This window comes from Ovis canadensis, chromosome 2 (genome assembly GCF_042477335.2).
Source record: "Ovis canadensis isolate MfBH-ARS-UI-01 breed Bighorn chromosome 2, ARS-UI_OviCan_v2, whole genome shotgun sequence".
Taxonomy (NCBI): domain Eukaryota; kingdom Metazoa; phylum Chordata; class Mammalia; order Artiodactyla; family Bovidae; genus Ovis; species Ovis canadensis.
The window spans coordinates 64,077,768-64,285,783 of NC_091246.1; the positions used below are offsets into that span (position 1 = coordinate 64,077,768).

Consider the following 208,016-nt stretch of genomic DNA (forward strand, 5'->3'; position numbering starts at 1 on the left):
AGACTGGCAATTCGTTTCTTATATGATATTATACATGTTTCAATGCCATTATCCCAAATCATCCCATCCTTGCCCTCTCCCACAGAGTCCAAAAGACTGTTCTATACATCTGTGTCTCTTTTGCTGTCTCGCATACAGCGTTATCGTTACCATCTTTCTAAATTCCATATATATGCGTTAGTATACTGTACTGGTGTTTTCCTTTTTAGCTTACTTCACTCTGTATAATCGGCTCCAGTTTCATCCACTTCATTAGAACTGATTCAAATGTATTCTTTTTAATGTCTACGTAATAACTCCATTGTGTATATGTACCACAGCTCTCTTATCCATTCATCTGCTGATGGACATCTAAGTTGCTTCCATGTCCTGGCTATTATAAACAGTGCTGCGATGAACATTGGGGTACACGTGTCTCTTTCAATTCTGGTTTCTTCAGTGTGTATGCCCAGCAGTGGGATGGCTGGGTCATAAGGCAGTTCTATTTTCAGTTTTTAAAGGAATCTCCACACTGTTCTCCATAGTGGCTGTATCTTTTTAAAAAGGAGAGAGAGAGAAGTTTCTGCACTGCAATGAGGACCCAGAGCCACACACACACACACAAAAAAAACTGACCCTATCTTAATATCTCTAAAGACATGAAAAGTATTATTTCCTAAGAAACAATGGGACCCCCCCATTTGTAAACCTATTTTACTTAACACAATATGCTTTCTGTTGCTACTCAGACTGCATTAATTCTAGTATCAAAATGTACTGTTAGAATTCTCAATGTCTTTGTGACTTTCTAAACTGTAATTGATCACTTTGTGAAAAACCTTTTCAGAAATTTTAGAATGACTAAAAACTCGTGTGAATCCTCAAAACCTAAAGAAAATAACATTGGATTGCGTTGAAAGGGCAAACTCTTCAAATTATTTATTACAGATAACTCACCATCACAGACACATGAGATTAATAATTACTGACACGCATTTTACACCTTCAAAATCCATACTGTGTGTTATATGTCTGCTTATACACTGGTTCATATGGTCTATTATAGAAAATCATTTTTTCCTAAATTTGCAAATTATTTAAAGAATAAAATTGACTTTCAGTAAAATTTTATCCATTCACAAATACATATATATTGAATGTTTTACTATAACCAGACACTATTTTCATTAGTCAGCTTTATTGCAGTATAATTTCACTGAAATGAATTCACTAAAATGAACCTATAAGTGTTATAGTTCAATGAGTTTTAACAAATACATATACTTATGTAATCTATACAATGATCATGATATGATATAGATACTTTGACTCTTAAATATTCCTTATCCGCATTTCCTCATCATGCTGTTTCGATGTTTTAAAATTGAATTGATATACAAGGTATATTAATTTCCTAGTGCTTTATAACAAGTTACCACAGCTCAATTGATTAAAACTATGTACTATAATATCTCAGTTTCTATGAGTCATGAGTTGAGGTACAATTTAGCTTGGTCATCTATCTCACTTGCTCCTGTCATTTTAGAACAGAGGCAAGCAGAATGACAGCCAGTATTAATGCTGAATTATTACTAAACAATAACATTTCATTTCAGCTCTACTCTATAGTTCAGTTTAGTTCAGTCGCTCAGTCGTGTCTGACTCTTTGCGACCCCATGAATTGCAGCACGCCAGGCCCCCCTGTCCATCACCAACTCCCGGAGTTCACTCAGATTCATGTCCATCGAGTCAGTAATGCCATCCAGCCATCTCATCCTCTGTCGTCCCCTTCTCCTCCTGCCCCCAATCCCTCCCAGCATCAGAGTCTTTTCCAATAAGTCAACCCTTCACATGAGGTGGCCAAAGTACTGGAGCTTCAGCTTCAGCATCATTCCTTCCAAAGAAATCCCAGGGCTGATCTCCTTCAGAATGGACTGGTTGGATCTCCTTGCAGTCCAAGAGTCTTCTCCAACACCACAGTTCAAAAGCAGCAATTCTTCGGCGCTCAGCCCTCTTCACAGTCCAACTCTCACATCCATACCTGACCACAGGAAAAACCATAGCCTTGACTAGATGGACCTTAGTCGGCAAAGTAATGTCTCTGCTTTTGAAAAGGTTGGCAGAATAATAGTAAGGATATTAGGGCTGAAGGGCACTTTAGACATTGGATAGCCTACCCTTCTCTCAAGGAAACTAAGCCTCAGTGCTCAGTTTTTACTTAGAAAGTTAACAATGAAACTAAGAATAAAAATCAAGATTCTGGACCCTCTGTCCAGTTAATATAATAATATTTACAAAAGGATTAGTAGAGTGGCTGGCTCATAACCTTGGTAATAATGCTTTGTTTCTGCTTTACCATACACAATAGATATTCTGCTATATATTCAGACAGAAAATGTTCTCAATAGCTTAAATGTTCTCAATAGCTTAGTAAAGAAAAACATTAGAATTTCAAGGATGAGAATAAGCATTATTCATTTGCAAATAATTTAATGTTTTCCAAATAGTTAATCAAAAGGCATTTGTTAAGTTCTTACCATGTATAACTCCCTCATGCACTCTAAGGTGATGAGATGACTGAAAATCTGAATTACTACTTCAGAAAGAGGATAATAATAGAAGACATTTTTTGCACATTTACTGCATGAAATGGTTCTGTGCCAAAGAGTTTGTGTGCATATATATCACTCAGTTCTCACAGTATCGCTACAAGTTATGTACTATTAGCATTGCTTTTTTTTCCAAGTGAGAATATAGACATTTGGGGCATTTGTGCTACCTCACAGCTAATTAGTAGAAAAGTTGAGATTCAAAGACATTTATGTGTAGAAATGTTAAACATTAACATTAATATTTACTATACATAACAATGCCTTTCTGAATTTAATTAGTCATGAGTCACCATTTTAAGATGAAGATCTGGCATGGACCTCTTCTTTCCTCATCTTCAACCTGTGCATAAACTGTAAAAATACTTGTTTGAGACAATTGCATATGAGAAATATATTGAGAAAGAGCAAATTGCACTCATCTCGCACACTAGTAAGGTAATGCTCAAAACTCTCCAAGCCAGGCTTCAACAGTACATGAACCGTGAATTTCCAGATGTTTAAGGTGGTTTTAGAAAAGGCACAGGAACCAGAGATCAAATTGCCTGCATTTGTTGGATTATCAAAAATTAAAGAGAGTTTCAGAAAAACATCTACTTCTGCTTTATTGACTATACCAAAGCCTTTGACTGTGTGGATCATTACAAACTGCGGAAAATTCTTAAGGAGATGGGAATACCAGATCACTTGACCTGCCTCTTGAGAAATCTGTATGCAGATCAGGAAGCAACAGTTAGAACTGGACATGGAACAACAGACTGGTTCCAAATAGGAAAAGGAGTACATCAAGGCTGTATTTTGTCACCCTGCTTATTTAACTTTTGTGCAGAGTACATCATGAGAAACGCTGGGCTAGACGAAGCACAAGATGGAATCACGATCGCCAGAAAAATATCAATAATCTCAGATATGCAGAAGACACCAATCTTATGGCAGAAAGTGAAAAAGAACTAAAGAGCCTCTTGATGAAAGTGAAAGAGAAGAGTGAAAACATTGCTTAAAGCTCAGCACTCAGAAAACGAAGATCATGGCATCTGGTCCCATCACTTCAGGGGAAATAGATGGGGAAACAGTGGAAACAGTGGCAGACTTAATTTTGGGGGGCTCCAAAATCACTGCAGATGGTGACTGCAGCCATGAAATTAAAAGATGCCTGCACTTTGGGAGGAAAGCTATTACCAACCTAGACAGCATATTAAAAAGCAAAGACATTACTTTACCAACAAAGGTCCGTCTAGTCAAGGCTATGGTTTTCCCAGTAGTCATGTATGGATGTGAGATTTGGACTATAAAGAAAGCTGAGCGCCAAAGAATTGATGCTTTTGAACTGTGGGGCTGGAGAAGACTCTTGAGAGTCCCTTGGACTGCAAGGAGATCCAACCAGTCATCTTAAAGGAAACCAGTCCTGAATATTCACTGGAAGGACTGATGTTGAAGCTGAAACTCCAATACTTTGCGCACCTGATGCAAAGAACTGACTCAGTGGAAAAGACCCTGATGCTGGGAAAGATTGAGGGCAGGAGGAGAAGGGGACGACAGAGGATGAGATGGTTGGATGGCATCACCGACTCAAGGGACATGAGTATGAATTGATGATGGACAGGGAGGCCTGGCATGCTGCAGTCCATGGGGTTGCAAAGAGTCGGACACCACTGAGCGACTGAACTGAACTGAAAAGGAGAAGGAAATAAATAACACTGAATAGAGAACAACAGGAACTAAGAAGATGCAGGAAGGAGAAAAAAAGAGCAAGAAAATAAGTGAAAGTTTGGGAAAAGAATCTGATTTTGTTTTGTTTTGTAATTTCAGTTCAGTTCAGTTGCTCAGTCGTGTCCGACTCTTTGTGACCCCATGAATTGCAGCACGCCAGGCCTCCCTGCCCATCACCAACTCCCGGAGTTCACTCAGATTCATGTCCATCGAGTCGGTGATGCCATCCAGCCATCTCATCCTCTGTCGTCCCCTTCTCCTCCTGCTCCCAATCCCTCCCAGCATCAGAGTCTTTTCCAATGAGTCAACTCTTCGCATGAGGTGGCCAAAGTACTGGAGTTTCAGCTTCAGCATCACTCCTTCCAAAGAAATCCCAGGGTTGATCTCCTTCAGAATGGACTGGTTGGATCTCCTTGCAGTCCAAGGGACTCTCAAGAGTCTTCTCCAACACCACAGTTCAAAAGCATCAATTCTTCGGCGCTCAGCTTTCTTCACAGCCCAACTCTCACATCCATACATGACCACTGGAAAAACCATAGCTTTGGGGCACTACAAACTAATGCCCAGTAGGTGGTGCTAGAGTACACCTATTCCAACAGTCAAAAAAGCTGGCCGGGTCCCTTTCCTCCCACACACAGAAACAAAACAAAACGGAAAACCCCACAATCAATCAGACACTGGGAATTGAGATGTGATTATTAGTTAGTGAAGCCAGCTTTAAATTATGTTTTAAGCCATATAATGAAAAACAGATTGTAATGTGGTGCTGTTGTGAGGAAGTGCTGGAATGCTGACAACATACGTCACAATCCTTTATTTGGGAACTTTCCTCTACAGTTTTCTTTCAGTTTTCACAGATGTTTTGCGTGGCCACTTCATAAGTCAGAGTGAGTGGAACTTTAGAGATTCCCAGTTCCACACAGTAAATTCAATGTAAAAGGACATTTACAGTTGCTCACTTCCCTGACCCGTTTCTCACAATGAAATAAAGAGAACAATAAAATGTCCATATAATTTGATTTTAGTTAAGAACACACTAACATGTTAAAAAAAAAATAGTTCTAAATCAATTGTCACAGTTATATATTCTCAGGAAACTAAAGACCTGACAGAGCTAACAGCTATTTCATTCCTCACCCAGGTCAGCCTCCTACAAAGACATGTTCATTGAGCCCTGATGCTCCAAGATAGACTTTCCAGTATGTAGACAAACAGTCACTCGTCATTTTCAATACAACAATCAGTTCACTTCAGTAGCTCAGTCGTGTCCGACTCTTTGCAACCCCATGGACTGCAGCACGCCAAGCCTCCCTGTCCATCACCAGCTCCTGGAGTTTACACAACTCATGTCCATTGAGTCAGTGATACCATCCAACCATCTCATCTTCTTTTGTCCCCTTCTCCTCCCATCTTCAATCTTTCCCAGCAACAGGGTCTTTTCAAATGAGCCAGTTCTTCACATTAGATGGGCAAAGTATTGGAGTTTCAGCTTCACCATTAGTCCCTCCAAGAACACCCAGGACTGATCTCCCTTAGGATGGACTGGTTGGATCTCCTTGCAGCCCAAGGGACTCTCAAGAGTCTTCTCCAACACCACAGTTCAAAAGCATCAATTTTTTGGCACTCAACTTTCTTTACAGTCCAACTCTCACATCCTTACATGACCACTGGAAAAACCATAGCCTTGACTAGATGGACCTTTGTCAGGAAAGTAATGTCTCTGCTTTTTAATATGCTTTCTAGGTTGGTTATATCTTTCCTCCCAACGAGCAAGCATCTTTTAATTTCATGGCTGCAGTCACCATCTGCAGTGATTTTGGAGCCCCCCAAAATTGAGTCTGCCATTGTTTCCCCATCTATTTCCCATGAAGTGATGGGACCAGATGCCATGAACTTAGTTTTCTGAATGTTGAGCTTTAAGCTAGCTTTTTCACCTCTTTCACTTTCATCAAGAGGCTCTTTAGTTCTTTTTCACTTTCGGCCATAATGTTGGTGTCATCTGCATATCTGAGGTTATTGATATTTTTCTGGCGATCTTGATTCCTTCTTGTGCTTTATCCAGCCCAGCGTTTCTCATGATGTACTCTGCATATAAGTTAAATAAACAGGCTGGCAATATACAGCCTCGACGTTCTTTTTCTATTTGGAATCAGTCTATTGTTCCATGTTCAATTCTAACTGTTGCTTCCTGACCTGCATACAGATTTCTCAAGAGGCAGGTCAGGTGGTCTGGCATGCCCATCTCTTTCAGAATTTTCTGCAGTTTGTAATGATCCACACAGTCAAAGGCTTTGGCATATTCAATAAAGCAGAAATAGATGTTTTTCTGGAACTCTCTTGCTTTTTCCATGATCCAGAGGATGTTGGCAATTTGATCTCTGGTTCCTCTGCCTTTTCTAAAATCAGTTTGAACATCTGGAAGTTCATGGTTCACATATTGCTAAAGCCTGGCTTGGAGAATTTTGAGCATTACTTTACTAGCATGTGAGATGAGTGCAATTGTGTGGTAGTTTGAGCATTCTTTGGCATTGCCTTTCTTTGGGATTGGAATGAAAACTGACATTTCCAGTCCTGTGGCCACTGCTGAGTTTTCCAAATTTGCTGGCATATTGAATGCAGCACTTTCACAGCATCATCTTTCAGGATTTGAAATAGCTCCACTGGAATTCCATCACCTCCACTAGCTTTGTTCGTAGTGACGCTTCCTAAGGCCCATTTGACTTCACCTTTCAGGATGTCTGGCTCTAGGTGAGTGATCACACCATCCTGATTATCTGGGTCAAGAAGATCTTTTTTGTACAGTTCTGTGTATTCTTGCCACCTCTTCTTAATACGGCTTCTGTTAGGTCCATACCATTTCTGTCTTTTATTGAGTCCATCTTTGCATGAAATATTCCCTTGGTATCTCTAATTTTCTTGAAGAGGTCTCTGATGCCGCTGCTGCTGCTGCTAAGTAGCTTCAGTAGTGTCCAACTCCATGCGACCGCATAGATGGCAGCCCTCCAGGCTCCTCCATCCCTGGGATTCTCCAGGCAAGAATACTGGAGTGGGCTGACATTTCCTTCTCTAGAAGAGATCTCTAGTCTTTCCCATTCTATTGTTTCTTTCCCATTCTTTTTTTTTTTTTTTTTCTGTTTCTTTGCAGTGATCACTGAGAAAGGCTTTCTTATCTCTCCTTGCTATTCTTTGGAACTCTGCATTCAAATGGGTTTATCTTTCCTTGTCAGTTTAATTATGAATGAATATTTGCCATTTATAAAAAATAAACATAATCTCCATTGGTCTCTTTCTAAACTCTTGCGTGCTAAATTGCTTCAGTCCTGTCTGATTCTTTGTGATCTGATTGACTGTAACCCACCAGGCTCCTGTGCCCATAGGATTCTCCAGGCAAGAGTAATGGAGTGGGTTGCCATGCCCTCCTCCAGGGGAATCTTCCCAATCCAGAGATCGAACCTGCCTCTCCTGCATTGCAGGCAGAGGATTCTTTACCAACTGAACTACTTGAGAAGCCCTACTAAAGTCAACATTCATCTGTTATTCCTGGCAAAATCTTTTCACTTCAGTCTCACCTGCCCATGGGAGTTAAGAGATTATTGCACTTCTTTGATATCCTGGAGGGTATAGCTAGTGTAAATGGAGTTAGGTAGCTTGCAAGTGAATACAATGCGTTTGCATACGCAGAATGACACGACTTTTAAATAAAGGGTGGTGACATTTGTAACAAGTTTCCTTCCTCCTTCTGGTTTCAAATTTGAGGAATAAAGAAAATGATGATTGTAATCAGATTATAAGGACTAGGTGACTGATGGAGGTTTAGAGCATTCCTTTGGTCACCCAAGAACTGAGTGGCATGACTAGTGACAGTCCTTTCCTTCTTTTACAGGCACTTCAGGTTATGAAGGGAGGGACTCCCACAATGGGTGAGGCACTATAAGTGATAAGTGATAAGTGATAAGTGATAAGTGATAAGTGATAAGTGATTGAGATGTTAATTTGTGCTTTGTTCTTGCACTTTACCCCACTCTCATCCACTCTGAGAAGGTGGTCAATCCCTTCAGTCAGTCCCTTCATGCTCTCTTATCTCATAGGAGGTTTTTCTGTATGACACAAAGAATAATTGTCTTCCCAATACAAAGAGATTATGCCCAGGAAACGAAAGGGAGAAAGAGGAGGAAAAGAGGAGGGGGAAAGGGAGGTGACCTCCTGAAGTTGAGGATGCAAAGGGGGAGCTGGAAGTTCCTAGGTAGAGCCTGCCGATGGCTTCCTAACAGCATCCCAGGAGGCGAGAAAAGTTTTTGGTTGGGTGGGAATTGATGGCTTCATGGTATGTTTAAGAGACTGAAGTTCAGGCAAAATTTGCTGGGCTTCCAGATAGAACAGAGAAACCCAAGACTCTCAGATTTCAGTAACCTGTTTGAGCTAAGACTAGGCATCTAGAGGTAACCAAATGGGTACAAAGACCAAAGGACTTCCCCCTTTGAAACACATGCTTCATGTTTCATCAGATGGATGTGAATGAGAGAGCACCTAAGAAGATTCGAATTGAATTATCATGAGGTTGGAGCCCAGAGAAAGTTCTAAGTTTATTCTTAAAATAAACGCTCCTTCTGAGATTTCGGACTAAGATGACATTTATAACTTAGTTCAAATTTGTGTTCTCATTCTGAGATTTTTTTTTCCCCTAGGAATTATCATTTTAACTAACTGTCCATCTCAGCCAAGGAATAAATAGTGTTGGTTTCAAAGAAAATAAAAAATGTAAGGAGAGAAGAGGAAATTATATGAGAACAATTCTTTTTGTTTAATTTTAGTGTTCTTGCTTGGATAACTATTTTAGTTGGAGGATCAAATGATAAAATAAAAACTCCAGTAAATATTATTTCATAACAAATCAGTTTTTGTGAAATGGGGATCAGAAGGATGGAATCTGTAGATTTTAATCACCTCATTACCTGTGTGTGTGTACTGCAACAAAAGAATCGTGGTTGGGTTTTCATAACGTGAATCAAGAGACACCCTTATGGCTAAGTTATCCACTGAAATAGAGAAGTTATCCTTGGCAACATTCTACATTAGGGTAACAAGTAGGTGAGAGTCATCAAAGTAGACAAGGGCATACCTTGGGTCACACTATTGTTCATTTAGTTCATTCCATTCTCTTTGAATCTGCCTGCTTTCAGTTCTTCAGACAAACAAGGTGTGTGCTAGCTTGTGGTTAGAATTCTCAGGGGGTAGTTTTTCCTCTTTCATCCTACCTCCATTAAAGCTAAGGCCAAAGCAGGCAAGTACTTTCACCATCTCCACTTTAATGGTGAGTGTGTGTGCGTGCTCAGTCGTGTCTGACTCTTGGGAACCCCATGGGTGTAGCCTGCCAGGCCCCCCTGTCCGTGAAATTGGCAGCTTTTTCCCTTGAGATTTTGCCTTTTGAAGAACCCCAGCATTATGCAAAGGTCCTTACTGGTATCCCCTTACTCAGCATTGCTCCCAAGCTTCATTTCCTGTTCCAAGGGCACATCTAATACTGACACACCCTGCATCTTCATCACTTTATAAGAAAGCCTTCTGCTTACCCACCAAGCTTTTAAAAAATAATTGTTATATAGCATTAGGAGTTTTTAATGTGTTTTACCAAAATAGGTTTTTCTGGATAGAAAGTCAACTACCTTAACCCCATTTTTCATTAAATACAATTGAGTCAATTTTTTTTTTGCCTGCATCACTATACCAAACTAATTTTAAAAGATAGTTTTCAGAAGAAGATAAAAATCATAATTTTCATACAGATAAAAGAATGAATACACTTAAAGGATTTATTTTATTCTTGTGATAGAACCAGACTAATGTCATAATCAGTTCAGAGGAAAATCAAAACAGCCCAAATTTATTCGAGTGAAGGAATGTTGATGTGAATTGCAAATGGAGACAAAACTGTTGTTTTTCCAAGTCATTCAAGTTACTACCAAACTGGATAGAAAATTTAATTAAATACTACCAGACAAGTCATAATTTACCTAACAATTACCTTCATTTACAAAGAGTTGCAAAATGGCTCAAAGACAATGAACTGGGCTAGAATCTGGTAACCCAGAAGGGTTTCTATTAAGACATAAAGTTTTTATCTACACTAATCTTGTCAAGGTCATTAATAACCTTTACACTGAAAAATCTGATATCATTTCTCAGCAATTATCTTGCTCTAGCTACTAACAGCTTTTGACATAACTAACAACTTCCTCCTTTTTGAAAAAAAAAAAAATGTTTTTGCTGTCCCCTTTGCTGGTTCCTGTTGATTGTTTTCATAAGCTCTTCTCCATGGATACACATTGCCCTGGTGATTTAATCCAGTTCTGGGGGTTTAAATGCCAACTATGTGCTTACAATTCCTAATATTATATCTTCAATTTTAATTTCTTCTGGGAACTCCTGACATGTATTTTAAAAATTAGGATTTACTGTCACATTGCCATCTTAAAACGGTGTTATCCAAAATTCTACTTCGATTTCTTTTGATCAATCCTTTTTTAACACCACACACATATACACCCCACTGGTCCTCTTGCAGTTCTAGTTACTCAAGCCAAATGTATAGAGTCATCCTAGATGTCTTCCGTTTGTCTCAGGAGACTCATTCTCCATCCTTCCACTCTCTAATTTGTGACAATGAAAATGGACTTATGGGAACTAAATGAAGTTGCCCTTTGTTTTGCAATTGGCTTCAGTGAGTGGGGAGCCTTTGCTGAAGTTTGGAGTCGGGGAGGTGAGGGAAGTCAAAGTACTGATTCCTTCATCAACATCCTCACGGGGCAGTTTTGAGCTGGGTGCTCTCCTTAAGAGTGCTCTGTTAAAATTCCACTTAATGCAAGTTTTTATATTCACTCTCCAGGGTGTTGCACTATGCCTTGGTTCCTCTATACCCTACTTGCATCTTTTTAAATAATTCCTTTGTTAACACATTGCTGGTTATAATACTTTAATATGCCATATCTTTGGTGATAGAACACTGATGCAAGCCCTCTGTTTCACATCCAGCAAATTCTCCTCTTCAGTTTCCAAACTGTATCATTTTACCACGTCTCACAAACACTTCCCTGTCCAAGCACCATCATCTTTCTCTTCCGTGTTACTGCAATAGTAGTGGTTTTGCCCCCAGAGACCACTGCCTTCTGAAAGCCCAGAAGAGCGTGCTGTAGAAAGTGTATAACTATCTTTTGAAATACAAAATTCATTTTTTTCTACACTGATCTTGTCGAAGTCATTAACGACCTCCATGAAATACTGAAGAATTTCGTGTCATTTCTTAGTAACGATCATGCAGGTATATAATATAATAGCTTATAGTTGCCCTTCTACAGTCTATTCTCAAACACAAAAACAGCAACCTTCTGAAACTTTTGTAGCCACGTGTTCCGGGAAACAGACTCACTCAGAAGGACAATGCAGATAGCGGAGTGCAGTTTATTACACCGGTGGGCCCAAGGCAGAGTCTCCTCTTAGCCAAGGACCCCAACCAGTTTTTGTGAAAACCCTATATACCCTAAGTGTATGTGCCCAAACCCACTTCCCCAAATTCCCTGGAACTAGTCTGAACAATGGAAAAGAAAGACACAATCAAAGTTAACCTGTAATTCATATGTCTTAAGCCTAGGTAGTTAACAGTGGACAATTATCAATAGGCCTGTGGTCATACCCCAATAAGCATAATAGAATGTATGATTCTATTCGGTTACACAGATAATTAGGGTATTCTTTTAGGCGACAGAGAGCCCTGGGGCTCTTCCTTCCCGGGGCCTGGTTTTCCTGTTGGTATGTTGTTTCCATAGATATTGGACATATAGCTCAAAGTCCACAGTCCAGCCCAAGATGGAGTCCTGCTTTCAAGATACAGCCTGTTCTGTTTCCTCCTTCAAAACAAATATGTCTCTCATGACCCAGCCTCTCGCACCTGTTTTCTGTCTCTCCTGGATCTTCATTCTACTCCAACTCTTTTTTTCTGCTACTTTTAAAATATGTTTAGCATACTCTTTGTCTAGCATGCTCTTGTCTCAGAGTCTCTTCACTTGTCCGAAATGTGCTCTCCTTAAATATCTACATAAAGCCCACCTCACTGTCATATGAAAGGGCACCCTTAGCCCTCTCCACCAGCATTCTCTATCCTTACTTCACATTAATTCATAGTACTTAACGCCACTTGACATCATTTATATGTTTCTTATAGATTTATTTGCTCTGTCTTATTTGGAATCTAAGTCCCATGAGAGCAAGATATTTGTCTATTTTCTGGTGGTGTTTCTGTTCTGTCTAGAAAAGCATCTGGATTATAGTCACAGCCAATTAAACATATGTGGAGTGAAATGAAAGAATGAATATGTGAGTTATCAAATGATACAGAAATTGTGTTTTGAAACCCTGAGTGATAAATGGCCAGTCCAAATTCTATTTGAGCTTCAACTGTTTTTCAACAGGAATCAAAAGATTTTCCTAAATATAATCTCAACCATGATCGAATATTTGAAAGCTATTGATTGGTCTCAGAGTGACTTTCAAACTGAAACACAAAATCAGAGTTGAGGAATGGGTTGTAAGGAAGCCAGTAATGAAGAAATTAGCCTGACAGATAAGCAAGATGGGTACATAAGAAACTTCATAACGTCATAGTAGGTTCAAGCAATATTTTGAGTAAAAGAACATAATTATGCTACATATAATTAATGTTTGTTTTCAATTAATAAAAGCACCTTGAATAAAATAATGATTATCAAATGAATTTCTAAATTTGCTATTAGAAAGGAAATATTAAAATATCAATTTATATTTTACATACAGTAGAACATAAGTGCCCTTCATCATCCTTTCACACAAGTGACTTGCTTTATTTTTTTAGTTTTGCATCTGGACCCCCCCCCCCCACCACTACTTTTTATTGTATCAGTAGCTCTTAAAATTGGGCTCTTTAATGTGGTTTATATTGTGGTTTTTATTGGGCTCTTTATTGTGGTTTTATCACATTTTATCACACAATCTTGGTTTTATCACATTTTTTATAACATTGCAACAACTCTCAAGTTCACCTCTACTCCCATTAAATTATTTTTTCCATGATAGTATTAGAGTGTTAGTTGGCATTTTTCTGAAGATTCCCAGCATCAAAATCATCTGGAAGAGTCCAGTTCAAATGTTTATCAGTGCAGTTGTCACTCAGTCGTGTCCAACTCTTTGTGACCCCATGGACGGCAGCACGCCAGGCTTCCCTATCCATTACCAACTCTCCGAGTTTACTCAAACCCATGTCCATTGAGTCGGTGATGCCATCCAACCATCTCATCCTCTGTCGTCCCCTTGTCCTCCAACCTTCAATCTTTCCCAGCATCAGGGCCTTTACCAGTGAGTCACTTCTTCACATCAGTTGGCCAAAGTATTGGAGTTTCAGCTTCAGCATCAATCTTACCAATGAATATTCAGGACTCATTTTATTTAGGATAGACTGGTTGGATCTCATTGAGGTCCAAGGGACTCTCAAGAGTCTTCTCCAACACCATTGTTCAAAAGCATCAGTCCTTCAACACTCAGCTTTCTTTATGGTCCAACTCTCATACATGACTACTGGAAAAACCATAGCTTTCACTAGATGAACCTTTGTTGGCTAAGTAATGTCTCTGCTTTTTAATATGATGTCTATACCTGTCTTATTTGATAGGAAAGAAAAATAAGACCCACTTAAACAGCTTTTGAACTGTGGTGTTGGAGAAGACTCTTGAGAGTCCCTTGGGCTGCAAAGAGATCCAACTGACTGAAACTTGTGAAAATCAAATAGAAGTGGGGGAAGATTATTGACTTGAGAAATTGAAAAAAGCAAGTGATAATGGTTTCAGATATGGTTTGTTCCATACATTCAAATACTTGCTTTAGAACCTACTATGTCTCCATCTCTAGACTCTATTTTCCTTCCTGTGGGGTTGATTCCCAAGTTCCTCATGACAAGATGTTTTTCATTTTGAGCATCTCCTCCCAGCAGCTTCTGAAAAAGTCCCAAAATTAATTCTGATTGGACACTTTTATGAGACTCTATAACTTTTTCTCTGTCCTAACAATAATGTTTAAAGTTAAAGTAGAAAAAACGATAGATTTATAATAGGGACAAAACAATAGAATTCTTAGACCTAAATCTAGCAAGAATGGTTTAAGACATAAAAATTAAAATTTGAAGTCCAAATGAAGGAGATAAACTGGAATAATAACTAATATAGAAATGTTGGTGCTTCTAAACTTAACACATAAATGTTTATCCATTTCAAATTACCATATCAATGGACTTTTCTATGGAATGATATAAAATAATTCTGGAATGTGTACTGCAAGAATAAGTCTCTAAAAGAAGCCAAGAACTTTCTGAATACTGAATAAGAAAAATTAAGAAAAAGTGAGAGAATTTCAGATACTAAGATAATTAGCATCCCAACCAGTATCTCAACCAGTAACAATGAAGAAGATGAAGTTGAATGGTTCTATGAAGACCTACAAGACCTTTTAGAACACCCCAAAAAAATATCCTTTTCATTATAGAGGACTAGAATGCAAAAGTAGGAAGTCAAGAAACACCTGGAGTAACAGGCAAATTTGGCCTTGGAATACGGAATGAAGCAGAGCAGAGACTAATAGAGTTTTGCCAAGAAAATGTACTGGTCATAGCAAACACCCTCTTCCAACAACACAAGAGAAGATTCTACACATGGACATCACCACATGGTCAACACCAAAATCAGATTGATTATATTCTTTGTAGCCAAAGATGGAGAAGCTCTATATAGTCAACAAAAACAAGACCAGGAGCTGACTGTGGCTCAGATCATGAACTCCTTATTGCCAAAGTCAGACTTAAATTGAAGAAAGTAGGGAAAACCACTGGACCATTCAGGTATGACCTAAATCAAATCCCTTATGATTATACAGTGGAGGTGAGAAATAGATTTAAGGGACTAGATCTGATAGACAGAGTGCCTGATGAACTATGGATGGAGGTTCATGACATTGTACAGGAGACAGGAATCAAGACCATCTCCCTGGAAAAGAAATGTGAGAAAGCAAAATGGCTGTCTGGAGAAGCCTTACAAATAGCTGTGAAAAGAAGAGAAGCAAAAAGCAAAGGAGAAAAGGAAAGATATAAGCATCTGAATGCAGAATGAATCCAAAGAACAGCAAGAAGAGATAAGAAAGCCTTCCTCAGCAATCAATGCAAAGAAATAGAGGAAAACAACAGAATGGGAAAGACTAGAGATCTTTTCAAAAAATTAGAGATGCCAAGGGAATATTTCATGTAAAAATGGGCTCGATAAAGCACAGAAATGGTACGGACCTAACAGAAGCAGAAGATATTAAGAAGAGGTGGCAAGAATACACAGAAGAACTGTACAAAAAAGATCTTCATGACCCAGATAATCACAATGGTGTGATCACTCACCTAGAGCCAGACATCCTGGAATGTAAGGTCAAGTGGGCCTTAGAAGCATCACTACGAACAAAGCTAGTGGAGGTGATGGAATTCCAGTGGAGCTATTTCAAATCCTGAAAGATGATGCTGTGAAAGTGCTGCATTCAATATGCCAGCAAGTTTGGAAACCTCAGCAGTGGCCACAGGACTGGAAAAGGTCAGTTTTCATTCCAATCCCAAAGAAAGGCAGTGCTAAAGAATGCTCAAACTACCGCACAATTGCACTCATCTCACATGCTAGTAAAGTAATGCTTAAAATTCTCCAAGCCAGGCTTCAGCAATATGTGAACCGTGAACTCCCTGATGTTCAAGCTGGTTTTAGAAAAGGCAGAGGAACCAGACATCAAATTGCCAATATCTGCTGGATCATGGAACAAGCAAGAGAATTCCAGAAAAACATCTATTTCTGCTTTATTGACTATGCCAAAGATTTTGACTGTGTGGATCACAAGAAACTGTGGAAAATTCTGAAAGAGATGGGAATACCAGACCACCTGACCTGCCTCTTGAGAAACCTATATGCAGGTCAGGAAGCAAAAATTATAACTGGACATGGAACAACAGACTGGTTCCAAATAGGAAAAGGAGTATGTCAAGGCTGTGTATTGTCACCCTGCTTATTTAACTTATATGCAGAGTACATCATGAGAAATGCTGGGCTGGAAGAAGCACAAGCTGGAATCAAGATTACCGGGAGAAATATCAATAACCTCAGATATGCAGATGACACCACCCTTATGGTAGAAAGTGAAGAGGAACTAAAAAGCCTCTTGATGAAAGTGAAAGAGGAGAGTGAAAAAGTTGTCTTAAAGCTCAACATTCAGAAGATCATGGTATCTGGTCCCATCACTTCATGGAAAACAGACAGGGAAACAGTGGAAACAGTGTCAGACTTTATTTTTTTGGACTCCAAAATCACTGCAGATGGTGACTTCAGCCACGAAATTAAAAGACACTTACTCCTTGGAAGAAAAGTTATGACCCACCTAGATAGCATATTGAAGAGCAGAGACATTACTTTGCGAACAAAGGTCCGTCTAGTCAAGGCTATGGTTTTTCCAGTGGTCATGTATGCATGTGAGAGTTGAACTGTGACGAAAGCTGAGTGCCGAAGAATTGATGCGTTTGAACTCTGGTGTTGGAGAAGACTCTTGGACCGCAAGGAGACCCAACCAGTCCATTCTGAAGGAGATCAACCCTGGGATTTCTTTGGAAGGAATGATGCTAACGCTGAAACTCCAATACTTTGGCCACCTCATGCGAGGAGTTCACTCATTGGAAAAGACTCTGATGTTGGGAGGGATTGGGGACAGGAGGAGAAGGGGACGACCGAGGATGAGATGGCTGGATGGCATCACTGACTCGATGGATGTGAGTCTGAGTGAACTCCGGGAGTTGGTGATGGACAGGGAGGCCTGGAGTGCTGCGATTCATGGGGTCACAAAGAGTCGGACACAACTGAGCAACTGAATTGAACTGAACGGAACGGAACTGAAGATAATTATAAAGTCACTGTAATCAAAAATATATAATATTTATATATAAATATATTAGATATGGTGGAGCATCCGCAGAAAGATAAGTATATATGTGCTTTTTATATAACTTAGTGAGAAAGAGTGCTGATACACTATATCAGAAGGAAAGATATACCCAGAAGAAAACAAGACCGGACACTGATCTTTTTCTTTTTAAAATAAAAATATTGGAAGGAACTGTAGGAGGCTATTGGTATAAATCTGAGATGGAGAAGACTTTCCTAAGTATGACAGACATCTCAAAAACCATAAAGATAAAACTAGATATATTTGTCTATTTTAAAATCACTTATGTTTTATGGCAAAAGTTACCATAAACAAAATGAAGAGGCAAATTTAAAGATAGGTTTGTAAATTAAGTATGGAAAAGGCTCTATTCTTCTTAGAGACTAGTTATTGAAAGATCATTTTGTGTAAATTTCATGTAGAATTCATGGGATCACCTAACTCTATATACAACAGAAAGATATTTCAAACTTTCTCAGATTATTGACAGGATTTCACAGTTAAAATTTTTATTGCCCAGAAGTACCTTTCTCATTAAGGGAGTCTTCTCAAAAAATATGATAAATTATTCCAAGTCTTTATTTTAAAGTAAATAATAGGCAGGATAGTATTAATTGGATAATAGTATGAAACAGAGCAAAACAAACAGAAAGGCAATGGAAAATAATTAATAAGATCTCAAAATGTTCTCTTTGAGACTTTCTTTTCTTGTCAGAAAGACAAAATTTGGAAAGATCAGCAGATTTACACTGTTGACCAAAAAAAATAATTCTAGAAATGTGAGTTGAGGGAGAGAGCATGATAATTTTTCCCAGCTGTTTTAGTGAAAAGCAGAATTCTGAAAAGTATAAAAGGCATATGCCAAAACATAAACATATAAAAAACCACTTCTAGACTACTCTGAAATTATAAATAAAACATAGATGTTATAACAACTGAGATACATTTTAAAGGCAGAGACAGTTTTGATTAATGAGTGAAAGCCTGTAGAATCTCTTCTTAAGAAAACTAGAAAAAAACAGTCTTGGCAAAAACTGCTTTCTCAAGAGCCCTGGTAACTGTGAGCTAAGATCATTTGTGTTTAGAGGAAGGTGGCAGAGGATTGGGTGATCATTCACTTTTGAAGGACTTCAGAGGCTGAATGCACTCAATCTGTCCTAGATTCATTTCATTAAGAGAGAATGAACTAGTTAACATTGCCAAAATGAAGTTCATGTAAGGTAACAGGCCCAGGGATTTTTCTGACCAGCTGTCTCTTTAATAAGGATATGTTTTCCATCACTGTGGCTAAAACAAAATACAGAAAATAAGACAGAATTTATCCACAGTTGAAAGGTGAAATTTATTAACAGTTGAAACCAGAAAACTCTTTTACCTTGCTGGTGGGAGAATGAATTGGTACAATCACGCGGAAAAATTAAGTGGGAAGTTCTTAGTTAAACAAACAAATGTTTATGACTCAGCAATTCCGGTCCTACATTTCAGTTCAGTTCAGTTCAGTTCAGTCACTCAGTCGAGTCTGACTTTTTGCGACCCCATGAATCGCAGCACACCAGGCCTCCCTGTCCATCACCAACTCCCGGAGTTCACCCAAACTCATGCGCATCAAGTCGGTGATGCCATCCAGCCATCTCATCCTCTGTCATCCCATTCTCCTCCTGCCCCTAATCCCTCCCAGCATCAGGGTCTTTTCCACTGAGTCAACTCTTCACATGAAGTGGCCAAAGTATTGGAGTTTCAGCCTCAGAATCAGTCCTTCCAATACATGGGCCAAAAAAGGTGTACATATAGTCACCAAAAAATGCGCCCAATAATGTTCATAGCAGCACTTTTCAAAATTATCCAAACTAGAAATTACCCAAGTAGCTTCTGTCTACAGAATACATTCATAAATTGTGGTAGAGTCATCTAATGGGGGGAGAAGGCAATGGCACCCTACTCCAGTACTCTTCCCTGGAAAATCCCATGGATGGAGGAGCCTGGTGGGCTGCAGTCCATGGGGTTGCTAAGAGTTGGACACGACTGAACGACTTCACTTTCACTTTTCACTTTCATGCATTGGAGAAGGAAATGGCAACCCACTCCAGTGTTCTTGCCTGGAGAATCCCAGGGACGGGGGAGCCTGGTGGGCTTCCATCTACGGGGGTGCACAGAGTCGGACACGACTGAAGCAGCTTAGCAGCAGCATCTGATGGGACACTATAGCAATGAACAATGAGGATGAATAAAATAAACTACACACAACTTGATTATTCTTTCAAATAGAACATGGATAAGTCTTGAGAGTATGATATGCTGCAAAAGAAGTCAAGCACAAAAGGGCACATGTTATTTGATTCCTTTAACGTACAAGCCCAAAGCAAATGATGGCACCAGAAGTTAGGATAAAGGTCACTCTTGGAACATAGAGATTGGAGACGTGAAAGCCTGAGGGGCTCTGGAATGCTGTCAGTGTTCAGTCTGGAAAAATTCACTGTGTTAAACTTATATTTTGTGTACTTTTATGTATGGATGTTACATCTTAATAAAAATTCCTCATTAGATTTGCATTTGCTGTATAGAGCAAGAAGCTGTGGGGAAAAGACATGAGTACTTAACTTTCTTTAAGTAGAATAAATAGTTTATGCAAATCTTAACTAAAAAACAAGCAACGACTTTCTATACATAGACTAATCTGAGTTTATATCTATCTTGACCATTAGTCTGGGGAAAACACCCCCTTTGATTCTTATTTCAAACCCAAAGCAATTATTGCTTCTACTGCAAAGAACAGTTTTCATGTCACTTGGCTTCATTTCCCAATTTTCAGAAATATGTAGAGTAAGAATATTGCTAACCAAAGAGATATCATCTTGTAAATCACTTCACTGCCTGCAGCAATTTTGACTTTGGAAAGTCTTTTCACATGATGCTATTCCCTGGCCCACAGAGGCTCAATGAAGCCTTGCCAATAAATATTTGAATGGGAGTGACTCCTCTGAGTAAGTGTTGAAGGCTTTTGAAAATGTTCCAGACACTAAGCTAAGCAAGTACTGCTAAGATGACAGGTGAAGTTTTGCCCTCCAGCAGTGTTAACCTCACTTCCCAAGGTGCTGAATTTTAAAACTTGGTGAACTTTTACAAATTGCACACCACCAGTGTTCCAGAGCCCCTCAGCTTTGAATGCTCCCTTGTAGTCTTTACTTTGCTCCTATTTTTCTAGTTTTCTAAGGTAAATACCACTTCGGTGTTCTTGCCTTGAGAATCCCATGAACTGTATGAAAAGGCAAAAAGATAGGATACTGAAAGATGAACTCCCCAGGTCAGTAAGCACCCAATATACTACAGGAGAACAGTGGAGAAATAGCTCCAGAAAGAACGACAACATGGAGCCAAAGCAAAACCAACGCTCAGTTGTGGATGTGACTGGTGATGCAAGTGAAGTCTGATGAGGTAAAAACAATATTGCATAGGAACCTGGAGTGTTAAGTCCATGAACAAGGTAAATTGGAAGTGGTCAACAGTGATGGCAAGAGTGAACCAGTACATTTTAGGAAACAGTGAACTAAAATGGACTGGAATGGGTAAATTTAACTCAGATGACCATTATATCTACTACTGTAGGCAGGAATCCCTTAGAAGAAATGGATTAGTCCTCATGGTTAACAAAAGAGTCTGAAATGTAGTACTTGGGTCCAGTCTCAAAAATGACACAATGATCTCTGTTTGTTTCCAAGGCAAATCATTCAATATCACGGTAATCCAAGCCTATGCCCAACCAGTAATACTGAAGAAGCTGAAGTTGAACGGTTCTATGAAGACCTGCAAGACCTTCTAGAACTAACACCCAAAAAAGATGTCCTTTCATTATAGGGGACTGGTATAAAAAATAAGAAGTCAAGAGCTACCTGGAGTAACAGGCAAATTTGGCCTTGGAGTACTAAACGAAGCAGGTCAAAGAGTACCAGAGTTTTGCAAAGAGAACGCACTGGTCATAGCAAACATCCTCTTCCGACAACACAAGAGAAGACTCTAAACATGGACTTTACCATTGTCAGTACTCAAATCAGACTGATTATATTCTTTTCAGCCAAAGTTGGAGAAGCTCTATACAGTCAGCAAAAACAATCCTGGGAGCTGACTGTGGCTCAGATCATGAACTCCATATTGCTAAATTCAGACTTAAACTGAAGAAAGTAGGGAAAACCACTAGACCATTCAGATATGACCTAAATCAAATCTCTTACAATTATGTCATGGAAATGACAAATAGATTCAAGGAATTAGATCTGATAACAGTGCCTGAAGAACCATGAACGGAGTTTCGTGACATTGTACAGGAAGTAGTAATCAAGACCATCTCCAAGAAAAAGAAATACAAAAAAGGAAAAATGGTTGTCTGAGAGGCCTTACAAATAGCTGAGAAAAGAAGAGAAGTGAAAGGCAAAGGAGAAAAGGAAAGATATACCCATTTGGATGCAGAGTTCCAAAGAATAGCAAGGAGAGATAAGAAAGCCTTCCTCAGTGATCAATGCAAAGAAACAGAGGAAAACAATAGAATGGGAAAGACTAGCGATCTCTTCAAGAAAATTAGAGATACCAAGGGAACATTTCATGCAATGATGGGGCACAATAAAGGACAGAAATGGTATGGACCTAACAGAAGCAGAAGATATTAAGAAGAGGTGACAAGAATACACAGAATAACTATATCAAAAAGATCGTCATGACCCAGATAACCACGATGGTGTGATCACTCACCTAGAGCCAGACATCCTGGAATGTGAAGTCAAGTGGGCCTTAGAAAGCATCACTATGAACAAAGCTAGTGGAGGTGATAGAATTCCAGTTGAGCTATTTCAAATCCTAAAAAATAATGCTGTGAAAGTGCTGCACTCAATAAATCAGCAAATTTGGAAAACTCAGCAGTGTCCATGGGACTGGAAAAGGTCAGTTTTCATTCCAATCCTAAAGAAAGGCAATGCCAAAGAACGCTCAAACTACTGCACAATTGCACTCATCTCACACACTAGCAAAATAATGTTCAAAACCCTCCAAGCCAGGCTTCAGCAGTACATGAACCATGAACTTCCAGATGTTCCAGCTGGTTTTAGCAAAGGCAGAGGAACCAGAGATCAAATTGCCAACAACCATTGGATGATTGAAAAGCACGAGAGTTCCAGAAAAACATCTACTTCTGCTATATTGACTACGACAAAGCCTTTGACTGTCTGGGTCACAACAAAGTATGGAAAATTCTTAAAGAGACGGGAATACCAGACCATCTGACCTGCCTCCTTAGAAATCTGTATGCAGGTCAGGAAGCAGCAGTTAGAACTGGACATGGAACAATGGACTGGTTCCAAATAGGGAAAGGAGTATGTCAAGGCTGTATATTTCACCCTGCTTATTTAAGTTATATGCAGAGTACATCATGAGAAATGCTGGGCTGGAAGAAGCACAAGCTGGAATCAAGATTGCTGGGCAAAATATCAATAACCTCAGATATGTAGATGACACCACCCTTATGGCAGAAAACATCCATATGGCAGAAAACATCCTTATGGCAGAAAGCAAAGAACTAAAGAGCCTCTTGATGAAAGTGAAAGAGGAGAGTGAAAAAGTTGACTTAAAACTCAACATTCAGAAAACTAAGATCATGACATCTGGTCCCATCACTTCATGGCAAATAGATGGGGAAACAATGGAAACAGTGCGAGACTTAGTTTTTCTGGGCTCTTAAATCACTGCAGATGGTGGCTGCAGCCATGAAATTAAAAGACACTTCCTCCTCGGAAGAAAAGCTATGACCAACCTAGACATCATATTAACAAGCAGAGACATTAGTTTGCCAACAAAGGTCCATCTAGTCAAACTATGGTTTTTCTAGTAGTCATGTATGGATTTGAGAGTTGGATTATAAAGAAAGCTGAGCACCAAAGAACAGATGCTTTCAAACTGCGGTGTTGGAGAAGATGCTTGAGAATCTCTTAGACTGCAAGGAGATCAAACCAGTCAATCCTAAAAGAAATCAGTCCTGAATATTCATTGGAAGTACTGAGGCAGAAGCTGAAGCTCCAATACTTTGGTCACCTGATGCGAAGAACTGACTCATTTGAAAAGGCCTTGATGCTGGGAAAGACTGAAGGCTGGAGAAGGGGATGACGGAAGATGAGATGGTTGTATGGCATCACTGACTTGATGGACATGAGTTTGAGTAAGCTCCGAGAGTTGATGATGGACAGAGAAGCCTGGTGTGCTGCAACCCTTGGAGTCGCAAAAGTCAGACACCACTGAGCGAATGAACTGAACTAAAGGTAAATCCAAAGTAAGCAGAAGAAAAGAAATAAAAATTAGAGCAGAAACCAGTGGAATCAAACAAAAGACTTTACTAGAGAGAAAATAAATGGCACCAAAAACATTTTTATTGAAAAGATCAATAAAAATGATAAATATCTAACTAGGTTAACTTAAAAAAAATAGAGAGAAAGCACAAGTTACACATCCTATAGGAATTGTGGTTGGGTATAGGGAGTAGATAGAGAGTCAGAGAATTGCTCTTGTCCACAAGGAGAAAAGAGAGCAAGGAATTGCCTACGGACAATCTAGTTTTAGGTTGAAGCAGTAGAGGACAGGACATCATTTTTTATAGCATTCAAGGAGCAGGGTGTGAAAAGCTCACGGACATTTCTTGGATTTGTTGGCACCAAGGTGAGGTTTCGAGCATCATCAACCAACTTTCTGGCTTCAACCAATCTAGGGTCTATATTCTCGCAGTCAGCAGTTTTCATCTGGTGGAGGGGTCTGCTTCCTGTAAAAACAATGAAGGAATCTGTGTCAAGCCTTTATCTCTATGTTTCAGGGAACTAGGAGTTCAGCAATTCTGCTATGTGGCAGAATCATAGTCTAAATTGTTACGAGTTCCCTAGCCCAACAGCTATTCTTTATTTCTACATCTTCATATTTCCCAATCATTAACTCTTGAATCAGCATTTTACTTTAAAAGACAAGGACACACGGCCTTGTACACAGTTTCATGGTGAAGTTAATGACATGGTCAGCTGCCTGTCTTTATTTATGTGTGTTGGCAAGATGAAGAGGTCAGAGTGGGAGAAATGCTGACTTTTTGGAGCACATTTGAGATGTTACTTTTGAAAGTTTCTTAAGTGCTAGGATGCACTTTGACAGTGGTCCTGCAGAGAGAAGGGAAGGGTGGCTAATAATATCCAGCTGGGGTCTCGTGCCATAAAAATGTGAGTTTAAAAAAAAAAAAGAACTAAGGGTATATTTGATGAAATCTGGATATTATAGCTTAAAGAAGAGTAAGAGAATTGAACAGATTTTCAGACTGAGGAGATGTAGGCAACAAGATCGAAATCAAAACAGGAGCAGAAATGTGAGAAATACTATGCATACTAGAAAGTTTCAGATACTTGCTTTGCTAAAGCATTTCTGGCTCCTCTACTAGATTCATTATTTAATCATTAATTCATTCCTATATTCACTAAACAACCATTTATCGATTGTCTGCTATGTGCCTCAAACAGTGCTGGACACTAGGGGTATGATGGAAGCCAAGCAGACTTTTGGTCCTGCATTTGTAGAGCTTGCACAGAGTTGGGAAGATCACTGATAAGATAATGAATAAAATTGGTATTGAGTCAGGGATGGAGGACGGATCAAGAGTGTATCAAATGAATATAGACCAGTGCAGGACCCTTAGAAATGTCAGTATCAAGTCTGAAAAAGATAAAATTATATTTATTTATTTAAATGCATTTTAAAACATCAGAAAGATTTTAAGTAAAATGAGCATTTTAAAACTTGGTCATCACACTTAGCTGGAAAATTCATTCATGCAACATGATTTCATCCACAGGGGTAGAGATAAAGGCAACAGTATTGCATGTATGTGTGCAGTTTATGGTTGATGGGACTTGATATAACGTTGGATTAAGGCAAACTACTCTCTGTAAATAACCGGAAGGATAGAAAAAGACCTATAAACTTCATGATTTTTTGTTTTGACTTTCCCACTATTAAACATGTGTATTGTAAAAAATCAGTTGTCTATACCCTGCTTTTATCCTTATCTGAAGTGGAAATCAATGATGCCGTCACAGGGCATTTATTTTTATAGCCTATTAAGCTGTAAAGCAACACCATTTAACTATTTCTGATTTAAGGTGTACACTGTACCATGCATTTTTGTTTGTTTAGAGTATGAAGCTTGGAATTTATGGGGATGACCTGTGTGAATCTGAAACATCAAATTGTGTATCCACATATCTAGAGACCTGGAAGTATCTGTAGATTTTAAACTCTAATTACTAATTATTTAAATAGTAAATTCCTCAAAGACCCCTGCTGCCTCTCAAAATGGTTCTGATTTCTTACCCTGCCATGTAGGTTGATATCAAGGCAAATTGGAAGTGGTCAAACAGGAGATGGCAAGAGTGAACATCAACATCCTAGGAATCAGTGAACTAAAATGGACTAGAATGGGTGAATTTAACTCAGATGACCATTGTATCTACTACTGTAGGCAGGAATCCCTTAGAAGAAATGGAGTAGCCATCATAGTCAACAAAAGAGTACGAAATGATGTACTTGAATGCAGTCTCAAAAACAGAATGGTCTCCGTTCATTTCCAAGGCAAACCATTCAATATCACGGTGATCCAAGCCTATGCCCCAACCAGTAACACTAAAGAAGCTGAAGTTGAATGGTTCTATGAAGATCTACAAGACCTTTTAGAACTAACACCAAAAAAGATGTCCTTTTCATTACAGGGGACTGGACTGCAAAAGTAGGAAGTCAAGAGCTACCTGGAGTAACAGGCAAATTTGGCCTTGGAGTTTATGTAATGAAGCAGGGCAAAGACTAATAGAGTTTTGCCAGGGAACACACTGGTCATAGCAAACACCCTCTTCCAACAACACAAGAGAAGACTCTACACATGGACATCACCACATGGTCAACACCAAAATCAGACTGATTATATTCTTTGTAGCCAAAGATGGAGAAGCTCTATACAGTCAGCAGAAACAAGACCAGGAGCTAACTGTGGCTCAGATCATGAACTCCTTATTGCCAAATTCAGACTTAAATTGAAGAAAGTAGGGAAAACCACTAGACCATTCAGGTATGACCTAATCAAATCCCTTGTGAGTATACAGTGGAGGTGAGAAATAGATTTAAGGGCCTAGATCTGATAGATAGAGTGCCTGATGAACTATGGACAGAGGTTCGTGACATTGTACAGGAGACAGGAACCAAGACCATCCCGATGAAAAAGAAATGCAAAAAGCAAAATGGCTGTCTGGGGAGGCCTTATGAATAGCTGTGAAAAGAAGAGAAGCCAAAGGCAAAGGGGAAAAGGAAAGATATGCCCATTTGAATACAGAGTTCCAAAGAATAGCAAGAAGATATAAGAAAGCCTTCCTCAGCAATCAGTGCAAAAAAATGGAGGAAAACAACAGAATGGGAAAGACTAGAGATCTCTTCAAGAAAATTAGAGATACCAAGGGAACATTTCATGCAAAGATAGGCTTGATAAAAGACAGAAATGGTATGGACCTAACAGAAGCAGAAGATATTAAGAAGAGGTGGCAAGAATACACAGAAGGATTGTACAAAAAAAGATCTTTAGATGAAGATAATCACGATGGTGTGATCACTCACCTAGAGCCAGACATCCTGGAATGTGAAGTCAAGTGGGCCTTAGAAAGCATCATTATGAACAAAGCTGGTGGAGGTGCTGGAATTCCAGTGGAGCTATTTCAAATCCTGAAAGATGATGCTGTGAAAGTGCTGCATTCAATATGCCAGCAAATTTGGAAACCTCAGCAGTGGCCACAGGACTGGAAAAGGTCAGTTTTCATTCCAATCCCAAAGAAAGGCAATGTTAAAGAATGCTCAAACTACCACGCAATTGCACTCATCTCACACTCTAGTAAAGTAATGCTCAAAATTCTCCAAGCCAGGCTTCAGCAATATGTGAACTGTGAACTTCCTGATGTTCAAGCTGGTTTTAGAAAAGGCAGAGGAACCAGAGATCAAATTGCCAACATCCACTGTATCATCAAAAAAGCAAGAGAGTTCCAGAAAAACAACTATTTCTGCTTTATTGACTATGCCAAAGATTTTGACTGTGTGGATCACAAGAAACTGTGGAAAATTCTGAAAGAGATGGGAATACCAGACCACCTGACTTGCCTCTTGAGAAATCTGTATGCAGGTCAGGAAGCAACAGTTAGAACTGGACGTGAAACAGACTGGTTCCAAATAGGAAAAGGAGTATGTCAAGGCTATATATTGTCACCCTGCTTATTTAGCTTATATGCAGAGTACATCATGAGAAATTCTGGGCTGGAAGAAGCACAAGCTGGAATCAAGATTGCCAGGAGAAATATCAATAACTTCAGATATGCAGATGACACCACCCTATGGCAGAAAGTGAAGAGGAACTAAAGAGCCTCTTGATGAAAGTGAAAGAGGAGAGTGAAAAAGTTGGCCTAAAGCTCAACATTCAGAAAACAAAGATCGTGACATCTGATCCCATCACTTAATGGCAAATAGATGGGAAACAGTGGAAACAGTGTCAGACTATTTTGGGGGGCTCCAAAATCACTGCAGATGGTGATTGCAGCCATGAAATTAAAAGACACTTACTCCTTGGAAGAAAAGTTATGAACAACCTAGATAGCATATTGAAAAGCAGAGACATTACTTTGCCAACAAAGGTCGATCTAGTCAAAGCTATGGTTTTTCCAGTGGTCATGTATGGATGTAAGAGTTGGACTGTGAAGAAAGCTGAGCACCGAAGAATGGATGCTTTTGAACTGTGGCATTGGGAGAAGACTCTTGAGTCTCTTGGACTGCAAGGAGATCCAACCAGTCCATTCTAAAGGAGATCAGTCATGGGTGTTCATTGGAAGGACTGATGCTAAAGCTGAAACTCCAATACTTTGGCCACCTTATGGGAAGAGTTGATTCATTGGAAAAGACTCTGATGCTGGGAGGGATTGGGGGCAGGAGGAGAAGGGGATGACAGAGGATGAGATGGCTGGATGGCATCACGGACTCGATGGACGTGAGTCTGAGTGAACTCCGGGAGTTGGTGATGGACAGGGAGGCCTGGCGTGCTGCGATTCATGGGGTCGCAAAGTCGGACATGACTGAGCGACTGAACTGAACTGAACTGGGAAGAAATAGAGAATTTCAATGTAAGAATATATAAATGTTTTTATAAAATTTGGTGCAAGTTTTCTTTCCTGGAAAACACTTGGGACCAGACACATTCTCTTTCACTCACATCATGCAGTGGATAGTTTCTAGTCTGAACTTCATATTCATGGTGTTACCCAAAGCCTCAAGGGGCTGTAGCTATTAATACAAGAAAGGCCCAGAGTTATAAGTATCCATATGTGCTTGCGTCCAGTGGCACAGAATTTGCTTGCCAATACAGGAGACACAGTTTCAATCCCTGGGTTGGGAAGGTCCCCCAGGAGCAGGAGATGGCAACCCGCTCTGGTACTCTTGCCTGGGAAAATTCCATGGCCAGAGGAGCCTGGCAGGCTACAGTCCATGGGGTTGCAAAAAGTTGGGCACAAGTGAGTAACGGAGCATGCACATGCATGTAGCAGTATATCTAATTTCTATCACTTTTTTACTTCATATATAATGACTTTAAAGATCTTATTCATCTTAGATTGCCACTGATATCCATTTATCAATTGCTCTCTCTCATAATGAATTCTGCATGTAGGTTTCCAGATAATTAAAAAGGTTTATGTTAATTTTGTTGCTGTTCAGTCGCTACGTCATGTCCAATTCTTTACAACTCCATGGACTGAAGCATTCCAGGCTCCTCTGATCTTCACGATCTCCCAGGATTTGCTCAAATTCTTGTCCATTGAGTCAGTGATGCTATCTAACCATCTCATCCTCTGCCACCCCCTTCTCCTTTTGCCTTCAGTCTTTCCCAGCATCAGGATCTTTTTCAATGAGTCTGTTTTTTGCATCAAGTAGCCAAAGTATTGAAGCTTCAGCTTCAGTGTCAGTCCTTCCAATGAATATCAGGGTTGCCTGGTTTGATCTCCTTGAAGTCCAAGAGACTCTCAAGAGTCTTCTCCAGCACCAAAATTTGAAAGCATAAATTTAAGTTATTCAATTAATTTATTTCAATATAAAATTGTGGTACAGTGTTGCTTCCAGTTATATTTTTATAAAATAAATGACTATTTCCGGATAAATACATATATTTAAAAATAGCTCATTGTTACATAGTAAATGACAAAGAAAAGCTATTTCCATTTTGCTTTTAAACTTTCTTTTCCCAGTTTTAGTCTTATCCATGTGTCTAAAATTGCATAAACTGCAAACACAAATTTTCCAAAAGCGCAATAGTCCACTAATTATGCCTTAGGAGCAGAGTCAAAGTGGAAATTAGCATTTTACAATACAGTGTGTTAAAATAAATGAATCATTTGCTAACTATTGAAAAAAACAACAAAAACAAGAGGTTTGATAAATACAATTCCTTAAAGAAAATACCGGATAAACAGATAGCAAGATTCCTATTGCGTTCCTGTCATCCCCACTATTATTGCATACACAGAAGATTTGATAGTTTCCTACAGAAAAAAATGTAAGAATAGTTTCAATTTGACACACTGTCACGTGGATAATACAAACAATTTCAAAAGCTTTTACAAACAAGGACAGGCCATCCAATTTGTTTATTCGAAGAATAATGCTGAATTTATGTGTATCTGGAAAAGAAAGATGAAGTCCTAATTTTAATCCTCCAGATCTGCCAGTTGTTTACTTTCTCCATTTCCATTGCGACATCCTGGTCAAGATGGTCCTTATCTAGATGGCCTTAGGTTGTTATCCCTAAGTGTTCTCTGTATTTGAATTAGACCCCAGATAATGCTCTCATTTCCTGCTTGTATTTCAAGCCCTTTATAATGCAACTCCCCTTAAACCTTCAGTCTAAAGTAGTTTTTCACTGTCTATTTTATGCCCCTTATATGTCTTAGCTCATTAACAAGTTCAATTAAAAGAAGCACACAGTGCTGGGTACTATACTGAAAAAGTTTTAGTTGCTATCTTTTTTTTTCCTCCTAACATTTTATTAAGGTCTGAATTGTATCTCCTCCCTAAATTCTTATGTTGAAGTCTCAACCCCTAGTACCTCAGAATGTAACAGCGTTAGGAGTTAAGATCTTTAAGGGTATAATTAAGCTAAAATGAGGCTATTAGGATGAGGCTTTAATTGAAGATAACTGTTGTCCTTAACAAGAAAAAGGAGAGACACAGGGATGTGTGGGCATAGACCAAAGGCCACCTGAGGACAGCCCATCTACAGACTCAAGAAGCAGCCTTCAGGAGGAACCAGTCCTGCTGGCGCCTTGTTCTTAGACCCCCAGCCTCCAGAACTGTGAGAAAACAAATGTCTGTTGTTAAAGCCATTCAGACTGTGGTATTAATATTTTGTTTCAGCAGCAGCCCTTGCAAACTAATACACATGTATATTTAGTAGGTTATCGAAAGGAACTGATAACATTGGAAAAATGCCAATTTGCCCTAAAGTTAAATTCATAATCCAGAAAACATAGAGCCAATATAAAAATGGATTTTGAAGACATCCGCTCTTTACACGCTTTCCCTCGACTCTCCAAATCTAGCACAGCTCATCTATTATCCCATGGAATGTTCTCCGCTGCTCTGGGCAACTTTAACTCCCTTCTCTGGACCTCTTGAGTACCTAGTTCCTAGTCCAGTGGAAAGAAATATATTCAACATCAGAACTTTGTTCTTACTCTGACCCCAATGTTGAAAACTAATATCAGTATATTTGTCTATTGAAGCTGGCACAGAGGGAAGGAAGACAGAAGCCCCTTGCCGGCTTGCTCCATCTACCAGCGCTCATTCATTCCCTTCTCTATTGCTCACAGTGACACTTGGGACACCAGTGCATGAGACATGGGTTTAAAACCCTTGAATCATATTACAATTCATTATCTTAAAATATCCTCATAAGAGCTCTCATATGAGGAGGCAGGCTACACCATACACTTAAAAAACCACTACACTGGGATGACATACAACGAACTGAGCTTAGAGGGACGAATTTTATTAATAAACTGCTTGCTAAGTGAATTTGAAGCCCCAAATTTTTCTAAATTAAACAAGAAAACTTCCATCTGGTCTGAGATTCTAAGAACAGGAACTACCCATGGAACGGGGCTCTGCTTGAAGCTGGTATGGTTTTGGCTTCATGACTAATCCATATGTGGGTGTCAGGTCAAGCTCAGCCATGGGGCATTTCTTCAGTGTGAGCTGTTGCAGAACTGCGGTGATGAAAATGAACAATTCATTTTGTGCAACCTCTTCTCTGAGACACTTCTGGATTCCCATTCCAAAAATGAAGACTTTCTCAATAAGACTTTTATTCAGTTCCCTGTTTTCATTCAGAACTCTCTCAGGTCTAAGCAAGTTGGGATTATCCCAAATAGTTCTGTATAAAATAGACAAAAATAAAAATTTTTAAAGACTTCGTTTTATCACTTTTGCTTTTGTTGCCAACTTCTCCATAATAATTTTGCTTTGGATAAGTCTTCCATACAAGTTCAGAACAATGTATATAAAGTTATATATACATATATCTCTGTGTGTGTGCGTGTGGGTATGGTGCTTCCCGGGTGGTGCAGCAGTAAAGAATCAGTCTGCCAATGCAAATGTGGATTCAACCCTTGGGTCAGGAAGATCCCCCTGGAAAAGAAAATGGCAACTCACTCCAATATTCTTGCCTGGAAAATTCCATGGACAGAGAACCTGGCAGGCTACAGTCCAGGGGCTGAAAAGAGTTAGACATGACTGAGTATGCAAACGTATATGTATATAGTTATGGAAGTATATAATTAGATAATTATTGTGGATATATATGTCATTATTCCCTTTAATATGTTGACAGATTTAGTTATCATAAAACAGTACAATTATACCTATTTTTCACAAAAATGGTTTCTGGTTCATTAAATAGTGAATAAAATACATGAAATGTATTTTAATTTTTTATTATTTTAAATGAATAATTCCACAAAAGTCTCAATAGAATATTACAAAATTGTGGTTAAATAAAAGGTAATAAATATTTTCATCTCCTTGGCTTTAAGCAAAACAGGAAGGATTAGACTATTGAGGCCACACCTCTCACTCTGGTGCTCTTTCACTGTGTTTAGGAAATAACTTTCACACATTATCACAGAGAGGAGCCAGGTCTCCTGAAAGCAACTCTGACTGAGGGGGTGGCCCATATTTGGTTCTCCCTCCTCCTTCCACCTTTTGTTACAAGCACTGCATCAGGCTCATCTACAAGTAATGATAGTGTATTACCTACATCCTTAGCCATACATCAGAGACTCACCTGACTTCATAAAGAACTGGGTCTCTTTGTCGATAGATGTCACCCTCTTCCTAGGAGAAAAATTTGTTTTCTCTGCACCGGAGGTCATAGACCTGGAGGTTTACAAATAATATTTAGTCCTCCAACAAACTTCGTTTTGCTCTCATAATCTTTTAAAAGTAATTCATTGCTGCTAACATTTAAAAATCAGAAGATTCCACAAGAAAATCTCCATTTCTAACTAAAAGAGCTGATAACACTGCGATAATGTCCTGCTCACCAATAGTTTACTGGGCTGGATAGATACAACAAATGACCTCTCCCCACTGCTTCAACATACAATTCACTTTTCATATTTTCCATTGCTCAATGTGTGCTTGAACTTGTGACCTTTTAGATTAAACATGAATAATTTCCCCATAATATCAAGTCTTGAATTACATACTCATTTAACTTAAACAAGTGCCTTCTTACAAAGAGTATTTCTTTATTAGCACCTATGTTAACTGAGCTTATTTGCTCATTACTCAATAGTCAATATAATCACAAGTTCTTAGGATACTAGAACACTTGAGATACTTGGGGTTATACTAACAGAAAATAAATGTCATTCAGTTTACACTGACTGTATTTCTTTTCATAGTGGGTTTAAAAATGTTTAGGTTTATCCAGTGTGATCACTGGGTGGAGAAGAGATGTGTCAATCTCTCTGACAATAAGCTTTCCAGTGGGACAGACTATGCAGTGTATTCCACCAGTTTGCTGGTTACAGAGATTGTGAAGGTGCTATTAGGAGCACAGGATAATAACTTCTCTCCCTAAAAGCCTAGCATCTAAGCCATCAGTCAGATGAGGTCTTGGGTAAAGAGGGAGAAGCTATACAGAGTACTGTACATATGGCTAGCTGAGTGTATAAGAATGCAGTCTTGGGAATTCCCTGTTGGTCCAGTGGTTAGGACTAGCTGCTTTGGCTGCTGGGGCCCAGGTTCGACCCTCAGGAGGGGAACTAAGATCTGGCAAGCCATGTACTGTAGCCAAAGGAAACCAAAAAGAAAGAAAGAAAGAAAGAAAGAATGCAGTCTTTATCAGTTTGCTGGAAACATCAAGTCCTTACTACATGGAGCATATAATTTCCATCAAACCAGATTTGCATATTAAATAGGATTTGCACTGGATGTGAATCCTGCTTCTGTTACCTGCTGAAAATGTGATCTTAAACAATTTGCTCAACTGGGCTGAAAGTTTCTTCATCAGTAAAACTGGGATTATGATAGCACCACTATGTAGGATTACTCTTGAGGTCAGAGTAGATATATCTGAGCTTTTTGTACCCAGCACACAGTTGTTGTTTTAGCTGCTAAGTCACGCCTGACTCCCTGCAACACCATGGACTGTAGCCTGTCAGGCTCCTCTGTCCATGAGGTTCTCAGGCAAGAATACTGGACTGGGATGGCTGCCATTTATTTCTCCAGGGGATTTTCCAGACCTAGGGATCAAACCCCTGTCTCCCAGGTTGGCAGGGGGATTCTTTACCACTGAGCTACTAGGGAAGCCCCTAGAACACAATCAGTTCAGTTCAGTCGCTCAGTCGTGTCCAACTCTTTGCGACCCCATTAATCACAGCACACCAGGCCTCCCTGTCCATCACCATCTCCCGGAGTTCACTCAGACTCACGTCCAGCGAGTCCGTGATGCCATCCAGCCATCTCATCCTTGGTCGTCCCCTTCTCCTCCTGCCCCCATCCCTCCCAGCATCAGAGTCTTTTCCAATGAGTCAACTCTTTGCATGAGGTGGCCAAAGTACTGGAGGTTCAGCTTTAGCGTCATTCCTTTCAAAGAAATCCCAGGGTTGATCTCCTTCAGAATGGACTGGTTGGATCTCCTTGCTGTCCAAGGGACTCTCAAGAGTCTTCTCCAACACCACAGTTCAAAAGCATCAATTCTTCCGCGCTCAGCCTTCTTCACAGTCCAACTCTCACATCCATACATGACCACAGGAAAAACCACAGCTTTGACTAGACGGACCTTTGTTGGCAAAGTAATGTCTCTGCTTTTGAACATGCTATCTAGGTTGGTCATAACTTTTCTTCCAAGGAGCAAGTGTCTTTTAATTTCATGGCTGCAGTCACCATCTGCAGTGATTTTGGAGCCCCCCAAAATTAAGTCTGACACTGTTTCCACTGTTTCCCCATCTATTTCCCATGAAGTGATGGGACCAGATGCCATGATCTTTGTTTTCTGAATGTTGAGCTTTAAGCCAACTTTTTCGCTCTCTTCTTTCACTTTCATCAAGAGGCTTTTTAGCTCCTCTTCACTTTCTGCCATAAGGGTGGTGTCATCTGCATATCTGAGGTTATTGAGATTTCTCCCGGCAACCTTGATTCCAGCTTGTGTTTCTTCCAGTCCAGCATTTCTCATGATGTACTCCGCATAGAAGTTAAATAAGCAGGGTGACAATATGCAGCCTTGATGTACTCCTTTTCCTATTTGGAACCAGTCTGTTGTTCCATGTCCAGTTCTAACTGTTGCTTCCTGACCTGCATACAGATTTCTCAAGAGGCAGGTCAGGTGGTCTGGTATTCCCATCTCTTTCAGAATTTTCCACAGTTTCTTGTGATCCACACAGTCAAAGGTTTTGGCATAGTAAATAAAGCAGAAATAGATGTTTTTCTGGAACTCTTGCTTTTTCCATGATCCAGTGGATGTTGGCCATTTGATCTCTGGTTCCTCTGCCTTTTCTAAAACCAGCTTGAACATCAGGGAGTTCATGGTTCACATATTGCTGAAGCCTGGCTTGGAGAATTTTAAGCATTACTTTACTAGCATGTGAGATGAGTGCAATTGTGCGGTAGTTTGAGCATTCTTTAGCATTGCCTTTCTTTAGGACTGGAATGAAAACTGACTTTTTCCAGTCCTGTGGCCACTGCTGCGTTTTCCAAATTTGCTGGCATATTGAGTGCAGCACTTTCACAGCATCATCTTTCAGGATTTGAAATAGCTCAACTGGAATTCCATCACCTCCACTAGCTTTGTTCGTAGTGATGCTTTCTAAGGCCCACTTGACTTCACATTCCAAGATGTCTGGCTCTAGATTAGTGATCACATCATCATGATTATCTGGGTCGTGAAGATCTTTTTTGTACAGTTCTTCCATGTATTCTTGCCACCTATTCTTAATATCTTCTGCTTCTCTAAATATTAGTTGTACTTTTCATTATTCCCACCACTGCTGTCACCACCCATCAGTCTCATTTTTCACTGCTTGAGGTACTTTCAGCTCAGCCTGACCTTCTGTAATTGATATGGTCAAGCCTCTAGCTGCATTTTCTTCACAAATATTTAGAGTGCCTACTATGTGCCAGGCACCGACCTAGGTGCTTGGGTTGAGGAAAAAGAAAATAAACAAAGAGAGAGAGAAAAAACAAACCCCTGCTTAATGGCTTATACACCAGTGGGGAATTTCAGGCTGCTTTTCAAATATGGGTTGGTCCTATCCATGTAGATGGTGAGCCCATGAAGCCCTTGGCTCACATCTCTCCCTGTGAGCCCACTTTTGAAATTCGATTTATTCTGAATGAATTTGTATTAAGATTTCATCCTTCCCATTATCTGTGAAGAAAGAAAACTGAATTTCTCTCCAACTTCTTTCAAGAGAAACAGAGGGGATGAAGTTTGGTTAAGAAGAATGAAAACTTTTCCCAAATTAATAAAGAGCAAACAAAGAACGAAGCAAATTTTATCTCAAGAAATAAATGCTGACTTCAGTTCAGTTCAGTCACTCAGTCATATCCGACTCTTTGCGACCCCATGAACCACAGCATGCCAGGCTTCCTTGTTCATCACCAACTCCTGGAGTCCACCCAAACCCATGTCCAATGAGTCGGTGATGCCATCCAACCATCTCATCCTTTGTCGTCCCCTTCTCCTCCTGCCCTCAATCTTTCCCAGCATCAGGGTCTTTTTCAATGAGTCAGCTCTTTACATCAGGTGGCTAAAGTACTGGAATTTCAGCTTCAACATCACTCATTCCAGTGAACACCCAGGACTGATCTTCTTTAGGATGGACTGGTTGGATCTCCTTGTAGTTGAGGGGACTCTCAAGAGTCTTCTCCAACACCTAGTTCAAAAGCTAATGGTGACTTACTTATCATGATTTACTTGATACATATTAATAAAGGTGCATGTTTTCCTGGGAATGAAAGCCATTCAGAGTAGTGTCTGCTGTAGCACTATAAGAAAGAGAAATACAGCATTATAACACATCTTGCAAACTCAAATAACCCATCGCTAAGCTGCCTCCCACAATGCATGGACTATTTTTATAAATGCTATTTTCTACTGTAATAATGATATGACATTTTTATAAATGCCTATTCATTCATTAATTTATATATCTTTTCTGATCTCCATGTTTAGTCGCTCAATCATGTCTGACTCTTTGCAACCCTTTGGACTGTAGCCCGCCAAGCTCCTCTGTCCACAGTATTTCCCAGGCAGGATTGCTTGAGTTGGTTGCCACTTCCTTCCCCAGGGGATCTTCCTAAGCTAGGGACTGAACCTGTGTCTCCAGCACTGCAGGTGAATTCTTTACCACTGAAGCATTAAAGTTATTTTTTACTGTAATAATGATATGACATCTCTATAAATCTCCATTCATTCATTAATTGATGTATCTGCTGCTGCTGCTGCTAAGTCACATTAGTTGTGTCAGACTCTGTGTGACCCCATAGACGGCAGCCCACCAGGCGCCCCCATCTCTGGGATTCTCCAGGCAAGAACACTGGAGTGGGTTGCCATTTCCTTCTCCAACGCATGAAAGTGAAAAGTGAAAGGGAAGTCGCTCAGTCATGTCCGACTCCAAGCTCCTCTGTCCACAGGATTTTCCAGGCAAGAATACTGGAGTGGGGTGCCATTGCCTTCTCCAGATGTATCTTATACCTATTGTCAAATTACTAATTTATTCTTTATTTTGTATTTGTTAGACATATTGAGCATTTAATACATTGAGGGCATTGCTATGAGCTAAAATTTCCAGAAAATCATTACAGTATTTCTATGACAGAGTTGGTCATAAGTAGACATGCAATTACAACCAGAAACTTTTAAGGAAATTATAAAGAATTTTCTTTGTATACAGCATGTTATTGTCTTTTACTAATAGATTAAAAAAATATACATCAGTTAGTACTTGATAGAAGTATCTGGGAATTGGAATAGAATTGGAACTAGGAAATCTGAATTCTAGTTATTGTTCTAAGTGAGATTTTGGGCAAATCTCATATCTACTCTATGATTTCATTTCCTAGCTGTGAAATGATATTAGTTGTACCTGGAGGAACTAAGTTGCTTCTAGAACAAGTATTTTATTTTTCTAGTGCCATACTCAGACTTTATGCTTACTGTACACCTTTCCCCTTTATACTTCTGTGATTATGCATGGCTTAAATTGTCATGGTATGTTTCCATATGGTATTCCCTAACTTCCAAAATGGCCCTCATTCTCAGTGACATCTCAATGTGATAAGTTTGAGAATGGACACTGGACACAATTGTCTTAGCCACTTCTGGGTTCTCTCTTCTGATTACCCAACCTGTAGAGAAGATACATCTCATCTATAGTTATTAATGGACTAAACTGAGGAGCCTGTTTCATACTTCCCAGGAAGACTGCAGTCGTCCAATTTCAGCAGAGTATGAGTTGAGAAGCAAGCCTAATTCAGGTGAAAACTATGACTAAACCTCTGTAGTCTAGCTCTCAGCCAAACTGTGCAAACTAGTTCTGTTAATTTAGAAAGTTAATATTTGAAACTCTCTCTGACCTTTCATCTTATAGTTGGTATTGAACTTTGGCAAATAATATGGATATTACTCATTGGATGTCCTCAAAACCCAACAAAGGATAAGACCAAAAAAGGGATGGACCTATTTGTTGGAAGGATTACCTGTTCCTATGTGTAGCCACATGCCTTTCTCAGTACATTCCTGTCACTCCCTCTGTGCATTCAGCTGCTCAAATTCTAATCCGTATAAAAAAACCCATGTTCCTACTCTTTGGAAACCTAGCATGTAAAATTTGATTTCACTAATATGAAAGTATGAGTGATTATATATTCTAAAGGGGGACTCAATATATTAATGCATTCATTGTAGGGTTTCTCTTTCTGTATATATGTTTCCAAAACTTCCCATATGAAAGTGCCTTTCTACACACTTTTAAAGAGTGTATATCCAATAAATACTTATTAGGGTACTGTTTAACCTTCATGTGTGTGTACATACGGTATAAGTAATAGCAAAAATTTTGCTCCCTTTACCTAAGATTGTCCTATTTATTTTGCTTCAATCTATTTCATTTTAACTTATTTTCTGCTTTTTGATCCCTTGTCCTTTTAGATGGAAAATAGTAAATATCCAAGTATAGAATGGATTAAGTCCCAAATGATATATATAAGATGCCTTTTATTAACATGTTTATGCTAAAATTCTTGGGTCATATCACACTACTCTCATTGGCAAATGCATCTGATCTTTTTAGTGTATATATTACTTCATTTCTTCACTTTTAATAATATAATGAATACCTATTTTCTAAAATATGTTTCTCCCTATTATTGAGGTCCTCAGATGTGTTTTCAGGATCCCAAAGTATATGATCACTTTCATTTCACCCCAAATGCCTGCGGTAAATTTGTTCTCTGTTCCTGATTAGTAAAGCCTGTAGGTTGTATTCTTTTATGTAGTACCCAAAGTCACCCTAAGGAAGCCTTTGGGACAGAAGAGCTGCATCTTTAAATGTAGGCCCTTCTTGGGGGGCTTCCCTGATGGCTCAGATGGTAAAGAATCTGCCTGTAATGCAGGAGACTTGGGTTTGATCCCTCGGTCAGGAAGATCTCCTGGAGAAGGAAATGGCAAACCACACCTGTATTCTTGCCTGAAGAATTCCATGAACAGAGGAGCCTGGTGGGCTATAGTACATAGGGTTGCAAAGAGTCAGACATGGCTCAGCAGCTAACACTTCACTTTTTCATTAACTTAAGTTAAAGATGAAATCTGCTTCAACCAGAAAGGGTATCTGCAGGAAAGAGATCACTGTGAATAGGTAGCATCACATGTGAAATATGGAGAGCAAACTAGAGAGGCAAAATTCAGGGGACTGAGTGGCTAACTCTCTGGGTTTGACTGCTCAGCTAGTGGTCTTCCCCTTTGAGGTCCCTGGGCTGAAGCCACTGCATCCTGCTGTGCCAATTACCACATGCAGTGAGAGACCTTACCATACTTTGACTATTTAAAGATGGGAAGGGAAAAATCACTGAGTTTAATTTTTTTCATTTTAACTATAAGGAATGGAAACAGTTTGAACTACTATAACTTAAGTTGTTTACATACATATTTAATAAAGCTTATCTACTTAGCCTATACTGGCATGCCTTTGGGAGCTGGAGAGTCTGGCATAAAGTTTAGTAAACTTTCAAATACCTATAAATGTATACTCTGTTCAATCTATTTGTGGCAACACTAGCTTCCTCCATCTATTATCTAGCAAAATTCTTAGCTATTGAAAACGAAGCCACATCACATTAGCAGGTGGCTAAGACTGCTCATGGGGGTAAGTTAAGTGAGTCTGTATGACACTTAATAGCCAAGTATAAATTATGGTTAGATTATCCATTGCTCCAAATTTCAATATTCTTTCCTCCCCTTAATTAGTAAATATATGCTGAAATATGCTGAAAGTTAATGGCATCATAATTTAGTTATGGAAAACATTCACATAATTTCCTTTGCTCTAGTTTAAATTTCATTAAAGGTTTCAAAATAAAATAAAATATTAAAATAATATTAACATAATATAGATTTTAAAGAACTTCCTTCCTTCATTCTAATGCTTTAGATTCTATACTCCTCCCACACCACTTTTGGAACAGTTGTTATCCCAAAGGAGAAGCATATTCTTACCAATGAGGAATAGTAAAAAGGAGAAAGGAGGTATGCCTGAATATTTCATTTATAAAAGCTTCTGTGTAGGGTAAAATTTTCCTGTCTTCAAATCTGGGTGATTTCATCGCAATGTTTCCATCTGAGGGAAAAAAAAGCTTTTTAAAATTTTAATTTAAAATGAAAATATACTCATAATAATTATATTTTCATCTGAAAGCATGTTACCAATTTCTTCTTGAATTTTGACTTGAATTTCTGGATAGTATACCAAATAAAGAAGGCTCCAAAATATACATGTTGATATTATTTCAAACCGTGAAAATATAGAGAAAGTGTACCTTGGAAAAAGGTATTAGCAAAATCAGATTTCAATTTACTTTATATTTGGATACTAAGAATCCAAGGAAAATAATTTACATACAACTGCTCATTAACAATTATTATAATTATTATTTACAAATACAATTGTATTTGTAATTTGTATTTATAAATATAATTATAAGTTGTATTTACAAATACAATTATTATACATTAAGGTTTATTTCAAAATATAGGCTTAATATCTTGCCCATTAGAATACCCACTATCAATAAAATGTTGGTGAGAATACAGAAAACATGGAACTCTAATGTATTGATGGTAGAGATGTAAAATGATGAAATCACTATAGAAAACAATATAAAGAGCTCTCAAAATATTTAAAAAAGAATTACCATGTGACCGATCAACCTCACTTCTCAAAATAAACTCAACACAGTTGAAAAAATGGACTTAAAAAGATATGTAAATCTACGTTCATGGTAGCATTATTCACAATAGTCAAGAGATGGAAACAATCCACACATCCACTCATAGACAACTGGATAAATAAAATATGGTATATACATGCAATAGAACATTTTGCAGCCTTAAAAAGGAGATGGTGCCACTTGCTATGATACGGATGAACCTCAAGGACATTATGCTAAATGAAACAACTTAGTCACAAAAGGAAAATACTGTGTGATTCCACTCATATGAGGTATTGTCATCAAAATCATAAAAACAGATTAGAAAGGTAGGTGCCTAGGGTTGGCAGGAGAGGGGAGGGCAAATTGGGGTTTAATAGGCATAGAATTATAGTTTTAAAAGACAAAAAAGTTCTAAAAATCTGTTGCACAACAATGTGAATATACATGACACTACTGAATTGTACACATAAAAATATTTAGGATAGTAAATTTAATCTAAGGGGCTTGCAACCACAATAAAAAGTAAAATTAAAAAAATTTTAATGTACAGATATTATTATAAGGCAAATTAAAACACTGGAAATAGCTCAGTACAAAATAAACCATTGTTATAATGGCTATGATCTATATATAATAATAATATCTTAAACCATAAATAGCTATTGAATGCTTATTCTGTTCTATGCTCATTTCACTGAGGAGAGAGCTGTGCCTCAAAGACCTTATGGACCTTGCTTAAGGTGACTCGACTCAGAAGAGACAGGTGGGATGTAAACTTGGACTTACCTGGCTTCAAGTCCATAAGTTTGTATAAGTGCATAATGGAAGGTTGAGTACATTCACTTTTTGAAATACTAACTTTTAATGTAGTTATTTTATTTTAAAAATTCATTCTTTAAACACAGTGTCTTCACTTTTGATATCATCTATACATTGGTAAGATGCTTTTCATTTATTATCAAAATTAAAGCTGAAAGGTCTATATAAAACTTCATCTTTTCTCAAGGATGACTTTACATCAAAGAATGTGATCAGTTTTCTTGAAAACCTACAGTCAGAAATATCACATTAAACAGTTTTTCTAGGCTGTTCTAATTACAAATTCAATTCAGTGATGACCTAACGGTTCAGATGGCAAAGGCTTTGCCTGCAGTGTACGAGACCAGGGTTCGATCCCTGGGTTGGGAAGATCCTCTGGAGAAGGGAATGGCTATCCACTCCAGTACTCTTGCCTGGAAAATTCCATGGACGGAGGGGCCTGGCAGGCTATAGTTCATAGGGTCACAAAGAGTCAGACATGACTGAGTGACTAACACTATTGCCAATATTATAAACGTTATTTGTGTTTTCTACCAAATCTTACAAAATCTAGTAACAAAAATTAATGGTTAAATCAATACAACATTTAAGGCTTTCATGATGATGATGACAACAACAACAGTGATAATTCCAAATACTGATCACTTGATTGCCCTGCCATTTGAAATGGGGGCTGTAATTAGTCCCACTCTAGAGATGAGAAACATGCAGCACAGAGATGGTTAAATATTTTACCAGGACCTCACAAGAGACAAAGTGAGTCTCTAATTCAAATTTCTGGTTTCACTGCATTGGGACTTCAGAATTTGTTTGTTCTCTAAACAACCTTGCATCACAACATGTGCAAGAAATATACCCAAACTTAGCTTCAGAGCAAAGAGAACTCCTTCCCAAACATCTCTTCTTAAGACCTGGTTTTACATCTTTTGAACAGGGCAATCTCTTGTAGTGAGCCTGTAGATTCAACAGTTCTTATGCCATAAAATTTCTAACATGACTTCATAGTGCAAGGAATTATCCTGAAAATAAATTGCCCACATGGATTTGCCAACAATGGTGTCTATAGTATCATACAGCATGTTACAAGAACATGGAATTCTATTCAGAATACACTGTCTCTATTTGTTGTTAAAAGAAAACAAAACAAGTCGTGAATTCTGCATAAAAGACACGGATTTTGCACACTGTAGAGCCATGAACATTATATCCAAGACCTAGGACTATTTGGATAAATATCAGGATTCAGATTTTGATCATCATGAACTTTTCTTTTTATATCAAGGCTTAAGCAACCTTTTATTTATTTTGGCATGAGGAAAAATAATACAAACAAACAAATGCCTCTGTTTACAAAGGAAATTCAGGAACACAAATATGTAGATCCTAGGAAAAAAAGTGAACCCAATCGCCAATAACTATGGCATAAAGAAGAAAGGATAATACAAGTCTGAAGAATACTCCACCTAAAATGAAACTGTTAAAACACTTTTTAGAATTTTGCTGTTGTTGCTGTTATACTAAGGGAATTTGCCTTCTACAGTCTAATATCTTATAAGAGTATAATAAATATGATAGTGTCAGCACAAATGATAAACAACCTATGATAGCAATAGAAGAGAGCTTTTTTTAAAAAAAGATTTTTGATGTGGACCATTTTAAAGCCTTTACTGAATTTGTCAAAATATTACATCACAAGGCATGTGGGATCTTAGCTCCCCAACCAGACAACTGGACTGCCAGGGAAGTCCCTAGAACAGAGTTTCATTTGAGCTAAACTGAGGACTGTAGCCCAGGAGACAGATTCAAGAAGCACTTGAATTGTGTTTCCCCAGAATTAAAATGGGGAAAGTTTGTATAGGAAAAAACTGCAAAGTTACATAAGGTGTCTGTCAAGAATTATGGCTGGAGTTGGCAAGAAGTAAGTGTGGTTGTTAAGCAAGGATTGCCTAGGGTCCGAAATAGTTGCTTAGTTACAAGAAACCTTCAAGCCATAAGTTTGTAGCTGGCAGCTACTAGCAGATATTGTTTTGAAAACTGCTGGTGTTGTCCTTGAGTTTGATATAGCACAGAAAATTCAAGTTCTCAGTGATGCAGGAACGTGTCTGAAACAATGTCCACAATGACCGTCCAGCTCCATTACAGATTCCTGAACCACAGTTTTATATTTTGTCAGAACAAAGAACAAACATCAAACATAAGAGAGGTACATCCTTCAAGGTTTCAGTGAGTCAGCATGACATGGTGTCTGAGAAGGAAATTTCATCTTCAAAGGAGTGCTAGAATTGGTATCATAGGAAGGGGGTGATGTATTACCCCTATCTTCAAAGTGAATAAGTCTTTTCAGTCATGTCTAAATCTTTGCAACTTTATGGACTGTATGTAGCCCACCAGGCTCCTTTGTCATGGGATTCCCTAGGCAAAAATACCTGAATGGGTCGCTATGCCCTCCTCCAAGGGATCTTCCCAACCCAGGGATGGAACCTGTGTCTCAGGTCTCCTGCATTCAGAGGTGGATTGTTTACTGCTGAGTCACTTGGGAAGTCTTATCCAAACTTGAGCACAAAGCGGAAGCCAAATCATGTGCCCACCATGATAACTTCCCCAGACCTCAATACCTGAAAATTGCTTCCATCAATAGGTAAAAATGGTTTTAAGAAGAAAAAAAACAAAACAAAACACTACGAAGTGTTAAGAGTGATAGTGGTGTGATGGCGATATAAATTATCTTCCTGAAAAGGATATTGATAATCTGTATGAAAAACTCAAGAATTCTTTTATTATGTGACCCGGAAATTCTGCTTCATAACATAAGAGTACAATGAAAAAGGAGACAAAATTGATGCACAAAGATAGTCATCTTAGCATTGGCAAGATATTCAATATCTGCATTACTGAGACACGGACTAGTAAAATATGGGGAGGGTATAGACCATGGAGCACTGTGCAGTTGTTAGAAGCAGCAAATTAGAAATACACCTGACAACCATGATTGGATCTTAAAAATATAGGGTTTCATGAAAAAGGTTAGAAAGGAGATGCAAATAACAATGGTAATTTACATATATTAAAGATCATGATAAATATAAGAATATACACTAGTACATGAAAATATAAAATATAAAACCAAGCACATTTTATAAGAGTACATAAGGCAAAAAAACAGTACTTAAACAGATTAAGAATAAATGTCGATGGGTTGGGAAAGGGACTGGGTGTGGGACGTAGACTTAAGAGTAGTAAATGGCCAATATCAAAAGAAGGAAATACTTTATAGCAGAAAACAGAAAATTGTGATTAACTGTCATTCACCTTAAATACTGATAAATAGTCGTACATACCAGCTCCAAAGAGGTCACTCACAGTGCTTAAAATTTCATCCTCATTTAAGGTGGTGGTTTGGGTGACAGCATATTTGTTGTGACATGCATTAATCAGAGCATCAGTGATATCTTGGATATGGTCTTGAGGACACAAGCCTTAACATGATTATTCATCCCTTCTTACATTTTACAGCACATATGACTCTCATGCAGGAAGAGCCATATTACCATGTAACTTGAAATGAACCCAATTAACTTAAGAATGTAAAGAATATAAGTAGATCATTTTAAATCTTGCAACTAATTTTGCTTGTCAGTGGTAATGCTCAATCATAAAAGAGTGTAGTGAAGAAAACCAAGTTACCAAACTCAATTTTCTTCTTAAGAGTTTTTTTTTTTTTTTTCAATCAATAAAGCGTATGCCTATGTCTGGAAGCACACTTAGAAAAATCAGAGGTTAACTTATAGAGAAAATGCTAAGCAATAAATATAAAAGATTTTCAAACCTATTGTAAGAATTTTACTATGATCACCATGTAAAAGGAGGTGTGATTGGAATAGGTTAGGGAGTATGAAAAAAAATTTTATGAATTTCACAAATTGTTTTATTTACAGTATCTGATCTAGAATTCCAAGCTGGTACCTTGATACAGATTGTTTTCTGCCCATTCCTTTTAATCAGATGGGACTTAAGTCCTCACTCTCTTCATTTGTTCAATTATCTACTTTTTCATGTTTCCCCCTGCAATGCTTTACTCTCAGGAAATAGTTCCCTAACAACTAGGATTTTTTCTAGTATTTACATAATTCGAGAGAGAAATTTTCTTTTGTGGACCATCAAATTGGGCCAAAAACATTTCAATGGCCTCACAAAAAGGTTTGCTTCTGTCATCTGGAAAACATTTCTACATGTGTTATGATCTCAAAGTTCATTTCTCCATAGGAAAGAAACTCAAGGAGGATATGAGACTAAACTGGAAGCTTCCTATATAGGACATTCCTTATAATTATTAAAAGAACTTTCTGAAAAAACTATGCTGATACTTTTAAGACCTCATAGTTTCAGAGATAAAATTAGAGAAACAAAATTATTGGGTCATTTCTTCAGGAAACCCATTTACATGTTGATCATCATTTATTAGCCAAGGACAGATTCATATTTCAAGTATGCACCTTATCTACACAGTATGGAAATTCTGAGATTTCAAAAAATTCAAAGTTCTTTTTTGGGTCCCTGCGTGAGAACTAAGTAATACTGCCTTATAATCTCTCTGAGTGGACTTCACATTTATTAATGGTTTGGGTGAGGTTCATTATGGAAAAACTACAGTAAAAGAACCAAGGTAGTACATACAACTATCTGAGCTCTCAATGCATTTCACAACTTGTTTTTTTCCTTCTCACCAAATCCCTTGTCCCGTCATGCATTTAAACCCTTACCTTATCGTGTAAGATGATCTGGTACATGTAGAGCAATAAACATGCCTGATAGAGAATAAATAGAGTAGTAATAAATAGCAGAGGATAAATGCCTGATTCGGGGCATGATAAAACTCCTGGGGAGCATTTATAGCTTGCAAAGGAAGGTATCTGAAAGATGGTATGAAATCAGCAGGATTTGAGGCACTGGAGGCCTTGAGTAAGTCATCGTCTGTTTTAACAATTCTAAGAAACTCCTCATCACTGTGGTCATATCTCTTGCCAAAGCAAAGGGTACAGATAACATTGGCCATAGCACAGGTAATAGCACCTCTGGGTTCAAAGCTGCCACTCTTGGAAGTCAATTCTGTAAAGACTTTTACCAGCTCAGAGACTTCCTCGATGACATGTTCCTCAAGTAAGCAAGAGCAGGTGGAGGATTTTGCTTCTGCTTTAGAAAATGTTTGTAAAGCATTGGAAGCAATTTTCTTATGAAGTTTCCAGTTCTCCCCATTGAACGCATAAGACTCTTCATTGTGCCAGGAAAGAAAAGGTATACACATTAGGTCAGCCTGCAAAATGCTCTCCATTTTTGAGTAGCACTTTCACCATTTCCATCCCATTCACCACCAGGACAGGTACCATGCCAAGTTTGATGAGAAAGACATCTCCATATTTCTTCCTCATTTCCATGAAGACAAGGTAAGGATGGTCTCCAAGCTGAAGAAGATTTTCCACGATGGAGAGGGACCATGGGCTAGGAGGAAACACCTCCTTTCTCCCTTTGTTTCCTAGTTCTCTTACAAAAACAAAAACCATCACCAAAATTATGAGAGAAGTGGTCACCTCTCCAGAAGTGACTGCCATCCCGAACATCATTTTCAGGTATAAAACACCTAAAATAGAAAAATTTAACCATCATTTTTGCTCTTCTAAGCATAGACTAAGTAGTCTTTCTCCATGTAAACATTTAGGAGAAGAGTACAGACTCTTTATATTTAGATGAAAACTATTATTAAACAATGCACCAAGAGGGTAAAATTAAATTCTTGTAAAATTCACTGTATGTCTATCTCAATTCTATTATTTTCATGATTCTAACCATTAGACTAAATCCTTTCATGTCAGTTGTTGACATCATGGACAGAAGAAGAGGATAACTCACTGTAGGAAGCAGCCTGGTGGGTGGCAAATGGATTGAGGCTACAGAATCTGATTTCCTACTCATTAGCTGGGGGAATCTTCATCCTGTCACTAATCTAAGTGCATCCCAGTTGTCTCATCTGTGTTCTACTTAACAAAAATTATTCATACGTTTTCTCAACAAATATTTATTGAACACCCCAATGTCAGGCACTGAAAAATACAAAACAAAATTTCACAGATTAAAGAGGAAACTAGAAGAACAAAAATAAGATTACAAAGTAATAAGTGCTATAAAAAAAAAAAACCGTGTAGAGTGCCATCTGTCATTGTGTGAGGGTGAAGTGCAGTCGTCATTAAAAAGTACTTGGGTAGGGCTTCCCAACTGGCTCAGGACTAAGAGTCTACTGGCCAGTGCAGGAGACATGGGTTCGATCTCTGATCTGGGAAGATCCCACGTGCATCAAAGCAACTAAACGCAAACGCTACAACTATTGAGCCTGGGCTCTCGAGCCTGGGAGCCACAACTCAGCCCACGTGCCAAAACTCTTGAAGCCCGGGTGCCCTAGAGTCCATGCTCTGCAACAAAAGAAGCTACTGCAGTGAGCAGCCAGAACACTGCAGGGAAGAGTAGCCCTCACTCTCTGCAGCTAGAGAAATGCCCATGCAGCAACAAAGACCCAGGATGGCCAAAAATAAATAAACAAATAAAATAATTTTTTTTTAAGTACTTGGTGAATTACAAGCCATTTAGTAGAAATCTAATTGGCTGTCTGTCTAGTCTGTTCTTAAACTTCTCAGCCTGCTTGTAAAAGTGACTTTCTGAAGCAATTCTACTGGTTTGAAACCTGTCTGTATCGTCACAAATGGTTGATCCAAGGATAAGCCTTCAGTCCAAGATGAACCTTAGGAATACGGACCTGGGACTGTGAAGGTTCATCTTCTCTTTGGGCAGCTAGGTCGATAAGACATAAATCTGAAAATAAAACCTGGGGACATTTCACCTACCAGGAGGACCTGAGAAACTGTGAGAAACGGTCTGAAAAATAAATGAAGTAAAAAGGAAAAGAAATAAAAGATAGAGAGTGGTCTCATGACCTTGTATTCACTGTTTCTAGTATCTTCATGAGATTTTGTCCTCAGACTGAACTCTTTTCTGTTTAAACTAGCTAAAACTGGTTTCTGTTACCAAGAGGGTCATACCTCTCTCTCCTGCAAAATAAAGTTTAACAGACATGAAGAATATTTTTGTTAGTTATTGCATTTTTACGATTTTATCTATTTATCTGCCTGCACTGGGTCCTCATTGCAGGACCAGCTTTCTCTAGCTGTGGCGAATGGGGGCTAGTCTTCCTTGCGGTGCTCAGGCTTCTCATTGTGGTGGCTTCTCTTGTTGCAGAGCACAGACTCGAGACACCTGGCCTTTGGTAGCTGCAGCACGCAGGCTCACCAGTTGCAGTGGGTGGCTCCAGGGTGTGAGTGCTTCAGTACTTGTGGCACATGGGCTATGTTCCTTCACGGCATACGCAATCTTCCCAGACAAGGGTTCGAATTGAACCCGTGTCCTCTGCATTGGCAGGCAGATTTCTATCCACTGTGCCACAAGGGAAGTCCAGATATTGTATTTTATAGTAACTACAGAGAGAATTCAAAACTTTCTCTCCCTTGAAAGAATATAACTGAATTTCACACTTGGCAAATTAGTTCTTGAGACAAATAACATTGGTGGGCAGTATACTCATTGGCCAGTGTAAATATCCAGTTCTTTTTTGTTTGCTGAGTATGCCAGCACTCAATTTAATATATATGTAATATATAGATACATATACACACTGAGAGGCATCCTTGCTAGCAGCAATGAATTTGTTTTTCAGTTCAGAAGAAAATGATAGGGCTGTAAAAAGCACTACACTTACATTCTATTTTTTTAAAAAAGCACCAAGGACCAAAGAAACGTGTATCTTTACTCTGCCACCCTGAATATGCAAGAAAAACCTTGTTACCTATTTTATGTGATTGTTTCACCTTTCCAAGTTGACAGATAAAATGTGGCTAATTACACTCACTTGGTTGGCATTGTTTCCTAAGGAATAAACTTAAGGGTTGAAAGTTAAAGATCAACTTCTTTTCATGGGGGTAAAAATGTGCAGCTAAACTAGCAAGAAAACTTGAGTCCCTAATCAATGCAAGAGCTACAGTTTGCAAAACTTTCTTTCTCTCTCAGTTCAGGAAGAAAACAGTGAGAATGTCGCTGTGCTGCGGCTTTGCAGCATACTGATTTTGTGAAACCTCTCCTGCTTCTATGACATTTATCCCCTGTTCAGTTCAGTTCAGTTCAGTTGCTCAGTCCTGTCCAACTCTTTGCAACCCCATGGACTGCAGCACACCAGGCCTCCCTGTCCATCACCAACTCCTGGAGTTCACTCAGACTCACGGCCATCGAGTCCATGATGCCATCCAGCCATCTCATCCTCTGTCATCCCCTTCTCCTCCTGCCCCCTATCTCTCCCAGCATCAGAGTCTTTTCCAATGAGCCAACTCTTTGCATGAGGTGGACAAAGTACTGGAGTTTCAGCTTTAGCATCATTCCTTCCAAAGAAATCCCAGGGCTGATCTCCTTCAGAATGGACTGACTGGATCTCCTTGCAGTCCAAGGGACTCTCAAGAGTCTTCTTCAACACCACAGTTCAAAAGCATTAGTTCTTCAGCACTCAGCTTTCTTCACAGTCCAACTCTCACATCCATACATGGCCACAGGAAAAACCATAGCCTTGACTAGACGGACCTTTGTTGGCAAAGTAATGTCACTGCTTTTCAATATGCAATCTAGGTTGGTCATAAATTTTCTTCCAAGGAGCAAGTGTCTTTTAATTCCATGGTTGCAGTCACCATCTGCAGTGATTTTGGAGCTCCAAAAACTAAAGTCTGACACTGTTTCCATTGTTTCCCCATCTATTTCCCATAAAGAAAATGGGACCAGATACCATGATCTTCGTCTTCTGAATGTTGAGCTTTAAGCCAACTTTTTCACTCTCCTCTTTCACTTTCATCAAGAGGCTTTTGAGTTCCTCTTCACTTTCTGCCATAAGGGTGGTGTCATCTGCATATCTGAGGTTATTGATATTTCTCTCGGCAATCTTGATTCCAGCTTGTGCTTCTTCCAGCCCAGCATTTCTTATGATGTACTCTGCACATAAGTTAAATACGCAGGGTGACAATATACAGCCTTGACGTACTCCTTTTCTTATTTGGAACCAGTCTGTTGTTCCATGTCCAGTTCTAATTGTTGCTTCCTGACCTGCATATAGGTTTCTCAAGAGGCAGGTCAGGTGGTCTGGCATGCCCATCTCTTTCAGAATTTTCCACAGTTTATTGTGATCTACACAGTCAAAGGCTTTGGCATAGTCGATAAAGCAGAAATAGATGTTCCTCTGGAACTCTCTTGCTTTTTCCATGATCCAGTGGATGTTGGCCATTTGATCTCTGGTTCCTCTGCCTTTTCTAAAACCAGCTTGAACATCAGGGAGTTCACGGTTCACATATTACTGAAGCCTGGCTTGGAGAATTTTGAGCATTACTGTACTAGCGTGTGAAATGAGTGCAATTGTGCAGTAGTTTGAGCATTCTTTGGCATTGCCTTTCTTTGGGATTGGAATGAAAGGTACTAGGTGCCAGATCCAGAACTAAGCACTAATCCACACTGTCTTTCAAAACTCATACCTCTGTGTGGTAATATATCATCCTGTTACAGAAAGGCTTCACAAGATAAAAAAAATCATTTTCTTCCTTTATTTCCCATTAAAAAATACATTTACTTATTAATTTGGCTGTGCCAGGTCTTAATTGTGATGGGAAGCCTTTAATTGTGGCCTGGTGATCTTTTTTTTCCATTATTGTTTTCAGTTGAAGAGTCCAAACTCTTAGCTGCAGCATGTGGGATCTAGTTCCCCAAATGAGGACCTTGTAGAGTCTTAGCCACTGCACCACCAGGGAAGTCCCTATTTCCCATGTTTTTTAAGCTTAATATCAAATCACCAATTACTTGGAGCACTTGCTTTTTCACAAATGTCAAAAAAGTCCATTTCTCTTAGGCATTCACCAAACTACTAATTTGTATTATTGACAATAGTCCTATTATCGGTGTTTTCAAAGCAGACGACTACTAAGTAGATGAGAATGGGTGTGGTTAGAAGTAAGAGTGATTTGACTCCCACAGAGATGACTGGGTTGCCCTGCCTACCTCTCCCGCTGTTTAGCTGTGGGAGCTCCATTAAATTATAGTCTCTTTTGGTCTCAGTCTTCTCATCTATAAAATGGTCCCTTCAGACTAGAAGACCTTGAAGGCCAGCTGAAGCCTTCAGTAGTCAAAGTTAGAAGGAAATGCTGGACAGAAGCCTGAGCGTGATGTCCAGGGTTAATTGCCAGAGTTTCCAGAGCAGTCAACGGTTCATCAACAAATGTCAGTAACTGTGTGACTGCCTTGGATTCTTTTTCAACTTGGGCCCTTTTTAGTCTTTAAGACATTCTTCTTGGCAGTTTACCAGACCCAGACACATTGCCAACTTTCCCAGCAACTTTCTTGGAAAGTTCTGAACGCACATTCTGTTCCTGTTGTTTTGCGGTGAAGTGGGGCTGAGAACAGAGGGTGTTCATCTCACTAAGGGTGGCCTGCTGCATCGTCAAAAATTCAAGGTGAACTCTAACCCTTTTGCTTCCCATTTGCATGGAATTAAGGTGAACTCTAACCCTTTAAGAGAACTAGGTGAAAAGAGCACGAGGAAGTTGAAGGCCTTTGCACTGATTCTCAAAACTAAACACACACACACATCAGGTCTCCTCCAGAAGCTGTGAAACCATTACAGGATCCACATCCCAAATGGATAAATTAAATCCAAATCTCTAGGGGCGGAGGCATGTTAAAAGTTCCTCAGTACGACTAAGGGGCATTCCAAATTGCTGTCCTTTCTGGGGAGAAAACAACTGGCTGTGAGATCAACAAATCCATTCAGTTAAGTTACAATGAAGCTTGGACGGCTCACCTGTACCCAGAAATCTTGCAGTCAAACATGAGGAATCTGGCGGAAGGATTGAACGACAGACAAAGTTTTGAAGAAAGCGGAGGTTATCCTAGAAAACAGGAACAGTGTGGTTACAGAAGCAGCAGGCCTGGGGCAAGGCTGGGAGAGAACATTCTGGTTCTAGAAAGTGAGGGGTGGACCTTGGACCCATGTGGGGAGGAGTCTGGAGCTAGGTTAGGGTATTTGAGAGTTAGAGAAAGGACTGGAGAGGTCTCTGCAGCCAGAATTAGACCCTGGAAATTGGGAAATTGCAGCGTGAGTGGAGGGAGAGGGACTACACCTAGAGAAAGATGTCTCAAAAAGGGTCTCGGATGGAAACTTATTTTGGAAAGGAGGATGGAAAAACTTAACTGTTTTTCAACTGCTGCTGATAAGCAGAATTGTGGTGGAAAGGTATGTAGCAAGGAAGCAAAGAGCAGGAAGGAAAAAGACAACGGTGCAGAGGTAGCGCTTTACTGTGAATTTCAGGAAACCTGGGGCATGCTCTCAGCACTCTGGGCACCAAGCACAGGAGCAGGAAGATGGATGAAATGAAAAAACTAGGAAACTCTTTTGCCGGCATGTTGGTAGCATCTCTGGAGTCTTCATCAAGTGGACAGATTCGTTTTTCCACAACTAGAACAGTTAACTTCTGAGTATGACATTCATAGCTTTGATTTGAGAAAAAATTATCCACATCAAGTTTTTGTTTGACCAGGATAAACATTAATTTTTCTACCTCTCCAGCATGTACAGTCTAGTTTTTCTACATGTTATTAGAGAAATGGTGTGTGGCTCGTTGACATTTTCTTGTCAAGGTGTCTACGAGTTATTTTACATAATAGGTTTTTCTTTAAAGCTTTGGTGTTTTTGGCCCCATAATTATTTACGATTTCAAGTCAGCTTTTAATGAGATTGTCCAAGAAAGATCATTGATAGCAAGTACTTTCTCACCTTATGAAGAAAGCAAGCCCACAAAGAGAGTGCTAAACCTCAAAGAGTAACCTTCAGGCCCTGAGCTATGGTATCCTATTCACAAAACATCATATATCTCTAAATATTGAAATTCTCAAAATAATATGAACAACAACAAAGAAATCTGACAAGAGCTTGAAAACCATAGAGACTTTCTGACTCAGGGGCAGAACTTTTCCTAACCAGCATTTAGTCATGTCATACTTAGTTACCAAAAAACCCCACTTTTTTTAGTACCAAAGTTTTTCTTTAAGTATTACCTTCTTAGTAAAATTAACCCCACATTGGATTAATGTATAGACATTACATAGTTATATAAAATTCCTCCTTCGAGTACTCATGTTACAGACAATTGGTAATAAGTGCTTGGCAGTGTGTCATTTGAAAGCTTTGTTAGTAGACGATAATGAGAATTGTCCTGCATTCCCATTGATTAAGAGGAAAATCTTTTCCATAATAACAATTGTGGCAGCTAATGTTTATTGTGCACTTACAAGGAATAAGCATTGAAAGTACTTTACATATTATATCAATTATTTCTTATACCCAACTTCTAAAAGATCTGCTATTTTTTTCTCTGTTTGGCAGATAAATTTTGAGCCAAAGAGAAATTAGAAAATAGGCTAACAATGGACATGGACTTGAGCAAACTCCGGGAGATAGTGAAGGACAGGGAAGGCTGGCATGCTGCTCATCTTGGGTCACATTCAGACAGGACTGAGTGACTAAGCAACAACAGCTGTGCTCTTAGCCTCTGATTATACTGCCTTCTACTAGAGAATTCATGGGTTTAAACTTTGAAACTTCTGCTGGTTACAAGAGCAATCCTTACTGATGTGACTTCATAATATAGGAGATGTATTAGGTTGTCAGGTGTGGCTTGTACCAAATGGTCGGGGATGGAATACTAATTTCCAAGGAATGTTGTAACAAATCATCACAAACTTGGTGGGTTACAACAACAGAAATATATTAACTTACAATCTGGAGGTCAGCAGTCTGAAATCAAGGTGTCATTAGGACCCTTCTCTTTCTTAAGGGCGAGAGGGGTGATTTTGCCTTGTCTCTTTCAGGTTCTGGTGGCTCCAGGTGTTCCTGGGTTGTAGATGTGTTGCTCTAATCTCTGTCTCAGTCTTCTCCCAGTCTCTCCTCTGTGTGACATTTATTAAGGCACTTGTCATTAAATTTAGGGCTCAATCAAGAGCCCTCTTAGAGAGATGTGATTGGATATTAGTCATGCAGATGTCCTATGGAAGATATTCCAACATAGCTGTCTAAGTCTGGGATCAGGAACTCAGCAGTGAATGATTTCATTGGCCTGCTATCCTGTTGGTGAAACAGACAACACTTTGTCTATGGCATATTCTGCAGTGCTAAAGCCTTATACAGTCTCAATTTTTATAAATAACAAGTATTTTCTTTCAAATACTGTTTAATGTTTTTCATTCTGATAAGTTTCACACATGGAATCTCAACAGACTCTAAACACCAAAAACAATCTTGAAAAATAACAACAAAGTTGGAGGTCTCATATTTTCTGATTTCAAAACTTACTATATTTTTGTGTATGGTGTTAGAAAGTGTTCTAGTTTCATTCTTTTACAAATGGTTGACCAGTTTTCCCAGCACCAGTTGTTAAAGAGACTATCTTTAATCCATTGTATATTCTTGCCTCCTTTGTTGAAGATAAGGTGTCCATAGGTATGTGGATTTATCTCTGGGCTTTCTATTATGTTCCATTGATCTATATTTCTGTCTTTGCGCCAGTACCATACTGTCTTCGCAGCACTGTTTATAATAGCCAGGACATGGAAGCAACTTAGATGTCCATCAGCAGATGAATGGATAAGAAAGCTGTGGTACATATACACAATGGAGTATTACTCAGCCATCAAAAAGAATACATTTGAATCAGTTCTAATGAGGTGGATGAAACTGGAGCTGATTACACAGAGGGAAGTAAGCCAGAAAGAAAAACACCAATACAGTATACTAACACATATATATGGAATTTAGAAAGATGGTAATGATAACCCTGTATTCGAGACAGCAAAAGAGACGCAGATGTATAGAACGGACTTTTTGACTCTGTGGGAGAGGGAGAGGGCGGGATGATTTGGGAGAATAGCGTTGAAACATGTATAATATCATATAAGAAACGAATCGCCAGTCTAGGTTTGATGCAGGATACAGGATGCTTGGGGCTGGTGGACTGGGATAACCCAGAGGGATGGTATGGGGAGGGAGGTGGGAGGGGGGTTCAGGAGTGGGAACTTATGTACACCCACGGCGATTCATGTTGATGTATGGCAAAACCAATACAGTATTATAAAGTAAAAAATGAACAAACAAACAAACAAACAAAGCTTACTATAAAGGAATAATAATCAAAAGAGTTTGGTACTGCCATAAACACAGACACATTGATCAATGGAATTGAGTAAAGAACCCAGAAATGAATCCTTACATGCATGATAATGAAATCTGTTAGTTTCTCAGTCATGTCTGACTCTTTGTGACCCCATGAACTGTAGCCCACCAGGCTCCTCTGTCCACAGAATTTTCTAGGCAAGAATACTGGAGTGGTTTGCCATTCCCTTCTCCAGGGGATCTTCCCCACCCAGGAATTGAACCTGGGTCTCCTGAATTGCAGACAGATTCTTTACCATCTGAGCCACTGGGGAAGCTCAGAAAAATATTTACATATATGGTCAAATATTTTGCTACAAGTCCCAAGATCATTAATGCTGAAAGGATAGTCTTTTCAGCAAATGGTGTGAAAACTCAATTTCCAGATGCAAAAGAATGGAGTTGGACCCTTTTATTATGCCATATACAAAATTAACTCAAAATAGTAAATATATCACAGTAAAAATTAGTTTTATAATAAAACTATGAACGTATCAGAAGAAAACTTGGGGAAAAAGTCCATGACATTGGATTTTGCAATAATTTTTTGCACACGATACTAAAACATTGTGGAGAAAACAACAACAAAATAGATCATCGTGCATTAAAGGGGACCATTAACATAGTGAAAAGGCAATCTATTAAATGAGAGAAGATATTTGCAAATCGTTTATCTGAAAAAGGATTAACATCTAGACAATATAAAGAACTCTTACAATTTAACAATGACAATCCAAGAGGAAAACATGGGCAAAGGACTCGAATAGACGTTTCTTAAAAGAAGATATGCAATGGTCAAAAAAAAAAAAAAAAACACATGAAAATGCTCAACAACACTAATAATCAGGGAATTGAAAGTCAGATCACAATGAGATACTACTTCCTACCCATTAGAATGGTTATTATAGAAACAAAATGAAGTGAAACAGAAAGCCTCAAGAAATAACAAGTGTGATCAAGGTTATGGAAAATTGGAACCTTTATGCATTTCTGATGGGAACAAAATAGTGCTAGTGGAAAACAGCATGGTGCCCCTCTGCTAAAATTAACATTTAATTATCACATTATTGGAAAAGATTCCATCTTTGACAAAAATTTAATTAGGCTTCTCTGAGTCCTCTTTTTGACTAGGCATTATCCTGGGGTCTGCAGTCCAATTGTAATAAGAATCTTGCTAAGTCAGTTTAGAGGAAATCTCTCACCCTTGTTCAAATTCCTCTTCTGCATCCACAATAACAGATTCTCCTGGTCAGCCAGCCTTTAGCAAGAATACTATTAGGTTAGTTTAGCATGAATGCCCTTACTTGTGATGTTTTCTCATATTTATTTTCCAGCCACTGTTCCTCTCAATCTGCTCATTGGTTACAAATCCCTAGGTTTCCTCACTGTATTCAGAGTTGAGCCCAATCTCTCTCCCTTGTGGTGATGGTCTTGACAACTATCACCATAGCTCTGAATAAAGTCTCCCTCACTGGCTTAATATATATCAGAATAATTTTTCCTTTATCATGATCCAGAAATTCACATCTCAGTATATACTAAAAACAACCAAAACTGGGAATTCAAATAGATATCTGTACACTCATGTTTAATGCAGCATTATTCACTATTACTAAAGTTTAGAAGTACTCAGTTGTCCACTGATGGAAAAATGGACAAACAAAATATGGCATGTACATGCAGTGAAACATTATTCAGCCTTAAACAGAAACAAATTCTAACACATGTTACAATATGGATGAACCTTGAAGATATTATGCAAAGTGGGGAAAAAAAAAACAGCCAAAGAGGATAAGCATTGTGTGATTCCACTCATATGAGGCACTTAGAGTAATCAAATTCATAGAGTCTAAAAGTTCAATCGGTGTTTGACAGGGGCTGGGGTAAGGAAGGAATGGAGGAGGCATTGATTAGTGGGTACAGAGTTCCAGCTGCAGAAAATGAAAGAGTTCTGGACAAGACTGGTGGTAACAATTGGATAACCATGTTAATGTACTTAATACCACTGAACTGTATGCTTATAAATGGATAAAGTTTTATTACATGTACATGGAAGAACTATACAAAAAAAAATCTCATGACCCAGATAACCATGATGGTTATAACCACTCACCTAGAGCCAGATATCCAGGAATGTGAAGTCAAGTGAGCCTTAGGAAGCATCACTATGAACAAGGCTAGTGGAGATGATGGAATCCCAGTTGAGCTATTTCAGATGCTAAAAGATGATGTTATGAAAATGCTGCACTCAATATGCCAGCAAATTTGGAAAATTCAGCAGTGACCACAGCACTGGAAAAGGTCAGTTTTCATTCCAATCCCAAACAAAGGAAATGGCAAAGAATATTCAAACTACTGCACAATTGCACTCATCTCAGACGCTAGTAAAGTAACGCTCAAAATCCTCTAAGCCAGACTTCAACAGTATGTGAACCATGAACTTCCAGATGTTCAAGCTGATTTAGAAAAATGGAGGAACCAGAGATCAAATTGCCTACATCCATTGGATCATCAAAAAAGCACAAGAGTTCCAGAAAAAAAACATCTACTTCTGCTTTATTGACTATGCCAAAGCCTTTGACTGTGTGGATCACAACAAACTGCAAAATTCTTAAGAGATAGGAATACCAAACCACCTTTCCTGCCTCCTCAGAAATCTGTATGCAGGTCAGGAAGCAACAGTTAGAACTGGACATGGAACAACAGACTGGTTCCAAGTAGGAAAAGGAGTACGTCAAGGCTGTATATTGTCACCCTGCTTATTTAACTTATATGCAGAGTACATCATGAGAAATGCTGGCTGTATAAGGCAGAAGCTGGAATCAAGATTGCCGGGAGAAATATCAATAACCTCAGATATGCAGATGACACCACCCTTATGGCAGAAAGTGAAGAACTAAAGAGCCTCTTGATGAAGGTGAAAGAGGAGAGTGAAAAAATTGGCTTAAAAGTCTACATTCAGAAAACGAAGATCATGGCATCTGGTCCCATCACTTCATGGAAAATAGATGGGGTAACAATGGAAACAGTGAGAGACTTTATTTTGAGGGGGCTCCAAAATCACTGCAGATGGTGACTGCAGCCATGAAATTAAAAGACACTTGCTCCTTGGAAGAAAAGCTATGACCTACCTAGACAGCATATTAAAAAAGCAGAGACATTACTTTGCCAGCAAAGGTCCATCTAGTCAAAGCTATGGTTTTTCCAGTAGCCATTTATGAACGTAAGAGTTGGACTACAAAGAAAGCTGAGTGCTGAAGAACTGATGCTTTTGAACTGTGGTGATGGAAAAGACTCCTGAGAGTCCCTTGGACTGCAAGGAGATCCAACCAGTCCATCTTAAAGAAAATGAGTCCTGAATATTCATTGGAAGGACTGATGCTGAAGCTGAAACTCCAATACTTGGTCACCTGATGCAAAGAATTGACTCTTTTGAAAAGACCCTGATACTGGGAAAGACTGAACGTGGGAGGAGAAGGGGACAATAGACGATGAGATGGTTGGATGGCATCACTGACTCGATGGACATGAACTTGAGCAAGCTCCTGGTGTTGGTGATTGACAGGGAAGCCTGGCATGCTGCAGCCCATGGGGTTGCAAAGAGTCGGACATGACTGAGCAACTGAACTGAACTGAACTGATATATATATATATATATATATATATATATATATATATATATATATATAGGGCTTCCCTGGTGGCTCAGTGGTAAAGAACCCGCCTGTCAATACAGGATATCTAAGAGATGTCAGTTCGATCCCTAAGTGGGGAAGATCCCCTGGAGGAGGGCATGGCAACCCATTCCAGTATTCTTGCCTGGAGATTTCCATAGACAGAGGAGACTAGTGGGCTACAGTCCATAGGGTCGCAAAGAGACAGACATGACTGAAGTGACTTAGTATTATATAATATATTTATATATATATATATATATATATATATATATATTTACCAGGGGCTTTCCAGGTGGCACAGTGGTAAAGAATCCACCTACCAATCCAGGAGAGTCAAGAGGCACAGTTTCTGTCTCTGGCTTGTGAAGACCTTCTAGAGAAGGAAATAGCAACTGGCTCCAGTATTCTTGCCTGGAAAATCCCATGACAGTGGAGCCTGGTGACCACAGTCCATGGGGTCACAAAGAGTTGGACATGACTGAGTGAATGAGCACACATACACATACCCGTATATACCATAATTTAAAAAAAGAAAATGAGACATTCTCAGTGAACAAATTATAATTCTCAACATAGTATTATAACACTGTTCCAACTTATTATGTATTTCTCATTCAGCTAATGTCATGGTATAACTTTAAAAAAAAGAACATGTGATCAAACTTTTTTCCCAAGCATTTCCTCCAAGCATTTTAAATTTAAAAAATTAATTTAAAATTAATTTTAATTAATCAATGTGATTAATGTTTAATCCTTTATTCATATATTGCTACTAAAAATTTCTGAGCTGAATAAGGTGGGAGTTTTTTTAGTTTTATTTTTAAATTGTACTGTTTGAATATTTGACATTTTCTTAAATGTAAAAGCCACTCCTTCTTCAAAAAATAATTCTAAAGAGAGCTTGTCCTCCAAGAATAATTATTATGATTGCATTAATAGGTTTGGATTTGACTTGAGAATACAGAGACTCCATCTAGAGGGCTGGAAGTACACGCAAGAAGATAACCAATTCATCAGTTCTAAGGACTCAGCCACTCTAGGAAAATGGCCCTTTATTATTTTATTTACTTTTCTATAACTGTTATTAGAAAGAGTCTGTTTCTTGGGGCTTCCCAGGTGGCTCAGTGGTAAAGAATCCACCTGCCAATGCAGGAGCTGCAAGAGACTCTGGTTCAATCCCTGGGTCAAGAAGATACCGAGAAGGAAATGGCAAACTACTCCAGTATTCTTGCCTAGAGAATCCCGTGGACAGAGGAGCCTGGAGGGCTACAGTCTATGGGGTTGCAAATGAGTTGGGCTAAACTTAGGAACTCAGCAACACATTCAATTTCTGAATAACACTATTTCTGAATCAAATAATACTTATGCTCTTTACAAAATTCATTCCCTCTTATTCTTTCTATTTAGGAAATAATAAGTCTATTCTTATAATGCAAGTTTCTAGTAAAGAAATGTGCTCATATCCTTTAGGAAAATAGTGTGATTTTAAAGAGGAAGAAAAAGTGAAAGTGTTAGTAGTTCAGTTGTGCCTGACTCCATGCGGCCCCATGGACTGTAGCCCTCTAGGCTGCTCTGTCCATGAGATTCTCCAGGCAAGCATACTAAAGTGGGTAGTCATTTCCCTCTCCAGGGGATCTTCCTGACCCAAGGATTGAACCCAGGTCTCCCACATTGCTGGCAAATTCTTTACTGTCAGAGCCACCAGGGACTCAAAAAGGAAGAACGGTTATTTAATTTGTGATTTCTCCCAGCATATTAATGTTTAAATTAAGCAGTGGCAAACTATCTCTCAGTTAAAGAGAATCATTATCAATATTTGAAGATTTAAGCAGAACTGGGGGGCCTTAAATCCTGAAAGAGTCTTCTCAGTGGCTGGTTTTGTGGCTATGATTTCTACATATTTAGCTATTTGGTAAAACTAAAAGTGCAGATAAAGAATCTCCAAAAATATTTTCTTTGTGGTTTAAAAACCAAAAAGTGATTAAGAAATCTATATCTTAGACCATTAAAAAAATTCTAATAAACTGATTTCTTTAAAAAATCAAGACCCTCTTCAATCCATTTGCCTGGAGAGAAGTCCTCACCTGAGACTAAAGGTTGCAAAGGGTAGAATTGTCAATGGATATTCAACTGTTGAAATTTTATTAAGATTTTAATTATTTATGTTTGTACTCTGGTTACAAATAGGAATGATTTTTGAGTGATCCACTCTAAACCCTGTTTTTCCAATAAGTCCTTTTGGGGTACGTTTTTGCAGAAATCAAGGTATTTCTGGAACAGATTCATGGTGGTGTAGCAAAAACATCTAACTCCTATCATTTTTTGAGGATTATTTGGAGTTTTATACAAATTGTGTTATTTAATCCTAAATAAGAGTTTTTTTGTGGAGAAGGAAATGGCAACCCACTCCAGTGTTCTTGCCTGGAGAATCCCAGGGACGCAGGAGCCTGGTGGGCTGCCGTCTATGGGGTTGCACAGAGTCGGACACGACTGAAGTGACTTAGCAGCAGCAGCAGCAAGAGCTTTTTGAGTTTGGTATAACTGCACATTTAACTGTGGTTCGACGGTATTTTTTTCAAGAATAGAACAAAAAATTCCCATATCCTCTTCAAACAATCTCCTTAAATGATAACATTTATCACATTACCTTTATCATTCTCTTTGTCTCTGCTTATAGTAACTACAATGTGACTCAAACCAGGAAATTAGCATTGGTACACTAATATTATCAAATTCAAATTGCCTGTCAATGTTGTTTATAACAGAAGAAAACATATTGCCTGTAGTTGCCATGTTGTTACAGGCTCCTTCAATATAGAATCATTCCATAGTTTCCCTTTGTCTTTCATGACTTTAGCATTTTAAAAGAGTACAGTCTAGGTCTTTGCTAGAATATTGTTAAACGTTAAGTTTGTCTCATGTTTCTTTATGATTATGTTCAAATTAGGCATTTTTGCCTAAAGGGTCCAACTGTCGTTATAGCACAATTAAAGTTACACAGCTAATTAAATCTGAGGCCAGGATTTGAATTTGATTGAGAATCCCAAAACTACATTATCAACCTCCATTCATTACATCATGAATAATTACAGAATTTCTCATATAATCTCTCAAAGAAGGATAATGACTTCTGTAAATATCACAAAGATTTCCTTTTGCATCGGCCACATTATAAAATGTGAAGGCAGGAAAATCAAATGGTATCATGGAATTGACCTGATACCATTCCTGTATAAATACATGTTTATTATCTATTACTTGGGAAATGTAGTCCAAAAATTTGAATTAATATAAAACTTTATTGTATTGGTGTGTCTTGGTTTTCACTTCTCTGTTTCCTTACTTTACTTACTTAGGGCTTCCCCAGTGACTCAGCGGTAAAGAATCTGCCTGAAACGCAGGAGTCTCAGAAGACTAGGGTATGATCCTTGGATTGATAAGATCCCTGGGAAGAGGAAATAGCAGCACACTCCAGTATTCTTGCCCGGAAAAGCCCATGGACAGGGGAGCCTGGCGGGCTACAGTCCATAGGGTTTCAAAGAGTTAGACACAACTGAAGCAACTTAGCACAGACATGCATGTACTTTTCTTTCCTGTTTGGTGTCTGTCTTATTTTCTTGCCCTGAAATGTGTTACCTGATAGAAAAGTGTCAGTGTAATTCTATAGCACTTCAATTTATACTAGTCATTTTCTAAAGAACATAATATAAGCATTATAATTAAACTACACCCCATTCCAGAAATTCAACTTCTAGAAACTTTATACGCATATAGTGATTTCTGTGTCATATTCTGCTCTTTTAATTTCAATATCCATCAAATTAGCAAAGTCAATGAAAAAAATAGTAGCATGAGTCCATATTAATAAATAAACTTCCATATTTCTGAAACTTCAACATCTTTTTCTAATGTCATTACTATGTTGTACTTTTAAGCAATACTCAATTAATTCTCAATTATCACTAGTATTTTACTCATGAGTATCTTTAAGAGTAAACTTAAGTTCTACAAATAAAAATTTCCTGGATAGCCTTTATTTTAAATTCAGTTTGTAGACTTTTAAAATCATGATTAACTTGATTTCCAATTAAACTAAAAAGTCTCTGAAAATAAACATGGTGTATTTGGTTCTGGAAATAACAATAGAAAACATCTCAAGGTGTCATATAGTAAATATAAATATTAATATGTGAAACTTTTGTTTTAGTATGCATGTATGTGTGTGTCTTTTGTATAATGTGTGGAAAGGAGAAATAGTTTATTTACTGTGACACAATCAAAGAAGGCTTGAAAGTCACTGGTTTAATCAGAATTCAAATCAAACTCATTCTTTGCCATTTTTACCTATGGGTAACAAATGGGACATCTGTTTATTAATTTTCTTTTCTCCTGCCTACACTAGATATTTCTAGGGACCTTTCACAGCCTCTCCCCACCCTCCCTCACAAATTCAGAGATAAACTTGTCATCTAGAAATACTTCCTTCTCTTCTACTCTGCTTTCTTATAAAATTAAAGCAGTTTCAGCCAGCACATCAGATAGATAGCTGTTAGAGTTCTCTTCTACCTGTTGGTAATAATCTTTAGACTCTTCTTTCCTGATGAAGTTTACCTAAACAAAATGTCAGTTTGTCTAATTTGCTTACCCTTGTATTTTGAGTTCTTACCCTATCATATGGACATGTTTATTAAATAAATAATTGAATGAGTACAACCTATGTACAAAAGAGATCCTGTCTAGCAGTACACAATGACCTTTCTAAAACACTCCTCCATACCAAATTGTTTAATGTGATTCTTATGGGACTAAAGCATTTCCCCTGAGATTGCACAATTTAAGGGGTAAGGGGGAAAGAGGACACTTCTTGATTGAGATAACAATAGGGCTGGCTGCAAATTAAATCCAATCAGTTTGGGATTTTGGAATGAGCAGATGTAAACTTATATAGAATGGATAAACAACAAGGGAACTCTGCTCAATGTTATGTGACAACCTGGATGGGAAGGGAGTTTGGGGGAGAATGGATACATGTATATGTATGGCTGAGTGCCTTTGCTATCCACCTGAAACTATCACAGCATTGCTAATCTACTATACTCCCATATAGGGGCTTACCTGGTGGTTCAGTGGTAAAGAATCTGCCCGCCAAAGCAGGAGACATGGGTTCGATCCCTGGGTTGGGAAGATCCCCTGGAGAAGGAAATGGCAACCTGCTCTAGTATTCTTAACCTGGGAAGTCCCACAGACAGAGGAGCCTGGCAAGCAACAACAGCAAATACTCCAATATAAAATAAAAAGTTTTGTTTTTTTTCTTTTAAAATTAAAAGTATATATATATAGTATAGATTAACAAGGTGTTACTATATAGCCCAGGGAACTAGATTCAGTTTGCTGTGATAACCTATAATGGTAAAGAATACATATATGTATAACTGAATCACTTTGTTCTACAGCAGAAATTAACATAACGTTGTAAATCAACTATACTTTAATAAAGTAATTTTTTAAATACAGCCAACAAAAATGTTTTGTTTGGCCCACACATTTTAATTAATGTCCTATATTTAGGTATTAGAAATTCTCACATAAAAACTCAGCTTGTCTTAAAAGATCATAAGATCTGGCAACGCCAGGTCTATGTTTGGCTGGACCTGGGGTAGCTAATTCATTTCAATGAGTCTTGAGTATAAATCTTTTCTTCAGGTTTGTCTCCCTTACTAGACTGTGAGTTCCCTTAGAATCCTCCTATCATGTGTTTTTTAGTTAAGTTCAACAGACATAGGGCTTCCCTGGTGTTTCAGTGGTAAAGAATCTGCCTGCAATGCAGGAGACACGGGTTCAGTGTCTAGGTTGGGAAGATCCCCTAGAGAAGGAAATGGGAAGTGACTCCAGTATTCTTGCCTGAAAAATCCCGTGGACAGAGGCGTCCAAGGTGTCACAAAAGTCAGACACGACTTACCGACTAAACCATCACCACTACTACCAGGCATATGTAGGATGAAGGCATAAATTATGAATGGGTCACAGTGCTGAAGGTCAGCTTTGAAGACAACTTATGTAACTTTGAGTTCAGTTCTCTCTTCTCTTCCTCACTACCTCTAGTCTTCATCCCACAGACATTTTATCTAAGCTCGTGTTTCCGCTATCCTCTCTGCCATAAGGCAAAATCTGTAAGCCTGCTTCCTGAGTTCTAATCAGAAGTCACTAACTGCCCCGCAACAGTTTGGACTATGTCACAAGCTTACTCTGTTATCTAGCCAACACATACTTTCTAACTGATGACCCTAATTTTCTTTTACAGTTACCATTATCTTCCCATGCACATAACCTTGAAACCTCAGCAATTTTAGATCCCTCTTCTGCCCTCCCCAGCCTCATTCAGTGAGTTATCAAGTCTAGTTTATTCATTCTTTGCAATAGTGAATGTCTCTTTTCCTCTCTTTTCCTTCCTCTATTCAAGATTGAGTTTTAATTTTTGATAAACACTTAATTGCTCTCTTTGTCTCAAGCCTTTTGCCTTTCAATATAAATGTATCTATTTTGCTGTTGTTCAGTCACTCAGCCATGTCTGACTCTTTGCGACCCCATGGACTGCAGCACTCCAGGCTTCCCTGTCCGTCACCATCTCCTGGAGCTTGTTCAAACTCATTTCCATTGAGTTGGTGATGCCATCCAACCATCTTATCCTCTGTTGTCCCCTTTTTCTCCTGCCTTCAACCTTTCCCAGCATCAGGGTCTTTTCTAACGAGTTGGCTCTTTGCATCAGGTGGCCAAAGTATTGGAGCTTCAGCCTCAGTCCTTCCAATGAATATTCAGGACTGATTTCCTTTAGGATTGACTGGTTTGATATTCCTTGCAGTCCAAGGGACTTGCAAGAGTCTTCTCCAACACCACAGGGCTCAGCCTTCTTTATGGTCCAACTCTCACATCCATACATGACTACTGGAAAAATCATAGCTGTTACTATACAGATCTTTGTTGGCAAAGTAATGTCTCTGCTTTTTAATATGCTGTCTAAGTTTGTTTATCTCTAATGCCAACAAATATTTAGCCAGTGTCCATTGCTGTCTTAGAAATTAGGGATACAGCAGTGAATAAAAGTGACACAGAGTCCTTGCTTTCATGGATTTGTAACCAATGAGGGATACAGCAAACAAACACATGTATAATCATATAATGTCACATAGTAATAAATTACGTGAAAAAATAAATTATGGGGATAGGCAATAATAGATGGGGCTTCCCTGTTGGCTCAGCAGTAAAGAATCCACCTGCCAGTGCAGGAGTCTCAAGTTCGACCTCTGAGTTAGGAAAATTCCCTGGAGAAGGAAGTGGCAACCCACTCCAGTATTCTTGCCTCAAAAATCCCATGGACAGAGGAGAGTGGGGCAGGCCATAATCTATGGGTTTGTGAAGAGTCGGACACGACTTAGCTACTAAACAACAACAACAATAACAATAATGTTAGAGAGGTATGACTTTTGAAAAAATAATAGTAATTCTTTCAACATTTAAATTCATATGCAATTCAAGGACACATTACGTAGAGTTTCTTGGATTAACTTTCCTGAAACATGTCACATAACATCTCTTCTCTGTTGAAACACATTTAACAGATATTCATCCATAAAACAAGTGGAATAGAGTCCAAAGTGGTTAGCTCAGGGCTACCTAGTCTGGGCCCAGGTATTCTTTTTTGCCTTTAGTGTATAAACACAAAACTTGGTTAATTTCTTGGCCTTATACTTTGCTATTTAATTGGTTTATTACTATCTTAAGCCTTTCTGAAGCACCCTTACTCTCTCCTCCCTTCTTCCTGCTCTAGGTCACCCAGTGTGACATGGAATCCACCACCTCGTAATGAACTGTCTCTTTGTGGTTATATTTTATATTCCCAGGTGGATGGCATATTTTTGAAAGATAATTGTCTCATATTACTTTATACACTTCTTAGTACTTTATAAAGTGATTGGCATACAAACACATGTTTGTTAAGTAAGCGTTGACCAACCAGCTACATGAATTGACCACAGGCAGCCTCTTGGCTCCAAGTGGACACACCCTTGCATCATCTGCTCTTTTCCCTTGGTGACATTAGGCCTATACCTGAGACAGAATCATCACTTGACTTTTCCATTTGAATATGCCTTTTATTTTTCCCTTAAAAGCAGTATGTCACTGTAATCCATATAGAGTTTACATCATTTTGTTCTAGGGTGAAATGCTTTGCTTCATCGGGGTGTTAGCTTTCTATACTTGCCACAAGGGGGAGCAGCAGTTCTTTTTCAGGAACCAGAATGACTCCACACTTTTCATTCTTCTAGTTTCCACCCCAACGTTCTGCTCTTCCCTACACGTGGTCCCATAAATTTTTCTATTTTTGCTTTTTCTCCTGCATGCATTTTCCACAGGTGAAAGGAAACTTCTTCACCTTAAAAAATTTAATTAAGATTTCATTTCTCTAGCCATTAATAGTTTAATTTCCATTCAGATTCTTAATTCCTTATTGTTATAGAACTCTTCAACACTTCTGGAAAATAATTATCGTTGGGAACAATTCAGGGGCAAATGAGAAATTATCTTTCAATTGCTATTCGATGTGGACAACAAGTAGCATATATTTTTGTCCCTCAGTTTACCTAAAGTAGGGAGTGTAAATAAGTATTTAATACTTGCCAAATAGGAAAAGCTCTTAAAACTGGATGTTTCAGCATTCTACATATATACAGTTCTAGAGTTAGCAGGAATATTAGAAAAAATCTGGACCCAAATGCCATTATAAATAAGGACTTTGAATCACAGGAAAATCAGATAATGAGCTGAACTAGTTCAAGGGCTCATTCGGGTCCAAGGCTTTTCCCATGAAGCTCTATTGTCTCTCTTTTGTACCGGCTTGAGGCTCAGATTGACTGAAAGAATTATGATAAATAATAACAACAAAGAAATTATATCTATGATAATATTATATAGTATGATTTTACATTAAATCTGGCCTATAGTTTAAACACAGAAAAGAAATAGTTCTTTTACAAATCCAACAATATTATGCTAAGGATCATTATAAAAATGTTGCTTTCACTTCTGAATACTACAAAATACCTTACATACATGCATAGTCCAAATGTTACCTTGCAATTATTAAAATTATTCAAGTAGATCTATTTGTACCGGTTTGAGGCTCTGATTGAGTGAAAGAAGAATGATAAATAATAACAAAAGTAGAAATTATAACAAAATAATATTATATAGTATGATTTCTATTTATATAGATAAAACTGTATATGTAAATGCATCAATAAAGTTCTGTAAGTGTATACAGTCAAAATTGTTAACCTTGACACTTGCTCTAGAGAGAAAGAGAAGGGAGCAGGTAAATGCCTTCCAGGGAGGCTTTCATTTTGCACTGCATTTATTTCCATAAAATTAGAGATTCTGCAACAAACATGCATGACTTCTGAGTTTATGAGCAGTTAAAAGGCAAAAATTAAAAGTATAAAAGGAAACACCACATTATTATAAGAAGAAAATGTCACTTTTATGAAAGGCCATTGAATTTGACTAAAAAAAAAACCCCCAAAAACAAAGACTTCCTTTATTTTCTCACTGGAAACATAGTCAGTGATTAGCCAGCATAATAATAAGAGCTCAAAATTCAGTCTTAATGGCAACTCCATACTGAGTTACAACTAACAAAGAATGGACTTGTTTTGCAGGAGTGATTAAAAAATTCTTATGGGTTACTTCCTAGAACATCAGCTACATTAAGTCTACTATGCACCACAGTGAATATCTTGAAGCAGTAAAGACATCTAGGCTTTATTATTGCTCAAAGTCCAGAGTCAGATGTTTTTCACCCTCCGCTAATGCTTGAGAATGGCCAAGCCCTGGAGAGCTACTTCCAGGTAGCCCTCTATAGACTTCTGGCTAGTGTCTCCTTAGGTTCACTAATCCTCCATCAGCTTTGCTTATTAAAACACAATTATGTTCATGAGTTTCTTTTATTTAAATTTAGCTCCATGATTTCTCCTTCCCTAAAATAGAACATAACAACATAAATTTTGAGTCTTTTTTGTGTTTCTTGCCTTTATATGATTTTGGAATCTTTTATTAAAAGGAAACATGGAGCCATGGCCCTCACCCCTCTTCAACATTGCATAAAGGAAATGGTACTCAGGCTCAACCCTCTGACTTATGAACTGCATGTTAGAATAAACACTCCTAGTTCTTCTCTCTACCTGGCCATTTCTCTTTTGGATGAAGAAGCAGCTTATTAGTGTGCTGAGTTCACTGAGAATCTGAATTTCATCTGTGCCACGTTTTTCTATTGGCTGAGATAGCTGATATTTGAGGCTTTGTCCATGAATGACCCCACCTCTTCTCTATTGTTGTTTTCCTCTTGGAGTGTTCTGTTCTCAAGTAGCACAAACTTTCCTCCTCTACCTCTTTTGTATCCATTTAGTACCTTCCTATAGGGCATATCTGTACTCTCTAGATTGAGGAGATAGAATCTCAGGCAGAGGAAGTCCTACAATATATTCAAATCCACTATTTTCAGAATCTGACTCTGGACTTTGACCCCCACTTATCACCTTGGGTTAGTTCCAATTGTTTATAAACCTAGAGGAAGATTTCGTAGGCAATCTGTATTCTTCTCTGAGCTCCAGAACTGTATATCCAAGTGTATCTCCTCTTGGGCATCTCAGTTCAGTTCAGTTCAGTTCAGTCGCTCAGTCGTGTCCACTCATTGCGACCCCAAGAATTGCAGCACGCCAGGCCTCCCTGTCCATCACCATCTCCCGGAGTTCACTCAGACACATGTCCATCGAGTCCGTGATGCCATCCAGCCATCTCATCCTGGGTTGTCCCCTCCTCCTCCTGCCCCCAATCCCTCCCAGCATCAGAGTCTTTTCCAATGAGTCAACTCTTCACATGAGGTGGCCAAAGTACTGGAGCTTCAGCTTTAGCATCATTCCTTCCAAAGAAATCCCAGGGTTGATCTCCTTCAGAATGGACTGGTCGGATCTCCTTGCAGTCCAAGGGACTCTCAAGAGACTTCTCCAACACCACAATTCAAAAGCATCAATTCCTCGGCACTCAGCCTTCTTCACAGTCCAACTCTCACATCCATACATGATCACAGGAAAAACCATAGCCTTGACTAGACGGACCTTAGTCGTCAAAGTAATGTCTCTGCTTTTGAATATACTATCTAGGTTGGTCATAACTTTTCTTCCAAGGAGTAAGCGTCTTTTCAAAATTGACACAGCTAAACTGAGCTCATAATCTTCTTCCTTATGTAAAAATAAATTAACAAAATGCTGGGGTATTTTTGAGCATCCGATAGCTCAGCAAATGCCATCTTCTCTCTAGTTGTACAAGCCAGAATTCTTCCCTGGTTTCTCTTCTCCATTTCATGTTTCATGTATCCAATTCATCACATTTCTCTCCATCTCTACATGGAGATGACATGGCAACCCACTCCAGTATTCTTGCCTGGAAAACTCCATGGACAGAGGAGCCTGGCGGGCTACGGTCCATGGGGTCTCAAAGAGTCAGACACGACTGAGCACATACACATACTGTCTCTTCCTCCTTATTCTTAAACAACCTCGTCTCTAACCTGAACACCTGAACTTCAGCCATTGCCTTATAATTGGTCTACCCACTTATTCCCTGGACTCTGTTCATGAGCTCACCAAGTTAGAGCCTGAGGCATTGTTTTCCATGCCGTTGATGGCATTCTATTTTGCTTTCAATAAAGACAAAAGAACTCTCAGCATAACCTATAATGTGAAAGTGAAAGTCGCTCAGTCGTGTTCAACTCTTTGTGACCCCATGGACTATACAGTCCATGGAATTCTCCAGGCCAGAATACTGGATAGGCTTTCTCCTACCCAGAATACTGGGTGGCTTTCCCTTCTCCAGGGATAACCTATAACAGGGGTCAGCAAATTTATTCCTCTGAGGGACTAGATAAAAAATATTTTAGGTTTTCCAAGCCACACAGTCTCTGTTGCAACTTTCCAACACAGTTATTAAAGTAAAAAATCAGTCACAAACAATATGCAAACAAACAGAACTCTGTGGTCCAGTAAGACTTCACATTATAAGCAAACAACAGGCTGGGTTTGACTCACATGCTCTACTTTGCCAATCCCTGTCCTAAAATATTCTGCGTATGGCACCCCTATTCATCTCTCTACTCTCTTATAGAATATCCTCCTGCCATGGCTATTCCAGTACTTGCTTCATGCTTTTACCCTTAGTCCACCACATGACCCTCACAAATGTTCTTCTCTTTGCCTGGTTTGTTCTTCCATCTCTTCTCCTTAGCTCTTACTTGTCTTCAGATTTTGACCCAAAGCCATCTATGGCCTCCCCATCTTTCTACAGTCTCTCAGAGCCACCTAGATCCTTCCTCCAGAGACTTGTTATGGGCAATTCTTATCTCTGCAATTATCCAAGTAATGTCTGCTATCTAAACCTCAGATAACCTCTACTCCCTACCACCCAAGTGTGAGATCCAGAAAGATAAGGATAGTATCTTTCTCTCATTGCATCTCCTTGCCCTGGTGCTCAGCACATAGTTGGCACTCAGGAAATTCTTGTTGGGTAACCAAGTAAATGAAGACATGAATGAATTATTCCTACTCTCACCCTCAGCAGCCTCCTACATCCCACAGTGACCCATGTCTATTTTCTTAAGTTCTTGCTTCATAAATTGTGTCTAGCAATGTTCCTCTCTCTCTTTACATATCAATTTCCCATGTTTCTTCATGCTGAGAAGAATTTTTATTGCTGTTGTTTTTAACCCTTCTGTCCTTTGTATAGATCTGTCTTCTATGGTGAGTGTTCTTCTAGCTTTGCTTTGGCCCCCAAATGCTTGTGCCACAAATTTGTCAAATCTCTGCAGCCAAAAGTCTCCCTGAACACGTTTGTAGTATGACACAGTTGCCTTTATTCACTTGTTATAATGAGAGAGAACATGCACGATGAGAACCCTTAGGGGCATCTCAGTGAAAGGGTGTGAGAAAGAACTTAGAAGATTCGGACACTATATTTGGTGACTTTAGGGAGAGTTCAAGGAAGCAGAGTTTTGCTCCGGAATAATTGCTGCTATCAGGAATTGAGGCTAATTCTTTGAATTCTTTGGGCAACTTAATAATTATTTTCCAGGAGGTAAAGAGGAATGCATATAGCTAAGCCTGTAACTGATCAAAAGGCAGTAGTTACTCACATTAGCCAGATTAGGGTAACATCCGGTCTTTTCTACCATTTGGGTAATGCCCTTGTTTTTGTCTGACAACATATGACTACAGGAAGTTCTTGTCTCTGTCTTGATCCAACAAAGTCAGTGTGGCCTTGCCTGGTTTGGGCATTCTCTGAAATTATTTCTGTTTAATAGGAGAATGACATAGCCTAGCTATGAGTGTGGCAGGCCAGCTCCTAGCAGCACAAGGACTTCTAGAGTGCCAGGGGGCTCCCGGCTTTTGGAAACTGCTGATCTTTCTCTCAGAGTGAGTCTTCTGAGAGAGGAGTGAATATACGCGAAGGGTGTCCACACACAGCAAGGCTCTCTGGGCCCTGTTCTGTGCCTGGTAATCTGCCCAGAAGGCTGACCTTGGCTAGCATGGAGCAGAAGTTCAAGAGTAAATACTCTTGTTTATCACTTTTCACTGTGTCCTCGTTGAAGAGTCACATTAAGTTATGAAGTTAGATAAATAAAATTCCTCACTTAATGAAAAATGTGTGGAATCCTTTGGCCTGTGTTCAATATTATAATCATAGATAAGAATTTGAAAGCACAACAGTTCTCAGTAGTCTCCCCCTAATACATCATTTTAAAAAAATCTCTTGAGTAATTTTGCAAAGATTCTCCATATGATGTCAACAGACAACTGAATTTTAGAAAACAACCAATTCACTAGCATTGATTATTGGCTGTAGACATTGAATCTTGATATGACATGTGAAAAGGATTTATGAAAAGAAACCAAGTGTAAGGCGCAGCCAGGGGACTATGATAAGGAACAGTCTTCATCTGAATGTAAACTTTGAGGTTTCATATTAATATTGGATGGTTCAGTGAAATAAGAGTTACATAAGCTTGCATTGGCTGATCAGAGTAGAAAACATCTGATTCACCCAAATCCTTTTGAGATCAGTAAGACACAAATTATGAAAGTTTCTGGAAGTCTCTTATCAGTACTTATCTCTGGGAGAAGAGCTTTGATCATATCTGAGGCTATGTGAAAGCAGTTATCAAGGCTGAACAGAAGAAAAACACTAAGTCGTTGGTTGGACATATAAGTTCTTGGCTGGGGGAGGTGGTGAATTTGAAATAAGTTTGAAATTTTATGAACCACACACACATGATAAATTCACATTATCACATTATTTATCATTTAATAATCTACAGATGTATCACATTATTTATCATTTAATAATATACAGATGTAGATATTGGCACATGTGTGATTACCTTGGAAATGTGGGTCCTGAGGGAAAACTAATCCATAAAGTCTAGAAAACTCAGAGGCTGGGGATTGGAATCATCTGAGATCTTGTTCATGCACAGGTCAATGATGGCTGCAAACTGAGACTTAAGTTGAGGCTCTGGACTGGAGCACTTATGTATGGCCTCTCCATGTGGTCTGGGCTTCTTCACAACAGGGCTTCTGGGCTCTGAAGGCAAGCATCCTGAGAGCCAAGTGGGAACCTTTTGTGATCTAGCCTTAAATGTCACATAGCATCACTTCTGTTGTATTCCATTGATTGGGCAGTCACAGGTTCCCTCTCAGACTGACTTACATCAGTTTGCTTTTCGTATGTATCATTATACATCACGTCACCAAGAAAACTGGAGAGTGAAACTTTTGGGAAACCCAGTGTATTTTTTTCACTGAAGTATTGAAAAACTCCTCTGAAAAAGTTAGAATTGAAACCTAACTTGGTGTCATGGGTACCATGAGAGGGAAATGCCATAAAAGCAGTCAGAGTACGAGAACCCTGAATTCTATGTATAAACTTTGCCCAAGTCTCTGGGTGATCCCTGGACTGTGCATGTACGCGGTGGACTGACAGGAGGAGCGCGACCTGAGCTGCTGCCCAGCACAAGTAGAGTTCTCAGTGTGAGTCTAATCAAGTTAATATCCTGATAGCCCGTGAGACGCCATGTTCCTCAGGGGGGTTAGGATAGAATAGAACAGAGTAAAATAGAATAGAATAAGACAGTACAACATAATGCAATATAACACAGTACAATACAACACAAACCTGCAATGTTCTCTTTTTTTCTTTTAAACTATTGAGCTCATGATCTTCGTTTCTCAAGTCTTACACATTTTCAAAATGGAAGTCCAGATTTAGGGTATCAGATTAATGTACAATTTACTATCCAAATTGCTTTGAAAGAGACGTTTGATGTTTAAGGAAATCTTTTTTCTAAGATTAAGCTTTTGTCAACACTCTATCTTTGAGGTAGAAAGTTGTATTTTGCCAAGAAAAAACAGAACTCCAATGTTAGCTTTATTTACATGATCTATAAGGCTGCCATGCTGTGTTCTTCTGCCTTTAGAGTTACATTTCTTTAAAGAAAATCTAAGTTAACAATTGTGACATCCTTTACTGTCTAGTAAAATCTTAGTTAGCAAAGCAATTCTCTATAATTAAACAATACAGTATATTTTATTCTCAAAGAACTGATAAACCTAAAAAACATGCCCTAATATTTTTTAACCACTTTTAATTTCAAGTAAGATATTTCATTGGTTTGATAGATTCAAGTCATGACTTATCTTTAGTCCAAAACATGTATGTTTTGGTTTGTATTTTTACTTTGGAAACCGTTACGTAGTTTAAGAAAACAAAGCATTATTGAGTTTAAAATGTAATGACATTTACACTGAATATTTGTGGCAGGCATGGCTGATAAACTAGGATTTCTGATTTCCAGCCATGGGCTAGTTCTATGCTTTTCTGCCATCTCCTCTCACTGGCAACCCTGGGTGCTCTGTTTCCCTACCCTTGTTAAAGTGAATTGGATAACATGACATATCAATTGTGAATTAAGTAGCATTAATATTTTTAAAGCATGGTTGCAAAAATAAACTTCCCAAACCAGGAATGACTACTTATCTAAAATTATGATGATTCCTCCTCAGACATGTTATTTTTTAACCATATACTTTTGTTTTATTTCCTGGGCTTTCCTCATGGCTCAGCTGGTAAAGAACTCATAGGTTTTATTTCCAACAGGGTATTAATTTGATATTTCAGAAGAAAGGAAGGGATGATTAATTGCAAATTTCAAATGCAAAACTTGAAACTTTGCCTATATTCTTGACTACAACTGTCCAAAGAAAATTAAATCAGAGTTTAAAAGTAATAACTACAATGGCAAATTTTATTGCATCACATAAGTACATACAGCAATAAGAGCTATTTTAGATCCTTTTTTTTCCATCCATGAGAAAAAAATAGTTAATAACTATGAGAATACATACTTCATTGTTTAAGACTTACTGAATCATCACAAGCAGATGTATTAATAAGGCACTGGAATCACACAAGGACCTGAATCACTATGTCTTTAAATTTAAGAAAAGATTAGTTTCTTATCCAAAGAAATAAATATTTATAGTTTTTATATACAAGGCATATTGTGTGTGTATATATGTGTATATATATTTAAATTTCTTTATAGCATAGAAATATTATATATATATATATATATATATATATATGTATATCTCCTGCATGGAAACATACAGTAATCATAGAGTATAAAATAGAATATAAAAATTGTTACCAGAAACAAAGAACATTTTATCATGGCAGAAAGAGCTAAAACTGGAAGGAAATCAACTATTTACATTTTTGAATGCTAAAAATGCAGAAAGAATATTTTCTCTTCTAAAGTGTTTCCCATGTTTCCATATTTTCTAGACTTAGCTGGGTATTACTTTTAAATCTTAAAAAATTCTGCCACAAAAAAAGGCAAGTAATTATTTGACCGGATTCACAGGTAAAAAGTAGGAAATGTAACTCTTATATGATCTAAAAATCGTAATCTTTATAATTTCAAGTTTAGTAATCAGTTTAGCATTAAAATGATGTTAGTCATTTTAGCATCTTAGTATCATAAATAATAAGGTTGCAGAGCCTTTAGTGAAATATTTCTATCAAATTCAAAAAATGTATCAAATGATGTCTCAAATGACACACTAAAGAATCACTGGCGTATTGCACCATTTATATATTTGGTGTAACAATAACAAATAATAACATGTTAATAAAATTTACCTAATCTATATAAACAATGCACTGACTCATAATAACATTTAGACCAAATAAATTATTGACATAAACAATTACAGATATCTTTAGGAAAAAATTGCAGATACTTTAACAAGAATAATTAAAATTAGAGAAACTAACTTCTGTAAGACTAAAGAATTTTCCACTTTCACTAAAAATTTTGATAGGTAACAGAACTTTACTTCTGGGTCAAAATCATATCGCAAAATTTCAGGCCAACAGATTACTCAAAAACAGCTAGAAAAGGTACATGCATTCTGGAAAAAAAAAATATTTTAACTCAGTCTGTAGATGTGAATATCATTATGTCATTACCCATGCATGCTAAGCTTCTTATTCTTGCCTGAGTCTTATGTCAGAGAAGAAAACTTTCTTCTGGGTCACTATTTCCACCAATCTTCCTTCCTTCCACCAATCAAGGCTTAAATTTCTTCAACTTTTAAGTAAATGCAGATCTTCAGAGATGGGGAAGACACCCAGCTAACAATTTTAAATCATTTTCTTAAAATTCCCAGAAGTTCCATGTGGCCAGACACATTAAAAAAAAAGTGACAAATAACTCATCTTCAACAAATTCCATTTCAAAGAAGGATTTGGGGAGAAACTAACAAACAAAAAACTACAGGTAGAATCAATATTTGAGTGGGTTAATAGAAAAAGAGCTATCTGAATTTAGATGGAACATTTCCAGGAACAATAACACAGGCATGCATTCTCATCCTCTTTTTGATCTTCATTCTGATGTGGAGATCGTGATGGAACTTCAACTTTCCAGTTCATCGACTCTAGCCGCGGGCTTCTGCCCTCCGAGTAAGAGTACAGGCTCCTAGTGTCTGCATATTGAGATGATCCTCTCACTTTACTGAGAGCAACTTCATGCGATGGAACAGGATACATTTGATCTCCTTGCCTGTATCTGATTTGGGAAACAGTGAGTTGAGGTACAAGGATTTGCATTGCAAAAGAGAGGCAAAATGGCTTGAAGACAATTTTACCCTCATTGGGGACTTTTTCTGGGCTCCCTGCAAACTCCTCCTGAAATAGCTCATGCTGACTCACTGGCTTTGAGGACACACTTATTGTAGTCAACATTTTTTATGGCACTTGATTGTGAGATCTTAGATTTAGCCATGTTGCTTGGCAACACATGAACATTTTCACTTTGACTTACCTAAATTCAAATTTTAAACTTTCAGAAAGAGCACAGATGGTTTTAAGATTTAGCACTTTATATTTATAAGGAAAAAATATACTCTCTTCTAATGTATTCGCCTACCAGAAGAAATTCTAAGTTTTGTGCTAAACGACTCCATTTATATCTATTTAAATGTCCCTGCCATTTCCTTCAATTTCCATCCCAGCTGTTCCCATCACTACCCACAGTCAAAAAAAAAAAAAAAAACAAAAAAAAAACTATCCTTATACATTTTTAGTCATACTGTCTGCTCTAGAGAGGAATGTGCAGTAATTCAAATAATGCCTCAGTCTATCATCAAACATAATTGGCAAAAGAGAGCATGAAGAAACAAAGAGGGAGAAAGAAGTGGGAAGAGGACGAGCTGGGGGAGGGGAGGAGAAGAAAAAAGAAAAAGAAAGAAAGAGGGATGGAGAAAGGAGGAAGGAAGGAAAAAGAAAGGGAATTTACATATGAACTGCCATTCAAGAAATTACTTTTCTGTATGTGACAAACTATTTTCAAAGGGACTCATATACACAGTAATTATCATCAGGATTCAAACAATGTAATAAGAACAGAACGGACATTTCTTCAAAATTTAGCATATCAACAAATGCTTCTAATGATTCTGAAACACAGATACTCATCACGGCATAATTTAATGCAAATTATTTAACACATCCAAAAATGAGGGAATGATGATTTATGATATATTAGCATATCTATGCACTATGGACTTCCCTGGTAGCTCAGACGGTAAACGCGTCTGCTTACAATGCAGGAAACCCGGGTTCGATCCCTGGGTCGGGAAGATCCCCTGGAGAAGAAAATGGCACCCCACTCCAGTACTCTTGCCTGGAAAATCCCATGGATGGAGGAGCCTGGTAGGCTATAGTCCATGGGGTCACAAAGAGTCAGACACGACTGAGCAACTTCAATTTCTTTCTATGGAGATATGCTAATACTCTATGTGGACAACAACACTGTGATTGTGGATTATTTAACAATAAGTAAAGATGCTAACAGTATATTAGATTATTAAGTATAAGAGTAGGTTTCAAAACTTTCATGCAGAATATGATTCTAGTTTCTGCAAAAATAAGATGTGTATGTGGACACAGAAAACAGACTTATGGTTACCAAAGGGAAAGGGGTGAGGGAGAGATAAATTATGAGTATGGAATCAATGGATATATAAAATAGATTAATGACAAGGACTTATATATAACACAGGTAACTATATTTAATATTTTGAGAAGAATCAAACAAAATAAGATATATGTGTAACCAAATAACTTTGCTGTACTCCCAATAACACAATATTGTAAGTCAACTATACTTCATTAAAAAATGTGTGTGTGTATGTGTGTGTTTGTCTGTGTGTAATAAGGGCAAAAGATATACCAATTTTTTAAACTGTAGGATTATAGGAGACATATTATTTTGCCAAGTTTTACTCAATAAGTATGTACTGCTTTTATAATATGGAAAGTAAGCCAATTCAAGTTGCTTTTATACATGTTGTGCAGTAGACTAAATTAACGATCAGTTTTGTGCTGAGCTGAATATTAACATAATGTATATCATCTCCAAACCCATCCTTCTATACTCCGCTCTGTGATACCTAGGTTTCAACTTTGCAAATAGTCTGCCTCCTTTCCAGCAAGTTTCCTGTTAGATTCTACCAGTGGGGGCACAACAGAGACTGAAAGGCAAACGGAGAAAAGGGAGATGTTCTTCCCATTTGCTCATTTACTTGGGTGTCATCCCAGCAGTGGCCTGTCACATCGGGATTTGTTTCACTCGGCAGCTTATGGCAGCACTCCCAGAACAAGGCTTACTGCACCCCCTTGGTAGTACTAGCATAAACCCGGCAGTGTCCTCTCCCAATTACTGACTTCCCCTAACTCAGTCACTCCTAAAACTAATCATGTGTGAGGGGAAGCAAAGCAAGAGAGGGCTCCCCTTCCACATATCAATGCTGAGCTCACACACTAGGCTGCACCCTGAGTGGGCAGTGTGTACCCCAATGGTGGGGCAGGTGGAAGAGGTTGGCAGGCCCATCAGATTGGCAGGGCAGTAAATCATCTTATTCAGCAATTCTCTTTAAAAACTGTTATGATACAGCAGAGTTCAAGTCCAGGAGTAGAAATGTATAGTAACTGAGGACAAAGGTTGGGACCTCACCCATGGCTTGTTGGAACAGACCCTGTTTGAGCTCTGCCTCGATTCTGTCACTTGAATCAAGGAGATTCACTTGTTTTTGTCACCTGAATCTGCCAGCTGGGGAGTCACAGGCCAGGGCCAGGAGTTCCTCAACTGAGTACACTGGCCTTTTGTGTTGGCTAGGCAAGACAAAAGGTCATGATGTCCCAGAGGGAATCACTACTGTCCCATGCAACGGAACTGAAACAGGGAGCAATAAGAACATTCACATTCCTCTGGCTACGGTGACCCTGAACTATTCTGATTTCATAAAGACTATACACAGTCTTGGAAGTTGCACAAGACCTGGCAGCCACTTTTAGACTTCTTACGGCTCCTGGGACACCTACAGCGATAATTCAAATGCTGTACAATTAGAGAAATCTTTATGCGTTGATTCTCAAATAAAAAGGTATGCATGGGGATATGAACCAGCTAAAATAAGTGAATGCTATAGACTTATTATAAATTTGCTAGAACAGGGTAAAAGTTGAGATTTTAAACTGACTAATGTTTTTTATTCCTCTCACATTTTTATATGAGTGATTACAGATGATGAAAAGAATGTTGTGGATTAAGTAAAATTTCAGATCATGTAAAGCAGTTGTTGCTTAGTAGCTCAGTTGTGTCCAATTCTGTGACCTCATGGGTTGCAGCACACCAGGCTTCCCTGTCCTTTACTGTCTTCTGGAATTTGCTCAAACTCATATCCATTGAATCTATGATGCCCTCCAACCATCTCACATACTGTCACCCCCTTCTCTTCCTGCCCTCAATCTTTCCCAGCATTAGGGTCTTTTCCAACGGGTCAGCTCTTCGCATCTGGTGGCCAAAGTACTGGAGTTTCCACTTCAGCATCAAGTCCTTCCAATGAATAGTCAGGGTTGATTTCCTTTAGGATTGACTGATTTGATAGGATTGACTGGATTGACTGTAAATTAGGGGGAAGGGAAAACAAAGGAGAAATAAAAATTTGCACTGATGAACTGTAAAATTTACCTGTGTAATGTGGGAAGGTTTTTAAGAGTTTAGAAATAAATTAAGAAGGAGCTATGACCAAGAAAAAAGAGCTAGAAAAAAGAAAAGAAAAAGAAATGATTAATTAAAAAATAAAAAAAAGGCAAAAGAAGTTTCTTCAGCAAGTCTAGTGGTCCTGCCTGACCACTTGTAGCCTCACAGTGGCAGATTCTAAGATCCTAAGCATCTGGGTAAACAAGGCTGCTGCAGGGAGCCTCTGGAAAACCCCAAGAGGAGGACCACAGTGCAGACCTCTAGGATATGGGAGCAAATGGATGCTCTCTTGATACATCCTTTTCTTCTTTTTAGAAACAGTTCCTGGAGTGCTTTTGATCCTTCAGAGACTGAACTCCTGACCATGGGACTGTTGACTGAGGGGGAAAAAAAAAGCACAACCTTAAAACTGAGAGCTAAGCTTTATTTGGCAGACAAACTCAGGACTTCAGCCCAGGATGCAGCCTCTCTGATTGCTCTGAAGAGATAAGGGAAGAGTCAGGATATTCGGGAGTTTTTGCAACAAAGACCAGGTAGTCAGAACTTCCAAAGACTACCTGTAATTAATCAGAAAAGTAGACATCTCAAGTTAATGAATTTGGTGCTTTTCTATGTATGGGAAGGTACAAAAGTCTGGGTTCATTGAAATCATTCCCTTGATATGAACTTGAGCTGTCTGAGGGCAGCATCCTGTGCTTTTCAGTCCTGAAAGTCCTTAAAATGGCATCCTTAGGGTGCACCATTGAGGTTGGCTGTAGCAGCTGATGGCTTGATGGCTGCAATGTTCTTTGTTCACTGATATGGCAGGCAACATTTTTTTCCCTCACAAGACATGAAATTGACCATCCAACCTGTAGTACCCATCATGAATGGGGTATTACATGGTCCACCAAACCAAGAGTTTGGGCAAGTAATTAATCATCAAGTGGATATGTTCTTAAGAGCTCAGGGTAGCTGCAGCCTTCCCTTGTATTTCAATGTCCCTCTTTGATACCCATCCTATTTGGTGCCTCTTCTTCTCTGATCTAAGGAATTTTCTTATGACAGAGGAAAACAGCTTGAGCTGTTTAAGGATGGATAGATTCTAAGGCAGGTGGCTCTCACACAATTTAGACTTCAATGGACACCAAAACTTTCAATAAACTGGAAATTAAAACGAATTTTCCTGGTCACTTCAGGCTCCTAATAGGATTGAACTAACACTCAAAAAAAGGAGCTGGCTGCACAGGCTGGGGAAGTTAGTGTCAGTTATCAAAGAAGACTTGAGTTGCTTTTAAACAGGCATGAGGGTGGGGAGCACACTGAGTGGACCCTCTGAGCACCTATTAATACTTTCACATCCAATAATAAAAGTTAATAGAAAACTATGGAAACCATAAAAAGGCAGGTTATTGAGGATTCAGATCCTTCAGAAACAGAAATTGAGATGAGTCCCTTAGCAAAGAAACACAGTTAGCTGAGTTTTAATGGAACACACAAAAAAGAAAGCTACAAACACTGACCATCTAATGATTAGTTTTATAAATAGGACTATAGAAGGTAGGCATGCTTTCTTCCTTGCTTATTATATGTATCTAATTTATATTATTATGTGTTCATTCATTTTTATCTTTTCACCTTTTCTTATTATTTTACTTAAGATTTATTGGGTGGTAGATCTATTATAATTTAGAGCACAGATGAGTCTCCAGGTGAGACTGTAACAGAATTTGAGAAGGTAGTAACATCACCCAGCAAAAGATACTAAGACTCCAGAAATGATTACTGCTGTTAGGACTTTGTGTCTCCCTTTTCCCAGAAAGAGAGGAGAGCAAAGGATTGTCTTTCTAGGCAAAAGAACAGTGTTTGATTTTTGGCAGTTGAAAAATGAATAGACATATGGGTATAATGCAGAGTAGTCCAGGAGTGAATTATGCCAGTTCATTAAGCTATTTCCTTTCACCTCCAGACTCTTCGCTCTGTACTCAGGGCTGAGACTGCATTCAGCATTTCCCCTTGACTTGATTGTGTCTTTCTAGACGAGCAGTAGGAAACTCTAGAGGGAGAAGGGCAGGCATGATGGAGGAAAGACAAGCTCATGCTATGTCCTTACTCTTCCTTCAACATTTCCCTACCAGTAGTCTTTTTCCCAGGGTAGCAGCAGGAACAGCCCCTTAAGAGCACATGACAAGCTGAATTCTTCCCCCAGCAGGCTGGGTCTCAGCTCTGCAGATCCTGCTCCCAGGGTTTGGATAACTCACCCCAACACCTCCCATTTTCTCCTGCCCTATGGTTATCTGAGGAGACTTTACAAATAGCAAAAGAATGAAGAGAAGTGAAAAGCAAGGGAGAGAGGGAAAAGTACATCCAATTAAACACAGAGTTCCAAAAAATAGCTAGAAGAGACTAGAAGGACTTCATCAATGAACAATGCTTAATAATATAAGAAAACAGCAAAAGGGGAAAGACTACAGATCTCTTCAGGAAAATTGGAAACATCAAGGGAGCATTCCACCCAAAGGCACAATAAAGGATAAAAATGTTAAGACCTAGCAGATGTTGAAGAGATCAAGAAGAGATGGAAAGAACACATGGAAGAATTGTATAAAAAAGATCTTAATGAATCAGACTACTACAATGGTGTGGTTAGTCACCCAGAACCAGACATTCTAGAGTGCAAAGTCAAGTGGGCCTTAAGAAGCACTGCTGTTAATAAAGCTAGTGGATGCAATGAAATTCCTGAAGAATTATTCAAATCCCTAGAGGATGATGCCATCAAGGTTTTGCATTCATTACGTCAGCAAATCTAGAAGACCCAGCAGTGGTCACAGGACTGGAAAAGGTCAATCCTCATCCCAATCCCCAAGAAGAGTAGTATCAAAGAATGTGCTAATCATCGGACAATTGCATTCATCTCCCATGCTAGTAAGGTCATGCTTAAAATCTTGCCTGCTAGCCTTCAGCATTATGGGAACCAAGAAATTCCAGATGTTCAAGCTTGGTTTAGAAAAGAAAGAGGAACTAGAGATCAAATTGCCAACATTCACTGGATTATAGAGAAAGCAAGGGAATTTCAGAAAAACATCTATCTTTGTTGCATCAGCTATGGTAAAGCCTTTGACCATGTGGATCATGACAAACTATGGAAAGCTCTTAGAGAGATGAGAATACCAGACCATTGTACCTGTCTCCTGAGAAACCTGTATGTGGATCAAGAAGTAATAGTTAGAACCCTATATGGAACAACTGATTGGTTCAAGGTTGAGAAAGGAATATGACATGGCTGTCTGCTGTCACCCGGTTTATTTAATCTGCATACTGAGCACATCATGAGAAATGCTGGCTGGATGAGTCACAAGCTGGAATCAAGATAGATGTGAGAAGCATCAACAATCTCAGATATGCTCATGCAGGTAGTCATTGGGTATTGTACAGGGAAACCTGAAGTGCTACAGTCCATGGGGTAACAAAGAGTTGGACACAACTTAGCAACTGAGCAACAATGAACAACTGTCCAGGATATACTAGAATCCAGTTTACTGGGGCTAAGGAAAACTAAAAGCTTAATTTAAGCTTTGTTTCTCTTTCCATAGTCCCAAAGGAAAGGACGGTCAAAACTTGGATATGAACCCAGATGAGACTAACCCAAATATCAACCAACTGTTGAACAAATAAATAAAATTTGGTATGACCATACAATGGAATATTACCTAGCAATAAAAAAGAATGCAGTATTTATACACAGAACTGACATGAATGAACTTTCAAATCATTATGTGAAAGAAGTCAAGCTAAAAGGACAACATATTTTATGAATCCATTTGTATAAAATGTCCCTAATAGACAAATCTGTAAAGACAGAAAATGGACTAGTGCTTGCCAGGGGCTGTGGCGAGATGGAATTAGGAATGACTGCTAATGAGTATGAGATTTCTTTTTGGAATGATGAAAATTTTCCAATATTAGATAGTGGTGATAAATGTATCCCAAAGCACTGAATCGTACACTTGAAAGTATGCATGTAAATTTCATCTCAAGAAAACTGTTCCAAAAATAGTAATTAAAACCAAATAATAAAACAAGGGGATGAATAGCTTCATTAGTATTTACTCCAGGAAAGTAATTACTTTATTTTTGTTAATCAACCTAAAATGTTTTCAAAGAATGGCATTTTGTGTGTAAACAGCTGTTTTGCATGTGTGTTTATGCAGGGGTGGTGGGAGGTGTTGGTGCATTTTCCATGAAAAGCTCTCACAAAGAGAGGTCTTTAATTGTTCATGGTGTTGCCATGTTGATTTCTGAGACTTTGCAAAGTATTTGTGATCCTGGACTAAAAAGAGAGAACAGGACACCTGAAATGATCACATCATTGTTAACCAACTATATTCCATATAAAATAAGAAGTTAAACATAGATAAATAAGGAGAGCATTTCACAGAAGAGGAAGTATGATGGCTAATACTATAAAAAGAGATGCTCAACTTCACCTAGAGTATGCGAATGAATTTAACAGGAAGCTATCACCTCACACCATCAGACTGGCAAACACCGGAGTAGTAACAAGTGAGGAAGAGAACTCTCCTACATTACTGGTGGAAATATAAACAGTGATGGCCATTCAGGAAAGCATTCTAGCATTCACATATTAAAATGAATAATTCACATATCCTTTTATTCAGCATTCCTTGTATTCTAATCTATAGAAATGAAAGTACTAGTATATAAGGAATAGTAACAAAGAGGTATTTTACAACTTCAGAAACAATTGGATACTAATTTAATATGTTGCAATAGTTTCATATGATATTACTTAGCCTCAAAAAATGAGTTTATATATATATATATATATATATATATATATATATATATGTCCCTGGTCTATATATATTTCCCTGGAAATATGTTCTTGATTGATATATAGATAAACAAAAACAAAATTCAGAGAAATTTTGCACCGTTCTATTTACATAAAACAAAGTTGCAAAATGTGTTATATATGTGCCCTGTGTTTCTGTATGTATGGTTCTGTATATGTGGGAAAGGTATAGAAAGCTGTAGAAATTACCTACACCAGATAGGTAATTTTTAACTATATGGATATGGGATGAGATGGGGAGGGGAATGTGGAATAGAGGGAGAGGAGATGTCAGTTCATAAAAACAATTGAGCCAGCACATATTATATTGCCCCATTTATGTCATTTTATATACAGTATAAATATATGTGAGTGCATGAAGCTGCATAAATGAATTTAACCAACGTGCTACAAATGGTTATGTGAAAGGAGCAAGATTCCAGAGGATATTTTCATTCTTCTCTATAAATTTATGGTATACTTTAAAGTTTTACAAAGGTTATGAGCCATTTACATAATCAGAAAATTTTATAGGACTGTTTTTGATGGGGAAAATAGATAACATAAGCAGTATTTTGCTATTGTTATTTTTAAAGTCATTAAACTTGTAATATCTTTGTTAATTTGTAGGTTCAGAAATTAAAATACTTTGGAGAAAAGATGAAATTGAAGATTACCTTTGCTAGACTGGAAATAAAATATCCAGCTAATCAATATCATAAATCTTACATGAGGAAGAGATGTGTGTAATTAATAGACAATGCTTTTCAAAATCTCTGACCCTAGCTCCCCTACCCAAGTTGAGGGTGAGGCATTATGTGAATGGGATCACTGAAATCCACTGTGTTCCTTGCTCTAATATTCATGTCTTATGTGGTCTCAGTGACTTCTCATTTCTGGGCCTGGAGTTTCTGATCTGTTAAGTGGCCCAGGCTAGATTAAATGTTATCCAACCTAATGATCAACAGACTCCCCTACCATGAGGCCAGTACCAAGCATAATGAATCTGAATCTCTGATGCTGGAGGTTAATTTAGATAGCACAGGTGGTAAAGAATCTGCCTGCCAATGCAGGAAACACAAGAGACATGGGTTTAATCCCTGGGTCGGGAAGATCCCCTGAAACAGGAAACGGCAACCTGTTCCAATATTCTTGCCTGGAAAATTCCATGGATAGAGGTGCCTGGTGGACTACAGTCCATGAGGCTGCAGGGTCAGACACGACTGAGAGACTGAACACACACACACACATACACACACACATATATATATATTTTAATTCAAACACTAAAACACCATCCTTCACCAGGAAGATTGTGTGCATAAAGAAAGAGTATGGTAGAAGTCTATATTTTTAAAAGTCCCTCAAGTCTGGAAGAATTAAAATCACATTCAAAACCATGTCATATTCAGCCATGATTGTTTTAAATCTCTGCTGCATTTCTTTGCTGCCAAACCCTCAAACTGTGGAAAACAACTTATCTCCAACGATCTATTGCTGCTTTGGTGACCGATGCCCATGACTGATTTGCTGCTCCTGATATGCACTGGTTGCAGTGATTTCACAAGGTCTGAAGAAGGAAGGAGAAATAGCTTTTCTTCCTATATTATTTGCAGGTAAGGTTATTGAGGCTGAAGAGGTACCACCTGGAAATAAGTGGATCCTTTCAGTTCAGTCACTCAGTTGTGTCCAACTCTTTGCGATCCCATGAATCGCAGCACGCCAGGCCTTCCTGTCCATCACCTGCTCCCAGAGTTCACTCAGACTCACGTCCATCGAGTCAATGGTGCCATCCAGCCATGTCATCCTCTGTCATCCCCTTCTCCTCCTGCCCCCAATCCCTCCCAGCATCAGAGTCTTTTCCAATGAGTCAACTCTTCGCATGAGGTGGCCAAAGTACTGGAGTTTCAGCTTTAGCATCATTCCTTCCAAAGAAATCCCAGGGCTGATCTCCTTCAGAATGGACTGGTTGGATCTCCTTGCAGTCCAAGGGACTCAACACAGTTCAAAAGCATCAATTCTTCGGCTCTCAGCCTTCTTCACAGTCCAACTCTCACATCCATACATGACCACTGGAAAAACCATAGCACTGACTAGACGGACCTTAGTCGGCAAAGTAATGTGTCTGCTTTTGAATATGCTATCTAGGTTGGTCATAACTTTTCTTCCAAGGAGTAAGCGTCTTTTAATTTCATGGCTGCAGTCACCTTCTGCAGTGATTTTGGAGCCCCCTAAAATTAAGTCTGACACTGTTTACACTGTTTTCCCGTCTATTTGCCATGAAGTGATGGGACCAAATGCCATGATCTTCATTTTCTGAATGTTGAGCTTTAAGCCAGCTTTTTCACTCTCCTCTTTCACTTTTGTCCAGAGGCTTTTTAGTTCCTCTTCACTTTCTGCCATAAGGAAGGTGTCATCTGCATATCTGAGGTGATTGATATTTCTGCCGGCAATCTTGATTCCAGCTTGTGCTTCTTCCAGCCCAGCGTTTCTCATGATGTACTCTGCATATAAGTGAATCCTTTACTTGCCATTATTTCTTTATCTTTGTGGTGAAAACTATGTCTCTCCTTCCAAAGTGATGAACTGGATTTTCTGGATATGTATTGTATTGGTCGATCCAACTATTATTGAGATTTTTCAATGTACAAATAAAAAGTAGAAAACAGAAGGAGTGAAAAATTTTGTTACATAAATTACATTTTGGAACATTTTAAGTCAAACTAAACCACTGTGTTAAGAATCTAAAGGATCTAGAACACTTTGTTTCAAAAAGGAAAAATGTGTCTTCTTATTACTCAATATATTCTAAATACCAAATAAGACATAAGTTCATTACGTATTTTAAATTGGGTGCTTTCTGCTCTTCAATTAGTGGAGAATGCTCACATAATAAATATCTTCTTTGGTTACTTTCTAATTTTCATAGAGTTGAAAATATAATGTAATCAGTTAAATATTCATTGCCAGTGATGAACTCACTAGAAAATTTCTTTTCATGTATTTTATACTTCTATGACATGTTTCAGTGTGTGAAAATGAGGAGTATGTTGTGTGTTAAAAAATTAATTGCTATTATTTCAAAATTACTTTGTTAAAACAAGTGTGATATATCTGAGGTCTTAGTTCTTTCATGTTTTACTCATTAAATATTTTTAGTTAAGAGCCTATTATGCCCCAAGCATTTTGCTAGGTGCTGAAAATTCAATGATGAACGAAATATAGTTACCATTTTCCTGTTTCCTAGATGTGGTTGGTACCCTGTCATATAAACAAATAACTGTGATAAAGTGTAATGAAATGGCCACAATAAAGGCATAAAACTTTCACTTTGTCTATAACTTCCAATTTTCCCCATTTCCCCTTAATATAATAAAGTATAATGATATATTTAAAAGCTCTGATATGTTTATATGCCTTTAGCCATCAAATGCAATATATTTTAATATCTCTATTGATCTTGCTTCCCATTTAAAGGAAAGATAGCTTATAAAAATGGCATGAGTTGAATGAACTGACTGTTAATTTTGAAATATTATTGTTTTTAAATGAAGGATATCATCTATAGGATCATATGTATATATTTAATAATATGATCAAGGAATCATATATATCATATCTAATAATATATTATACTTAATAATATAATTATAAATGTCAAATTCCATTGTTTTCTATTGGAAAGACTTTAAAAAATGCTCTCTGTGGACTTTTCTCCTTTTTCCTCACTCTTTTCTTTCTCTCCTCAGTGTTAAGAGTCATAGCATTAAAGCAAGTGAGGTGTTAAATTTAAAAAAAAAGATATAATAACAACAATAACAAAAATGGAAAGAAAAGAAAGTCAGAAACACAACATTTAGAAAATGCATATTTAACCAAGTCTGGGAGATCAAGCCAGACAGCACTTGGTAAATACTCTTTGAAGACAGTAATTCTCAAAGGTTGTGTTTGCTGTTGTGCTTGAAGTTTGCTTTACATGGGATCAAAGACACCAGATGACCAGTAATCTCACTTGCCCTTTCTTTTTCTACTCTCTGAGGGCTCTGTACATACCTCCTTTCCTCTGCAACCTTGCCTGCCCCTGGCCATCTCCCAGCTCACTTGTTCTTCTAAAGATGTCTGGGATGGTTAGGATTCAGCAGGTCACACCTTAGCCTGTCAGGACCTGGCGCCTTCTATGCCCAGCATTAGTTCATCGCTTCATTTACCTTCCAAAGGGCCCACTGACAAGTCTGCCTTGTTAGACATAAATCTCAGTGAGCCCAAGGCAGCCAGCAGTCTCCCGTTTGGTTACCTGTCATATCTCCTTATGTTTTGGCAATCTGAGACACCCGTAGTTCTCAAACTCAGCCGGGGCCATGCCAAGGAGGGTGAACGTAGGATAAATGACTCCACTCCAGGGCTTTTAGATTTAATCTGCACAAAGTCACAATTTACAAACTGCATAGGGTTAGACACGAATTCATGGTAAATTTTTCTAAAGTTTTAGTTTAGTTTAATTAAATTCCCTAATTATTTATTAAAATTATGTAAGCTGAGGGAAACTGTACATGGTACTTAAGGTGTAAAAAATTAACTTATCACTCAATATCAGTTTAGATCTTTACAAAAACCTTACAAGAAAAGTAGGTAACTATTTCTTCCATTGCACTGAATTCCACTCATTTATTCATCAATTCATTCACCTAACAATTTTTTTTTCTTTTTGTGAATCTACGCTATCTGGCACTGCTCTAAAAAGACTGATGAAATATTGTCCTTACTCTATAAAGACTACCTGTCTTTCAGGAGGGACACAGAATTAGGCACACACTACATAGAGTAAACGCAGTGACAGAGGTAAGCAAAGGAGAGTATATCCAATGAGGTGAGGTAAGAGGCTATATACAAGGAGAGTATATCCAATGAGGTGAGGTAAGAGGCTATATACAAGGAGAGTATATCCAATGAGGTGAGGTAAGAGGTCATATACAAGGAGAGTATATCCAATGAGGTGAGGTAAGAGGCCATATACAAGGAGAGTATATCCAATGAGGTGAGGTAAGAGGCTATATACAAGGAGAGTATATCCAATCAGGTGAGGTAAGAGGCCATATACAAGGTCTAGATGCACCAAGGAGATGATGCCTGAGGTGAAGCATGAAGAGAAGTATGAGTTTGCCAGGAAAACAAAAACTCCTGACATGTTTTGACCTTACTTTGTAATCTCATGAACTCCTCTGAGGTTCATATTCATATTATTTGCCTCTCTTCAGATGTTTTAATCCAGACTTAATGCAGTTACAGGAACTAGGCAAAGTCACTTAGCGAATAATTGGCAGAAATGGGACAAAACAAACTCGTTCTGTCTGATTCACATTTAGTGCTCTTTTCATGAAGCAATGCTATTTCCTTGGAGGAGCTAATTCTATTTTGAAGAAACTATTGATAGTGGATAAGAAGTGAATTATGAGATCACTTTAATCTAATTATAAGCCAGAGAGCCAAAATAAGTTAAAGAATTTTGCTGAAATACTCCAATTTTCTAACTCCTCTGTACAAAATAAGTGAACAAAAATTTCCATTCATATTTTAAATTAGGCTTATTATGCGGTATTTCGTATTTTTTGTGAAGCACAGATTACCATTTAAACTTTGTTAAATAAGAACAGAGTTGAGTTACAGTTTAATTCCACACTGAAGAAGTTTTGTTTTGTTTTGTTTTTTAAGAATCATCAGAGAACTCAAAAGCGTGCTCTTACTCAGTCAAAGAGAATGATTAAAATCATTTTCCTGAATAATTAGAGGAAGTAAGTTCAGGTAAAAGAATATAAGTGCATTCCTCTTATAGACTTTTCTGGCAAAACAGCAGGAGGTACTTTACAAAAGGTCACTAAGAATACACAGTGGAAAACCACTAGACACAAAATGCCAGCTCTGCCAAGGTTTGCTGTGTGGCTCTGAGCACATCACTTAACCAAGGTTAACCCTTTTGTTTCTTTTGTGTAATGGAGACAATACTCCTATTTTATTCCATTTTATAAGGTTCCAGTGCATAAATTAAATGATAAACATATATATGTATGCATATATCATTATATATATGCATATATCATTTATATGATACATTATAAATGACACATATATCATTTGTATATATGCATATGTATTATATATATACATTAGATAATATATATATCATTATTATTACATATATAATATAATGCTGAAGTAGCTGAAGTTGAATGGTTCTATGAAGACCTACAAGACCTTTTAGAACTAACACCCAAAAAAGATGTCCTTTTCATTATAGGGGACTGGAATGCAAAAGTAGGAAGTCAAGAAACACCTGGAGTAACAGGCAAATTTGGCCTTGGAATGCAGAATGAAGCTGGGCAAAGACTACTAGAGTTTTCCCAAGAAAAGGCACTGGTCATAGCAAACACCCTCTTCCAACAACACAAGAGAAGACTACACATGGACATCACCAGATGGTCAACACTGAAATCAGATTGATTATATTCTTTGCAGCCAAAGATGGAGAAGCTCTATACAGTCAGCAAAAACAAGACCAGGAGCTGACTGTGGCTCAGATCATGAACTCCTTATTGCCAAATTCAGACTTATGAAGAAAGTAGGGAAAACCACTAGACCATTCAGGTATGACCTAAGTCAAATCCCTTATGATTATATAGTGGAAGTGAGAAATAGATTTAAGGAACTAGATTTGATAGATAGAGTGCCTGATGAACTATGGAATGAGGTTCCTGACATTGTACAGGAGACAGGGAAGACCATCCCCATGGAAAAGAAATGCAAAGAAGCAAAATGGCTGTCTGGGGAGGCCTTACAAATAGCTGTGAAAAGAAGAGAAGCAAAAAGCCAAGGAGAAAAGGAAAGATATAAGCATCTGAATGCAGAGTTCCAAAGAATAGCAAGAAGAGATAAGAAAGCCTTCCTCAGCAATCAATGCAAAGAAATAGAGGAAAACAACAGAATGAGAAAGACTAGAGATCTCTTCAAGAAAATTAGAGATACCAAGGGAACACTTCATGCAAAGATGGGCTCAATAAAGGACAGAAATGGTATGGACCTAACAGAAGTAAGCAGAAGATATTAAGAAGAGGTGGCAAGAATACACAGAAGAACTGTACAAAAAATATCTTCATGACCCAGATAATCATGATGTATGATCACTCACGTAGAGCCAAACATCCCGGAATGTGAAGTCAAGTAGGCCTTAGAAAGCATCACTATGAACAAAATAGTGGAGGTGATAGCATTCCAGTGGAGCTATTTCAAATCCTGAAAGATGATGCTGTGAAAGTGCTGCATTCAATATGCCAGCAAATTTGGAAAACTCAGCAGTGGCCACAAGACTGGAAAAGGTCAGTTTTCATTCCAATCCCAAAGAAAGGCAATGCCAAAGAAAGCTCAAACCAATTGCACTCATCTCACATGCTAGTAAAGTAAAGCTCAAAATTCTCCAAGCCAGGCTTCAGTAATTTGTGAACTGTGAAATTCCAGATGTTCAAGCTGGTTTTAGAAAAGGCAGAAGAACCAGAGACCAAATTGCCAACATCCACTGGATCATCAAAAAAGCAAGAGAGTTCCAGAAAAACATCTATTTCTGATTTATTGACTATGCCAAACCCTTTGACTGTGTGGATCACAATAAACTGTGGAAAATTCTGAAAGAGATGGGAATACCAGACCACCTGACCTGCCTCTTGAGAAACCTATATGCAGGTCAGGAAGCAACAGTTAGAATTGGACATGGAACAACTGGTTCCAAATAGGAAAAGGAGTACATCAAGGCTGTATGTTTTCACCCTGCTTATTTAACTTATCTGCAGAATACATCATGAGAAACGCTGGGCTGGAAGAAGCACAAGCTGGAATCAAGGTTGCCTGGAGAAATATCAATAATCTCAGATACGCAGATGACACCACCCTTATGGCAGAAAGTGAAGAGGAACTAAAGAGCCTCTTGATGAAAGTGAAAGAGGAGAATGAAAACGCTGGCTTAAAGCTCAACATTCAGAAAATGAAGCCCATGGCATCTTGTCCCATCACTTCATGGGAAATAGATGGGAAGATGGTGGAAACAGTGTCAGACTTTATTTTTCTAAGCTCCAAAATCACTGCAGATGGTGACTGCAGCTATGAAATTAGAAGACACTTACTCTGGAAGAAAAGTTATGACCAACCTATATAGCACATTGAAAAGCAGAGACATTACTTTGGCAACAAAGGTTCGTCTAGTCAAGGCTATGGTTTTTCCTGTGATCATGTATGGATGTGAGAGTTGGACTGTGAAGAAAGCTGAGTGCCGAAGAATTGATGCTTTTGAACTGTGGTGTTTGAGAAGACTCTTGAGAGTCCCTTGGACTGCAAGGAGATCCAACCAGTCCATTCTGAAGGAGATCAGCCCTGGGATTTCTTTGGAGGGATAAAGCTGAAGCTGAAGCTCCAGTACTTTGGCCACCTCATGGGAAGAGTTGACTCATTGGAAAAGACTCTGATGCTGGGAGGGATTGGGGGCAGGAGGAGAAGGGGATGACCCAGGATGAGATGGCTGGATGGCATCACCGACTCAATGGACATGAGTCTGAGTGAACTCCGGGAGTTGGTGATGGACAGGAAGGCCTAGGGTACTGCTATTCATGGGGTCACAAAGAGTTGGACATGACTGAGCAACTGAACTGAACTGATACATTATATATCATATGTATCATTATAAATGATACATATATCATTTAATAATTTGAAGCATGAAAGACTATACATAAAGGACGGAAAAGAATGATTGTATTTGTTATTATAAATTAAATATTTTATTTGTATCACGAAGAAGGTTTGAATTAATATGTTTTCAAGGGAAAAAAATAGACATCTTAGGAAAATCATAAGTCCTCTCATGAGTAGTTTGTAACAACTCTCATGTTGTTGCTTACTGTTTATTTCAAATCTCAGCATAGATAGTATGATAGAGAGGGTATAATTTAAGTATAATCTACACGTTAGAATGGATTATAACATTTAAAGTTTTCTAATTAGGATAATTAGGTAGCTTTTGAAAGACCCTAATCAGTGTTGTATGTCTTTCTATACCAATGACTTCTAGTGATGACATCCCCAGCTGCAATGGAAAAAAAGAGATATTTACAATACTTTTCCCCATTGGAAAGGTGATCTGAGAACTTGGTGAGCCAGCCCCTGCTATCTTCAAAGCAGTGCCCTAGTCCTAGGACACCTATTCTTTCCCAGGGCCCAACAGCAAAATCAAAGTCTCGGTTTCAACCAGATAACTCACTGATCAAAGTCTCAGTTTCAAGCAGATAACTCACTGATCCGCAAAACTACTGTTGCATTGCCTCCAAAGAACATTTCATGCAAGGTCAGTGGCTGAAGGTGCTCTGTCACTCAGTCGTGTCTGACTCTGCGACCCCATAGACTGTAGCCCTCCAGGCTCCTCTGTCCATGGGATTTTCCAGCGAGAATAGTGGAGTGGGTTGCCATTTCCTCCTCCAGGGGATCCTTCTGACCCAGGGATCAAACTCTAGCCCCCTGCAGCTCCTGCAGTGCAGGCAGATTCTTTACCACTGAGCCACCTGGGAAGCCAATGACTGGAGAAGAGAGAGCTAAAATTTCAACTAAAGAAAACGTTGTTTGAATGCCTTTGTACCTTTTTGGCAATACGTTTGTTTATGCTGCTTTGTGTCTGTGACTTGTTTTTGTTGTAATGTACCACTGGGCAGATTGCAAACTTGTTGAGGAGATTACTTGAAGAACTATAATATGAGTTCCTATTCAAAAGATTCAAAAGAACGTATTTTTTTGAAAACATTGCTTCTTCTGAAGAATTAATGTGATTCCATCTATTTTAATAAGAGAATCATGCAGCCTACTTTATCTCCTTGTTTCCTTTGGTTTGAAGAAAACTCTAAGTTAGGTTTGATATTTGATTGTGTGTCCTCTGGGCTGATTCAAACAGCCTTTATTTTTGTTTTGTTCCTTTATGTAGTATTTATTTTTTTGAATTTTGGTCAAATTGCTCTATATTTTATTATTCTAATGGATTTTTATTTTGTTTTTTGTTATCTGAAATCCTATATGTAAAAAGGATTAGAACTATGAGCATACTTACAAACAAATGCATCATATAATATGAATTTATGATATTATAAATCCATAATTTATTATGCAATTATGGACTATTGTAGGAAAGTAATTATGGACTACTGTAGGAAAATCTTGCAACACTAAAAAGACTACCTGTTCTCTACAAGCTTATTTTCATAGTAAATAATTGAGAATACAGAAATTAGTGAACATTGGAAGCAAAAGTATAAAAATCAAATTTTTAATGAGCTGCAAATTATGGGAAAATAGAATGTTGTGCACATTTTCAATAAGCAATTTTATTAAGTGCATCTATAATAAATGGCTTTTTCAAACAGTAGAATTAGAATAAAAGTTCTCATTATACATCTTTTAAAATGCCTTTAACAGCATGTTGTAATACTCAGTCTTTATAAATTTTCTAAACTGGGAAAAGTTGCTAAGCAACTTTTTAAATCAATAAATTATTTTGGAATTGATAAAATACTTTCCTATTGCCACCCTTCTCAGCCCCAAGCTAATGACAAATGCAGAATCAAGTGGAGGAAGTGCAAGAAAACGCTTAATATCACTTTGAAACGGCCTGTTCTCCTTTAGGTGTTAAAAAAATTTTTTTTGTAGGAAGTCAGGAACTCGCATTCAAACGAGCTAAAGCGACTGACTGATTAGCACTAACTTCCAGTATCTGTGAAGAAGTTAGTGCCCAGTTTTTCCTTTGAACATTTATTTCCTTTGTACCCAACATCTTTGAGGTTTAAAATTAGGATTAATTTCTTAACTTTCATGTTGTGGTCCTTATCATCTCTCTCAATAGTCTAATCTGAGTTAATTAGAATCTGTAGTTACTTCTCAATCTGTGTTATATTAGAACAATTGAAAAGAGAGGCACAGACACAATTATGTTGTTTTATTGTCTAGAGGAGACAGAAAGCCAGTGGGGCTTCTCTTATTAGGTTAATATCTACCTGACTTCAAAATGTTCCAATGATACAAAGAGCAATGGGAGCCACTGCACTTTTCAAATTCCATCCCTTTTCCCCTCGCCCTACCCTTTTCAATCCAATTAATTCAAAGGTGATGGAAGAAGAGAAGTGTTCCACATGTCAAAATGACAATGTCCATTACATGATCTGCAGAATGAGTAGCATGTGTGATAGTCTGGGGTGAATTCATGTTTCGACTTTTAAAATAAATTCCCATTTTTGTCATGTTTTGTTAAATCTGTTCCTTTCCAATCAATATGGATGAAGTATGTGTCTAAATAATTTCTTTTGATGACCACAATGATTTGACAAATACAAGATTGAAATAAATATAAAACTTTGTGAATCCATTACCTCCAGTTCCTAGATAATCTGACAGTTGTGGTGTGGCTTGATACCCCAAAATAAAACCTTGCTTTTGAGTATAGCTTATGAGGCCAACTTTTATTATAAAGGTTAGATACCCAGTTCTTCAAAATCTATGTGGCTTAAATCTGATCTGAATGTCAATGAACAAACAGCTATTTTCAAAAACATTAAAAGAAAGGCATACTATTTGATATAATTAAATATACATGCCAGTTACTGTAATCAAGTAACCTATAAGCCTCCAATCCAATGACTGAAAATTAGTATGAAGAATATAATCAATATGAATGATTCATTAATGTTTAACAAATAAAGGTTTTATTTTTAAAATACATAGGTACAAACAATATTCATTGTAAATGTAGAAAGATCTTAAATTTCACTCCCTAAGAAAATTCTAGTTGAAAATCACCAGGAGCCATTAGAACATGAATAAATGTAAAACAAATGAAAAACAGATTTTAAGATACCAAGATCAGGTGGTAGGAAACAAAATAAATGTCAGCTACTTAAGAAATCTACATTGAATAAGAAACTACTAATACTCTTCCAAAAGGGATATTAAGGAATTATCTTAAAGATATTCTCCTCAGAGCCCTCTAGATTCATAAAAGCACCAGCTAAGTTGTTTTTTCCTTATGTTTAAACAAAATATATAGAGTGAAAACAATGTTTATTATTAACTAAAAATGGATTTTAATTGATTATAATGTAAAGTTGTTTCTCAAAGGAAGCTGTTATTTTCAGGAATATTTTCAAAGGAGAATTTTTTCCATAGGCCCATTTAGGTAAATTGTACAGAACAAAAATCCTAATAAATATATTAGATATTGGAAACACTATATAGCCACTAGTTTTTCTACTCTTTTAAACAAAGAAATTGTATACCCAAAAATGATTAAATATGTTTATTAAAAACCAAATTTTGGATTGGTTTTTAGAAGCTGAAAATATGGTCAAGTTATTTCCTTTTATTATAATCTGTTTCTAGCTGATATATGTTACATTAACTTTCAGTTGCAATGTTTATGTCTATTGGGTTGCTTCACAAATTAGGACTTATAATTTTATTTGCAAAGCAAAAATATGGTAATTCTATGCTCTATTCTGGTCCAAAGAGGAAATTCAATTCCATTTTCTTGATAATCAAATGAGGGCAATACTTGCTTAGCTTATCTCCCAGTATTATTGTAAGAATACTGATAAAATATATGTGAAAGTTGGAAGACTAATAAAACCTTTGAAAAATGAAAAGTGATAACAGAATTTTTACTACCTATCATGTAGAAAGATCAATGCACTCTATCTGGATGATCTGAGCAGAAAATAATGTTCCAAGCACGCTTTCTATAATATTGCAATATTACATCTTGATGCAAATATGCAGAATTACCTAGCCTGTATGCTGTTTTTGTGCCAATTAGAAAAAAAGAACCTCATCCTCCAGACAAAAGAATACCCTTGCCAGGACAATGACTGGTAAGTGGAGTACAGGTTGGATTAACTTAGGCACACTTGTGTTGTACACAACCTTTATAACTATACACTGTGACTCAGCAAATATGCTTTAATTTAAAAACTCAGGTTTTCACTAAAATATCAATTGAATATGCTAACGACTGACATGGTCTCACAACCAAGGAAAAACTTATGTCCCACGTGGTTAGATTAACTGTGGCTATATGGGATGAATATGCTATAAAAAGGTGTAGTAATATGGCCACAAATTTCCTGAAGTGCAAAACTTAAGCTTTAACGTCTATTGCTGTTACAGTGAAAATATATTCAAGCTCTATTTGTCACTTACAATTGCTAGAAGTCACATTAAAAAGACTAAAACAAGTAAATCTAAAAATTTTCAGTATTATATTTTATATAACCCAATATATCCAAAATATTATTAATCTAACATGTAAAAAATAGAAAATTTTTTATTTTTGTTTTTTCTCCTTTATTTGTCACATTGTATTATTAATAATCATCAGACATGCTTTGAATTTTTTAATATATGGCACCAACAAATGTAACAATTTTTTTAAATGATGTTCAAAGACATAAACTATTAACCAAATTCCAAAAAGTAATATTTTAAAAAAATACATAGGTTTATATAAAAGATTTTGCAGAGTAATAAATGTCTACTTCATTGAAATATTTATTTCCTATACTTGTTTATTAACTAATGCTGTTGATTGTCATCTTTATTCATAAAATGACTTTTATATTTTTAATAGTCATGTTCATAATTTTCTGTTTAAAAATTAACTCAAATGTTACCTCATAAAAACTAGTATCTCCTCCTATGATCTTCTAACTTGATTGAACTTTGTATTATTTATTTTCAAGGAAGGAAGAGGAAAACTCAATTTATTTCTTTGTTAGTAAGAATAACATTTCAATACAGAAGGAGTTGGAGAATGTGTTTGATGCTTTATATTACTATTTTTTTAAGTTGCAACTTGGAAAATAAAATTATGAACAAAATTCTCAGTGTTGATATTCAACTACTCACAACCCTAGTCCCCGGGATGATGCAAGAATTGTAAAGATCTACCAGGCATTAAAAAATTAATGTTTACTGAAATTTTTATTGCACAATTTTTTCTACTTTTATATACTTCTTATATATTCTAGAGAATGTCCACTTTTTAGAGATAAGCTTTATTATTTTGATGGAGAAAAGATTCTTGAGGATTTATTCTATTCTATTATCCTGTACCACTTTAGTCACCATCAAGTAATGAGATGAAAATTCTGAACAGATGTTCTCTACAGGAAAGCAAATTTGAATGTAATAATCTTTCTCTCTCCAAGTAAATGATTAAATATCATTCAGACTTTTTATATATTTCTACTTAACTAACCTTGGAAGTTTTCATTATGTCCATTGTAAAGTATATATGTGTAATATATTTGAACACGTGGTAAACATTTCAGAAATTAAATATTTTCATTTTCCATAATTCTATTTATTGAAAATATCTATACCTCAGATTTCTAAAAACATCTTGAATTAATTTTCTTGTGTATGACATTTTGATAAGATGAAAAAGATGGAAATTTTATAATAGAAAATTGCATAAAATCATTTTCCTCAAAAATGGTTACATTGTCTTAAAATTCCATACTAAAAAAATCACACAGCAACCCTTCTTTGTTTTATATGGATATACCACCTAAAACCAGTCAGTGAGAAAGTATCCAAAATATTGGAAGCAATTAATCATTAAAATTTTATCCTTTACTGAATCTTTTCAGTTTGCAAAATCTATTCAGTTGTATAAACAACTTTGTATCTGGACTTGATATGAACTCAAATGACTTATACTGGTAAATGACACAAACTGGTTCTAGGTTCACAAATTGTTCTTCCTTCTATTGAAAATTAAAAAGAGTGCTCATGGAATTTATGTCAGAGAAAGCAATTGTCTTGTTATGTTCCTCTTCATGAAGTCCTCTGAACAGGGAAGCATTGTCAGATTTATTTCAGCAATGTAATTCATGCTACTATAAATATGCTGTATCTTCTAGTAACTCCATGAAGAGGCAATGAATTGCAGTGATAAAGCAGTGTTCTATGCAGAGAATGATGCACAAATAAGAAATGCATGCAGCCTCATCTCTTTAAAGGAAACTAGCTTTTACAAGACAAATCTCATTGCAGATAGTCTGTTAATACACCTGACAGTTTTTACACTGACATTGTATTGTGTATAATGCAGGTTGTAATAAGTAATACAATAGTTAGGGTATAGAAATCCATACTGTTTTACATATTTTTATTTTAATGTAAGTAGTTACAGTGGAATTTGAGTTCCAGCATATAAAAGGAAACTATGTCTTTGCAAATTTATGAATTAACTAAATCATTTTTGTATTTTAGTGTTCCTACTGGAAAATGTTTTTCATCAATGCATAATGCCATATTTAGCCATATAAATGTCAATATTTATTCATATGTATCACAAAGAATACATCCACTTCTGTTGAAGTGTAAAAGATATTCTAGTTAAAACGTAATATTTCTTCATAGTCTTAAGAAATACATCCAACCTTGTTGTTCTTTTCTGAACATAAAGCTGTTGAGAATTGTCACTTTGTATGTAAGGAAAGATCTATCTATTTTTACCAGTAGAATGGCTGCTGGTCAGTTTCACCCATTTATATTTATGTATCATTTTGGATTTTTGAGGCTCAGGATATAGTACCGGCAAGGGCAAAGATGGAGAGAACATAGCAATACTTGAAATTTTGCGAAACATTCTTTATTTTTCCCCTAAACTACTTTGGGTTCTTTGCTTACAAATGCTAGGCTTGTCTCTTTGTTGATAAAACCAAGAGACTGAAACTATTGGGAGCTGGATATAAATGTGTGCTTCTTTCTCCTTCCTTTCCTGCCTCCATGCCCATTAGAGCACACCACTCTTGCAGTGTCATCTAAAGACCATCCCACGTTCTGCCATGCTGCATTTCATTGTTCACCCATGAGTCCCTCCTAAGGAAAGAGAAACAGATTAGGAGATGTGTGTATGGCAGTGGTCTTCACAGCCTGTACCCTGCTAGAAGAGCGAGAAATACTTGGGAACTTGGTAGGAAACGCAAATTCTTGGGCCTCACCCCAACCTACTAAATTAGAAGCTCAGGGGGTCAGACACACCGATTTGTGTTTTGACATATCCTCCAAGTGATTCTGAATTTTGAGGACCATTGGAATAGTGAAAGGCAGTACACAATAGTCCAAAGTCACATAGCTGGTGGTAGGAGAACCTGTGGTAGGAGAACCAAGAAAGCCTGCGCTCCTATCCCAGTTTAGATCCACTTGCTGAAGACTCTGTGCATGCATAAACATCAGGTTCTTCTTGTACTTGTATTTAAGGATGATTTGGATATATTTGAAACAGAACTATTCCAGGACTTTAACTGAAGGAATTAATTACAGCACAGGTTTTTACATTTTAATACTGCAAAAACAAGTGAAAATATAATGAATAATGACTACTTTTATTAAATATTACTGTACTTTGACAATCCTACTGGAGATAATGGCTCTCTGATCAAATTCAGCTTGTTCTAGAAAAATGCTCATATAACGGGGAAACTGAATATTTCAAAATGCTTAACAAAATCTTTGTGAAGTCTGCTTCGATGCATCTGTTTGAGAAGTGAATCTCTTGCAGGACAACACTGATGTATTAAACCACATTGATGTGCTCAAACACCTTTCTTTTCTTCATCTTGGTATCAGAAAATCCATTAAAACACACCAGGGAAATGGTATTCAATTCTCTTGGCACTTTCAGACATTCTATGCTTTAGAACTATTTGTAAACACATAAATGAACTATGGGTATCATCATAATTGTTTTACTGTTTGCAGCTAAGATTTACTCTGCATCCCTCTACTCATAAAATAGCTTTTTTTTTTTTTCAATTTACTGCTGGTAATATCTATGTATTTGCATTTTACATATTTTAAAATGTTAACATGGTGGTCCATCTTACCCTTCAAAATACTTAGGGATCTAACCAATTCCATTATTTTGGAGAAAAATGAATCATCTTTCCTCTCAAAGTTAATCTTTCACAAATGATCACAGTTTGGTATGAGCATGAAGTTTTTAAACAGGGTCTGTTTTGTTTTCATTGTAATACAGATTTAAATACACTGTGCGGTAAAATTAGGAGTTGTGGAAAGAAGACAAGTTATCAGGTGATTATTAACAGGTTTGGTTCTCCTGCACCTCAGATATTCCCACCCACCCTCTCAAGGGAGACTTTGTGTTATATACAATGAAATTATCATCACTCGGGGGCTTGCACTGCCAAACGTAATCCAGGTGAAACATTTGTATGATGCAGCCAAGTGTATGACTTAGCGTGCTTATGATGGAATTCCTTTTGGTCTGTAAATTGATAGGTACAGCCAGAGGGATTATGTAAATAATCAGGGGAATGAAATGCAATGCAGAGGGTGTAATTCTATCCCAGGCTGCAAAGCAAGAGGCAGCATGTACCTGGCAATATGCTGGTCTCAAGCGAGGTATCTAAAAATGGAAGCAGTTACTTTTTATAGTCCTGCTCCTCATGGGGACCAATCTCCCCACACTTCTGATGTTACCTGGGAGATTCTAAATCATTCAGTAATTTGCTGCCCACAGGTCTCTTGGCAAACTTTAGGCTTCTGAATTTAGTGTGTTTTGTCTTCATAATAATTAAAAAAAAATCTATTATGTGCCTAGTATAGAAAAGGAATGGTTTCTTACATCACTACCCCTCTTCCCAGGATCAAGATAAATATTTATTTATGTAATTAATAATTATTCCTTGAATATACCAACTTTAAGCCATGTGTTGCACTAGTGTCTGGGGCACAGTGATAGCAAAACACAGCCATGTCACATCCAAGTGTATCTGAGAGAGTCATAGACACCCTAGTGTGGTAAATTCTATGGTTAAAAGGTATTGTGTGTGTAACAGCCCAGGTAGTCTTAAGGATGGGGGAAGGTTTCCCAGAATACAGACCTAGTAATATCAAGACCTGAAGTAGTAGTTAATCAAATAGAGAGATGGAAGAGAGATTATTATGGAAACAAAACTTAGAGAACAATTTCATAATTATATGCAACAAATCACTAAGTTCATTAGGTCTAATTGCTTCCTACTAAACAAACCAGTGCCTTAAAAGTCAAGAACATTTACTAGCCATTATTTATCAAGTATTTTGCCAGTCCCCTGAGTGGACATTTTCCTCCATTTTTGCCTTTATAAATAAGCATAGTCTCTGGAATATTGTAGATCCTCAATAACTATCTGATGAAGTACTATTTAAAAGAATCTCCCCTTGTATCGTGTAGTTTAAATAGAGGAAAACAATCAGATCTTTTTTCTAGAAAATGTCTGCATATATCTTTGGCTTTCTCTTAAGAGCAGAAAGCTTTCTTTAGAAATATCAATCGTACCAGTGATATCCTATCTCTGAGTATTCAACGCCAGGATGTTGGGGTGTGGAGGAGGAAGTCTTTTAAAGAGTAACTTTTATCTTAACTATGAACTTTAGCTTCAAACTAGTTTAATCTCAATCATCATATAATGACCAAGCACTTTGGACACGGCCTTTCCCAGTGTTATACAAGAGAAAGTGTTTCACAATTAAGCAATTATTTTTTATTATCTTGCTGCTAAGTCACTTCAGTCGTGTCCGACTCTGTGCGACCCCATAGACGGCAGCCCACCAGGCTCCCCCGTCCCTGGGATTCTCCAGGCAAGAACACTGCAGTGGGTTGCCATTTCCTTCTCCAATGCATGAAAGTGAAAAGTGAAAGTGAAGTCGCTCAGCCGTGTCCGACCCTCCACGACCCCATGGACTGTACCCTACTAGGATCCTCCATCCATGGGATTTTCCAGGCAGGAGAACTGTATTGGGGTGCCATTGCCTTATTATCATATTCTACCACATTTATGGAATTGGTAAATCCTCTTTACTTGCCTTAAAATGAAATGTCTTTAATGTGACTCTTAACTGCAAAAATATATATCTATATATTTACTATGTACATGTCAATTATGTAAAAATCAAGAGGCTATCTGAATCTTGACTTTGAAACTAAGATCGCTGCAGGGAAAGATGAAAGTTGCCTAAACAACAATTGTTTTCAAGTTGAAGATTAAGGACTTCAGCAATCTGGAATCTGGTAGGAGGCTGAGGATCTATTTATCTATTCACATTGTATCTAATAGAGAAAACTTCGTCAGTCATTCCTTAAACACTGCATACAAAATACTTTTTATAAGCAGGGAAATCTCAAGTTAATGTTTAATTTGTTCTCTTTAGATAGGTCATATGAGTCCGATTATTATCATCCACAGCAAATAAGTACCTGCATGAGCAACTTTGAAGTATAAAGTGCACAGAGAACTATGCATTATGAAGACTGAAACGCAGGCCTATCTAGGCCAAAGCATTGTTTCCCAGCTGGAGACACAGAGGACTTGAGAGCCCAGGGGCCTGCTCCTGTTCAGGCTCCCACTGCTGATTTTGGAAGGGCTGCACAGGGACCCTGGACTCCCAAAAGTCAAATCAAGACTCTCTTCACTCAATCCAGCATCTCAGTTTTTTTTGCAAAGATTTCCTCAACTGGAGCGATTACTAGATTGTGAACTGTATCTCAATTCTACTTTAGGATTTTCCAAGTTGGAGTGATTAATACGTTGGCAGCTTCCCTAGTGGCTCAGATGGTAAAGAATCCACCTGCAGTGCAGGAGACCCAGGTTCGCTCCCTGAGTCAGGAAGATCCCCTGGAGGAGGAAATGGCAACCCACTCCAGTATTCTTGCCTGGAGAAGTCCGTGGACAGAGAAGCTTGGTGGGCTACAGTCTATGGAGTCTCAAAGAGTCAGAACCGACTGAACAATTAACACTTTTACTTTCAATACATTGCGAGCTTCTGAAGAAAAATTTAAAAGTTATTTGCAAGCAGTATCATTACATTTGGATTACCTGTTATAATCATTGACTTCTCCTGTGAAGGATATTTTAGTTTATTAACCTGTTTCTTTCTTTTATTTTTATTTTTATTTTTTTGCTTCCCACTGTCAATAAATAGCTAAAATTTCACAAATGCATGGGAATTTGAAACATAATTTGTATTCCCTAGTAGGTGCATCTGTGCTCAGCCACTTGGTTGTGTTTGACTCTTTGTGACTCCATGGATTATAACCCCCCAGAATCCTCTGTCCATGAATTTTCCAAGCAAGAATACTAGAGTAGGTTGCCATTTCCTACTCCAGGGGATCTTCCTGGATCTTCCAGGGGATCTAACCCGTGACTGCTACATTGGCAGGTGGAATCTTTACCAATGTGCCACCTGAAAAGATGCATGTATGTGTGCTAAGTTGCTTCAGTCATGTCTCTGACTCTTGCAACCCTACGGACTCTAGAAGGTACACATGTTCAAATGAATCCTTTTCTGGAAAGATTTTGAGAGTAATTCTTAAAGTAATCATTGACTAGTTTTCACGGATTGTTTGATTACTTGGTAACTCCTGTGATATATTAACCCAGGTAGTCTATTCTGTCATTTCCTTACCCACACAAGATATCTAAATTAGTGTCGGATTATTTTTTCCCTCAAGACCTTTTTCTCTTACTAGAATGACTTGGTTCAGAACAGGCTCAGGCAATATAATTTACGGTTCATAATCTTCTAAAATATTGAGCAAAAATTAGGCTGACGAATCTTCTTACGTTATATAGGAGCCTGGGGGAAAGATGCATGACAGAAACTTCTCTATTACATCACTATGAAGCACATAGGAGTAAAAAATTGGAAAGGAGTTGTGATTCGGAACTTGGGCCTGAACTTGAGGCTATTCCTAAGAAATCATAATTTTAATGAGGACTCTATTAAACACTCTCTCTGTGAGACTGATGGACCCAAAGCATTCATTATCCAACCACGCCATGACAGCCACTTTGGAAAGATCTGAGAAGAGCACCCTGCTAGTAACAACAGAGCCCTGGAATTCCTCTTAAGAGTAGGTCTTAGACTTAGTTATGCCGCTTTAAGAGTCCACTATTAGGATACCTATCCCCATGACAGTTATTCACAAGGATAATTTCTTTTAGCAACTTTCATTTTTTTCCCAGCAAATACTTATTGAGCTAATTATGATGTGATATGATATTTTTATACATTATATTTAACACTGTATGGAATATAATATTTTATATCATATAGTGATAAGTAAAAAAAATTCTTGAAATAATACTGACCCTTACCACATGAAGTGCATGCTAATATAATATTTCTACTGAATTCTATTTTTAAAAATGTCGCAGAAAACAAATCTGACACCATATTGGATCTATTCTTTTAGTTCTAACCTTTGGGCTCTATTGACTGTGCTTAGTCATGCTGGCTCTGCACCTTTATAAAAGAATGTTGACTATTGCCTGAAATAAACACGATAGCCCAGTCTCAAGGCCCTGCCTCCCCAGCTTGACATTTAAAGGTATAACACTTTTCATTCTTACAAAGATTTTAAAAATCGCAGAACATAGAATAGCATTTGTCTTGTTAAAAGTTTAGAGGAGCAACATGACTGGACCTAAGTGGACAGCTGTAAGAACAAAGGATTCAATTAGTCCCAAGGGGGTCTGGCCAACACCAAGTAGTATGCTACAACCAGCCACATCCCTCCCCTTTTAGCATAAAAGAAGCATGAATTCTAACTCAGTTTTGATGGTTCTTTGGGACAGTAATCCATCATCTTTTCAGTCTGCTGGCTTTCTGAATAAAGTCTCTGTTCCTTGTCCCAACACCTCATTTCCTGATTTATTGGCCTATTGCGAGGCTATATGAGGTTGGACTCAGTAATAAAAATGTTCATTTTAAACCCACTAAATTGATATCATTTACATTTCAATTGGACTATTAATTTGACTTATCATTTGGTCATTTGAAAAATACTGTTTCAAACCATATTAAAAATTTTAAGCCATTTAAAAATGATTTGTAAACCCTGTACATAATTTTGAGGTTTTGAAACCCTTTAAGAGTTTTTAGCAAAGAAATAGAGTTATCCCTCTCTATCTTACTTTACTTTGTGCTCAATTAACATTTAATTAAGGGTAACATTGGAAAAGACCCTGATGCCGGGAGGAATTGGAGGCAGCAGGAGAAGGGGATGACAGAGGATGAGATGGCTGGATGGCATCACTGACTCGATGGATGAGAGTTTGAGTGAACTCCTCGAGATGGTGATGGACAGGGAGGTCTGGTGTGCTGCGATTCATGGGGTTGCAAAGAGTCAGAGACGACTGAGTGACTGAACTGAATTGAAGGGTAACAAATAATAATTAGATGGTATTTTAATTAATTTTCTCACTATAAATAGTCTAATGAAAATTATTGCTAAATCTGATCTAAATATTTCTCCACACAAAAGCAGTGACCTCAAATTACTGTACCTGTGAATAGAAACATCCCCCCATTTTTTCCAGCTTTATTAAAATATAATTAACATATAACATTGGGTAAATTTAAATGATATGACATTCATTTCATACATGAATATACTGCAAAATGGCTATTGCAGTGTTAGCTAACAGTCCCATCACATCATATAATGGCCATTTCTTTTTTGTGGTGAGAGCATTTAAGATGAGCTCTTTTAGCAACTTTAAAGTATACAATATTATTAACTGTAGTCATTATGCTGAACATTAGGTCCCCAGAAATTATTCATCTATATAACAGGAAGTTTGTACTCTTTGACAAACATCTCCCCTTTTCCTCATCCCCTCAACCTCTGGGAAATCATTCTAGTCTCTCTTTCCCTTTTTTGATATTTTAGGAGAAAATTCTGGGCTTCCCTGGTAGTCCTGTGATTAAGAATCCTCCACTGCAATGCAGAGGACACTAGTTCTATCCCTGGTTTGGGAAAATCCCACATGCCTTAGGCAACTAAAGCCATGCACCACAACTACTGAGCCAAGCCTAAGTGCCCTAGAGCTGGTACTCTGCAGCAAGAGAAGTCTGAGCACCTCAACTAGAGAGCAGCCCCCACTTGATCCAACTAGAGAAAGCCAGTGTGCAGCAACAAAGACCCAGCTCAGCCAAAAATAAAAATTAATTAGTTGATCAATTAATTAAAAATAAGTAAACAATAAGTTCTTTAGGAAAGAAAATTCTGCCTGTGCCATGGAACATGACTTGGAGGGAATGGAGACATCCCAGATGTCAACCATCGTTCAAGAGCCTGGACCTTCACTGAGTAGCAGAAGGGGATCTATGGCCTCTCCTTGGCATGACTTGGCCCAGATTACCAAGGAACCTTTGGAAAGCTAGAGTTTTAGGATAGTGATTTCCACGTGAGCAGTGGTCAGCCCAAGGAAATAAGGAACTAAAGCAAGGGGAATATGAAATCAGTCTAATCGGTTAAAGCCGGATTTAGAAACTTCAAACTATAGAATCTACTTGAATGATAGCCATGTGTACTTTGTTATCCAGATTAGCTAGTATTTTAGTCACTCATGTACTCATTCATTTAAGATATATAAAATAATTACTATGCATCAAGACTGGATTAAGTGTCAGGAATTTAAAGAAATAAGGCAAATTCCTGGTCTTAAAAGAGATCCACATATCTTTCCCTTGAAGAAAACAAATCTTAGACTTTCTGTAATTATTTCTCTTTTGCTCTTTCTGGGATTCCCTGGTGGCTCAGATGCGTCTGCCTGCAATGCGGCAGATCCAGGTTCGATCCCTGGGTTTGGAAGATCCCCTGGAGAAGGAAATGGCAACCCACTCCAGTACTCTTGCCTAGAAAATCCCATGGATGGAGGAGCCTGGTGGGCTACAGTCCATGGGGTTGCAAGGAGTCACACACGACTGAGTGAATTCACTTTCACTTTGCTCTTTCTATGTGCTTAGTAAAACTCTGAAAATCTAGCCTGGCTTTGTTGTGCTGAGAGGAACCTATATTATCAGGAAAAACCAGCATGACAGGAAAGTGGAAACTTGAGAGAACAAATCTGGAGTCATTTGGTTCAAAATGAACATCTCTTCCATTGAAGGCTTTGCTTCCTGTAAAAAAAAATCTTTTCAGGTTCTGGATTCTGTTTTAGAGAGATGGCATTCCCTTAATCCTACATTATAATCTTAGTATAAGCCTTTTCAAAACATGTTAACTATTAGGGAAATCAATTGTTTATCACAAAGAACTGAAAGATGAATGAATGACACTCTCCATTATTCATCAACACATCTCTCTAAATGTGTTTAAGCTCTCAGCAAGTAATGCTGGCAACAGCTGAAACAGGCTTACAGAATACTAAGGGACATAAGATAAAGATCTGAGCAGTACACAGAACAGACGTAGAGTTATTCAAAGCACACTTTCCCCCAAACTCCAGCACACACAATAACTCCCTCTGTGAGTAGCAGGCTTCAGTGGAAGATCACAGAACTATCATTTGAGACTATATCAAGAAATCTAGTCATTAAAGAGCCAAAAATGGAGATCAGAATCTTTTTTCAGATTAACTGAGGATATGAAGCATAAGACAATGGGCAAAATATCTTTCCAGTGAAGTGAGGAAGAAAAAGTAAAAGAAAAGAAAGCAGTAATCTATAGTTCAGAGTAGACCCCTAAAGTATAAGCATCAAATAATGTATGCATTTTGGGTCCCTGTAGACTATCTCATCCCCCACCAAGTTGCTATTTCTCCCACATTCCTGAAAATTATAAAAACACTGTAGAAAACTTAAAGTTGTAATTGAGAAACAAGAAAACTCTGAAAACTACTAAAGAATCCTGGTAATTATCACTGCAGGGGGACTAGGTTCAATGGCAAACCATTCCTGGGATCCCACTTGGCCCAAATAATTGGTACTCAGTACTTTCACAGGTAGTTGATAGTACCTAGCAAATAGTTCTTTACTATACTAACTGGCAAAATAAAATGGTAAAATGAAATGTTTTCTAAGGCACTTTCCTGCCTTAAGGCCTTATATGTCCAAAGCTTTTGGAAGGATACACCCACTTGATTAGCTACATGTAAATATAATTAAAGAAAGATTCTGTCATAGAGAACACATCTTAACAGTGACATTTCTGATAAATGGTACCAGAAAGTGGGTCTTTATGTTTCTAAATTTATCTATCTTGATAGACAACTTAATATGCTACATAAAAGCCCCAACTGGACACATGACTTATATAACATCTGTTGACAAAGACTTCTTTAACCTGATAAAAATGCAGTTTTCCCTGGATTTAATCTATGTGTTAAAGTTTGACCTTTAATTTCTTGCACAATGAGTCAGCATTATTTGGTGCTGCTAAGGAGTGTAAACTAATTTCCACACTTGCTGTTATGTAACCTGTAGCTTTATCTTCCCCCTTAGCATTCTCATAACCTTGTATACAGTCTTTTGTGAAAAAGCACACACCCTGTGTGTACACCTAAGGTCTTGTTTATATTTGGTTGCTGTGGCGGTAACCTCAAGAGTACTTTTGTGGTAGGTGTTGCTGTTTGCATCAGAACTCTAATTCACACTTAATTTCTATACTCCAGAACCTGGTAAACACAGAGAATTCCATGGGACTACATTGTTTTGTATGCAAACACTCTTTGTGAACTGTCAACTCATTGGGAAAGATCCTGATGCTGGCAAAAGAAGAAGAAGGCGGCAGAGGATGAGATGGTTGGATAACATCACTGATTCAATGGACATAAACTTGGGTGAACTTCAGGAGACGGTGAGGGACAGGGAGGCCTGGTGTGCTGCAGTCCATGGGTTGCAGAACTGGTTATGTGCTGAGTAACACTGTAAACAGTGCCTCTTAGAATTTGATGACTTTTGTATCCTTAATGGAGGTATTCACCTCTTTGGAGAGAGCAAGTTGGGGGGCTTGCTCTGAGAAAGAGGCCACATTATAAAAAATTTCTGAATTTTTATATTCTGATATTAGTAGCTCATGTCTTGCTAAAACGATAGACTTCTGTTCTCTAACAATTAATTTGTTGCTATTCATGACAGGAAAAGATCTTGAAAGAAATCAGAATGTTGGACTTCCCTGGTGGCCCAGTGGTTAAGACTCCATGCTTCCCCTGCATGGAGAATGGGTTCAATCTGCTAATCAGGGACCTAAGATCCCACATAACGTGTGGCGTGGCCAAAAGAAAAAAAAAAGTAATCAGAATGTTATTTAAAGCATATTATCTCATGAACATATAATACCGTACTCTGTCTAAAAGGTGTGAATCTTAAAACAACATTCCCCTTATCAGCAGCTCGAAATACAGAGTATTGGATTAGTAGCCAGGGGATCCAAGTGCAGAAGGAAAAAGTTTTAATATACTGAAATTATTTAGGCCTATAATCTCTTGGATTGTTATATAACATTTCACTCCACTCTTTGGAAATGTTTCCAAATCACAGAAAGTCTTCTGAATTGCAAATAAGTTACTGTGCCAACAGGCTTCTGCCAGTCTTTTGAGCTACATTGTCAGATGAGTTCCCTGAGCACAAATTATTATTTGAGGGACTAGATTCACGTGGTTGGAAACATCAAACTTTCAATAATCTTTAACACAAAAACCTGGGACTTCACTGTATGTATTTATTTGGACATTTGCTAGGAGCTGTAGGACTGGATGTAGTCAAGAGAGTAAAGACAATTAAGAAATGATTCTCATCCTGGAGCTACTCAAAGACTAGGATAAAAAACAGATACATAATCACAACCGTAAGGCAACATGGTTAAGATTAGTGCAAGGTGTTATAATAATAGCAGGGTTAGCAACAGACTGATGGAGCCTAGAAAGACTTGAACAGGTAAAACTGAAGCTGGAAATTATAGGTAACATTTAGGCTGTTCAGAGAAGAGAAATTAAGACTTTCATTGTAGAGAGTACAACATTATAAATGATAGAAACTTAAAAGATTAAAATCTGTTAAGAATATTAAGGCAATGACAATTTATATGGCATGGATGATTTAGAACTCGAAATACGTTCGGGGTATATGGAAGATGACAAGGAAGGTAGGATGGATCTTTAGTTTGGTGTTTCTAGATGCCAGACAAAAAGACTGCACTTCATCTCATGAGAAACCGGAAGCCTTTGAAGAATTTTTTGGGCAGGGAACTAGAGACATAATTATAACTTTCTCTTAACAGGATAATTCTGGTGGCCATATTTAATGAACATCTATCAATTTGCAGTTGACTCCACCACCCTTGGTTTCAAATACGGTACCTTCCTCATTCCTTGTGATTCTGGTGAGATGGTAAACAAAGGTCTCCACCTCTCCACCAAACGAGGGTCTCTATCTCTCTACCCTGAGGCTGGGCACATGGCACAAGCTTGCTAATCAGACCGGCCTAGGAGTGGACCCTGGCCCAAGATAGCTTAATATAAATCTTTGGGGGTAGGTATGATCACAACTATACTAGCAGTCATAATGCTCTTTCTCTGCATTTTCTATCCAAAAGGCTCATTCACATAAGCCTTTGCTTCCTTGGCTATCTCTGTCACCACTGTGTGAACAGAACCTGACCAAGGAGGCCATCAGTGAAAAAAGTAGAGCTGAGGGATAGAAAGAGGAACAGAATTCTGATAGCATATTTGAATACCTGTCTCTAACTGTGCTTGAGGCCAACTCTCTTCTTTAGTATTTATTTAATAAAATCTTTTTTTTTAATTTCATAAGCATAATTTGAATTTGGTTTCTGGATTTGTAGCTGAAAGTGTTCTCACTAATGTAGAGAATAAAAGTCAGATAAGAGTGGAAGAAGCGAGATGCACTTATAGGAATTAAAGTAATATACATGAGTGATGATAAGGGCCTGACATAAGACAATGGAGCTAAAGAGGGTATATCCAAATATATGAATCCTGAATGGATATGCTTCAGGGACTTATTAGAAATGTGAGGGAGGAAGGGGAGAGGAAGAAAGAAGAGTACCAGATGTTATCCATGAAACCCTCTCCACCATAACTTCTGGGCAAGTGAAAGGTCCCATTCTTCACTAAACTGAATTAGTGAAGAAGCAGGATATATTTTAGTTTTCCTTGGGGTTCAGTCCAAGGAAATGTATACAGTCTATCGCACCCTGGTGAATAGCCAATGTGAAGAAACAGAGGCTATTGTATGCATCTCCTCCTCGATACTCCAGGAGTCAAGTTCCAAGCTTAGTGTAATTACGCAACATGGCAGTTGATTTTCCTTCATCTAAAAGCTGGGCACTGTCAGATGTGACCTGCCAGCTAAACTGAGCGTTGGAAAGGATGAGGATGACTCACTGCACTCTGCTTCTATGCCTGCTACTGCTTTAAATGGGATAGAAACTTAAGCCCTCATCTTTGAAGCTCGTCTTTGCGGGTAACTCTTAAGCAGAGCTGTAATTCAATCTCCAGGTCCCAGAGGTACACGCGATAGTTGTTTCAGAGAGATGATGCCACATCTGTGCCAGAATGCAGCTGGAAAAGGATCTTGTGTGATTTGTCCAATATGATGGAATGAAAAAAAGAAAAAAAACAGACTGAGCAGGTGCTTAAAATAAATATATGTTAGTACTTTAAAAAAGAAGTCAAATTATATGTCTAAATCTGTAACCGATAAAGAGCACATTCAAATTTTTATGTAAAGGCCCAAGATTTCAATATAAAGAGAATGAGCAGGAGGCCCACTCATGAAGACACATGCACAATACACAGACTCTAGGAAACCTATTTAGCCTCATGGGCAATCAAATACATACAATTGAAGCTAAGCCAAAGTACCATTGCATTGCTAATAATGAGGAGGCAGGAAATTAAAATGTTAAAGTGAAATTGTCCTTTTGGAATTGAAGATGTCAATATTTAACGTATGGTATTTAAAAACCATAAAATATCATTACTCTTTCTCAATATTCCTACTTCTAAGATTATATCCTGAGGTTATTATTCAGCAGAAGAAAAAGAATTGTGCATAAAATGTGCATTATAGCATTCTCTATAATATCAAATATATTAGAAAAGTTTAACTGACCAATAATAGGGAATGGATAACCAAAAATGCTGCCAAAAGGTATACAGGCACAATGTTATAAAACAGTGTGGAAACATGGAAAATAACTTCTCAAATAAAGCAGTATAGAAAACTGAACACATACTATATGAACAAAAAGTGTACATTTGGATAAAGACTAAGTTGATTCAAAGAAAACAGAAAGGAAGCAATGTATGTATTGAACCTTAATTGATGACTGCGATCAAAAGAAAGACAAAAAAGGAACTACTCAGTAAATAGTGCTGAATGACACAGACAAAATCAATTCCAGGTAGTTAGAAACTTTAGTGTGAAATGTAAAATTGTCAGACTTTTGGAAGATAGTCTAGGAGAATTTTTTCCGGCTTCAGGACAAGGAATAACTCTTTAAGCCGGAAAAGCATTTACCATAAAAATGATACAATTGACCTCATGAAAATAAAAAAAAAACTTATGTTCATCCAAAGACACCCTCAAAATTACAAGCTACAAATTGAGAGGAGATATATGTAACACATATAACCCACAAAACACATATATCCACAAAGTACACAGACTACAAGATTTAACAGTTGGGTGAAAGTCATGAATATATGCTTCACAAATAAAGAAGTGTGACTAATCATTAAACAAGCTCATTAATAATTAAGTAATTTTACATGACAATCACACTGAGATACATTTCATTCTGGGGTTGTTATATATACAACCCCTTCATGGATTACCCACTTCTCAACTCCAGGAAGAACCGTTCTTATGCCCTTAAATACAAGTGTCACCCCCTTGAACCTGTGGAATGCACTGGCTCTGTTTCACAACCACTGAACTGGCAGAAAATCAAAAGTCTGCCATATCAGCAAGGATGTGGAACAATGAGAATCTCAGTCACAGCTTACTGACATGTAAATTGGTTCAACCCCTTTGAAGAACAGCTTGTCATTATCCAGCATGATTAATGTCAAGTTTAGAGAAGGAATGGGAAAGAGTGTTAACTAGTGACAAACAGAGAAATAAGCAGATATTAAAAATAAAACTGTGGAATGGCTCCAATAAGCATACGTTCCCCACCCCAGAGATGTCTCTAGACAAAAGAGAGGAAAGCAGATCAAGACAGGATTAAACAAAAAAAAAAAAAAAAAAACCATCAAGATAGATGGGGTTAAAGCCCAGGAGAGCACAGGAGAAGTTGGAATAATTATTCAGGCTATCCGTGTTAGTATACCGACTAAGTATACACCAGTGCACTATGACCTATGGACCAAATCCAGCCCAACGACTATTTTGTAAATAAAATTGTATTAAAACAGTCATATCCTTTCATTTCTGTATACTCTATAAGCTGCTTTGCTCTACAACAGTGAAGATGAATAGCTGTGCAGAAACCTATGGCCTCTTAAGCCTAAAATATTTACTATCTCATCCTTACAGAAACATTTTGCTGACCCTGGACCAAAATATTAGGGAAAGTTAAAAAAAAACAAAAAAAGAATTAGAGTGCTTGGTAAAATTTTTTAAATATATTTTAGTGAAACAATGAAAATATTTTATATTTCTATCATGGAAGAGAATTACAAGGTTCATGTATATAAAGTCAAAGCTAAACTGAAAGATAACAAGGTCCAAAGTGTGTTCATGCCGGTGGTTGCCAATCTGATATCCAGCTGAAACTAAATCTAGCAGACTTTTTGATCTCTAGTAAACATAGTGGAGGGAATCCCACATGGTACAGTGGTAAAGAAACTGCCTGCCATTGCAGGAGACATGGGTTTGATCCCTGGGTTGAGAAGTTCCCCTGGAGAAGGAAATGGCAACCCACTCCAGTATTCCTGCCTGGAAAATCCCATGGACAGAGGAGGCTGGAGGGCTACAGTCCATGGGGTTGCAAAGAGTCAGACACGACTGAGCATGCAAGCATAGTGGCAAATCTGGAATAGAAGGCCAAATACAGCTATAGGTATAACTGACCCAATTAAAATGATCAAAAAAAAAAATGGTGAGAGATAGAGTTTTGCTTCTAGATTGCCTGGGTATTCAATTGCTTTTTATGACTCCTGCAGTTACAACAATGATTTACAATGGGGTTATCCACTCATAGATGTATTTGTCAAGGTAAGACTAAACAATCATAAATTATTTCCAAAATCAAGATTAAAAACTGTCTGATGTCCAAGTGTGCTGGTTGGGGACTCTGGTTTTTAACTATGATATGAATATTTTACCTGTGGCAACTCGAGTTGAAACATTGCTTGGGTAACCCAGAAGCAAAAACCGTTAACTGTTCAGAAGATGGATACCCAAATCTAAGTACTTCTCTAACATCAATATCAATAATTTACAAAACTTTATAATGATTATGAAATATTTTATGTGCAAGGCAAGCTTCCCAGATGGTCCTAGTGGTAAAGAACCTGCCTGCCAATGCAGGAGACATAATAGACGAGGGTTCAACCCCTGGGTCGGGAAGTTCCCCTGGAGGAGGGCATGGCAATGCACTCCAGTATTCTTGCCTGGATAATCCCATGGACAGCGGAGCGTGGCAAGCTACAGTCCGTAGGGTTGCAAAGAGTCCGACACAACTGAAGCAACTTAGCACAGCACACGTGTGCAAGACACTCCCCTCTGAGCCCAATTTGGAATGAAGCTGAGGGAAATAGGCCATTTTCTCAATGTGTAAGCTTCTGGAAAATGAGCAAGGGTATATTTGGGAGCAAGATCAAAAGTTATATCAAGGTGTTAACACATTTCTATAGGAGGTGGCAAGTCATAGGAGGTTGGGACTAAATTGATTTGAATAGTAGGTTGGGAAGGATTGGGAAGACAACAGGACTCTGAGGATATTTCTGACCTCACCAAACCTTGGTTTTCCCATCTGTATAATGGGAAAAATAGTTGTATTTTCAATGTAGATGTATAGAGCACTTAGAATAGAATTAGATTCATAATAACTTCAGCTGTCATTGTTACTCTTTATTTTTGGTTAATGTAGTTTTTTGAAAGTTTGATTTTGAATCATGAACAGAACTCCAATAGTTCAAAATGGTTGTGTGTAGAATCCCAGGCAGATGCAATGGAATCAGCTACTGGATACTTCATTGGTATGAATCCAGAATGTAACAGGATTTAGTATGGATTTACTAAGAAAATGCCTTTCCAAGCCAGATGCCTGAAACAGTCTTTGAAGCACCAACGTTTTGGAGTCCTTGAGTCTATATTTACTCAGTTTTAAGAATTTCCAATTTTACACTCTTGAAGGAGAATGCCACTAGTTGCCACTAGTCGTTTTCTGGGGTAAAAGAACTTATCCATGCACATATCAGTGATAGCCCAGATTCAGATGCACGTAAAAAGTATCTCTGAAGTCAGTCCACAATCAAATGGTAGTTGAAGTTAAAAGCGTGACATAATGTTAATTCTGATGCCCTGTAATGTTGTAGTAGGGTCAAGTGGTAAGGAATGAATAACTTGCAATTCTACGGCACAGTGTGGAATATGTGTATATAGGTATTTCTAAAAATCCAAAGAACTAAAGAGCTTCTTGATGAAAGTGAAAGAGAAGAGCGAAAAAGTTGGCTTAAAGCTCAACATTCAGAAAACTAAGACCATGGCATCCAGTCCCATCACTTCATGGCAAATGGACATGGAAACAATGGAAACCGTGGTTGACTTTATTTTGGGGGGCTCCAAAATCACTGCAGATGGTGACTGCAGCCATGAAATTAAAAAAAAAACGCTTACTCCTTGGAAGGAAAGTTATGACCAACCTAGACAGCATATTAAAAAGCCAGAGACGTTTCCTTGTCAACAAAGGTTCGTCTAGTCAAGGCTATGATTTTTCCAGTAGTCATGTATGGATGTGAGAGTTGGACTATAAAGAAATCTGAGTGCTGAAAAATTGATGCTTTTGAACTGTGGTGTTGGAGAAGACTCTTGAGAGTCCCTTGGATGGCAAGGAGATCAAACCACTCCATCCTAATGGAGATCAGTCCTGAGTGTTCATTGGAAGGACTGTTGTTTATGCTGAAACTCCAATACTTTGGCCACCTGATGCGAAGAACTGACTCATTTGAAAAGACCCTGGTGCTGGGAGAGATTAAAGGTGGGAGGAGGAGAGGACAACAGAGGATGAGATGGCTGGATGGCATCACCTGCTCAATGGACATGAGTTTGAGTAGGCCCTGGGAGATAGTGAAGGACAGGGAAGCCTGGCGTGCTGAAGTCCATTGTGTTGCAAAGAGTTGGACTATGACTGAGTGACTGAACAACAACAACCAATGTCAAGTCATCTGACTCAAATTCCTGCAATGTTAACAATCAAGTTTCCTGAGCTAGTATGAGTGCTGTAGCATACCACTGACTTTCCTGCATACCCTGAAAAGTGAAAGTGCTAGTCACTCAGTTGTGTCCAAATTTTTTTGACCCCATGGACTGTAGCTCACCAGGATCCTCTGTCCATGGAGTTGTCCAGGAAAGAATACTGGAGTTGGTTGCCATTCCCTTCTCCTGTGGATCTTCCTCTCCCACATTATAGGCAGATTTTTTACCATTTGAGCCACCAGGGAAGCCCACTTCACACTATTCACAGAGATCATTTCCATATAAGCTTCAAAGGGAAAAATAGAATTTTAATGTTCTTAGTAGGAAAAGATACCAGCATATCTTTAGTCTGTGATATTTGGATAGTTTTCTTTTAAAAAGCACAAAAAATATTGATTGTAAAAATAAAAGATTGATAGATTTAATTGTATTACTATTAGGAACACTTTGATCATTAAAAATATACTGTATATAAAGTAAAATTTAAAGATTTATAAATTTAGAGATTTATAACTGACAATAACGTGATTAATAATCAGAATCAAGTGTATATTTTTAAATATTACAAAAGTACTTAAAATATGCATTCTAATAAAAGTACAAATCATGTAAACACACTTTTACAAAAACAAAACTGACCAATAAACATATGATGAAGTATTCAAGATATTTAGTAACCAAGGAAGAACAAATAAGATCCCAATGTGATACCATTTTGTATCACTTTATTAAAAATTAAAAAGCTTGAGACTCAAATGCTGAAGAATATGGATCCATAGGGTCATTTTTCCATTGAAGGCAGAAGTACAAATTGATATAATCACCGTGGCATTATATACCAAAGCTTAACATTCCTTTTCCTTAAGAAATATCAGATTTGATTCTAGATATATAGCCAGTAGAAATATATGCAAATATGTTCATACAAGCCCCCCAAAACCCATTATCAATTCTGGATGAATAAACTATTATCAGAAAAGTTTATTACCCAGCAGTCAAAATAAAAAACTATAGTCATGTACATTACTATGGATGAATCACATCAATATAACATGCAAGTAAGAAAAAGAAAAAAAGAGTCCATTTTTATAAAGTTAGAAATAATTAACGCGTATACATTAACACACACACACAAGCATATACGTACCATTTTCTGGAATACACAGAGATACAATTGAAGTCAATCAAGAGAATAATGAACACAGGTTTCCTAATTTTCTCATCCAAGGAGGAGAGCAGGGACACAGCAATGGACTGTAGGACCTACAAGTATACATGTAGGTCATCTTCAAAGTATTTTGTTTTGTGTAGAGGTTTGGTAGTGCTTATGTTATTATACATAACCAATTATACAATTAAATAAAACAAAAAGATATATCTAAAATGCTAAAGGGATAACACCAGGGTCACAGGAAAAACAGAAGGTACACCTGGCTGGAGTTGTAACGAGGGAATTTCTTACAGAAAGGTGGACAGTCCACAAAGGTACTGGATAACCCAGAGCTTACACAGGTAAAAAGCAGTGACCACTTTTGAAAGATTGAGGAGACAGGACAAGAAAATGGTGTTTACAGAGCCCAGTGAATAAAGCCAGTACTTTACAGTGAGGAACACTCAATAAGGCTGGCAGTTATGCAGGAAGACAGCCCTGTGAGAACCCTGCCAGAATGCCGCTCAGTCACAGAGAAGCAAGGGAGTAAGTGGCTTGGCCTTTCCCTCTGGCTGCTCCTATCAGCATCTCCCTCCCTTTCTTGCAGGTTGAGCCAAACCATAAGCCAGAGGGCAGAAAGCTATGCCATGAGACAAAGAGATGAAATGAACCTGGAGTGGAAAATAGATTATCTAATAACATTAACATGCATACAAATATATACATATATTTAATTTATTTGGCTGTATTGGATCTCACACATGACACTCAGGCTCTCAAGTTGTGGCACACAGGCTCTGGAGCATGTGGGCTCAGTAGTTCCTATGCCACTGTGAGAGGGCTTGGCTGTTCTGTGGCATGTGGGATCTTAGTTTTTTGACCAAGGATCGAACCCACGTCCCCTGCATTACAAGGCAGATTGTTAACCACTGGACCACCAGGGAAGTTCCCACACAAATATTCAAAGAAACATCCGCCAACAATGACATGTTATGGGAAGAGGTGTAAAGGAGTTTAATGCTGGGAAGGATTGGGGGCAGGAGGAGAAGGGGACAACAGAGGATGAGATGGCTGGATGGCATCACTGACTTGATGGACATGAGTTTGAGTGAACTCCGGGAGTTGGTGATGGAAAGGGAGGCCTGGCGTGCTGTGATTCATTGGGTCACAAAGAGTCGGACACTACTGCACGACTGAACTGAACTGAAGATTAGCCAAGGAAAAGAGGTACAAATTAATTTTAGACTTTAATACATGAAAAAATATACATAATATTTGAAAAACTATTAAAATAATAAAATTAGTATAAAATTCCCCAAATTACACAGAGAATAAATAATTTTTAAATTAATTTACATGAATGTACATTAAATGTAAAATTAACATTTAATTTAATTTTAAAACTAAAAATTTTAAATCAATTTTTAAGAGAAAAGAAAAATAGAGCAAGTAACATAAAAGTATTTAGTAAGATGATAGACTTTAAACATAAATTTATAAATACATTATATTACATGTCAATAAAATAAGTGATCTAATCAAAGAAAATCTGTTAAGCTGCATAAGTAAATAAAATCCAGTAGTGGATCATTCAATGTGCTTAGTTGCTCAGTCATGTCTGACTCTTTGCAACCCCATGGACTGTGGTCTACCAGGCTCTTCTGTCCATGAGGATTCTCCAAGCAAGAATACTGGAGTGGGTTGCCAGACCCAAGGGATCTTCCCAAACCAGGGATCAGACCCAGGTCTCCTGCATTGTAGGTGGATTCTTTACCATCTGAGCCACCAGGGAAGCCCAAACAGACATGTAATACATACAGACACAGAGATTGTATGTAGGAAGATGGAAGAATATATATTATACAAATTCCAACCCAAAGAAAAGCTACTGTGGCTGTAACTTATCAGATGAAGGCAAAAAGCATAGACATGAATAGGGACGTCTTACAGTGATAACAAGTTCAATTCACAAGTAAGATAAAGCAATGCTAATTTGACAAGTATATAATAGCCTTAGTAATGTAAGATACAAAGATTTGGGGGTTGTTTACTACCAACCAATAGAAAAATTAAGAAATGCACACCAAAATAAACTATAAGTCAAGGAAGATATCACAATGGTAATTAGAAACTCTTTTTAATTGACTGAAAAAATGAATCTACTGCATTTAAACTTGTTTAGTCACTAAATTCATGTCCAACTCTTTGCAACCCAATGGACAGAAGCCTGTCAGGCTTCTCTATCCATGGGATTTCCCAGGCAAAAATGGAGTTACCATTTCCTTCTCTAGGGGATCTTCCTGACCCAGGAATTGAAATGGCATCTCTTGGATCTCCTGCAATGGCAGGTAGATTCTTTATTGCTTAGCACCCAGGGATGCCCTATCCAAACTTGTAGATGTTGCTAAAGACATGCTTAGAGGGAAATTTATATCCTTAAATGAAGTGCATTAAAATTTATAGTTTGACAAATTAAAAAAAAATTTCTTCTAAACAAGAAAAGAAGTGAAAATGGAAGAATAAAGAAATTGTACTCCATACCGGAGAAGAAGAAAAAGAGTATTCAGTTACCTTTGCAATAGTCCTTCCCTTCTTAATATTACAATTATTGATTTTGACCTATGAGCCTGGCTGCCCAGAAAGAAGTGTACAATCTTTATTTTTCCTTATAGTTAAGTGTGTTTATGTGACTAAACTCTGATCACTGAGGGTCCTCTAGTCTTTTGTCATTTTTCTTCCCCTTTCTCCATTTGAATCCTGGAATATGAATGTAATGGTTGGAATTCTGGCAGCCTTCTCTTATCAGGAGGCCAAGAGTCATAGTTCAGGGATTCTGGGGCAGTGAGCTGAAAGGAGCCTCTGTAGCTCTCAACTCTGTTACCACGCCTACCCTGGATGAGCAATTTATACTATCTGTTTATGTGAAAGAGAAATCCATTTCCATTTTGAGTATTTATTCTGGATTTTTCATGATGGGCACCAAACCTAATCCTAACTGATATAAGGACAAACAGAAAGCATAAAGCACATGAGTCGTCACAATACAAGTAGAAATGGACTAAAGGTATGTATTTAACAAAGACTCTTGTAATCAGAAACTCTCAGATTGGATTAAAAACATGAGAGTGATTTGCTCTTTAAAATCCAGACCTACAATGTCAGGACACTAGACAGTTGAAGGTAATAATTACTTCAATAAATAAAATTAACAGTTTTACAGGAAAAAGGCAAGGAATCACAGATGCCTGAAATTTGGCCAGTGTTGTTTTGTCATAATCAGAAGGGGAAAATTCAAGAAAAAATTTGATTTTGAGAAATGATAGTTTAATTGTGTGTGTGTGCGTGCTCTCCCTGTCACTCAGGTTCACCTCTTTCCGGTTCTCTGGACTGTATTCTGCCAGCTCTTCTGCCCATGGGATTATCCAGATCCAGGCAAGAATATTGGAGGGGGTTATCATCTCCTCCTCTGCCTGATCCAGGGACTGAACTGAGTGTCCTGTGTCTCCTGCACTGGTAAGCAGATTCTTTATCCACTGAGCCAGTGAGTTCAATCAGGAGGTCTTAAAATATGAACTAAGAGACTAGGTAGTTAACTTAACTGAGTGAAAATAGGCTGAACTAAATATTAGAGGTAGGTTGGGTCTATGTTTAGTGCTGTGGTGCTCAAACTTGACTTTAACTCTGAATCACCTGATGGGTTCCTTAAAGCACAGATTATTGGGCCCTATCTCCAAAGATTCTGATTCAGTTGGTCTGAGATGGAACCCGAGAATTTGCATTTCTAAAAGTTTTCCAGGTGGTGTTCATGTCGCTCCAACTCTGAACAACATGAGGAAATAGAGCTGCTTCAGTGGTTCTGACAGCTGCCCACACATTACAATTACCTGAGGAACTTTAAATGCATACCAATAGCTGGGCTCACAGAGAAGGCAATGGCACCCCACTCCAGTACTCTTGCCTGAAAAATCCCATGGGTGGAGGAGCATGGTAGGCTGCAGTCCACGGGGTCGCCAAGAGTCGGACATAACTGAGTGACTTCACTTTCACTTTTCACTTCCATGCACTGGAGAAGGAAATGGAAACCCACTGCAGTGTTCTTGCCTGGAGAATCCTAGGGACAGGGGAGCCTGGTGGGCTGTCACAGAATCGGATATGACTGAAGCGACGTAGTAGATGGGCTCAAACTCCTGTTATTGAATCAGGATCTCTTTTGTTTTGTTTTGAACTCCCTAGTTGATTCCAATAGGCAGGCAGGCTAAAATACTCTGAGATTTCCGACGCTCAAGTTAAAATTTGGTGGTTTTTTTTTACGTAAATGTTTCTTTTATTTTTTTTCAATCATACTGCATGGTCCACATAAAACAAATATGCAGGCTCTCAGTTTTCAAACCCAGCTATCTGACTAGATGTGACATGTAGCTCAGGTAACCAACAAGCAGCTAGAATGTAAAGCCTGAGTTATGTTGGGATTTTGGTTATAGATCTGAGTACATATAACTTTAAAATGTGGGAACAAATTAAAGGAAGCAAATTCAAACCAGGTTTAATATTATCCAAGAGAAGGCAATGGCAACCCACTCCAGTACTCTTGCCTGGAAAATCCCATGGACAGAGGAGCCTGGAAGGCTGCAGTCTATGGGGTCGCTAAGAGTTGGACACGACTGTGCAACTTCACTTTCATGCATTGGAGAAGGAAATGGCAACCCACTCCAGTGTTCTTGCCTGGAGAATCCCAGGGACAGGGGAGTCTGGTGGGCTGCCATCTATGGGGTCGCACAGAGTCGGACAAGACTGAAGTAACTTAGCAGCAGCTAAAATAATCATTAAAAAAATTAATGGCTCTCATAAACAGCATTATCTATTGCATTTTACTTTTGCAATTGAATGAATATTCATTTATAGTACAACTGAAACTGAAAAGTTTTCAAGATGTCAAGCACCTGAGAAGTTTCTATTCCAAGGTCAGATGGGAGGGAAGCTTTCCTTTATTTGAACAAGAATATTTAGATTTTAACAATAAACCAGAAAAACACACAGAGCATGTGATCGATAACAGCTTGTAATATTTAGCAACCCTGAACTCGTGCTTACATTGGTTATATTTTGGGTTCCTATGACTGATGTAACAAATTACCATAAACTTAGTGGTTTAACACAGCACACATTTATTCTCTTAAAACTCTAGAGGTCAGAGACTGAAATCAGTTTCACTGGTCAAGGTCAGAGGGATGGGCTGAGCCAGCACCCTCCAGAGATTCTGGAGAAGAATCCACTTCCCTGTATTTTCCAGTTTCTAGAACTGCATTCCTTGCATTCCCTGGCTCCTGGCCCCTTACTTGTCAAAGCTAGCAGCTTCAATGACCAAGCCACCTCCTGTTTCTGTGGTCAAATCGCCTTTGCCTCTTTCTTTTAAGGATACTTGGGACTGCATCTAAGACCCACCCTGACAATCCAAAATAAATAATTGCTCAAGATCCTTAATTAAATTACAACTGTTACATTTCTCTTGCCATATAAAGTGACTTTCACAGCTTCCAGGGATATCTTTAGAAGTCATTATTCTGTCTGGGAAAATTATATAAAATATAACAAAAAGAAATCACATGATTCTTTTTATCATGCATAAATTCAGAATGGCAGAAATGACAGTGAAGTCAAAATTCATCTATTTAGCTTTCCAAACACTGAGGCAAAGGTCAAAGGCAAATTGCAGATTTCAGCCAAATACTAAAAAAAGCACAATTTCTCAGCATACCTACAGATAGTACACAGGTTTGTAACCTCTTAAACTGTTTTTTTTTTTAAATAATTTATAGCATAACACAAAAATTCTCCAAGTATTTGTTTACTGTTTTCACTAATCCAGGATTTATCTAAACCATTTGGTATTTTAAATTTTATATTATTCTAAAGATAGTTATTCATAATTTAGACATATTTGATTGTATCCTTAAAATAAATTTCTAGACATAGAATAAGGGTCGACTATTTTTATAATTTAGTGCAGTTTGCCAAGTATTATTAAGCTCTGAGAAACTCTATAGGAAAAGGGTTATTTCTCTGTACCCTTCCATGTGCCAGGATTGGGAGTAAAAAAAAAAAAAATACCCTTGACTTAAAGATGCTAACTTGTTGCTGTGCATTTTGCACTTATAATTTATATTTATTGGATGACATTTGAGTGGAGAGTACTCCCTGAGAAACTTTCTTTACCTACAACCATGATTTAACTCACTTCCCAGATTAACTTGCACCTCTGAATTTCCTTTGTAAGAATATTTTGACTGGGTAATTTGTTTACAAATTCAAAACCGGGGAGAAAAGAACACGTGGCATTAGAGTTAAGTTACTCATCATCTGGGGTTAGGAAGAAGGACATAGTGACAGAAAGGATGTACAAAGTGGACTCTGAGGTTCTAATATTGTTCTTTATTTGATCCCAGTGGTGATTATTTTGTTTTGTTTCTTTCATGATTTTTGTTGAGATGTTACTACAAAAAAGTTATGATTTTTGCAGCTTTCTATACATGTTATGAGCTTCCCAGGTGGCGCTAGTGGTAAAGAACTGACCTGCCAATGCTGGAGATGTGAACGACATGAGTTTGATCCCTGGATCAGAAAGATCCCTTGGAGGAGGGCGTGGCAACCCACTCCAGTATTCTTGCTTGGAGAATCTCATGGGCAGAGGAGCCTGGTGGGCTATTGTCCATAGGGTCTCAAAGAGCTGGACACGACTGAAGTGACTTAGCATGCATGTACACATATATGGCATATTTGACTCTAAAAAATTTTTAATAAAAATAAATTAAAAGAGAAAAATATATGTAGACTCATGTCTACATACACTCAGTTTTGGAAACAATCTTCTCTGCTTACCAGTAGTCAAATCTCTTTGCTCCAAATTCTTATCATTAATGTGAACCTAGTATTTCAACGGCATGGTTGAATTAAATGTTATTTAAGTTGCTGATTTATTAGGAGGAAAGGGCAATTGATTTCTATGAAAACAAAACTGAGTGTTATGTAAACACTCAATCTTGTCAAATTATGAAACACGCTGGCATACTAACAATCTATACATAAAACAATTGTAAAAAAAACTAGAAAATGTATAAAACTCTCAAAGTAGTCTGCATTCAGATTGCCTCAAAGATGTCTTTAATGGCTTTAAACTCCTTTCTGCATTTTGAGGAAACAAAAGCAATGTGAACACTATTCATGCAAGGTTATTTCAAGCTTGAGCAGCAGACCCAGCTCTAAGAAATGGATTTGGCCCATGAAGTTCAGCAAAAATCTATTTAAACTAAAACAGTCTTATAGAGGCTTTAATCTAATGTTTCTTTTAGTTACCCTTCTAATTAGTTAGTATCCTGATTGTATCAGGTAAGAGGGGCATCTGCCATTTTAGTAACACAAGACAAAGAGAAAACAGTTGATAGGATATGTGAGGAGCAGGAGAAATCAAAGGTTAAAAAATAAAAAATAAAAAAAACATTGCTAATGGGCAAAGGATGTCAGATGAACAGAAATTAGCCCACAAAAAGATATGTTCACACACTCTAATGCTTCTTCCACCTCCCTTTTTAATGCCCACTTGCCAATCAAGCAGATTCTCTCATCACGTAACAAGATCCATTTTTTTCCAAATTATTAAAAGCCAAACAGGCACATGAACCCATGTGGTGTCTGTTGAAACTGCAGTGATCAAAAGCAAAGGGACATATCCGTCGCTGGGTTAACCACCCAGCAGACTCACCCTGTGATGCTGAAGGCACACTGAAGAGTCAGGGACAGCAGATGTCACTAAGCAAAGCAAGTTCAGCTCCAACAGATCGATTCTGGATTTTGAAATCAGAAAATGTGAAGGTCAGCGATTTTGTATTTCACCATACAGTTATGTGTGTTAAATGTGCATGTTTTTTATTTCAGCTACTCATGTGAGTGGGGGAAGCTTAGGCCCCAATAGCTTTTCAGTGACTAAGGCTTGAGTTTTAGAGGAGTTTTAGAGAGATTCCTTATACTATGACACAGCAGTTTCAGCCATGGTTGGAGACCAATCTGCATGGTTCCTGGGATAATGACAATTTTCACCAAGGACTAGAAGAAGTCAGATTTAAAAGAAAATTAAATTAAGCTCCTCTTCCCACCCCTTCACAGGTGTGTGTGTGTGTGTGTGTGTGTGTGTGTGTGTGTGTGTGTGTAATTTAACTTGCCCCTAAGAAGGAAAGGATGATTAAACATACTTCATCTATGACTCCCAAGTTTAATTTCCAGCCCATCCTCTGCTGAATAAGCCTGCTAAAATATATAATATATATTGTATATAAAAATATACAAGCTTTGACCCAGTCTTGAAGTGGGGCTTCCTTTTCCTTAAGTTCTCACCAAAGCCATTTTCCCTTTGTAAAGGAGGGAAGTGATCTCCTCGGCCTTTTACCCATGCAACCACTCCTAAGAACATACTATTCTACAAGACAAATTCTAGGAGATGGATGATATCAATACTTACTTCAGAAGCAGAGATCTCAGGCTCTGTGGTTTCTAGATAAGAAAGATCTGCCCTTCAAGTAAGATTAAGGTGGGAGAGTTTCTGATCCTCTAATCACAATGCTTTCCTCATAGAAGATACTCAGTAAATATTTGTAAAAATTTAATGGGCAGGTGTGGTAACCTGTTTCATAGCTGTTCCTTTTACCTACATTCTGTAATATCTGGCATAAAGGGACCTGTTCTTATGTAATTATTCAATAAAATATGATTAAGAATGAGCGTATAAATAGTGAGATGACACACCAAGTGTGCTGTGAAGCATTGAGCTTCGACTGCCTGGACAAGTGTTTGACTCCACAAACAACTGCAAAGCTGAGAGCAGAAGAAAGTAGCAAAACACAGCTGTCTGGGCCTGGCCAGAGCACCACTCTGTGAGTTATGTAACAGCTGTTGTGTAATTGTGCATTTAATTCAAAACACATTTTTAAGAGAGAAAACAATTAGATTTTCCAAAAAGAATGAAATTGTGAGTGAGGGGGATAGGGACAAAGAGAAAAACACAATGAAATAGCACGGAAGTTTCTATCTGGTCTTCAAGCAGAGGCACAGGGGAGGCAAGGACCTCAGGGATGGTTGTCTTAGCATCTAGGGGTCTGGCCTCTGAGCTGAATCTGTTTTTGTAAATAAAATTGTATTGCAAAGTGTATTATGGTATTGGTTGACTGTAGAGCTGAGTAAATCAAAACAGAAACTATGTGGCCTAGCAGGCAGAAAATAATCTTTCTCTCTTTACAGAAAAAAGTTTGCTGACCCCCATCTTAGACAAATAAAAGGCTACGCTTGAGGGCCTGTGAGGGTGACGACTCAGAGAACAAAACAGCCGACTCTCGAGCCCATCTGTGAACGCTCTTATGGAGAGGAGGACAAGGAGAATAAATTGGAACAAGAACCAAGGTTTTGGTGTCACACTGGCCTGAAATGAAATTTTGGTTTTGTACTTATAAGATTGGTGTTCATAAACAAGCTATTTTATGTCTGTAAAGTGGGGACCCAGTAAGGGCGGAAAGAGAAAGTACAGTTCCTGCCCCTGATTTGGAGTAACTATTCAACAAACCTTAGCTTTCCTACTTAAATCCCATATTTGGAAAAGCTGGCACTTTTCACTGGAAGAAATAATTATTACTCTTAATTCTTAGTAATTGGTTAAAAGCACCCAAGGTTTTCCATCTTGTTCTGACTGTAACTTTTGCTAGACTTTCGATAAAATAAACTTTTATACTTAAAAATGGGAGTAGTACAGTTAAAAATTGTCCTTTTTGAATGTTCCCAACTTGAAACATTAATCTCATTTTAAGAACCTATATTACTCAAGAGTCCTGTTTAAATTCATTCTTGGTACAATTGCCTGCGTCAGTGATTGATAAATACCAGCCAACTTCCAAAACCAGGGGTTACTTTCATTTTAAGTGAGTTTTAGCAGACGATATTGCCATTTGCTATTGTGGTGAGTGTGTGACAGCACAGTTTGAGTTCCCTAAAAAATCCTGCTGACATTTCTGTTCCCACATATAAAAGATAATTTAGATAAAGACCATTTAAATAAAGATAAAGATAATTTAAATAAAGATAATTTAGAGCTCCTGAAATCCTAGTAGGTCTGCTTACCAAGCACTGAAATACATTTGATGGGTATGAGTCTTTTAAAGTGGCCTTGGGGTAGGGTCTCTAGAGGGGACCTAAAGAAAAGCACCCTGCTTTTCTGGGACATGGACAAGTTTAGCCGATAGCACTGTCCTAAAGACACCTGGCCAGGGTCCTTGCCTCACTCGCCTCTGCAAAGCACAAGTGCCCTTTAAGATTCCTTTTCAATCCTTGAATTCTCTGACTCCAAGTCTGTCAGAACACAGAAAGTTTCACAGTAACATAAAAAGCACGAAAAGCCAAAAAAATAATAACTGGTCTTAGTGGCCAGAGCAGCTGTGCTTCCTACACTTATCACAGGTTTCGGCTTTGTAAATTAATTCGTCTGCAAATAGCGCCCTGACTCCGGACGCAGCTTCGATACTGGAGCACTGGTTTCTTAAGGATTTAAGTTTAAAGTCAAGGGCTTCCTGCTCTAGGTGTTACAAATAAGTAGTGTCGTTTTCTTTTTGCTCCGAGTTTGTTCATCCAATCATATCCCAGTATGCAAATAAACCTTAGCCCAAGCAGATAAAAAGGAACAAATAAAGCCAAGTGCTCTATCAGAACCAAATCGCTGAGCCTGTCACCTGTGTTCAGGAGCAGAACCAACAATGTCGTCCTCAGCCATGCCAGACGTACCTGCCCCACTCACCAATTTGCAGTTTAAATATACTAAGGTTAGTACAACTTCTGCTTGCTGCTTTGCCTCAGCTTTATAAAAACTACATTTATTTAAAGCACAAAAGGTCAATTTAAGTAAACTGGTGTAGAGAGCCCTTTGCAAATATAAAAATAAAAGGCTTGCAAAATGCAGGTCTGGGTTTAGTGTCTTGATCACATAATGAATTCTAAATCGTATCAGGCAACTTTTCAGAAATTTATTTCTTAAAATATTTCTAAGTAAAAGGAATGCTCTTCACTGTAATAGGTTCTTGTGCCAGGATTCAGTGGACTTTACTAAGCAGTTCTATTAACTTTAGGCAGAGCACCCAGCATGTATAAGAGAGGCAAATACTTACTAGGGAAACTTACTGGAAACAGGCAAACAAATGGAAAATTGGGTGTTTTTTTTTTTTTAAGGAAAATAGAGAGAGAGAGAAACAGAGTATAGTGAAGTAAAACAGAGCATACTGAAGTAACATGATTTTTATATATGTCAAATGAGTGTTAAAATTGAAAGACCTGAATCTGATAATTGGATGAAGGAAAACTCCAGTTACAAAAAACTACATGGTCCTTGCATTATTTAGCATATTTGGGAAAAGAAAGCCTTCTTATTTACTTCTTCAGCCAAATTTGTTGCCATTGGAGCCGGCATGTAATTGTTAGCTGATAAATATTTAGAGAAAAAAGAGCAGGAGCCAGACCCAGACTTAAAAATCCACAGTTAGGGAGAAGGAGGAAATGGATCCTATTTGAGTCAATCAAGAGTATCTCTGAACTTTGCCTGTTTCACACATTCCTGCTTTCTAGTCAGAGCCTAGAACTTTTAGAGAAACAAATAAACAAAACCAATCTAACCAAGATCATTTAAGAAATGAGATTTATGGTGTGATGCGGAAAGGAAAGTAAGGAAGGAACTATTCCCACTCAGGGAGAGCCACTTTGCTGTCTGATTAACCAAGGAAATTCCAAGAGCACTGTAAGTTTATGATAAAGTCCTGCTATTATTGTTTCCTTACTTGTAACCATGGATGGTTTTGAAATTCTAGTCTGTTAAATTTTCATTTTCATAAGCACAACAAATGAGGAAGTTGTTCAGCTGACTGGCTCTTTTCCTTAGAAAAGTGTCTGCAGAGATCAGATTGTGCCTTTAACATGATCGACCAACAGTTATAAAGTGTATTAAAGTATTATTTTTACAAGGTTTTATTAAAAGGGAAAATATTTTTTTGTCCATTTGATTTTATTCCAAATGGGAACATGAAAAATGCGATGAGACTATACCCTCCAAAGATTTTGCACTTGGCAAAAGCACGCCTAGCAGATAACAAGACTCCAGTTTTCCCAACTTTCTTACTGTTTGTCATTTGCAAGATATTTCAATCCAGAGTAAATACATTTAAAAATGCGTTCATTTTATAAAGATCAAAACCACTGGCAATGATTGAATTATCTATCCCCGTACTATTATAACACAGTTTTGTTTTGTTTTCCCCCATGATACTGGGAAGATATTTTGATAGTCTGAATGTCACATTTTCTGGTAGTCTGAATGTCACATCTTTTAAAAATTTGGTTTGCAAAAGTTTGAAGTCTTCCTTGTCTGTGAATTTCCAGCGAACTCTAACATGAAATATTCTTTCTACTGAACTAAGCTTCATTAAGTACTTATTAATTAAACATGTGAGAAACACTAGTGGGCAAATGAGATAGTCCTCAAAATATATATACAAACACAGATCTAGTGATTCTTTAACATATGAGATGATTTTAAGATTAATATCGCCTGTTCATTTAAAAGTCATTACACAAGAACACCCTCTAGGGAAACTAACTGACCTACGTGCTCAAAAGGAGGCAAGATTCCAAGCAGGAATTTGCTCTTGCATATAGGAACTTTTCTGGGTAAAAATACCCAATGCAAGCAAGTCAGTGAATTTCGATTGCTCACACATCTTCTCTATAAATCTGTTCTGCTCAGATAGCATTTTATTGTCTGATTTATTGGTTACAGCATTTTCACACTTGGGAGGACACCAGTTATGTATGTAATTAAATCTAAATGGGTGAGCTTTTTCAAATGCCTTTGCATTTTCTTTTTACTGTGCCTAACTGAAGAACTGTATTGGATTTGCACTTGCAAGAGGAGTTGGAAAAAGATGGTTATTAGCTAACTTTCCTGGTTGCAAACAAAATAAGCAAGGGACTTTATAGTGTCTGAGAAATTACCTTCTATAGCAAGCCCCTAAACTACGTTATTTTCCTTGCACTATTTTAGTGTTCATGTTTATTATCATTAGAATATGTTGGTTGTTGGGGCAAGGTGGCGGAAAGAGACAAGCAAGACTGAGTAACAGAAAACTATTGCAACTACGGTAGAAGAACTATACATGCTCTCAAGCTTGAGACTGCTTCTAGTCCAAACAAAAGATCCCATTGATGCATAACTTTTATGACTTTACAGTCTACTTTCTTTTTTAAGGTACATAAAACAGAGATTAGAGTTTAAGAAATACTTTATAAAATGATACCAAAGTTTTTGGAATTTAAAATCTCAGTAACATTAGTATAAATGCACTCAAACTCAGAGTCTGTCTCTATCCTCATATCCCCTCGCCCCTTTCCAATTCTAAACAAATTCTAAACAAAATCTCTGCCAGCTCTCTGCTCATCCTTTTAAAGGATGAGTTTCTTGGGAAATTGTGTGATCTTTGAGAAAACTACATTGCCTCTCTCTGCCTTGGTTTCCTTACATGTAAAATGGGAATTCTTAAGGTTGAAGAAACCATCACATGCATTTAACGCATATGAAGCCCTTGAAATAGGACCTGACACATGGGAAGTGATCGATTAACATTAGCCATCTTAGTCCAATTTATTTTCCTGAATTCCATCCAATTTTCCAGGACCTCCTTTTACTCAGCCTTTCCTAGATCTATTTCCCACAAGTGTTCTTCTCATTTCATTGTCATCCCCTAGCTTTTCTGTCACTCTTTCTTGCGCAGTCATGCCCCACCTGACAAGGATTTCATTGGAGCTAAGTTCCAAGGGTTTATCCTGGATTTCAGGGATCAAGAACTTTCTCTTACAGGATTTGGTATCTTTGTTTTCCATTCTCCCTTTACAACACTATTTTCTACCTTAAAGACAAATAGAAAATTCAGGAAGAAAGCTTTCTCAGACAGGAATCAAACCCCCAAATATTTAGTTGACTCTTAAATGTAACTCATTCAATAATGAATGACTTATTCATGCTAGAAAAGATCTTCACTGGCTAATGACATTTCACATACCCACACAGACACTCACAAACAGGAAATATCATAGTTAAGTTTCATTGTGTTTACTCTGTGCCAATGACTGTTTTAGTTATTTATGATGATTTTATTTACTCTTTACAATAACCCTATGAGGATGTTACTATTCCTGCTTTGTAGTTGAGAAGACTGAAGAATAGAGTGGCTAAGTAACTTTCCTTAAGTTACACAGCTAGTAAATGACAAAGCTAGACTTGGAATGCTGGCAGCTTCAGCCCTTACCCCAAGTGACTCGTCTAAGACCAGTATCACTACTTTGGGACACGGAGTTGCTGGCATCCCAGTCTATCTTTATTCTGACTTTCATTTGTTCATTCCTGATTACTAGAGGGGACATGCCTATGAGCCTTTCCAGCTGTTGCTCAGCTGTTTCCAGGCCAACAGGAGGAAGTTTGCCACCAATTTAGAAAAAGAGGAGAACAATAAGAAAGGTTGGAAACAAACAGACTTTCCAATTTGATTGAAAAGGTGGGGTTTGAGCTGGGAGAGGCCGTGATGCAGAAGACTATGACACAGGTGTGCTATTCCTGTGAGAACCGCATTTCTTCAACTCCTAGGGAATAATAAATTTTGCTTGGAGGAGGATATATTTCCCCAGTTTTCTGGTATTATTACTTAACCCATGTAGGTTAAAGATATGTTTTTGATAAAGAATGTTTATGAATCATTGAATACTATGTGCTAGGCACAATTTAAAGTGTGTGTGTGTGTGTGTGTGTGTGTGTGTGTTTCATCACTATCTCCCTTTAAATTCTTAAAACAAACAAGTTCAGGCCACATGCATTTCCAAATACCCCATTCTTTTCACTCGCTTCTCCTTTTTTCCCCTCCTCTCTCTCATTTTATATCCCTTTATTTACCAAATCATCGAGTTGTTCTCTGCTAGGTCTTATGATATCAGAAAGCAAGAATGATTCTTGCCTCATGGAGCTTGTATTCTTGGAATGGGTGGGAAGAAAACTAAAAAGAGGAAACTGAAAGCTGAAACAATATGAGGAGAAGAGCTTTCTTTGGATGAGGTGTCAGGGACAGCCTCTTTAGGAAGGAAGGGGACAGTTAAGGGAAGTCTGAGGGAGGCAGACATAAGGTGGCCATGGAATTGAGGAACCAAAGACCCAGAGTAGGAACACCTTCAGGGACGTCTGTGGACAAGGGCATGGTATATTCAGGGAACTATCCAAAGCCGACCATGGTTGGAATGAAGTGAGAAAGAGAGAGCATGGATAAGACTGGAGATGAGGCTGCTGCTAGACAGTCTGATGGGTTTCATTTGAGCAAACCACTGAGGGGTGCTTAAAACAGGACAGGACTTAGGTTCAAGACAAAGATGACTGTGCCGTGGCACTGCTTTCATTTGGGAGGTCGTTTAGCTTCCCTCTGACTGATGCAATATTTTGTGATGCTTGGCTCGGAAGCAGTTGAACAAATAGCGGGATGGCTGCAAGGTGAGGCAGCTTAACAAGATAAGTCCGGCTTCGATTTCCAGCTCTTCTACTTATTTAATGATATGACCTTGGCCAAGCTTCTAAGCTCCTTGAGTTTCAGTTCCCTTGTCTGTAAATTAGGAATAATAATGACTACCTTGGAAAGTGGCTGTGAGAATTAGGGTAATTTGTGGAAAGTGCCTGGCACTTAGTTATTAGCTCCTTGGTCCAGGCTCTTTTTAACCCTCTCCTTCCCAAGATGATTCCTAGAATTCTAAAAATTTTCAGTTGCCAATGTAAGCAAATCAAATGCTTGCACTGCATGTCACAGTTCAAAATTACATTCATCTGTTGGTCTCATTTGAAGTTCATAATGAGCTGCCAGGAAGGAGATAGGGAAGATGTCTCATTTTAAAGCTGAGGAACCTGAGCTTAGATAGCTTAAGTGACTTGTTCAAGGTCACACAGCTTTTAAGAGGCAAAGACAGAATGAGCTGAATCTTCTCATTTCAGATCGGATTCTTTTCCACGAGAGTTCATTTTTTTCCCTCAACACTGAAAATAGCAGTATTTAATATTTGAGTCTCATTAGATTGTCTCTAACAAGTGCTTTTGCCCCTGTTACTTAACTTGTATCATTCATTCTTTACTCTGACTGAGAGAATGGAAATTTGGATGATAAGAGAAGAGAGATGATTTGGACGTCAGATCCCTAAACAGGTGGACTAGTAGAAAGAAGATACTTCAGAGCAGTATAATCTCAAATTTAATTATGTGAATGACACTTACAGATCATGTTGAAATGCAAATTCCAATGCTATAGGTCTGAGGTGAGATCTGGTATTCTGGATTTCTAATAGACTTCTAGGATTTGTTGATGCTACTTAAAGCATGGTCTGTTGACCAGCAGCAATTGTCTAAAAGCATTGAGTCAGCCTTATAACTTTACCTACACAGTGGTCACCATTGAATTAGGGACCTGACGTCCTGTTTCTCCCAGAAAGTGGCTGTCACACTTTCTGGGAGAAATAGGAAAGTCCACTCACACCCAGCCAGGTCAGAAGTATTTATTTTCTCCTTCAGAAAGTGCCAAGTCCTGCAAGAACTAGATCATGGCCACAAGCCAGTGATGGAACCAACTTTGATTTTTTTCCTGGGATATAAACCTTCTTTAAGAATGTAATATTTAACTCATCTCTGAAGACTGTGTCTTGGCAAACTGTTTTGTTCTCAGATACCTGCCTAGCTTTAAGAAAATCTTATCAACAAAATCCTAAGGTAAATAGCACATCCCCTAAAAGAGGGTGTTATTCCCATTTCATAAGGGCTCTCAGAACAAGTGTTCACAGGGTTTCCTTAAACTGAACTTCACATGTTTGTCACTACTTGCCGGAATAAGGGGGTGGGGTGAGAAAAACTCCTGAGGAGTACGAGAAGTAACTCATTTGAAGAGCAACCCAAAGTTAGATTGAAAAGTGAAAGTGAAGTTGCTCAGTCGTGTCTGACTCTTTGTGACCCCATGGACTGTAGCCTACCAGGCTCCTCTGTCCGTGGGATTTTCCAGGCAATAGTACTGGAGTGGATTGCTGTTTCCTTCTCCAGGGGATCTTCCCAAGCCAAGGATTGAACCCGGGTCTCCTACATTGTAGACAGATGCTTTACCGTCTAAGCCACCAGGGAAGTCCAAAGTTAGTATCTCTAAAATGGTCTGGGTAATCTATGGGATGATATAACACAGATCAGCATAAAAGAACACTCCTGGGAATACTGGCATTGATAAAATGGCCATGCACTTGTCATAAAGTGGCAATTATCTAGCATAGAGTGGTGGTGGTTTGGGTATTCATGATGCTATTATAATTGTGGCCAAATGCGTTATATGTTTATTAGATTGAAGCAGCCATATTGAGCCCTGTTCCACAAAATATGGGCAATAATTACTTCATTATTAAACATTTAATTAAGAGCCACTGCTAATAAACATTTCAGAAAAGTAAATTTTTGTGTAAACTGGATTTCATCATAGTGATACATTTTGAGTATGTATGTGTGCGAGTGTGTAAGTGTGTGTGAGTCTGTCTGTCAGAAGTTCCCACAAATACCAGCATTGCTTGCAAGGTGTGTAAAATGTTGCTAATATTTGACTTTCTGATATTATAATATCTATACTTGATACCTTTATTGTAATGTTGGAATTATTAATGTGAATTTCTTGACTGGGCATTTGTATAAACATCGCACTTCTGAAAATTTTGTCTGAACAACTCTCTCCCTCACCCTGATTCCATTAACTGACCATTTCCGCTGCTCTCCGAATACTTTTTCAGAAGTCAAAGAAATGTAAATATCAAACAGCTGAATTATGCTCTACATTTGCCACTTTCTTTAGAAGGAAGGTATATATGCAAGCAATTATATTACTGGGTCTTAGTATTGTTAAGTATTAAATATTTACAGAACTTTCCAGTGCTTCTGCAGCTTACCTCTGATATAGGGTATACATAATGTATGGAAATTATTGATGAGTATTTTTGCCAGCTATGGGACAAAATGATGATGTGGCTCAAAACAGAAAAGCTTCAGCATCTTTTCTTTTTCCCTGATTGAGTTGAAAAGGATGAAAAGGCTCTTCCAAAGACAAGTAAGAAAAGAGTATACACTCATATTACTGAACTCAGACTGTAATATAAAACAGAAATGAAAAAGAAAAACTTTCTTTCTCCTACTTTTGTTTTGGCCACCCTCTCATTTTGTTTTCATTCTTTTGACTGCAGTTAAGCATTTTCCTCCCATCTGTTATTTCCTCCTTAATTTCCTTTTGGATTTTTTTTTTAACTTTGAGTCTCAACATTTTGCTTTGCAGCCTCAGGGTTTGGGTTAAAAATAATTGCCAGAAGATCTAGCTTTGATTCTTTTAAATGTTTAACACCCCACCTGACTTTTGCTTAGTCTCCCTCTCTTATTAGGTCGCATCTTGGTTCTTTCTCCCTGCCGTACTTCCCACCCTCTGGGTCTTTGGTACATTTTAGCTTCCTAATGCTGGGGAAAAGTTAACACATTTACAACGTGCATCAGTTCCTATACGTTTTCAGCTGTACCCATTACTCCACATAGCCGAGGCTCGGGATGTCAGGTTTGGAATTTCACACAGGTGACATAAAATAGAGAATCCCTTCAACCTTCCTCGCTCTTGGCATGACTTAAAAGAGATTCTCTGTGTGTTGAAAATGTGATCTGTTAAAATCTCTCTGCCACCAAGACAGCGCTGGCTTCTCTTACGGCATCCAGAGCTGCTGGCCCGGGTACAGTTCTGCATAGATCAGGTGAATTTGGGGCACCCCAAGAGACTTTTGGAGGGAGTCAGGGCTTCTCTTTTAAGCCAATGGGTTTCAAAATCTCAGCAGATAAGGCTAATAGGTTTTATTTGCCTATTAGACAAATCTAACTTCCTCTAAACCAGTCATATTTTGAGAAAAGTGCCTATTTATTTAGAATTGTAGCTTTATACCAAACACACTAAGATATAAGAACTTTTCCTCAGGAAAGGCTTTCTTTCATTCAAAATTATGACTTATTCTTGGACACTAAACTACATTCAAGAAACAGCCATTTTGTTTTTTTAAAATCAAAGTTTATATACTGTATCTCTTACAATCTGACATATCTAAAATTTAAAGAGTAAAAATCAATTATTAAGTTGCCTCAACATTTCCATTGATTGTTTTCCCAAATAAGAAGCACTTGAAGTTTAAGGGTATGCAGAGGCATCTATAATTTCCCATCAGTATTGTGAACTTGGAGTCTACTGCACATATATATTATTTAAAAGTATCCTGAGTCCAAACTTCATAATTAGAATATAGTTAATATAGTGGTTAAATAGGATCCAATAATTGTTTTTTACTTTTATAGCATGATCCCTTTCCCTTCAAACTTATTAAAGGCAAACAGCAAATGGAAAATGTTGTAATCAGGATAGATCATTTCAACAGACCTAAAATGGTTTCATAATCATTTTAATAAACATTTATTAACCTATACATCTCCATTTTATATAACTATAGGAAGGATGATTATTCAAAAACATTCAGCTACACAGTTGGCTGTAAGGCATATATAAACTGGATAAAATTAAAACAGAGAACAAGATGATCCAGATAGTCCTACCAATAAATTCTCCACAGCTAAGGGGAAGAAAAGGATGGTACAATGCCAGATTGTTTCATCTCATTATCTGTGCCAAATTTTGTTTTCATACTGAAAGGCTGCTGTTTGCGGGAGAATGTATATCATTGATAACTTAGAGACTATATTGATACATCACTCTTCTTTAAAGGCTTAAGACCTCATGCCTGGAATGTTAAAATGGTCTCTAGGCTAATCCCCTGGACTCTGTCTGTTGTTGTTGTTGTTGTTGTTTTTTAGTCACTAAGTCTATCTTGCCGGAAACTTTTGTGACCCTATGGACCGTGGTCCATGAGGCCTCTCTGTCCATGTGATTTCCCAGATAAGAATACTGGAGTGGGTTGTCATTTCCTTCTCCAGGGGATCCTCCCAGACCAGGCAGGGATCAAACCTGTGTCTCCCGCACTGGCAGGCAGATTCTTTACTATTGAGCCACCAGAGAGCCTGACTCTGTTTGCTCTACCTCAAATCCATTTTTGGTATCAGTATTTCTAAAACATCCATTTGATCCTGTCACTGTCTCATAACATCCAGGATAGAGTAACTTGGGTGTCAAGACCCATCACTAAGTTGTTTAATTTTCACTGTTGGAATTTATCTAAGATTTGTTTCCACTGGAATTCTCTGCTTGGGGCTGATCTCTTGACTGTGTTTCAAATATCCCAAGGGGGTTCCCTCTCTCTACTCCTTGGTTTCCTTCTTTCTACCACTTCAGTCCAAATTTTCAAGGTTGCATTCTTCCAGGCCATGCTCCTTTCTTCTATGAGTTTCTCTGTGCAACTTACTAATTAAAGCATTGCTTTGGTCATTGCATTCTACAATCTTCAATTCTTTACTGACTGATCATGATATAAATATACTCTCCTTTTAGATCACAGCCACTTGGAAGCAGGGCCATAGCTCACTAATCTTCCATGTCTCCCTATTACTAACAGTATTTCTCAGGCGTCTACTCATTATTTGACTAACACTTTTCTGATAAAACAAAAACGATGATTTTGTGTCATATGAGTATAAGCACAAATTCGAACAAAAATTAAGTTCACTGTGTTCCCCTATATTAAAGATGGAAACTGAATAATGCAGAGTAATTGCTGGTAATTTGAGATCATCTGCCACTGATCTCTTTAGTAGCCTGGAGGAGGATAGATAAACTTCTGTTCTTACTTTAATGTTCATTTACAAAATATTCACTGACTCTAATCTGAAAAGGTAGTTTTATGTACAGTTTAAATACAAGAGTCTGATAATGAAAATAGATGGTACATACATATTATAATGGTTCTTTCACCAAAGAGAATGTATGAAGGGATTAAAATAATTTGTAATACACTGGGATGACCCTGAGGGATGGGATGGGGAGGGAGATGAGAGGGGGGTTCAGGATGGGGAACACATGTACACTCAGGGCTGATTCATGTCAATGTATGGCAAAAACCACTACAATATTGTAAAGTAGTTAGCCTCCAATTAAAATAAATAATTTTTTAAAAAAGTAAGTTGTAATATATGAGAGCATATTATTGAAAAGCTGAAACCACAAATTATCAGTGTAAGAGGACTTAGGTGGGAGATGAAAAGCTTCACCACAGGTTTAACAAAATATAATACATTCTGTACCTTCTTTTTATTAGAGTTTTGGTGAAATTGCACTGTGGAAGGGTAGAATTCTGGGCATATTTCTGACAGGGGGAGACTTTGTGCTCTCTTAGTTTAGAGATATAAAATTGGAGGAGGTCATACTATCTTTAGAGCAGAGAAAATGCAGAATTAGAAATTTGCAAGGCTGGCTAAAGAATCTAGGACAAATAATATGTTGTCTTTAGTTTTTGTTTGTTAGCTGATGAGCTGATGTGTAGATAGCTAGCTTTAACTCAAAACAAAACATAATAAGTAATTTATTAGTAGGAGATTCAAATGCTATGTTAGGAAAGAGGGAAAAAAGAGGTTAAATCCAACTGGACCAACTAGTGAAATCCTCAGGAGGAAATGACGTTTTAAAAGAGCTTGAAGTATGAGGAGAAGAAAATAATGAAACTCCAGTCTGAGAAACAGAGTAGAATGAGGCTGAAACAAAAGGGAAAGAGTGGGATAAAAGGTTGGAAAATGATCTTGGGGCCAAGTGGTGAGACACCTCAAACACCATGCTGAGGAGTTTGAGAAGGGAGAACAACATACATATTCTGAGAAGGTGACACAATTTGAACTGCTTTTTCTTAGGAAGATTAGAATAAGATGAAAAATCAATTAGGCAGAGATAGGGGGCAGGGAGAACAGGGAAAGGTTTTTTATGTCTTTTTTTAAGCAGCAGCAGCAGAGTTAGTGAGTGAGTGAAAGTCGTTCAGTCGTGTCCTACTCTTTGTGACCCCATGGACTATCCAGTCCATGGAATTCTCCAGGCCAGAATACTGGAGAGGGTAGACTTTCCCTTCTTCAGGTAGCAGAGAACACAGTGTTAAAAACAGATGAGTAGGGGTTCTGTGTGTCTTTAACAGAAGAGGGAAGGGGTGTGCATGTGTGTGTGTGTGTGTGTGTGTGTGTGTGAGAGAGAGAGAGAGAGAGAGAGAGAGAATGCAAGAACAAGTTTTAGAATCTTAGTTTGAAGTGAGAGCAGTGTAAAGCTAGAAATGACAATGAGCTGAACTTGGGACACTTTGATTAAGGTGCTTCCCAGTGATCTCTTGGGGGAAAAATAGGACTAAAGACATAGGAAAGAAAACACTGTAAACTTGAAGAATATGAACTGTAAAGTCTATAATACCTTCAGGGAAAAAAAGATAATATATAGTGAAGGACTCTTTATCAAACATACCAAAATTTACACATTCAGCCTAGTATTCGTTTCTTTCAAAGCAGTCAGTTTTAGGTATCTAGACTTGTTTCAACTATTTGTACAAGATTAAGATTTGTTGTTAGGCCCAAAAAGGAAGAATTTCACTTCAAATTTGCCTTTAGAACTTAGAATAAATTATTTTTAATATCTTTGTTATCAAAAGATAATAAATGTTTATCCTTTGAAAGTAGATTTTATTTTCACAAGTAGGCTAAAATCATTTAAACTTCATCTAGGGTATAAAGTGGGTAAGCAATCAGAGCCCGGCTTTTATGCACAATTAAGCTGTGACTATAAGTTGATGGTATTTTCTTGTTCATCATAAATTTCCTCTAACCTTTCTTAGTATATAAAGATAAATTTCATTGAATATTTAAATCTTATGTTTACAATAATGATATAACAGTTTTTATTTCTCCCTCAGCCATCTTTTAAAAATGAATTTTATCATTAAATAAAATATTGTAAATAAAAAAAAATAATAGCTACAATGCTGATTCACTCCAAAAGATGTTGAGCAAGTCAGTAGTTGTAATATAAATTTATTTTTCTTTAAGTTCAACTAAGAAGTTTATATTTTTTTCATAGAGGCTAATAGGAATTTTATGGTCTTCGTCTGTATTATATTACCCTATCAGAGAAACAAGGATTTTCTCGATACTTCTATCTTTCTCAAACTTCCATATTCGTGTCTTTGGACATCTAGTCTCTTTAGCTGAACTGCTTTGCTTCCCCTTTAATTTACTCATGTCCACATCTTTTTCCTGTCAGTTCCAGGCTAGCGCTACAATTCTTTGGAACTCCTCCAAATACATAGGTTACATTGGCATGAATAGGCAAATAAGGAGACATATCCTTCCTCTTGTTTTTTTAGCAAGTCAAAATATCAAAGTGGACACATGTGCAGAATATTATAGATTCTACCCATATGTAACTACTGGATTCTCGGTTCTTTGATTCAATTTCAAGTTATTTAGTTAAGAGTTCTTCACTGAGGTTAAGATCACTTGAGGGCTGGGATTGTGCTGAACACTTTGACTGGGATTTTTTTTGTTCTGAGGATAAATCAGAGAAACAGACACATACTGTCCTTGACCTTATCTTAACTTACAGCTTAAGAGGGAAGGCAGACTTTAAAAATGAGTTTTTTAAAAAGTGACAAGCTTTATAGTAGACGTATAGGAGAACAGGGAATGCTTTTGTAATAATTTTTTAATTTTTTTGAGTAACAATCTTGTAAATCACAGAATATAGAATTAATTATGTGTAAGCATTTTGTGATATATAGTAATATATATCTTATTATTTTGACAGAATGTTAAGCTAAATTTGGACACTGCACAGAACAGCTAAGTCAGTGCAAACTCATAGGTTAATTTAAAAGACTACTTTTATTTCAAATATACACAATATAAATAATTAAATCAACAATGTACAATCTTGAGAGTTGTCACTGGGGAATCTTTAATAGTTCAGTAATTTGTATTTAGCATAACAACCAATTTAAACCTTGAGGGGCAGTGTTTCAATACATTCTCCCTCAGAGTTGCACAATTAATAACTTATCTTTAAATATCAAGTAAAGAGGAGGTGTCTGAGTTAAGATATATATTACAGATCCACTGTGTATGTCACCTTTCATTTAAAATTTCATGGGTCAATTACCTGTGGTTTAACATTAAATAAACTAGTTTATGTTGTAAAAATAATCTAACAGGAAGTCACAATACATAATATTCAACACTGTACTTATGATTTTTTATATTTCAATAATGAATAAGAAAAAGAGAATAAACAAGAAATAATGGAGTGAGAGGAGAAAGAAGAAATTCTAGCTTTTGTCAGAAACAAAATATCACTTTATTCACCACAAAAATAGTCCGTCTTAATTTGGCTACGTAAGATATTTTTATTCTGTGAAAAGATGAATGAGATATCAAAGGTATTATAGTTTTCATAAAGAAATGCAAATTCAGCATTGCAAAAACTGAAACAGACTTTTTAAATGACATACTAACACTTCTTAATATTTTTACTCTTTGTGTACATAGAACAAAATTCAATTATTTTCTGGACCACCTGTTTCTTTAGATGCAAGTCTCTTTTTCATAGATAGAACTAAGAAATCTAGTACCTGATTCATCTGAGGACAAATAATTTACTAGACAACCTTTTAAAAAGAAGAATGAAACCCTTATGTCTTTAAAAAGTCAATGAAGAAATGTCACTAACTGATTTTTTTCCTAAGCAATCTTCTTTTAAAATCCTCCCTCAGGCTACTTTTAAGACAGTAAGCTAAAGGATCAGAAAATACCATACCAAATCACCAGTAGCCCAAGATGAGCGTGTTCAGAATCTAAAGTGGAAAATAGACAATGATTCATAAAGATCAAGCCCAATTAAGCCTTCACTCTTGCCTCAAATTCATGGTTATTTGAGATAACAGCATCTTTCTCTAAATTGTTTTCTCCAGTCTGTATTTTCTGTTCTTTAAATGACCTCATATCTTAGTGAAATTGTAAAATATTACTTTATTTTAGTGTGTTATATATGCACGTGTGTGTGTGTTTGTGTGTAAAATGTTTTAAACAGTCAAAAAATTCCTGGAGAAGGCAAGTAGCTGAGGGAGGTGAGGTTGTAACATTGGGTTCACTTAGTGCTTTAGTTTAAGTTTATAAAAAGTTTCTGAAATTGGCTGGATATTTAAATGCCTTTTTACTTACCTTCCCTCTGTCTACAGATCTTCATAAACAATGAATGGCATAGTTCAGTGAGTGGTAAGAAATTTCCAGTCTTTAATCCCGCAACCGAGGAGAAACTCTGTGAGGTGGAAGAAGGAGATAAGGTGAGTTTTGTAACACTATTTGCATTTTATGCCAGGTTTCTTTGTTTCTCACCATTCTGAGTGCCTACCCCCTATTCCATCTTCAAACAGTCATGTCATGAAAATATGGTTTCCAGGGCATCTGGGGAAATATTCTTGGTACATAAAGGGTACTCAATAGTCACGTAATAATGATGAGCCTGTTCTTCTGGGTGTGGAGTTTCTTTTCATATTGTTTTCCTTGCTTGTTTTTCAATTTAAATAGTATCTATATTTATTGAATGACCAGACTGCATATGAAGTGAGTGGTCATAGGTTTAAAAAGTGGAGAAATCCTTTATTTATATAAAACATTTTTCTTAAGTGACAAAAGGAAACTAAAAAAAAATTTTAATACAGGACTTTAGTAACAATACATTGCAAGTCATTGCAATAACAAGCATTGAATTAACATTAATCAGTACCTAAAAAACTGAATTTTAAAGGATTTAAGTTGAATCACAAATTGTGTTGTTTCTTTTTAGCTAATAATATAACAACAAAAGCTAACTTTAATAGTGATAATTTTTAATATTGATTTAAAAAAAATTTAGTACACAATGCAACCCTATGTACTATTGCTAGCCAGTTTTACAAATGATGATAGAATAGCAGAAATAAAAGGGTAATTTCCTGAAGATGATATTGCTAATACATAATGAAATCAGCATTCAAATGCTGATTTGAATCGTGCTTCTGACTCCAGAACCTGTGACCAGCAGAGCTACTCTCTTCCTTTGTTAATATTATTAAAGTAAGAGAAGAAGAAGAAGTGAAGTCACTCAGTTGTGCCCAACTCTTTGTGACTGCATGGACTGTAGCCTACCAGGCTCCTCTGTCCATGGGATTTTCCAGGCAAGAGTACTGGAGTGGGTTGCCATGTCCTTCTCCAGGAGATCTTCCTGACCCAGGGATTGAATCCAGGTCTCCCGCGTTGTAGGCAGATAGGTCAGGGAGTGAAGAGAATAGAAGCCTTCAGAATTTTTATCTGAACACATATCTTAAAAAGAATATGGTTTAATTGGAAAAGATTTTTCTGGTCTTCAGTTGTCTAGCTCTTATCAAGATTTAAATTTTCTGTCATGTAAGATATAAAGAGGTTAATTATTTTGCTACATGAAAAGACTACTTATTGGAAGATGAAAACTCAGCAAAACTCAAGGATAATACTACTTTCAGTAGTATTAACTGTCAGTTCATGGCAGCAGTCATATGTTCTCGTTCTTTCTCCATTCTTTCCTTACCTTCTTCCCAATCAACTAATCTCAAGATATTACACCTTGCAAACCTATTTGAAAACAGTGATAGACCTGAAGGGCTCTTTAGGATTTAGGAAAGGCCCTGGATTCAGGTTGCAGTATTATCAGAAGAAATAAGACCCATGCCTTGAGGGGCAAGAATGCAGAGTTTAGACAGAGGAGTCAAGGGCTTGAGAAGTAGAAACAAAATAGAATGGAGACACATGTCATCTGCTTTCAGATTTCACTTTCTATATACCAGAGTTCACCCATGCATAAATTCCTCAAGGGTTTCTCATTGACTATGGGGAAAAAAATCTTTGCTTCTGGCTTCTATTTTTCCCTTTCAGTGTAAGAGTCCCAACCTTTACCATGCCCCAAACATTGCATATTGGTCACTGCCTCTAGACGATGGCCGTGGTACTGTCCTTGGGACCAAGTTCAAGTCATCATCTGTGATAAGAGCACAAAAGATCCACAGCTGCATTTATCATTTAACCTTTTGGCTCGTCTATTCCTTTTTGTATAAAAGAGGGAGATAGAAAAAACTTGGGGAGTTTAACTAAGGAAACATGGGGGACTTCCCTGGTGGTCCAGTGGTTAAGACTCCATGTTTTCAGTGCATGGGGTGCAGGTTCAATTCCTGGTCAGGAAACTAAGCTCCCACATACCTTGTGGTTGACTGCCCTCCCCACAAAAGAATTGGAAAAAAAGAAGAAGAGAACAAGTAAGTAAAGTGTTTTAATAGCGCCAGGCATATAATGAAGCCTCCATTGTTATAGGTTTCACACTTCTTTAAGCTTTCTCTAACCTTTCCAGGTATAATTGCTCTCTTCTATGTCATTATAGAACACCACGTTTATGTATACTCTAAACCTTGTATTTTATTGCTTATTGGTTAATTTGTCTGAGACAATATGCTTCTTGTAGAGATCGAAGACATGAGATGAACTTGGTTTAGAGGTGAACTGGTAGAGATGAACTACATCTCACCTTTATGCCCATGGTATCTAACACACTATAAGTCATGAATAAATGAAATAATTTACTCCTTTATCAAGTTTTGTTTCTATATATTTCATATATCTCAGAAATCTAGTACTAAATTGACTATTGACTAAAGCAGTAATTCTAGAAATTTTGAATGCTTTAGAATTTCCTGGGGGGGTGGGTGGTGCTTAAAACACTGATCCCTGAGCCCCACCTATCCCCAAGTTTGTTTCAGTAATTCTAGAGTGAGACCTGAGGACCTACATTTCTGACAAATTCTTAGCTGAAGCTGATGTTGTTGGGATCAGGATAAGGGAATTTACTTTGAGAACCACTGAACAAATATATTAAATCATAAGTTGTATCTCCTCTCAGGTGTTATTAACATGTAACAGGAGGCAGGGGTTCTGACAAGTACGGAAGTTAATGATTGGGAACTGTGCTAAGACAATCCCTCTGCATCTCTCTGAAATGGTGCAAGACTGAACTAGGGCAGAGAAGTACTGATGATCCCTGGCACAGTATTCAGGAAAGGCAGAACCCTGGGTCCCAATGAGCCATTCCCAGAAATGAGAGAAAAATCGGTTCTTCACATTCAATATGGAAAAATAGCTTTTAATCAGAGACTCCTAGAGATCTACCCAGCATTCTGTTTGTGCTAAATCACTTCAGTCATGTCCGACTCTTTGCAACCCTGTGGACTGTAGCCCACCAGGCTCAGTGGGATTTTCCTGGCAGGAATACTGGAATGGGTTGCCATTCCCTCCTCCAAGGGATCTTCCTGATCCAGGAATCCACCTGCATCTCCCACAGTCCCTGCATTGTAGGTGTATTCTTGACCACTGAGCCACCGGGGAAGCCCCCAACCCAGCATTGCTGCTGCTGCTAAGTCATTTCAGTCGTGTCCAACTCTGTGCGACCCCAGAGACGGCAGCCTACCAGGCTCCCTTGTTCCTGGGATTCTCCAGGCATTACATGACCTCAAATATCCTAGTTGCTTGAGTGGCTCTGACAACCCTGAAGAGGTGGGAAAAGCAACAACAGGCAAGCTGAGGGCAGAGTTGAGCCCCTGATGGTTGCCTACTCTTTCTCTCCAGAGGTGTCCTGGCCTCTCAGGAGGGAGACCGCAGAACCGTTTGCAGTTTGCATTAGGGAAAGGAAAAAACATTTCTTAATTCTTTAGCTCTGGGGCCTTGGACATCTCACTTGGCCCCTAGCTTCTGGAATGAGTTTCCTCAGTAAAACAAATCTGTGCCTGGAATTCCAGGTGAAATCTTGTCAGGCCATCTGAGGGCTTGGCATCGTTGGTGAGATTTACCCTCTGTATAAAGTGGCATGAGGGAAAGCTGATGATCACACCTGAAGCTTTAGAAATAGCGATTATCCTTTTGCTCTCTGCTTATTGACGGTTACTGCTGCTTGTCGAAGAGAAGAACTGTCTGTGCAAATGTAGATTAAAAACATTCATTAACGTCCAACAAAGCTGCAAATCAGGTCACTGTGCTAATGGAGTTGGCTGAATACTTATCTCTCAAGTTAGATTGTTTATGGTATAAACTGTCCATAGCAAGCAACTGTTTGCTTGAGATCCAGTGCTCTTGTCATCATATTCTTTTCTGAAATAATCAACCAGCTTTTGTTTTTAAATAATTATTGCTGTTCTCACAAGTTTGCCGACAAATGTATAGTAACTTCTAACGTTGCTTAGTGAAGGTACAAATCTAGTAAATTACAGGGTCACAGTAAACCTAATATTCTGGAACTGACTCTTTAGATAATGAGCCAAGAGGTTTTAAGGATTTAATTTATGAGTAGAATGGAGCTAACAATGGGCTACATACAGCCTTTCAATGGTATTATAAAGAGAGGAGGAGGGGCAAGAACAAATGGAGGTTACAAAGCAAAGCACAGATGTGGGTGGGAACTGTTTTCTTTTCACTTCAGTGGCTCTTTTAGGCTATATCGCCTAATCCCACAAGCTGCTTTTAATACTACAGCATGACCTAGCAAATAATTGGTGGGGATAAAAGTAAATGTCCATTACAGTAAGTGTCTGTGACAGGTGTAAAACTGGTCTGATAACTATTTTCTCCAAATATGGATGAATGTAATATGGAAATGCCTGGTCTGGAATGAATGGATGAGTTCAGTCCTTCCTTAACTTCCTCTGTTCAACTTGGGGTCCCTTACTTTAAAAAAAGGAACACTTTAAACACTATCAGGTAAAAGCGCTATTGGTGGTAGAAAATTTGAGTTAATGTATCAAATTGTTTTCTAGTTATTTAAAAATTATGTCTTTGGATATGCTAGTCCTGGATGAAAAATCCAAGCAATAATAATCTTGGGATAATAATAATAATAATAATAATATTTTTTAAAACCTCTATACCTAATAGTTTGATTAATGTAAAAGCTGTGCTGTGTAATGGAATCAATTAAGATATGAATTATTTTATAAATATCAATATAAGAAGATTATTTATATAAGGAGCACCCTTATATGAAATCAATGTAATGTAATGAAACTCATTATATGATACATAATAAAATGATTAAATATTTATTAACTGCCTATCGTAGAATCAAAGAGTAAGAAATATTATAGCTTATACTAGCTGCTACTGCTAAGTTGCTTCGGTCGTGTCCGACTCTGTGCGACCCTGTGGACTACAGCCTACCAGGCTCCTCCATCTATGGGATTTTCCAGGCAAGAGTACTGGAGGGGGTTGACATTGCCTTCTCCGAGCTTATACTAGAGGTAGTAGTAAATATTCATTGCAAAGGAGATCATTATCAGGATAGGTTTAAAGCTATCCTAAAACTGGATTTTGGAATCAGATTTGGAATCAAATTTTGGTTCTACTATTACTACATCTCATGTCCTATAAAACCAAGTCTGTGATGCTTAACTACAGCAGTAGCATAGTGCCAGGAACTTAGTAAGCTCTTAACTAGTAGCTATTATCAAGCTGGTTTAGTTTGGCAAAGGTTTAGGTAGGTTGTGATATTTGAGCTAGGTCTTAAAGAATATGAAGGATTTTGAAAGGCAGGGATGAGCTGGGAGAACGTTCTAGGAAGGAAAATTACAAAAGCAATTGTGAGAAATAGAGGGCTACCTAGAGTAGAAAACATATAAACACAAGTTTGAGTAGATGACTTAGAGCCCGAAATGCGAGGCCTTGAAAATCAGAAAGAGGAGACTGGCTTCAGGACTGTGGGCAAAAGGGAGCATTTGCAAATACAGGGAAGGAAAAGTGATATGGTCAAATTATTTGAGGAAGATTAGCCTGGTAGAAATAGGCAAGACCACAAAGTGGTGGCTCAGTGGTAAAGAATCTACCTGCCAGTACCGGAGATACAGGAGATGCAGGTTTGATCCCTGGGTTGGGAAGATCCCCTGGAAGAGGAAATGTCTACCCACTCCAGTATACTTGCCTGGGAGATCCCATGGACAGAGGAGCCTGGCAGGCTACAGTCCATGGGGTCGGAAAGAGTTGAACACAGCTGAGCGACTAATCACGCAGCAGGCAAACAACCTGAGGAGGGAAGAGAACGGACTTAGGAGGGTTACCAACAATGCAAAATGATAGCCTAAAATAATACAGGGCAGTGAAAAGTGAAAGGAAGTATTAAAATACACTAGAATTGCTGAGTTAAGTTTGTTTTGACTCACTCCAACTCCAATAGAACATACTACCACTTAATGAACATTTAACAAAATGTCTGTCACACAGAAAATGTTTCAAATATCACCTTTTTTTAGTCTTCAACACAACTCCATGAGGTAAATTATGGTGGTGGCTTAGTCACTAAGTGGTATCCATCTCCTTGCTAGCCCCTGGACAGTAGCCTGCTAAGCTCCTCCATCCATGGAATTTTCCAGGCAAGAATACTGGAGTGGGTTGCCATTTCTTTCTCCAGGAGATCTTCTCAACTGAGGGAATGAGCCCATGTCCTGTTTTGGCAGGCAGATTCTTTACCACCGAGCCACCTGGGAAGCACGTGAGGTAAATTATCCCTATTTTAAAGATAAGAAGAGACATTGCTGGTGGTCCAATGGTTAAGAACCCTTCTTGCAATGCAGGGGGCACAGGTTCAATAACTGGTTGGGAAACTAAGATCCCACGTGCAGCAGAGCAATTAAGCCCACACGCCACAACCACTAAGCTTGTGTGCCACAACTAGGGTATCTGTGTGCCACAACAAAAGATCCCACATGCCACAGCTAAGACCTGACACAGCTTAAATAAATAAATATTCATTTTTAAAAAGATAGGAAAACGGAAGGTTAGAGAAGTCATATAATAATATAGTTCACTTCAGAATGAACTGAACCAAATTTCTCATGGTTTATAATAATGATGTGATTATGTGGTTGTATGTTTCTCCCACACAATTAGGATTTTCCAAAGGTTGGTCTCATTACTTCACTGTTTTATGGTTAGCAACCTGATAAGAATGCTACAGAATAGAGTGTTTAGCAAATCTTTAGTGTTTAGCAAATCATAAATGGATGACTAGATGGATACTTCAAAACTTACATAGTTAATAGGTGAGGAACCAGAATTCAGATCTGGGTTGTTTTGTTCCAGAGCTATATATTAACTACCATTACTCTATTTCTGTGCCTGAAAGATAAAATATATGAGAAAAGGAGAAGCATGATCTAAAGAATAAAACCACAAAACTGTCCTTATTTATAGCAGCATTCTCCAGGAACATATTTTCCATATGGCAGAGTTACTTGTCTTGAAGCCAATTATTCCATATCCCTTTGAGAGGCCAGAATGCCTATGATAAACCATATTTGGCTAAGGCTGATGATAGAACACTGAGCAGAAGGATCCCAGGGAAAGCTGTGTCATACAGACCTTTTTAAACACAGAGCATGTATTTTATAAGCTGTGGTATCCACAGATCATGCTGGCGATTTCAGATTCTTGCAGTTTGCCTTTAATGTTTTTCAATATTTAATGTTTTTCAATACTCTTCCAAAATGATTTGGAGAAGGTGAGAATCTATGGCCTAAAACAATGTCTAAATATAGCAATCAATGTGGTTAACTGAATGCTCAAAATAGGAACTATATATGTGTGTGTATATATATATATACACACACACACATGCATTTCTTAGGAATGGAGAGTAATAATACATTTATTTTATTGTATATAATCATCATTCCCTCAAATGTTAAACAGTAATATATACAAGTATGATGCTTACAGTGAAAGAATATTTGCTTGTAGTCTGTTTTGTGATAATATTACCACTTAGACCAGATTATGCTTCTAAAATATTTCTCTGGCCCAAGATCATTTTAGTGTGGCAATAAATATTGTAAAAATAATTTACTTTGCTTGTATTTTAATTTGCAGACTTGTAAGTTTGGTACGACTTTTTTTTTTTTGCTTTTTGGCCACACTACACTGGATCTTAGTTCTTCAACCAGAGATCAAATCTGTGCCCCTTGAAGTGGAAGAGTAGAATCTTGGCCACTGGACCACCAGGGAATTTCCAGTTTGGGACTTCTTAACTAAATATAATAAAAGACAGGGAATATTAATCTGAGATCCATGCCTCCTCAAGGGAAGATACCATTGTTGAATGGGTTCAGTTTAATTTGGGCAACTTAAAAAAAGAAAAAGAACAATTTTATCTTCAGTTTCTTTCAGGGAACTATCACTCCTACCCAAAAGAAAACACACTGGCCTAAGAGGTACATGATTTGTGGAGTTTGTATAGCTTCACAAAGTGAACAGACTGATGTACAAAAGAACACTGGGATGATGTATGTGTTTAAAGTATTTGCAACTGATTTAATGGGGGAAGGAAAAAGGACACAGGAAGTAGTCATGGAAGAGGTAGTGATTTTTGTAGTAGATGGATTCTATAGGAGCTCATAGATCTGAACAAAGATCTATGGGAGTGAGTGGTCAGGGAGAGCACTTAACTGAGGCAGAGGAGGAGAGAACAGGAGTAAACCAATTTAGGAAAAGGTGTGAGTAAAGACACACTAATGAAGGCAAGAAACTTAGACTGAGTGTGAAATTTCTTGATTACTTTTGTTTGAATTAATATAATTAAAGCAATGTCTTAATAGTAAGAAACTGACCAGTTGGGAAATGAGAGGTTGTAATATACTGACCCTTCTTTATACCAGACCCTGCTGCCTCTATGCCTTTTTTCCTCCTGCACAAGAGGACTGAGGACATGTTTATAATGTTTACTCTTCAACAGCAAAACACAGTTCTTATTGACCCTTCAGTAGGTTCTTCATGAGAGTACACAGCCCATAAAATCAACAGAGACCCAAGGAGATACTCACTGTTTAAGATCTTGAGTTTCCCTGGAACTTTTGGCAACCAAGTCACCAAAACAGTAAAATGTAGTGATGAAGAGCTAAGATTCTACAGCCAGCCGGGCTCTGTATAAAACATAGTTTAGCCACTTTCAGCTACTGAGCTTGAGCAAATCTCAACCTTTTTTTGCTTCAGTTCCCTCATCTGTAAAATAGAGAAGGTATCTGTGTCATAAAGCTACTGAAAATTAAATGAGTTAATATGTGTGAAGCAATTAGAACATTACCTGATATAAGGTAAACACTCCAATGATAGCAACTATTAAAATATAGTATTTCTATTCTAGGAAATCATGCATGTGCTTTGTATATGGCACTCATCATTCCAAAAAGTAGGCAGCAGGTATAATTCTAATATGCAGTAGATGAGTCTGTACAATGTGCTAGACTTTGAGCTGATGAAGACACAGCTTATGAGGAACTCTAGTCTATTTTATATGGTTATTATCATTGAATTTATGAATATATTTAGCCCACTAATTGAATTCACTTTGACTTGCAGGAGGATGTTGACAAAGCAGTGAAGGCTGCAAGACAAGCTTTTCAGATTGGCTCTCCATGGCGTACTATGGATGCTTCAGAGAGAGGACGCTTGTTAAACAAGTTGGCTGACTTAATTGAAAGAGATCGTCTGCTCCTGGCGGTGAGTATTAACTGAACTGGGCAGAACTCAAAATCTCTAGAAAGCATTCATGGTTCAGATTGGTAACTTATTTTGTTGTTAGTGGTCACTACATACTCTCTAAACAACAATAACAACAATATACTTTCTAAAAACAAAACAAAAAACTTCTACCAGCTCTTGTATATGAACCATACCACTGAGCTTATTTTCAGACAATAAGTACTCTGCACTCGGGTTCTAGATGATGTTAATATCTACTCCCAAAATAGATTTTGCAGTCTAAACTTTGGCAGATGCTGAGTTAAAATAAATTAAACAAATTTCTTTCCTTAACTGTAGAATTTCTGAGTCTTTAACAAGGTCATCTGTAGCATGAAGATTCTAGAATAATAGACTAGCTTTCTTGAATTTGCTTGACTACTGAAATCTGAGTGAAAAAAAAATCTCATGGAGTTTCTTAAAGGTGCCCAGAATATTTCTTTAAAATGACTCTTATTTCTCCAGTCTTAGCCTACCAAAGCAGTTAATAAGTGGCCACTTTTTCCCCTCCTGAAATGAACTGATACACATTCACAATGGCCTTGATTAAATTATATGCTTTTTGTAGGTGAGAGAGTAATAAAGAAAAATCCATTCATGTGTTTATAAAAATGTTATTTTTATGTATACTCCTTTTAAAAAACATTTCAGCAGTTATATGGATTAGCACATAAAATGGGTAGGGGGGTGTTTCCTTGTTTTCTCCTTGAGAAGCCAATTTAACACAGGGCAACAGCAACAGAAGATTTCAGAGTAAGCTTTTACTGCCTTTAGAACCCTAACTTGCAGTAACAGGAAGGCTTTCTTTTTTAAATCAACATTGTTAGTTATAGTTAATCAAAGTGTTGTTTATTAGCCAATCAAAGATTCAGCATAAAATATGCAAAAGTATGGAATTAGAAGTTATACATAATTAACTGAAAATATCCTATAGGAGGAAAGCAGAATATGTTAAAACTTGGCTTCCTTTATTTATTTAATCTGTGAATTACAGAGACAGAATATTGTACAACAGACAAGGAACTGATTTAAGAGTCTGTCACCTGTACATTTTTGCCTCAGCAGAACATCAGGCCCCAAAGTCTTAAAAGTTTTGCTTAAGAAAAGGAGGAAAACAAGAGATAGTCATCCTAAAACCATTAGGGCACTAGATTTAAAAATGCTGAACTTTACAGACTAACCATTCAAATAATTATGGTATTAGTGACAAAACTCAGAGTTTCACAATTCAGAATTTTGTGGAAGAAAACTCATGGATTAAAAAATATCTAGAGGTTACTTAAGTTTGTGTGAATTGTGTGAGAATATCCAGACGGAATGTAAAAATTAAAAATGATTATTGAGGGATTATTAATGGTCACTGACAGTAAATAGACACCCACTGTTGTATCATGCAACAAGTAAAATCTTCTTGGAACCCTGATCCGACTAAAGAGACTAAGCACCAATCTCACAAGCTGTGCATATATCAAATTGTGACCAATTCCTGGAAAGTTGGTTCACTAGGGGCCCTCAGAATGAGACAGAAGGGCACTAAAGTTTAGAAACCAGAATCTCAATACCTTTTCTACCCATATTTTATGTCCTTAAGCAAGTCATTTTAACTCTATTTTTTAATCTCCTTTCCACAAAGAGGAAGTTACACAAGATTGCTCACAGAATTTCTTCCAGTGTTTTCAAAATTCCCTATCACATGACTATTCAAAATATTCAGGTCATTTCAGTCACTCAGTTGTGTCCAACTCTTTGCGACCCCATGGACTGTAGCACGCCAGGCTTCCCTGTCCACCACCAACTCCCAGAGCTTGCTCAAACTCATGTTCATCAAGTCAATGATGCCATCCAACCATCTCATCCTATGTCGTTCCCTTCTCCTCCTGCCTTCAATCTTTCCCAGCATTAGGGTCTTTTCAAATGAGTCAGTTCTTCACATCAGGTGGCCAAAGTATTGGAGTTTCAACTTCAGCATCAGTCCTTCCAATGAATATCGAGGACTGATTTCTTCTAAGATTGACTGGTTTGGTCTCCTTGCAGTTCAAGGGACTTTCAAGAGTCGTCAACACCACAGTTCAAAAGCATCAATTGTTTGGTGCCCAGTCTTCTTTATGGTCCAACTCTCACATCCATACATGACTACTGGAAAAACCATATTTTTTACTAGATGGACCTTTGTTGGCAAAGTAATGTCTCTGCTTTTTAAAATGCTGTCTAGGTTTGTCATAGCTTTTCTTCCAAGGAGCAAGTGTCTTTTAATTTCACGGCTGCAGTCACCATCTGAATAATTTTGGAGCCCAAGAAAATAAAGTTGGTCACTATTTCCATTGTTTCCCCATCTGTTTGCCATGAAAGGATGAAATATTAACTATCTTTTTAATGTAAAATTTCTATGGAACTTTAGACTTGGGATGATTTCTTTTTCAGACAATGGAGGCTATGAATGGTGGAAAACTATTTTCCAATGCATATCTGATGGATTTAGGAGGCTGCATAAAAACACTACGCTACTGTGCAGGCTGGGCTGACAAGATCCAGGGCCGTACAATACCCATGGGTAAGTAACTTTAGGAAACCACCCAGAGTGAGGGTAGGGGTGAGGAGAATACTGTAGAGATGAATAAGTCCAAACTCTCCCTTTTAAAGATGTCAACCAAGTAGGGGAAAATTATTTTCTTCTTGACTTTGAGACAATGCAGTTCTGAACCTGGAAGTTCTGCTAAGATTCATCATGTGGATTTTAAAATTGTTCCAGCATAATCATGCAGAAGATAACAGTACAGATATTTTAGAAAATATTAGAGTAAGAACATCTGTATGCCCACAATTACTGATTTAAGCAGTTGTCTCTCCAAGGAAACTTTTCAAAGCTGGCCTCTGAAATTATTTATTTGGGTTTTATTCCAACAGTGACATTTACATTCTTCCTATAATGTAATTATTTAAGCCTCTTTGTATGTTTCAGTATGAGTAAGCTCTGGTCATTCTGTGTGCCTGGTCTAACTCAGTATAGTTAGAGCAGGCTAATTAAACAAACTAATTCACATTGATTTGTTTCAAATAGTTTCAAAGAAAGATGAGCCTGTGTTTATAGCTTAAGAATTTGTGTGAGTGAATATGTTTGCTTTTTAGTATTTTAATACAGTATACACATAATGGGATAAGAATATGAAAAACATCGATTTGGAAAACACCAGGAGCTGAATTTAATTCATGTAAACTTACTGACTATGAAAACAAAATATCCTCCAGGACTGGCCCTGATGTGCATTTCCATCTAATTGGAGCAGCCCTCAGCTTAGAAGTGAGCACCAGGAAGTGCAAAGGAGAGAGAGAGACCATGGTGGGACCAAGAACTGTGGATATTTTAGAAACTTTTATTTTACCTTTGACAAAACAGGAGAAGCCATTTAGAGTACAAATACATCTTGACAAGGGGCCTTCTTGCTCTGACAGCCAGGAAATTTTTGTGGGAACTAGAACAGAACAAATCACAAAGCACAGTGCAAACTCAGGATGAGCACATCACAGTCACATGTGGTCATTCATTGAGGCATATGAATCAATCAGATCCAGACTGAAAAGAAATGTTTTCTACTTCTGACATCTTTTTCATAGATTAAAAGAATTTGCTTTTATCATTTGGTAGGCCAAAAAAAGAGGACTTTTTAGAACAAGTCAGTGGGAAAAATTTGCCACTCATAGAGAGCTATTTTTTTAATTCTACTATGTTTTAATTTTACTATTTTTTAAATTATATTAGGCACTTTAAAAATTACTGGTTGAACTTGAGTCATCAGAAACAGAGCTCTGTTTCTTTCCTATTTATACACCTTTTATTTCCTTTATCATGAAAGAAAGGAAATTTTGACAATAAGTATGAATTAGAAAGTAGTCCTCTGGGAGGATCAGAGATAGAATAAACATTATTCAGATCTTTAACAATTGTGCACCTAACTCAGTTTTATGGTTCCTCTTATTTCAAATTACTATTTGAGGGCTCTCAGTTTTATGGTTCCTCTTATTTCAAATTACTATTTGAGGGCTCACCCTATTTTAGGCTTTTCATTTTGTAAATAATCAGAAATATAAACTCTTTTTAAATTATTGTCTGTATCTTCCTCTCACATCAGCCCCAAACCACCATTCTATGACTATCAAGCACATTTGTCCATAAATGTTTGTGCATTTTATTTTCCAGATGGGAACTTTTTTACATATACAAGAAGTGAGCCTGTTGGTGTGTGTGGCCAAATCATTCCTGTAAGTTGTTCCCTTATGTAACTTTCAGTCTCAAAAGAAATGAGTTCTAATTCTATTTCATTTGGTAATAATGCTTTCTCAGGCACAAATGAATGCTTAGATATTTGCTAAATGTGGAGCAAATATAGTCATTTTTGAACTTAGGTCTCTCTGTGACTATACCCGTTGAATACGAACTAGGTAATCTAAATCCTATCTATACTCTGGTACATCTCTTGAGTGTGTTTCCATAGTACAGTATCACCAAATCTTAACCTTTTACCCTAAGGTTTGTTTTAAAAAGCTATATTGTAAACTCTGTTTAAGACTTACGATTAACATGTACATAGCAAAGCAGTCATTGTGCAAGACACCAGCCATTTTAGTGAAGTATAGTATGGCCAGCTGCTCTCTAACACTTCATATATCTGCATTGGGACTTCTCAGCATGGAGAAGAGTAGCAACCAGAGTGTTCAAATTCTTGAATGAAATTTCTTAACTAAATGAAAGAAACCATGCCGGAGGCATTTGAAGCACAGTATGGAATATATTTTACCTTTAGATAAAAGGCTTTGATATTCCATATTCTTCTTTGAGAAAGTACCATGTTTAAGCAGAATCATGAAGATTTCCTTTGAAGTCCAACAAATAGGAGACTACCAATGATTTTACTTTAAATGACATATTCAAAAAGGCAAAAAATAAAAATAAAAAAAGATGGTAAAATGCCCTGGTGTTCTTAAATGAGGAAGTGGTAATGACTATCTTTTGTTCCAACGAGACTAAAATATACGTGTACCAACGTTTTGAATGAAATTGCTTGTTAGTTCAAAACTCCCAATAAAATCCATAAAATTACATAATCCTGAATAGTAGTAATTGCTAATAGTTACTGTTTGTCTGTGGTGAACCAATCATTGTGTTAAACGTTTGGACCACTTTCTCTATAAATCTTCAGGACAGTGTTCTGAAGTAAAGAGAATTGTTGTCAGCATGAGCAGATGATGAAATCATACATAGAGTGCATATAACTTGTCTGAATTCATATGGCTGCTCAGTGATTGAGCTGAGATTTGAACCAAGCTGTCAGTCTCCAGACTTTAAACTTCTGCCTTTAGCAAGCTGTTTTCAGTAGAAGTAAATATTACTAAATATTATTATTGGGTAAATAGTTATAATTAAAGACCTATTAAGGAGTGAGGATAGTTACACTTTTTAAACACAGACAACTTCTAATATATTTAATAGTAACGTTTGTTTCCTAAACCATGCAGTGATTTCTTTTTCCTGGTAGAAAATAAACTCAAAATAATAGCACTTGATAAAATTTTATGACTTTCTCCTACTCTCTTCCTGTATCTAGTTTATTCGGACTTTGTTGTTGTTGTTGTTATTGTTTTTAGCATTTATGAGTTGCTTTGAGCAATGAACTTAATTAGGATATAACAGATGCTTAAACAAAACTACCACAATTCTTATTTAACATCTATGGGGAGCATAAAATGTAGAAGTTAGATTAGCAAATGTGGCTTTCAGTAATACAAAGAATCTATTGTTACATATTGCTTTCTAGTGGAATTTCCCGTTGCTCATGTTCCTCTGGAAGATAGGGCCTGCCCTTAGCTGCGGAAACACAGTGGTTGTCAAACCAGCAGAGCAAACCCCTCTGACTGCTCTTCACATGGGATCTTTAATAAAAGAGGTATGTTTGCTAAATCAAAATGTGTGCATGATCTCAGGAATCCTAACTGATAGTAGGAAGACCTCATCTGGTGCTACTATAAACTACATTATCTGCCAACGGCACCTATCCAGTGGGGACACATTACACGTGGCTATTGGCAAGGATTTCTGGCAGTCAACCCAAATGAATCTATGCCCAAAGGGAGACAGGAAGTCAGACTCAAAAGCTTTATGTCAAACTGTCACCTATGAGCTCTTTTTTATTTCTTTTGCCCAAGATTCACAAACGTAGATTCATGTTGAAATTGGCATGAGTTTCTTCCAAATGTTGAAATGTAGGTTGGTTTATAACTGCTATTAATGACTTGGAAATTCTGCATATTTATTTAAACTGGTCTATCTGAAGGTTGGAGTCCTCTGAGCTTGCTTGTGGTATTGGGCTATATTATTTCTAAACAATTCACCCGTGAAGGAATAAGTTTATATTCTCTTACCTATTACAGTTTCTTTTGCATTTACTTCCTTGCTCAAAAGCTGACAAAAGAACACATAAAATTTATTTTCGTAAATTTTGACTATCCAGGTTGTTTTATTTTTTCTTGTAAACAAGTTCTTGTCCTTGTTCCTTCATATCTTACCAATATTTTTAAAATAAGCATTAGTTCTGAGAAATTTAAAATTTAGAAAATCTGGACCCGTATCTTAAAAATATTCTGCACTTCAAATTAAAAGTAGGCAAAAGACATGTCAAAATGAGACCTTCTGATGCAAATAACATGAAATTTTAATGTGCTATTCCATTTACCACACTGCTTTATACTTGATAATTCTATAATTGGTATTGGAAATCAATCTGTGATGCTTGATCATGAATTCAGTGACCATTTTTAACCTAACATTTTTTTCTGATTAAATAATGTGGATAAGAATTTGCAAACAAATTAGTATGCCCTGACAATGAACAGGTAGAAGCTAAAAATATTAACATCCTTTTGGCTTCTTATTTTTGCTGAATGGATAATAAAAGACATTGTTTTCCTTCCACGTGAATAATTTACCAAACACTTTTACACATACTATCTTGAGTTAGTATTACGAAATTTGAGACAGCCATCACTGGGGTAAAGAACCATGAAAGTCAAACGCGGACTTTAATGCAACCCATGAGGTTAAGTGAGCTAAGCAGTGAAACAAGAATAATAATAAATGATAAAACTATGTAGATAAATCTTTCCTTGTAGGGTAACTCATTAGAATCAAGAGGGAGCTTTGGCTCCATACTCTCCTCTTTTTCTGTAGAATTAAATGACCAACTGTTCTATTTTGCTTGTCTTTTAGGCAGGGTTTCCTCCTGGAGTAGTGAATATTGTCCCTGGTTATGGGCCTACTGCAGGGGCAGCCATTTCTTCTCACATGGATGTAGACAAAGTGGCCTTCACAGGATCGACAGAGGTAACATCATTTACTTAGGCCAGTAGTGAAGCAGTCAGAAGCGTGTTTTATGTTACTGCCTTTAAGCCGACATTTCCTTAAAACAAAAGTTCTTTTAATGATTTGTTCCTTATTCTAGCCTTCAAACATGTTTATAGAACATAAGCAGATGTCATTGAGATGAAACGGAATACCTATTACCAATGTGGGAGGATTGGAGTAAACTGTTTTTAGTATGTTATTACTTTGTGTGACGAGAAATATGACTGATCAGAACTTGTCATATGATTTGTAAGGTTTATGATAGAAGATATAAATTAGGCCACAGTGATGTGTATGAATGAATTGTAACTTTAACCTGTAGATTAGGAAGATCAAAGAACAGAGCCTCACCCTTAGCTCCTTATTTGGCGCTCTCCCGTGAACATTCCGAAAAGAAGCCAGCAGCTTAGCTTTCTGGATCCTAACTTTTCTGCCTCACTGGCTCCAGCTTGGCTATCCAAAAGGTGAAAGAACAGGATCCCAGCCATAGGCACTTCAGAGGACATGAGAGCTGGTAAATGCTCTCTTAATGCTCTGAGTGTTGAAAATGTTTACTTTTTAAAACTTTGTGGAGAAAGAAACAGGAAGAACATTCCAGATAGTAAGGGAAAGCTAATTTGATTATTTTATACTCCTGATTAGCCACTTCAATATAAAAATTAAGTTTACATAGAGAACTAAAGTAATAGAAAATAAAATTTTATTTTTCTTGATCCTTTTTAAGCTAGATAACTATATACTTTTTTCTTGTTGGTTTATAGACATAGAGTAGAAAAAGTTCACATTCTACAAATTCCTAATTGAGACAGGAGAAAACCAATTCTTCATTCAGGAGTCTGGGGATAAAACCATTGGGAATGTTTGAGATAGAGCAATAAACTGAAAAATAATGAAGTCACAGGTAGAAATCATAGCAGAGGAGGTGAAGCATGAAATTTCAAATTCCTCGGCCTAGTATTGTAGACCATCCTCATCAGGGCCCATGCACTGCTTATGGTCCTGGTCTGGCCCACACGCTTTTCTAGCTCGTCTGAGTCAGAGGCTGCTGTTCCCAGATGCCATCTCCACAGCACTGCCTGTTTGTCTCAGCTCATCCCTAAGACTCTACAGCACTTTGGGAGCACTTTATCTTCCCCGCTCCCCCAAAACTTTGATATTAGAAAACTAACAAACATCTGCGTTCAAATGCTAAGTCTACCCCTTGTGGCAGTGTGCCTTCCAAAAGTTAAGTATCCTTGCTAAAGCTGAGTTTCTTTACATGTAAAATGGGAATAATAATATCTGTCTTATTGAGTTGTACCAAATGAAACGGAATAAGCTAATGAGTAGTAAAACATTTAGCATCCTACGATTAAACTAAAACATTTAGTATCCACATATTAAACATATTAAAAGCATTTAGTATCCACTAAATGGCATGATTACTATGTGTTCTATTGTCATTTCCATTCTCTTGTTCCTTCCCTTACTCTTTAATTTTTCACACTAGTTCAGGTGTGAGGGAAGAGGTCCCTTCTCCACATAATATTTCTTCATCACCGCCCCATCATTTTCTGATTGTTCCCTGTATTTTTTTCATTCCCATAAGTTTTGTTCATGCATGGCCACACTTACCATAATGTGGCTCCCACCCCAGGCCACCTGGACTTTCTCTGCAGTCCCAGGAGCATCCTAAATTTAAAAGCTCTCCATCTGTGCTCCCATTGTCCTTGATGTATAACTGTAACAGCACTTGCTCCTTGCTTTGTTATGTATCTCTCTCCACTTTGTTGACTCTCCTCAAAGACTGTCTTATCCATTCTTATCTCCAGAAACCAGTATAGTAACTACTTCTGATTGAGTACTAAAGAATTAAGTGTGACTAAGGAACTGGCAAACCACTCCATTGTTCTTGCCTAGAGAATCCCAGGGACAGGGGAGCCTGGTGGGCTCCCGTCCCTGGGGTCACAGAGTCAGACACGACTGAAGCAACTTAGCAGCAGCAGCAGCAGCAGCAAGATGACTTTAGAAGTCACACAGAAAAATCAGTCTTTCTGGGTCGTCCTCTATTAGCTTCAAGTCTGTGGCTTGGCAGGTAGAAGTGAACTTGCCAAATGTCATGAAAGAGGCAAACCATGGATTTTATATTTTTGCAGTCCTTTACAGCAGCTATGCTTATTATAAAGATGCTTCTGGCAAGGTTAGAATTTTAATGTCCCATTAGATTCGTTTAAAATAGTAATCAACCCACGTTATATGAGATGTGCTAAGGTAGAACATTTTTATGAGCATTTGCTACTTCTGCCCCACATGGCAATGCCACGATATCATGGAACATATCTTTTACCACAGTCTTAACAGTGTTTCCCTTCTCTTCATTCCAGTGCTTACCTTTTCTTTGAGAAGAAAATTATAAAGTTTTACTTTTTTTCCAAATAAGGAAACAAAAGTATGGGGAAAAGACTGATTCTTCCTTATTTTGACTTTACCTAGACCTTTGGCTGCAGTCCATGGGGTCGCAAAGAGTCGGACACGACTGAGCGACTGAACTGAACTGAACTGAACTTGGGAAAGCTCAAGCAAACCTTTTATCTGCAAATTACACAAACAAAAGTATAACCTTTCTTTCTCACTCATACTTCTAACCATTCTTCATGCTAGTTTTTTTAACACCTGTAGCTTTTAGAAAAATACCTCTGATTTTACTCCCTTCCCCAAGACAAAAATTATCTACTTTAATAAAGTATCTCCAGCAAATCTTTCTAAGCCAATAAAAGAAAAAAAAAACATAAAATAAAAAAGATGCAGAAAGAATTTGGAGAATTCAAAGGGAAAAAAGCAAAGAATATTTTTTAGGAAATATAAAATTCTTAATCACCTTAAATGAAAATTCAGTTTTTGAAACTGGTCATGAGAAATATTAATATGTTGTGGAAGCAAAATAAGATATCATAGAAATTTCAAATAGGGTTTCCCCATTTCCAGTCTACTTTTAGTTTATTATTTTAATTAACTTACATTTATAGGTTTCATTTTGGGCATGTAACTTTTACATAAGATGAAAATATTAGCAGATTAATTAATGCTTTACTCTGTAAAGCACAGTAGGGGTCAGTTCAGTAGTCACTTAAAATTTAAACACACACTCAGCAATGTCTACCTATCATTTATTTAGTCAGGATAGAAACTTGTTACTGAAATCGATGCATTGAAAAAGAAAAATGATCCAGAGAATAAAAGAAGCAAGATAAAATGAATCATCTTGTAAAAAAGAAAAGCAAAGATCATTTTAGTGTAGTAAGACTTCAATAAGAAATAATAAAGAGGAAACAGTTGTAAAACAGACCAGGTTTCAGACACGAGAAAAACATAAACAACTACAGAAAATAATCTTGATGGGAAGTGATCTGCAGAGGGAAAAAAAAAAAAGAAAACTCTTTCCCTGAAGATAGGCCACTAGCGTTAAAGAAACAAGTTCAAGATTCCAGCTAACTAAAGTAGCAGCACAGAGTACAGATCCAATTTCTTCCTCCAAGTTCCAATATTCAAGGTGTGGAGGACAGCAGGAGAAAGAGGGAGCGAGAGAGAAACAGTTACTGCTACCAGGCAGGTGACATCTGTTTGGGAAATTGATGTGTATGCAAATGATACAATCCACGGGAAACTCTGAAATCAGAGTTTCTTTGAGGGAATTTACTGGGGATCAGAGAAAGAGAGGGTCACGTTCATCTTGAGTCATCATAGAATGCTAAAGAGGAGCTAAGATACAAGCTGGACCCTAAGGAATGATAGGATTGGAGGCAGCCCAAGTTGGGGTGAGCAAGTACTGAGAAGCAGAGATTCGGGGGTGGTAAATATGCTACTTTATTTGGATATGGATAGAGTTTTCTGTATTTCAACAGAGGGATGAAAAGTCAAAACAGAGTAAGTTATGGTTGAATCATGATATATCAGATTGAACAGAAGAAAGATGAAGCTCTGGTTAAAATGAAAAGTAAACTCCTGTTGTGCCATGTACGCTAGAATCATGTACATCAAATCAGTTATTACATTCAATATATCTGTTTTCATGATATATCATATGTTTATGCTTGGATGGAAGAGCCTTTGGTAGCAGAAGCAGCCAAATCTGAAAAAATGCCATTTTTCCCATTTCTCCCACAAATATCATATAAATTTAAATTGCTAAAGAAACTTGCCTTGATGGCATCAGATTAAGCCTCCTTTGTAATGCTCCATTTCAGGTTGGCAAACTGATCAAAGAAGCTGCTGGGAAAAGCAATCTGAAAAGGGTTTCCCTGGAACTCGGGGGAAAGAGTCCTTGCATTGTGTTTGCTGATGCCGACTGTGAGTAAAAGCCTCTTTGCTCACTTCTCACACTTCCTCCTTTTTGGCCAGGTAGTACCATACAGAAAAGGGTTTCCTTCTAATGTCAAAGTGTAAGGCATTAACCAGAGTTCAAATACACTCTTAAAAATCTGTCAAACTGTCCTGAAGTTATAAAGCCTAGATAAGTCCAACACAGACACGATTTCTTCCTAATTAGGAATAGATTGAGAAGGAAATGGCAACCCACTCCAGTGTTCTTGCCTGGAGAATCCCAGGGACAGGGGAGCCTGGTGGGCTGCAGTCTGTGGGGTCGCACAGAGTTGGATACGACTGAAGCGACTTAGCAGCAGCAGCTGTTTTCTCGGGCTTCCTTCATAGCTCAGTTGGTGTTTTCTCAGCTGAACTCTAGAGAAACTGTTATGCATTTAGGAGCCATAAAGTATATTCTTAATTTCATACCTTAAATATTAGCACCACCTGAAGTGTGGTAAGATACCCTCAGACATGTTGCAGTAGACCAGCTGGAGAAACAGCAAGGTGTGCGTTTGTCATCTCGCTTCTGTCTGGATCACACGTTCATTGAATGAAATGGCCAGAGGAAAGGACACCAACTATTTAAATAATTCCTTTCATTTTTTTTTCTAGCAGGTATAGTTGAATTTACATATATTAAATCTCTAATTATGATAGGACTCCATCATACCCTAAGTTCATCCTGATTATATTATCAAGTAGAATGCCACAATTATTTCCTAATTGGAAGTTAGCAGAAAACGATCAAACATTCCTCTGTATCTTTAAGAGCTGCATTATTTGTTTGAGGCAATCAACTTTTTAGATAGAGCATGCTACCTTATTATACATTCTACAGACATGACATGATTTCTCATTTTACCAAACCTTTCTGTAAAATGGTTTCACTACAACTTAAGCATATGTGAGTAGTTTGCAAAATAAAGATGCTACACTTAGTTGCTCAGTCGTGTCCAACTCTTTGTAACCTCATGGACTGTAGCCCGCCAGACTCCTCTATGCATCAGAGTTCTCCACACAAGAATACTGGAGTGGGTTGCCATGCCCTCCTCCAGAGGATCTTCCAACTCAGGGACCAAACCCAGGTCTCCTGCATTGCAGGCAGACTCTTTACCATCTGAACCACCAAAGGAAGCCCCAAATAAAGATAGCAATAGCCACTTGCTATAATGTTAAATCTCCTGCATTCAAAAAATTAAAATGCAAAGAAAATTTTCTTCTGGTTGTTTAGGATCTGCTAATGACACAAACTATCTCCTCTTTTTAAGACCCATGTAACCATTTCAAATAAACACATAAGAATTTATAGGCATATGTGAAATAACATGGCACACTAGATAAATTTGGAAAAATTTTCATAGAATAGGGTTGTAAGGTGGTTGAGCAATTCTGAATATTAATTGTTTGGGGTTTTGAGGGGGTTATGATTTTTCTTAGAAGTACCACTTTTTCTGTTGATCAGAGTGTATAAGAATGTTTTTACATTCTTACTTAACATAGTGGATATTTTATATTTTCTTTGTCATTAGTTCAAACCTGAGACCTGAAAGAAATATTCAGTCATTGAATTATAAACGGAAATACTTATAAAAGTCACTTGAAGTAAGATTTAATCATAGATTACTTTCCAAATTTTGTAATTATTCATATCAAAGTTGTATTGATAACCATTATATTTCAGAATTTACTATTTTACTATTATTTGAGTAGCAAATAAAGGATCAGAAAGGCTCATTTGTCACCTGACTGGTAAGAGGTAGAATATATTGAATCTATGTTTGACTACATGACTCGTGATTTTTTTATACCACCATATCACCTCTAATAAAGATATATAAAAAATATATTATTTTTAGAAAATGCCTTTTCTTTAACATGAATGTCTTCTCTGCAGTGGACAATGCTGTTGAATTTGCACACCAAGGAGTATTCTATCACCAGGGCCAATGTTGTATAGCTGCATCCCGTCTCTTTGTAGAAGAATCAATTTACGATGAGTTTGTTCGAAGGAGTGTTGAGCGGGCGAAAAAGTATGTTCTTGGAAATCCTCTGACCCCAGGAGTCAGTCAAGGCCCTCAGGTGAGTGTAAAATTGATGGAATAACGTTCACAGGGCGTAAGAGTAAAGTATCTTCTTTAGGTCTGGTTTTAATTGAATATGATTATTTCCCATCCACATATATTCCTTGGTGATGATATTGCATCAGTTTAGTGACTAAAAAAATAATGAATTGAACTCCCAATGATAAAGAAAGTATCTTGATTTTGTGTTGCCCAGTTTTCACATCCAGAAACAGTTAAAGAGATGTTGGAAATTAAAGACATGAGGAAAAGTAACAAATACTAAAGATTTGTTTTTCTCAATCTGTATACCTCTGATGTCCTATATACAGTTCCTATCCACTTGGAAGTTCTTATACCATCCTACAGTTTATTTCATTCTCAGCATCAATCCTTTTTTTCAGCTTCCATCCCACAGATATAGGCAGCTGGCATGGCTAAATTCTTTCCAAACTCTTTAGTCACTATGACCTTCTAAAAATAGCACGAGTGTCCTAAAATGTCTTGTTGAGTTCTGACTTTGTACCAAACTTCCCATTTTAGTTGTTAAAGCCCAGTTATTCCTGAGGGTCCCCATTTTCTTCTGTTGGCTGAGAACCACTGTCAGTGAGAGTGTCTCTCTTGTCTAAAGCCCAGCTTTCCCTCTCCCTTACACAGTTCTTTGTTCTTTGTTTTCAAGATCCTGGACCTTAGGTGCTAAATTTACTCCTGCTCCTGATCCAGAGCAGAGTTTTTATGTGATTTCATAGCATTTACAGTGTAGAAAGCTAAAAGGCTGTCTTATATTTTCCTCCTCATGCCAAGATATTCAACTAGGAAAATTTTAGGACTTAGGCAATACCAAATATTGAAACCTAAAAGCCCTAAAACAACTGGTAAAAAGGACTTATACATTTTGTTAAGTCTAAGCCTGTTATATTTTATATTATCTTTGTGTTTAGTGAGTACATAGAAGTAGTTGCTAATTTTGATCGTATATGGTAACTTTTCATATGGATGCCAAGATGTAGTAAATTCAATTTTGATTTGGTCTCCTATTCTAAGAAAGTATGAGACTCTAAGGTTTCACCTGTGATTATTTCTTTCTCTAAATATCTATCTATGGAAAAGTAAAGCACATTTCCCATTTGAGACAAATATATCAAAAAGACATAGATAAATAAATAGATAGATAGATGATAGATATCAATGGATAGATAGATAGGTAGATAGAAATATATATATGTGAAGAGAAAAGGAAATAAGAGAGAATGAGGGAAGAGAATATAACTTAATATTCAGTGTTGTTGGGCAATACTTCTCCCCATCAGGGGATCTACAAGATTCAACCAGAGGCTCAAAAATTGAGCTAGGACACTTCATTATTCCTAAGAGAAGGAAGTTAAAATAGACTTGAAGGAAATTTCCATCCATAAGGTTCTTAAGTGAATAATCTAGTGATCTAACTGCTTAACGTAATAATTTAATCTTTGTAAGTGAAAAGATTTTGGTCACAGGTTGCACTGAATAAGTAAAAAAAGTAGATGTGTTGGGACTTTGAGAAGGCAAAGACTTAAAAGTCCATGAGATGTCTTTACCTTTAAAAATAGTCTCTATTGTTATAAGAAAGAGCTTATAGAGACACTCATTTATAAGCTTTAATATGTGTTATAACTTATGATATAAAATTATGTACATATATATATGGATATTATAATTTCTTTTTCAAGTAATAATACTGATTATTTCCAAATCCTTAAGGAAATGCACATTCTGGTCTTTGAAATCAAACTGGAAAAGGACTTTACCAAGGAAGAATTTGTTATATATATATATATACACATAGTGCTTAATCTAATTGGATATGGGAGCTGGATTGTGTGCATTGAGAACTTTATGAAGCCTTTTCCTGGGATTTAGAAGACACAGGAGATGGTAGTGTCAAAGAGAAAGATAGAGAACAACTTTTTAAGTAGTGAGTAGAGACAAGGTAAATTGGCAAGAGGCTTTCGCCTTAACTCCTGGATCTCCAGTGTTTTCCCTTTAAATTTTAACTCCAGCCACATCTGAGACAAGGCAGTCTTCGCCAGTGATTTGGAGTCCCCTCCTCCCCACACCAAGTAGGAATTGAGGTAATAGGTAGGCCCAATTCTAGTGCATGGAGAAGAGGTATGTGCTCCTGATGCTCCCAGTTAGAATTCTGGAGTCATTCTTTTCCTTATAAAAATATAGTTTAACAAAATATATAAGTTCTGTAGTTCTTAAAGTATATTTAGATGTGGTCCATTTAACAAAGCAGGTTGGCAACAATCAGGACAGGTCAGAAATTAGAACCAGACCTGTTGACTGCCCTGGAGGGACCTGAAGTGGGTGAAATAACTAGGCTATGGTCAGCATGGATCTGGCCACAGAGGGTGGTCAGGAGAAGAATCTCATCCTGACGTCTAAAAATCTGAAAGTCTTCCTGAAGTCACAAAGCATCTGCTTTATAACTACCGTGTCTAATGAAACCCAGTATCAAAGTTTTCTTTTTTATCTTCTGTCTTTTAATTTCCATCAGTTTCCAGTTTCCAGGTAAGACTGGTTGATGATTAACAGGCATTTCTTTCCGTGTAAGTAAATGACAGTTGTATGAAAAAGTATGGGCTTCCCAGGTGGCTCAAGGTAAAGAATCTGCCTGCCAATGCAGGAGACACAAGAGATGCATATTCAATCCCTGGGTCAGGAAGATCCCCTGGAGGAGGCAACCCACTCCAGTATTCTTGCCTGGGAAAATCCCATGGACAGAGGAGCCTGTTGGGATATGTTCCGTGGGGTCGCAAAAAGTAGGACACGACTTAGTGTCTGGGCACACACACATGAAGAGGTATACACATGTTTGCAGTGCCAATATACTTCTCTTGTATAACTGTAAAACAAATGCTAAATACAAACATTTATCTTCAAGGTTTCTTTCCAGAAAAGTCATGAGAATTAAACATGCCCAACGATGAATCTGAGCCTCTGTCAGCTGTTTTGGTTGGAATATGTAACTTAATAACAATAATCTGAGCATTTTGAAACCCGTATTTACAGGCTGGGCAAACTATTATCTTTATAAGTTGCCACTTTTTCTAACTTTTCATGTGATATTTTTCCAATAGATTGATAAAGAACAATATGAAAAAATACTTGACCTCATTGAAAGTGGGAAGAAGGAGGGGGCCAAGCTGGAATGTGGCGGAGGCCCTTGGGGGAATAAAGGCTACTTTATCCAACCTACAGTGTTCTCTGATGTTACTGATGATATGCGCATTGCCAAAGAGGAGGTAAATGGTTTCATTCTGTTCTGTTCTCTTTTTTTGCCTTATTTTGTCTGCATGGATATATACAAAGTATTCCTTTAACATACTCAGCTCTTTGAACACCTTTCTCAATAAATGTTACTCTTCATTTCTAATACTGATAAATGATTATTTTTTATTAAGACTAAAAATAGTCAGGAATTCATTGGTCAGGCCAAGAATTTCCAGATGAACACAGATAAGGATGCTTAACAATTGCTAGATGTTTCCTTCACAAACTTAGATGGAAAATACAATTCCACATTCACTGATGCTTTTTTCTCCTTTGGAAATAATATATTTGAAAATAATTGGAAAAGAATAAAGTGATATGCAGTTTTTAAAAATTAAGCTCCTTATTTTGAGATAATTGTAGATCCAGTTGTCATTGTGAGAAATATTAATACAGAAAGATCCCATGTACTCGGTTTCCTTCAATAGGTAACATCTTATAAAACTATAATATCACAAAGAGTATGTTAACATTGATGCAGTCAAGACATAGAACATTTCATCATCACATGAATTTCTCATGTTTCCCTTTCATAGCCAGATCTATATCCTCCTAGGCCACCCCATCCTCAATCCTCAGCTTTCTTTTCACCACTAATGTCGTCTTTATTTCTATAATTTTGTCATTTCAAGAATGTTACATAAGTGAATTCATACGTCATGCAACCTTTGGATTGACATTTTTTTCACCCATCATAATTCTCTATAGATTTATCTAGGTTGTTGCATGTAAGAATAATTTGCTCCTATTTATAGGTGAGTATTTCATAGTATGAGTGCATCATAGTTGTTTAACCATTCACTCATTGAAGAAGAAGTTTGGGCTGTTTCCAGTTTGAGACTACTTTAAATAATGCTGTTATAAATATCAGTATACAGGCTTTTGTGTAAAGGTAAGTTTTCACTTCTCTGAGGTAAATGCCCAGAAATATAATTCCTGGGTCATATAATGGATATAGCTTTTTAAGAAACTGCTAATCTTCCACTGGATCATGGATAAAGCAAGAGAGTTCCAGAAAAACATCTATTTCTGCTTTATTGACTATGCCAAAGCCTTTGACTGTGTGGATCACAATAAACTGTGGAAAATTCTGAAAGAGATGGGAATCCCAGACCACCTAACCTGCCTCTTGAGAAATCTGTATGCAGGTCAGGAAGCAATAGTTAGAACTGGACATGGAACAACAGACTGGTTCCAAATAGGAAAAGGAGTACATCAAGGCTGTATATTGTCAACCTGCTTATTTAACTTATATGCAGAGTACATCATGAGAAACGCTGGACTGGAAGAAACACAAGCTGGAATCAAGATTGCCTGGAGAAATATCAATAACCTCAGATATGCAGATGACACCACCCTTATGGCAGAAAGTGAAGAGGAGCTAAAAAGCCTCTTGATGAAAGTGAAAGAGGAGAGTGAAAAAGTTGGCTTAAAGCTCAACATTTAGAAAACGAAGATCATGGCATCTGGTCCCATCACTTCATGGGAAATAGATGGGGAAACAGTGGAAACAGTGACAGACTTTATTTTTCGGGGCTCCAAAATCACTGCAGATGGTGACTGCAGCCATGAAATTAAAAGACGCTTACTCCTTGGAAGAAAAGTTATGACCAACCTAGATAGTATATTCAAAAGCAGAGACATTACTTTGCCAACTAAGGTCCATCTAGTCAAGGTTTTTCCAGTGGTCATGTATGGATGTGAGTGTTGGACTGTGAAGAAGGCTGAGCGCTGAAGAATTGATGCGTTTGAACTGTGGTGTTGGAGAAGACTCTTTAGAGTCCCTGGGACTGCAAGGAGATCCAATCAGTCCATTCTGAAGGAGATCAACCCAGGGATTTCTTTGGAAGCAATGATGCTGAAGCTGAAGCTCCAGTACTTTGGCCACCTCATGCGAAGAGTTGACTCATTGGAAAAGACTCTGATGCTGGGAGGGATTGGGGGCAGGAGGAGAAGGGGACGACCCAGGATGAGATGGCTGGATGGCATCATGGACTCGATGGACGTGAGTCTGAGTGAACTCTGGGAGTTGGTGATGGACAGGGAGGCCTGGAGTGCTGCGATTCATGGGGTCGCAAAGAGTCAGACATGACTGAGCAACTGAGCTGAGCTGAACTGAATCTTCCAGAGTGCCTGAACAATTTCATATTTCTATTAGCAGTATATGAATGATCTCAATTTCTCTGCATCCTTGCTAACTGTTTTTGTGTTGTGAATATTTTTTATTTTAGCCATTCTGATAGGTGTGATAGCTTATTGAGGTTTAAATTTGCATTTCCTTAGTGGCTGCTAGGGAGAAGGAAATGGCAACCCACCCCAGTATTCTTGCCTGGAGAATCCTGTGGACAGAGGAGCCTGGAGGGCTGCTGTCCATAAGGTCACACAGAGACAGACACGACTAAAGCGACTTAGCATGCATACATGCATTGGAGAAGGAAATGGCAACCCACTCTAGTATTCTTGCCTGGAGAATCCCAGGGACGGAGGAGCCTGGTGGGCTGCCATCTATGGGGTTGGAGAGGACTAAAGGGACTTAGCAGCAGCAGCAGCAGTGGCTGGTAATATTGAACATCTTTACCTGGGATTATTTGCCATCTGATATCTTCCTTGATAAAAGGATTTCTTTTGCCCATGTGCTAATTGGAGTGTTTGCTTTTTACTGTTGAGTTTTGAGAGTTCCTTATACATTCTAGACACTTACTGTTTCTTAGCTCTGTGGTTTGCAAATATTTTCTCCCAGGCTGTATCTTGTCTTTTCATCTTCTTACCAGGGTCCTTCTCAGACCAAAGTTTTTAATTCTAAGGAAATCCAATTTATTCATTTTTCTTTTTATGAATAGCATTTTTGGTGTAAACTCTTATGAGCTATACTTTATTTATTCCTAGATAAAAAAAAAAAACTTTTTCTGTGTAATTTTTTTATTGTTTCTAAAAGCTTTATAGTCTATGTTTTACACATAAGTCTGTGATCCATTTTAGGTCAATTTTTATACAAGGTGTGAGATTTAAGTAAAGGTTGTTTGTTTCTGTCTATATGTTCAATCGCTCCAGCATCATTTGTTGAAAAGGCAGTTTTTCTTCCACTTCATTACTTTTGCAACTGTCAGCATTTCAGTTATGTGTATTTGTGTATTAATTTCTGTGTTCTCTACCCTTCAATTGATCTATGTGTCTATTTCTCTACCTATATTCCATTTTAAAATGTAATTATTTTTACTGAAGTATAGTTGATTTATAATGTTGTGTTAGTTTCAGGTGCACAGAAAAGTGGTTCAGTGATTCTTGTTCAGATCCTTTTCAATATAGATTATTACAAAATATTAAATATATTCTCTTGATTTTAGTAGCTGTATCAATAGTCTTGAAATTGGAAAGATTGCATTCTCTAACTTTATTCTTCTTTTCCAAATTGTTTTAGCTAAGCTAATTCTTTTGCTCTTCCATATACATTTTAGAATAACCTATTCATATGTATTTTAAAATCTTGCTGGAATTTTGAGAGGAGTTGTGTTAAACATATAAGTCTGTTTGGAGAGAATTAACATCTTTATTGTGTTAAAAATTCCAGTTATTGAACATAGTAGGTCTCTCCGTTTATGTATATCTTCTTTTATTTCTTTCATTAGCACTTTGTAGTTTTCAGTATACAAGTCCCATAAATGTTGTATTGGACTTATACCTAAGTATTTTTTGAGTAAATGGTTATTTCTGATTTCAACATGCACATGTTCATTGCTAGTAAGTATTAATACAAGTGTACTTGGTTTTTGTATATTTTATTGTATCCTGTAACATCACTGAACTTGGATATTTTAGAAGGTTTTTGGAGATTCTTTGGTAATTTATATGTAGATGATTATGTCATCTACAAATTGGGACAATTTTACTCATTTCTAATCTGTATGCCTTTCTATTTCTTTTTCTTGCCTTTTTCACTTGCTATAATTCCAGGACTGTGTTAAATAAAATCAGTAAACATGGGTGTCTTTTTGCTGTCTATCTTAGGAGGAAAGCCTTCAGTCTTTACCATTGAATATGATGTTACCTGTAAGATTTTCGTAAATGCCTTTGATCAGGTTCAGAAATGCCTTTTTATTTTTAATTTGTTGAGAAGAAAGGAAAGGAGGTTGGATTTTATCAAATGATTTTCCTGCATCAACTGAGATGATTATGTGGTATTTTTTCCTCATTCTATTAATATGATATACACCGAGTGAGTTTTGAATGCTGAATCAGCCTTGCATCTCTAGAATGAACCTCATTTGGTGATGGTATATAATTCTTTGTAGGTATTGGTGAACACTAATTGCTAATATTTTTTAGGAATATTTGCTGTAGCTTATAATGGTCTGTGGTTTGAGGGATATTGGTTGTACTTTCTATTATTTTTATTGATAACAAAATAGCATTTAGTGATTGTTTACTATGTGCTAAGTGCCTTATAGTCAATATAAAACATAAGTATATTTATATGAAATACTGAATATAAATTCTCTTCAAGAAAATTAGAAATACCAAGGGAACATTTCACGCAAAGATGGGCTCAATAAAGGACAGAAATGGTATGAACCTAACAGAAGCAGAAGATATTAAGAGGTGGCAAGAATACACAGAACTATACAAAAAAGATCTTCACAACCCAGATAAGCACGAAGGTGTGATCACTCACACTCACCTAGAGCTAGACATCCTGGAATGTGAAGTCAAGCGGGCCTTAGGAAGCATCCCTATGAACAAAGCTAGTGGAGGTGATGGAATTCCAGTGGAGCTATTTCAAATTCTGAAAGATGATGCTGTGAAAGTGCTGCACTCAATATGTCAGCACATTTGGAAAACTCAGCAGTGTCCACAGGACTGGAAAAGGTCAGTTTTCATTCCAATCCCAAAGAAAGGCAATGCCAAAGAATGCTCAAACTACCACACAATTGCACTCATCTCACATGCTAGTAAAGTAATGCTCAACATTCTCCAAGCCAGGCTTCACCAATACATGAACTGTGAACTTCCAGATGTTCAAGCTGGTTTTAGAAAAGGCAGAGGAACCAGACATCAAATTGCCAACATCTGCTGGATCATGGAACAAGCAAGAGAATTCCAGAAAAACATCTATGTCTGCTTTATTGACTATGCCAAAGCCTTTGACTGTGTGGATAACAATAAACTGTAGAAAATTCTGAAAGAGATGGGAATACCAGACCACTTGACCTGCCTCTTGAGAAACCTGTATACAGGTCAGGAAGCAACAGTTAGAATTGGGCATGGACCAACAGACTGGTTCCAAATAGGAAAAGGAGTATGTCAAGCCTGTATATTGTCATCCTGCTTATTTAACTTATATGCAGAGTACATCATGAGAAATGCTGGGCTGGAAGAAGCACAAGCTGGAATCAAGATTGCCGGGAGAAATATCAATAACCTCAGATATGCAGATGCCACCACCTTTATGGCAGAAAGTGAAGAAGAACTAAGCCTCTTGATGAAAGTGAAAGAGGAGAGAGAAAAAGTTGGCTTAAAGCTCAACATTCAGAAAACTAAGATCATGGCATCCGGTCCCATCACTTCATGGCAAATAGGTGGGGAAACAATGGAAACAGTGACAGACTTTATTTTTCTGGGCTCCAAAATCACTGCAGATGGTGATTGCAGCCATGAAATTAAAAGACACTTGCTCCTTGGAAGGAAAGTTATGACCAACCTAGACAGCATATTAAAAAGCAGAGACATTACTTTGGCAACAAAGGTCTGTCTAGTCAAGGCTATGGTTTTTCCAGTGGTCATGTATGGATGTGAGAGTTGGACTATAAAGAAAGCTGAGTGCCGAAGAATTGATGCTTTTGAACTGTTGTGTTGGAGAATACTCTTGAGAGTCCCTTGGACTGCAAGGAGATCCAACTAGTCCATTGTAAAGATCAGTCCTGAGAGTTCATTGGAAGGACTGATGTTGAAGTTGAAAGTCCAATACTTTGGCCACCTGATGTGGAGAGCTGACTCATTTGAAAAGATCCGGATACTGGGAAAGATTGAGGGCAGGAGGAGAAGGGGGCAACAGAGGATGAGATGGTTGGAGGGCATCACTGACTCATGGACATGAGTTTGGGTAAACTGCAGGAGTTGGTGATGGATAGGGAGGCCTGGTGTGCTGCGGTTCATGGGGTCGCAAAGAGTCAGAAATGACTGAGCGACTGAACTGAACTGAAAATAATAAATATAAATATTTACTTTACATATTATTTAGACATATTTATAAGCATTATATGACTTCCCTGGTGGCTCAGATGGTAAAGCGTCTGTCTACAATGTGGGAGACCCGGGTTCGATCCCTGGGTTGGGAAGATCCCCTGGAGAAGGAAATGGCAATCCACTCCAAGACTATTGCCTGGAAAATCCCATGGACAGAGGAGCCTTGTAGGCTACAGCCCATGGGGTCGCAAAGAGTCGGACACGACTGAGCGACTTCACTTTCACTATAAGCGTTATATACAAATACTTAGTTGTAATCCATTACTTTGACTTATTTCATTCATTTCTTTTTGAATAGATATTTGGACCTGTGCAGCAAATCATGAAGTTTAAGTCTTTAGATGATGTAATCAAGAGAGCAAACAATACTTTCTATGGGTTATCAGCAGGAATTTTTACCAATGATATTGATAAAGCCATCACAGTCTCCTCTGCTTTGCAGTCTGGAACCGTGTGGTAAGTCAAACCTATGTAATGTCCCCTTTTCCATGTTAACCACCTTAACAGGTTACTTTGAACTTTCTCTGACTCTCACACTGATCCCTGCCTAGCGCCTAGTCTCTGGACTGCTTTGTTAGTTATTTTTGTTCCATCAAATTGTACTTTGTCCACTCAGTCCCAGTAACAGCCCAAGATTATTTTTCTTGCTGATAATGTCACACCCAAATCCATGAAAAGTATTTATCCTTGAGATGTTGAAAAGTTTAGGAGGCAGCCAAAAATCCTTGTCCTTCTCGATAGCTCTAGAATCTTTTTTTCTGAAGCAATGGGACAGTCACTATTTCATTACCGTGTATTCTGTGCTAAGCCCCACACTGTGAAGTGAAGTGAAGTCGCTCAGTCGTGTCCGACTCTTTGCGACCCCATGAGCTGTAGACTATCAGGCTCCTCTGTCCATGGGATTTTCCAGGCAATAGTCCTGGAGTGGATTGCCATTTCCTTCTCCAGAGGATCGTCCCAACCCAGGGATTGAACCTGGGTCTCCCACATTGTAGACAGACGCTTTACCATCTGAGCCACCAGGGAAGTACACTGTAGTCCTCACATTTATTATCTCATTTTACCTTACTGCAACTGTTAATTGGTATGGTAAATTTATCGACAAAAAAACTAGTTTAGTGGGTTTATGTAATTGATCAAGATCACACAATAAATGACTGCTGAGGTTCAGATTATTTCAGACTCTAAAGCAGTGATTCTCAACACTGGCTGTGCATTAGAATTGTCTGGGGAGCTTTAAAAATATCTACACTGATGTCAGTGGAGGTGGGTATGCATCAAATCCACCAATTATATCAGTGATTGTTACTGAATCTGGATGTAGTTTTTTAAAATTCTAATTATTCATGTTTTTATAATTATATTTGTTCATATAGACATTTTGAAACTTTTTAAAAACATGGCAAAGGATAAAAAAATTATATAATGAAATTCAACTCCTGCCACAGCCTCTGTTTAAGCAATTTTTTTCAATTAATTAATGAAAAAAAATGAACTAAGTAATATGAGATATATTACAATTACAAAAGAAAATTGATTCTACCCTAAGGAGACAACCCACAAGAGAACCACAAAGCTTACTGAATATAGGCAGTAAAGAATACTCATCCAACAAACTCTAATCTCTCACAAATGGTATCCATCCACTTACAGTATGTTGGGTATCCTATCTTTCATAATTCAAGCTATAACTTCTCAGGGACATGGTGTACTGCCAACATGGCTATCCACACATAGCATCGGATCATTGCTTTTATTTCTAGTTAGTGTATATACATGTACTTACACTCCTGCATTCTAATTTATGGTGCTATTTTTTTAAGTGACTATGTAACACTAAAATTTATAGAGTTTTTAAAGATCTCTCTGAATTTCAAAAATTCTAAATTTAGGAGTTCTAAGTAGGTTAAGTGTGAGCTATAATGTACTTCTTTCCTTTTCAGGGTGAACTGCTATAGTGTGGTATCTGCCCAGAGCCCCTTTGGTGGATTCAAGATGTCTGGAAATGGACGAGAACTGTAAGAATAACTTTCACTAAGATATTTATCTTGATAAAAATGGTTATCACTCTGAAGGAATTATGATAATCCTTGACAGTGAGAGTTAGTCACTCAATCGTGTCCCACTCTTTGTGACCCCATAGACTAGCCCGCCAGGCTCCTCTGTCCATGCAATTCTTCAGGCAAGAATGCTAGAGTGGGTTGCTATTTCCTCCTGCAGGGGCTCTTCCCAAAACAGGGATTGAACCCTGCGTCTCCTACATTGCGGGCAGATTCTCTACCATCTGAGCCACCAGGGAAGTTACTATTCAAATTAAAACCTGCTTCTGTGCTTTCCTGGAGATTTATACTGTCAAATAGTTTTTAAATGCTGGATTTACTCTCAAAAGTGCAAAAATGCGATGGCAGAGGGAAATATTATTTATTAAACTTTTTGTAAGGGATCATACTAAGCACTTTACATTGGTTCTTGAAATATTGCAAACTTTTTGTTTTCTGGATACATGAATGTAATTTGGGAAACATTTCCAGAAAGGAGGTGGAAACTACCAATTGGTGATTGTAAAAAATGTGCAAATATAAGAATGCTTCAGCTATTTGAATATATCTCTTAAATGAACAAATTAGGTGTCTTTATCTCAAAATACTTTTCAGTGTAGGAGGAATGATTCTCATTGTTAATATTTTTAGAGATGTGACTCTAAAAATTTACATAACCTGAATGAGTTGTTTTTGGTTCTAAAATTTAAACTGAAAGGAAAATTTATTCAAGGAAAACATGTTTTACAATCATGACTACATTGAGGATATATATATTATATAAATGAATTTATGAGCCTTTTTTTTTTCAAACTGGGACATACTGACTTTTTAAAATATACACATACATATTTATGCATAGCAAGTAGTGGTAATGTTTGATCAATTTTGCTCAAGCAATTTTAATCATTTTATTTCTTAAAATTTTCTTGCATTTCTCAATAAATTTAAAAAATCATAAAGAAAAGTCATATCATATTCAAACCTTATGAAATCAAACAGTGAAACTGCTCATTTTGTAAATGACAAGTAAAAATTAGCCTCTGTCTGAGAGTATTAAATAGCTAGGTACTTGTCATTTAAATAAAACAATATCGCAATGAAACAACTGTCTTTGGGGAGTCAGTGAAAGGGGGCCGTGTTAAAATGATCCATCCTCTTTCTCAATATACTTTCATTAAATAGTTACTCTATATATGAGGTCCTTGGAGCCCTACAAACACAATACCATGTCCCATCTTCCATATAATTGTAGTGACATGAGGAACATGTAACAAATATATGTGTGTATATATATGTATATATATATATACACAGTGAAAAATAAACACATACTATGAGATAAATAGTAACAGACTGTGAATCCATAGGTCATGGGGGTAGAGAAGCAATTAAAATGCAGAATGCAGTATTAGAGCACAGAAAATCTGTACCCCTCTAGACTATAACATTTGCAGCATCTCTCTAAGTCTCACTATTTCCATCTGTTAAAGTCAGCATTTGTGGTGGGGATAGGAGTCAGGGAAGAAAGTAGGTCTATGAGCTCTTTTCCATGCCTAAGAGTCTGTGGTTCTAACCCTCCTGTGGAAATTCAGTTGATAAAGACAGTTGATAGAATAAGAGAAGATGTAACAGAAAAGATAGGACTTGATCTAGGGCAGGAAACAAGCGTCAGATGTTAGGAAGTAGAGAAGAGGACATTTGTGAAGGAACAATCCAGGTGGAATATTGAGGGGTGAGTGAATTTGCCTGGCTGGTAGGGAATTATGGGGGAAGTATGATTTCAGAGTTAAATAGGATACAGATTAAGAAGGCTTGAATTCAAGAAAATCAGCTTACATTTATTAGTGGAGCAGTGAAAAGCCATGGATAGCTTTAGAATATTGTTGGAGATGCAGAGTAGCAAAAGATCAATTCAAAAATGCACAACATAGCTGAGAAAGCATGCTTGGAAACTAACCAGCCTGCATTTGAATCCCGACTCCACCACTTGCTAGCCTTGCAACTCAGTTCAAGTTATCTAACTTCTGAGCCTCTGTTTTCTTCTGCTTAAAAGGGAAATGCTAATATTCCTTTTAAGATGGTTTTGAGAGTTACACATGCTTCCTATTCATTCCTTAGTACTGTAACTGTCACAAAGTGGGGACTCAACAAATAGTTCATCCTTCCCAAGTTCTTTTTCCTTATAATATCCATTATTGGGGAGCCCCTTGGTAGCACTAAGTACTTTGTACAAAGAACTATAATGAAACTCAGATTATTTTGAAGATTAGTTGATTGCTGGCCCAGATATCCAATACAATTCCCTAGGAATGTTGAAAATAAAATAATCAGAAGGGATGAAATGATTAAAGCAGACTAGACATATAAATTTTGTTAGATTTTTAGATACAATTTAGTCAAACCTTATGTTCAAGACATAACAAATCAAATAAGAGAAGGATGAAGAGAATCGACCATAAATTATTCCCCCAAAATGTGGAATATGGGTATAGATAACTTCCTTATTGAAAATATAAAGGAAAACGTTATACTGTAATTTTTACTTCAAAAATCCCAGCTGAGGATTCCACTGTTAATGTCTATCTGAAACCAAAGTTGGCAAATTTAACCAGTCATCCACTGCAAGATGTTTAAAGAGCATGGCTAAAGCAATAATCTCAAGTGACCCCCAAGAGTTCAGGTACAGTTTATCCTCAAGGATAAAAAGGTAGAATTGATCATCTGGTTGATCATTGATCAACAGAGTCCTTAAAGAGCTAAAAATAATAGTATACAGACCCCACTGAGGTACTGATGCTGGATGTCCAAAAAAGAATTGGCACTCCCATCATGACATTAGCCCTGGAATGAGTTAAATGGCAGAAATCCCTCTCTATGTGTAATTGGACTCATTTTTACTTAGATTAACTTAGGTCACTTGAGATTTTACTAGCATACCATTTCAAACTTAATTGGCCCTCAACGCCTCACAAGATGTTTCTTTCTTCCTGTCCCTTTCAGCAATGGGGAGAAATAAAGTATCATAAACTGGTGGGCTAACATGAATAGATTTTGCTTGACTATATTTGCCAAACCAGTTCAGCAAAATTTCCTCTGTGCCTACTTAATTAATTAGTGCCAAGCTAACTTCTGGATACAGGGTGAAAAACAGGCATAATATGTTACTGCATCTTATTACTCCGGGGTGCACCCTGGAATAAGCATGGATATCACCTAAAAGTGTGTTGGAAATGCAAAGTCTCAGGCCTCTCTCCAGACCTGCTGAAATAGAATCACCATTTGTATCAAGTGCCAGTTGACTGGTACACTGACAATTTTAGAAGCACAGAACCAATAACTCATAGACTAGCGATATAAAGAGAAATGTAAACAGGTATTTTGTGTTATATCAAGACATAAGAATGTCTATACATCAGAATACTAAGAAGCAAGGTTTATTTCAGCTTAAGTAAGACAATTATCACACTTTGTACTCTCCTGAGAGTTTCAAGTGTCCATGTAACCCAAAATACAATGGAAAGTCTATTGGCAAAAAATCATGGGTTAATATATCTAACTTTGCGAGATAAAAATACTTACTAAAATATTATCCTTTAATGGGTTTCAGACAACTGGGGCTAAACCCTTTAATTACTTTGAAGAACATGCTCACTGAAGCTTTTAGAAGGTATTTTCAGAAGCTTAATGGTCCAAGAAAATAATCAGTGTAAGAGGATTAGGTTACCCAGGAGAAAAAGATGTCTTCTACATACCTGTCTACATCACCAAAGGGGAGGGGTAGAAAAGGATCAAGATCTTTTTCCACTGTAAGTCTACATGTGTATGAGTGTTATGATTTTAAGAGTACTCTTATAATTTCATAAAATTTCATATAATTGAATCCTTTTATCAAAACAAATCACAGTTTCTAAAACTGGTAGGAGGTCTCAATAAAACTGATAGCAAGATATCAGAGTTTTGATTGATTGACTCAAGTTTAATTACCGATCATTTGGGTTGGATTTAAGAGTTATATAGCAAATAACGGGGGTCTCATGAATCAAAAAATCCACAAAAAGTCCCACATTTTAGCCCAATGAACCCTCTACCCCACTCAAATCAAAACAAAACAATCAACCCTACACTCAAATACAAACCTGTAACAATAAGGTCAAGCTTTGTGTTTTGCTTTATTCTGGGGTGTTTTTGCCTTTGTCAAGAATCAAAAGATACTACTACAATTACAACTAGAAAATATTCTATTCTGTTTTAAGCTAAGCTAAGCTAAGCTAAGCAGGGTCTCTTGCCTGCAATGCAAGAGACCCAGGTTTGATCCCTGGGTGGGGAAGATCCTCTGGAGAAGGGGGCAATCCACTCCAGTATTCTTGCCTGGAGAATCCCATGGACAGAGGAGCCCGGCGGGCCACAGTCCATGGGTCCACAAAGAGTCGGACACGACTGAGCAACTAACACTACTACCACTACTAGGGTAAGTTAGAATGAAAATAGAAGTCTGGTCATTTTTAGCAACTTCCTCATTTCTAGACCAATAGGAAATGGTGACTACACTAAACTGAACTTGAATTTACAATTTTTCCGTACTACCCAAGTGATTATATTTTGAATATAACTACATTTCCTCTAGTAATACACCCATCTTATATATTAGAACCTAAAAACTAGAAATGATAAAATTCCTCTTGAGCTTGTATACGTGTATGGTGAGCACTTTTACAATCAAGTAGAAAAAATTGTCAAAAATGAACAATTTCCTTAAAAGTCAATTCAGTGTACGTGATCATTTAAAGCGTGCAAAAAAAAAAAAAAAGTAAAAAGTTTTCCCAAAGGGGATTTATATAAGACCAGATATCTTATGGTAGGCTAGCTGCCTTTTGAAATGCTTCTGTACACAGACCACAGAAAATATTTTCCATTGTCCCTAGCCAGATAAGCAGAAACAAACATACAGAATCATTGACCATAGTGTATTTGTACAGCTCTGCTAAATTCTGTGCATTTTTTTCTCTACTCTCTAGCGGAGAATATGGTTTCCATGAATACACAGAAGTCAAGACAGTCACAATCAAAATTTCTCAGAAGAACTCATAAACTATGAGAGGACAGAGATGACTCCTCAATGGCTAAGCATCTCCTGCAGTGGCTAATGTATCTTAGTGGTTTTAAATGCAAAATTGTTCTTTCCTTGATTCTTTAAACATAAGCTAATCATATTAGCATTAATACTACACATAGACAACTTGACTTTTATGTTATTCTGAAAGAATCATCAGCCTTCTGCTATGACACCCAAGCCCTCTCTGAAATGAAAATGATGGACTTGGATGCAATCTCTCTAGCTCTGTAATAGCCATGTGCTTCTCTCTGTAGTTACTTGCCTAGGATAATCACTTTATAGAAGAGGACAAGTTGTCATTTAGCATCTTTCTCTTGATGACCTCTTGAAGTACTTACTATACCTGTTAATTTCAGACTAGGTATGTTCTGTTCTCCGTAGTGGTTCAGTCCTTGGAATTTGTTGAAATGTTTCCTAGAATGTCATGTCTGCTTGTCAAATGAAGTAATGCCTGAAATACTTAGATGTAACCTAAACATACACTGTAATAAAAACAACCTTGCATGATTCTTGTTCAGTGTGAATTTTTTAAGTAGAGTTTTTGGCTATAGTGATTTATTCTCCCTGTCACTCAAAAGCAGTGTTAAATTGAGCATAAAGATGTATTTGAAAATTAAGTTTAATCTACTCATTCTCAAATAAGTAAAGAAACAAATTTTATTTTCTGGAAGAATTTTTGAAATCAGTAGCAAACATTTGAGATAGGTGGCAAACCTATAGAGTTCCTATAGAGTTCTGGACACTATGTTAGGTGTTGCAGAAAATAGGTTAATAGTGGATGGTCCATTATCCAAAATGCTTTAATATGTAGAGAACAAAGATACTGTCTGGAAAAAAAAAAAAAAGATGGGGCATGTAATGTAAATTCGAATTAAAGACCATAAGATTATAGTAAGATGCCAAAGGGTAGTGGTGACCAATACTGATGAACTTAGGAATGGCAAGAAGGAAATTTGACTGAATATAAATCTTAATGATGAGCAAATTTGCAATGAATAAAGAGGAAAGAAGTCCTACAAAATAGTACCTCTGGACATATTCCATCAAAAAATTCTATATAATATTTTCCCCTCGGAGTTGCTGATTGCACATTGGCATAGTCTAAGTTCTGAGAGAAGTCATAAAACTTGTTTAGTTTTGTTTAATAGGTTTTTTCCCCAAATTTATTTAACCAAAGGCTTAGCTTTCCCTTCGCTCATTTAATACCAATGAAGATTAAGAACCCCGTGTTGGAACGTACTATTCTAAGCAACAAGGTAGTGCTGAGGGTTCTGATCAGGGATCTAGGGGTCAAAGGGAAGCAGCAGGGAAAATATCATCTGTAAAACTAACTGGACCATATTTATGTAATTTTGCCTTCAAAGAGCCTCTTTTTATGCTCCCACATGGGAAATGACTCAAGCCCAAGTATAATGTTTTTTGTATATTCCTGGGTTGGAAAGATCCTCTGGAGCACGATAGGCTACCCATTCCAGTATTCTTGGGCTTCCCTTGTGGCTCAGCTGGTAAAGAATCCACCTGCAATACAGGAGATGTTCGATCCCTGGGTTGGGAAGATCCTCCAGAGAAGGGAAAGGCTACCCACTCCAGTATTCTGGCCTAGAGAATTCTATGGACTATATAGTCCACAGTGTCAGAAAGAGTTGGACATGTCTGAGTGACTTACTTTCACTTTCATACATATTATAAAACTCTTAGTTCAGCAGCTTAAAATTTAAGCCTAGTAATCTTAAGGATAGCACTTTTTTCCAGATTCAAATTTTATACAAATGGTTAAGCTTGTCATTTTACATTAACAGATTCCTCAGTGGCACTGTTACTAGAACATTGTAATAGCTGCTGTGGTCAAGTGCAACAATGCATGAATGAATGAAATTTACTAGCTTCTTAGATCTGAAATAATTTCATTTCTAACTGCAAGAGTTTCTTTAATTTGTATGGACCAGTAAGATTTGCAGTCTGGACTGTTTTACATAATTTGGGACATAATAACCATTGTGAAGTCGCTCAGTCATGGCCGACTCTTTGCGACCCTGTGGACTATAGCCCACCAGGCCCCTCCATCCATGGGATTCTCCAGGCAAGAATACTGAAGTGGGTTGCCATTTCCTTCTCCAGGGGATCTTCATGACCCAGGGATCGAACCCAGGTCTCCTGCATTGCAGGCAGACGCTTTAACCTCTGGGCCACCAGGGAAGCCTATTTTGAAAACAGGAGGAATTAAATTCTAGGGAGAATCGAAAGGTGTTAGGACACTGAGAAGGGAAAAAAGCCAAATACAGAGGAAAGTTGTGTTTTCCAAAAACCAGACGGTGTCTACATCATGAAAAGATGTTTAAAGTCATACACAAATAAATTAATAGATAGACAAGTTAATATTGTAATGGTGTTCCACCAGAACATTTTTAAATATTGAACAAACAGGGATGAACATAGAACAAGACAAAAGCCAGAAGCAAGTTTAAATATTTGAAAATTAAATCTTCCTTGTATAAATAAGACATTACAGGATTAAACAAAAAAAAATCTGTTTAATATTGGCTCATTCTGACCCTGTAGACGTTATTTGTGTTCCTTCTCCTCTGATTTCTAAAGCTATACTGGCAATAATTCTTAAAACATTGAAAAGTTAAAGGATATCTTATTAACCCATGACTACAGGATGTACAATAGGAATTTTATCATAAAGAATTCAGTTCTGCAGTCACAAATGTGACCTCGTGATCATCAATATCCACATGGCAGAAGTATTTTCATCTCTAGGAACACCAAAGCAACTCAGGAGTGAGAGGTAACTGTTTAGGAAAAGGCAGTATCAGGGGTCAAGAATGGATTCTCAAATGTCTAGTATCTTTTCTTTTTTTTTTCTTCTTTCATTTTTTAGGATGCATGTTTCTGGGTTTATTTTGAAATAGTCAATGAGAAATAGAAAATATTTTTCTTAAATTCTTGTAGCCAACTAAAAATAGAGTTAACTCAAAGTAAGAAATTTTAGTTATTTCTTCACGTAATTCAGGGAGGAGTAATGGACCCAAAGACACCTTTCCCTGGGCTCAGTGAATACTTTGAGTACATAATTTCACTCAGACTTTTAGAAGTGTGCATGAGTCATCAAGTAAATTTATCTTTCGGTGACTTTTACAGGGTATATCAAACAGCCAGATTATATTTTCACATGAAGCATTAAATACCCAATTACAATTTCATTGTTGATTCACCCTGGGGTTTTTCAGTGCTCTCTGGAGGTATAGTTGAGTCTTCCCTTTTTTATAGTGAGAAAATATAGAGGAAGGAGAATTGGAGAGGACAGCTAAATTACCTGGATATTAAAATTCAGTGACTCCCAGAAAGGCATGGAAGCTCACTCTTGTAACCTGATGAGACTGTAGGAGTCTGGAAGATATCAAGACACAAATGAGGGAGAAATAGCTCAGTTATCCCTTTGACATTCTGTGAGAGAGGGTGGGTGGAGAGATGGCATCTCCTTCTGAAGGCAAGGCCACAAAATTTCCAGGGGAGTTTGAGGTTTTTCTAGACCATATCTCTAAATCATTCTTTGGATTCTAGGTGGTAGTTTTATTCCAAGAGAAATAGTCACATCCATTAACTTAATTTAGGATCCATAATTTAATGATCTATATCTTAATTTAGGATTATGCCTTTACATCTATTAACATATATAAACACTTAGAATAATTTTTAAATCCCTAGAAAGTCAATTTTATTGCCTAGTAGAATATCTATGCCAAGGGTATTGCAATATTTTTTGAGAGTTACTTCAGTGTAGTATGCTAACTAGTTTCACAAACATTTAGCTTAGTTTTCTTTCATTTTGTTTAGTGTGTTTTAATAGACATCTCTGAGTTTTATAGAAATGTTTACGGGAGGCTGACAAGGCATGATTCTGAAGTGATTTCACCAGTTTCATGATTTTAGACTTTTTTTTATTTTTGTCAAGTCACTTAAAGATTCATCAGACCTTGAGAAATATAACAAATATAAAAATGCAAATCTGATTAGGCTGACAAATGATTTTTAACTTTGTCATTTTAAAATAATTTAAACTTTTGGAGGAACTGCTATAGCAACACAAAAAACTCTCATATATCTTTTATTCACTAATATTTAACATTTTTCCTCATTGGCTTTTTCATTCTCATTCTCTATATAGATTCTTTTTTTTTTTTTGGTCTTGAGACAAACTTTTAAGAATAACTCTTAAGCATCATGTCCCTTTATCCCAAAATACTTCAGTATCTTTTTCTAGAAATAATGAAATCTTAGCTACAGTATAATTATCTAATTCAGGAAAGAATGAAGGGATGGAGCTAAAACAAAAACAATACCCAGTTGTGGATGTGATTGGTGATAGAAGTAAGGTCCAGTGCTGTAAAGAGCAATATTGCATAGGAACCTGGAATGTCAGGTCCATGAATCAAGGCAAATTGGAAGGGGTCAAACAAGAGGTGGCAAGAGTGAACGTCAACATTCTAGGAATCAGCGAACTAAAATGGACTGGAATGGATGAATTTAACTCAGATGACCATTATATCTACTACTGTGGGCAGGAATCCCTTAGAAGAAATGGAGTAGCCATCATGGTCAACAAAAGAGTCCAAAATGCAGTACTCGGATGCAATCTCAAAAACGACAGAATGATCTCTGTTCATTTCCAAGGCAAACCATTCAGTATCACAGTAATCCAAGTCTATGCCCCAACCAGTAATGCTGAAGAAGCTGAAGTTGAACGGTTCTATGAAGACCTACAAGACCTTTTAGAACTAACACGCAAATAAGATGTCCTTTTCATTATAGGGGACTGGAATGCAAAAGTAGGAAGTCAAGAAACACTTGGAGTAACAGGCAAATTTGGCCTTGGAATACAGAATGAAGCAGGGCAAAGACTAATAGAGTTCTGCCAAGAAAATGCACTGGTCATAGCAAACACCCTCTTCCAACAACACAAGAGAAGACTCTACACATGGACATCACCTAATGGTCTACACCAAAATCAGATTAGTTATATTCTTTGCAGCCAAAGATGGAGAAGTTCTACACAGTCAACAAAAACAAGACCAGGAGCTGACTGTGGCTCAGATCATGAACTCCTTATTGCCAAATTCAGACTTAAATTAAAAAAGTAGGGAAAACCACTAGACCATTCAGGTATGACCTAAATCAAATCCTTTATGATCATACAGTGGAAGTGAGAATCTGGGGAGGCCTTACAGAAAGCTATGAAAAGAAGAGAAGTGAAAAGCAAAGGAGAAAAGGAAAGATATAAGCATCTGAATGCAGAGTTCCAAAGAATAGCAAGAAGAGATAAGAAAGCCTTCCTCAGGGATCAATGAAAGAAATAGAGGAAAACTATGGGAAAGACTAGGGATCTCTTCAAGAAAATTAGAGATGCCAAGGGAACATTTCATGCAAAGATAGGATCAATAAAGGACAGAAATGGTATGGACCTAAAAGAAGCAGAAGATAAAGAAGAGGTGGCAAGAATACACAGAAGAACTGTACAAAAAAGATCTTCAAGACTAAGATAATCACGATGGTATGATCACTCACCTAGAGCCAGACATCCTGGAATTTGAAGTCAAGTGGGCCTTAGGAAGCATCACTACAAACAAAGCTAGTGGAGGTGATGGAATTCCAGTTGAGCTGTTTCAAATCCTGAAAGATGATGCTGTCAAAGTGCTGCATTCAATAGGCCAGCAAATTTGGAAAACTCTGCAGCGGCCACAGGACTGGAAAAGGTCAGTTTTCATTCCAATCCCAAAGAAAGGCAATGCCAAAGAATGCTCAAACTACCGCACAGTTGCACTCATCTCACATGCAAGTAAAGTAACGCTCAAAATTCTCCAAGCCAGACTTCAGCAATACATGAACCGTGAACTTCCTGATGCTCAAGCTGGATTTAGAAAAGGCAGAGGAACCAGAGATCAAATTGCCAACATCCGCTGGATCATGGAAAAAGCAAGAGAGCTCCAGAGAAACATCTATTTCTGCTTTATTGACTATGCCAAAGCCTTTGACTGTGTGGATCACAATAAACTGTGGAAAATTCTGAAAGAGATGGAAATACCAGACCACCTGACCTGCCTCTTGAGAAATCTGTATGCAGGTCAGGAAGCAACAGTTAGAACTGGACATGGAACAACAGACTGGTTCCAAATAGGAAAAGGAGTACATCAAGGCTGTATATTGTCAACCTGCTTATTTAACTTATATGCAGAGTACATCATGAGAAACGCTGGGCTGGAAGACGCACAAGCTGGAATCAAGATTGCCTGGAGAAATATTCATAACCTCAGATACGCAGATGACACCACCTGTATGGTAGAAAGTGAAGAGGAACTAAAAAGCCTCTTGATGAAAGTGAAAGAGGAGAGTGAAAAAGTTGGCTTAAAGCTCAACATTCAGAAAACAAAGATCATGGCATCTGGTCCCATCACTTCATGGGAAATAGATGGGGAAACAGTGGAAACAGTGTCAGATTTTATCTTTTTGGGCTCCAAAATCACTGCAGATGGTGACTGCAGCCATGATATTAAAAGACGCTTACTCCTTGGAAGAAAAGTTATGACCAACCTAGATAGCATATTCAAAAGCAGAGACATTACTTTGCCAACAAAGGTCCATCTAGTCAGTGCTATGGTTTTTCCAGTGGTCATGTATGGATGTGAGAGTTGGACTGTGAAGAAAGCTGAGTGCCGAAGAATTGATGCTTTTGAACTGTGGTGTTGGAGAAGACTCTTGAGAGTCCCTTGAACTGCAAGGAGATCCAACCAGTCCATTCTGAAGGAGATCAGCCCTGGGATTTCTTTGGAAGGAATGATGCTGAAGCTGAAGCTCCAGTACTTTAGCCACCTCATGCGAAGAGTTGACTCACTGGAAAAGACTCTGATGCTGGGAGGGATTGGAGGCAGGAGGAGAAGGGCACAACAGAAGATGAGATGGCTGGATGGCATCACTGACTCGATGGACGTGAGTCTAAATGATCCCTGGGAGTTGGTGATGGACGGGAGGCCTGGCGTGCTGCAATTCACAGGGTTGCAAAGAGTCGGACATGACTGAGCGACTGAATTGAACTGAACATTGACAAGGTACTAGTATCTAATATACAATCCACAGACAATTTTCTCTAATTGTCCCACTAATGTCCTTTATGATATCCCCACCTTGATCCATAACTTAATTGGGGGCCATGCATTGCGTTTACTTAACCATCGCTTCCTCTCATCTTACTATTCCTTGATGATGGCTCCATACCTCCTGCACACGTCTAATATTCTGTCAAGTTGTGTTGTTAGCCTGGAGAGAACCCTACAGGACAAACGAAACTCACAGTTACTGAGTTAACAAGAATCAGAGAAAAGCAGGTTTAATAGTTTTAAGGAATAAATATTTCATTTCAAGATTTGATTATTAATTACCATCCTCCATGGTAAACTGACAAGGATATTTATAAATTGTAAAATATACCTCTTCTCTTGGGCAAGTTTAAAGAAAAGTTTTATGCTCTCTTAAGGATATTAGTGACTGTCCCTTGTTTGTACTACTGAAATATTGCCCTTTTTCATTCTATTTCCTAGCTTACTTACTTGAATATTTTCCCTTAATAACAGATTGCTTGTATTCTAATGACATCTGTGGAGGTACTTTATTTTTTTTTTTTTTTAATTTTTAGTTTTTTATTTTTTAAATTTTAAAATCTTTAATTCTTACATGCATTCCCAAACATGAAGCCCCCTCCCACCTCCCACCCCAGAACATCTTTCTGGGTCATCCCCATGCACCAGCCCCAAGCATGCTGCATCCTGCGTCAGACATAGACTGGCGATTCAATTCACATGATAGTATACATGTTAGAATGTCATTCTCCCAAATCATCCCACCCTCTCCCTCTCCCTCTGAGTCCAAAAGTCCATTATACACATCTGTGTCTCTTTCCCTGTCTTGCATACAGGGTCATCATTGCCATCTTCCTAAATTCCATATATATGTGTTAGTATACTGTATTGGTGTTGTACTTTAATTTGAACTAGTTACAAATCTCTAACCACATAGAAACACGCTAAATGACTTTCCTATCAAAGTGCAATGAGGACATAAAGATGTTGACCTTTGGAGTCAACGAAACTCTAAATTCTGGTTCCACTGCTCACTAGTGGTATTAACCTATGCTAATTATTAAACTTTTCTCATTTAGCAATCATTCAACAGATAATGGGGGCTATTGATATTTGGGGAGAATTATAATGTTCTACATAAGCACATGGTCCTTGGAGCACAGCAATATGGTTTCAAATCCTTGTTCGGCACTCATTGGCCTTGGAATTTGGGACAAGATACTCAACCTCTCTGAATTCAAGTTTCTTTATCTATAAGAAGAAATCAATAATGGTACTTAACCTAATTGCATTATTCTATTGAATGAAATAATGTTTGTAAAATGTTTTGCAGGGTTCTTAGGATGTAACAACTGCCCAACCCATTACTAATTTACTAATATCTTAAATTAATAACAATATCAACAAAAATAATAAAGTATATTTAGACATCAAAGAAAGTATCTTTCTTTTGACCTTGACTGTATCATCTCTGCACTCCTTTTCTCAGTCTTCCAGGGGCCTGCTGCTAAGCTAATTTCAGTCAGGACCCCATAATTGTGATTTGCTCATCCTTTCCATCTTAAAAAAATCACTCCCTTCAAATAAAAGTTAAAATTTACTATCAAAGACAGAACAGGATGGAGAGGAATGTGAACAAAACTTGGCTTAGAGCTGAAGTTGGAAGTTTGAATACATTTAATCCCAAAGTGGGGTTAGTTCTAATTAAATGAACTCAACTGCCTTTCACCCCTGAGTTACCAGTCATCATGATTTATCTTTAAGCTAATAGTCAGGGACAGCAGGACTAAGCAGATGACAAACAGAAGAGACTGGTTTCAAACGCCGCCCAGGAGCCCACAATGACATTGGTTAGCCAGTGATTGAGTCAGAGCCTCAGCCAGTACGAATTCAATAAGAAGGATTAGGGGACTTAAAAGCACATAGCTTAGCATTTGTGTTCAATGTTCAGTCATCCCAAATTCAAGTAACCACAGACTGTCAGAACTAGAAAAAGACCTAGTGTTCTGCTAGCCCCAATAACTTCACAGAGGCATGGAGAAATCGAGACCCTTGAATAGTCGCTAAATTACCATTGGGAGAGTCTGGCTAATGCCCTCTTGTATTCTAACTCCTAGTTCTGTGCTACTGCCTGGGTCCCATGTGGCACTGCAGATGTTTAATTGATACTTGACCAAATATGTAACAGCCATCATTTAATTTTATTTTTTATAATTTAGTCCTTGTATCTAGAAAGACATGAAGTTATGTAATACCCATTGTTACATTTTGTTTGTATAATATATTTTGTTTTCTGGAATATATTCCTTCTGTCTATAAAAGGAAAACCTCTAAATGATAGTTTTTTAATAAGCCTTCACATAAGCCAAATTAGTTTCAATCACTTACCAGCAAAGCAAAGTGCCTTGATATAGTTTCAAAACCAAAAATCTGTTACATTTATTGATTTAACAGTAATTTGACATCTACTGTGTACAAAATAACTGCTGCTCCTAAGTTACTTCAGTCATGTCTGACTCTGTGTGACCCATAGATGGCAGCCAACCAGGCTCCCTTGTCCCTGAGATTCTCCAGGCAGGAACACTGGAGTGGGTTGCCATTTCCTTCTCCAATGCATGAAAGTAAAAAGTGAAAGTGAAGTTGCCCAGTTGTGTCTGACTTTTAGAGACCCCATGTACTGCAGCCAAGGAATGCTAAAGAAATAACAGGTATTCAGTTCTTGTTCTGTGAAAACACAATTGTGATTTTCAGAGGTTATTTGCTTCTCATAAAAATGAAAGCTCCTGCTCTCTCAATGCTTACATCTAATAGAAAAAAAAATGAGAAATGTATACAAAATCATAGAAGTAAAAGACAGAATGTAAAAAATATATCAAGATTGATACAGAAAAAAAAATCTGCAGTCATTTGGAGGGAGGAAAGTAGTTTCTCCATGGTTTTGTGATATAGGCAGAAACTGGCCCAGCCTGACATGGAGGAGGATCTGAACAAGATGAATCAGGAAAGGTGTTCCGGCCACAGACAGAAGTAAAATGGAAAAGTCCAAGTTTTATAGGGTGAACAGTGAAGGCTCTGCTTGTTTGGGAGATAAAGCTGGACAGGTAGCTTGGGGCAAGATCATGGAAACCTTGAATTCCAACTTGTCATAAAAATGACAAGACAAAGCAAAATCTTAAAGTGAATGGTAAATTCATTAAGATTTTTGTCAATTAAAATTTTAAATAATTGTAGATTCACATTTAGTTGTAAGAAATAGTAGAAAGAGATCACACCTTTTCTCCAATAGGAAGATGTTGCAAAATTATAATGCAATATCACAACCAGAACACTGATGCCATTACAGCCTAAGATAAGGAATATTTTCATCACCTTGTGGACCCTTTATGTTGCTCTTCTATTTTCATACATGTCTCTCCTACCTCACCTTTCCTTTATCCCTTAAAATCTGTCCTCCTTTTCTATAGTTGGCCATTTCAAGAATCATAAAGTATGCAACCTTTTGGACTTGCTTTTTATTTCAGCCAGAATAATTCTCTGGATATTCATTGAAGTTATTGTCTGCATTGAACCATACTCAGGTTAAATATATGATTGAATTTTACCATTTCTAATGGAGATTGTCTTGACAGGTTTTAAGATAGCATATCTCTAAAGAGAATTTTACTTTACTTTTTCATAATGACTTCTGAGTAGAGTTGAAGTGCCTTATTGTGCCCCAGCCAAGTGTGAGTATAGAATGACAGTGAAAAGGTAGGAAAACAGGAGGATCTGTTGGCAGAAACACAAAATGTTTCATTTTTTTGCTTCTAGAGATGTAATTGAATCTCCTCTGAAGTTCTGAGTTAGATTTGAGAAAGTAGAAGGGACAAGCTGGAAATGAAACAAGGCCTTGCAGTATACAGAGCAGGGACCCAAATGACAGCATGTGCCTCAGGTTCTTAGGCAAGCACACAGGTGAGGAGATTGTCACCCCCATGTATCTTCTTCATCTAGCTCTATTCATGAGTCTTCCCCAGAAAGCCTGAGGTAGAAAGCATGGGGCTTCTTCCTCAGAACTCCCAATATACTGGTCCTCACAATGGTCTAAAGGACTGGTCCACTCCAGCTGCTCCCCCACCCAGAAGAAGGTAGGTTGTCCCTATTTGTGCCTGTCAGTCCATGAAGTCGCAAAGAGTCGGACACGACTAAGCGACTTCACTTTTTTCCTTTCCTTCTCCCCACAGCTGCTTAATTAGATTAAGACAACCAGATCACTCAATAGCACTCCAGACCCACCAGCAGAGTGAAAAGAGCAGCTGCCATGGGACACCATGGGATAACACAGAACAGAACACCACACCATAGGACACAACAGAGAATGACAGGACACTACAGAGTACAGCACACCACAGGACACCACGCAATACCAAGTCACCACAGATACCGCGGGATACCACAGAGCACCACAGAATACCACAGAACAACACAGCCTACCACAAGCACCACAGAACACCACAGAAAACACTGAACACCACAGAATACCACAGACAACACACTACACTACAGACACCACACCATTCCACAGGCACCACAGCGTACCACAGAACATCACCGGACACTGTAGACACCTGAGAACACTATGTGGTACACAGGTCCCACAGAACACCACAGATACCAAAGAGCACCACAGACACCACAGGACACCACAGACATCACAGTACAGAGTACAGCACATCACAGGATACCACACAATACCAAGTCACCACAGATAGCACAGGATAGCACAGAGCACCACAGAATACCAAAGACATCACAGAATACCACAGACAACATCGAACACCACAGAACACCACAGACAACACAGAACACTACAGACACCTCTAAACACCACACCATTCCACAGGCGCCACAGCGTACCACAGAACATCACCAGACACTATAGACACCTGAGAACACTACGTGGTACACAGGTCCCACAGAACACCACAGAAATCACAGTACAGAGTACAGCACACCACAGGATACCACACAATACCAAGTCACCACAGATGCCACAGGATAGCACAGAGCACCACAGAATACCAAAGACATCACAGAATACCACAGACAACATCAAACACCACAGAATACCACAGACAACACAGAACACTACAGACACCTCTAAACACCACACAACTCCACAGGCACCACAGAATACCACAGAACATCACAGAATACCACAAGCACCACAGAATGCCACAGACAACACAGAACGCTATAGAATACCACAGACAACACAGGACACTACAGACACCTCTAGACACCACACAATTCCACAGGCACCACAGAGTACCACAGAACAACACAGGACACTATAGACACCTGAGAATACTACATAGTACACAGGTCCCACAGAACACCACAGACACCACAGAATAAAACACAATACCACAGTATACCACAGAATACCATAGCACACCATAGAGCACCAACGAACATCATGGAATACCATAGGATATATCACCCATCACAGAACACTTTGTTCACTCCAGTCAGGATACTAAGTGCCATCAGAAAATTATCTCATTTTCTCCTCTCAACAGTCCATTGAGACCAGTAGTACTGTCCTTATTTTGTAGTTGAGGAAAATAAAACTCAGAAAATTTAACTATCTTGACAGAGTTACACATTTAGTAAATACTAGCATGACGATTCAAAGCCAGGCAGTCTAACAATTTAATCTCCCTCATTCTGAACCAAGAAACCTTAATAACTAGGCATCAGGTCTAAGTCAAGCAATCACAAATTACATATTATTAGCATAATAGGGAAGTTGTCATCTCTCTCATTCATTGGCTCTTCCAGCCAAAAATTTACCCAGATATTTGCTTGTCCAGTGATGGTCAAAGCAGTGGTCTGGTGTTCAAGGTCTTGTAGGCCAAGTGAAGTGATTAGGGTATGACTATAGCATTTTAGGACTTTAAAGCTACTCTTAGCTGATTTTTAAGGACAAAAGAGTTTTATTAGGGCTCACTGACTCCAACAAAAAAGGATTCAACAGTTCTTAAGCTAATCAATTCTCAAGGGAAAAGGATAGAAGAGAAATATTTAGATTTAAATTTTTTAATAATTAAATTATGGCTAAGAGAAAAATCGATGGAAGATCCGGAGAAATAGGGAATGGAAAGCTCGAGGAGATTGCAGGCACAGGCCCTGAAAAGAGAGGAAAAAATAATTTATTATAATGTTAACTTTGGTGATTGTTTGAAGCTTAAGTGTGTGGTTACCTCAATCCAGAAGTCTTCCCTCACACACACTTTTCTCAACCACTCTTCTAGTTAGCTGGCTCTCCAATCTGTCCTATTGTTAGTCAGCCAGTGAACCTTTCACCTAGAATGCATTGTTCTCAACTGTAACCCTCTGTTGCCTGGCTTACATTACATCCTGGACTGAGGGATGACAGCCTGAGATTTGACACTATGCTTTTACTTTACATTCCCCCATGCAGCACAGTGCTTAGCACTTATTAGGCATTCAAATCAAAGCTACAGAATGAATTTGCCCTCTGACACCATGGTCTTTTGCAAACTCATGTTACACCTCAAAAAATGGGTTTTACATGTAAAACATATATGTTGGATTTGTCACAGCTGGACTTTGCCATTTGCTCTCTCCTGTCTTAAATCTGGGGATAATGGAAAGGTATGGACACCAGTGGTCAGAGGATGTAGGCCAAGAGAACCAGAACCGCTACGCACTGCACACCCTGCAGGTGGAGAACAATCACCAAAGTGGATCATAAATATACCCTCATTACCCCAGGCAGGCGGGCCAGTTCCTATAGGAAATACCTTAGAGATTTTGCACAAGAAAGGTGATTTCAGCATCATGCAGACTTGCTTTTAAGAGTCAGTTATTAACTCTGATGTGAATAATTGTACTACTTTGGGTAGAATAACCATTCTGCTGCTGCTACTTAGTTGCTCAGTCATGTCCAACTCTTTGCAACCCCATGGACTATAGCCCACAAGGCTCCTCTGTCCATGGGGATTCTCCAGGCAAGAATACTGGAGTGTGTTGCCATGCCCTCTTCCAGGGGATCTTCCCAACCCAGGTAATGAATCCAGGTCTCCCACATTGCAGGACTCTTTGCCATCTAAGCCATGAGGGAAGTCCAATAACCATCTAGATTTTATTTTCTTCATGGCATGAGTGAAATGGGGACATAACACTAAAAATGCAGGGGGTTGTGAGAATGAATCCATGTAAGTAATGAACAGCCCATAGTCCATGATTCATAAGAGTTAGCAATGAAATCATTAGCAGTGCAATCCTTCATGACAGCTAACATTTCAGTTGCATATGTCACATTATTGTATTTGATTCTTATAACATGTCATGAGGTGAGCTGAGAAGGACTTGTCATCCCACTGGATATATAAGAAATCTTAACTTTTAAGAGATTTACTAACTTGTTCAAGTTCAGACAGGGAAGGTACAATGGTGCAAAGATTATGCTGAAATCTTCTGATTTTATTGCTCCAGGCTCCAGAAAGCATTTTCATATCTATAATTGTTCTTTATCTCACTGTGCTTTTAACATCAGAGGCTGCCAGAAGAGTAGCAATGGCAAGGAATAGTATTTCACTGTTGGGGAAATGGTGGGAACGAGGAAGGAAGGTGATGTTTATGCACAGAAGCACTGGGACATCCCTCCTTCATACAGCTCAGGAATGTCAAAAGAGAGCTTCCTGGAGTTAGTTCTGTGTGGGGAAGGGGTGCAGATAAGGGATGCAGGGCTCAGAACACTGGAATGACAATCCCACAAAAGGATGCTTATTTTCCCTTTGGAAGGCTGGGACCTCTTAATTTTTCTTTATTCTCTTACTGTTTCTACTACTAAACAGAGCAAATAGCAGGGTAGATGGGCACAGTGTAAGAATGGAAGGAGCCATCTGTCTTGAGAGTGTCATCTCTCCATCCCAGAGCGCTCTCTTAGGGGCCTGAGAATCTGATTGTAAATCCCTTCATATCTAAAAGAGGGACAGAAGCTTCAAAATAAAGTCTAAATGGTGATAAAAGTAGGACACTATGGAAATTTCTGAATCTTTCATCTAAAACAAATATTGGAAGCAAAATGGTCGCTCTTAAAGAGCCAAAATATCTCCTCCAAATAGGATTTACAGCATCCAGCATTCTGAAAGGCAAAATCTCAAACCTGGTAAATCCCGGGCCAGTTCATTTCACTGAAACTGAGAGGTCTGTCCTAGTCTTTCTCAGGCAGAAAGAGCTGTGGTAGATGAAAATGTTAACCTACAACCTGCCCTTGGATAATTGCATGTTCCGAGCAACATCAAACAAAAAGGCAGTCTCGACTTTATTGGCATGAAGGGTTATTAGGTTGTCAGAATCCTGTGATCTCAAACTGCAAGAATAGGCAGAAAATGACTATGCAGAGGATATTAAAGGATTGCAGGATATTCTCTCCATTGTTGCTTTATCATTCTTTTTCCAATCATTTGAAGTCACATTCTGGAGGGGGTAAACTGAGTAGGATTTTCCCATTATGCAGGCGATGCAATTTAAAGAAAGAGAGTGGTTTTGCCAGGCTTATAAAAGTCCCATCTGATCTTCTGCTAGTTTATAAGATGCTTTAGAAGCAAGAAAAAAAAAATGTAGGCAGCTGGGACATGATTATACCCAGCAGGTAAAAGGGAAGCAATGAAATCGCATTTCTGGAAGTTATCCACATTTCAATTAACTTTCCAGTATTTTGGGGGGGGTTGTGACAGATTGTTTGTCATAGATTCGAGAAAGAAATCAAAATAAAATGACTACAAAGTCAAACTCCTTTCTCTAGAAACAAGGTTTTTCTATACCTCCATCAGTTCAGTTCAGTTAAGTTCAGTTCAGTCGCTCAGTCGTGTCCAACTCTTTGCGACCCCATGAATCGCAGCACGCCAGGCCACCCTGTCCATCACCAACTCCCGGAGTTCACTCAGACTCATGTCCATTGAGTCAGTGATGCCATCCAGCCATCTCATCCTGGGTCGTCCCCTTCTCCTCCTGCCCCCAATCCCTCCCAGCATTAGAGTCTTTTCCAATGAGTCAACTCTTCGCATGAGGTGGCCAAAGTACTGGAGTTTCAGCTTTAGCATCATTCCCTCCAAAGAAATCCCAGGGCTGATCTCTTTCAGAATGGACTGGTTGGATCTCCTTGCAGGGGTTAAAAATGGAAAAGGATTGGGACTTCCCTGGTGGTCCAGCGATTAGGACTTTGCATTTTCATTGCAGGGGGCATGGGTTCTATCCCTGGTCAGAGAACTTAGATACATGATTGGGAACTAAGATTCTGCATGTGGGAAGGCAGGGCCAGAAGAAAAGAACAGTGGGAAAGGATCTAGCCCACACCCATCATTATGTAGCTGAAGCTGTTGAGGCTCAGAGAGGTTAAGTGGGTGGCTGCTCTCACACACAGCTAGTTAGTGGCACAATCGCAACTAAATTCCAGGATTGCTAATTTGTATACTGGGGCATTTCCCAGTATCATTCTACCTGTTATATATTTCTAAACATATAACTGACTTGAGAGCGTGTGGTCACATATTATTGGTCATTGTTTCGTTTTGCCAGCTTAACATGTGTTTGAGGCACTAGTATTTCCCAAACTGGTTTGGGAAAATGGGAATCCATGTACATCCTCTAACTTTAGGGATGGGCATTAATCCAAGTCTTCTGAGAGTTCTTATCTTGCTGTACTTGGGGATTAGTGTCCATCTTCTCAGCTAAGCCAATCAACACAGTTTGAGACAACTGCTAGAACAACAAAGACTGATCACTAAGACCTCTAGCATATAGAATAAATAAAACTTACAGGATCTAAGAGCTTCCCAGGTGGTGCTAGTGGTAAAGAACCTACTCACCAGTGCAGGAGACACAAAGACATAAGAGACATGGGTTCAATCCCTGGGTCGGGAAGATCCCCTGGAGGTGGGCAAGGCAAACCACTCCAGTATTCTTGCCTGGAGAATCCCACAGACAGGGGAGCGTGTGGGCTACAGTCCACAGGGTCGCAAAGAGTCTGACGCAATTAAAGTGACTTAGCACACATAGGATCTAAATGGTACACAGCTTTTTAAAATGTTACCTTTCTCCTCTGAAAATATATTGGACGAAGTTCTAACCTTCCATGAAGACTTCAATAAACTGTTTACTTTCTCTCACTCTCAAAGAATAAAAAGTTCTTTATATTTTTAAGAAGTAATTCTGCATTTAGAATGTCAAAGCCGGCTTCTTAGTCAAAGGTCTACCTTTTCTCAAAGTCATAATAACTTCTCCTCCCCTAACCAGAGTTTGTGGTTGATGAAAACTTACAGACTGGAAAGGAATGAGAACATGGTCCTTTTCTTCTTATTTCTCTCTTTTCCCAACTTACAGCTTTATCTCCTTCTTCCTCAACTTACTAAGCAGATTTCTTACCCTTTAGGGTCAAATCAAAGATGGAGGTAGGGCGGGATGAAAGGGGAGGAGGAAGCGGTGAGGGAGCAGGAAAGGTCTTACGTGCCTGGTGCTGTGGTGTCCTGGCTTTGTGCTCTCTGCCTCTGACTGTCTCCTGTGGGCATTTTCATGGGCTCTTTGGAAACCTTGAATGCAGGAGTTTTCATACCCTCCATGCCCTCATTCAGAGGAATATTTCTTCACTACTCCTGGAACCCTATTCTTACTACAGTCATAAAATGTCTGCAAGAAAACCTTCTTTCTGGCAGAATCTAAGATAGCGCTCCCGACAACCCTCTCCGATATATAGCCCCACACATTTTATGATGGACTGAGCTGTGCCCCCCACCTCCTGTTCATATGTGGAAGTCCTAATCCCCAGTAGCTCAGAATGTGACTATATTTGAGTAAAGGTACTTTAAAGAGGCAATTAAAGTTAAAATGAGACCAGTAGGGTGGGCCAATACGATGGTCTCCTTATAGTGAGAGATCACTATAAGAACATACACTTGCACAGAGGAAAGACCTGTGAGATCACAGGAAGAAGGTGGCCACCTGCAAGCCAAGGAGAGAGGCCTCAGAAGAAAGCAAACCTGCCAACACCTTGATCACGGATTTCAGCCTCCAGAACTGTGAGTAAATGAGTTTTTGTTGTTTAAGGCCTTAAAGTCTAAGGCCTTTTGTTAAGGCTGCCCTAGAAGATTAACACACAGTCCAAGGGAGACACTTCTGCATCACTCTTGCTGTCAAGCTGAACACAGCAGCAACTCTCCTTCACTCTGCTTCTAGGAAAGCTAGTCAACTCTTCTCTCATCCTCTAGATTCCTCAGGAGAGAGTCATATAGTAGTACATTGCAGGGGAAACTGATTATAGACAGCACAGCAAGCTCTAGGAGTACATTTTTTTGAAAGCTCCTCACTCATACCTTCTCACAAACTGTTTTCTCCAAAGAAATCATTCTCCTACTTCCTCCTTAATATTGCATAAGTCAGCCTGTTTGTTAAAGGTGAGATATTTTTAGCATTATATAATGCATCTTTGGTTAATTCTGCAAATTCCACATATGGTTTAGCACCTCTTCGTAAGGCAACAGACATTGAACTTCAGTGATTCAACTGAAACTTTTACTTAATGAAATGTAAAATCACATCCTCTATAGCAAGAACCTAGACATTAAAGAAGTGAACTTAGAAGGAAAAGTAAACCCAGTAGATAGACAGAGTCTTGGTATAATTCACACTCTTGAATTCAACCACACCTGAATAGAAACTATCTTTGGATGTTTCAGTTAAGCGACCCAACCACAGAGCTCTTTCTCTGAAGTGTTCTCATTGTTTGATTCTTCATTTCCAAAGTTTCCACTGAAATAAAACAAACAATTAGGGCCTTATTTTCAAGTGTTTTCTTATTGGGTGGTCAGTTCCATTGTCCTGTCATGAAACTGTCAGTAGTGGGTACGGTAGATGCAGAGCTGGGTGTTGTGGGGTAAGCCTAGCATCTTCAACCTCTTGGAGGGCTGGATGGGAATACTCCTTAGAGCGCAGGAGTCTCTCTGGGTGTGGACATTTGACCAAGGAGGGATAAATAGAGATGGAAGCCATTTCAAGAGAGGCAAACTGATCAGAGCCAAAAGTGGCAACATTTTACCAGTGCACAGTCCCACATGATTAAGTCTTTTGAATCCTTGAGCTTCACAGTAATCTTATCTGTCTTCATTTCCTGTCAATATTTTCACTGTAATATCTTTTATATCTCAACTTGATTATCTGTTCCTATAGTCTGTTATACCAAGTGAGACTCTCAATAAAACTCTCACTTGGTATTCATTATATTTAGATAAAAGACATTTACTTATGCACCTAATTTCGTATAAAATTTCATGGCATTTATCCACCTTCTGAAATCCATTCATAAGTAGGTCTTATAACTTAAGAATCTTTCTTTTGTAGTTTTGCCTGAACGGCTTTCATAATATTGACTGACATCCTGCATAAGGCAGAATGAGTTTCTTTATTATTTTATATTTTCAAACATTTTTAAAGTGCTTATATGTGCCAGGAACTATGAAGAATACTTTGATATTGCCTGAATTACCTCATTTATTCTTATCACAAACATCTGAAGTATATACTATTCTTATTCCCACCTTATGGATGAGAAAACAGGTTTAGTGGTGTTAATATAAAGTCACAGACTGAGATGGACCCTAGACTCAAACACAAGTCAATTTCTGCAGGATGACTTTATTCTTTTTGCACTCCTTTTTTTCTGCCATGGCTTTGTCTCATGAGCGTTAGTCAGGATGGGTTATAATGTGGTGCAATAACAGATAAACCTCCAAATCACAGAGGCTTTGCACAAAGAAGTCTTATTACTCTCACATATAGTCTCAAGTGAGTACCTCAGCCTTCCTGCATCTTTCAGCTCTGCCATCTGGAACACAGGACCTTTAAGGTTGCCACTTTAAGGGAAGAGGTAGATGGAAGACGCACATTAGCTTTCAATTGCCTCAGCCCAGAGGTGATGCACTACACATACAATCTACTTTACAGAACTTTAAGAAATTATACTAGCTGTATAAACCCTCCCACTATTACAGAAAAATGCATTATGTTGCAAAGTCACCTCAAAGCAGTATATTTTCCTAAACGTTAAATAAGCTCAGCCATTGTTTTTTCTGTATGTTTCCCAATCCCCCCATCACTGCAGCAATGCATAACCCATAACAGACTAAGTTATTAGCAAAATGTCTAGAAAAGGAAAACTTTTGATGATTCTAATTTGGAGTTCATCGGGCATCATTTCTCCTTTTTGTGGATACATGGTTTCTTGGGTTGTATAGAATCTGCAACTAAGCCTAGAGACATTTGCAGCTTCCACCATCTCATTGCCAAACAGAACCTCTAAATCCATGAACAAACCACTCCAACTTCAAGCATCCACACATCAAAATATTAATAACAAGATTCTGTAAATTCACTAAAGTGATTTAGGAAAAAGTAAGAATCTATAACTAACTAGACGTTAATCAAAATAAGTTACTGTGAAAAGCCCAACAATAAAAGAAATATAGAAGCTATCAAATGTCCCCATCCTTCAGTAAGAAAATGCAAGATGTTGGAAAACTGTTTCTGGAATGTCATTGGAAGAGGAAGACAAGCTGCTACTCAGAAACTCCCTTGCCCATATCAATCACATTAATTGGGACAATTATACTGGGATGTATTCCCCCCTCCCATTTTTTTTGTTTTGTTTTTCTGCTTTCCCTTTGTCTCAAGAAATGATGGCTATATTTATTTAACTATAGGCATGGCACTAGGCTCTGTGGGTATATGTTTGTGTGTGTGTGTGAGTGTAGGTATAAATGTGTATTCTATACAATTTTTCATAATCCTGGTGATGTTACACGGGAATTAAGAATTTTCATTATGAAGTGAAAGAAACTGAAGCACAAAGAGGATAAGTTATTTCTTCCAGGTCCTAAGCCCAGTAGGTTGTGAAGATGGCATTCATACTCTGATTGGGATAAAGTCAAAGGGAGTCTCCCTCACCAGATTAAAAAAGCAGAACAGAAGACCTCCTCCAGAGCCTCTTAAAGAATTCCAAATAGACATGGCTGACTCTGCTCCATCTAGGCCAGTCAACCTGTGGTGAAAGTGAGCAAAGAGAATGAGCTGCGGGCGGTGCAGGAATGGATAGAGAGACTAGAATGGTAGTTTGCAGGGCTGGAGATCAGGAAAGTAGGAAGATGGGTCAAAGGGTACAAACTTCCAGTTATAAGATGGATAAGTTCTGGAATTTTAATGTACAGCATGGTGATGATAGTTAACATATTATTGACCAGGGTTCTTTTGCAGAAACTAATGCCTATGGCTGGCAATTTGTTAGGTAAGTGAATATTGATATGCCTCTGATCAATAATGTTCAAGCAACAAAAGATGTATTAATATAACTCTGGTCAATAATGAGTTAATAATACTATATTGTGTACTTGA

At 37.8% G+C, this 208,016-nt stretch overlaps 2 protein-coding genes and 2 long non-coding RNA genes across 4 annotated transcripts; 2 read left to right on the forward strand and 2 right to left on the reverse strand.

Moving 5' to 3' along the window:
- Nucleotides 1-31,532: 31,532 nt before the first annotated feature.
- LOC138432359 (cytochrome P450 1A1-like) lies at nucleotides 31,533-47,827 on the reverse strand. The gene is given in 3 exon segments (XM_069573715.1): nucleotides 31,533-31,833; nucleotides 46,970-47,476; nucleotides 47,478-47,827. Coding segments are annotated over 3 exon segments (1,158 nt in total).
- A 29,436-nt stretch (nucleotides 47,828-77,263) lies between these two features.
- Nucleotides 77,264-129,070, reverse strand: LOC138433534 (uncharacterized). The gene is made up of 3 exons (XR_011254349.1): nucleotides 128,974-129,070; nucleotides 121,215-121,330; nucleotides 77,264-78,444 (listed from the first exon to the last, which is right to left on the reverse strand). It is a non-coding gene; the product is annotated as an uncharacterized lncRNA (long non-coding RNA).
- On the forward strand, nucleotides 112,296-130,993 carry LOC138433533 (uncharacterized). The gene is made up of 3 exons (XR_011254348.1): nucleotides 112,296-112,475; nucleotides 124,580-124,730; nucleotides 130,503-130,993. It is a non-coding gene; the product is annotated as an uncharacterized lncRNA (long non-coding RNA).
- A 756-nt stretch (nucleotides 130,994-131,749) lies between these two features.
- On the forward strand, nucleotides 131,750-186,939 carry ALDH1A1 (aldehyde dehydrogenase 1 family member A1). The gene is made up of 13 exons (XM_069576356.1): nucleotides 131,750-132,067; nucleotides 146,553-146,657; nucleotides 155,767-155,907; nucleotides 158,350-158,479; nucleotides 160,124-160,185; nucleotides 161,739-161,867; nucleotides 163,187-163,300; nucleotides 167,545-167,647; nucleotides 169,557-169,741; nucleotides 172,845-173,009; nucleotides 179,576-179,733; nucleotides 181,221-181,295; nucleotides 186,335-186,939. Exons 1-13 carry the CDS (start codon nucleotides 132,002-132,004, stop codon nucleotides 186,405-186,407), a joined length of 1,506 nt encoding a protein of 501 aa, XP_069432457.1. The 5' UTR covers nucleotides 131,750-132,001; the 3' UTR covers nucleotides 186,408-186,939.
- Nucleotides 186,940-208,016: the final 21,077 nt, after the last annotated feature.

Bases quoted from the DNA above. Each gene is read 5' to 3' on its own strand.
- ALDH1A1 (XM_069576356.1), top strand. From the start codon at position 132,002: ATGTCGTCCTCAGCCATGCCAGACGTACCTGCCCCACTCACCAATTTG. The intron at 158,480-160,123 runs GTAAGTAACTTT...TTTATTTTCCAG, and splicing joins GGGCCGTACAATACCCATGG to ATGGGAACTTTTTTACATAT. The intron at 173,010-179,575 runs GTAAATGGTTTC...CTTTTTGAATAG, and splicing joins TGCGCATTGCCAAAGAGGAG to ATATTTGGACCTGTGCAGCA.